We start from the raw sequence: 262,755 nt of genomic DNA, 5'->3' as shown, positions 1-262,755 counted from the left end.
CGAAGGCCCCGCATTAAAAACTCCTTGTGTATCCTGATGTTAACCTAAACCTGCTTTTTTTGGCCTACATGTTGCTAACTGTTTCATATGCACTGATGAAACAGACTGTATGATGTCATAAATATGGATTGAAGACAGACGCACTAAACCAGCAATCCTTCCCACAAACACCAGGGGGCGATGTCTGTGGACGCGTGTGAGGAGGACACAGTCCCGATGACTGTATGAGCTCGGCCTCTTGTTTCAGCTCATGCTGAATAAAACATGGAGTTTGGCCACGCCAAGGCTCAGATAGGACGCACTCATTGGTTCCTGACCTGTGATTGACAAGTCATTAACCAATAGGTGAGCGCTTTCTGTTTGAGTGCCTCTGACGGCCCAAACCAACCACAGCTCACATTTATTATTGGGGGTCTAATAATGAAGTGGCGTGCTTCACTGGAAGGACAGAGACGCTGCTGAAGCAAAGCAGACACAGGACAGATGTTTGTGATAGGAAAGGCTTAGTGGGATGTCCACAGTCCACTGCTAACATTTGCTCGTGCAAAGAAGCTGCAGGTACACAAACTGTAAAATCCACCAAATCAGAGCGTGTTTGTTTTCAGCTGTTTAATGAGCCGCTCTCGTCGCTCTCAAAGCTCATTCCCTCGTCACTGATTTAATTCAGACCGTAATGCCTCAGAGCAAAGGTTTATGGGAAAAATGTGCACCCTGAGTAATTCATGTTTGTGTCTTTACTTTCATAAATCTCTTTGTCACTGGACATCAGCATAACTGATGCTCACTGACTGTCACTTTAATGAGCTCTCGCGGGAACACTCTGGCTCCCAGGTTGACTTTTCTGCACCTCATCATATCTAATATTGTCACAAATGAGAGTTATTATGACAAGGTTGTGTTTAAAGACATGCGACAGCACAGTTTCAGCTCCCAGCTCGTCACACGTCCACACGCCAGACGAGCGTCATTCATCAGTGTGGAGAGCGATTTGGACTCAAACCACAACCGCTGGTGAAACCTCACCAAGTGTCTTTCAGAGCAGTAAAGCAGCCACATGCTAGTTTGTAGCAGGACCCTTAGACTGAGCCTTTCAGTGCACAAACCTAACCAAGTAAATCTAAGAACATCAACCTCACCACTTCTGCATCCCTGCATAACACTTACCGAGTGCTCCTCAGTCCTTCAGTCCAACCACATCGCCTTCATTCATGGACTGTCAGGAAGCATCGCACAATGATGCTCAATGACATCCAATCAAAATCCCAGAATTTCACTGTGCACCAAAACTGGAGGTCAGCCTTCTAGTACGATAACCTCCCGGCCAGAGCAGCAGACAGCTAACAGCTACAGCTGCCTGTGCCACCACGCACCTGCCAATCAAACAGGCCACACCCCTACAAATGCATTTAAACAGGTGAGTCCTGACTCACTGCTGGAGCTTCAGCTATGCGGCTGATTTTCTGTCAGCTGATGATGAATTTAATACGAGGCTCAGCAGAAATGCCTTGAAAAGCAGAAGTGAAGGTTAATAATCACACTCATCATGTTGAAAATCATTTTTCAAGTTCAAGGTTTTCTTCTCAGACGTGGAAGAAAATGAAGAAGAGTCTACTTAACATAAATACCGTCTTAAATTCATCTCCTCACCTGAAATGAAAAGCGCTTGAACTATTTAGAGGCCATTTTTTAAAATCACTTATTCACCGACTGCAGCGCATATACATCTGTAAATTTTAAAGAAAAAAACTTCCCGAGTGAAAGAAAACGAAGGGAACCCCGGCACCGCAGCAGGGATGGAGGGAGGCTGCTGAGGTTAGAGGTGCAGCTGCTGCAGAGTGGAAGCAAGTGAGCGCCAGGCAGCCAAAGGAGGGGGAGGAAGACAATCTGTGTGTTTGGGGACTTGAGATGATAGCGTGGGAGAAGGTGAAGGCTTGTTGTTCGCTGGGACCGAGGGAGAGGAGCGGGTGGGGTTGGGGGGGAGGTGAAGAGGAGGAGGAAGAAGAAAAGAATGAGCCGAGAGAGAGAAATGTATAAGGGAGGAGAGGTTGTATTGGTGGTGTACTGGGAGTAAGAAAGAGGAGGAATAACAAGCTTCAGCCTACTTATGTACAGTACAGAGAGTGTGTGTGTGTGTGTGTGTGTGTGTGTGTGTGTGTGTGTGTGTGTGTGTGTGATACTCGGGTCTTTGGAACAGGATGACAAATGTGCCAGACATGAAAGACCAGAGCACACACAAACCCACAGGGAGCCTCTTTACCTGCGCGCGCACGCACACACACACACACACACACACACACACACACACACACACACACACACACACACACACACACACACAGCAGTAGCTTCAGGGGATAAACACACACACACACACACAGTGTGTATTGCTGTGTTTGTAAGACTAGATTCGGCTCCTCATTGTTAAACCAGCACAGGGTTTTAAAATCACACCTCCCCTCGTTACTCCCCACAGTCATAGACAAAAATCTGCTAATCAATATTTCCTCAAACCGAAATCAGATTCATACCTGTGAGGTGACGCGTGCTGCTCACCGAGACAAATCCATGGAGATGTGTCACCTGATTCAGCAGGAAGTCCCCTCAGCTTAGGGGGGATTTTTTCATATTTACGATAAAAAGTTGTCAGTAAAATCGACACAAACACTGCACATTTACACTTTTACAATTAAATATAAAAATATGATATCCTGTAAGAATGTCTGTTGCACCTTATATTTCAGCTCAGTAAATATGCGATGGGTAATAATTTGGATACACAGTATTGTATTGCACATTTTTCATCACTAAATGTGTTACATCTTACTTTTGTGTTACTTAATTGCTAGCTGGACAAAGTCCTTCGTTACATTACTCGTTACATTACTTTCTCGGTAAAATGTCCTGAAACTTATTGTCTCTTAATCACCATTGAATGATATAAGCTGAGCCTACAGACCAGTGTTGCCAACTTAGCGACTTTATCACTATATTTAGCGAGTTTTCAGACCCCCTTAGCGACTTTTTTTCTAAAAAGCGACCAGCGACAAATCTGGCGACTTTTTCTGGTATTATTGGAGACTTATTTACTGTATGACGACTTTTTGACGTGAAAACACGTATGGCTCTTACTCTCAACAGGCAGCGGTGCTGCCTTGGGCACCTCACCGGTGCCAAAGCACTCCTAGGCGGAGGATAGTCCTCCCCCAGCTGCTATCAGGGCATGAGACGTTCACACCAAACGGCAAATGAATCGCGCATGACTGTAACGCAGTCAGTTCTTTTGCTGTTATGCTGTTTCGTGGATCACAAGGTTTAAAACTACTTATAAACAAACACTCTCACACACAAAGTAACTCCACCAGAGTGCCAATTTCGGGTCACTTTTGCCGGTCCAGGCCCGGATAAAGGAGCAGGATTGGAATTGTGACATTAAAAAAACAATAATTGCTAAAAGAAATTTAATTTGTAGTTCTAAATAAATTCTAACTGCATTTAGGACGTTTTTTACTCACTTTATGTGTCTTCCATGATAGGTTACAATTACATTAGCATGACCAATTATGCAAATTAGACGATGACGTCATTTGGCGACTTCTAGCGACTTTTAGGACAGCCAATCCGATTATTAAGTGATGACGTGAGGAATCCTACTTCCGGGCCTAAAGTAGTCTGCGTTTAATATGGCTTTTGTGTTGTTAACATGTTTAATGCTTTGAATTTTCTTCTATTTAATCTGAAAAAGCTCCTAAAAAAAGTCAGTGATTACCGTTGACCATTTATTTAAACTCAGTTTTTAAAACCTTACGATGTAACTACAGCCCAGCCCATGCAGCAGTATATGAATGACTAACCTCGTATTGTGGATGGATTATCTCAGTTGTTCTCCTGGCTGAAGTTTGGTCCTTTTACAGCATCCTGCCATGCGATTACATTTGTTCCTGACCACCGAGAACACTCACATTAACTTTTATCGAGTGGAAAAAAAGTTAGCTTGTTTATATTTTGCTAACATAGCTGTGTCGCTAGCGGTCACGTAGCACATCATTAAATACCAGCTAGCCAAACTTCAGTAACCCTACAAACGTCACTGCTGTTTAGTTTTCTGTCTTCATTTATGTTGGAAGTGATAGCAGAGCTGTACGTTTGAATTTGTTTCGAAAACCCCGCAGTCAGGACATGCTATATTGTATTTAGATAGAAGCTAGCGAGCTAACTTCTAAGTCTGTTAAATGTCATAAATTCCGTTTTCATGGATGCCTGGATGTTAAACTCAATTGTTACACCTGGTAGAGAAGAACGCTGATCATTTTATTAAAGATGAAGGACTTTAGACAGTGTTTTAACTCTCAGTAATGCCATAGTGACCGTTTGATATATGGACCTGCAGCGGAGTTTAGGCCCAGACACGGCTAGTGACGTCAGACTGAACAATCAGATAGCGATTTTCCTTACTGAGGAGTTGGCAACACTGCTACAGACCCACACACCGCACACATCCCCACCCTAACGAGGATACAGGTGATCCTTCTCTTAGCATTTAGGTGTGAACACAAAGAAAAGATGAAACCAGCACAAAGATGCCTCAAAGGCAGAATCATGGTGATTCTGCTGTAGCAGTCTGTTACCTGTTGACGTGCATGCTCTGGCTGCGGGGCTGGAGTCTGCGTATGCTCAGCTTTGACGTCACTCTGGGCTCTTAGCTAGTTAGCTACTTAGCGTTAGCATGCTGTGCATACAATGAGCCCACATTATCTTAGCAGCTGGGCTGCAGAGAACCAACGCTAGCAAGGACATAAGGTGTACAGCCTCACTCCAAAAATGAGTCCCCGAGAAACACGAAGCAATAAGTCTGAATAATAATAAATAATGTTAATAATAAAATGTTCACTGAAATATATGAAATCAAAGGTTTATTTATAGAAAAAATTAATCATCAAGTATAACCAGACTGGATTAAATGTAATGTTTTATTACATTTACAGACCAACGCAGAAACATTTCATGGAGAATTCATTTTTTTCAGTGCATAAAATATCACATAATTATCGAAGAAACAACCAAGTAACAATATCAGCCAGGGTTTTTAGCAGATGAAGTGATATTGATAAATGCTACAAACTATAGAATCAAAACATCAGTAACATGACAATTATATGTCTTTTTACATTACACCATTGTTCCCATGTTTGACCAAACTGTAAGATAAAGCGATGCTCACAGTGGGTATATTTTAATGAAAAAAAACCAGATGATAATATTCAGTCTTTCCTCTACACTCATCTAGGCAGGACACTCAGGTACAGTATATTTACAGCTAAACTATATTTGGTTATTCATTTTAGCTTTTCTCTGTTTTATTTTTTATTTGTTCAACACAGTCATCCTGTACTGGACAATCCCTGACTCTTATTTTGAAAGTTTACCCACTGAGAATCCCTTCAGTGTTTTCACACAGGCACGTGGACCAGGGCCACTCTGACTCTTACTGCTCCACGAGCCTCCCTTTTGAGACAGCTTTGCATAGAGCTGTGGTGTCTGGGGAAAAGCTCCTGACTGAGTCCTGCGAGACAAACTGGTCCAAGGAGAGGGGGCCGGACTGAGAGCAATCGGACAAGTCAGAGCTGGGAAACCTCAACAAAAAGCTGGAAGTTTCTGTCGCTCCTGTAGCCGGACCTGGGTGTGGATCTCCTGGGAGCAGAGCCTGAGACAGATCCAGAACTCGCTGGAGAGAATACATCTAATCTGATCCAGGATGGCCTCAAGACTCCCCCGGAAGAGCTGGACGAGGTGTCTGAGGAGGAGGAGGTCTGGAATACCTTCCGAGTGTACTGAAACCACAACCTCAGATAGGAAAAAAAGGATGGACGCGTGGATTGCAGATCCGGTATGTTAGAACGGCAGCGATGCTGTTCCTCGTGTTCCTCTTATTCGTGCAGTGCAAACAGGCCTTTGCTCTGAGATCTGAAACCCAAAATACCAACAGATCCCACAAACACACACCCACACCTACGAAAACACACACTCACACGAGCAGTTTGCAAACAAAGTGACTACACGCAGCCATGACGACGGGTACGTACACAAACATGCTCAGAGGCACGTGCTGATGGAAATTCAAAAGCATCGGCGTGAGAACAAAAGCGTGGCAAGAGGGCATACATAAACATTACATGTGCATGCATTATGCAGACACATGCACACATCCCAGCACAAACACACAGCCCATTTACCTCACTCGCAGAGGTAAGAGCACGCATCATTTCACCCCCTCACTCCCTCTCTCCAGTCCCCAAATCTGTGGCATATGACCTTCTGTGGGACAGATAAAGAATGTGCTTATCAGTCATGCAAATGAGGCTGAATTCATTTTCCACAACAGATGGCCCCATAGATAATGATGATGGAGGAGAGAAAATTAAATGTCTCTCGCTCGGTGACCATGGCAACCGTGCCTCTGCGGCGTAATATCAATAATAAGTGTGCCGCATAATAAGGTTGTCAGTCCTGTGAATCAAAACCTCCCATGATGGGATAGGCTACAGGGGGTACGGGGGGGGGGGGGGGGGGGTGAAGTGTCTTAGAAAGTTTGGCTGACTCCATAGGGCGCAGCGGGGGGCCGGGCTGAACCGCCGCCATGCTCACGTTAAAAGGAACCCCGACTATATCAGCTTGTTGGCTTTTGCTCGTATGTTAAAAATGCAAGATGCACACATCCTTAATCTCGCTGTGTGCAGTGCACTCTGGGTACATAAACTGGTTTCATACCAGTGCTACTGTTTCGAGCAGGCCTGAAACATGGCGTGCTTCCCGTGGACACGAGGAGGAGTAAGGAGCGAGACCTCCCGCAGCCTCTCCATAAGAGCCGCGGCTCTTTTGTGAGCCCTCTCCCTGATGATGGAGATGGAGCAGCATTTGTAAAGCTTTAAACACTTTAGCTCACATCCATGACCAGTTGAGAACCAGTTTGTTTAGTGTTGGGAGATGATGATGGGTTGAATTCAGACGCAGCCTTTTACAGCCGCTGCTCAACCCTGGCTCACTGCGGTCCTTCCCATAGTTTCTGTTTCCTTTGATGGTTGGTTGTCATAGTTTCATTCTGGCTGGACTCAGATTAAAGGTTCATTTATAAAGTGAACAGGCGGCTGTTTAACCATCAAGCAGCTAAGATGTTGCAGAGAGCGTGCAAACGTTAGCGCTGCTGGCATCATGATGTTTGAGACACGTCCTGCTTGTGTCTTTGCCACACTGTCGGTGTTTCCTGTTGTTCCCGGACGTTTATGCTTTATTTGTGTGTTGACGTATTTTTGGATCATTCTCCTTACAGACACGATTGTTCCTGCAACTCCAGGCCTCGAGTGCCGGTGTCCTGGAGGTTTTAGATGTGTCCATGATCCATCACAGCTGATCTAAAGGGCTAAATGACTCCTCAGCATTTCTTGTAGTTCTCCAGAGGCCTGGTAATGAACTAATCATTTGATTCAGGTGTGTTAACCCAGGGTGCGATCTAAAACCTGCAGGACACCGGTACTCGAGGCCTGCAGTTGCCTACCCCTGTCGTAGTCTAAGGAGCTTGGAAAGAAAAGCGTCTGGACTTCTTTAAACTGCTTGGTGTCGTAAGCTTTGAACAAGGGTGGTGGCTTATGACACCAACTTTAGAGGAGTTTGCTGTCGTGTTTTTGCTCTGGAGCTGCTGTAACTCAGATCCTCTGCTGTGTTATATTTGAGCTTTATTGAACTTAAACATGACGAGTCTGAGCCACTTATAATTACTAATGATAATTCACAGGCCTGGCTGTAACTTGTGACTTTATTTTGGTGGTTTAAACCACATTGCCGTCACCGTGTGTCTGATTCTTTCATTTCTGAGCTCTCTAACATTCCAGCAGCACGTGTGGAGCATCTCTGTGGTTCACACATGTAATAAGCCGTTATTATTCACTCATTTTTGGTGACGTGAGCGTCGCTTTCTTACTGAAAGCTCATGAGTTCTCGAGTCTGTGCAGCCAGCAGGTCCTCAGATTAGCGTAGCTTAGCATAATGACTTGAAACAAAGGGAAACTGCTAGCCAGGCTGTGCTTCAAATCCAAACAAAGCACCTGTTTCAGCAGGCGTTACCTTTGCTTTTAGAGCTCCTCGAGTGCTCGTAAACTTTCGCCTGACTGCACAGACGTGCCATCTTCCTGCATCACAAAGTCTATGAACACTGCCTGTGATTGGCAGAGGTGGCCGTTGGTGTGTTGTCTGTTGCGATTCGAGCGTAAACCAGCAGCTCTGCTTGTGACATACACTCAACAAAAATATAAACGCAACACCTTTGTTACTGCTCCCATTCCCCATGGGATGGACGTAGAGACCTAAAATTCATTCCAGATACACAATATAACCATCCCTCCCAAACAGTGGTCACAAATCAGTCCAAATGTGTGGTAGTGGGCACATCTGCTATATTGAGATAATCCATCCCACCTCACAGGTGTGCCACATCAGGATGCTGATCTGACATCATGAGTAGTGCACAGGTGTACCTCAGACTGCCCACAACAAAAGGCCACCCTGGAATGTGCAGTTTTTTGCGCTATTGGGGGTCTGGGGACCCAGAACCGGTCAGTATCTGGTGTGACCACCATTTGCCTCATGCAGTGCAACACATCGTCGCATGGAGTCTATCAGATTGTCAATTGTGGCCTGTGGAATGTTGGTCCACTCCACTTCAATGGCTGTGCGAGGTTGTTGGATATTCGTGGGAACTGGTACACGCTGTCGTATACGCCGGTCAAGCACATCCCGAACATGCTCAATGGGTGACATGTCCGGTGAGTATGCTGGCCATGCAAGAACTGGGACATTCTCAGCTGCCATCTGCCCTGAACAATGTGAACCATGATTCATCCGTGAAGCGCACACCTCTCCAACGTGCCAGACACCATTGAATGTGAGCATTTGCCCACACAAGTCTGTTACGGCGACGAGCTGGAGTCAGGTCAAGACCCCGATGAGGACGACGGGCATGCAGTTGAGCGTCCCTGAGACGGTTTCTGACAGTTTGTGCAGAAATTGTTTGGTTGTGCAAGCCAATTGTTCCAGCAGCTGTCTGGGTGGCTGGTCTCAGACGATCTTGGAGGTGAACCTGCTGGATGTGGAGGTCCTGGGCTGGTGTGGTTACACGAGGTCTGCGGTTGTGAGGCCGGTTGGATGTGCTGCCATATTCTCTGAAACGCCTGTGGAGACGGCTTATGGTTGAGAAATGAACATTCAATGCACGGGCGACAGATCTGGTTGACATTCCTGCTGTCAGCATGCCAATTGCACGCTCCGTCATTGCTTGTGGCATCTGTGGCATTTTGCTGTGAGACAAAACTGCACATTCCAGGGTGGCCTTTTGTTGTGGGCAGTCTGAGGTACACCTGTGCACTACTCATGATGTCAGATCAGCATCCTGATGTGGCACACCTGTGAGGTGGGATGGATTATCTCAATATAGCAGATGTGCCCACTACCACACATTTGGACTGATTTGTGACCACTGTTTGGGAGGGATGGTTATATTGTGTATCTGGAATGAATTTTCGGTCTCTACGTCCATCCCATGGGGAATGGGAGCAGTAACAAAGGTGTTGCGTTTATATTTTTGTTGAGTGTATATCAGCTGAAATTAGAACGACAGAGATTGGGCCTTGGACTTTTATAGTAAATGTCTGAAATATGAATTGATCCCAGCTCTCATTACTAAACTTAATAGCTACACACTCGTGTGAAAATTGAAAAATCTGAGCGATAAGGCTCTCAGATCAGCGTTTATCCTTTAGAGCAGATCAGATCCTCTTCTAGTATTCTGCATTTCTGTGCTCCGTGCTTCACTTTGCAGCTTTGTGCTCCACTTTTTAATTGAAACGCAGGTTTGACAGAGCCAGCGCTTATTTAACTTTAAACGTATGGAATTCAGACTAATGCTGCTGTTTCTGTGCCGTTGAGCAGGAGCAGAGATCTCGTGAAGAACGGCATTAAATCTGTGAAAAGCATCTCATTTTGCAGCACGTACGTTTGCAGAGAGACGTGGCGCTCGGCTCTCGTTTGCATCGCAGCTCGCCTAATTACAGATCTGATTTATTTGCTCCATTATTAAAACTCGAGCCTGAGCGTTCCCGATGAAAACAGAGATTATGGCTGAGTGTGGGACTGGATCTGGGATGGAAATGTCATTCCTGAGAAGTGGGAAAGACGGGAATTGTTCAAAACTGGTGCAGGGATCTTCAGAAACGATGTGATTCTGAATTTCCATGAAGTGACCTTGGGGGCTGCTTCCTACATCATCTTTCTTTATTGACCAGTTGCTCAATCACATATGGTTGAGTGCTCCTGCTCCCCCTCGCTTCAGCAAACACCTGCTCGAAGCACAAATACCACACGCCTGCTCCACTGCACACGAGTGTGCCTCACACACAGCCAATGACCCACCGCTGCAGGACTGCTCCTCCTGGATGTCTCCATTCGACGTCTAACGTCTAAGACGGCGCATCAGGGAGCAAAACCCCCACAAACGCTCAAATTCACAAGAGAAAACGTCAGATTTTAAAGAAATAAACTCTGTGTTTTGTTGTTTAACAGTCTGGTTAGAAGATGATGTTCTTATAAGTTGAGCACTTCCGACCTAACTGTGAAAAGTAACATTACTCGTATTAAACTGCTGCCTTTTTGTGGTAAATGAGTTTTACTTCACAAACATCACTTCATCTGTTGCTTCACTGTTTTTCTCTCATACATTTTTTCATGTAAAGCTCTCAGTTTTTTCCTTCTGAATTTAACATTTTTATATTTATTCAAACTTTTAAATGTTAATCTGTGAAATTTAGAAATGCTTTTTCTCCCTAGAATCTCACCCCGCCTTACCCACTCCCTCGTCTCCTTTTTAACGCTCGTTGGTGAACAGCACGCTGCTGTGGGGTCAGTTTCCTGTGCTGATGTCACTCTGCAGTCTGAACTCTGAGGAATTTTTCAGTCGAAGAAAAAAAGCCTGCAGCTCTTAGAAGGGTGAAGGAGGTGGAAATGTGACTCTGTGAAGCCTGAAGGATGTTTAGATCTGCTGACCAGTGTTGGTCAAGTTACTTGAAAAAAGTAATCAGTAACTAATTACTGATTACTTCCCCCAAAAAGTAATCCCGTTACTTTACTGATTACTTATTTAATTAATTACTTATTTACTTAATTAAGTAATTAATTACTTAGCTACTTAGTTACTTTTTAAAAACATGATTTACAACCTGAAGAGGTGATAAAGCGATAGATCTTTCAGCCCAATTCTACTTTTTCTACATAATCCATCATACAAAATGTAATCAAATGGAAAATTCTCTTTTTTTTTTTAACTTGTTTTATCAGTTTTAATCTTTTAACTTTATGCATCAAGCAAAAATTTAATTATATGCAACATTCTCTGAGTTGAATAAATTAATTTAACATTTAAACCTATTTTCTGCACATTCCAGCACATAAAATAAAATATTTTTTGTGTTTACACTCAGTCTTTCAAATAGATGCAAGTAAAACACAGCAGAAAATAAATAAAGTCAAAGACTAGCGGTCCTGTTGCTCTATTTTCATCTGTAAAGCAGGACTGCTGTAGGCGGAGGTTTGCCCTGATGCAGGTGTGCCGCGGTCAGTTGAAGAATCCGCGAGTTTTTCTGTGAGTTTCCCATTACGTCGTAGCGCACTCGGTGCCTGCTTGGAAGTTTAGGGGTTTTTTCGCTGTAAAAAGAAGTTTTCTTCCCACGCACGATGGACGCTAACGTTTTTGTCACTTTTTATGGAATCAAACTCAAAGTAAGGTCAGTACTTCCACGCTTTAAACGCTGCACGCTCATACTCTCTCCCACAATCGATATATGATCCACTGTTGATCTGCACACAGCTGCTGTCACTAACGGCGCACTCGCTTACGTCACTGTCGTGAGACATTCTCGCAAAAAAAATCACAGTTTTAGTAACGCAGTAACGTAGCGTTCCTACGGGAAAGTAACGGTAATCTAATTACCGTTTTTGCAATAGTAATCCCTTACTTTACTCGTTACTTGAAAAAAGTAATCAGATTACAGATTGCAGTAACGCGTTACAAGTAACGCGTTACTGCCCATCTCTGCTGCTGACCATCATGGAAGCCAGGTACAAGCTCATCACCATCACCATCACCATCATCATCCTCATCCTGTAACGCTCATGTTTATCAAGCAGTGCATGAGCTCCTCTTTGTAATAAAACCACCAAACAACAAGTGTGATTCAGACCAGCATCATCTGTCTGATTAATCTGAACCCAGCCTCTGCTGTGCTGCCGGAGAAATTATTATTTAACCTTTATTTAACGAGGAAAACGACTCTTGAGATTAAAAATCTAATTTACAAGACTGTCCTGGCCGAGATATGCAGCGGTTCAATCAGCACTGGTCACAACGACACGAACATACACTGAGTAAGTGACAGAGCCACGACGACAAGAGCCGGAAAACATCTGGATTTTGATTCAAAGCTCGGGAGACTCAGAGTAGGTGAGCGCAGCCTGCAGGTCAAAGTGACGCTAGATTCATTCGGTGACAGAAACTAAAGGTTTGATGTGTTTTTCAGAGGATTCCCAGCTGATGATGGAAGGACACATCAGAGTAAAGGACCGAAAACAAAGACTGGAAAACAGAGGCAGAAGCAGAACAATTCAGTGGAGGGTAAGAGCGATAAGATTACTGATGAATGTCAGCGGTCCAGGGTGGACGGTAACAGGACAAACATCAAACATGTTCATAAAAGGTCTGTTTGTAGTTTGGTCTCAACTTTTTACCTCCTGCTGCTCAGTGTGAGGGTTTAAGAGCCCAAACATTTGAGCCTTTAGCTTTCCTGATGCAGGCGAGAGGGTCGGAGATTCTGATTGTGCACCTGCGAGCATCATCAGTTTACTTTTGTCGTTTGCAATCACACAGGTTACACAGGGGGCCGAGAGCCGGGACAGGAGCTGCACCAGCTCAGCCTCTGCTGTAGCACCACACCTGTCCTGGAGCACAGGTAATGTGCACGTCCCCCTTCTCTGGTTAAAGTACAGCTGTTGGTCTGAGACCCAGAACAACCAGCAGATATGCAGCTGTTTCATCCATGCGTTCATTGTTCGTGAATGCAGATGCATTTAAAACGATCATCAAGGATGGATCTCCATCCCAACAGCCTGCAGTCTGACTGCAAACAGGAGCCAGACAGTCCTTCCTGCAGATTCTTTACATTCATATACAGATTTGTGTTTACACAGATTACCGAGTGAAACTGAGCTGTGTGCAGGAAGCCTTTAAACAAATGCACATTACACCATTTAGTGGCCTCACTGCTGCCCTAAACTACACCCACCGTGATCTAAAGCTTAAGCCTTGTGCTCGTGCTGAGGCCCAGCAGTGCTTTCAGACTCTTTACGACCTTATAAAGGTGATAATACAGATTTTATTGTAGAGTTTTCAAAGATGTCTAAAGGTTCTGGTCTGGTCCAGTTCCCAGTCTGAGAGTTTGGTTTTGCACGTCCTCGTTTTTTCATCTTCCAGCTGTTGTAAGAGTTTGGCTGAAGAATCCGAGAGTCCGGCTGGTGGTCCTACAACTTTTGCTGGCAGATAAACAAAGAGCGTTGGGGACATTTTGATCTGTGACTGTCGTATGAAACACTCAGTCTTCGGCTCTCTGTCGGGACTTTGGTCTCCTCTGGCTTTTGTTTGAGTTCGCAGATGTTCAGGAGAGCTCAGCAATAAGAGAAAAATGAAAGGAGAGCTGGATTTGCTGCAATAGGACGAAGCCGGTTTTGTAATATGGCCTCAGTTGTATTCTGCCTGTGGCGAGGAGCGCTTGCAGTAATCAAACACAAACTTTCCAGCTAATGATTCACTTCAGCTGCTGCCATTACACACCCACCTCCATCTTTAATACATACTCGGAGCTGGAGGCTTCTTTTTGTCTTCCTCCAAATATAAACCCAAGGATGGAGGGGAAAGACGGCATGACTCATCAGATGATTGTCTTTGCTCGGGGCTGCAGGTCTTCAGCTGGTTACACATCTCAGTGGTAGGACTTCAGACAGAAGCAGGAGTCAGAAAGCTAAGGCAGGAAACTGAAAGTGATACCAGCACGCCTGCAATGATCCGGAAATTTGAGTCCTTTCAACCTGAGTTAGTGTTGCTTTCTGTTCCTCTTCACGTCGGTGTAAACTATGGCTGCGTCCTGCTTCAGCTCTGGCAGTGTAGTAGGGTGGGAACGTCACTGCAAACACGACATTTGAAACTCTGAAACTATAAAATGCATTTAAATGTGGGAACTCATCTATGAACATTTATTTATATGTAATAAAACCTCACTACAGCTTTAAGTAATTGAGCAATCTACCAATGTAATTATTATAATTTTGAAAATGTTATACAGTAAAATCATAGTAGTTACTTTGTGTCGTATCCTAACTGATGGATAATACAGTAAAGTTTGTAACAAAGAAAGAGCCAATTTTTAATAGACCACATTATTAGCATTTAATTTCTTCATTCATCTTCTGTTGCTTAGTCAGTGCTCACCCATCCATCCATTCATTAGCCTACTCCAGCTACCACATGCTGGAGAGGTCGCCATCCTGTTGCACTCACATTCACACCTATCGGCAATTTAGGATCACGTCACTGAGTCTTTATGTCTTTAAGACATTCCTGCAGTTTAACTTATTGGTGTGTGTTATCTGGCTTCATGGACAGATAGAGCTGGGTGTCATCTGCATAGCAGTGAAAATGTATGCTATGTCTTCTAATGATGCTGCCTAAGGGAAGCATGTAATGTAAACAGAATTGGTCCTAGCACTGAACCCTGTGGAACTCCATAATTAACCTCAGTGTGTGAAGAGGACTCTCCATTTACATGCACAAACTGGAGTCTATTAGATAGATATGATACAAACCACTGCAGTGCAGTACCTGTAATACCTACAGCATGTTCTAATCGCTCTAATAGGATATTATGGTCGACAGTATCGAACGCTGCACTGAGGTCTAGCAGGACAAGCACAGAGATGAGTCCACTGTCAGAGGCCATAAGAAGATCATTTGTAACCTTCACTAAAGCTGTTTCTGTGCTGTGATGAGCTCTGAAACCTGACTGAAACTCTTCAATAAGCCATTCCTCTGCAGATGATCTGTTAGCTGTTTGTTTTAAAAATGTTTGAAATGAGTCTATAATGAGGTCAAACAGCTGGATCAAGTATGAGGCCAGGAACACAGACCAAGCAGTAGATTATCAGCCACTGTGATTGGTTGAAACACTGTCACTGACTTCAACAGACCAATCAACTTGCTGATCAAGATGCGTCTCACAAACCCACACGTATACGTTTATAGCGTGCCTAATGAAACGGCCGGCTCTGTGGCGGATCAGAGAACCTTTCTGGACTATTAAAGCAAAACAAGTTAAAGATGATGAAATGTTCCTCTGAGGTGATCAGAGCTGCAGAGTCAGATACCTGATTCAGGTTAAATGTAGTCATATTAAATCAATAGCTGCGATGCTGATATGCAGATATCGATTTGCGCCACTTTGAGCAGCCATTGATTCCCCTGAGCGTTTAATTTCTCTTCTGTGGTGGCATTTGGCCACATTTAGATTATTTCTCCTCTTTTCATTGTCTCGGATTGATCAGAAAACGTTTTATTGCGCCAGATGTAAAAGGCATTGATCGGTCGCATGTATGCATGTATGTTTGAGCTCCATTATCTAACCCGCTTTCTATCTTGGTCGCGCCTGCCCTCCATCCCTCTCTCCTCTGGCTTCATCGTGCACTCTCGCCCCCTCTTTTCCTCTGTGTCTACCAGCCAGACGCTCTCAATATAGCTCTGCTCATAAACACAGAGACAAAGAGAGAGAGAGAAAGGCTCCTGTGGCAGTCATAAAAATGAGTGAGGGGCAGGGGAGAGGGGGAGACTGGGGTGAATGAGTGGGAGGAGAGGAGGAGGGAGGAGAGGACATACTCATGTAGAGCAGCAGGAACAGAGTGTGTGTGATGGAGAGAGCGAGGGGCAGAAGGAGATGAATCAAGCAAAGCAGAAAGATAAGTCAATGAGCGAGACAGCGGGGGTGAGGAGAGGGGGGAGGGAGGGAGGCAAGAAATGATGCAAGATAGCAGCAGAGAGAAAACGAGAGAGGAGAAAACAGGAAGGGGGAGACAGACGAGGAGATACCAGAGCTGATCGGTCAGTTTAGGCAGTCATGTAAGCAATAAATCCACAGCCTGGGGACCACACACACACACACACACACACACACACACACACACACACACACACATACACACACACACACACGCTAACATCACCTGACAGCACAATTACAAACACAGAACGCACTGCGATGCAGCGGACAGGTCATAAACCGAGCTGTGATTAATCCAAGATTCATGCGCCTCCAAGACCGCCTCATCAATATTTCCCACATCAACAATGAGACGAGGCGGCTGCGATAACGAAGCCGAGGAGGTTCATTCAGGCTTCGAGTCGGAGCAGATTTCATTAAAAAAAGCTGAAACTGTTTTTACAGAGAGACCAACACAGAGATGAAAGCTGGAGGACTTTTTCGTGCAATCGGCTGAAAGCACCAGCGGCTGCAGTACCTCTAACGTCCACTGTGCGTCGTGAGAGCAGGCACGTCGAGACATGTCGTCTCTCCAGCGTGTCCCGGGTCTGTCCCAGGGCCTCCGCCTCCTCTAAGGACGTACAGGAACACCTCACCCAACAGGTACCTGGGAGGCATCCTTTCCACCTGCCCAAACCAACTCAGCTACCTCCTTTCGATGTGGAGCAGCAGCAGCTCTGCATGCTTCACCGGAGCCTATCCCACCCTGACAGGGCCGACGCAGTATGGTCACAAACCCAAAACAACATGGCAGCAGCCACAAAGCCAAAGTCTGTGACTCAAAACTTCAGGAACAAATGCAGCTACTTCCACCTTTGACATGCAGCTTTTGTTCCCTCATTGTTGCCTCATTAACTCGCTTAATTATCTCATTACTACTAATATAACAACTTATTGATCTTGAAGCGTGCATTTTTCTCACCTACGTCACCCGACGGGGGCCACTGAGATGGTTTCTCCCAAACACTGTAAGAAACATCAGGCTCTTCAGCTGTAAAAGGCAGCAGTGACGATGAATGACACCTTCATCGTGCAGTACAGGAAAGGTTACGGCCAGTCGCATTGACCAATGAATAAAAGCCAGAGTCTGAAAAAGTTGGAATACTTTTTTATTAATGCGCATTTGTTGCAGGTACCTGTAGAGTCAGATCATCGCTTTTCTCCAGGTGTTACCATAAAGTTTAACATCCATGAAAAACAGAGTTTATGAGGCTGCGTTAGATGTAGCAGGAAGTTATCAGCTTCCATTGAAAGACTCACACCACGTTCTGACTGCAGGACCAAGAATGATGAGTGAGCTGAAGCCTCAGAGCAGAAACTTGCTTTTTTAACATGTATAACCAAAAACACAAAGAGGCATGTGACAGTCTGAAATCAAGTGTCCTGAATGTCTTTATTTAGCCTTCCCTTGCATTAACCTTGAGCACACGGGCATGTAAAGCAGGAAGGTGTGAATGGCTGCGAGCCTGAGAGCGAGAGAGGGAACACAACGTTGTAATTACCGGCTACACGCTGGCTGGCAATCATAGCCTCTCTGCTCCTCGCCTGTGCTTCCTCCCTCCATCCTCCTCTCATGCAGACCTCCGACATCTCTTCCTGCCTCTCTCTCTAACTGTCGCGCTCACAGGAGGGGTCCGAGCGGGCCGGTGCAGGTGGGGTGCAGCTCCAGCACGGCGGCCTGCTGGGCAGCTATCAAGGTAGATATTCACTTTAGCCATCAGACGTCTACTTACTGCTCTGGTGCATAAAATTGCAGACACTGAGGACGGCAGAGACTGAATAATTAGTATGCACATCTGTGCAGAGCTGCCCTCTGCAGGCCTGTGCATCATGTGAAGGTCCGTTCTGCACGTTTTATGTCTGCGATGGAGAAAAGGTGCAATATAAGAGACAAGGGGTTTTTGTATCGACCCGCAAAAAGTTTGCAGTCTATGTGAACTGACTCGCTGCTGGAGCCCCTGCTGGACGGTAGAGGAACTGCAGATTTTGGTGATAGCTTCATGTTTTAGGCCCGATTGGTCCCAAATCTCCTGTACGGGTTCAGCTGCAGAGAGACAACCTCCATCACAACAAAGGTAAGCACGCCCCTCACATTATAGAGCCACTGCATCTCCTCACTGTAAAGGTCAAGGGTTAATTTCTCCTTTGGTTTGCATGATTGGTCAACATTTTATACACAGTCTGTCATGTTGTCTATCATATTACATCCTCTACCAGAGTCCTCCTGTCAGGTAGCTCCTACAGGGGCTGCGTGGCATGGTTCAGCGAGTGTGGAGACGTATGTGTGCAGCTGCTCTGTGATGCTCACTCCGTCCTGCAGACAAAGCAGCGTGTTAGTGTGAGCAAGTCAAAGAAAGCAGTGCAGGGATGAGTCGGTGCAATCAGAATCGCACATTGGAGCTCACTACATGCTGAATGCTTCAGGTGGTGTGTTTAGTTGTAGTTGTAGCTACGCCTCACACACAGACACACCAAACCTTCAGCTCTGCAGCTCTTTACACACTCTCAAAATATTAATTACAGCCACTGCTGCGTTTAATGTCCGCACAGCAGCTCGAGTGAAGAATGAAAATACTCACAGCTGATCTGAGTTAACGTCCACGGAAACAAAATACACCGTCTATAAGGTGTCCATCATTTATATACAGTGTATGGTCATTTGGATGTTGCCTCCGTCGTCTGTTTTCTGCCCTTTGTCCAGGTCGGACTCTCGGGGGCGGGGGGACCACCTCCTGCATGCACATGAACACCAATCAGCTCAAAGAACAGATAAAGATTTAAATACAGAAACACAAACATGCTACTTCACACGCAACGGTGCGACTGCGTGGACATGGCGAGGGACAGAGGCGGGTTGCGTCCATCCTTGCCCAGAGTGGAGGGAGCAGCGACCTGTGGCTCTTCAGCTCAGGGTCACAGCTTTCAGATATGGGCTTCAAAGACGGCCACGCGGCGCAGGAGCTCTGACTCGACCTGAACTCTTCTTACTTTCATGAACCTGTGTGCTGAAGCTCGGGCTGCGCTCAGGTGTGAGCATGTTTGAGGTGCATTGTGAGGCCGTGCTGCAGCAAACAGAAGTGAAGGCAGACCCGCAGCTCGGCCTCATACAGGAGCTACTCAGCTATTCATTAGCAGAGCAGCCTCCTGTTCCCCCTCACCGAGAGCGTAAGCTGAGACAGAAGGCTGGCGGGAGGAGGGTCGGACGCCGCTGCGCTTTCTGCTGCAGAGTTTGAAGGAAACGAAGGGCAAGTTTCCTCTTTGCAGCTGCGACGGAGGTTAGAGACGTCAGGTCTCTGTGTGGCGTTGGACACGATGAGCAGCGGGGATTTCTCCGAGGACAGATCAGGGGATCTGCAGCCCAGCGTGGGCGCGCACAGCAAACTGAGACTGCTAATGAGTTTATTGAACGTGGCCGTGTGTGAGCTCGCGGTGCTGAGAGCTCTGTGGAAAGTTGGGGATTAAACTGTATTTTTTATGAAGCTGGGGGTCAGTGTGACCTGTGAGGGATGAGACGGGGTCCAGGTGAAGCACCTGGGCCCCGCTGATCCATTTATCGATTGAGGTTTTAATCCATTGAGTTATTGGATCGGTCCCAACTGCAAGGTCAAAGATGCTCAAGAGCACGAGTACGTACCAAACTTAAACCCAAGCATCGATATTTCACCTGGACACAATGCGCGCAGCACGTCACGTACACATCACGTGCGCATTTGTGATATCACGAAAAAACCCCAAAATGCAGAGCAGGATTTCATCCACAGGCAGCGAAGAAGCAAGGAAGGGTTTCTGTCTCTGTTTGTTTACAAGCTGACTCTTTGTTCAGCCACCCAACGGCCATCTTTTATTTACAGCTGTAACGTGTGTCACCTCTCTGCGTGTGTGTGTCTGTGTGTATGTGTGTCTGGGCCACAGACACGAGAGCCGATTGGCCAACTGTCCCCAGACATCTGACGAGGCATTCTGTCTGAGCGCGCTCACACACAGCGGGTCACCTCATTTCCATCGACACGTACACACAGAAATGAGAACACGCCAGCACATGTGGTCAAACACACACACACAGACACGCACACACACACGCGTGCGGTAGAACATAAATCAGTGTCAGAGCTGCAGTTTTTCAGCTGCTCTGTAAATGGAAGCTTGTTGTTATTTACATCTCTGGGCTTGTTTACCTCTGCCATCGATCTCGGCTCTGCTGACTCGCAGCACATTCGGCACTTCACTCAGCGCCGCGTCCTCCAGCACGCTAACGTACAAGTAAAGCTGTTTTTTCAAGGAGCCGAACGTTTTGGGAAACAGAGAGGATCCAGATGTTCATTTTACAGCTGCTAACGTCCTCCTGAAGCCCACAAACACACGTGCTACAGGACTGTTCCACTTTACCTTTGCATGTTGGAGTGTCAGGTGAAGGTAGGCCGAGGAGCAGATGTGGGCGGGGCATTGGCGGTCACCTCAGTGGAAACACCTCAGAGCATCTCAGGACCTCCTCTGTGCTCGTTGCAGATCATGTTGCCCTCTGGCTTCATCAGTCGGTGACCTCCAGCTGCGGGGCATTAGCACCTGCAGCTCTGAGGCCATGGTTGGAAAAGGGTGGAGCACCAACTTAGAGCTGCAGTTATCTGGATAAAGGATGGATGTACTGGTTGGTCTGTTGAAGAGACAGAAGCTGTCGTCTTACTGGTAAAGTTGCACTTCTGCTCTGGGTGAGGAAGGAGCAGGAAGGAGCTTCCTCTGAAGGTGGAGGACACACGGGGAGGAGATCAGAGATCCGGTCATTCAGCTTCAGCTGCCCTCAACAGCATCATTTAGCTCCTCCTCCATGTCTGACTGGAGATTTGGAGTTTTTGTGCAAACCTGAAGAATTTACCTGAACGAACACAGACGCAGCTGGATGAACTGATGTGTTTGCACCAGCACCGTAACCATCGATGCTTCACTTCTTCTGGTTATTTGTTCCGTGAATTGCTTTGAATTATGGCGTGGAGTGAAATTCTTACCCGTCACAAAGTGTCTGCTCTGCTCAGAGAGGTGAGAAGGAGGCACAGGAGCACATTTCTGCAATATTTAAAGAAGCGATCGAGCTCTCACTGTGTCCAGAAACAAGAGAAGCTCTCTTCCTTTGCAGATTGGAGAAACTTGTAAACTCTATCACAGCTTCGTTACAGCTGGAAGTGCAGACGTTGTTGTTTTCTGTTCACTGTAAATCCAAATCGAAGACTTTACGGAATTTTCTCGTTTAACGACGGAATAATTAGGAATAATTTTGTGTCTGTGACGGTTTGGGGCGGGGCTTCAAACTGCAATATGTGCATGCTGGGAGATGTGGTGGGCTTGTATTAAAAAGTCAAGTGTGCGTGTGTGGGATGGCACCTCCGGCTCTGTGGTGTTGATTTTTAGGGGAAACTTTAGATTTTAGTTGCTGAGTTGTGTGTGTGGGTGGTGGACTTATTCAGCTTTTGTTTAGTTTTATGACTTTTTAGGTTTGAGGAGTGAAGCCGTGAGTAGGCAGTGGAGTCAGGGAAGGTTTCTGGTCTTCGAGCTGATTTTTGCTCGTGCGTACAGATCACACCGTCACTTCTGTCAGCTCTCTTGGCGTTCCTCAATTTGATCGTTTCAGCCCAACCAGGTACGAGCACGCACTCTCTCAGCCAATCGTCATCATGCTACTACAGGACGCCACAGGAAGTCCTGCTCCAGGTCAAATCCATCTCGCTCCACAGATGGAGATCAGTTCCAGGGAAAAATGTCTTTGCACAGTGCGACTGCAGGGTCATGTGAGGTCACTGCCAAACAATGATGAATGCTCAGCGTGGAAGCAGGAGCTCAAAGGACTCAGGGAGTTAACATTAACAATAATTATCTCACTGTTCATTCTTCTTACAGCATCTTCAGACTGAAATGGAAAAGGAAAAAAACGAGAAAGTGAGAACACAACAACACACACTGCACTGTGTGGCAGGAAAACCCAATTCACCAACAACATGCAAAAGCAACAGGGACAGCTGGGGAGGACTCAGGGACAGAGAGATGACAACCATGTGGACGTGGACACCAGGGAGAGGGGAAATAAGACACAGGTGAACCCAATACAACAGCAACAGAGAGGAAAAGGAAAGAACAGAGACACAGGTGAAAGCAACATGAGGAAATCACGGGATGGTAACACACAGGTGAACCAATCAGAACGATAACAATGGTGGTAAAGGAAGAGAGGAAAACAAGACACGTGGAAATAAAGGGTTAATAATCCCAAGTTAACACCATAAGAAGGAATAGAGGAGGAAAACGAGATGATGAAAATAAGAGTAAATAAATCAATATTAGGGTTCAGGTAGAGTCAGTCAACACCACCAGGTACAAGATACAGAAACACAAAGAGTACATAACAAGTTAAGATCACAGAAACATTGCACACTGAAGTGTGTTAAACGACATTTAAACACAATGAGACAAAGGCAGGAAATGGAAGGGAGGAAGTTAAAAAATGAAGTATTGACGTATAATGCTGTCGGTAACGGAACGATCCACAGGTAGACTCTTTGGCGTGTGTTGATGCGCTCAGCAACACTGAGGCCACGAGAAGTCAAAAATGAGGCATTGGGAGGATGCTCGTCAGGAAACTCTGGTCTGTGCACAGACAGCTTCGTGCTTTTCGCTTCACTGTGTTCAGTTTTCCCATGAAAAGCTGCCGAAGTTACTACGTGACAGGAGATCCTGAACAGCGCTGCGCTGTGACAAGCCGCGAGCGAGACTCGTTATTGTGAATCAAAGAAGAGATGCTAAACGGATGGGTGGCGCTCCGGCTCCGGTATCCGCCACCCTGTGAAAGAGAACGCGCTGGATTACAGCACACGGTCCGATGTTTACAAGAGATAAAAGGCCTGATGGGACATCTGCAGCTGCTCGTGTTACCGAGGACTGCTGTGTTCAGACTGACTGCAGAGCGGCAGCGTGAGACGCTCTGACTCAGCCGCTTCACGGGACCTTTAGGATATTATCACGCTCTGAGTGCGTGATGAATTCTCAGCTCCGATCAGCTGGTCTCCTCAGATCTGTTAAAACCGCCCGTCTCATGTTGAATACCATCCAGACAGGTCTGACAAACCGAAGCAGGCCAGTGGGAGCGCCTCCAACTCTGATCCTGAGTTTCAGCAGGTCGTGCCTGTGTGTGGGGACAAGTTCTCCTTTTTATCTTCATCATGATGATGGCATTAACATTGTGATGCACCGAGTAACAGCAACAGCCAGAGGAATCTGCCACTCCCAGCTCATTACGTCTGCACCTCACCTTTGCCCCACATGTAAATGTACTGAATGTTGTGAAAGGACAGAAAGTTTTCTTAAATATAAACAAGTAGTTAACTTACATTTTAAATAAACCTAAAATGTAAGTTAAAATGACGCTCAATAGCTTCAGCTTCCTTAAAAATACATCATACTAACAGTGAGAAATAAAAGCAAAGTAAATTTAGCCTGGATAGATAAATATATGTACATATACACACATCGGTATCAGAAGAAGGCTTCATGACTGGAGAGTGTAGAGCAGCACCATCCTGAGACCTCATTGGACAGAAAGTTCCCAGCAGGATGATTCACGTCTTTGTCAACCACTCCAGCCTCCAAGTCCATTTTCTCCCCTCACTTTCTGTCCACTGAAATCAATCAGACAATAAATCCTGTCCCACGTCCAACTGTCCCCCCGCTGTGCAGACACCTCCATACCTGGTCAGCACCTGCTGGCCGATCAGTTTATTGGTGGCGTCTCAGGTTCTGTTTTGAATAGATCTGCAGATTAGCTCCTGTAATGTTTCCAGTGTTTGCTGCGATATTATGCATGCAGCGAGTTTCACTGTGCGCAGCGAACTGCTCCCCCACAGGTCAGGTGGCATTCTGCATTTGTTTGAATTATTTATGTTCTGCTTTATCGTTCTAAACGGCAAAATGTACAATTTCTGGGGGAGGACCGCTGGACTCCAGATGTAAATGGTCCGCCCCCAGAAAGCATGAATTACGATGCACATCAGCAGCGTTTCAGCACCTTATTTGTCTGCGTAGGTGTGCACGTCTGATTGACAGCGGGTGCGTGGAGATTCATCTTTCAGCCCAACACAGAAATAGGTTGGACTGTATGTTGGTGTGGAAACAGACGTATGTATCCATGCACACACACACACACACACACACACACACACACACACACACACACACACACACACACACACACACACACACACACACACACCAGTATCTTGGCAACAGCAGTGGTCAGGTCATTGGCAGGGGTGCTAGACGGCTGCAGGGACTGACACACACACACACACACACACACACACACACACACACACACACACACACACACACACACACACACACACACACACTTGGCTGATTGTATAGCAGGGTCAGTTTTATAATGTGTGCACATGTATGTACATAGGAAGAGGGAGGGTGAGCGAGGTTGCATGAGGATAAAGTCATAAAGATTCCAGACACATACATGCAGAAGAAACAAGAAGCAGTGGAGTCAAAATAGAGTCAAATACAGTAAAACAGAGTCAAAATAGAGTAAAATGAACTCAAATAGACATTATTTAAGTCTCTAAATTCAATTAGAGTAAAAAACAAACAGTAGAGTCAAAATGGAATAAAAATACAGTAAAATTGGGTCAAAATAGAGTAAAATTCAGTAAAACAGATTCAAAATAGAATAACATTCATCAAAACAGAGTCAAATAGAGTAAGATAGAGTCGAAATAGAGTCAAATATAGTAAAACAGTAAAATAGAGTCAGATACAGTAAAATAGAATACAGTAAAGTTGGATTAAAAAAAAGAGTAAAATTCATCAAAATAGAGTCAAATACAGTAAAATAGAGTCAAATATAGTAAAACAGTAAAATAGAGTCAGATACAGTAAAATAGAATACAGTAAAGTTGGGTTAAAAAAAGAGTAAAATTCATCAAAATAGAGTCAAATTCAGTAAAACAGATTCAAATAGAATACAATCAAATCGAGTCAAATAGAGGAATATCTAGTCAACTAGAGTAAAATAGAGTCAAAATATAGTTAAAATGCAGTAAAATAGAGCAAAATAAAGTCAAATAGAATTTATTTAACTCTGTAAATTCAAATAGGGTAAAATAGAGTAAAATAGAGTCAAACAGAGTCCAAACAGACTCAAATAAAGTCAAATAGAATTTATTTAAGTCTCTAAAGTCAAATAGAGTAAAATGCAGTAAAATAGAGCCCAAATAGAATACAGTAAAATAGAGTCAAATAAAGTAAAATAGAGTAAAATACACTAGAGTCAAAATAAAGTTAAAATACAGTCAAATAGAGTCAAAGTGTGACATGGACACAGTGCACAGGAGTGTCCATCTTTGCCGTGATATCACGTTGCTGTGATTGTTGGAGATTAATTGAAAGTAGTTGCAAAGACCACCTGGTCAATCGGAGGTTGGACACGCAACACCGTCAACCTCTGGAAGACGCTTTCAATCACAGGAAGATTACGCCGGTCACCTGGTGGGAGGAACACGTCTCCAAACGGTCTGACTCAGACTGCAGCTGTTTGGAGACAGGTTTCCTCCCACCAGGTGATCGGTGCAGTCACCAGGTGATGGAAAGTGACCACCCAGAGGTCAAAGATGTTACATTTGAATCTCTGGGTAACCATCTGATTGCAGCTGTTTGCAATCAGTCTGAGACAGCAAAGCGAATCAACACAATCACAGATGTTTGCCGTTTGACTCGAGCTCTGTTCCCATCATCTTTAAGTTCTAACTTTGGGCTCTTAACTGCACTTTTCAGCCTAGCAGCTGGTTCTTCCAGCAAACAGGAAGCGATGTAGAAAATTTGAATGAATTCATTCAAATTCATTAACAGAAAAAATATTGGCAGTTTGTTCAAACTTGAACTTCAGCTCGTTGAACTTATTTCACAGTCTTGGTATAATCTGCTCAGCAGAAACCAGCTGACTCCGACCTCGCTCCCTCGCTCAGATGATGCTGTGAGTTCGGGATTAGGAGCCGATCCGGCGCGCACGCTTACTGTAAACATCTCAGAAGTGATCTGTCACAGCGTTTATTTCATGTCCAGCTCTCAACCACCACATCCTCTCAGGCGCTCAGTGGTTTACCGGCCCTCCAGAGTGGGCTGCAAACAGAGACTCCAGCACTTCGTCTAGAGGCTTTGAGATTAGCACAATACGGCAGTGACGCCGAGAAATGGCAAACGTGTCGAGGATTAGAGGAGATTTCAGTTTCACTGCCGCTCCTCAGGAGAGACGCACAGCAACAGAAGTCAAATATGAAGTTTTGAATGGTGGAAATTTGGACAAATAACTGACATTTTCACGTGTGTGTGTGTGTGTGTGTGTGTGTGTGTGTGTGTGTGTGTGTGTGTTGTGCAGGGGAGAATTGTTGGTTGTGTGTGTTTGGTTGCGGCAGAAACACAGGTGCAAACATGCAAACCCCGTAATTTACAGTTTTCTTTCTGTCTCACTGTTTGCAGAGCACACACACTCACAGACTCACACACTCTCACAGACTCACAAACACACACACAGACTCACACACAAACAGCTCGACAAACACTCATTCCTAATTATGCGCACACACACTCATTTCTTGAAGGACAGCCAAACCACACAGAGAGGCTGCACAGTGGCAACTAGATCAGGGCTATACTCTGTGTGTGTGTGTGTGTGTGTGTGTGTGTGTGTGTGTGTGTGTGTGTGTGTGTGTGTGTGTGTGTGTGTGTGTGTGTGTGTGTGTGTGTGTGTTTTAAAGGGTGCCAGCTACCAAACCAGGGCAAAGCTATTTATATTTGGCTGATGCTGATGGCGTCTTCTCTAGCACCCCCCTCCTCTCCTCACACACACCCCGTTATCCACGCACACACTTCACACATTAACAGTGCGAGTTCCCCCCTTTAACCACGTGTCAGGGCTTCTCAGCCACAGCAGCAGCAGCGGCAGGTTTGGGCGGCGTCCAGAACGGAAAGATGTGAGTGTCTGTCGGGGGACGAGGCGGATTCTAACTGCTCGCTAATTAAGCGAGCGGCACTGTTTGCAGGGCTGATCGCAGGTGATGTGTTACACTGAATATAGTTTGTAGCACCTCCGGGTGTCAGTGACAGAGCGCGAGCATCCCTGATGGGTGTAAAGGTCCACGTGTGGCTAGGAGAAAGGTTCAGAGGAAGCCTCCAGAAGCTTCCCAGCCCCTTCTGATGACGTCTCTCAGTCCACAGCAGAAGCTCACTTTAGAGGAAAACAGCATTCTTCCAAACTTTACTTGCCGTCTCTGGTATTTTAATAATGACTGCGACATGTTCCTCCACAGAATATATTTGGTCTCCAACGTTCTCTATTCAAACCAGAAGCTGGCAGGGTCTTTCATTTTGAAAATCTATCCAGACATTTTCCATTCCTTGTCATTCCCAAACGAGCTGAGAGACATAATCCCTGCAGCGTGTCCCAGGACTCGCTGTGCCTGAAACACGTCACCGAGAAGGCACCAGCTCTACTCCGAGCGAGGAGATATCCATACGTAGTCGCACAAAAGCCCCGCCCTCTTGTGGTTTACACTGTATGAGGGGCAGCCAATCAGAAGAAGGTTGGCTTAAAAGCAGGAGGAGGGGCTTGTTTCAGTGAGAGTTTGAAGTGAGGGGCTGCACCGAGGCTCAGTATGAGACAAAGGATTATTATGAACTGTGAATCATGCAAAGCTGTTCTAGAAGAGTCAAAGAATAAAAATGTAAACCACAGAAATAATGAAGTCACCATAAAACACCAGTTTTCCTTTCATTTGTCGCCCGTCTGTAGTTCGTGTCGTGTGATCGTGATGCTGAATCTACATTATGGGATGTCAGTTGTTAACATTTGCACTAATTGGTGATGACAGTTCGTCAGGGAGGCCGATCGACCGGCCGTGTCTGCTGGAGCGCGGCGTGGCGGTGATGGATGCGTGCGCGATGGGGGATGGCCATGTTGAATTTGTTTAAAAATCCATGGATTGACGCCGTCGCCCGTTTGAACAGCTGTTACTTTAGGGACGGAGAGCAGTGGAAGGCTCGATGTTTGCAGGCAGCAGGTCGAGCTGCCCTCACCTTCAGCTTCGCTGCCCCACTTGGATGGTGCTGGTGGGTAGAGGGTGGGGAGAGTAGATAAATGGCCTCTCCTCCCTCTGCTAGCTCTACCTCTTTCCAGAAGGTCAGCGAGTCGGAGGGAGGGGGGAGCACTCTCCTCTCCCACTTTGTCCTAAATAAGGTGTCCTGCTTAGTGCACTGCAGAGAGAGCACTACAGCGGAGACCTGAGCACCACCTCGCACAATAACACAACACACCGCTCGACAACCGAGTGCGCTTAAAGGATGATCAGTGTTATTTTCCAGCCTGGCTCTTTGTTTTTGTAGCTGGTGCAGATATGACATCAATGTTTCATCACTTACCTCACTGCACAGAGAGCATCACAACGAGCTCTGTCAGGACTCGTCCAGCTAATTAAAGCGTCTGATGCCTTTTCTATCTACGAATCTCTACTGATAGGCAGGAGACTGTACATAAAAGATGGAAATTGAGCCAGCACCCGGGAGAATCGAGTGTTGTGTCGATTATTCCATCGATTAATCAAGTAATCAGATTACTAAAAAATATTTTTAATAATTTTTAAATTTAAAAAATGTTAAATTTAAAAAATATTTTTAAGATTTTTTATTAATGAGCAAAAAAATAATCCAAAGTATGTCAAATAAAAGAGGCCACGCCCCTATAAGTACAAACACAAAGCCTTAATACAATTGAACCAGGTGAGGCGTACAGCTTACTGACTCACTGCTGGCACCTCTGTTGGACATAAGAGGAACTGCAGGCTTGGATGTTAGGAAGTAAAAGTAAAGAACAATGAAACAAAAATACTGGGAAATATAGAATTTGAATCCTTTCTTGCTTTTGCTCTGAGGCGCGGGGGTAAAAATATCGACAAGTCGATGAATATCATCTACAGATATATTCGGTAAATGCAAAGGACATCCATAGAAATGTAAGTGGCCACTTGATTCGTCCATTTGGTTGACTTCTTTTGGAAAACCCGACTGTAGACAAGGAGCGAATATCACACCGTAAACAAAGCCCTACAGGAGTTTCCCCACCGGAAGTAGCACATGCTAAGGTGCCCATAGTCTATAATGAATATACACTTTTCCAAGGGTTAACATCCTGCAAATGTTTCAAAATAAAAGTCCTGTTTTAAGGAGTGAAGGGAACATCTCAAATGGCATTCTGTAGAGCTTTTAATTTGAAACATACACAGGAAATGTTGAGGTTATATTAACAACACACCTTAGCATTACTTTAAATGTTCTTATCAAACAGAAGGAATGAAAAATGTACCTTCAGTAGGAGATAAAGGTCAAAGGTCACTGATCATGGGGGTGTCATTATGGCGCACCTGGGACGGTAAGTTTCTAACGTCAGCAGGGTGATGCTGTGTTTTTCCTATCCGAAGAGGAACGAGCGCACACACACACACACACACACACACACACACACACACACACAGTCCTCAGCTTGAGTCGTGAGGCGGCGCGTGCAGCTGGCTCGCCTTCCTCCTGACAGAAGCAGAGGAAGGCTAATTTCAGCCTGTCTCCAGTCTGCAGTGCAGCCACTGAGCCACAACACCAGCACGCCGCAGACACCACCTCACAGCAGCACGCCACCCCTCTCTCTGTGCGAGCCGGTCAACTCCAGCTCCACAACCATCATTAAAGCGTTCTGGCTGATCACACGCTTTAATTGGACCGTACCAGCCGCACGGGCAAAATGGCGCCTTGTTAGCTCAGCTGCAGAGCGCAGCGATCGCACAAACAAACAGGCAAACAAATGAGGATATAAACAAACCCAGCGGAAGCTCACTTGGAACGCCGAGCATGTTAGGAAGCGCGCACGAGGCTGACCTGCAAATACACGAGCTGACGAGTAGACGTGTAGTAAAACAGCGTCGGAGGATCAGGGGCTTTCCTCAACGCTGCTTTTATTTTGACGGGTTTCTCCTGGCACTGTGGAGCAATGCTCCCCGAGCAGTTTGTTTAAGAGAAGCCCCCGATATACACGACATGCTCGGCATTCAGAGGAAAATTAGCATCCAATAAGTAGCAGGCATTCATTAGCAGCACTGATGGCCCTGAGGGATTTCTAATGTGGGCAATAAAGCTGCGCTTTACCCACCGAAGGGATGTTTTCTTATTCCTAATGTTTCAGACATACAGCTTCCTCTAAGTATTCCACAGTTGTCCTCCTCCTCCTCCTCCTCGCGGCATTTAATTTGGAGGTGGAAGTGTGTGCATTGTAATATTTTCCCATTTAGCGCTGAGGGACTGGGAGAATTCGGCGGGTCGTTTCGCTTTCACGCTTTGCTGAAGAAAAAGCGAGGACCATCTGACAATAGTTGCTACGAGTCACCTTGGCGCTGCTTTTATCCCGACGTGGTGGCAGATAATTCAAGGTTGTTAATGCCACACAGGCGCTGCTAAATCAGGAGCTGGAGGGGCAGCGCGGCTCCTCTAATCACTGACGGCAGCGTGTTGCTGTTGTTGCTTCGCTGATTAAAACCATTACAGTGCTCGCAGTTTCTCCCTCGCATTACCGCACACGCCCATCTGCCCATGGGGCAAAGGTCATCGCAGAGGTATTAATGTGAAATCCTGACGGCCAACTTCCACAATTCTGCCCTTCATGAGACGCTTTTACACACGAAAGCATAGAAACAAGATCGGATCGTTTAACCCTACTGTAATCACTACTGTATGCTACAGTCACAGCGGGGAAAGCTGTGGTTGGAGGCCGCAGCACGGACAAAATTACTGCAACTGGGGGCAATAACCTGGCAATCTTGTTGCCTTTGAAATGGTTGCTCCGGGGACAGGGAGCAGCTCTGCAACCGCTCACAGTCCACTGCTGTCTGTGAAACAGCTGTGACTGCATGCCATCAGAGGTCTGACTCAGGTCAAACTGGCTCCTTCCACTAGGTGACCTGTGGCTGGTTGTGATTGAGACTGAGGCTGTTGCACGTGCAACCTCTGGAGTGCCGGTCGGTCACCTCAGCAACTCACAGTCCGCCTCACGCAGCATTCATTCATCGCAACCAGCGGCCGAGTGAGAACATCTGAGACAGAAACATCTTAGCAATGATTGCTTGTTTGTTACAATCAGACAGAAAAAAAAGAAACATTTTAAAAGTTCATTTTTATTTATGTGCAGTCCCTCCTGAATGTAAAATTCGACCTGTGTATGCAAAAGATTTATAATAATAAAATTATAAAGCTGCAGTCATTGGCTAACGACCTGTCACTCGCAAGCTGTTAGCCAATGAGCACAGATCCTCCTCTCGGAGAGGCCCGTCCTCGCTGCAGACGTTCACATCGACCACGTCATTTCACAGGATTCTTTTTTTTCAGCTCGATTTTTCTGTTTGTTCACATGCGGATAAACAGATCTGACCAATCAGACGGTTGCATTTGGCAACAAGCGCAGTGATCCTGAACGACCTGCGTCCCTCAGACTCACGGCTGTCTGCTGCTCCCTGATATGATTCCTCTGCCTCAGATGTGGAGCTCCGACCGTCCCGCTGACATCCTGAAGTACGAGCGAACGCGTCGACTCTGGAATCAACCAGGAAACTTTCCTGTCTCCGTCTTTCTTCTCACAGCTCATCGTCTCTTCACGTCCACTCTGTTTTTTAACAGTGTGTTCTTACGTTAAACCACAAACTCACATCTAAACTTTGTATTGTGCTGTTCGCTGTGTGACGGCTCCGTTTGTTCAACTCCAAATGAGGAGACCAGCACGGTGCTTGCAGAGGTCAGGGCCGTGGTATCATGAGGTAAAGGAAAGAAAATGATTTGGATCCAGAAGCTTCGGTTTGTAAAAGTGTTTGTCTGAAAACATGACTGTACGAGGACTGACAATGAAATGGTTAAAAAGCACAATATTTGGGCCCACCTCGTGTACTTAGTGCAAGAACATTCACAGCATGAAGGTAACATTTTGATTTTTGGAGCGACATTTCTGAGAAAACGTCTCTTTTCACAGCGAAGGTTGCCGAGCCCTGCCGCGGGGCTTTGATACAGGTAATCGCTCCTCCTGTTTGCAGTCGTGGCAGAGCTGCCGCTGTAATCCACAGCCACTGCTCTCTGCAAACACACATTCACAGGTTTTCCCTTCCCATCCCTCGCCAGTTTTCCAGGAAAACACAAAGCGACGTCTGCTCTGCAGAAGCCTCGTTATCTTCACATAAACCCTGAAATGTGTTTCTGCACAGATTTTGTCAACATCTCATACGGAGGAACCCACGCTGTGAAATTTGGTCAAATTACACGTAGCGACGTCCTCTGAGATGAAGCTGACTGTTAGTCTGTGACATGTGAAAAGCTGCCAGCCAATCATGTGACGGCAGAGCGATTTAAAAAGTTTAAAAGATTCAAATTCATCAGATCACGTCGCGGCTGCTCACCCACAGCATGAGCGCTGCATTATGAAATGCCCTCACATACACGTGCCATCTGAAGCTACAGTGTGTGTGTGTGTGTGTGTGTGTGTGTGTGTGTGTGTGTGTGTGTGTGTGTGTGTGTGTGTGTGTGTGGCGTTCGACCCCTGGCTCTCAGCAGATGCCAGCGTCTGTTGTGGAGCCCTCTAATGGACGCCCAGCTGGAGTCAGGCACATACAAGGGCAGCCAAGGTCACAGCCACGGCCTCTCAGGACCCCTCATTTGGCAGAGCCATGCAGCCTGTGTGTGTGTGTGTGTGTGTGTCCGCTTGGGTATGACGGGTGTTCTTGTGTGTGTTTGATTCGATTTTCTCGTGTTTGAGACGACGTAACAAAAGGGGCCGTCTCAGGTCGAGAGCCGCTCGCTCATCCTCTCACCTCGGAGCACGTGTGAGTTTATCGTCGCTCAAAGAGGAAACATCCCGAACGTTCTGCAGATCATCTTTAATCCGTGTCCACACACTCGGTTTGCCGCGAGAAGTCAGTGCTGAGAGCTTGAGGGGAAGCTGATATATGCCGACCTGGTGGGTGTAGTGGGAGCCGTGGTTTTGATCAGCCGTGCGGGCTGCAGGAGTTGAAGGGCGGAGCATCAAACATAATGCCACAGACGGGCCCAGCTCCTCAGTGAGGGTTGAGCGTGGCGCTCAGAGCAGACCTGCTGATTTCTGTAGGTCAAACTTTCAGTTGCAGGATTTTGGGTTTCAACTAAAGACTAAAAGGAAACTCGTTCTTCACGTTTAGTTTAACGTCCGACTTCAGATTGGTGGATGCTGCCACTGCTCCTCCAGCCCAGAACATCACAGTGACCATGCAGCACGGTCCTCACAACAGCACAACCTGCTGCACGGACATCGCCTGCAGCCTGGTTCAGAAACGTGTCCTCGTTATTCTACAGAAAAGTTTACATTCACTGAATCTGCATTTCCAGGATTTACCGTCACATTTAGTCAGAGTACCGACAGCCGCGGGAGCCGTCTGTCATTATTAAAGGTCAGACAGTAATAACTGCACCAGCTGACTGGATGGCAGTGGCTGCTGCACCAAAAACCTCTCAGTGATTACTAGGGGTGCAACGATATTCGTATCGATATTGAACCGTTCGATACAGTGCTTTCGGTTCGGTACGCATATGTATCGAACAATACAACATTTGTAATTTATTTTATCAACTTTCCTTCTGACGATGCTGTCTGTGTCGACCGCTCAGTGAATCTGCGTTCGACTACTCCGCCTAGGCTGCACTGTCGAGCGCAGATCCACTGAGCGCTCAACACAGACAGCATCATCAGAAGGAAGAGCACAGGGCAAGCTAGCGAGACAGAAGTTAAGCTCTCCTTGCAACATGGCAAATTGAACCTCCCCCACCCTCATTCAGATCTGGCGTTTGGAATTATTTTGGTTTTCATGTGACGTATGACCCTGAAGGTAAGCGCGTCATGGACTAAAGTAAAACAGTATGTTGGATGTGCCACGCAATGCTTAATTACATGGGTGGGAACTAGTGTGTTAGCGCAGTTAGCTCGTTAACGTGTTGGCCGTCTAGCCCCATGCACTGGGCGATCAGGGGTAGCTCGTTAACGGAGATTTGCCGTGTTGTGGCGTTAAGGTCATTTCAACGAGATTAGCCTGAAAGCACTAGTGGGAACACAACGAATATGACTGCACATTTACATCATCCTAGTGCAAAGACAAGTGGAAGCAGACAAAAACAACAAGCATGCATGCTACAAACTTTACCCGAGTCATTTAGACAGCCGTTAGCACATGATTCTCCTTATGGGGACCTGATATGTTTAATATGCTGCTGAGAATATAGCCCAGAAGAAGCGGATAGTATAGCTTTTTATTTTGGAAAGAGACATTTCTCTGTAATAAACTCTCTTTTCCAAAGATGAGTGATTCCTCAATCAGATACAGGGCTCGCAATATCGCTAGCCCGACGTCCCGGGGCTAGCGATTTTTCCAGTCGGGCTACCAAAATCTATCTCTTCCCTGCCCGTCGGGCTATTGTAGGAAGGAAAAATATATGTCAATGCTTTTGCATTCTTTCAGAAATGTAGCTGGGTAATTATGTCATTGGCATCGGTGAGCCACTGTCAATATGTGACATATTGCAATCGCGTTTGAATTTGCGCTTGTTTTTTGCTTTCACTTTGCAATCGCGCGAACTGTGTATAGAGAGCGACAGTACTGATTGGTGAGTGATGATAATTTGCGCACCAATTCCTCTGACATCGTCTTATCAATCGTTAGCTTACTACGCAAACACGACGAGTGAAATCTCCCGCAGCAAGCTTAAACATGTAAGAGGATGCAGAGAATCGCTGAGCTTATGTGAGTGTGTGTGTAAAAGCAGCAGGATATATATTTTTGTTCTGCTGAGCCAAATAAGACGGGTCAGGGTGAAGAAGTGACAGCCAAAGAAAAGCTTACCACAAAACATAAAAGTTATGACAAATCAGACTATAAGGCAAAAAGAAAGTGCAGCTTTATGGTTTCATGGACAAAATAATTTCTGTGGCTGCGATATGATGAGCTATATAACCGGGGCTGCACATAAGTGGTCCGCATTCGCTGTCAAAATAAAAAACACGCAAAGGGTTAGGGTTAAATTTAAAAACTTTAACTTTTGAGTTAAAATATATATTTATAATTTTAATAAATGACAAATTAAAAAGACATGAACATTTTTTTTGTATCGAAAAAATATCGAACCGTGACACCAAAGTATCGAACCGAACCGAACCGTGAATTTTGTGTATCGTTGCACCCCTAGTGATTACGTTGGTTACTAGTTGCTTTTAGTTTTCCCTGTTGTCTGCAAACACTGCTAGCTACTATCCTAGCTGGGGTAAAACTCGAGAAAGAGCGACAAAAATCAGAAATGTAGAAGGTTCGCCTTCAAAGTAAAAGTTGTGAAACAAGTAAAGCCTGAAATAATCAAACGCAATGATTCCCAAAGTGTACGCTGGGGTCCCCTTGTGGGCGATGAAGGTACTGCAGGGGTGCTGCAGTAATAACAGAAAATGTAGTTTGTGTACATGTACAGCTACAGACTTATTTAAATAAAAAGTTAATGTAAAACTGGTAACAGGAGATGTTCAGTTTGTGATATTCAACAGTCTGTGCTGTTCATGGTTTTTGCGTAAATTTGACAAAGAAATGCGTCACTCTCTTTGATTAGAGTGAAAATTTGGGAGGGATTTTCTGTTTTGAGTTTGAGTTTCTTTCATGAAAGAAATCAAGAAACGTTTTTACAAATACAGAAATTTGACAAGTACTTTCTGCAAACTCAAAGTGCTGCACAGATGTTTCTGTCATTATTGTTCTCATTTCCTCAACAGAAGATGATTTGTCTTTGAACGGACTATTAGCATAAATAAAATCAGTCTGCTGGATATCACCGGATTAGAAGAGACTCCATTTTTGAGCTAGCGTTAGCTTATCACTAAAAACCAAATGTCATACAGACTCGACCACAAACTACAAATATGTACAGGGCTCTCAAAATTTCAAAATCCCTGGTAGCCCTTCGGGCAGGGACTCTTCAGTTTTTGGTAGCCCAAAATAAATGTAAGTAGCCCGAATAAAAAAAGAGCAATTTTTTGATTGATGTTTTGTTTCCTTTACAATATTATACATTAAAGTATAATATTGTAAAGGAAACAAAACATTAATCAAAAAATTGTTGAAAAACAAATTACAACATTGTATAAAAATTACAATCATCAACTCAAATACTTGGTTCTAATTGAACAGAAATTTCTATGAACTTGTAAGAACTGTGTAGGACTTGAATCAGTCTGTGTCAGATCCTGAATTTGAAATTTCCACCGAAGTCACGGGTAAGAGACAAGTGGAACCAAGATCGAGGCCATTTGCTTTTTGAAGTTTGCAAAGACTGCTAAATTGTGCCAGTGGTAGTTCACTCTTTGCAACATAGTACGCTGTTCTAAACAGATTTTTCAGGTTTATTTTTAGTATGTTATTTGCAATTGGTGTTTGTTCTGGGAAAGATATTGCAGACTGAGCAATAATGCATTTCTTGCATTTCTCATGGGTTCTAATGGGGGCCTTTCTTAAAATGACTGGTCCCAGTAACAAAGGCGCTTGTCGACTCAGAAATCGAGAGAAAACCAACAACACACCCGGCAGAACATTATGTTATTTACACGGGTGCACATAAGTGGTCCGCATGTGCGCATTCGCTGTCAAAATAAAAGACGCGCACCAGATAAGAAGTTGCAACGCGTGTTTGCGTCCATATAAAAAGCACTGTTTTTGTGCGCTAGAGTGGGATTTTCACGGCACATTCTGCACCACATCTCTGTGCGTTCATCATTTGTTTGAAGCCAGCTCACCTCCTGCAACCACTTTTCCGAGAATACGCGCTTCTTTTGTGGTTCGGACTCCTTCTGACATTTGTTTGGAGGTGGAGGAAGACCAAAGTAATTGCTTAAAGGAGCTTGCTTCTTCGACATCTTTAAGAGTTCTAAACAAATGTCTGTCCTCCTCCAGAAAATCTTATGTATGCAAACACGCGTTTCAACTTCATATCTTGTGCGCGTTTTTTTTTTAATTTTGACAGCGAATGCGCACCTGCGGACCACTTATGTGCAGCCCCGGTTATATAGCTCGTCATATTGCAGCCACAGAAATTCTTTTGTCCATGAAACCATAAAGCTGCACTTTCTTTTTGCCTTATAGTCTGATTTGTCATAACTTCTCCGTTTTGTGGTAAGCTTTTCTTTGGCTGTCACTTCTTCACCCTGACCTGTCTTATTTGGCTCAGCAGAACTAAAATATGTATCTTGCTGCTTTTACACACACACATAACGGTCAGCGATTCTCTGCACGATCAACCTCTCATATGTTTAAGCTTGCTGCGGGAGATTTCACTTGCCATGTTTGCATAGTAAGCTAACGATTGATAAGACGATGTCAGAGGAATTGGTGCGCAAATTATCATCACTCACAGATCAGTGCTGTCGCTCTCTATACACAGTTCGTGCGATTGCAAAGTGAAAGCAAAAAACAAGCGCAAATTCAAACGTGATTTCAATATGTCACATATTGACAGTGGCTCACCGATGCCAATGACATAATTACCCAGCTACATTTCCGAAAGAATGCAAAAGCATTGACATATATTTTTCCTTCCTACAATAGCCCGACGGGCAGGGCAGAGATAGATTTTGGTAGCCCGACTGGAAAAATCGCTAGCCCCGGGACGTCGGGCTAGCGATTTTGCAAGCCCTGATGTACCAGAAAGGAAATTTAGTAACATCCACGCTCCGGGGCGCCAGATGAAATTATAAGCTGTAGCTAACAATTCGTCCACATTAGCAGGTGAAGTAACATTAGCTAACATTAGCCAGGAGCCAAAACTCTGGTGAGCATCAGCAGAACATCCTTTGAGTCAGGGTCAGATCTCCAACTCCAAACTGTCTGTTCAGTCTGTTGCCCGTTTGCAGAACATCCTGCCAGCGTAACAACCAGCACAGCTCGCCAGCTATCAGCTGACCGGGTGGTCGGGGCTCCCGATGCTCCTGCAGCTGTTCTCAAACTTTCTCTGACCTCTGAGTGAAGGTTAAAGGCAGAGTGAATCTTTACTCCCTGATAAATAAACGTGTTATAGCTGTTTTAAGAACTGGAATTAAAGTTTAAATTTGGGAGGAAGATGCAGAAACATGTGAACCAGCATGTTGACGGATCTCCAGAAATGAACAAATGATGTGTTTTAATATTTATTCAGCTGTATTCTAAACACCAGCTGTTTGTTAAAAGAAGACTCGTAGAATAAAAAGAAAATAACTTGAACATCTGACCTGTTTGTCTTTTGTTCAGTGAGCTCTGTACGTTATAAAGTTTATTGATTCAGTAAAGCCGCACACCGCTCCGTATCACAGCCTTTCATTAATGATCAGAACATTGAGCAGATCAGTCCTGTGTTTACAGCAAGCTTTCAAACTTATTTCTCCTTAATGATCCTTTTCTAGCCGAACATCTTGTTAAAGGGCCTATAAATATTTTTTTAGATGTTTTAATGAACGCAGGTGATTAACCATCTTATTTACCATCGTCAGTGTGAATCCACACTGACATTAATCACAGTAAAAATAAAAGGAAATGATGTCACCAGCTAACCCGATCCAAGACAGTGACTTACGTAGGGCTGGACCGCTAATCTGGCATAGCGGACATTTTCCCGGTGGGCTGACACACAAGCACTGACAGCAGCTCATTAATTACTGACACCGGATTGTCCAATCAGATCTCTCAATGTCACCGGCCCCTCCCCTACCTTTGCTATGCTCTCACGCAGCTCGTAGGTTTAGTGTGGAATAGTGATGGTAAATTTGATTCTTTTTACTGAATCGAGTTTTAATGAGTCACTCACCAAAGTGAATCGGGTTTTTTGAGTCATTTGATCCACTGAGTCAGTTGACCAGAGAGTGCAAAAAGTTTACATTTTCACTCAAACTTAATTTGTTTCTCTTTTCATGTAAATCCCACTGCTAAGATGAATGATTCTAAAAAAAACCCAACTATTTTATAGAGCAAAAAAGAGCAAAAACATTTCTAAAATTAAGCAATTTCCTATCAGAATTGCTTAATAAACATTTATTTTGTTTATTTTTATTTTATTAGTATTTTCCTTAAATGTGTTAAATATATATTTTCTCATCTAAATGTCCACTGACCTGTGAGCCGGGGGCGGTAATGCGCCTTAACATTGATTGCCAACCAAGAAGAAGAAGCTGTGAGCCAGGAGGGAGGGGGTTAGTGAGTCCTGAGTGATTTGCTTACGCTTACGATTCAACACAGGAAGGGAGGGGGTTGTCAATACCCGATCCGTACCCTGCATGCGCAAATCTTACGTCACTTCCTCTCTTTGCCAACATTGCGACATTCAATATATTTGAATGATACGGTTAGCGCCCAGTTAGCTCCCAGCATTTCTCAACAGCTCTGCCTCCTTTTCGACTACCGGGACATTTAAACAATGGATAATCCGTATCCGCAACAAATTTTTGCTTTTCTCCTCAAGAGAGAGCGTTCCCCGATTGAACAACAGCGCCGTAAAATAAGAAGAATGGTGCCTAATGACAGAGTTAATAATACAGACTTTATAATATGTCACACGAAGATTCAGCAGCCAGATTAAGTGTTTACTGGCAATTGACAGTGACAGCGGACATTATCATCACTATTCCAACAATCCTCTCCACACAGACAAGCATAAACACACTCGACTATCACTAAATCACATTTAACACACGTTTGTAATGACGCTAATTCAGTTTACAGTAGGGTTCATTCGCTCAGTCAGCAGGTGGCGGTATCCTCGTACACTGGGGAGTACACTGCCATTAAAATTCAGGCCAGATGAATGGCAGCGTTGAGCATGAGCCGCTGCTAACAGCTAAAGTTTAGCCTTTAATTATTCTAATCATTAATTATTTAATTATTGCTGCTACGAACCCAACAAACAACCGTAAAAACCTGATTAAAACCTGTTTCAATATCTATAATCAAACAAAATCCAATAAATACGTCACTGGGCTGGCTGGACCACAAAGGCCAGTCTCAGTGCAGCATTGGACAGTCTGCTGCAGAGACCCGCCGTCCCTCCCAGCTGCAGGTGTTGTCCTTTAGAAAACGTTATCGTGAGCACGGGATCATTTGCATGCAGAGTTTACGAGCTGTTTACAGACCAATGGACGGGAATGAGAGGTCGCGTCAGCCACAGCTGCCTCTGTGATGCAGCGCAACAGCATCAGCGCACTGACATGTAAACAGGCTGCTGCACTATATGAGTGTGTTAGCTGAAGTCCATCCATGCAGAAACGTGACCAAATACGCATGAATACGTGTGTGTGTGTGTGTGTGTGTGTACGGTGATCTGTGGCAGAGATAAGTGAGGTTTAGCTCACAGACCAGGACACACGTCTCTAACACGACCTCCTCATGAACGCAGCACCGTGACCACAGAAGCCCCGCCCACCTGTCTAATGTTCAAATTCGGTTTATGAAGAGCAGCCAATCAGAGGAAGGTTGCTGTGAAGGGTGTGATTAAATCACCAATGTCACATATCAAAATCCCATTTCCTCCAGTTCCTTTCACAATAAGAGTTCTTGACATATAAAGTTATAAAGTTACTGTTGTATATGAAAAGTTTAACAGACACAGCTGCAACATATCAAAGACGTGCTTTTGCATTTCTGTCTTCGTGCAAGTTTGCAGCAGTGCATCTGCACCTTTTCCACTCCGGCCCCCGATGTGTTGCTGCTAAAGGTGAGCCGACGGTCTGTGGTTAAAACTCTGAGTGGTTTAAATCACTTCCCCCTCAGATCCTGTGTACATCTTTCATGAAGCTGGTGGGCAGTTTGCTCCTAACTGCAGCAAAAACGTTCAAATGTTTTGCAGTCCTGATTCACCCTCGGCCTCCCTTCACGTCGCTACACGACGTTTTCAGGAGTTTAAAGAGGCGTGCAGGAAATCAAAGCTTTTATCAGGAACAGATTTGGTGCTGAAACACTGGATTTGATTATGAGGTCCATGGTTGACCAGTGTGTTTCATGAAAGTGTCTGCACGAGAGTTAAACCATGTTTTATGCTGAATTATTGCTGTACAGCAGGATGAAAGAGAGATCCTCAAATAACAGTGCAGAATATAAATGTAGTGAAAAGAAGCCATGATGCAGATCACAGCAGCACTTTGCAGTCAGAGCGCCGTCCTGCAGCAGCTACGTCACTGTTTTTGGTGTGATTTATCAATTTGTGTTTCATATCTGGGACTCTGACTGTAAGCAACCTTTCACTGATTTATCACAAACAGATTGCAGCTAACTCCTGACTCGCCTCCATTCAGTTGCAGACAGCAGACTGCGAGTGCTCCCCGTCTCCAGTCCAGTCCACGGTTTTCCGAGTGTGACTGAGGAGATCCTCAAGGTTGCACAAAGACATCTGGCTACAAAAGGCCCCTCCCCTTTTTCTGTGACCTCAGCCAACTCTCTCCTGATGAGTTTATGATCTCGGCCGCAGCTTTCAGGTCGTGCTGAATAAGATAAGAAGCTGTTTGTAAATTTTGGTCAGTTCTGGAGTGAGAAAGGAGGCGTGGCCGTTATGTGACCATGAACATGCTCATGCTGAGGGTTCATCACTGATTACCAGGTGATGCTACGATGTGTGTCCATGTTTGGTGCTGCTTCCAGTGACAGCAGCAGCCTGTCGGTGACCGTGGATGCTGAATCTTCTCAGAAACTCGATGGTTAAATGATCTGGAGAAAGCTCTGCTCAGCTCGAGCTCCTCGCCGCAGCTTCGTGACCTGCGCTCGTTTAGCAGACGTACCGTGCGAGCAAACAAGCACGCAGCGATGTCGATGTCTTGTTAACGGCAATGGTGACATCATTCCTCACCTCCAGCAACTTCCAGGTCTAATTCTGTACATGTGATCCCAGTAGACCCGAGCTACCGCCGGGCTGCGTTTCTGTCACCGTCAGCACTCTCTTTCATGCAGCCCGTGGGCTTTGACACGCTCCCGTGTTCGTTTTTTTGGCTTTCCGCTGGAGCACAAACGCACCCGGAGCACATTTCATCGCCAGTGAGCGCTGATCAAACAACAGTTGGCACGCAGGTGAAAGGAACGCGAGTATGTGTGTGTGTGTGTGTGAGAAAAGTCAACATCGTCTTTCATGTCTGTTTGACGCCGCTCTGCGCCCGCTGTCCCTCTGATCTGCCGACTCTTCCTGTATATCTAGCACGGCTGCCGGCCGTGTGAGTCAATGCCAGGCTCGCCGCCCCCCGCCCTTTAACAAACACCCCGCTGGGACTGCAACCACACACGTCAGCGATTCCTCAACTTCACTTCTGCGTCCCAGACCACAGGAAACAGTCTTAATTCTAATTATTCAAGATCAAATTTACAGAAATGAGGTTGTCCGTCAGCAGGCTGGCGCTCCTCACTTCCTGTCACATTTCTGCAGTTCCTGTGCCCCCAGCGTCTGCGCAGAAATCCATGCTCTAAACACGCGTTTCTTTTTTTTATGTCAAGCATAGTGGAAGCCCCACCCACCCGTTTACAAGGAGCAGCCAATCAGAAAAGAATTGGTTTAATAGTGTTAAGTTTTGTATTGTTCATTGTCATTTATGCTTAGAAATATTTAACCATATATGCTTAGAGGTGTATAATCATTTGAAGATTGAAAGAATGTCTCATCCTAGGAGGTCTGTAACAACTCTGTGTAGCATGAAGAGGGGAGTGCGTTCACTCCTCTACAGAGTGTTCTGGCATAGATCCGTATCTTCTCTTGTTGATATATGGCATAGCAAACACACGTATATCTGTCTAAGTATAAGAGCCTTTTGTTCAGATGGACCCGCTAGACACAGGGTCACATCTTGACCTCACACAAATCACACACACACACACACACACACACACACACACACACACACACACACACACACACACACACACACACACACACACACACACACACAGTATTCTTTGTTCACATGTATACCTATGTAAGATGTTATATGTTAATGACCCTATATTCATGTAACCACAATAAAAGGAGTGCTATGGGGAACCTGGCTGAGAGTCTGACGGAGGTCAAGTGGTGGAACGACACTTGGCTCCAGGCAGGACTCCCTCATGCATGAGTAACATGAAGAACTTTGCCTACTTCGGGTCTTGCTTGCTGTGTAATTATATTGCCTTCAACGTTCCAACGAATAGGTTCAAGCTACAAACCTATCAAATAGGGCGGAGCTAAGAGGGCTTGTTTCAGACAGGATGAACTGCCAAGGACAAAAGGATTATTATGAACTGTGAATCATGCAAAGCTGATCTAGTACAGGAATAAAAACAAGTCTCCTTCTAGCTTCACAGATCAACGATTGGACGCTTTGTTAGTACAGTGACCTCACAGCAGCCATGTCATTGGTCAGCTAGCTGCTGTGGCCACCTGTGACATCATCCACCTGTCAGTCAAAGAGGCCACGCTCCCAGTAATGCAAACTTTAAACTTTTATATAACAACAGTTTTCATGAAGGGGGAAATTCTCCAGAGAAACCAGAACATGTTTCTGCGCCCATGTTTGTCCTGAAAAAGTTATTGATGAATAACTTGACATTCATGTTCCCCAAGTTGCAAACTCACCTGTGCACACTACTATGAGTCAGACCACATAGATGCTCCGTACTGAAGCTGCTTCACTGCTTTTCCAGAGACACAGTCGAGAGCGACGCTTTAACCCTTTAACACTAAGAGTTTCATATCTGACACGAGGTTTGTGAGACCTCTGCGTCATCGGTGGGATTTTATTAATCTGAAGAATTTGAATAAATTTCCAAAATTATTCAAATGCCAGAAGTTTAGATGTGAATGAAGCCAAAAACTAAAGAGCAGCAATGTTTGGAGTGCTGGTGACGTCCTCGCTGATACTGTGCTGATGAAACACGATCACAGGAGGATGGGGAACTGAGGTTAAACTGCTCTTATTAAAGGTTTTTGGGGAGACAAATGTCTGAACACAGAGAATCTGAGTTGATGCGTCCGCAGCACCAGTTCAGTCACTGCTGCCGTGAGAAATCCTGATCCTCAGCTTCACGCCCGCTCGTAGATGAGCTGTGCGGTCAGCTTTCCCAGCTCGCCGTCGTCCCGTGTTTACCTCCTCCATCCCTCTCTGTGACTCACAGTTTCAGTGTCCTCGTGTCCTTCAGACAGCATCGCTGTAACCTGCTCCCCTCCCCTGGGCCCGGCCTGCTCAGGCAAAGACAGTAACAGAGCACCATGAAATGAGAGCGTTTCCACTGTGGAGCACAGCGAGACACTCGGCTCAGCAACAGCAGCACCGCCAACAAACACCAACCCACTGAACTTGGTGCTGAATCTGTTATTAAAGAAAGGTTTGATCACGTTTGTATTGAGTGGGTTCTGTTCAGGTTTCGCATGGCGGGAGGTCACAAACACACAAAAAGCCTGCACTCATTATATTAGGGCAGCTTTTCAGCCTGGAAGCTGCAAAAAGCTCAAAAAGATTCACATGAAATGTGTCTCGTACTCATTAGAAGAAGAGCAAAGGCTCATGGGAGTGCGGCGGCTCGGGTTCGGTCGGGGAAGCTGTTTAACACGCCGGGATAACTTTCACTTATCTGGATCTTCTTAACCTCCTCAGCAAGCAGTCGAGCTACAGTGCTGAGCTGTGTTTCACAGATTAACCAGGTCACCTCACCTGTTTCTGGGGATCATCGCCATGGTAACTGATGAGCAGGTTGGGTTTGAGTAAGATCGGTACTCTCAGTCTGTGCCGTACCTCACAGATGTATTAAGAAATCCCCGATCAGGCGCGTTATCTGTGCGTACAACGCCATCAGCTGTGCGCCGTGCGAGGGTTACTGTTACCCCTCCCCACTGTCCTCACCTAAACCTGGGTGTAACACAGCAGACTGGCGCCCCTCAGCATCCTGCTGTAGCGCCGGTATCTCTTTGCAGCCCGTTCTTCCACAGCCGGCACGCCAACATGCGGACACCAGCGCGCAGCTTCTCCGTGAGATAAGATCTTAGAAATGAGCTGGATGCTGTTATGAACGTCGTTCTGGAGCTTTTCTGTTGATCTCGACGAGGCGACCTGCTCAGACAGCGATTTCTGACAGCGGCTCTCATCAGGCTGATTGATGCTGCTGAGGATGTGCTGGCACACCGATGCACTCTGCAGCATGTTCCTGCAGAACATGTGTGCGCATCCTTAAGCAGCTTGTCCTTCCTCATAAATCATTTGCAAAGATGATTTTGGAGAAGAGCTGCAGAGGTGATGGGACTTCTTTTCTCCGTCACCTGCAGTGTTACTACCACCTGTAGCTCACCTGCAGAGCGCCCTCCCCCCACGCTACAGCAGCATACATGCATGAGATAAACCAAAGCGGGACCCGCCCAGACACCAGCTCCACCGTCAGAGCCTTTAAAGTCGTTTTTAGTCACCACTTTTATCCAGTTTGTTCCCTGAGCACTAAGAAGTCGGAGGAAACTACTGAGGCACAAAAGGCCAAATGTGCCAATATATGTACGCACACCTCTCCACATGCTGAGGAGAAGCAAAGGAGACCGCCAACAAATAAATGAAAAGAATATTTTGCTTCTCCACATTGTTTTGTGTCACATGACTGACTTACCTTTGAGATCACTTTGCATCAGCAGTCATTCAAAGGAAATTCCTCTGCAGTACTTTGGTCTGATGCAGAACACATTCTCAGCTCTGTGGAAGTCACCATGTCACCAAACATACAGCTGAGGTAAAGGTCGGCTGTAAACTCAAAGGCTGCTCACACAGGGTCAACATGTCTGCCTATATTTGGTCCTCAGTGTTAGCTACAATTAGCTCAGGTGAAGCTTAGCACACAGCTAGCAGCTACAGCCACCTGTGTCATTCACCTGTCAGTCAAAGAGGCCACGCCCCTAATAATGCAGATTGTAAGTCCAACTAGCGATCAGCTGCTTGTGCCTTTCTAATTTCTTTTTTACAGAAATATCGCTGACATCTGCCGAGCTTCTACTTTGTGACCTGCATGTAAAAAACCTCAGTAAAGCGGCGCTAACCTGCTTCTATTTGCTCCCCGAGGCTGCAGGAAGAACTCACTTATCCGAGCAGATTGACTGTATACTCGCCTTGAGCTGCAATTAAAAAAGAGCATTTGGCCCCCTGATATTTTAAGAAGGATTGGGTTATGAGGAAGACTGACATTTTTTAAGCCAGCTAAGGGTTTTTTGTTTTTTTTTTAAGGTGTTTTCTCAGCATACAAAGAGAGCAAACAGCATCAGGCACGATTTTCTGGTTTAAACGTGGACTTTTTAATAAAAAAATGACAATTTCTGGTTGTGATTTTGAGGTTAAACGGTAAGCAGGCAGGAAAGGACCAGATTTAAAATGAAAAAGTGACAGCTGGTGGTAAAAAAAAAAAGAGCTAACACAGTGAGGTGATGTGATCATATTTCTTGGTTGAGATATCAGGATGTAATGCTCTCGGTAAGCAGGCTCGCAGTGCTTTTTTTAAGGATACAGGACAGAAGACAGCCATAAATAATGAGAAAAAGCAGGATGGAAATATGCCGCGGACACCAGACGGTGATGAAGAACATAGAGGAGGAGGGGAAGACAGGCATGGAAAAAGAAAAGGATGAGCGAGATGAAAGGAGGAAGAGGGAGCGAGGGAGAGGAAGCCGCTAATTCGGTGGCCAGGCAGGCAGGCGTGGAGGAAGGGATTTGGAATGAGCTCTGGTCCAGATCCCTGCCTGTTAGACTGACACAGCAACAACCCTGCCACGGGCCTAATCCTCCAAATCAGCCCTCCACCACGGGAGCAGAGACGAGCAAGGATTGGAGGGGAGGACTGCGAAGGGGAGAGGAAGTAAGGAACGAGGGGAGGATGAAACATGGGAAGAAGTGGAGGGAAAAGATAAAGGATGGAGGGACGAGAGCGGGGAGAAGTGAAAGGAGGAACGGGAAAACAACAGAGGGCCAATTTGGCTGAGAAGGATGGAGCGGGGAGAAACAGGCGAGAGGAGGAGAGGCGGGCGAGAGACACCAGGGGAGAATGGAGGAGAAGGGAAGAGAGAGAGGCTGTTTGAGCTGGCGTTTCAGCTCCATCCAACAGCAGGTCTGCCCGGCACTAATGAGTGTGGCTGCTGCATGTGTGTGTTGTGAGGGTGGGGAGGAGGAGTTGGTGGAGAAGCCTGGCACTGCCAACCACCTCCACCACTTCAATCCTTGTTTCTGCCCCCCCCCCCTCGCTCATTAGTATGATTGAATGCCCCCCTCCCTCTCTCGTCTGCTATCTGCCAGGGTCAGTGTGCATGCACAGCTTCTCCAAACCCACCACCCATCTCTTGCTATCTCTCTCCCCACAAAGCAGGCACTGCCTCTGGGCGCTTCTTGCAGCTCGGCTGGCCTCGCTCCCAACATCCGAGGAGTTAGAGGTTGTGGCCTTGAGTCACTCCCGCCTCTTTCACCTCCTCCGGGGGAGAAAAGCAGCTTCTCACTTGAGATGGTTTCCTCATCAGCCTCCTCCAGTTCCCTGAAACCACGTCCATCATTGATTGGTTAAAGGTGTCAAAGGGCAACGAGGCCGCCTCGGTGAGCACGGAGATGGGGGCCAGGTCAAACTGACTTTAGATCCCGGGCCACAGATTTGATCTCACTGCTTAAAACACTTTTTTCTTCTGAACACACTCACATCCATAACACAATGACACATCTGAGATGAGCAGCTATGGGTTTATTTTTGGTGCTTTCAGAGGTGTCTGGCTTCCATGAACTCTAAAAAACAAGATCTGGATCTCGTTTCTTCTCTCGGGTTAGAAGTCAGCACCTTCCTCTCCCTTGCCGCAGGGTTTCTTCTCCCCTCTCTGGAGGCTCCGTCTCTGGTTGGTGAGGTCGTTGCAGCAGAAACAAAAGTCCTAAAGGTTCTGCAGATGAACCTGTTGAAGGATTGTGAGCAGTTGCAGCTGACTCCCTCCGGCTCTATGACGGGGTCTCACCTGTGCAGCTTTCCTGAGGATGAATGATGTGGATGCTGTAGCGGTTTGTTTCGGTAAAAAGGAAGCTGAGCCTGAAGGTCAAAGCTCCCATCCTCACTCGTGACCTTGAGCTGTGCGCAGAGGCTGAAACAGGCTGGGCTTTCCCTTAGAGACGGGGAGGAGCTGTTACTTCTCCACATGGCTGAGGTAGTTCAGCATGTGACCAGGATGAATCCTGGACGAGGTGTTTCAGGCTCGTGGAACAGGGAAAGTCCGAGCACTGCCCCTGCAGCCCACCCACAAAAGGATGGACGGATTAAATGTTCCTGTTCTGACGCTTTAAGTTTGAAGTTGGAGATTTCTGATGTGTCACATTTCACTTTTTCTGTCACAAACATGGGGGTAGATTTGGTTTGAGCATGGAGGAGGGTCTGAAAGATGCTACCAGGACACTTTGGGAGTCAGACACTTCTTTCCTGTTTTTATGAGCTGATTTATGGTATCAATGAAATGAAGCACACTGACAACAAGGACAGGTGAGTCGCCGGCTCTCTTAGCTGTCTGTGTGTTAATAAAGATTTTGTGATGTGATATTTTCCTTATTTAAACTTCAGTCCTACTGCAGTAAACGGTCTGAGAGTAAAGCTATCCTTCTCTGCAGTTCTCACTATGAGCAGAGCCATCCAGCAGGCCGGATCGGACCCTTCGGTGGCCAGCTTTTAGTCCACACGCCACATGTTTGACAGCCGTACTGTGGAGACAGGATGATGGAAATGAGGCTCAGGTGTGGGGAGCATTTCTGTTGATGGAAAGAGAAAAGCAGGAGTGCAGTGTTGTGGGATGGTGCTCAGTATGGCGTTACACAGTCACACGGAGAGGCGCGCTACCCCCCCCACCGAGGGCCCTCTTTAAAAATTCATTCAGTCAATAATGACCCTTCGCCCTCCCAGCCTCTCTGAGGAGCTCGCATGGCTGCCTCCTCCCACACCGCCACCCTCTTCCTCAGCCTCACACACACACACACACTCCTCTGTGTCTCACATTAACCGAGCCGCAGCAGCGCCATTAGCTCTGCTATCACGTACGGCTAACTGCTAGCTGCGCGCTGCAGTCACATCTCTCATGATTAACTGCTTCTTCTGCGTCTGACAGATGTTGGAGTAGATTTTCCCTCAAACGACACGAGCAAAGAGACACCTTCTGATTCGCCACTGGCTCAACAAATTAGCAATGCTATGTGGCGGCGAAGCTAGGCGAGATAAGCGTCACGCCACGGTGAGGATGGGACTTTGATCCAGTCGGCCATGTTGCCGGCTCTCCTCTGAGATAATTCCCATTTATCTGATTACTCTCTGCTGCATCTTGGAGCAGGAGAAGACAGTAAATTATATGTTTCGGGGACGTTGGAGTGGCACCGGGACCTGGATGAGAAGCAACAAATTGGATGTAGTGAAAGTCTGGGCGGAGAGCCAAGCTGTTCCTCGCAGCGGTGTCACCGAGACTGAGCGCGAGCCATGTTTGAACTTCATTTGGCGGTTATGCAGAGTAGGACTTCTTCTCTTGTTTCCTCATTCACAGCCGATGAATAAAACGGACGTTTAATTGCCCGAGCGAAGCTAATACACTCTGCAGAAACAGGAAGTCCACTTCTATTTAAACTTCAAGGCCACAACCTTAAAAACAGCAGTCAATAAGAATAAAAACAGCCTACCATCACCTCAGCGAACATCCCAGAGCTGCCCACTGCGTCCTGCAGGGGGCGCTGTGGAGACGATTGTGATTTTACATCTGTCATTAAATGGATTCCTGTCAGCAACATTAAAGTAACTAATAAATTAAGAATAAATTGTGTTATGAGTAGAGATGGACCGATCCGATATTACGTATCGGTATCGGTCCGATACTGACCTAAATTACTGGATCGGATATCGGAGAAAAATAAAAAATGTAATCCGATCCATTAAATATCACGAAAGCACCTCACAAAACTTGCAACACGCCGTAACTCAACTCAGAACGTATGCATCACGTGATAGAGCAGCTGTGGCATGCGGGTCCTGTCGTGGTCTGGATAGCATGTGGAGCTTCGCTAGCAACCTGGCATTTCATCTCCGACAAAGTTATCCCCGAGAGAAGTAAAGCAAGTGTGTAAGTCCATCTCTGAATGTTTGTAAAGCATTCCCACGTTAAGCTTAACAAGCGACTGCCTCTCGCTCTCCGGCTGCTACTTCAATCGTGAAACTGCTTAAATCAGCTGATCGGCTTTTCTGTCGCGAGTCCGTCTCTCTTGTTTGTTTTTGGTCCACTTTGCGCCAGAAAGAGCAAACCAGCGGCTGAACAACAGCAGCACGTTTAAGCTTGATAAGCTGTTGTTAGAATGTATTTAATATTACTTTCTACTCGAGGATCTTTTTCTACAGCTGACGGCTGGTAACTGTGCAGGGGCGGATCTAGCAAAGTTTAGCCAGGGGGGCCGATAGGGCATTAACAGGGAAAAGGGGGCACAAAGACATACTTTTCTTTCTTATTCTCATTTAAAATGTCTAGCTTTTAATAAATAATTATCTGACACCCAAAGTTTTAATTTGATGTAAAATGAATAGAAGTCAATTACTGTACATAGTGACTATTAAGTCTAATATATATACCCTAGTAAGCTATAGTACTTTTTCCTTTGGGAAGGTACCATCTGTGCAGTCTGCAATTTTGTTGAAGAAAGATGTTGAATCTATTTAATATTTCTTGAAAAATAATTGATTTCTGTGCATTTTTTTTCACACTGCATCAAATTAAGGTTGATTACGTCGATTAAGCATCATGAGGTGGAGCGTGAGGGGTGGTTCCCTATTTTTTATTTATTTATTTTTGTTGTTGCTGGGAGTTGGAACCCTATTAGTTAGGTTGCTTAATATTTACGCTAAGTACTCTTTAAAATACCAGAATAGGGAGGATGGTGTAGGTCTAAGTTTATTAGATTGATCAGTATTGCTGAACTATGAAATATTTTTTTTGTATACAGGTATAACAGAATAGCTTTAGTGTAGTTGTTGTTTTAAACTTGAGTATGAACTTATACAAAATGCAGCAAGATATTTAAAAAACAGTTTTGTTGATTAAAAAACACTATATCGGATTCATATCGGTATCGGCAGATATCCAAATTTATGATATCGGTATCGGTATCGGACATAAAAAAGTGGTATCGTGCCATCTCTAGTTATGAGCAGTGTTGGGTAAGTTACTTTAAATTAGTAACTTAGTTACATTACTAGTTACTTCCATCAAAAGTAACTCAGTTACTTCAAGTTACTCGTTACTTTCAAAGTAACTAGTTACTAGGGAAAGTAGCTTTGGTTTTACTCAGAATTATCTTGTTAATGTGTTGCTTCTGTAACTGGATACCCAGCCAGATTGCCAGTCTTCTAGCTTGCTTACTTGCCACAGTGCACTGTGCCACCTGCCAACAGAAAGGAAAAGATAATGTTCATATTTCCACGAGAGAAATCCCACGCCTGTACCGTCGCTGACCACCGCCAAGATTCTAGCCTACGTCACAGTGTCATGTGCGCTTTTTACATCCAACACAAAAACTGCAGTCGTGGTGCTTTTGATTGTACTCAGAACTCGGAAATTCTGCCTTCTGAATAGGAAGATGTAGGCAACACCAGACTGCAGATGAGCTGCATACAGGGCTGGACTGGGACAAAAAATTGTCCCGGGCATTTTGACTAGAGACTGGCCCACCATTATAGGAAAAATCATAAAGCCTTTGAATGAACATAAACACTGTTGTGACAGTGATGTACACTGTTCTGATGGTATATATGCATCAATCTATAAATCGTTTGTTGTAAGACTCAGATAATTATTTATTAAGAGCGAGACATTTTAAATGAGAATAAGAAAGTATTTCTTTGTGCCCCCCTCTCCCTGTTAATGCCCTACATGCCCCCTGGCAACACTTTGCTAGACCCGCCCCTGCACAGTTACCAGCTGTCAGCTACATAAAAAAGGATCCTGGTGTTATTTGTCTCTCAGAAACAGTTCATAACTTCCCTTCAACTCATTCATGTCACCTAAAAGGTAAACCTGTTTCTCCATCACCTGTTCAGCTCTGATGATTCAGTAAGGACATCTCCTGGTTTCATCTTCATGTTTCCCTCTCATCACATAACCAAACCGATATCATGACCAGCAGGTTTACAGCTGTGGCTCCAGCAAACATCAGCTGATACTAGAAATTAATATTAAATAAATTCTAACAACAGCTGATCAAGCTTAAACATGCTGCTGTTGTTTAGCGCGACATCCGCTGGTTTCCTCTTTCTGGCGCAAAGTGAGCGATAAACAAACAAGAGAGAAAAGCCGATCAGCTGATCATTGATCAGTTTCATGATTGAAGTAGAAACAGGAGAGGGAGGGGAGAGAATGAGAGAAGAAGAGGCAGCTGTGCAGCAAAGACACAGAATAACTCCAGCTTTGTATCTTTTTCATTGTAGCTGAAGTCCGGGACAAACTGTGTTTCTTTTCACCTCAACAGGAAACGTGTAATATTTTCTCTGAATACCAGACGATTCCGTTTTTTACAGGATGGTTGGCAACTCTACTAACGAACCTTATGAATAAAATAAAGTTCACTATCAGTAACATCATAGCACCCACCCAGCTGTATAGAAACTCCGTCATTTATTATTATTATTAACCTTTATTTAACCAGGAAGATCCCATTGAGATTAAAAACCTCTTTTTCAAGGGAGACCTGGCCAAGATAGGCAGCAGCAGATGTCTCACAGTTACAGAAATTACTGAAACACAGGCAGCAACAACACACATGCAACAATAAGTGAAAGAATACAAATAAAATAAAATTCAATAAAATTCTAATAAAATAAATAAATAAATAAAAAGGTCAGTTAAAATGACAATCTAATTGAAACAGTTGCATGTTATGGACTTGGCCTCAAGGATCCGTAGTTTAGATTTAAAAGCACTTAATGAAATGAATTCAGTCATTTTCCTTCTGCAGTTTGTTCCAAGCCGAGGGTGCTAAATGGACAAAAGCTCTTTTACCAAGTTCAGTTTGGGCAAATGGAACAGAAAGCAACAAGTAGCCATGCGGACGAAGAGAATACCGACCAGCATGTTTCATTACAAGCAGGGAACATAAATAAGAAGGCAGCAACCCAAGTATCGCCTTATATATAAAACTGTATAGATGAGAGTTCCTCCGACTTACCAAAGCAGGCCGTCCTACCTGAGAGTATAACTCACAGTGGTGAGTCTGAAATTTACAGTTAGTGATGAACCTCAGAGAAGCATGATACACAGAATCAACCATTTGAAGACATTGAGCAGAAGCATTCATATATAGAATATCACCATAATCCAGCACAGGCAAGAATGTTGCAGCAACAAGCTGCTTCTTTGTATCAACACACAACTTATTTTGAAAATAAAATCTCAGTTTTAACTTCAGGTTTTTCACAAGATTCTCTACATGTGGTTTGAAGGTAAGCGAGTCATCAATTAAGATTCCCAGATATTTATAGGTGTGAACCAACTCTGCCTCTACCTTCAAGAGTGGTTACTGATGGGATTGTTTGGGCTCGTCTGTTAGGATGCCTGGTTCGTTGACCCAGGGTTTTTGAGTTTATTATTTATTATTTCTAGTCTTTGGTTTCTTTGAATTCTGTCTTATGGTTTATGTCTCTGTCTTCTCTAGTTGCTCTGTCTCCCCTGTCAGCTGTATCCCCTTGTCTAGTTCCCGTCTCTGTGTATCCTTAGTTGCTATATCCCCGTGTCCAGTCAGTGTCTGTGTTTGCCCTGGTCCCACGTCTCTGTTCCCTCTGTTGTAGTGCGTGCATGTGAGTCTGTGTCTTTTGTTCAGTCTGTGTTATGGGTTTCCTGTTTTACTTTGAAAGTCCATGTCTGATGTTAATGTGTCTGGTTTTGCTTCCCCTTGTCTCGTTAGGCCTGATTTGCCCCAGCTGTGTTTCCCTCCTGTTACCCATTCCCTGATTGCTCCCTCTGTGTATTTGAGCCCTGTGTTTCTTTGTGGCTGTGTTGCGATCCACCGTTTACCTAGCTGTGTGTTCTGTCAGTCCTCCGGTGTAAGTTTATTTTGATTTTTTCCAGTTATGTTATATTTGAGTTTAACATTAAAGCTGTTTTGAGTTCACATCTGCAGACACACACCGGAGTCTGCACCTTGGGTCCTATTCCTGTCTGCACACAGCCTACACATAACATCGTCTCCTTGATTTAGAAAACAACATGAGTTTTGTTTTGTCTGCATTGAGAACAAGTTTAAGCTGAAGTAATGAGTGCTGGACAGCAAAAAAGGCTTTCTGCAAGGAGTCAATGGCTTGGACAAGAGTTGAACCACAGCTGTAAATAACTGTATCATCAGCATAGAAGTACAAGTTTGCATCTGGCACATGTAGACTAAGATTGTTTACGTACAGTGGGGCAAAAAAGTATTTAGTCAGCCACCGATTGTGCAAGTTCCCCCACCTAAAATGATGACAGAGGTCAGTAATTTGCACCAGAGGTACACTTCAACTGTGAGAGACAGAATGTGAAAAAAAAAATCCATGAATCCACATGGTAGGATTTGTAAAGAATTTATTCGTAAATCAGGGTGGAAAATAAGTATTTGGTCAATAACAAAAATACAACTCAATACTTTGTAACATAACCTTTGTTGGCAATAACAGAGGTCAAACGTTTACTATAGGTCTTTACCAGGTTTGCACACACAGTAGCTGGTATTTTGGCCCATTCCTCCATGCAGATCTTCTCGAGAGCAGTGATGTTTTGGGGCTGTCGCCGAGCAACACGGACTTTCAACTCACGCCACAGATTTTCTATGGGGTTGAGGTCTGGAGACTGGCTAGGCCACTCCAGGACTTTCAAATGCTTCTTACGGAGCCACTCCTTTGTTGCCCGGGCGGTGTGTTTTGGATCATTGTCATGTTGGAAGACCCAGCCTCGTTTCATCTTCAAAGTTCTCACTGATGGAAGGAGGTTTTGGCTCAAAATCTCACGATACATGGCCCCATTCATTCTGTCCTTAACACGGATCAGTCGTCCTGTCCCCTTGGCAGAAAAACAGCCCCATAGCATGATGTTTCCACCCCCATGCTTCACAGTAGGTATGGTGTTCTTGGGATGCAACTCAGTATTCTTCTTCCTCCAAACACAACGAGTTGAGTTTATACCAAAAAGTTCTACTTTGGTTTCATCTGACCACATGACATTCTCCCAATCCTCTGCTGTATCATCCATGTGCTCTCTGGCAAACTTCAGACGGGCCTGGACATGCACTGGCTTCAGCAGCGGAACACGTCTGGCACTGCGGGATTTGATTCCCTGCCGTTGTAGTGTGTTACTGATGGTGACCTTTGTTACTTTGGTCCCAGCTCTCTGCAGGTCATTCACCAGGTCCCCCCGTGTGGTTCTGGGATCTTTGCTCACCGTTCTCATGATCATTTTGACCCCACGGGATGAGATCTTGCGTGGAGCCCCAGATCGAGGGAGATTATCAGTGGTCTTGTATGTCTTCCATTTTCTGATGATTGCTCCCACAGTTGATTTTTTCACACCAAGCTGCTTGCCTATTGTAGATTCACTCTTCCCAGTCTGGTGCAGGTCTACAATACTTTTCCTGGTGTCCTTCGAAAGCTCTTTGGTCTTGGCCATGGCGGAGTTTGGAGTCTGACTGTTTGAGGCTGTGGACAGGTGTCTTTTATACAGATGATGAGTTCAAACAGGTGCCATTCATACAGGTAACGAGTGGGGGACAGAAAAGCTTCTTACAGAAGACGTTACAGGTCTGTGAGAGCCAGAGATTTTCCTTGTTTGAGGTGACCAAATACTTATTTTCCACCCTAATTTACGAATAAATTATTTACAAATCCTACCATGTGGATTCATGGATTTTTTTTTTCACATTCTGTCTCTCACAGTTGAAGTGTACCTCTGGTGCAAATTACTGACCTCTGTCATCATTTTAAGTGGGGGAACTTGCACAATCGGTGGCTGACTAAATACTTTTTTGCCCCACTGTAAATGATAAATAGAAGGGGACCTAATACCGAACCCTGTGGCACTCCGTTGTGCACTGTAACAAAGTCAGAACATAGACCGTCAGATTTAATGCACTGAGTCCTGTTACTGAGGTAGTTTGAGAACCATGCCACTGCTCTCTCAGAGAGTCCTGACTGGAAGAGTCTACGTTTTAAAATGCAATGATCAACAGCGTCAAATGCTTTTGACAAATCAATAAAAAGGGATGCACAGTGTTGTTTTTTTATCAAGTGCAATAGTAATATCATTTACCACTAATTGCAGCTGTGATAGTACTGTGATTCTTCCTAAAGCCTTATTGATATTCAGATAAAATGGCATTGGTGTGTAAAAACTCCTTTAACTGCTCACACACAAGAGCTTCAAGAACTTTAGCCAGCACAGATTAGATATTGGTCTGTAATTAGTTAACACTGCTGGGTCGCCCCCTTTTAATAGTGGAATAACAAAAGCTGATTTCCATACTGAGGGAATTTTATTCGTATCCAGTGTGAGGTTGAAAAGTGTTGTGAGAGGCTCTGCCACAAAATCAGCTGCCAGTTTCAAGAAGTAAGGATGTAGTAAGTCTGGCCCTGGAGATATTCTAGGATCTAACAGTTTAAGAGCTTTACAGACCTCCTGCACAGAGAAAGGAACAAAGTTAAATGGCTGACCAGTGTACACCGGAAGGTTTGTGCCAGATTTTACAGAGACTGGGTTCAGAGAGTCAAACAAAGAGCCAGAAGATATAAAGTGCTTGTTAAAGCAATTCATAATCTCCTTCCTATCATAAACAGGAACAGAATCCTTAAAAACATAGGTGGGTAGAGCGTGGGAGCCTTTACTCACTAGCTAGAACGCAGTACAAGTTATTGTAAATGACTGTAAAAAGTCAGCACAGCTAAAATAAACTCCACCTAAACTTGGTTTATATCTGACCCAGATAGACTGCAGGTCATAACTTCTTACCTGAAGTTCAGTCCACCTGACACTCGGACCGGCGGCCGCCTCGGGTCTCTGCTCCTGCCTCCCCTTTCTCTCATCCACCTGCTGGCCTCCACCACTTGCGGAAGCTCCGCCATAGCCACCACCAAACAACTGAGTTATTTTTACACATCTGCCAGCATCTGGCTAATCCACCACCTCTCAGTGTTTATACCGTTACGGGAAAAAAGAAGAAAAAGAAAACACTGGCCCATCAAAACGAAAAATCACCATCGGCCCACTGAGTCCAGCTATGGCTGCATGTGTGTTTAGTAGTAATTGTTTTTTGTAGAGAGCTAGCAAAACAACCGTTTTCGAGGGCGTCGTCATATTGGAATCCCAACTTCTCTGACGAGGCTAACCAGAACGCCGTTTACTCGAGTGTGACATCATTCCCAGGTCCGTGTTCTGATTTCCGAGGTCAGTAACGAATAACGAGCCTAAATCTAAATCCCAGTAACGAGTTCCTAGTTTTGGTATAATAACTACTTACCATGCTCGTTACCACAATAATAATGTAGTTACTGTAACGCGTTACTTAATAACGTGTTAGTCCCAACACTGGTCATGAGTACTTTAAATTCTCTACTCTAAATTCTTTCAGCGCTTTTTAAAACATTTATTTATCATGAGCCAGGTTTAAACTCTTGTGTAACCACTTTCCCTGTAAAACCATCTGTATGAGGACACGGAGCCTCCAAATCACACCAGAATTTATTTTCTACACTCAATTTATATCTAAACTCATCTTCTGCCTTGCTGTGATATGTGGGGGCTCGTCTGGGATCTTTGGGACAGTTTGTGGACACGTCATCAGAGGCTGGCTGATGGTAGCATTATGTCCAGGGGCCCGTTCTTCGTACGTCGCTTACTACATCCAAGATCAAATGACACATCCAAGACCAAATCATCGCGCTAACCGTGAGCTCGCTAATCCGGTTCTCCGAACACACCTGCTGTTGACGATTAGTACAGCTGGATGAAGTAATGTGAGATCACTGGGTGTCGTAAAAGGGGCTATGCATCCATAGTAGAAACATTGATCGGCAACCCTCTGATTGGTCGGCGAAAATGTCGAAGGAGCGCGCTCGGTATTTTTCGGCAGCAGAGCAAGAACCCTTGAGTGAGGGATTTCAGGAGTTTAATCAGAACGCAAGGGAACACTGCAAAGGCTGCAAAGCAAGGAGAGAGGGCTGGCAGAAAGTTGCTGACAAATCAAACTCGTAAGTAATTTAATAATAACAATAATAATGGAGTGGATTTACATAGCGCTTTTCAAGGCACCCAAAGCGCTTTACAATGCCACTATTCAGTCACTCTCACATTCACACACTGGTGGAGGCAGCTACGGTTGTAGCCACAGCTGCCCTGGGGCAGACTGACAGAAGCCAGGCTGCCATATCGCGCCATCGGCCCCTCTGGCCAACACCAGTAGGCGGTAGGGTAAATTTATTATATTATATTACATTATATCCCCTTTCACATTAGAGCCACAACAGGACCCACTAGAACATGGGAACAAGTAAAAGTGAAATATAAGAATATTCTACAGAATGGTAATATTTATCACTTATATTGCTTTTCGTCTCTTGGAAAGAGACCCTGGAATAATCTGTTTGTTTGTTTATAACAGCAACCAAGAAAAGGGCAGAGCAAAAAAAGACAGGTGGTGGTCCTGCACAAGTTGGTTAAGTAAATAATACCCTCACGGGAATATCGATATCTCTCAATGAGCACACTGTCGCGCTGAGCTAAAGGATCCTGTCTGTCCCGCAATATGCGCTGAATTCTGAAAACTCTCCTTATCAATCTTGCACCTTCCGCAATGGTATACGGACAGGACATGGCTGCGACAGACTTCCCAAATCCACCTTCGCTTTTATAGCCGTGGTCTCCCATCTTGATTACACGAAGTAATTTACAATTACTACTCTAAAATATGAATTACATCTGTAATAATCAAATACATGAAATAGAATGATTAATAGTACATTTCCCTTTTTTAGGAAATGACTTGTATGTATCTGTGTGAAATCAATAAAAGGATCAAGTGCTGCATTATCTTTAGTTACATTGATGTTATTTATTTATGGTGAAACAGTGGTGGAATATCGCTGTTGCTTTCGTATAAATGAAGCGGACATACCTGCGTGGCCGCGATCTAATCCTGTTTACATGAAGTAAGCCTGCTCCCAAGCAGGTTTACGCTTACGGCTCTGTTGCTATGACAGCAAGTCCCGGATGAGCTTCGGGGAACCGAACGATCCAAGATCACGCAAAATCGTCAACAATCAAATCCAGCTAACTTACTTAGCGAGGTACGAAGAACGGGCCCCTGGCCTTGGGTTTTCCAGCCAGTGTTTGAGTTGTGATCTCTTATTCTTAGTTTAGAATATTCTTTCTTTTGTATTCTTATTTTTGGTTTTTGTAAGTTTGAAGTTTGTTTTCTGTGTCTTCTTTGTTTCCCAGTCGTGTCTGTTTTTCTGTCTGTATGTCTCATTCTCAGTGTTAGTTTCCTGTTTTATTTTGATAGTCTCCTGTCTGCGTCACATTCAGTTTTGTTTTCCCTGTCATCAGTGACGTAGTTCACCTGTGTCTTGTTATTTTCCAGCTGTGTTCCATCTCCATAATTACCTCCTGTTTCCATCTGTTCTGTTTGGCGATGCTGCCAGCTCACGAGTTCAGCGTTTAAAGCTGACTCAAACCTGGTGCAGCAGTGTAGGCGAGGCTGGCTAGGCTCAATGCTGGTTTCTCCAACCTTATAAACAGTATGTTTACACAATGACCCAAAGAGTTTACTTCCATGACTGTTACTATGCAAAATGTGGTGACCATTGATCAGAGCTGAGGAGCGGCTGCAGGGAGCCAGACGTCTGTGATGGCTGGAGTTAGATTCCCACCCTGAGTCCTTTCTTCTGTTATACATAACAGAGCTCTCAGGGTCAAAATTACATGTTAAGATCATGTAGTTAGGGTTAAAACACAAATTGAGGGTCACAGGCAGTGTTGGGAAGGTTACTTTAAAAATGTAACCTACTACAGATTACAGATTACATGCCCCAAAATGTATTTTGTAACGTATTTGGTTACGTTACTTAATGAGAGTAACGTATTCTGAATACTTTGGATTACTTAATATATTATCATGGTTTTTACAACTACATGAATGTGATTTATTACTATTACTGAAGGTCCACGGCTCCGAACCGTAGTAAAGGGACCTCTGGCTAATACGTTGGGTTCGTGTCGGGCTCGTAGCTGAAAATTAGCTTTACTTTGTTGTCTGGGTCAACTTTGCTAGAGAGAGACAGAGAGAGGCGTTGAAAGGCTGCTGCAACGGAGCTTATTGTTTCAGAGGAAAACACGAACACGGTGTACAGTCGAGTCTTAGTAGCTTACTTATAGCTGGGCTCGTCAGGCACTCTTCTTGGCTGCAGTGGTTATTATTATATTTACATGCTTCCAGCTCCCGTTTCTGCTCAGTGACAGCTCGTACTTTTCCTTTTTCTCCCTCCTCGCTCACAGACACATAACGGGTATGGCAGTCCATTCTCCCTGCAACACGGACTACACTGCCCATGAGGCTACATTCTTTAGAGCTATACTTGTAGCATTCTGCCTGTTAGCTTAGCACAGGGGTGCTCAATACGTCGATCGCGATCGACCAGTCGATCGCAAAGGTAGTATTGGTAGATCGCATGGCATTAAAAAAATAGATGCCAGCCTATCATCCATCTCGTCACTTGATTGATACAGGGAAGCCAGTCAGATGACATCGGATTTTTTCTGACGCTTAGGTCGCTGCGCATGTGCAAACAGCGGCGCGAAGTGTAGTAAAACTGACAAGCTAGTCAGCGAGTTAACTCCAATTTTTAGCTCTCGGTTTTTTCTAAACCTAAGAAAGGGTTAAAAATGAGTGAGGGAGCTGGACCAAGTAAGAAGACAAAAACGTATCACTTTCATACGGAATGGGAGGAAGACTTTTTTTTCACGATGTCATTTTCGAAGTGCGTTTGCCTCATCTGCCAGGCTGCCATCGCAATGCCAAAGAAGGGAAATGTGGAGCGGCATTTTCGAACTGTTCACGGAAAATACGACACTACATTCCCGCCGAAAAGCGAGCTAAGAAAGAAAAAGGTGAAGGAACTAAAATCCCAGTTGTCCGGACAGCAGTCATTTTTCACACAACAAACTTCAAAAGCGAAAGCCGCCACCGAAGCATCGTTCCGGGTGAGTCACATCATCGTTAAAAACAAGAAGTCTTTTCAAGATGGAGAGATGGTAAAAGAGGCATTCGTTGAAGCAGCTGACTCATTGTTCCGAGACTTTAAAAATAAGGCAGAAATAACATCTTCGATCAAAGCTCTCCAGCTGTCAAGAAGTACAGTTACACAGCGCTGTGAAGCCATGGCGGAGGATTTAACCCAGCAACTTTGGAAGGACATCGGAGATTGCCAGTGTTTCTCACTGCAGTTGGACGAATCTACGGACGTGAGTGACACAGCCCAGGTGTGCATTTTCATTCGTATGGTGTTTACTGATATCACTGCAAAAGAAGAGCTATTAACAGTCCTGCCCATGAAAGAACAGACGCGAGGAGAGGACATATTTCAGTCGTTCAAAAACTTTATCGAGAAAACCCAGCTCCCAGTGTACAAATTGGTGTCTATTACCACAGATGGAGCACCCGCAATGGTTGGCCACTTGAATGGATTTATTGCCAAGTGCAGGCAGGACGATGCTTTCCCGGACTTCCTAAATTACCATTGCATAATCCACCAACAAGCGTTATGCGCTAAAATGCTCAACATGAAGGAGATCATGAATGTTGCAACGAAGATCGCCTGTTCTATTCGCGCCAGATCTCTTCAAAGACGGTTATTTCGTGCACATCTAGAGAAGGCTGACTGCGACCACTCTGAGTTGTTGCTACACACTGACGTGAGGTGGCTTAGTCGAGGGAAATTCCTGCAAAGATTTCGAGAGCTCTGTCCGGAAATTAAGGAGTTTTTCCGTGTAGCTGGACAAGCAGAATACATGCAACTTAATGACGGTCAGTGGCTGTTAGACTTGGCATTTTTAACCGATCTGACAAACATGTTGAATGACCTTAATCTACAGCTGCAAGGAAAAGACAAAACAGTGATCAACATGATCAGCTCAGTTAATGCTTTCAAACGAAAGATGCAACATCTCTCTTTAAAGCTGCAGCGCCATGATTTGATAAACTTTCAAAACCTGGCGTCAGAGCTGGAGATGCAGGGGATGGCCTGTTTGCAACTTGACAGTGCACGCTACACAGAGCAGATTGACAATTGTCTGTCAGAGTTTGACAAACGCTTTCAAGACTTTTCTTTGCTCGAGCCAGTCGCTACCTTCATGTGCTATCCTTTTCGGGAAGATGCTGATGTCGATTCACTCGCATCAAAAATTGCAAAACTATTTCACCTGAACTCTTCTGGAGTGGAAGATGAGATTTTGACACTACAAGCCGACATTGAGCTGAAGTCCAGAGATCATGGACAGTTCTGGAACTTACTCACAGAAGTAAAGTACCCCAACATGAGGAAATGTGCTGCCTCTTTGACTGCATTATTCGGCTCCACTTATTTATGTGAGTCATCATTTTCCCACATGAACATCATTAAGTCCAAGTACCGTTCCACCATGACTGATGAACATTTGGAAGTGTGTTTGAGGCTGGCCGTCACCAGCTACTGTCCGGACTATGCATCCCTGGCTGATTCAATTCAGTGCAAGTCATCAGAGTAAACTCAGGTAATGACAAAAAATTTACATTGTTAATTGTGTTGTGAAATATTGGATATTGCGGTTATGCATGTATATACATTGTAGATATAAAGAATCCTCAATATATTTATAAATGAGTATATGTTTTGGATTTTTGTAGTGGGTAGATCATGTTGACTTGGTCATTTTATAAGTAGCTCACATGCGGAAAAAGTGTGAGCACCCCTGGCTTAGCACAACAACAACAACAACAAAAAGGCGCTCTCTCACCCAGGAAACACACAGTCCCAGAGCGCGTCACCCTGTAACCATGGCAACCGTAATGCTGCCGCCTGGAACAACAGAACAAACGAAACCCAAACAGTCCTGACCCGCGACAATATGAAACAGGAAAGTACCGCCGTGTAATCCATTTATTTCAACAAAGTAACTGTATTCTAAATACCACCTTTTAAATCAGTAACTGTAACGGAATACAGTTACTCATATTTTGTATTTTAAATACGTAACGGTGGTACATGTATTTCGTTACTCCCCAACACTGGGCGCAGGTACATCATTAGGTGGGGTTAGTCCTTTTTGGGTGGAGGTGCTGCAGTCTTTGGGTGTTACCTGGGCTTACCTGTAGGAGGGGAGGCACTGCTTTCTGCCAGGCCCCATCAGGCTCCATTAGCTGTCCTTGTAGCTGAGATGATTAAATATTTTAAAATAAGACCAAAGTTCCTACAGACTCTGGTGGTACAGACAGACAGACCTCCTCTCAGCCTCTGAGACTGAAGACGTCACCTGGATGATGATGATGATGTTTCTCCCACTGACATCCAGATGATCAGCGTTTTGAGATTTCCTCACCTGGATGATTGAGCACGCATCACGACGAGTTGACTGAAACATATTCAATCATTGCCTTTTGGTCAGGCTCCCCAAACTAGAACATTAATTGGATAATCTCCCCGAGGCCACGCCTACACCTGTGCGCCGAAGGCAGAGACTGCAGATTCGTTGACCTCCTTTAAATGACACAAACCCACTGAACTCCAGTCTCAGAGCAGTTCTATATTTTAATGCACAGATATTTTTCTCTTTAAACCATATTCAGAAATAAAAGCACATTATTTAAAATCCTATGCACTGTGCCTTCTCTCATTCTTCCACTAAAAGCTTTGGGGAATGCCGACCTAAAGCAGCGGGATCACCTTTGACCCCACCTGTGTCCGCTCCCATTACATCCCATTACCACCATTCACGGCTCTGAGAGGAGGTCCCTGGTGGCAGCGTGTTCTCGCGGTGCACTCCGGGGGGGGAGGGTTCAGCTTCTCCTCTCCATCACTTCGTCCCTCCATTCATCCATCATCAGCGGGCTGCTAAATGGAGCAGAGCGCCTCGCTTCTGACCCCTTTCAATGAGCCACGGGGTCTTCCAGGGGTGCCGCGCTCCCTGTGGTCCCGGGGGGTGCAATTTGGATCAAGCCGCTCACGTCGGTAATGTCCTGTTGCTTTCAGGCTACATTAAGCCTCTGGACATAGCCTCCATCTACTCCACGCAGACCTCTGCACCTCCGTCTGTCTGCATACAGACGTCCTTTCACTCGGCAGCCTCAGGTTTGGTTCACGCGAGGAGAAAGAAAGCAGAAGGAAAAGGGAAATAAATCTGTCTTAACTTAATGCATTCGAGGAGAAAGTCGCACATTTTAATTGTGACACAAATTTTCCTTGGAGAGCTGTAAATCCCAATCTTTCCATTATTCCCGAATCTCCGTGCATCTCTGCCTACCCGTACATACTCGCTCATCTACCACCTCTCTATCCCATCAACAAGTCCTCACGCTCCCCTCTCAACACTTCTCCTGCCACTCATCCATCCACTTGTCTCCCCCCATCCATCAGTGCATTTACTCCCTCTGTGCCTTTAGCACTTCCGCGCTCCCCCGTCCATTATTTCATCCCTCCCTTCTTATTTTCCTCGGACCATTCAGTCTCTCCATCCATCTATGCCAGCCTCCGTCCATTCCTCATTTCAACCATCCATCCTTTACTGCTGTCACCTTCTTCTTCACTCAGAGGTCATTTCTGTCCAGCGGCAGTCTGCCTGTCAGAGCCCTTCAACCCCGGCGAGTGAAGAGAAGCTCATCAAAGATATCGAGATCTGAGCCGAGCAGCCTGAGCTCACGGGGATTACTGCACCCAGACCGAGCACATTATTAGGAAATACTGCCATGTTCAACATTCACCATAGGACATATATGACAGGAAGTGAAGACAAGTAGGATATTTAGACTGTGTACCTCAGTAGGAGTCGCTGGCATGTTGAAGAGACTGATCGAGGATGTGTCAGCTGCAGGTCTGAGGAGGGAAGCCTGTGAATCCCACAGACGTTTGCAGCTGGGAGCCACTGGATTCCTCCTGAGGTCAACGTCCTGTTTCAGGACGAAACACCTGATGATCCCACGGTCTGTCAGCTGTGGACTGGCTGGCGTGGGATCATCAGAAGACAGAAGAGCTCTGAGTGTCCTTCAAGAAGCCTGGAGAACTTTTCCTGAAGATACTTAACAAGATGATAGAAAAGCTGCTCACACCAAACAATTTTAAACTCACAAATGTATTAATTTATTATAAATGAATCGAGGGCCCACTGACATAGACTGTACGTAAAAGATGGACAGAGCCACCCAGCGAGTCTCGTTTTGAAGCCTCGAGCTCGAGTCATCTGTTGTGTCACCTGTGCTTGAACGGAAAGGAAGCTGCCACCAATCACATCAGTGTGTCCATCTTTTAGATACAGTCAGTGACGGCGGCACTTTCTTTACACTTTTTATATTTGATTCTTTGGTTTATTTGATGTTTTTTTTAAAGACTCGAGGGTTCGTCCTCGCTCATGTTTCAATTAAAACAAACGAATCCTCACATAAAATTCTGTCCATTACTTTCTGGAGCTTTTGATCCTTCCTCACAAAGAAGACATTGATCATTTTTGTGTTATTGGCCGACACTCAGCTCCAGATTATTGGATTTGTGACAATCATCCAAAAAGCATACGGAGGAAAATTAACATCCAGCCCGGGACCGCCGCGCAGTCACGGAGCCGGGTTTAGTTCAAATAATTCCCGCTGCGGAACAATCAGACCCACCTAAACATACTCATCTAACAAACACACAATCAGCCTGTTTTAGATGCAGCACCTGGATTCTCCCGCAAATCCCCTCGACGCACCGAGCAGCACAACGCAAAACAAAGAGTTGGCGTCGTCAGCCTGCGATTCAATCCTCCATTGTAATCCCCGAGTTTTTAATCAAGCCGTGTAATTACTGCCTATGATATAGCATTAGTTCTCGTAGCCTAAATTATGATTGCAGAGAAACTGTGATTATTTCTCTGGATCTAACTCTTCCTCCACTGGTGTCATTATGGCCATATTCGCTCTCAGCAATGGGATAACATCCACCCGCAGGTCAGCCCATTTTCTGCCTCGTTCCACGGGTGTCCACGCCGTTCTTAACAAATGTACCTCTGCAGCGCCTCACGGAGCGAGAATAGCTCCACATGAATGAAGCAATCAGTGCTTGGTGGGTACCAAAGAGTCATAGAGGCTGATTGCACGGTGGGAGCCGCAGAGCGCAGCTCCTCAGACTCTCTCCATGCTCGGAATAACAAGCTCCATCGCCCACAGTGTGAAACAACAGACTGCTAATTGGAATCAGCACGCCTCTCCCCGAGTCTATTCTAATATCTGCCGGCTCCCTTCTTCATCTTATAGGTGAGGCCTGGGGGCGTGCTGACGCGTGTGGCGCAGACATCCGCCGTGGCGCATTTGGCAACGCGTCAAGCCAGAACGCCAGAAAGGGGATCCTACCGTACGCACGCACGCAGCGAGTCTGACCTCGGTTTGTCTCACACGGACCGTCAACGAAACACGCCCGCATCAGTCCCTGAGGCTAAGACAAGAGTCTGTGGACGCTTACGTTCAGCCGACCCCGTCGCCACGATCCAGTCTCACGCTACACGACCCCGACTGGCTGCACAGCTGCTCATAAACTGTGGAAACCGATGAATACACACATTTATTTACATACAGCAACATTATCAGCGGAGACGCTACATTTAAAGACTTCCTGGAGAGTTTCTGCAAACACTCGATGACTGCTCTGCAAACTGGAAACGTTCCCTTTCAAAGTAAAGGTTGTGCCTTCCTGCCAAAAACAACACGTGTCTCTGCAGCGAGCGTGTCTGCGTCAGTGTTTGAGTCGACACTGAGGATTTCATCCACAGAGATGTAGAGTCACATTCATGGTAATGAACATTTGAGCTGTAGTTTGGAATGACAGCTGAAGGACGTCGTTTGGGTGGAGCTGGACCTTGGTGGATGCGCCGCAGAGCTCTCTCCTCCTGATCGCGGACGCTCGTCGTTCTCTCGTGTTTTCCAGCTGAATGCAGAGCAGCTGTTTCCGAGCCTACGCTCGATGTGCGTGTTCAACACAGCAGCTTTAAGATCAAACTGTTCCTGCAAACACAACCCACACAAACTCACAGCCGCACACGTGCAGGGCTTGTAGACGTGCTCATACACATGCAAAACATGTACGAGCTGGAAGCGGAGCGAAGCCACGACTCACTGACTGCAGGGCTGCGTTACATTACAGCTGGGAAACATGCAGGCGGCTGCATGCCCAAATCCATCATCCATCTTCTTAACAACTTACCCAAAATCAGGGTGGGAGGGGCTGCACCCTGGACAGGACCAACACAGAGAGACACTCACTGGCCCTCTCACTGCCACAACTACAGTAACATCATAACTAAGCAGAAGTTTAATAAAAGGAAAATTAAGAAGTGATATGTGAGTCTCCCACACACAGGCTGCTGAACGTGTCCCCCTCCCTCCTCGAGCCAAACCCACACCAGTGTCAGAGGTCAACTGGAACATCTGGAGAAATCCCACACAGGCGTGTTCAGGTTAAACCACGGGGAGGTGAACCAAGAAAAACTCAGAAAACACGGGAACAGAGTGAAACTGAGAAAACAAGGGTGACTCTGATTGGTTAAAGACGTCACTGGGAGGTAAACTGGTGAGCTGACAGAGAAACGCTGAACAACACGAAGCAAAGATCGAGGACAGACACAGTGAAGCTGAGCTTGAAGGCTCTGCCTCCCATTCTACTTTTAAATACTCCAGGAACAACAAGCAGGCCTGCAGTGTGAGAGCGAAGTGCTCTAATAGGGTGATATGGTACTACAAGGTCATTAAGATAAGATGGGGCCTGATTACTGTACACAAGTACTGCCATTGCAGCATTTTGGATTAACTGAAGGCTTTTCAGGGAATTTTAGGACTTCCTGATAATAATGAATTACAGTCGTCCAGCCTTTCTCAGCGTCACTCTGAGACAGGATATTTCTAACTTTAGAGATGCTGATCAGATGACAGCGAGAGCAGTCGTACATATGTGTCTGATGTCGTGTTGGGCTGCAAGGTAACGCCACTGTGGGTTTATCACATCGGTCGGTCAGCGGAGAGGGAAACGTGAGCTGGAGCTCATCTTGCTCCAGGATGATGAATTACCTGGTTTGACGATGGTGGGTGGAGCCACTGTTCTCCATATCTTTACAGCTTAACAAGAGTTATCATACGCAGGAGCAGCGAGAGAGCGAGAGACAATGGTGGGTGGAGCCACTGTTTGTCGTGATCCTGGGCCATGTTGGCCCAGCATTCTTAGTTTTCGTGTGTTTTGTTCTTTATTTATGCCTTCGTTTCTAGGTTGCTCTGTTAAGATGTCCCTTATTTGATTACCCCCTGTGTGCGCCTTTGTGTATCTGTAGATCCTCGTTTTTTACCTCGTGTTTTATTTCATGCTTTCCCCAGCCCGTCATGTCGTGCACTCGCTCCTCCTGTCCGAACCTCTGTACTTCATGTTTTACTTTGCCCGTCTCCCGTCAGTGTTGCGTTCACTCCTGCCGTGTCTTGTTATGATTATCTGTGTCACCTGTGTTCCCCGTGTGCTCCCACTTCCCTCGTTAACCCTCTGTGTATTTATGTCTGCGTCTCCCTCAGTTCAGTGTCGCGTTCTCCCTCATGACTGTGTGCCCCTCTGTGTGTTTCCTTGTGAGTCAGTTCCTTAGTACTTCCCAGTTTAGTTTCATGTTATTTTGTATCGCCTTTATCCTCTGTCAGGAATAAAGCTGTATTTTGAGTTCAGTCTTGTTTTCCCGTGAGTTTGCGTTTGGGTCCTCTCCTGCCTGCACACAGCCTGATCATGACACTGTTCTTCATATCTTTACAGCTTAACAAGGGTTATCATACGCAGGAGCAGCGAGAGAGCGACGGCAAGGGTGGAGGCGTGCGTGTTTCCTCATCACACACACACACACCAGTGCCACCACAGTCTGCCATGTGCTGATCACCTGATATGTGGGCGGAGCTGAACTGGTGGCAGGAAGTAACAGTTCTGCAGTATCATTATAAATATTAAATATTGGGGAAAAAACAGACATCAGAAAAAGGCAGAGGTGTGTGTGTGTGGGTGACGATGTGCAGCCTGTAGCTCGAGGTGTGGAATATCTGCCACAGCTTCCACAGACTGTCACTCCAAGACGAACAGTGTGGGTTCTGTGGGTCTGCTCATGGTGCACCTGTCGCTTTAAGAAGTGATCGACCCATAAAAATAAAACTGATTTTAAACTAATTTTAAATTCAAGATCAGCCTCTCGTGCTTCAGAGCTCAAACATCACAGTATAGAGTTTCACGTGGAGGATCGTCTGTGGCTCGTTACAGTTTTTAGTTTTTAGTCTCAGTCTATGAATCCTCCTGATCGTGCTGATCTTCGCCAACATCCTGTGGGATCTGAACGCCGGCCTCTGGGGCAGATTATACGCTGTGTCCACACAGTCTCCAGACAAAACTACATGTAGCAGAGCTGGATTTTACTTATTTACTTTTCTGGGTTTGCTGACCGTTCAAAGAGCTTTAGAGTTTACTAACACATTCATCCAGAGCTTTATTCTCTAAATTAGGGAACCCTGCCAAACTGCACCTTTCCAGGATCTCATCTCATTTCAGAAGTGATGGGAAAAGCTGTCAGAGACCCGTCTCGAACACTGGGTCGGCTTTAAGAGTGAAGCCGTTCAGCTGGTGTGGTACAGACGGGGATTTCTCCGTGTCTGCTGGTCAGTGTTTCTCATCCTCTGCTTCCTTTTCTAGCGGTGTTCCTCAGGGTCCAGCCTCTGGGGGATGTTAGTAGGAGGTATAACATCGGTGTTCACTTCTACGCTGATGACCTACAGGTTTATCTTCCACTAACGTCTCAGGATACGCTGTTAAAGGCTGGATGACTAATGAACGATAATCTGTGGTTCAACCACACCTGCTGCCAGCTTCGTCTCACACAAAAGACCCGTGTGTTTGCTTCAACAAAGATATTTGTCACCAGCTAAGACTGGTGACAAACACATCCACGTCCCGACTGCTTTAACTCTCGTGTCTCTTTGAACGCGTTGGCCTTACTGCTTCCTGTTGTAGAACGCACCTGTTATATCACTGATTCATTTACGTTCAGCTCCCAGGTCTCTCTCCTCAAACTCAAAGCAGAGTTTGCTGCTGCATGATTGTGGAGTCAGAGCACCTGCTCTTTGCTTTCAACTCTAAAACTGAGCTTTACTCTGAGGCCTGACCGGCGCTGTCATTACGTGTCTGCTCATTGTCTTAATCCTGCACTCGGTGTGTCCACGTTTGACCTTTTTTAAATGTAACTGCATGTCTTCGTGCGCCTTCAGCATGGGTTTGCTTTATTGCAACGATCTGACTCGTGTGTTTCTGTAAGAGAGGACCTTTACAGTTTCTGCAGCTGCACCTTGACCCTCGGCAGGTGAGATAACATCCACGTTTCACCTGTGATTGCCGAGTTACTACGATCGCATCGATTCCTCATTAAAACTAAAAATACAGACCGAGGTGGCTGCCATCCACCTGAAGAGTGCAAACTCTGAGCTGAAAACCTGCACAGCTAAAAATATGAAAACACGCACCCACCTGCAATCGTACGCCACAAACACGTTCACACAGCGTCCACCCTTTGTGTTACTGAGCGCGTGCAACCCTTCTTGTTTTTTCTTCCTTTTCCCACCCCTCCTCACCCCTTTTTAATTAAAGCATGCAGTAAGTGTGAAATTAACTCTCTCCTACACCAGGCCTGACAGCTCCAAGCGGGAGGAGGGAGAGTCAGACGCCTTTGTCTCGGCACATAATTAGTGAGATGGAGAGAAAGACATGGGAAGAGCAAGGAAGAGAGGAGCAGTCGGTCAACCGGCAGCAAGAGATAAAGGAAAAGGAGGAGAGGAGGTGATAAAGTGGAGGGAGGAAGATAAAGTAAGATGGAGAGGGGCATCAAGAGGAGAAGAGATCTGGGGATAGGAGAGGTTAAAGAAAGAAAGAAGGTATGTGGGGGGTTTGTGAAGGGGTCATTACCACCTGCATTAAAAAAAAAGCTCACGGCGAGGATAATGTGGCGCTGCCTCGATCTGCAGAGAAGAAGGAGAAGGCAGAGGTAGCGGAGTCGTGCCCGACTTGATAGATGGCACAATTTGGAAAAGGAGAGAGGCAGGGAGTCTTATGAGTTTAAGAATTGATGAAGACAAAATGGGCCCGGGTAGCAGGGGTAATAACTTGTGGGCTGCGTGCTGCTCCTTATGGGCCGCGTCCCCGGCTCGGCCCGCCTCTGATAGACGGTTTCCCCACCTTCCTCCATCCGGCAGCGCCTCCCCTCTGCAGCTGGGATGAGAAAAGGGAGGAGTGTGATGCCGGGTTGCAGGAGGACGAGGCTGAGTGTGGTGGAAAGGTTGTGCTGCAGATCGGGCTGCGTTACCCATCTGTCTTCATGATTGGAGCTTTAGCTCAGAAGCTCCTGTGAGTCCGACTTCTCTGGTTTTAACCGAGGGCTGAAGCACGAGCGACGAGAAAATAACAACACACGACCAAGAAGTGCAGACTGGTTCAGAATACTTGATCTCACTGGTCAGTGAACTTGTGACAGCGGCTTAAAAATTAGAGACGATTTTTAGTTGCTGAGCTTCAGCTGAGCTGGAGCTTTGTAATCTCCTCATAACCGAGTGTTTGGGAACTCAAAGAGCCTGCAGAGCTCTCCCGGGATCACCGCCTCTCAGTGGTTTCCTACAGAGATGGATTTATAGACCACCTGATCGCATATTACTGTCGACGCAGTTTTTCCTGCGTCCACGCACAGCTGAGAACCAGTTACCTGTTTTATTCTGAACATGTTTAAATTGTTTAGAGTGCATGATTGTTTTCTGCTGTTCAGGCACAAACCATCAGTTTTCTCAAAGCTCCGTCATTTGGTTTTGCCCACTGAGCACAGATCAGTCAGCGCTTTGAATGCACGGGTTCCTTTCTCCTGTTTCTACAACATGTTTCTATGGCCATTCAAGTCTTCACCAGGCGTCAAACCACCAACCTTCCAACTAGTAGAAGCCCTGCTCCAGCTCCTGACCACAGCCACGCGCCGCTGAGATATAAGTCTAGCACATCTGGAAGGCGCGTGCTCAGCATTCCTGAACCTGCGCGACGAATGACTGAGCAGTAAAACTGTTGTGGTGTGTGTGAAAGCGCACATGTGGCAGGATTGGTGCAAGTTACAAGTTACAAAGTAATGTGTTACTGTAATCACATTACACAGTAACTACATGTTGTTACCCTGAGGTTATCTGCACATTTACAAGAACTCAAACAAACACACACTGAACGTTTGTGTGCTGTGGAGGAAAATGGTGGAGAGGTCTCCACCTGACGAGGGGTGGAGATACAGACTTTATTTTAATTGCACAAAAGGATGAGAGTTCAACCTACATCTGGACAGAAACAGCTGCATGATGCTGCTAACACAACGTTGGCTCTTTGCTAACATCTGCACAGCATGCTAACAGTAAGCTAGCAGCTAATGTTAGAGCTGAGTGTACGCAGCCAGAGCCTGAACGCAACAGGTAACAATGGAGGATTTTCCAGGTGTGTGTGAGTGTGTGTGTGTGTGTGTGAGTGTGTGTGTGTGTGTGTGTGTGTGTGTGAGTGTGTGTGTGAGAGAGTGTGTGTGTCTGTGTGTGTGTGTGCGTGCGTGTGCGTGTGTGTGTGTATGTGAGAGTGTGTGTGTGAGAGTGTGTGTGCGTGTGTGTGCGTGTGTGTGTGTGTGTGTGTGTGTGTGTGTGTGTCTGTGTGCGTGCGTGTGTGTGTGTCTGTGTGCGTGCGTGTGTGTGTGTGTGTGTGTGTGTGTGTGTGTGTGTGTGTGTGTGTGTGTGTGTGTGTGTGTGTGAGTGTTGGGAATAATAAACTAATGTCAGTAGTTCAACATGCAGGATTTTATGAAGCTGCAGGTGTTTCACAGACTGACAGCAACAAACACAACTTCAGACGATATTCACAGGTGAGGCTGATTAATAACCTCTCACAGACAGGTGTGTGTCTGGGAGGTCTAACACGCGCACACACCCTGTAGTGCATTGTGTTTCCAGACCAGTGCTGGTGCTGAACAAGCCTCAGGATGCAAACAAGCACAGCCTGATACTCATTCAGTAATTATTGACTGGGAGACCTAATCCATTTAAAAGCACACAGGCTGTACACAGCTCTCTGTTCTGCTGTCCGCCGTGTGCGCGCCGCTTCTTTCTTTTTCTTCTCTTAATAAAGATGCTTTCACTCTGAGAGGCACAATCGTACCATCAGCACTCAGGGTTGGTCGAGGTCAGCCGAAGCTATTGTTGGATATTCAAACTCTCGCACTCGCCCCCACACACCGTTCTGATATTTGTATTTGAGATAAATGGGATCATTGAAGGTTTTATGCAGCCAGGCTGCAGGACTCTCGATTCAGGTGTTGTGACTGAATCACCGGTGTGTAAAGACGACCCAAAAGATAGAGGATAGGTCACGGAGTAACACGATTATTATAATCTAGACTGAAGAGAGGCACACCTTGCATTTGACACACAGTCACACACAGAGTGTTTTTCCAGCCGCTCTCCGGGTCGGCTGCGAGCTGAGAGCGTGAAGGATAAAAGTGGGAGGAATGGATGTCATGCGGTGGTGGGGAGAGAAACAGAGAGAGAGGCAGAGGATGTCAACAGTAATCCCGAGTGGATATCTCACCCCTGAGGGCATCCTGCCCTGCGGCGAGAGGGAGAGAGCGCGAGAGAGAGACCCTCGCGCTGCTCTGAGAGTCGAGTAACAACCAGCGAGCAGCTCAGCTGTTCGACACAATATTTTCTACCTGAAACTTGGAACAGAAACGACCTTAAGATTATCGAACCCTACAAAGACGAGACATCCCACATATAACAACCGTTTCCACCGACACGCACACACTGAATGACAGACAGGCCACCGTTAGAGTCACATTGCTAGGCAACCCCACAAATTCTCATCTCTTCTTATAACACAACAGAAACGGATACGTGTAAACTCGCTCTGAAAAAGACGTCCCCGTAACCCTCAATCAGCCGAGCGCTTTCAGCCGCTAAACGAGTGGGCTCGTTAGATTTCACACAACAATCCTTTTTAACGTTCCCTTTATCTGTGGCACATACAGTGGGGCAAAAAAGTATTTAGTCAGCCACCGATTGTGCAAGTTCCCCCACTTAAAATGATGACAGAGGTCAGTAATTTGCACCAGAGGTACACTTCAACTGTGAGAGACAGAATGTGAAAAAAAAATCCATGAATTCACATGGTAGGATTTGTAAAGAATTTATTCGTAAATTAGGGTGGAAAATAAGTATTTGGTCACCTCAAACAAGGAAAATCTCTGGCTCTCACAGACCTGTAACGTCTTCTGTAAGAAGCTTTTCTGTCTCCCACTCGTTACCTGTATGAATGGCACCTGTTTGAACTCATCATCTGTATAAAAGACACCTGTCCACAGCCTCAAACAGTCAGACTCCAAACTCCGCCATGGCCAAGACCAAAGAGCTTTTGAAGGACACCAGGAAAAGTATTGTAGACCTGCACCAGACTGGGAAGAGTGAATCTACAATAGGCAAGCAGCTTGGTGTGAAAAAATCAACTGTGGGAGCAATCATCAGAAAATGGAAGACATACAAGACCACTGATAATCTCCCTCGATCTGGGGCTCCACGCAAGATCTCATCCCGTGGGGTCAAAATGATCATGAGAACGGTGAGCAAAGATCCCAGAACCACACGGGGGGACCTGGTGAATGACCTGCAGAGAGCTGGGACCAAAGTAACAAAGGTCACCATCAGTAACACACTACAACGGCAGGGAATCAAATCCCGCAGTGCCAGACGTGTTCCGCTGCTGAAGCCAGTGCATGTCCAGGCCCGTCTGAAGTTTGCCAGAGAGCACATGGATGATACAGCAGAGGATTGGGAGAATGTCATGTGGTCAGATGAAACCAAAGTAGAACTTTTTGGTATAAACTCAACTCGTCGTGTTTGGAGGAAGAAGAATACTGAGTTGCATCCCAAGAACACCATACCTACTGTGAAGCATGGGGGTGGAAACATCATGCTATGGGGCTGTTTTTCTGCCAAGGGGACAGGACGACTGATCCGTGTTAAGGACAGAATGAATGGGGCCATGTATCGTGAGATTTTGAGCCAAAACCTCCTTCCATCAGTGAGAACTTTGAAGATGAAACGAGGCTGGGTCTTCCAACATGACAATGATCCAAAACACACCGCCCGGGCAACAAAGGAGTGGCTCCGTAAGAAGCATTTGAAAGTCCTGGAGTGGCCTAGCCAGTCTCCAGACCTCAACCCCATAGAAAATCTGTGGCGGGAGTTGAAAGTCCGTGTTGCTCGGCGACAGCTCCAAAACATCACTGCTCTCGAGAAGATCTGCATGGAGGAATGGGCCAAAATACCAGCTACTGTGTGTGCAAACCTGGTAAAGACCTATAGTAAACGTTTGACCTCTGTTATTGCCAACAAAGGTTATGTTACAAAGTATTGAGTTGTATTTTTGTTATTGACCAAATACTTATTTTCCACCCTGATTTACGAATAAATTCTGTACAAATCCTACCATGTGGATTCATGGATATTTTTTTTTCACATTCTGTCTCTCACAGTTGAAGTGTACCTCTGGTGCAAATTACTGACCTCTGTCATCATTTTAGGTGGGGGAACTTGCACAATCGGTGGCTGACTAAATACTTTTTTGCCCCACTGTATCCTAGGACATCTCACGACATCATTGATTTTCAGTCATTTTTATGCAAGAAGTTAACCTGTCTCATCTCCATCGGCTGAGCCACTTTCATCGTCACTTTGGGCTTCAAGATTACAGTCAAAAATATTTCACTCAGCTCCGCCCCTCACTGTGTTGTGGTCCTGCGTCTTTGGACTTCATCATGAAATATCTTCGATTTGATTATCAGTTTGCTTATTTGGGAGGTTTTCACCTTCATGTAGCCCCTCAGAGTTTCCTGCCTTTTGCTTATGTGCCAATGTTTAGTTTATTTCTGCATCTGTTCACTTCCTGTTTTATTTTGGTATCACATTTAGTTTTACTTCCTGCTCTGCCTCGTTGAGGTGATTGTCTTCACTTGTGCTGGTTTGCCTCAGCTGTTTCCACTTCCTCCTCGGCCTCCCATGTTGTGCTTTGATCTTTGTTTCTTTGATTGTCAGACTCAGTTTTGGAGTTTTTAGCTCAGTGTTGTTTTTAAACTCCGTCTTTGGGTCCTGATTCCTCACAGTCCACATCACGCTTTAACCATGAAAAGTTGTAGATGTTCATTGACAAATTCCCAGAAGGAAACATTTTAATGATTGAAAATATTTTATGTGAGCGTGAAAGCTGTAGCTTTCTAAAGATGTGTTCAAAATGCTGGATTTGGAGCCACTGTGCACTTCGAGACCTCTAACTCTGAAAATAATTGTCGTATGAGCTATAAGAAATAAATAATAAAGTAATTGTACCAAAGGAAAGACTATCAGCTGATTCAGACTTCCTGGACGGTCTGTTAGTACAGTGACCTCACAGCAGCCATATTGTTGGTCACATGATGTCATTAAAAATGCTTCAGCAGTACAAACACGGTCCAGAGGTCCAGCTAGCAGACAGCTAGCTGCTATGACCGCCTGTGACATCATCCAGCTGTCGGTCAAAGAGGCCACGCCCCCAACAATGCATTAATGTGAGCTATAACCCCCCCCCCAAGCACACACACACACACACACAGAACCCCATATGGTTGTTATAAAGGCGGAAACAATCGATACAGACTAAAGGAGGGTTTTTGTATCGGTTACGTTTTAACATGGGACTGACTCACTGCTGCCTCTGCTGGACATCAGAGGACCTGTGGCGTTTTTGCTCCCCAGAGTTTAAGTTTTCACTTCCTGTTTTTGCCACTTTTCTCCTCTTCATTTGCTGAATTTGTCTCCTTTGTTTTCCTTTGACCCATTTTTGTTCTCAGTGGTCATTTCCCAGCATTCCTCTTGTTCTTCGTCATGCATGCCTGTCTTTAATAGCTGATTTTACATATAAGACTTGTTTTGGGACTTTTGTGTCCTACAGTTAGGTCTTCTGACTTTCTCTGAAACTGTTACGGCCTCGCAGTCTTTCCCTCGATTTGGAAGATGGCTGAGACAGCTCAGTGCAGTTTGGTCGTACGTGGTCACGGCGGCGCTGAGCTCTGACTCTTAATAAAGAATGCCTCGCCGCTCTCAAACAGCCGCTGACTGGTTTAATGTTGCATCCACAGAAAACAAGCTGCCATTCATATTCAGCAGCTTCAACACTCGGCCGTAAATATGACAACTTGTTTGTATGGAAACGACTGTGAATGTATGTAATTACAGGGCAGACGGTTTTTAGGATGCATTTACTGTCTGGGGTTCATTTATTCAGGTTCTGTCAGTGTTTCCCAGTAATGGGAGCTCTGATCAACAACGCGTGTGATGGAACAAAAGCCCCGAAACGGCCCAACGTGAAGAAAACAGGAATATTGAGTTATGCACCACACAATGAATTTTGGTCAACTCTTCGATCGGCTCTCAGTCGACCACTTAAGCTGTCTGAAATGTGAAAGGAGGGCTGTCAGAGCGCTGAGAGCAAAATCAGCTGGTGACGCGGCGCCGCTCTCCGCCATTGATCCCAGCGTCCATCTGTCCGGCCCTCACGCCACCCTCTCCTTCATGTTTACGACGTCCCAGCTCTCGGGGTCGGCATTGTCCCGGCCCGTCCAAGCCGTCTATCAAAACGCCTGCCCAGCCCCGCCCCCTTTCCCCTCCATTAGCTGCACACAAACCCCTGGCGGCTCCACGGGACCAGACAGCCCGCCTCTGGCCCTGGCTCCGCGTATCGATTGGTTCTTATGGTAATGGCCGTCTGTCTCCCTATAGTCTAATTGGCTAAGTGATGGGATTGATCCTCAAGATTGTTCACTAAGTTCATTTGCTGCGGCCACCATCGAGACCAGCGAGTGGACTGCATGCATGTTCAGAGCTGCTGCGAGGCATTCAGGGTAATGGCTCTGTAATTGATCAGCTGCGAGCGCAGGTGGGAGGGGCCGGTACATTAGTGCAGGAGGATGTTCGGAGAATGTTGATTAAGGCTCGTTATGGCCGTCATTATGTGATAATCGACTGAGGCGCGCGTGTTGTATACGGGCCGGTGCGCCCTCTTTTTGGAGCAAACCTTTTATGTGACGTCTGGTCTGCAGAGCGGCTGTAACCGAAGACGCCGTCGCGAGTCACGTCACGGCTCCTCGTTTCAAACCTGGTTATAGTCCTGTTTAAACAGCTACTTCCTCTCCGCTGTAACTCCAGAACTTTCTCACCACCTATTTACACAAATATTTAAGCGTCACGGCAGCGTGCACGTGCTCTTTTATTTTATCCGCAGCCAAAACAGCGAGTGCAGGCCGCCGCCAGCCTCCTGTCCCAGTAGTAATAACACGTACTTAATTCCATATCTGAGTCTCACCTTGCTACTCCCACACTCTTATTGTTCCTCTCTCTGCGTACACAGAGCGGGCAGCGAGCAGAAACAGACGCGTGCACGCCGCTCATTGATTATGACACCTCTGAGCACGCGCACACACTCATGCACGCCACACGTGTGCGCTCACCGGCAGCGTGCACACCAGTCCGTGTTATCTCCCGCACATATGTTTACCTCAGGGCCGTCCCCGGTCCCTGTAATGAACTCAGTCAGTCTGAGCTGTGCTGGAGGGATTGTGGGATGTGTGTGTGTGTGTGTGGGGGGGGGGTCGCCTGTCACTCTCCTATAAAACAATTAAATCTGAAATCCTACCCCACCCCGCCTCGCTGCAGTGGCCCGCAGTGACTGCGACAGACACACACCGCAGATCTGTGTGTGTGTGAATATGCATGACGCCGCGTTCAGCTTTATCAGCCTCATTATGACTCATCGACATGATGCGAAGCTTCATTCACATTCAGGTGAATGCTGCACGTCTCCGGTATGATCCCGTCGTGTCAAGAGCACACATACGGCGCCACTTGGAGGAGAGTTCAGCGCCCCGGCCCACGTCAGCCCTCCGGTCTCCTGTGCATGTCAGTCTGCTATCAGTAATGCTTGAGCCTGAAGGGTGAAGATTTCCTCGCAGCAGGAGAAGAGGAGCAAAATAGCGAGCGTGGGATGAGGCGGCAAAGGGAAGGAGAGATAAGATAGGAGAGGGAGGGGAAAGGAGGTGACACGGTGATGCACAGCGATATGTCGTCACAGAGGGAAAAAAGGTTAATCCGTTTAATGTGCTGCATATGATCCCAAAAGCTGAACGGCTGCGATGCTATCGCGCACACAGAACACACCCTTTAAAAATAAACATGAGAACAATTACCCTCCAGAGGACGTGGGGGGACGGTGGGGCTCCCACTGTCTCCATTTGTAATGAGAACATTTTGACAACAAGCAGGTCGCCGCTGAGGTCAAGACATCCTGAGACTGGGACAATTATAACGCCGGGGCAACGTGGACACATCGACTAGTCTGAAATACAGAAATTAGAGTTTCATTTGAAAAGAAAACGAATGTGAAGAAAAACAGAAACGTTAGTTACATGAAAGAAACAGGACGATGTTATTTGCATCATGGGTGACATGAAAATGTAGGAACATTTTAGTTGTTAAGCACCAAGATAAATATCACTAGCTGCTTACAAAGATGAGTTTTTATTGGCTTTTAAAAGGGACCACGAGGCTGCAGCTCAGTCTCAGAGAGAGAGACGTGTGGAGTTCACTGATGGAGGAGCTGTGTCTCCTTTAGGTAGCAGCCTCGTGCGCTGCACAACCAGCTCTGATCGCATGACCTCAGGGTCCTCCGGGAACATAAGGGTGTAAGTTCTCGGACATAAGCTGCTGCGTGTCCATGCAGCTCAAAAACCCAAAACCAGAATCTTCAAGGGAAGACTCTGCGTTCTGCACATGTTGCAAACAAGCTTCGCTAAGACAAGTGAACACTGAATGACCACGATGATGAAATGAGTGCACGAATAACAATCTCCAGTGACGTGACTCCACATGGCAGTATTTCTCAAGTGATCCAAACAGAAGCGAAGCATTCAGAGAGAGGATTCAGGCGACCAAGACTTCCCGTCACCTTTGACACAAATCTGTCAGGGACACAAACAACAACCTGTTTTCTCTTCATCAGTTTGGAGAAAACTGTCAGCCGTCCAGCTTCAGTAGAGTCTAAGCAGCTTTGCAGCATCTCCAGCTCAGGAACATCTCGAGACATACAACAAGATGTCGTTGGTATAGAAGCGAACAGAAATGTTCTTAAAACTGCTCAAAATGTGCTGATGAGGGAGCAGGAATGACAGAAACATTAAAGGTGTCACGGTTTGCAAGCCGTGTGAATTATTTAGGACCAGGATGCGGCAGCTCTGGTGCAGGTGAGTATTTATTAACAAAGGAAATACAAACAACAAAGGCACTGGGAACATGAAACTGGAACCTAAACTGGGTAAAACTAACAAAACAAACCAGAAACAAAGGTGCAGGGAGGTCCGGGGAACTACACATGGAGCGATGCAGGGAGACCGAGGGAAACCAACACAGATGAACCAGCAACTACTATGACAGAAGACACAACTTAAATACACTCAGAGAATACAGGGAGATTACACACAGGTGGGGAACACAGCTGGGAGTGATTAACGTGACGAGACTAGGGAGGCAAACTGAAAACACTCACATAAGACGCAGACCTTCACAATAAAACAGGAACTTACACATGAAAGGACACAAACTAAGAAACGCGGACTAGATACAGGAACACACGGGCAGAACAGAGTAACACTAAACAGAGGAAGAACAGAACCAAAATCGCAAGAAGAGAAAACACAAAACGCTGGGTCAAAAGGACCCAGGATCATGACAAAAGGCACTGAAAGAGAACCTTGTGGCACACCACAGAGAATGATATGAAGCTCCACCCGATACACCCACCCAGTATCTATTAGCTAAGCATACTGGATAAACTCATGAATGAAATTCACTGGAAGTATACTCGGAGGTTATTAGATTAATTTAAGCTAGCTTAGATAAGGTTATAATCATTATTATGATATTAAAACTAAAGATAAACTGCGATACTTGATTAAAATTAGCGGTAAAATGATCTGAATGTACGACTGGTGGAAAGAGCTCGGACTGAATACAGCTGTTCATGTAAGTGATAAATCAAACTAGTGACTTAGACTGATGACACAGTCACCTCATAGGCACAGAGCAGCCGAGCTGGAATCAAAGCTAATCGTTAGCTTCTGAAAAGCGACACTGCAATACCCAAACAGACTGAACTCATGGCGACCTCTGACCTTTGTCAGCAAGTTCCTGCACCTGCTGCTGCAACCAAACTCAAAGTGTTGTAATAAAACCATATGTAATGAAAGCCATTATCGAGACTACTGTTATTTAAGGGTACAAGTTGTTGAAAGTGCAAAGTCGAAGCTGTAAGTGTCCACGACGTCCTGCAGTCGTTTGTGATTCATCGCCACAAATGAAGTGACTGTTTCTGCGTCCGTGTGGATCACCCTCCTGTTAGCATGTTAGCTACATGATAGCAAGAACAACATGCCGGCGACTACCCAGAATCCACTGCAATCCCTAAGTCCCATTAAACAGTTAGCTAAACATACGGGTGAATAAAACTTTAAATAGATTATAAATAGAGAAATGGTAAACTGCAAGCTCATAGTATGGCTAAAGGTTTAAATTATTAACACAAAGTTGGTTTTTTAACAGTTTTTGTTTGCTAAAAGTTGAAGGTTTGAGCTAATAGTGAGCCAACAGTTGTGGATAAATGGTTGAGACACTTTGCTGCCATAAACGTTACCCTGAATATCCGATCTTACCCCGAGAGGCGATGTTGGTGACGGAGCGCCGCCATCCTGATGGAAAAGGTTGGAAACAGGTGAGTTTGGCCAAAGGAACGAAGTGTGATGAACGAAATTCCCTGCGATTGTTTAGGCTGACATGTGACTAACGGTCCTGATTAAGAGCAAAGTTAGAGCACGCAGGATTCACCAAGTGTGTGTTAATGGTGTCCAGCAGTGCATCAGTGTGTGCGTGTTCGATGGCCGGCACGCCAATTACAGACGGCAACAGGAGTAGCAGCAATATCTATAGGTCATTACTGTGATACAGAGCGTGGCTGGTTCCTATGTATTTAATGGACACAGGGGTGTTTGGACCATTAGGCGGCTTCTCTGCAGCCATCTGGTCATCTGAAGAAACTCCTGTAACAACCCAACACTGCACATCATTACAGAGTGTGTGTGTGTGTGTGTGTCAGGAAACGGAGGTTAGCGCTCGGCCGATGATAGAATCAGCAAATGGACGCCACCTTTTGCAGCAGGAGGACAAGTCATTTTAGCAGCATAATGGAATTTCGCAGCACTGGAATATAGTGTGTAGAAGAAGATATCATCTGGTGCAATAGGAGGAGCTGTGTGCTGCGGGGAATTCTGATATTTCTATTTATTCACTCACAGTGGAAGATGAAACTTATTTCCAGGTGAGGTTAACACAGATGAGACTCGGCTGCGGGACTTAACCCTCGCTCTGAGAGGAAGCCGGCCTGCAGGTGGAGCGCGCGCTCGTTGGCTCAAAGGTAAATTTCAGGGGCGTTTACAGCTCGTCGAGCGCCACGTCTCGCTTTTTAATAAGCAAAGTGTGCAGCTGTAAATAACTGCCAGATTCACTCAATCATTAGCCACTAGCTGCTATGTTATCAAAGGGTTTGCAGGTGAGGTTTATGTGTGTTTATTGGCACTGTGAATTTTTAAGGAGGGCTTCGCTGAGGGCAGGAGATCAATAGCTTTTCTATATACAAGTTCTGCTCTAAATCATTTCGCACTGCGAGTCAGGTTACAGCTCTGTGACATGCTGATGATGGAAGTTATGAGCAGCAGTATTGCTGCCAGAATAAAAAGCCAAGTACCATTACCAGGAGGGGGATAAACTTCACTTTGATGCAATTAAAATGTGCGGAGCTGCATAACTGTGGACGCTAACATAGCAGAGTGGGACTAATCACACACAGCACAGCCAGAGGTGGCTGTTCAATCTCTGCTTGGTTTTTGTTCGTGAACGGACCTTCAGCAGGAGGCAGCGCTGCTGAAAATCTAAAACTCCAGTTCTTCTTTGGCCCTCTAAACAAGGCCTGCTGATTGGTCCGGTCTTCCTCAGGTCGTTTAGGTCTGCAGCATTCGTTCATGCACAGCTCTCTGAGCTCTGCAGCAGCTCCGTTCTTTCCTTTTTCAGCCGTTCTGTTGGATCTTTGTCCTGCTGATGACCCAGTTTGGTCCCAGCTTTATCTGTGGGACAGACGTCCTCACACTGACTCTGGGACAGTTCATCATCCCTCCTCCACGTGCTCACAGCTGTTGTCAGGTCTTTATGCACAAACATCTGCACTTTGGTCCGTTTGCTCCTGAACTCGTTGCTCTGTTCAGATGCAGCTTTGCAAAAATAAGCCATGTTCTTGTAGACAGACGAGGCTTTTTCCTTCCTAACTTTGACCTTTAACCTGTAGAGTCTGAGGTGTGACCTCGGGGTGAATTTCCTGGCCTGCCCACTCCTGTGGGATGTGCTAACACACCTGAATGCTGCAGACCTGCAAACTGTCCAAGCTCATTCAGCTGTGCTCACAGTGGTGACGATCACGGCGCTGCTGCAGGAGCAACTGTGAAAATAAATCACTGAAACAGCTGAAGTTAACTAACTCTTAAAGTGTGTCCTGCAGTCAGAACTGTTAGCGTCCAGATAAACAGCTGCCGCACGCCACTCTGCCTCGTCTTTATTTCTTCTTCTTTGGTATTGGGGTTGGTTGGAATCCTTTGCAGGCAGCACGAGCGATGACAGTCTGCTGAGGATGGGCACTTCGCACACTTGCTGCCAGAAACACGCTTCTTTACCAAAGTCTGCTAACCACTTCAGGTCGCCAAGAGCCGATCACTACAGCACCGAGACGTCCTTATCTCCTCAGCAGCACGCCGCTTTAGCCGGCCTTCAGAGGGGAGGAGACCGGCTGTGCATACAAAATATTCAGTCACAGATAAACAGAGGAGGGGAGATTTGTCTTTCTTCTCTTTCCTCCACGTCTCCTCTTACCCACGAGGCTGTGGGAGATGCGATGTTGGAACAGAAGGCGTGTGCAGCAAACCATGAGAAACACAACCAGTGTCACCCGTCGCCTAATTGCGGTGCTGCTAGCGTGAGGGCAGCGCCGCAGGAAATAAACTGCAAACAGTCGAATGAGATTTTATTCAAATGTGGCTCCTCTGGGGCGCCGCTGAGGTTCACCTGACCTCCGTTTTGGACCGCTTTCTGATTGTTGACATGTTTCACGCTGAAACTTCCTGTTTACTCCCCAAAGAGGAGTTTTTGTGTAAACTCCCTCAGCACCTTTGCACTTCCAATTTGCAGTATTAAGTCGATTTGAGCGATCATTCTATTAAGCTGTCAGGTCCCAGAGTCCCAGCACTAGTTTGGGAGGATGAGATATTTCCAGACCTGTAAACAGAGAAAAAAACTGCTTTTTACTTTGTGAGGAAGCAAAAAAATGGCTGCTTATGGTTTCATGTTATAGTAAAATCTGGGCTGATGCACTGACTACAGCTCTGAGAGAACTGGGGAAAAATATAGAATAATCAAACTGGCTGAGCCGGTCAGTGAGAGCACCTGAGAACCACATGAAAGGAAGCAATAAAAAGGAAAAAAGAGCTGAAAGATGAAGTAACCTCCACAGTGGCAAATGTGCGTTACAGTTTCTCCTCCAACAAATGATCGGCTGTTCCTGCCCTCTGTTTTCCATCCTTTAAAGTGACTCTATTTTGTATTCAGTGTGATCTTAAACTGAAGGCTGGGCCCATAAAATCACCTCCACCAGGAGCAGCTCAGCACGAAGCTCTCGGTTTGGAGGCGCACGTCAGCGCTCGCAAACGCCTCTGTGAAGGGGTCCTCTTCTTCTGAGCAGCAGCAGTCTGTGGACGCTCTGATCCACGGCTCACGGCCCTCGGTCTGGTCGGACAAAGAGCCACAGGCCACGCCCACGCAAGTGTCCCAGAGTAAGATACAGGGCAGCAAAGTCGGTGTTAGGAGTCAGGCTGGTGACAGTGCGAAAACAGGAGTTCGAGCCATCACACGTGAACCATTTCCTTTGATTTTTCCAGTTTCTTCCACAGATTGTTTGTCACTGTAACTGTTTCACAGGGACACAAGCGTCACCTGTGAGAACAGAGCAGCGTTAATAGGATTGTTACAGTTTTACATTAATAATCTGAATCAGTAAAAATAAAATCTGAAGCTTTAAAGCCGACGTGGTGAAGATGTGCGCCTGCACGCTGCAGTTTGCCACAAACAGACACGTGAGCTGAGCTCAGATGGTGACAAACTCAAACTTTCATTTCATGAAGGATTTTATTGTGAAAGTCCCGCCCACCCACGGCTGACCCTGATGTCGAACTTTCTGATTTTGACCCCGGGCGGATGTTTGAATACGAGGACATAAGAAGGCATATCGGCTGTAATCTACTGCTTTCACACCTTGTTGCAGGCGCGCTTACATGATTAAGATTTATAGATGCAGTAAATATTGCCTGCTGATGAAAATTAATTGCACATCTGTCCGTTTTTTATTATTATTATTTATTGAAACACCGACTGTAGGTTCCCGTCCCAAAGAGCCTGTGTTGTTGCTCCGTGAGTTGCTGTGAGACTCCAGGGTCTACAAGTTGTGCGGCGCTGAAACTTGTCCGACTCATCCATCATTGCCAGGGAGACTTCCCACCTCTGGTGGCACAGCTGTTTGGGCAGTGACACCGGCGTGCCCGCCGTGGCCCGTACATCTGCTGCCGGGTGGGCGCCGACAGAGTCATCGTGGTTTTTTGGAACACAACAGGCAGCGCGGCGCCGCCTGCAGCAGACGAACCGAGACACAAAAGACGGGGTCAGGGGGCTGGAAGTGATATTTTGGGTGGAATGAGTTTGAGATGGAAGCTGATCAAGAGGAAAATGGACTGAAAAGAAACGTAAAGGCTTCATTTTGGGGTTCTTTCTCCTTTCTTGGAGCTTCTTGAGGAAAATATTCACTCTGCTGATCAAAGTAATGAGGTGAACATTCAGTTACAGGAAAGTGAGCACCCGAGTGAAGCTTCACAGGTCATCTGTGCATGTTAAAGCGTGGTTTTAAACTTCAGCTGAGTCATGCTGACGTTTTCTTTTCTGTAAATTTTTATTTAATATTCATTTATTTTCACGTAATAATTGATTTAATATTTATTAAAGGCTCTGTCACTACGAGGCCTCCAGCAGAGTCGCGCTAACCTTTCACTGAGCAGGAATCCACATTTGGAGGCACAAACACGAGTGTGGCTAACGTTAGCAGCAGCCGCCTGTCCCTGCAGGTGAACACACCTGTGCTGAACGTGATGATGCGAAGGGTTCATCAGCATGGTTTCAAATCCTGTAGGTAACATGCATGTGCCTCTGTGGTGGGAAGGGCTTATAACGGCCAGCGAACAATGATTGGTTGTTCCTTCTTCCTTCTTGTTCCTGCCTGCTGCAGCTCTCAGTCCTGTCGGTCCAGATGCTTGTGTTGTAGCTCTGCAGCAGCACTGCGCTGAAGCCCATCAAATATTCTGTCTTCCTCCAGGTCCTCTGAAACCTCGCTGACTCTCATCACGCTGTGTTAGCTTCACATCACGTTCCTCTTTTTACTCTGGGGTCACATTAGTGAGAGAAACCACCCACGCACCAACAGAACAGGTGGATTTTATAGCAATTTGAGGGCATCATTATGATTATAATCAGGTGGTATTCACCATAATACATCAAGTACTTTATAGTTTATGCAGTTATGAAAGTTTGTGTTCATGAACAAACTACACACAAACGAAGCGAAAGTTAACTCAGAGAGGACGAGACGGAAAAGTTTCCAGAAGCTAAATTCATGTCTGTGGTGGAGATTTGAAAGCATCCTAATTTATATTAGCTGTCATGAGGCTTTTATTTTGATAGTCACACCTGTCTATCAAAATAAAAGCCTCTGTCTATGCTGTGATCAACAGAAAAGTTAACTGAGGCTATTCTTTTAGAAAAATTATAGTCTTCCATCAGGAAACTGTGAGATCTACTTTGAAATGTGAGACATTTAAAACATCGATAAGTATCCCGCAGTTTTCAGCAGGGGCGCCTCTGTCTGACCGGATACAAGTAAGTAAACTTCTTCCTGGAGAGTTTATTCTTATTGAATAAAATATGATGCATGATGGGTAATATTTTCTCTGGGGGAGGGCTCTGAACACTCTGCTGGGTTACATGAGTTAAGTCAGTGTGGTTACTGCCATCTTTTATATACAGTTTATGGGCTAATTTTAGAGCAGTTTGGATATTTTTGGAGTCGTAAAAAACTTTTTAACTAAAACAAGAAATCAGCTCTGAGGCTGTCAGCGTTACCTCCGGTGCGGCGGTCGATCTTCTCACAGATGCACACAGGTGAAGCTCTCTTTTTGAGACTCTTGTAGCTCCTACTTTTTTATCCACAGACTGACGATTTCACACCAGGGATGGAAGGAGGGGGATGGTACGACTGGTATGTGGGTCCTTCATGGCAGATCATCAGAGTGTGGTCTGTTTGGCACCAGCAGGTTTGGAGCCACAAAGAACTGAAGGACGGCGACACTGCAGAGGCTCTTATCGTCAGGATGCCACAAAAAACTCGGCAGAAGGTAAAATCTCACATTTTCATGATTAAACCTGCAGTGCCACTAATGTCTCCTCTGCATCATATCGAGCATTCTCATTATCACTGTGTGGTTCCCAAAATGTATTTCTATAGTTCGCTTAATATCAGACGCAGCAAAACAAACTGCTCACCAATAAAAGATTAAAAACACAACATTCATTCCAACTAACATGTTAAAAATCAGCATTAAATATAATCGCTCATCAAACATCGATACAGCAAAGAGCACAGGTGAGACCTCAGCTATGTGACACCGTGGTCAGCTTCTTAAAGGGAACAAAAAACTCTCGCCAGTAACATAATCAAAAATCTGAGACCTGAAAATCTGCAAAAAAAAGCTGAAAACCATCCATCACATGTGCTGTGACGGTGTCACCTCCCTGACTGATACCTGCATTATTCAAACAGCTGAACCCAGAGCAGGTTCATTACTTTATTGTTATTAAGCTTTTTACTTTATACATACAGTTTACACACGGACCAACCAATGATGCTGAACCAGTGACATGAGGCCTGAGGAGCTACTGAAGAGATGCAGGGCTGAAACTATAAGCTGCCATCATGCAGATGCTGAATGCGACAGTGCTGTGCAGCTCAAACTGCATTACAAATACTCCACGCCTTTCATACGTCGGCACAGAGATCAGCCTGTAAACATGTTAATTTCTGCTTTAGAGCCTCCGGTGGACATTAGAGGAACTGCACGTATTGATGGCTCACCTGCATACCTACAGGAGCCCTTTGGGGACATTTCACTACAGCCTAGCGTGTATTTTATAGTTTTCTTCAATTCTTTCTGCGACTCTCTGACTCCATAATTTCCCAAATAACTTCATGTTTTCTTCAGTCAGACTTAAGTCAGCTGACGCGTAAACTCATCATCATCACTGAGCTCACAGATCAGCTGAGCAGGACGCTCACGTTCTCAGACTTCTATCCAATCAGACTTCAGAGGAGTCGCCCCCTGCTGGACTCTAGAAGGAGTGTAGGTTTCAGGGCCCGTGATGATAAAAACAAAGTCAAGAAGACATGTTTACGTTGCAGGCGTGTTTATGGTCGTATGCATATTTTGGTTGGAACGCAGCTGTCGGGAACACGATCGCTGAAACGAGACGCTGTTTTTTCCCTTTTGTCAGACATGAATGTCTAAACTGAAAGAGGAGGAGCCTCCAGTCAGCGTGATAAAGTGGTCAAAGAGGGGAAACAGACAGAGGGATGCTGTGAACACACTTGGAGGAGGAGGAGGAGGAAGGATGAAGTCATTTTAGAGTTCAAACCCACAAACAGCCTGAAGAGCTGAAGGGAGGCGAGCTGCTCCTCTCCTCAGCTGCTCCACCCCAGCGAGCTTCTCCTCGCACCTCCCCTGCTGAGAAGTCAGCTTTCATGTTCTTTTCAAAGTCTCAGGTAATATTACCCAGAGCAAGCCTGACAGAGCCCGGGGCAAAGGCAGCGCTCGCTCTTACCTGCAAGCACGCAGGCGCGCTCGCCACGCACGCACGCCATTACCCAGGCATCACCGCTGCGCCCTGCCTACCCACCCACACACTGCCTGCACGCACACACACGTACAATAACACACAATCACACACACTTTGATTGTCTCCACGCTGTGGCTGTCATTAAGACTCATTAAGGGGGATGGTTTTATTGAAGGCGGCCATGTTGAGGCATCCGCTGAATTATTCATTTCCACCATGCGCACACGCACACACACAGACGCACACACACAGACGCACACACGGTGGAGAGGCAGGAAGCTGGAGCAGACTGAAGAGAGAGAGAGATGCAGCCTATATAGGTCACTTCCTCCTCCACCCGCATCGCTCAGAGAAGTGGAACTGGAAGGCAGGAGGGAGGGAGATGGAGAGAGAGGCTTATTATAGCAGGCGCACACACAGAAACAGGGAGGCCGTGGAGATAAAGGAGGCGCACCTCAGAGAGTCGACTGTCACAGGCATGAATGAAGCTTCAGCGCAGCACTAATTCACAGAGGGAGACGGGAAACGGTGTTTAGAAAGGTTTCAGCGTTGAATAACCGTCTCTCCCGGTTACGATAAAAAATCACGTCATCATCTGCTGCGGGTCTTTGTTGGACGTCCTAACCAAAGGAAGTTTGTGTGCACGTGAGACGCTCCTGCTCAAGAAAACAGGAAAGATAAACATCTGTGCATGCGAAACACAGACTGTATATAAAAGATGGACGTGGTCACTGTGACATCACCTGGAAGCATTTTCACCATCGCCATCTTCAAACGCAATGAAGCCAGGGTGACTCTGACTGTGGAGAGGAGAGGATTACAGCCACTGCCCCCCCGCCCCCCACACCCACCTCACAGGAGCCTCACAGGAAGTTTTTCCTTCCTGCTCTTGCCGAGTGCTCGCTCATAGAGGTTAATCTCATTGGTGGGGTTTCTCTGTGTTATTGTAGGTCCTTACCTTACAGTATAAAGCACCTTGACGCAACTGTTGTTGTGAATTAGCGCTGTATAAGTGAATTTAACTGAATTAAGTTTATTGGGGCATGGTGGTTAGCACTGTCGCCTCACAGCGGGAAGGTCCTGGGTTTGAATCCTGGGCTTTTCTGTGTTTGATAAACAGGCAGCGAGTTTGCACGTTCCTCCTGCGTCTGCATGGGTTCACTGCGCGTACTCCAGCCCCAAGTTAGGATCGGCTGATTCGGCTGACCTTAAGCTGTACATAGGTGTGAGTGTGAGCAGGAATGAGTGGCGACCTGTCCGGGGGGTTACCCTCCCCTCTCGTGTCATGGCTGCGGGGTCGTACATGTTTGTTGTGCAGACGGAGATGAATCCAGAAGTGAGGCTGGTGTTTTGGACTTGGTGGCATAGGCTACCACAGAGGGTCCACCTGGGCAAAACGTTATGAGTCTGGGACCGAGGAGCAGAAAACATTTTTGAGAAGAAAGATGAAAACGTTCCAGACATAGAAAGGTGGAGATCTGCTGCTGATGCGACTGTTTTCACTTTTCCACCTCTGACACTGAATCTGACTTTAATGTTCGGGTCCAAATCAGAGCAGATTTCTGTCACAAGAGGAAGACGTGGAAAACTGGAGACTTTCTGCCTTTATTCCAACAGTAAGGTCGATGCTTCTTCTCTGTTTTCTGTGGATTTCCAGTTTTGCTGTTTTGCCTGGAGAAATGTTCTCCATGTTTGCTGGGTAGTGGAGGCTTAAAGGCAAAGGACAGACTCCACGGACCTGAAGGAAGTGATGATCATTTCTCCACCCCCTCCTGCACTAAACCCACAGTGTGAATGGAGCTGGGCACACGTTTACATTTAGTTTGATCAAATATTCATCACATACAATCAGGGTTAATATGACTCAGCACCACGTGGCTGCAGAAGAAGGAGCTGAGTGTTGGGGTAAATGCACACTGGAGGCTAAAATAATTACACTGTGGTGTTGATTATGGTTCCACAGTGTGGCTCTTATTTCTGTTTTTCCACTCCTGTTTCCAACGATGTGCTCGCACGTTTCTTTCTTAGCTTTAACGATGCAGAGCGTAATCCCACAGCGAGGCTGTGGAAACCAGAAAACAGACCACGAGAAATCTTGGAGTGAGAGTGCGTCCCGGATTCAATCATCCTTGTCTGAGGTGCCTTTTGGAGTAGATAGATAGTAGAGGAGCCGTTTCCTTGGGCCCTTTGTGTGATGCCACAGGTGGAGGAATAATCCTGGTGGTCCTCACACGCCATCGAGCGTCTGCGTTTCAGTCGTGTTTCTGCTGCTTCGTCTTCAGGCTGGTTTCTGTCTTTAGCCCACTTGTGTGGCGGCGGCGCTTTGAACTCTCGGGCCGTAAATCTGTGACGTTACCTGCACGGAGGCGCCGGCAGCTGAGAGATGACAGAGATCTGTTTGAAGAAGCAAACCCATGCTGAATGACAGGTGAAAAAATAACCCTGAGCCATGCTCTTGAGAGTCTCTGAGCAACGCACGCTGCACCAAACGAGGATGAGGAGGAGCTCCCGCCTCCTCCCGAGGAAGATCTGTGGTTTGGTGGCACGCAGCAGGTTCCTCACATCGAAACTTTCAGTCCCGGAGCAGAAAAATCATCGTGAAGAAAAGAGAAAAAGTGTGTTTTTTAAATATCAGAGCAGCCTGTGCTCTCACTGAGAGCACTCTGCAGCATGTAGTAATGAATGGCTCCATAATAAGGCTCAGCAATCAAGAGAAACCACTAAAGTTTGAAAATCCATCATTAATTCACCAGAGCTGAGCGTTCATGGAGCTCTGAGCCGGGCAAATGAGTTTTAATGGATTTCACGGGGCGCCGTGTGACTGACGAACACCTACGCCTTACCTGTTGGTCGCCGGCGAGTCTGCTGCCGAGGTGTACGTCGAGCCGAAACACAACGCCTAAAGAACATAAAGCGGCAGTCCTGATGTCAAAGTTTCTGGATTTTTATAGAAAATAAACTAAAAGTGAGGAAAAGTTTACGACGCTCCATTACGAAGCACCTGATCATGGGAAGAGTCAGAAAAGGGATCATCCAGGAAATTTGTTCGCCAATAAGCATTCCCGACAGGAGTGACCAATCCCGTAAACTCAGCAGGAACGTGTTTCCAGAGGCATGCCGTGTTCCCAACACCTCCTCTAACAGCAGAAGTCTTTTTGCACCCTCCTCGGTGACGGCGGTGCGTCTGTGGTGAGAAAGGTTAACAAGTAATGTGTGAAAGACCCCGGGGCCGCTGCGCTCTGAGGGCCGCTGTAGTGCCGGAAAGTGAATTCCAGTGTTTCCGTGTCAGTTTTAGGTCTAATATCTTTGAAATGACCCATGTTACCTCTGTGTTTTTGTGTCTGCAGCGCAGTTTAAATATCGTTATGGGGCTGTGATTGCTGTTGCTGCCCTGGTGATCCGAGCTCTCTGGAATCAGACTTTTTACGCGGATAAATAAAGGATCTATATTAAAGCTGTGCCCCGTGATACGGTTGTTCCTAGGGGCTCAGAACGACTCAATGGCGTTAAGGAGAGATATCTGACTTCATCACGTTACAGCAGTTTAAATGGAGGCGAAGAGTTTTTGGCACAGCATCAGAAACTTTGAGTTCCATAAATCCAGCATCGCCTGTCAATAAGTCAAACGGTTTAAAATCATCAACACTAACATTAATCTTACTTTTTATTCGACTCTAAATGTGCTCACCCGGCACATTCTTTACATGCATTGTTGCTTTTAAGAAAACAGGGCGTCCGTACAACCTGATCATCTGTGATCGAAGGATCAGTGACCAGAAAGAACTGGAATGAAAACCAAATCTAAAAGTAAACAAGTGTAAATGCACAAACCGGATGTAATGACAACATCCCGTCATCCACTTCCTGATTGGCTGTTCAAAGGAGGACAAATAACAAACACGCCTCTGAGTCAGGCCTCCAAAGCCACGAAAAAAAAGAGTGCCTCCATTCCTGACAGGCAAACACGGCGTGGAGACGAGCGTGAGCGTGTTCACGGGCTCACAGGGCCGATATCACAGCAAAGGTTCACTGCTTCTCTCCGTCACCTGGGCTCCTCTGTCCTCACCTGATGTCCTGTCAGAGACCCAAATGTCAAGTGTGTGTGTGTGTGTGTGTGTGTGTGTGTGTGTGTGTGTGGTCAACTGGGCAAAGAAGACAGATCTGGGTCAGGCGGCTCCCACGAGTGTGTCCGAGCGCTCTGCGGCAGATGACATGTCTGATATGAGCGAGTGAGCAAGGAGGAGAGAGAGAGCAGCATGACAGAGGAACAGCCGGGGGGGTCAGAGGAGGACACACACACGCACGCACGCACACACACACACACACACACACACACACACACACACACACACACACACACACACACACAGCCCTGCTGCCTGGTAGCTCATCCACATGCATCAGTGCGTCAGCGCTATGACAGTCACGCAGCGGTGTGTGCGTGCAGCACACACCGCTGCGGTTTCCCCTCCACTTGCCACGAGGCACGTTACCGCTGAGAGCAGGTAACGTGCAGAATACAGTATGTTAGCTCACATGAGAAAAAGGTATCGCCAGATTTATTCACCTGAATAAACCAAAACAGGAGCCGAGGCTGAAGCGAAGGCTGGACAGGAAATGTCCGCAGTTCATTCATCAGAGCAGCGAGAAGAGTTTCAGTTTCAGGCCACGTGTGTTTAACATGAACAGGCTGCAGCTGCAGCGAGCTGAGGCTGGTGATGCTGCAACACCGTTTTCATACGGCGTTTTTGGAGGGCGCCATCCAGAAGACTCTGGGGTCATTTGTACAATATGTACATACTTGTTTGTGGGTCTGCAGTCATTCGAGCTCACGTTTTCCTGCCTGTTTGACCTCCTGCTGCGTGTCACGGGTCCAGACAGAGGTTGACCGGTGCAACACTTCAACAGTGCAGTGCAAACATCAGTGAACCCTCCTTGTGTTAGCCTTAAAAATGAAAGAAAACAGAGACTGAAGCTGGCTTTATTAGCCTCATATGTGACGGAGCAAATATGACATGTTGCTCATCAGCCTCCGGTTTCCCCTCCACTTGCCACGAGGCAGTGAAGGAGCGTGAGGGGAAAGGAGACGAGGCGGAAACTGGATCAGGAGAAAATAAAAGAGCACAAGACGTGATGCTGAGCTGCTGCTAGCTGTGGAAATGCAAACAGGAAAAAAGGAAGGAAGGTGTCTCCCATCTGGGAACACCTGGCTGTCCCCTGTGGACAGGTGGAGGTGAGGGTGTTGCTGCCCACCCCCGAGACCCTGGAGCTACAAAAACACAACAGATAGTTACAGGGCAGACATTCGGTCTCCTTTAGGACCAAACGCATCTGCAAACTCGACCTTTGCTTTAAAGTAGATCAAGTCTGCTCTAATTTGTCATTGGTGGACCAGAGCAGCTTTGTACGACTCACAGCTCACAATAATCCTTCTTTATCTGATTCTGGGCCTCAGTTCATGCTTCGTCTGAAACAAGCTCCTCCCTCCTTTAAGCCAACGTTCTGATTGCCCGGCCTTCATAATGGGTGGGGCTTCTGGGACAACCTTAATAGAGATATCCCCTCTCTGGGACGTCATACAGATCCATGAGTAGAAAAACTGTGATTCAGTGAGTGTTTGAAACCATCTGCAGCATGAACATCGAGCTCAGTGGAACAGGAAGCAGGAAATATGACAACATGTTTGTATATAATCCTGCTGTTTCTATCAAGATAGAAACGATTACACTTTCAAAGAGTCACCTGTGACATTTTTTCTTTTGTGTTCGCCCAAGTTTTGTACATTTGTTGGATTTTCTGATTTTCGACTTCCTGAGAGGCCTAACATTTCAAATCAAATCCGTATTTTTGTACCTGTCAGAGCTTTAACGATCAATAGACTGAGCTCTAAGTGAGGTGAAAGTTTTACCTTTTGGACAGGTAAATAAGTTACAGTCCAGAAGCAGCAGCACTTTATAGAAATAGTTTCTGAGTCAGAAGAATGTTACCGGGGGGGAATCAAAAGGAAGTCGGTCCATCAATCAGCCCATCCCCTCACTCGACAGAACAGCAGAATTATTTTGTAAGAGCAAAGGAAATGGAACAAAAAACACAGTTTTTAAAATCAGATCAGCCTGTATGGACTTGATGTTGAGCGATCCCTCACTGAGAGCGCTTTTCAACACATAATAATGAATGACACACCAGGTCGTGGAAATAATACTCAGCAATCAGCTCAAACCACCAAAGTTTTGAAAATCCATCATTAATTCACCATGGGCTGAGCGTTCATGGAGCTCTGAGCTGTGCAGCTCGGGCTAAATTGGTTTTAATGGATTTCATGGGGTGCCGTTCGAGGGCCGTTTGATTGACAAAGAGGTTTGAGAGTCGCCGTAGCCCCTGCTCTCGCTCTGTCCCCGAGCTATGCACCATTGATCAAACACATACAAACTGTCACTCTGTATTGCCGGGATGCCAGTGACGAACTCAGCAGTCACTTCAATCATTAGTCAATCAGCCTCACATCCAAAAGCTGAGGTCACAAAGGGAAGCACAAGGAGGATGTTGCGTGTATTTCTAGCTGGTTCAAGGCGAAAACAAAAATAATTAATTCATGTTATATGAAGAATTTTGGTTTGTTAAGATTTTTTTCTGGCATGTGATAAGAAAAAAGGGACAAAAGCATGTGGACACAGTATTTTTTAGCAATGAAGCAAACTAAGGTTCACCAAGTATGTTGGTATCAGACAGTTTTTCCATGTTAGTGGGGTTCCCTCGGGGCAAGCACGGCAGGCAGAGCATGCCCAGTGAAATCTAAAAATAGACATGAATTAAAAACTAACTGAATCTAATTTCTCTAACTGAAAATTCATTAAAGTTTCACTGAACATGGATGAAAATTCACTTTTACACACTCAATTATGATTGAAATAATACAGAAAGTGATGATCGACAGGAATCCAACAAATTAAACCTGATAGTCGCGTTTAATTGAATCAATGTTGAATTTTGAGATTTATCGTTTTTGCACCATGATTAACAGTGAAACACCACTGACATCATCACTAAGAAAATAGTATACTTTCTTATCTCCAGCCAGGATAAATGTTTTAGTGATGTTGAGTAAATATATTTAACCTATTAAACATTAGAATCTATCTAATGCAGGCGTGCCCAATCCCAGTCCACGAGGACCGGTGTCCCTGCAGGTTTTAGATGTGTCCCTGATCCATCACAGCCGATTTAAATTGATAAATGACCTCCTCAACCCTCATGGACTGGGATTGGGGACCCCTGATCTAATGTTTAAATAATAACAGACGGCTTGACATCTGTGAGGAAGTTGGGGTTCTGTCAGGGCAAGCAAGGCAGGCAGTGCTTGCCCAGTGAACTACAAAAGATTGAATCCTCCTGTCTCTGCTATTTGCCCTGACCGTCTCAGTTAATGGTACAGAATGGTACGGCTGCACCAGTCATAAAACTTGCCAGTACTTAAAATATTTGTGAAACCCTTCGGTGACAGTTGAAACATACTTTTATAAAGCATATGAACGTGTAAAGATTGTATGGTATTCATGTATTTTGTGTCAAAACAGTGTACATTCATTTAGCAGCCTCGATCACACAGTTTCTACAAACACAGTAAAGAAACACACTTTTTATTTGTAGTAAATAATTGAATCAATGACAGATGCTACAAACCAAAGCAGTTACAATCATTATGATGATTGTACCTCTTTGTCTCCAGCCAGGATAAATGTCTGGATGTGGATTAAAATATATTTAACCTTACTATTGAACATTAGGCTCAGTAGGTTCATTTATTTAATCAACATTATTAATAAGTTTAAAGCAAGGTTAGAAAAACTGACCTGTGCACGATGAGACGAATCACGGCAGATATAATGGACTCATAATGCCCCACAGGTAAGAAGGCGTCTTATGGCTGGTTTGACTTGATATCTGACAAAAAGTAATCCTTCTTTATGTTCAGTGACATTAACAATGGTATCTGTTAATGAGTGATTTTTGTGTGAGTGTGTGAAGTCGTGTTAAATGTGTTTGAAGTAACAGAGAACCTGCGTATGGACGTGAACTACAGCTGCAGAAACCTGCAGAGCTGCACGGCTCGTGGCGTGGACGTGTTTCGATCGGCAGACCGCAGATCACAAACAAATCACTTTAAAGATTAAAACCAGAAAAAAGAAGAAACAAACCAAACTTGGTGATTTCAACAGTTTACAGACCTCTGCCTGCACAGATGCACGTGCACAAGTCGAGGGAGAAAAAACAATCGTTTTATTGTAACATATGAACAAGCAGCTTCTCCTCTCCAACCTACCATCAAATAATCCAATCCAACATTCAACCTATGACCCGTGATGTCCTTCAACAGCAACCGCCTCTCAATCTCCATGGAGACACCACGAGGGCACAGGGGGGCGAGTGTCGGCACTGGACATGAGAAATGAGCGCAATTACGCCGTTTGAGAGGTAATTACATGTGCGTCGTGGTAGCGAGGCCCATAAATAACCCTGGATCTACTCTGTGTGCTTGTTCAATAATTGAAGAACAGCAAGGTGGGAGAAGGGAGGTGGGCGCACGCCGCAGCGCTATAGCTCATCATCCATTGTGGTCCCTTTCACCCCGGAAGAAAGGAGGGTCGGTCAGCCAGACAAAGCCAGACAATGACGAGCACCGAGGCTACGAGCCGGGCCGAGGGCGCTCCTGACAGCAGGCTGGAGGACAGAAGAGTCACAGAGACTGGAGAAACAGCTTCAGGCACTAATACGTGTCCCAACAAAAGGTCCATACAGTTTTAAAGTGCTGGGAAACCCACAGTGGGCCACAGTGGACTGTAAGGGCTTCCTTCTAAACCTAAATACAGACTCCTCCTGTAATTTTGATGGCTTAATAGTCTCAGTTCTAAAGCACTTTATCTCCTCCGGAAGCGATAGGATGGTAAATAAGTAGCTTACGGCACACACAGGAGCTTTTCCCCGACTACAGGGTGGTTGTCAGTGTTAAGTAGCTATCCTCGCACGCTCTGAGCTAACATCAAAAGTGATGGGACCGCGTTTCAGTGGCACTAAGAGCCTGAGAGTCCCAACAAAGAGCTCCCAGCAGCTGGGTGCAAGGAGGTTAGCGTCTAACAGATTTCTTCCCCTGTACAGAAAATCCCCGCACATTTCAAACCCTTTGTTTACTTTCAGTCGTCCAAAGGCTCATCTCTGGGTTTCGGGGGCGGGGGGCACCATCTTGAAAAATGATCATCCCCCTTCGCGTTGCTTTGCAGCGTGCGGCTCAGGATTCACAGCGAAGCGCTTTTAAAAGCACAAACGTAAAAGCGGGATCTGCACGAGTATCAGTGAGCTCGCCGTGAAGCCCCGGAGGACCACGCGTGGCCTCTCCTTCTTCTTCTGTGCACATAAATAATGGTGAACGTACGTTTGTCTGCTCCCGCGGGCGCCTTCCTCAGACCTCTGAAGTCTCTCCTGCTCTCCGTCGCTCTGTCTTCCTGCAGAGAGCGCCGTGTTTGTGCATAATTTTCATTTCGAGGGGTCACATAAATTCTCTTCCATGCAAATGAGTCGAACTCTCAGAGGTAATAATCACCTGAAAGCCCCGCTCGCGCTCACGCTCATAACACACACACAAACACCCCAGGTGGCTCCATATCGCATTGCTGACATGAATAAATAATTAAATGAAATCCCATTTTTTAAAATTTCATTTCCACAGCAGCCCAATCTAATTCCGCCTCCACCCTCGGAGGACGACGCCCGGGTGACCCTCAGGTACAATTACCTCCATTCAAGGCAAACACTTGTGTTTCAGGAGCATTTCCTGTGTAACACATGACACACGCAGCAGACGGCACGCGTGGTATTTGCAGGAGGAACAAAGACGTGCAGTCATCACGTCTCTGTGGCAGTTTCCTCCTCGGTTTGATTGCAGAAGCTTCAAAAACATACTTCTGTCATAGGTGCGGAGAAAACGGCGTCCCGTTTCCCGGCGTCGTGAATATTTCAGCGGTTATCCCCGTCTCCTGAGTGACTGCACTAGCACGCATGAGGCTCCCGGCAGCCACAGCAATGCTGTCACGTCGCATCAGGGTCAAAAGGGTCGCGACCCGAGGAGGCCCAGGTGGCCGCCGCGTACAGCGCCTCGGTCACGTGACCTGCAGCACTCCATTCGTGTCGAGGAGCAGCTTCAGGATGGGAGACATCAGCTTCACACCAATAAGTGAACACAGCTGCCTTAATTCTCATTGGCTCAGATTCAACAAGCCGCTGGTCCATGATGTCATGACATCATCATGACATCATCACACATGCCATATCCATCATGAGAATCTCAGGATCCACAGCCCAAAGGCGCTTAGATAGACAGACTGAACAGACTAATACACAGAGGTCACTCGGGGAGGCGGTGGAGTTGCAGTTTGGCTGTTTGAGCTTCGGTCGTCTTTGTCGTGAGGCGTGTGGATGTGGACACAGCGCAGTTAAATAACCAAGAACTAAGACGTCACTCTGCTGCAGGAGGCCGACGTGGCAGAAACGCTCACAGGCAGGAAACAAAGAGCACGACGAGGAGCTGAGGCTGTGACGCACTGATATAACAGGAAACAAACACAGCTGACGCTAATCATGGTGGACGAGACACAGGAAGTAAAAGTAAATATCTAAATGTCACCATCAACTTCCCCCTCTGGGAAAAAAGCCCTCTGAGCGCCCTGAATCAGCGTCGTTCTCCGTTGGAAATCTCTGTGGACTCACCAGGATCTGCCTCCTTTCCTTCAGTGAACTCGTCCCCAGACCTGGAACGAGCTTCCATGTTCTCCTTGTGTCCTGTCTTTGCATCATCGGCTCTATAACTATTGGCTGAGCTGACCGTGACATCACCCTTCCAGTTTGAAAGACCTTCCCACTCTCGGGTAACAAGCGTGGTTTCTGGTCTTTGGTGGAGGTCTTGGCTTTGTCCCGGTGCCTTTTTGTTCTTATATGAACCAAAGGATCCAGGGACGGCCTGTGTCCACGTCACGGCATTCTCAGGATTCGGTGGTTTTCCTTTTGAAGGATGGCTCGGTGTCTCTTTGTTGGTGATGTCATACTATGATCACATCGTGAGAATCTGACAGCCCCTCAGTCAGAAGACCTTTGGTGAGCCTCGCTGATGCCCTCCAAACTGGTGCGGACGATGGTGGAGCAGGTGGAGCTGGATCTTGATGCTGGCAGAACAGCCACAGACTCTGGGTGGCGTTTGACTCGGAGGAGGCTCAGAGTTTGATTCTGGAAACAGAACCGCTCTGAAGAAGAGGATTAAGTGTGAGAAAGCACGTGAGCGGTTTGATGTTGGAGGGTAACGACAGATCCCTGCTTCACCCACCAGCTGACATCACGTGTTCTTGGCCGGGAAAACGCCGCAGGCTGTAAATAGCAGCCAAATATGATGCAGGTTATTCACGCTGTCAGCACGCATCCAGATCTCCACATCGACCATCGATGCATCACAGCTAATGTAATTTGTCGCAGGCATACTAAAAAGGTGCTGTCATCGATTGGCATGCAAACACTCAGCGGTTATTAGCAGGCGGATTGACTGATGGGTCAGAAAGCTGCATTCATAATTTCATACTGTGTCACACTCGCCCTCACACGTCTGCACGCGACAGGAAGGAGGTGACGCTCACCGTCCCTCTGCATCTCCACCCTGATCCCTCTTCTTAATAATTGACTGCGGGGCAACGAGGCCTCCGAGTGTGTGTGTGAGCAGCCTCTGTGATTAGACAGATGCATACGTTGAGTATTCAGCCACAGCTCTGCTGGCGCTGACTGGCATACCTAATGAAGTGCACGGCTCCTCCTTCATTGTGTGTGTGGAGCTGTGATGGTTGGAGTCGAGCTGCAATTAAAAGGCCCGTCAGAGCCGTCTGAACTGTCGCCGCCATCGATCGGCCTCGGCACACACTGTACGAATCCACAGAGAGGGGAGGACTACGGCGTGGGCGGCAGGGGAGCGAGGACCGAAGTTAGAGGAAGCGGAAATATTTCCTGTTCTGATGCTGGTGCGCTGATGGGCCAAAACCACAGACTGTATATAAAAGATGGAGGTAGCCACAGTGACATCACTGCTTAATGACATCGCATTGTTAAGACGTGTGGTGTGTTTTGTAACTTTTACACCTTTAATTAAAGAGTCGAGTTTAGACTAAAACTAGCTTACATGCTGAAATTATGACAAGAACTAAACAACACTTTTGTTAAAGATTTGTTGTCACGAAGAAAAGACGGCGCCGTCTCAGCCGTGTTTGGATCTGTAGCCCTGCGTACCTGTGACCCCGCCCACTGACGTCACAGCCAACGTTAAAGAAGCACACAAACACAAACTTCATCCAACGGCCAGTTTTTACTTCTAAGCAACACAGATATTTTTTACAGTGGTCAGCATCAACACAGCCTGTCACACACAGACACACACACACACACACACAGGCAGCACGACCCTGCTCAGAGCAGGATGCGGTATTTGAGGGCGCGCGGGACTCTGTTGATGACGAGCCGTCCGTCATAACTGAGTGAAGCAAAGAGCCACGGGTCGGCCGATGACCACTCCGCCGCGTACACGCTGTCCTCGTGCTCCTCGTAGGTGGACACCACGCTGTCTTTCAGCGGCTCCTTACCCCTGCGGCGCACACACACACACACACACACACACACACACACACACAGGCAGCACGACCCCGCTCAGAGCAGGATGCGGTATTTGAGGGCGCGCGGGACTCTGTTGATGACGAGCCGTCCGTCATAACTGAGTGAAGCAAAGAGCCACGGGTCGGCCGATGACCACTCCGCCGCGTACACGCTGTCCTCGTGCTCCTCGTAGGTGGACACCACGCTGTCTTTCAGCGGCTCCTTACCCCTGCGGCGCACACACACACACACACACACACACACACACACACACACACACACACACACACACACACACACACACACACACACACACACACAGGTGAGCTGTGAAATACCAGGCAGCCTCATTTGTCTTATTTTCACTGAAAGGTTGACTTAGATAATGTTTCCAACACAATGATGGGCAGTATCCATAGAAACAAGCATCATGAGGTCAGCAGCAGCATCAGCACCACGAGTGCCGACAGAGACGCTGCTCTGAACGCTGGAGGAGCAAATCTGTCGCCATCAGTCAGAGCAAGGCACCTTTGACCTGCGAGGTTCGAACCCGCGACCGTTCTGATGTGAACCTCAGCGTTCCCGGCTTCATCGACTCAAACCTTCAGGGAACCTTAAACCTATTCAGAATTGGAGGAATCGGCATCCCGGCGTCGTTCACTCAGGTCGCCGTGTGACGTGAGCGTTCCTCCCTCCATCGCCTGTGTGTTTAATTCTTTTATCGACTCGTGTTCATGGTACGAACGCCTGTTTGTACCTAAATATAATAACACAGCAATAAAATCAATAATGCAGGAAAAATACGCACAACGCGACTTTATGGTCGTGAGCGCGCAGACGTTTGGAGATTCTCCCGACTTAAAAAAAGATGAGCTGCTGAGTGTCTGTGAGGTCACTTCCTGTCTCGACCTGAGATGATGGTGGCTGAGCTGTAAAGCAGCGCTCTCTTCCTGCCGCCGCACAGACTAAATCAGACTTCAGCGTTAGCGCCGTCCCCACTTCCTCCCAAGCTCGCCGCTGTTAGCGCTCCTGAGGGGAAATCCTGACATCATATTTCACGTTAACCGTTTCACGCCGGCTCGAGCGGCTCCCTCCGGGCTGTGCCCCGAAATAAAATCACTCCTCAGCTCATCACTCGTGCGGATCCATCAGGAGGAGAAACGGGGACGAGCGCGTCTGATAAATACTCAGCCCGGCGCCAGTTAGTCTAACGGACCGGAGGGTTTAGGTCTCGTGTCATTGGATGGACACCGCCGTGACATTTGACTGTTTCAGGGGAGCAGCAGGTACGCTGATGATGTCACCAGGCACGCCTCTGCAGCCTGCACGTGCACGCTCGTCAGGGTCTTTGTGGCCTGTGTTCATGTTTTCAGTCAGGCTGTGAGCTAAACGCTGCGCAGCAGACGGAGCGCCACGGCGATGAACGTAGCAGTCACAGCAGTCTGTCAGATCGTTGTGGTTGCAGGGAGGTCGCCGTCCTCTTTTTGGTCTAGTGTGACTGAAGCTCCCCAAGCCCCGCCCACAATCAAGCCTCTGTCATTATTATTATCTTTATGGTCGAGTCTAATTCCTGCACACGCCGTGAGGTTTGCCTTCACGGTTCGACAGTAAGACTGAACAGATCCTTTTCACCAGAAACAAAATGTACAGTCTGAAAAAAATACCCACAAACCCACGGGAGGAACTGTGGAGTGGACACGCAGCGCACAGACGAGAGGGTCAGCGGCTGCAGTGGGAGGGTTCAAACTGGAGCTGAGTGCTGGTGATTAGGAAGGAGAGCTGATAATTGTGGATGAGAGTCGGTCATTGACGATGAGAGGTGGCGGCCGAGGCTGAGAGGGGGACTGGGAGCGTAATGGATGGAGGACGGCGGCAGGTTTGGAACCATTACAGACGATCTCCCTGCTGTGTGGGAATCAGCTCTAAACGCCACGGAGAAAAACTCCTGAAGTGTTTGACAGCAACGCATTTTTAATGTTTCCACTTTTATCACCGCGAGCGCCGCAGAGCCGGAGAGTTCAGCCCATCAGCTTTCATCTGAGAGGATGATTATCAAATAACGCGCTCAGAATATGCCGCGCTCGCGTCATCAGGCTCCTGATGGGCTCCTGACAGCGTGCCTTTACACAGAGCTGATGTGAAGGATAACATCGCAGCATCGGCACAGAGGTCAGAGTTCACGAGGGCTGTGAATCCAGAATAATAAAGTTGCACCTGATCATGTTTAAAGGAGGTGTGGAGAAGGAAATAACATGATAGCAGCGCCGATCAAACACCTTTAAACCCCGCCCACGCACGTACAGATCACCTGCAGCTGATGGCTGTTTGCACAGGTGTCCACCCTCCCTCCTCTCACACCAACAGAGGTCACGTGAGGAAATAATAGCGTGTTAATAAGAAGGCCGTCCAAAACCAAACGGACCCTGGGGCGGCGGGAAGCGTGCCGTGCCCCCGACGGCTGCGTTAGGTTAGTCACAGTCACTCAGACGCCGCTGCAGGTACGGCGAGCTTTAAGCCTACGGCGGCTAACCTCTGACCCCTAACCCAAGGTTTTGCAGTGTTCCATCAAAGTCATGTGACCTGTCTGAAGTCAAAGGCAGTGTTCTCTCTTACTTGTCCTCCTGGTGAAGCTCCTCCCCCTCGCTGAGCTCCTCGTCATCCACCAGATGTCCAAATGGCTCCGAGGAGATGGACACCATGTTGGAGAGGATGAGGCGGCTGTCGCTGCTGGCCGTCAACACCAGCTGGTCGTGGCTGTGGTTGTAGCGGACGCTCCAAACCCTGAGGCCACACACACACACACACACACACACACACCGAGGCGCTGGTTAGATTAAGAGTGGTGCTTTTTACGACCTCGCTGCACTTCCAAACAGGGTCTCCCAGAACCGCCAGCAGGCCCCTCCCCTACAGCACAGGTAAGATCCAGGCGATCACCTGGATCAGTCACAGCCGCCTGCACGCACGTTTCCACTGTGACCGAGGCTCTGAGGGAGGCTGCTCTCATGTTATAATCGCTCACAGCTACACGCCCTGCAGCCGACTCACTCATGATGGAGCTTTAACAAGCCACACCCCCAGACCCACATCCATCTTTCAGACAGCTCACCGCAGACCAAATATGAAAACATGGCATCAGAGGCTCCGCCTCCGCTCCCAGTGAGTCTGGTGTGAAGTGTATTTCGGTCGCACTCACTACAGCTGCAGCCTGTAAACACTTACAGTTATTGTATATTCATAACATAACTTCATACAGCGCACACTGTAACATACCTATGATCAGTGTTGGTCAAGTTACTTGAAAAAAGTAATCAGTAACTAATTACCAATTACTTCCCCCAAAAAGTAATCCCGTTACTTTACTGATTACTTATAATCAGTAATTAATTACTTAGTTACTTCTTAAAAACACGATTTACAACCTGAATAGGTGATAAAGCGATAGATCTTTCAGCCCAATTCTACTTTTTCTGCATAATCCATCATACACAATGTAATCAAATGGAAAAGTCTCTTTTTAAAACTTGTGTTATTAGTTTTAATCTTTTAACTTTATGCATCAAGCAAAAAATTTAATTATATGCAACATTCTCTGACTGGAAGAAATTTGTTTAATACTTAAACCTATTTTCTGCACATTCCAGCACATAAAATAATTATTTTTTTGTGTGTGTTTACACTCACTCTTTCAAATAGATGCAAGTAAAACACAGCAGAAATAAAATAAAGTCAAAGACTCAGCGGTCCTTTTGCTCTATTTTCATCTGTAAAGCAGGAGTGGGTAGGCGGAGGTTTACCCTGGTGCAGGTGTGCCGCGGCGGTCAGTGGAAGAATCCGCGAGTTTCTCTGTGAATTTCCCATTACGTGGTAGCTACTCGGAGCTTGCTTGGAAGTTTAGGGGTTTTTTCGCTGTAAAAAGTTTTCTTCCCACGCACAACGGACACTAATGTTTTTGTCACTTTTCAACTCAAAGTAAGGTCAGTACTTCCACGCTTTAAACGCTGCACGCTCATACTCTCTCCCGCACTCGATATATGATCCACTGTTGATCTGCACACAGCTGCTGTCACTAACGGCGCACTCGCTTACGTCACTGTCATGAGACACTCTCGCAATAAAATCACGGTTTTAGTAACGCAATAACACAGCGTTCCTACGGGAAAGTAACGGTAATCTAATTACCATTTTTGCAATAGTAATCCCTTACTTTACTCGTTACCTGAAAAAAGTAATCAGATTAATGCCCATCTCTGCCTATGATAGATCCATATTCTGTAATATATCTGTATTATTGCTAAAGCACTTAAAGTAATCTGACGCATTTATTTGACTTTAAGCCCAAAGAGTCGATAAACTGAGACGCACTGATGAAGTGACTCCTCCTTATCTTATATTATCATCTCTCACAGCTGTGTGGTTTCACTCGCCCACACACCTGAGTCTGACCTCGGCACCATGTTGGGCTTTGAACCAGCAGGAGGTCCCCTTCAGTCTGAAATGAGCTAAGTTTTCCAGCAGCACCAGGGAGCCAGGCGGGCTTTAGAGGAGCGGCGCAGAGCTTCCCAGCAGTAACTGAGCTCGCCTTAGTGGGAAGGACATCATGGTGACAAAACCTGAGGACCAATCACTGGTGAACGTCTTACATTAGCCCCTCCCATCCCTGTGTTTTTGGTGTTTTTTTGTAGAGAGGGGCTCTGTGCCTGTATTTGTAAGAGCGCTGCGTGTGAGAGCCAAACGCTCGGACCAATCGTGCGTGAGGAGACCACACGAGAAGCTCCTGCATCCATCTCGTTCACGCACTCGCGCCCACACCCATCATGCGGTAAACACGGCGACTCCACAGTGTGTCTCTGCGAGCGTTCACGTGCCAGCAATGGGGATTCTGTTCCTCGCGGCCGACGTCTGAGCTTCTCATGAGCTGATGATATCATAAATGATGCTTTCTTTCTCTCCTCCCCACCTTTCCCCTCGCTCTCTCTGATTGGTCACTCCGACTCCCGCCTTGCTCTCTCTCTGCGAGCCCGGGGGTGCAGCTCAGAGTCCCAGTTCCCTCACAGGGAGGGATTGAGGGATAACCGAGGCTGTTGACAGAAAATCAGCCACGGCCACGCCGTTCCCCGCGCTCCCCTAATCCGCTTCCCTGCTAAAAAATAGTCCCTAATACCCCCAGCAGCCCTGAGGCCATATCCTGACTGCGCTCCGAAAAACGAGCACACACACACACACACACACACACACACACACACAGACACACACATGCACTACACAAAAGATGCGTGAACATGCAGAAACCACACACAGAGATAAAAAGAAAACATGTCCAGAAAGACAGATTAGATGCTCACGCACGCACGCACGCACGCACGCACGCACGCACGCGCGCGCGCACACACACACACACACACACACACACACACACACACACACACACACACACACACACACACCTACCTATATCTCGTATCACAAGAGATCCCATCTGCAGCCATGGATATGTTTGCCAACTCTACTTTGGTTTGGAGATAACGGCTGCTCTTGAGTGTGTGTCTCTGTGTGTGTGTGTGTGTGTGTGTGTGTGTGTGTGTGTGTGTGTGTGTATCAGGTAAGGGTTGGTGTGCTGCAGCAGTAGCCCAGTTTGGCTCTCAGACACACTGATCATCTATTCAGCTCACACACACACACACACACACACACACACACACACACACACACACACACACACACACACAGAGCGGACGACCCCGAGCAGGCTGGGTGGCGCTGCGCTCCGGTCCTCAGTGACAAAGCGAGTGGCTGCGTGTTTAATTAGTAATGAGGGCGTGACGAACTTTTTCTGCAGCGGGAGCGGTCAGGCCGTTTCATTAGCTGGGAGATAAAGGTGTTAATAAAAGCAGGAGCCAATGAGCAGCACGGCCATGTTTCTCCTCACTGCGGCTCAAGTGTCCTGCGACTAGGGATGGGTATCGTTTAAGTTTTATCCGATACCGGTGCCAAACCGGTACTTTTGAAACGGTGCCGGTGCTCAAACCGGTGCTTAAAGAATGGAGAACACAAAATTGGTCCAAAAACCTCTCATGTTCAGCTGGTTTTTTGTAAAAAGATAACAATGTTAGCCTTTTCTGCAGCTATGGGGCATATATGGTATCACTCTTGGCTGGAAGCAGTGCTTAAACAATGGAAAAAACACAAACTTTGTCCAAAAACCTCTCATGTTTAACTGTTTTCCACTTTTTTTTGGTCATTTTAGCCTTTTTGGCCAGGGTGAAGGGAGCATCTGCTATCAAACAAGTAGACAGCCGCATGTAACTACGACGGTGTTTGCTAGTTCACCTTACATGCATTAATGTAATAACGTGGTTAGCCTACTCAACGTAAATTACACACGAACAACATTAAGCTACTCACGTAGAAAAGAACGGCTGCTGCTGCATCATCATCCGTCATCATTTCTGCTACACTGGCAGGGCTAGGGGCCAGGACTCTCCTCTTCGGGTTTTTGGGGGATGTTGCTAACTCCGGGTCGATAACAGGCACCACACCCGCAGTAGATGTACTCGGTGTGAGGTCTCGCAGCACGCTATCAAATACGGCGCATTTCTGGGCTTTAAAAAACCCACTATGCGTCGCCAGGTGTTTCATCGGATTTGAGGTGTTACCTCCTTTGACAGTATCACAGTATCATCTTAAAGCACTTGTTGCAGGCTGCTGAGTTTGCATCTTTTGCTGTGAAGTACAGCCAGCCTTTGACCGCTTCGCTTTGGGCATTTTTAATCTGTAGCTCTGCTCTAAAAGAACGTACGTACCTGGCCCCGCCTACTATCCTCAGAAACGTAAAATGATTGGCTAGAAGTGTATCACAGCTCAGGAAAAAAAAGCACCGAAATAAAGCACCGAAATGTGCGCTGCTTTTCGATCTGGTTACTACCGTTTATGTCAGAACCGGTGCCATCATGGCACCGGACACCGGTACCCATCCCTACCTGCGACCCTACAGTTGGTTCTGCAGATGAAGTCAGGAGAGGTTTGCACACGTGCACACAGGAAGCTTTAATGAAAGAATCACTGCTTCCTGTCAGAGCGTCTCAAATATTAAAGCTCATGTTTGCTTCCCGTCGCTGTCTGCATCTGTTTTATTTTGCCAGTGACTTTCTTTGCCTTCCACTTCCTGTCCTTGTCTGTGTTCCCACCTTTGTCATGTGCTGCCCCGCCCTCATCGTTCACCTCTGACTCTGGTTTTTCTGCTGAGCTTCATTAAAGCTCGTCTAAAGATAATGAAGCAAAGGCCAAACGTGACATTAACGCGGTGACACCACATCCTGAGCACAGGTCAGCACATCTCGCCGCTCGTTCTGGAGGCGGGTGGAAAACATCCCCCTCAGAATCAGCTGTTATATTTAATGAGGCCGTGCAGATGATCCTGCAGGTTACGAACACATGCTTCACCTGCTCTATCGTCTTCTGAGCAGACACCTCTGCCACAGGCTGAGGAGAGCCCTGAAAGTTTACCCAGAATGCACTTTGGGATCAAACATGAGGCACCAGCGCTGCTTCCTGCAGATATTAAACTGCTGCAGGTTATTCTCGGCCTTGGTGTAAATGTGATTGTTTTTTTAAAAAAGCTGAAATTAATTTTTAGCCCTGAAATGTTCACCTGGAGGTCTGCTGCAGGTGTGACGTCACGACTCCAAATGCTTAAATACTTACAGCTCCACATTTGTACTCCTGAAACTGTGAAAATAAAGACTGTTACAGCTCTGTGGCAGACTGGAGCTGGGGATGGAACCTCCTGAGCTGCAGCCACGTCGGGCTACATGAAGGTTAAAGGTCGCATGGCTACATTAAATAAACTGAAGTAACTGTATTTAAAGAAAACTACAATAACTTGGGGACTACTTTCAGATTTGAGCCCAAATTAAAGAAAAATCTGCAACACTTCACTTCATGGGCTCCAGCTGGAACTCCACCCACATATGGGCACGGTTCAGGTGTTGGACACCCGCCCTGACCTCTCTGCATCCACCCACCAGTGCGAGTGCTCCTCCAGCGTCTTCACGGGCTCCTGCACGCTGCGGACGTCCCAGAACTTGACCTTGCAGTCGTCCCCGCAGCTGGCCAGGTAGTACTGGCGGTTTGGGTTAAAGTCCAGGTCGCGCACCAGCTGACCGTGGGCGTTCTCTATACAGTAGATCTGACTGGATAGAGAGGGAGAGAGAGCGGTTAGAGGCATGAAGGCAAATGCACAAGAGCAGAAACGAGCAGGATGAGAGTGAGAGGAAGCAACGAATGAGAGGAAGCAACGAATGCGAGGAAGAGGAGGAGGCGTAACAACAAGAGCAGATATGAGGGAGAGGAAGCTTCACCGAGGCTTCCCGGGTAAATCAAAGCCTCTCTGTGTCGCCGTCAGCGAAGGCCAGCCTCAATAAAGCGGCCAACACCGGTGGTGGTAAATTACAAAGGCGAGCCTCACAACGGCACAGCCTCGACTTCCTGCTAACAGACACGACAGCGCCTCCACCTCCTTTTATCTCCCTCAAACACACCTTTAAAAGAAAAACCGTCCCGCTCTCACACCCTTCCTCCTCTGACCTCAGAGCAGCGACTCCTCTGTGGTTACCGCTGTAAGAGGCGAATTCAGGCCGTCACCCGTGAAGCGCTGCCAACGTTCAGCTCGGTCAGCCGGAGCGCAGCGTGAGCACAATGACAGCAAACGCCGCGCTCTTAAAGATTCTCATTAGTGGAGCATCACCAGGGAAGAACCAGTGCTCCCAGAGCTCACGGGTGGAGGCTGAGGTTTTTACACCACCCTGAGAATGAATGCATTTAAAATGTTATTAAAAAGACAGCGCGCCCAACAAAAGCCTGGAGCTGCAACATTTAAAGCTGCTGTTCTTCACTGAAAAATACAACATCGATTAAATGGAACAGGTCGGGGTGGGTTCCAAAGCAGCTTGCAGAGAATAAAGCAGCTTAAACACTCTGAATTGTACATGATTTGTTACTCGCCTGCACCGGCAGGTATGAGCTGAGCCACAAGCTGATGTGGGTGGGGTCCGAGGTCAGCTGATCCATCAGGACCGCCTCTGCAGTGGCAGGTGGACTCAAAGAAGCTCATCTGAAGTGGGGAGGGGGTAGAAATCTGGTAAATGTACAGGCATCATTGTGCTTTTCTGCTCCATGTGACCCCACTGAAGCAGCCGGACATCGAACGCCCAACCTTCACGTCCAGGAAGATGACTCGTTAGATCAAAAGTTTCCTGATGGGCCCGACTCACAGAGAGACCACTGTTACACGGTTATCACTCAGTAACATGCTGCATTTGTCAAAACTCTAAGTTTAGTCCAGGAATGATCTCAGCGTTTGGTCTTTAGTGCCGGCTCCGTTCTTTCTGAGAGGCTGCAGAATTCAAAACGACGACTTAATTGAGACAAATGAAGACGACATTTATGGAACGTTTTACCTGCTGCTTGCTTTGGTTTGCTCCGGAGTCGGAGGTAATAGTTGGAGCAGACAATCACACTCTGCGTGCAGGCTACCGGCCAGCAGCCATCGCACGGCTTCTTTTGTTTCCGCCTCCAACCCAGACCTGGTCAGAGGGATCAGCCTGTGGTCTGGCTTCAGCTCTGGTCACTTCCTGTTTTATGTCTTTGTTTCTCTCAGCTTCTGTTCAGTGATTTTCCCTTTGTTTTCATTACTTTTTGCCTGTTGTGTCCACATTTCCACAAACGTGACACCCGAGCGTGCAAATTATGCACGAGTAGATGGAAACCTGCGTGAGTGAAGTGGTGGCGCCTCGGCCACAAATGCAGCGCAGTGTTGCAGAAACTGCAGGTTTTCTGCAGGCCGGCTTGGCCCGGCACGGCTCGGCTTTGTTCGTCTGCGTGGAAAGCCTCTGTGTTGTGGCGCAGCTGGATGCCAACAGCAGCTAGCCAGCTAGCTCGTCGCCCCACTGATTGCGATAGGCAATTAACATGCTAATTAAAAATCTCATTAAAATAAGGAAGGAATAAGAGAACGACCCGAGGCAGACCGCTGGGCTCCAATTAGGTCGAGACGGCTCGGGGACTGTGTGCAACTCAGGAAATGTCAAACAACGAGGAAGAAGTTGAAGCCCACAGAGAGCGAGGGGACGCACGGCCGGCGTGACCCCTCGCTCTGCTCACACCTGCAGATCTGAGTTGATGCCGGACATAGAGCCGTCACCCTGAAGGTCTGACGTGCGCCGCGTCGGTCACGGCATGCTTCAAGTTTTTTATTATTTAGCATCATCACACATGACAGACTCACTGCTCCACCCACTGAACCCACTCAAGCAGGAGAAGACGGAGGATGGACCAAACATGGCGCCTCTCATGTCTTCTCCTTGGACACTTGGCCTGGAGCCACGTGACCACGCCCACCCTTAGATGTATCTGGATGAAATGGTCGTTTCTGTTTTTTTCTACATGTCTGAATTATTTCTCCGATGGAGGCCACGAGCGTTGCTGATGTTCTGATGAGCTGACAGATGTTTTCCATCTCGCTGAAGATAAACAGGCTTCAGAGGGCCTGATGCTTTTATAAATGAGCGGCTCTCATTTCCTGTGTGATGTGATGCCGTCAGTGTTTCTGACCATGAGGACACTCCTACTCCAGCTCGGTACGATTGGTGTCAATAACATGCGTCACCATGGTTACGTCTTTACGTGTCACTCCAACATAAAGACAGCACCATCAGTGAGGATAAGTCGTACCTGCCTTCGACGACAGCGTTCCTCCTGACCTGCCTGTGACATCACTTTCCTGGATGCTGATGCATGTGCGGGTCACGGGGATGTTGGGTCGCCGGTAGGAATAAATACGCCCGAGCTCGTCAAGCAGCAGCTTCCTGATCCGAGCTGACTCGGAACTTCTGGTGAACTCCCAAAATAGCAATTTCATGAGTAATTTCGAGTCGCAGCACATGATTTATTTACAGCGCCGCCTCCCTGTCCTGCGTACGACTCTGAGGTATAAGGCGTGACCCGGGGCTGTAGGGTGGCTGGTGTTCAACCCGGCCCGCTGTGGAATGGGACGCGCCCGCCGCGTGAAAAGGAAATGGAGCAGGAAATTGGGTTAGTTTCGCTCTTTCCCTCTCTGGTGTCTCTGAGCGATCCCCCCGCCAAGCACGCAGGCACACACCGGCACACGCAACCCTGCCCCCCCCCGGCCCGGCCTAATGGAGGAGGGACCTGGGACTGTGTGTGTGTGTGTCTGTGTGTTTATGTTTGCATGAGCAGGATTAGAGCTACAGTCGACCCATCAAACACGCTCAATCTTAAGTCATCCAGCGAGTGTGTGTGATGGGGGGCTGACGAGGGGACGGGGACCTATTACACACACTGTTACACACACACGCAGATAAAAACATAAAACCGGGAAAACACACTCCCACAAATACCATTTATGTGTGTAAATACAGGCAGAGTGTGAGCAGGAAGCTACAAAGGTAGAGACGCACACACACACAGGCTTAGTCTGGGTGATAAATCTCTCTGCTGAGGGGATCGACAATCTCACACACACACACATACACACACATCCCTGTTTCCATGGCAACCACAGCAAGATGGGAGGGGGAAGAAAAGAAAAATCGAAAGAGGAGAGCAATCATTTCATCGCTGATCAAAATTAAAGCCTGGCTTTGAGATGGAGCTGGCAGAGAAAGAAAGATGGGAGCAGGAGAGGGAGGCAGGGAGGGGGGAGGAGGGGGAGGAGCCTGCAAACGAACAAAAAGTAAAGGATCGTGGCATCAAGCAGGCTAAACGATGGAGGAGAGCACAGAGGTTCGTGTGAAGCAAAGAGTCCAAACTTCCAACATAAACGAAGTTTAAACACCTGAAACCTGCGTTTGTTATACTGCCCAGCAGGGGGCGACGCCCCCGATCATAAACACAAAGGAGAAAATGAGCTCGCTGCTCACCTGATCTCTGAGCTCGCTGAACTCTTTCATGATGATTTTATGTTCTCAGGTCTTACTGAATAAAACATCTGACCGATCACGTGACTGCGGTGAGGTTACTGTCCCAACTGATAACCAATCAGTGCAGGAAACAAAGGCCAAAGAGTGCAAATATTCACCCAGTTTCCCCCTTTCTCCCTGTAACCTCCGTCCAGCGTGTGCTGCAGCAGGTGGAGCAGCTAAATAAGCACGGCGGTGGGGGTGTTAAACGTAAAGGTGTTCTCTGTAATTATTTCAAAGCCTGCATAAGGTCCCGACCCCTCCATTATGAGAGCTACAGCGGGATGTCTGGTTCGTGTCTTCCGAGGAAAAGCCCGGAGCGCGGGAAAAGGTCACGGATGATCGATCTGACAGCGGCAGGGTTCAAAAGGTCACCCTCAAATCAACAGTGGCATATGGAAGAGCACTATTTCAAAAACAGCTGACATCTTTTGCATAATGGCCCGTATTTGAATGTGAAATATGATACTTTGAACAGCCAACACTTTTTGCATAATAGAGCCAGATTTGAATATGTGAATAAAATATGCTAACCTCGGCTAACCTATCATCTCGGCACGCCGAGGCGCTGATGGGTAGGTGGAATGGAAACGCTGGTTTTGGTCAGGCAGCGTTCGGGCTGATCCGGGCGAGGAGGTTTGACGATGTCCGCTCGTCGTCTTTGAACCAGCAGAGAGCCGGCGTTTAAAGAAGCAAATGGCACCGCCATCAATCATTTCGGCTTCTTTCGCTTCGCTCTACATATCTGCTCGTTCTGCACATGCTCACATACACACCACAGGGGAGATGTACAGGATCCATGCTTCACTGCAACACGGCACTGCTGTTCAGTATGCACCCTGCAGAGCATGGTATGGCTGCAGGCCTGACAGCTATTACACAGCTCAGTGTGCGTCTGTGTGTGTCTCACTGTGGACTGTGGGTCCAAAAGGGAACTCTGAGTCGATGCAGAGTAAGAACATCTCCAGTGACAGGCCTCTCTCCCTCATAGAGAGGCACAGCTACATGCCCAGTGGCGAGTACTACATGGCTGTTAGCTAGCCTAATATTATTCAAAGGCTTAAAGCCACCCGGTGGGCCCACAGTCAGATCCTCACAAACTAACAACTTGTTTTCATCTTTCCTCTTTAAAGACGTTTTTAACTTACAAACAGCAGTTACTGGTTGTCCAAAGTGGGAAGTTATTTTAAAAAAAAGTTATTTCTTTGTCTCTGGGAACAGTCCATTTACTCTCTGCAGTCAGCAAGACTTCACATCCGAGTTATTCCACATGGAAGTATGGTTTGTGCCTCTGTGGGGAGACGAGTTACCCGCACAAACAGGAAGCAGCTATGAGAAAGGAGGAAATGGGGCACTTTGAACCAATCCATGATTCCTATAGTGCGCCAAAGCATCCTCGTCACCCAGGCCTGCAGACCGGGGACAGACCAGACCAAAGAAAGTCTTCTTCTGCCTTGGAAACTTGGAAACTGAGAATGTTTGCCTTCAAAATAAAAGTTGACCTTACCAGTGCCACAAACATGCTTCAAAAGGCACTTATTTTGAAGGGCACCAAAGAAATCTCAAGCTTTTTGGTGTAGCATGTTCTTCGCCACTGAATTCAACCAATGACAGAAACGTGGGGGAACCGTTCACCAACCGGTTGGGTTGAATCCATGTTTTTCCCTGGTGACTGCAGGTCGCCCAGCAGTCTGCATGGCTGCGTGCCTGAGACGTAAATCTGTTTCATCACCTAAACCAGGGGTGGGGGAACTCCAGGTCTCAAGGGCCAGTGTCCTTGGTTAAAAGACCTCCTCAACAGTTCTCCAGAGGCCTGGTGATGAACTAAACATTTGATTCAGGTGTGTTGACCCAGGGTGAGATCTAAAACCTGCAGGGCTTGGCCCTCAAGGCCCGGAGTTCCCCACCTCTTACCTAAACTAACAGAGAAGTCTCGATGCATGAACACAGCCAAATAGTTTTACAGGTTAACCCGACCAAGAAATCCTGCTGCCTCTACCAACTGAGTAGCTGTGCTGCTTAAACCTAAACACACGTGGAGGATCACGCGACCTTTACACGAGTGGAACTGTACCGAAAACAAGTAAATACCAAACATCCTGACGAAACTGGTCCCAGTTCTTGAACTGGTTGAGAACATGACTCCAGCCCAGACATCTGGCAGTAGCTCCGATGGAGCTGTTGACTGACCAAGAAACACAGCGATTGGAAGAAGAAACCAAAGTAATGCAGACTGGATCCCGAATCACATACGTCGCTACATGCTTTTAGAAATACTGACAGTGTGGAGAGAGCCGCCTTTCTCAGAACAAACTGCGTGATTGGCTTGTCCAAAGAACACAATGAGTAGGCGGTCCTTCAAGGCGGCCCAGGACACAGTGAACCGCCTCTGAATGAAGCCTCAGGCATCAGTGCAGCGTCACCCGAGCGCCTTCGGGGCGCCTTCGGAGCACTGCGTAGAGCGATCGGCGTCCTCTCACAGGTGCTGTGAGCAGGTCTCTGTGGGGTCATACGCTTTACATTTTTATGACCGGCTGCATGTTTCGGGTTGTCGTGTCACGCTGGATAAACCTGGAGTGAGCGACTGCAGATAAGTGCATGAGACTTTTGCATAGCTCTGCTGCCTGTTCTCAGTTTTTATGTCCTTCAGCACCAGCAACCATGGTTACACTCCAGCGCTGTGAGCCCTTTAATTAGAGACAATCACACTCTGAATTCTATTGTTGTAAACCGATGACTGACTTTATTGACGAGCTCCACATGGCTTTAGGAATCAAAAATGTGCGAGTAAAGCTGAATTACTGACATTTTAGTTATTCTGACATTGAGCTGGATCCTTTCTGGACTGTTTGTGTACACATCACCAGCTCCAATCTGCAGGATAATTAATCTGCTGTATATAATTATGTGATATTTGTTACAGCCCACATGCTCCACTCTGTGAGCTGATGCACATTTTGCACACATTGTTCATCTCTGCAACAATGCTGCCCAGCTCTCACTAACGACCTGTGGCACAACTGAAATAAGACCTTTTAAAAATACATTAATGAAACAGACCTGCCTAAAAATAAAAAATAAAAAAATCACAACAGCAGCTCAGTACAGCAGGGATTACTCTGTGAATAATGTAAAAGCAAAGGTGCAGTGAGAACAGCCGGCTGAGGAGGAGTGAGAGTGTGTCAGGATTTTCCATTAAACACAGTTTTCTGTCCCCGTATCAGAGCCGAGTATTCCATAATTTACATAATGCTGCATATTACATCAGTACAAAGTGGAACAGGCATCATATATGTTTTATAAGCAGCACTATCTTTGCTTTTTTTTTTTTTTTTTAAAGAAAAAAGCTATGCATCTGGGAGGCAAGAGGGTGCTGTAGAGACCAAGCTCCTCTCCAGGGTGTTAGATAACCAGCTCGAGGCGTCTGCTGCTGGTGGAGCTGCACTCCCAGTCCTTATTTTAGAGAAGAGGAGAAAAAGAATGCTATAGTCACACCAGAGAACCACTGTTGACTGAATGCACAACCAAAATTATTGCCATCGTGCGCAATTAACTTGCAACCAGTTTAGAACTGGTCTGCATCTGGTCTGTAACTGGTCTGCATCCAGTCTGTAACCAGCCTGCATCCAGTCTGTAACCCGTCTGCATCCAGTCTGTAATCGGTCTGTAACCAGCCTGCATCCAGTCTGTAACCGGTATGCATCCGGTATGCATCCAGTCTGTAACCAGCCTGCATCCAGTCTGTAACCGGTCTGTAACCAGCCTGCATCCAGTCCGTAACCGGTATGCATCCAGTTTGTAACCGGTCTGTAACCAGCCTGCATCCAGTCTGTAACCGGTATGCATCCAGTCTGTAACCGGTATGCATCCAGTCTGTAACCGGTATGCATCCAGTCTGTAACCAGCCTGCATCCAGTCTGTAACCCGTCTGCATCCAGTCTGTAATCGGTCTGTAACCAGCCTGCATCCAGTCTGTAACCGGTATGCATCCAGTCTGTAACCAGCCTGCATCCAGTCTGTAACCGGTCTGTAACCAGCCTGCATCCAGTCCGTAACCGGTATGCATCCAGTTTGTAACCGGTCTGTAACCAGCCTGCATCCAGTCCGTAACCGGTATGCATCCAGTCTGTAACCGGTATGCATCCAGTCAGTAACCGGTATGCATCCAGTCTGTAACCGGTATGCATCCAGTCTGTAACCGGTCTGTAACAGGTCTGCATCCGGTATGCATCCAGTCTGTAACCAGCCTGCATCCAGTCCGTAACCGGCCTGCATCCAGTCCGTAACCGGTATGCATCCAGTCTGTAACCAGCCAGGAGAGTGTTGCACCATCATCTCAGCCTAAGAAAATACGAGCAGTCAGTCAGTGAATGGAAACAAATTCAAAGCAGTGAGAGGAAACCACCGATGGGTCGGTCTATTTTTACTCTGTGTGTCAGAGAGAAGTGGGGGGAGACACCTCAGAGGTCACCTGCAGAGGTAGTGGAGCATGATGATAGGCTGACACACACAGACACACACACGCGCACACAGACACAAAGACTGCTCTTTCACACTTGCAGCCACTTCACACATGCACAGACAGTGAAACACAAACACGACATGCTGTGACCTCGGTGTGTGTGTGTGTGTGTGTGTGTCTCTCTGTGTGTGTCTGTGTCTACTGAAGCATCTGAATGTTTTTTATTCTTTTACATTTTTAGATTTGTGTATCAATTTTGTGCCGTTAAAGCAGAGCTCAGAGAAAACAAACCATCACTGTTTGTGATCCAACAGGAAGAGTCACTGTTTTGACATGTCAGCATATCAGAGTGGCAGACATCGCTTCAATTTATATATACATTGTTGAAAAATTCGACCACGTGTGTCGGGGTCTCAGTTGGTCGTACAGACGTCAAACAGTAAGTAAATGATGTTTGTTTGTTTTGTTTTTTAAACACAAGCACGTTTTTCTTTTTACTGATGAATGGTTAAGGTTTGGGTTTCTGCTCGTCTCTCAATGTAAGGTGATCTAACAAACACAGCTGTGACACACGCATGCTGATCTGACATGTAACACGGGCAAAAGGCTCGATCAGGAACTGCTGCACTTTCCAGTATTCGGCCCAAACCATCGTCCAGCAAACTCCTCAGCTACAGGAGCGGCATTTGTCATTAACAAATGAGTATTTGTCCGTTTGCAAAGTTACTAAACCACAAAACCTCAGACAGCAGGCGGTCTGACGTCTTCAGAAAAGACTGAAAAATGAAATCTGTGGTTTTTTCCATGTTCATTCAGAAGTTTGGAATTTTAAGGAAACAATAAAAATAAATGACAGTTTTGGACTGTAGTCGGGTTTTCAGATGATGTACATGTTATTTATTCTCTGTGCTTGTTTGCTGCATTAGTCCTTTTTTTGTTGGCACATCAAACATGTGCAGATGAGACTCTTTTTTTGTTTCCTTTGCAGAGTTAAAATGATTTTGTCTGTGCTGAGCTGATGGAGGACTGCTCTGAGATCAGCTACTAAAATACTTAATGATTATTTTTCTGTCAGTTTAATCTAATAAATGGATCATTTACACAGGTCTGGAGGGACAAACACAGGTCATGAGCTTCCTGGATCTCTGAATATGAGGCCACTCAGGTGTCGTCCTCCGGTCAGGTGGAGGTATAAATTCAAAGAGGAGAAGATTAGGTTTGACTTTAACTGTAACTGAAATGTGGTTTGTTAGTTTGATGTTTGGTTGTCTCTTGCCTCCACCCCGACCTCCTCTGTGCATCTCTTTACCTGCTGTTGGTTCAGACACTTTGGACCAAACGAATCAAACGAGGAGACAAATACGTCCTAATCCAAGAAAAAAAACAAATGTGCTGCAAGAGCTCCTCATTTCCAAGTTTCAGCTTATTTTTAAAAAAACATGAACCGCATACTTAAAATGAAAAAATGAATCAAAGTGCAGATTTTCAGTCCTGACAGCACTTGGATATATTCCTGCACAAACATCTTACTTTATTTAAACCAACGAAAAAGTCGATCGTCCTTATCGGACCATTTTATTGTTTTTCTTTAAAACGTCTGTCATGGTGCGCCCTCTGCTGGCTGCACGTGTCCCTGCAGACTATAATGGTGTGTTTTCACAGCGATATCAGGGATGAGGCTGCTCTCTGCTAACAAGCCCCGCTCCGCCGCCCCCTCCTTCCCTTTGTGCCGATGGCTAAATCAGTACTGTTGCATCCTTCAAAACAGCACAGCGGGAGGAGAGCGGCCAAAACGGGGTGTGCAGGAACTCTTTAATTTGTTATGGGGCTGACGGGGAGCGATATCAATGATTCAACTATCTTATCTGGCCCTGTGATACGCATCGTGTAAATACATTCTCACTCTCTCCTCCTCTCTCCTTCACCCGGCACCCCTCTCAGTCTCTTCAGCACTTTGCTGTTATCATGGCGATCGATGTCGAGGTGATTATTATTCCTGCAGCACAGCCCACACGTAAACACACGCTGACCTCACTCATCAAGTGCTGCAGAAACACACACACACACACACACACACACACACACACACACACACACACACACACACACACACACACACACACACAGTGAGAGGTCGGGAGGTGGGCTGCTGATAACCTGCAGTTACAAGGTTAATGTGTGGTAGTACACATGCTCCGTGTCACACAGGAACATTAGTGCTCAGCCGCCTCGCACTTCATCATCTGGCGAGCAGAAGAACGCGCTTGACTCGATTCACGGGCGTCCGCAGAGAGCCGACAGACACACCTGGATGCAAATACGAGCACAGACCGCTCAGGTTTGTGTGTTCGTCTTTGTTAGAGACACAAAGCTGACAGCTACGACAACAAGCTGCAGCCACAGCTCATAATAATCCCTCCATCCTTTGTCTGAAACAAGCTGTGTTAGCTCCGCCCCTTTCAGATAGCCTTCTTCTGATTGGCTGGCTGAACTACATGTGGGTGTGTCGTCTCCACTCAAGATGGACTACTAAAAGCTGCAAGCCACTTTACAACTCGCTCCTGAGCATACTGATTTAATCAGTGTCATCTCTGATGAATGCATAAACAGCTCCAGGCCAGGTGCTCACAGGCAGGTAACGGTTACTGTAGAGCCAACAGAGCTCCTCACTGTGGGTCAGGACTCCAGTTTTTCCTTTAATTCGAGCCAGCAGAACAACTAATCTCACTAATCGTGAATGAATTTGATTCGTGGAGCAGTTCTGGCTTTGGGTGGACAATGTAACATCTGATTCCCCTTAAGCCTCGTTTCATTGCCAGTCCTTTATTGACTTATGCATTATAAGAGTCCATGTGCTAATTAACTGCAGCCGAGTGCCGTGTTACCACTCCGCTGCCTGTAGTGTCGCAGGTTTCTAACTGCTTTATCACATCAGCAAAGCCTCTGATGTAACTGTGCAAAAAATATTATTTCATAATGTTGGAATCTGATAAAGACCCGCAGGCCACGATCGATGAGTGTTTAAACAGCAGTTGAAGGTTCGAAATATTACGGTTCTTTTTAAATAAAGGCACATTTATTTTTATGTACAATTACCTAAAAGTGATCAAAAATATTACAAAATACTCTTAATTGTTCATCATAAATCACTTTGATTTTTTATGAAACTCTATGGAGGCTTTTGTCCTGGTGGCACCTTCTTACCTGATGCAAGTTCATATGTAGTTTAATATTATATTTCAGTATATTTGTAATTAAACGCACTCATTGTCTTTGTCTTGGAAATACTTTCTTTGAAGATAAAACACAATTTCAATTTGAAAGAAAAGACAATGTGTAATAAAAAAAAAGTGAGGTCAGAGGTCAAATGTGACATACCGTAATTGTCGGGCTATAAGCCGCTACTTTTTGCACAAGCTTTGAACCCTGCGGCTTTTAGTCAGGTGCGGCTTTTCTATGGATTGTCCATGATTTTTGTCATATCGTAAGACGATTTGTTTTGTTTGTTCCGCTGTTGTACGGCACTACGTTGCCTGGCGGAAGGGCATGTGATCAGACACACAGTATCGGGGTTCAAGAGTGGTATGTTGGTCACATGTCCATTCGCCAGGCAACATAGTGCCGTACAAGTAGCGCGAAAAACAAACTTCAAATTAACGCTACGCGTTCAGCGGGAGTCGTCGATGACGAGCGGCGATAAACTTGCGAAAAGCAAGTTATGCTCAACTCCACCGGTGGATTCTGACAGCGTGGAAAAGTGTGAAAACATCCACGATCACCAACGGATTTCGAAGGGCTGACCTGCTGCATGATGGAGAGGAGGACACCGCCACGGCCCTTCAGAGGGTGTTTGACTCTGACACTGACAACGAGGATTTGTTTGGTTTTGAAAGTGACAACGAAGGAAAGAAGCTGAGAGTGGATGATGAAGCCATCCTGAGCCTGTTCGTATCCGACACTGGAGAAGAGGACTTTGGTGGTTTTAGTGCGCAGGAAGAAGAGAAAGATGGTGGTGAATGACTGACTTTTCTTCTTGTTAAAGCCGTGTCACTGCACCTGAGCCTAAAAGGTAGTCTGAATCTATTTTTCTGGTGTGCTGTAGGTTATTGTTATGTACTACATTTGTTACTCATTTATGAAGCACAGTACATGTTTCGTACTTGTAATTACCAGTACTTGTACATATACCTAAAAAGTTATGCAAATATGTACCCATAACTTGTTTTTCAAAATATTAATAAAAGTGATGTCTCCAAACAGCCATCTCTTTCCTGACAATTCCCTTTGTGCATATTCTCTTACATATGATAAGTCAACATTGAAACACCTGCGGCTTTTAGTCAGGTGCGGCTAATGTATGTACAAAACAGGATTTTCCCCTGATTTTAGCTTGTGCGGCTAATATTCAGGTGCGCTTTGTAGTCCGGGAAATACGGTATATTTAATCTGTATGTTACTTTCTATATGCTATGCTAACGCTAAGCTAGCCAAGAGCTGAGTGTGTGCAGACTGCAGCCCTGCAGCCAGAGCCTGAACATCCACAGGTGACAGGCGTGTTTCTACAGCAGAATCACCATGACGACCGCTTTGAAGTGTCTGTGCTGGTTTCATCTTTGAGTAACAGCCCCAACACCAATCACAACAGAGCAGAAATATCTCCAACATGCACAAACATTTCACCTAAGCATGAATGAAGAGATGGCGGTGACTCTGACGCCAATGAGAACCCACTGAGAATCAGTGACATCGATATTGGACTCCCATCAGCACCGCTACAGAGTTCGATCAGAATTCATTCAAAACTTTTTCAGCAGTCGAGTTTTCAGACAGAATGAAAAACGGGATAAATGGTTTGCGACTATGATACGATATCCAGGCGGATACTCCGGACACTCGGCTAACCTGATGTATCGCTTCTTACGTCAGTATGACAGTTTTCAGCTTTGCTAGCATAATTAGCTCCCTACTCAAAATGATGACAAGTACATTAAAGCATATGATGGTTTGAGCAGAGCAAAAAGCCTGCACTGCAAACATCTCAAAGTCGGTTTAAAATGAAAGAAGAATCAAAATGCATACACAGAAAATAACTATTGTTTTACCGCCCGGCGAGCGAGCTGGCTCGGTGGAGGTTTGTGTTCTCGGAGGGCCTTTTATCACGATATCCAATAACGACTAACGACTCAGTCATTAATCGCATTTATGACGCTGCTCGTTTCCAACGGTTACACAAAGTTTTCATCAGAACCAGAAAAAAATCTGCTCACAGCATGAGGAGATGATGTGAACCTGCTCTGAAGCTGTAATATGAAGACACGCATGTGTTTCCTGATGCACGGAGAGGCAGTCGTGACAAAACTCCCTCAGCATGATGAGTAATATTAAACACACAGCTCTGTGTAGTGCATTCAAATGTCTGCATGTAATGACATGCAAACACCCAGTAAAACCAGTAAGCCCAGAGTTTAACGTACACGACTCATTTCGGTCAGATTTACACAGACGGCAGCTCCTTTTAATCAGGTGCAAAGAAAAAAGCAGAGCATTAACGCTGACTGGCAAATAAGAATAAAAAAAAAAAACACCAACCGTCAGTGACACCTCAGCTCAGCGGCTGCTGTGGGACTTATTCCATCAGATTCAGCGATCAATGCCGTGAAAAAGGAGGTGAAGTCTACACGTCACCTAAATAAAACACCTAAAGGATCTCTCGGGCAGCGGCGCTCACCTCATGGTGCGGAGGTCCCAGCCTCGTATGGCCGTGTCGTTGGCTGTGGCGAGCTGGCTGCAGTTGTGGTGGGGGCTCCACTTGCCGGAGGTGAACTTCAGCTGACCTTTACCCTCGAGGGTGGCGGTGCTGGAGACCTGCGAAGGAACGGGGGCGCCTTTGTTAGCGGGGACGAGAATTCATCTGTACGTGTGTGACAGGTCGAGCGGAGCAGTTCATTAAATCAGCATAATGAGGCTTTATTAGGAGTCATTTTCTCTGCAGGCCGCTCTCAAAACTACAATCGCTCGCTAACAACTGTAGTAATATTTGGGGTATTAGTGGCACGCCAGCATCACGCCGGCGTGTACACTCCTGCAAACACACCTCAACTCGTGCTGTTGGAGTTACACTGATTCACTATTCGTTTAAAGACTCTAATAATAATCATTTCATAGTATCTGCATATAAAGAAAGGCTGTGCAGTTTGATGGGGGCATGTCTGCGCACGGCTTTTTAGCCTCGTTTAGCTTCACATGGTCCCGTCATCAGTTATTAAGTCCGCTGTCCTGAGACGTGTGTCGGGAACAAGTTACAGATTTAATTTACTGGAAAAAAGAGGAAGCTGAGAGGGAGACAGACCACATGCACAGGAGGAGATCAGGGCAGAGTGGACACACGTGGGGACACAGCTGGACAGAATCTAACCAACATGATCACACACAAGAGGGACTGTCAAAATAAAACAGGAAGTGACTAACACAGAGACCAGACTAAGACATATGACCTTGACAAAACAACAGTGGAGACAGACACGGGGACATGAAGGAGAACCAACATCAAACAAGAACCGAGAACTAGAAAATAAAAGTGATAAAACTCCAGAAGTCCACAGGCGTCAATCTGGGCTTTGATATGTTGCTTTGTGATTCGAGCTTACGTTATTGCCCCCCAGCACAACAAACACACTGAAACAAAGTTCCTCACACCGCAGATCCAGATTTCTACTTTTTATGAAGAACACATTATGAGAAATATTAAAACGTTATAGATAATTACCAAAGCTTCTTTCCAAAAACAGTTGGATGTCGACCTCGTCTGTCAAATAACAAACACGTGTCTTTTCCAAAACTCTCTCCAGCTCCAGGAATTAGCATTTAAAAGCTGTTTGAAAGTATTGAAGTATTGAAAAGCCTGATTCTTTCTCCCATCATTGTTTCGCCTCCTCTGCATCGTCCTTGGTCAAAGTGATGCTATGATACAGTTTATGACGAATCTTTTGGTCCTAACAGAATCATGCACATCAGTGACGTTCTGTCGCGTCCACATCCTTAAACCTCTTTCAGAAATATAAAAGTCCTGCTTTCCAAACACAAACGTCTGAGTTCCTTCCACCATCCTGCATATGGAGTAAGGTTGGACAAATTTATCGACCATTGATGACAGACTGAGCCGTTCGCCGAATGGTTTTGCAAGAGGGACTTATGTATTTCCCGTCAGTAAGTTAGCTTCAACCAACATTATTAGAAAAAATAATCTGTTTTAAAGCACGCTCTTGCAGCTGCGAACACATGCACCCTCCTCAGAGTGCGCTGGCTGAAAAGCTTTTCCACAGCTTGTTGAGCTGCATGCAGCTGCAGGATTGCTCCACCCATCAAAAAGTCACCTGTGTGAATACAGTGGGGCAAAAAAGTATTTAGTCAGCCACCGATTGTGCAAGTTCCCCCACTTAAAATGATGACAGAGGTCAGTAATTTGCACCAGAGGTACACTTCAACTGTGAGAGACAGAATGTGAAAAAAAAAATAATCCATGAATCCACATGGTAGGATTTGTAAAGAATTTATTCGTAAATTAGGGTGGAAAATGAGTATTTGGTCACCTCAAACAAGGAAAATCTCTGGCTCTCACAGACCTGTAACGTCTTCTGTAAGAAGCTTTTCTGTCCCCCACTCGTTACCTGTATGAATGGCACCTGTTTGAACTCATCATCTGTATAAAAGACACCTGTCCACAGCCTCAAACAGTCAGACTCCAAACTCCGCCATGGCCAAGACCAAAGAGCTTTCGAAGGACACCAGGAAAAGTATTGTAGACCTGCACCAGACTGGGAAGAGTGAATCTACAATAGGCAAGCAGCTTGGTGCGAAAAAATCAACTGTGGGAGCAATCATCAGAAAATGGAAGACATACAAGACCACTGATAATCTCCCTCGATCTGGGGCTCCACGCAAGATCTCATCCCGTGGGGTCAAAATGATCATGAGAACGGTGAGCAAAGATCCCAGAACCACACGGGGGGACCTGGTGAATGACCTGCAGAGAGCTGGGACCAAAGTAACAAAGGTCACCATCAGTGGCGGGAGTTGAAAGTCCGTGTTGCTCGGCGACAGCCCCAAAACATCACTGCTCTCGAGAAGATCTGCATGGAGGAATGGGCCAAAATACCAGCTACTGTGTGTGCAAACCTGGTAAAGACCTATAGTAAACGTTTGACCTCTGTTATTGCCAACAAAGGTTATGTTACAAAGTATTGAGTTGTATTTTTGTTATTGACCAAATACTTATTTTCCACCCTGATTTACGAATAAATTCTTTACAAATCCTACCATGTGAATTCATGGATTTTTTTTTCACATTCTGTCTCTCACAGTTGAAGTGTACCTCTGGTGCAAATTACTGACCTCTGTCATCATTTTAAGTGGGGGAACTTGCACAATCGGTGGCTAACTAAATACTTTTTTGCCCCACTGTATATCGCCCAACCTTAATATGGAACAGGTACCAAGTCCACAGCTGTCTTATAGCGCTGGTGCAGAGCCAGGGTGATTTGAGCAGATCTGTCCAGATGTTTAAAGAAGATTAATCCATTGTCTGGATGTCTCAAGTACTTTTATTAACACAGTCGAGCAGGGATTAGAGGGTCGAGCCCGAGAGTCTCGCAGAGTTTCTGTATTTGCAAAACTTCAAGTTTGATTTGAGGATATTTTCATCATAGAAGAAAACAGCCAGAAGACGCGTTCCTCATCTTCGCACAGTGGTTTGTTCTGCTTACAACAACACTGAACACGCTTGGTTTGAATCTGAACGTCCAGAAACCGTCACCGGCATGACGAGAGCACGCCAAAGCTCGGGCAAAGCTGCGGCGATGAGCAGAGTAACGCTGATTAGCTCGAATGCTGCTCTCGATAGCGCAGCTCACCCATCAGTGTAAAATTTAAGACTGATAGCTGAAAGCCAAATCAAAGGGCTTTAAAGACTGCAATTGATTGCACCGTCTTTGGTTTTTAACACAAACACATTAAAGTGACAAAATGTCAGCGGAGAGGAGCTCAGCTGAAAGGCGGCAGGTTAAACTGCAGCCGGCGACGTATATTTATCAAACCTGCTGCACATACTTCACACGGCAACAATGAAGGTGAAATGAATCAAAGTCAAAATACTTCAAGGACTCTGAATTATAAAGCGTATCACTTCATCGGCTACTTTAAAAATGGAATCCAATTAATTCAGCGGGCCGCTTTGGAAATGATTATCTTTCCTTTAAACTGCGATGCATCCAACAATTCAAACAGCAGCTCTGCACCGCTTCATTTTTCTCTGCTCTATCTGCAGGTTTTATCCTCACCCCCTCCACCACCCCTGCCTGTTGGAGCAAGGATCATCGATCGGCCCGTCACCGCACAGCGCCGCGGTACACTCTCATTATTTCAGCTAGAGAGGACAAACAGAGGGAGGCAGAGCGAGGAAGGCCGGCTGAGCGGGGAGGTTTGAAGGAAGGAGACCAAAGTAGGCAGAAGGGGAGAAGAAAGGGAGGAAATCTAAAGACAGGAGCTGAGGAGGAGGGGAGGAAGAGAACAAAGAGGAGAGGAGCACGGCTTCCTCCGCGGCCTTGAAAAATATTTCCACGACTATTTCATGAATGTCCACTCGTAAACCTCGGCTTCTCAGTCTATGAAAAATATCATTTACACATTATTTGTAACCAGAGTTTCCACGCCGCAGCCGTGTCCATGCCGCAGCCGTGTCCATGCCGCAGCCGTGTCCACGCCAAATCCTCAGCCTCAAAAAGGAAAAGCTGGACACCGCCATCGTGACATCACTCGCCTTATGTCAGAGGCACCGGAAACAGACTGCAGATAAAACAGACACGCCTACAGTGACGTCATGCTGTAGGTGCTCAACGTTAGCATTTTGACCGACAACACTGATCATCGCCTCACCTGTCAGTGGGCGGGACCCGTCACAGAGCAGGTGAACATTTTGTCCTCAGAGTTTATGTCTGAAGCAACGTGAGGTGTCGTGAGGATTTGGCTGTGTGGGCGTTCCCGGTCGGCAGGGCTCAGCATCCATCAAAGACGGTCCAAAGGTCCAAGGAAAGAACGGCGGCGAGTCACGGCCGCGGGGAGCCGAGGCTGGCGCATGTGCAGACGAGCTGAAAAGGTTCATGCTGGTTCTGATGGACAGGTGTCAGGACACACTTACCTGGAGAACACCTGTCACCAGGATGCATTATGGGAAGAAGGCGAGCGGACGGGGGCAGTGTGATGCTTTGGTTGATGTTCTCCTGGGAAACTCCTTCCGTCCATGTGGATGTTTGACATGTAGCAAATACCTAAGCGTTCCTGCAGACCATGTACGCCCGCACACGGACACGGTGCTCCCTGATGACACTCTGCCATAAAGCAGAAATGTTTCAGGAATAGTTTCAGGCGTTGACTTGGTCTCCAGTGGAGCATCTGTGGGATGTGCTGATAAAGTGATGGGTGTATATCCAGCTGTATCACACAGACACCTGCTAATCAATAAGATCCACATAAAATCACTCAAACTGGAGCACAGCCTCTGGGAGGGTCTGTTAGTACAGTGACCTCACAGCAGCCATATTACTGGTCAGATGATGTCACCACAAACGCTCCGAAAGGCTCCAGCAGCACAAACACAGCGTTCCACGTAGCTTTTTTAGCGCTTGGCTTTCACAACAACGTAGCGTCGGAGGACGTGTTGCCAGCGCTCTTTAAACAAGCATGAAATAAAGTCTCCTTCTTCCTGCGAAGCGATTCCTCTCCCAAATGTGCAGACAGACTCTGAGCTCTTCAAAGAGCAGACGCGCTCCCCAACTCAAGACTCTGGAAACCCGTCCAGCAGCACAGCCGGGGCGCCGTGCATCCCAGGTTCCCAGCTTTATTAGCACACTAACCAAATTAGGGGCCCTAACAAGGCAGCACAGACAACACTGGGGGACGCATTCATTTAGGACGCAAGCGGCACTAATGCAGAGCTATCTGTCAAAGCGGCGCGCAGCCGTGCCTCCTCTGCACGCCGAGAGAGCATTAGTGTGCGTTTGTGGAGCAGATGTGCAGGACAAGGTGTGTGTGAGTCAGCCAAGATGTTTTCACTCAGTCCCACCAGCTGGGCTAATTGATGAGCGCCACACACACACACACACACACACACACACACACACACACACACACACACACACACACACACACACACACACACACACACACAGTAATCTAGCACAGGCCCTGGAGACAGACATGGACGCTGCAGCTGGACATGCTGGAGATGAACACGCCACCATGTGACAGACAGGCACCGAAGGAATCCCTCTCTCCTCATCGGGCTTCTTTCCCGATCGCTGGTTCCATATTTGATTATTGTGTCTCTACTTCAGTTCCAGGTGACTTTAGGTGGATTAGTTTCCTTTAGTGTTCCCTTTAGTGTTCCCTTCCTCCTCCGTTTAGTTGTGTCGGGTTGTAAATGTATGTGTAGTTAACTTCCTGTTTTATTTTGATAGTCTTTGGTCTCTTGTGCTTTGAGATTACTTCCTTGTTCCTGCTCTGTATCCTCCCGTCTGCCTCTCATCATCATCATCTTATGAACACCTCAGTTGTCTCCTTGCCCTCTGCCGTGTCCTCCCTCTAGGTCGTGGTGTTCCGTGTTTTCCGACTGTTGAAACTTCCTGTCTGTGAAACACAAAGATGCAAACTCTACGCTGAACGTGTGGAATATGTGCCGCCCTTCATTTTTGATGTACAGGGAGCATCTTCCACTTATAGAGCATTAAACATTGACTTGAGCTGGTCTTGACCTCCAGACCTGGGAAACTGAGGTAGCCTGCAGATACGAACTTCCCCCCGGGACAGCATCCTGCAGGAGTCTGCAGGTCCTCCTGCGACGTGTCCTCCTGCGACGTGTCCTCCTGCGACGTGTCCTCCTGCGACGTGTCTGTGGAGGCCATCGGTAATCGGTGAGGATGATTTGAAGCATTTCTAACCTGATGGTAAATGGACTGGTTCTTATATAGCGCTTTTCTACTCTATCTGAGCACCAAACTTTATACAACTAATTCATTCACCGAATCAGGCCCTGGAGATGGACGCTGCAGCTGCAGCCAATCACACCCATTCATCCCACAAGCACTTCTTGTGTGCTTTAAGTGCTGAGTATCTAACATTCATACACATTCACACTCCGATGGATGCATCGGAGAGCAACATGGGGTTAGTATCTTGCCCAAGGATGTTTGGCATGCAGACTGGAGCAGAACCACCGACCTTCTGGTTAGTGGCTGATCTTCTCTGCCACCTGAGCTACACCCCACACACACACACACACACACACACACACACACACACACACACGCCCATGATAATGACGTGAACTGACTGTCCCGTCAAATCAAACACACTCACCTGCCACTTTATAAGGTACACCTGCTCAGCTTCTCATCAACTCAAACATCTAATCAGCCAATCACAGGGCAGAAACTCATGCTGAAGATGACCTGTTGCTCCTCTGCCCGGAGACCTGTCCCTACGTCTGATTGGTCAGGTGTTGCTGGTGAATGCAGCTCGACTGATAAACCCTGGAACGACTTCTCCAACAGTGCAGCTCGTGAATGACCACACACACACACACACACACACACACACACACACACACACACACACACACACACACACACACACACACACACACACACGCCTTTATGTGAATCACTAAACGAGTGCATGAATCACTAATGACTCATCTAGAATCATCGCTCCGGATGGAACAACACACTCATGAAAGCCGGGGCCGACCCACGCCGCCGCTCTATTACTTCTTCCGCGCGCGCCCGACGCACGCCATTATTTCCAGGCTTTAAACACATAATGGGCCTTTTGAGGGCAAAGCTGGCAGGTTGGAAGACTGAGAGCTTACAGTGAAGAGCCTCTTCACCCTGCATTAGGAAGGTCCACGCACGATTCAGCCACACACTTGACGCTTTATTTTTACTGCAGTGAAAGTCTCGAGTGTGAGGCGTCTGCAGCGTAACAGGGGATCCTGGTCTGAAGTGGGTTCTCCCAGTTTGCACTGGTAGAACCAGAAGAGTCCAGGACTTCTCTCCTTCACAGAGCTCTTAACTCTGCCCCTCGTGCTTCACTACATCCGTGAATCTTCTCTGAGGTCTTCCTTCATCATGTTTTCTCCAATATAGCCAGTCTGACTGTGAGCATCGGCAGCTCGTCCACCTCTGCAGGCTCTCCTCACTGTAAACGCTTCTCTGATGAGTTCACGGACTTCAGGTCAAAGTTCTAAGTGTCAGAATGACGGATTATCTGAGGCATGGAATAAATATCTGAGTAAACCGTATATGAGACCGCAGACCGGCCTGTGCAGGCCTCTAACCTCTAACTTGCATGAGCTAACGGTCACTGCAGTGCATCACAGTGCAGAGACAGACGCCATCACAGGGCAGGAAGAAGACGCCAAAAATGGATCCAGGAGAAGATGTGAGACGATCCACCCAGAGCACGAGGCCGGTCACTAATCTGCTGCTGCCTGGTTTGGATTACTGGCTGTGGAGAAGTCCTGATTTTCAGTTTCACGTCCACGCTGAGTGGATTCTCTTATGAAGGTTTCAGAGCTGCAGGACGTTACAGGAAAACAGGCGCTTGAACCGCGACCGCGGTGGGTAAATGAATAAACGAGGGGATAAAGTTTATGCAACAATTCTGATTTCATCGTCTGTTAACACAAAACAACGACTAACTAAAGCGTCATTAACGAAAGTCGGTCTTACTGAAGCAGCAGAGCGGCGTCCGCGCGCGCTTCGAGAGACGCTGGGCTTCACGCGTGGTGTGTAATGTTCCTCACACATACATCAGGTTGTGTACTGCAGCGCCTGTAAGTGAAACTTAATGTATAACTGCAGCAGCTCTACTTCAGTGAACTGTGAAAGGAGATGGAGCGATTTCCCTCGTACGTATTAAACAAGACTATTACTGTCACAGCAGGAGCAGCTTGACCAGAATAATATTAAAGCAGCCACAGTGCACGTGTGTGTGTGTGTGTGTGTGTGTGTGTGTGTGTGTGTGTGTGTGTGTGTGTGTGTGTGTGTGTGTGTGTGTGTGTGTGGCAGGATGAATAGTGGACGCTGTGCTGTTGTCGCACACAGGGAGGATGTGTGCGTCTGATAACACCAGGACGATATGGCAGTTATCAAATAATGAGTTAGCTATTGTGCGATACGGCGTGCGTGCCTCTGGTTTACAGTTTCCTCACCGTGGCCTGTGTGGAGCTCTCCTGCAGGTCCCAGAGCAGCGCATGGTTATCAGCCAATGAAATCATGCGCTTGCCGTCCCCCATGGGCTCCCACAGCACGCTGTACATACACAAAAGACACACAAACACAGAAGCACAGGGCCACAGTCAAATCGAGCGCAAACATGCTGCAGACACACAGGGGGCGGGGTCTGTGACATCCGCAGCGATGGTCACACAGCTGTGTTCTGCATGTTTAAAGAAGATGAATGTGTTTCAAAATCATTTGTAGTAAAAAAATTTATAAGAAATCAGTTAAAATAATAAGGATTGACCTCGAAACCTGCAGTCCCTCTAGTGTCCAGCAGGGGCAGCAGGGGGTCGGTCCCCACAGACTCATGTTAAAACTTTAGAGCAGAAACAAACATGTTTACAGCCTGATGCACAAACTCTTTGGACTCTTAGATCATTTCCTCTTTCACAACAGCTGTTTAAGGCTTAAATCTTGCATTATTAGCGGCGTGGCCTCTTTGACTGACAGCTGCATGGCGACACAGGCAGCTGTCGGTTGCCATTGGATGTTGGTTGGACTTTTGTTTTATGCTGCCCTCCTTTTTACTTACAGTTAGTCATTTGTGTTTGAGTTCTTTCTTCTTTTCCCCCGACCGCCTGACTCACCTTTATTCTTCCCACCTATGTCTCGATTGCTAACTGACCCTCTGTGCACACCAGTCTGTTTACTTCCTGTGTCCATCACGTGTTTCTCTTCTTCTTATCTTTGTCACCATCTGACCATTCGGATCAATAATGCGGCTGCTGTGAGTTTACCTGTACCATCCATGAAGTGTCAGCTCATATTAGCACGTATCTCTGGCAGTGAAACCTCAAACATGCTATTGTTGGTGTGGATGACATCACAGTGGTTGCTTGTACTTCCAGCAAACAAAACCAACTTCAGGTTCTTTGAATCTGCGTTTAATGGTGTCAGGAGTTTTGAGGAGCAGAGCAGAACCATCAGCGGTGATTTTCTGTGTAGCAGAGCTGCGATACGCCTCACTCCTCCGTGCCATGGAGCCCTGTTGTTGTCTAAACTATTGAAAACCCATCAGTGAGTCATTCTGTTGCACTGGGCTACACGCTCCTTTGTTAACATAAGCTCGCTGTAGTTTATTTTGAGCCAAATCCACACCGCTGTTCTGCTGCCACCAATACTCACCGGAGCGCCAAACTGGTATTGACCTACCCATTTACAGAAAAACCAAACACACCAAACAGAAACAAAAGAAAAATAATACCTTTAAAAAATGCCAAATCCTTTAATCCGCCTGTCGGGTACAAACAACCAGAGCCGGATGCTGGAGGCAGATTTTTAAATAAAGCTGGAGCGAGGCTGTAGTCACGCTTTAACACAATTTAGGGTGAACTCATAAACCAGCTGTTCCCAGCAGGTGGCACTATGACGACTGTGGTATTCCTGCCTCTCCGGACTCTCAGGTGCTCATGAAACATGAACGCCTCCAGCACAGCTTCAGCCAGGTAAAACCTTTGGTGCACTCTGCTTCCAGCATGATTAGCCTAAATAGATCGTGACAAGGTATCACGTGCTCTCCTACAGCAGCTTTGCATGATCCACAGGTCATAATAATCCTTCTGTATCTCACACTGATCCTCAGCACAGCCCCTCTGAAACAAGCAGCCTTAGCTCCTTCTTTAAAGACAACTCTCTTCTGATTGGCTGTCCCGGTATGCCAGCCGTACCCTCACGGTGACATCACGCAGTGTGTGTTTGATTGCTGAGCATACGCTCATCTCATTATTAGAAACCCTGGCCATGTTTAAACTCGTACAGGTGAAACTCCTCCCACAATTTAAGTTTGGACGCTCTCATCGTGCCACGCCCCTCTGGCCCCTCTGAAGCACGGCTGCTACTCTGACATCACTCACACGGCACACAAAGTTTGTGTTTGCGCGTCCATAAGGCCTCCTGAGTGCTCACGGTGCTTTGAACCGCTATGAGAAGGCACGCGCTGAACTTCAGATCCATCTCCTCTGAACGTCCCTCCGGTGTCTCAGGGCGTTACCGTGGATCCCCACGCCGACAAGTGCAGGGACCATCGGGACAAGTTAAAGATGGCAGCAGTGCCGAGACCAGTCCAGAGGTGCACGAGTAGGTGATCTGATCAAATCAGCATCAGGACTTTCTGATCACACTCATAAAAAGGAGAAAAAAGCCCATTAGTGCACTTTAAACGCTGCTCTGTGAGTGCTCTTAGTCACATTAGCAGCTTTCTGCACAACAGCCACGAGAGTGACAAAAGCACATAAGCTCAGCCCGGTGAGCACAGAGGACCCAGTTCTGTCAGTCTACTCTGCAGCAGTAAAGTACAGTAGAGCGTTTACTGCACGCTTTGATTCCTCCTGCGCACGCCCGTCTGCAGAGTATCGACCTTTTGCTGCAGCTTCTTTAGGCGAGCCTCTCCTCTGCGCTCTACTTAAACTCTGTATTCTGGAGAGACCTTGCACACCACACTAACTGTTGTTCATCATTCCCTGGATACTTGTTTGCTTTTGTTCCCTCCTCTTAGTTTGGATGGTTTAGCAGCTAAATCGAGACAGAAAGCGACCGCGTGGTCAAAGAAAGACGACAGCCCGAGCGAGAAAGCTCTGCTTTTAACCCGAGTCCTGCCAGCTCTAAAAGCAATGTGTCAGTGCAGTCAGAGACCTGGCAATAAGCTAAATACAACCTTGGCCGGGAAAAGCTGCTATATGCTCGTTAGGGTTTTGATTTAGTGTGACTTTTCAGCTGCGTCTAATCTGGGTTAGAGGATGTAAAATGTCAGCAGCGCGATGCAGACGTGGTCTGGCTGAAGATCTGGATGTCTGTCACGGCTAGAGAACCGCTGCGATTAGAGCTTTACTAAATGATGCCATTTATTTAAGGAGTTCATCAATTAGACAACTTCATTTCCTTGGACTCATCTGTCAGCGGCAGCAACAATGCCAGCGTTTGAAAAGGAGAGAGAGGAGGTGAGAGTGTTCAGGGGAGATAAAAGAAATGACAGGGGAAAGGAGGGGAAGTTAAAGTTTGCTTTTGGGCTTAATCCAGGCTTCAAATACGCACAGTGCTATTAGAAAAGGTGGAGCAGCGACAGAAGGAGGGAGGGGAGTTTATAAGGGCTGTGAAATCACAGCTGCTGAGGGCGGCTTTTACTGCCCTCCTGAGGAGCAGCGAGTCATGGACGCACTCACAGCACGCAGCCTTCGTTTTGTCATTTAGGAGCACTTCACACTGACTCACAGTCAGACCCTGCAGCCTGAAAGGGAAGATGGTTTTCTAAATCTCCCTTAATGCATTTCTCACACTCGGTGAAGAACCTGTGCAGCAGGCCACCTTCAAAGGCCGGACAACTAAATGTAGCCATAAACAAACTGCATCGCTAAACGGTAGGCTGAGCAGATCACAACAAACTACAAGTGAAAACAAAGATGGGCCATAATCTGGAAACACTGCATCTTACAGGACAGCAGAGCACGAATATATCTGCATCCATCCACGGTGCAACAGCTCATCACATGATGCTCATCCTGGATTATTCTTAATCTTCACTGATAACACTTCACTGTCCGTCCACTGTTTAGAAACAGAGAATATGCACTGAGGTAGTAAATACCAGCAGCACGTATCACACCAAGTAATCTTTCCACATGAATAATCCTCCCAACCAAGTTCTTTAGTATGTTTAATCTCAATCTAAAAAAAACCAAAACGTAAAACTGAATTCACTATCCGGTCGTTAAGTCTGACGTCACTAGTAGAGATGGACCGATCCGATATTACGTATCGGTATCGGTCCGATACTGACCTAAATTACTGGATCGGATATCGGAGAAAAATAAAAAATGTAATCCGATCCATTAAATATCACGAAAGCACCTCACAAAACTTGCAACACGCCGTAACTCACCTCAGAACGTTAGCATGTCGGAGCAGTATGCATCGCGTGATAGAGCGGCTGTGGCATGCGGGACCTGTCGGTGGTCTGGATAGCATTTGGAGCTTCGCTAGCAACCCGGCATTTCATCTCTGACAAAGTTATCCCGAGAGAAGTAAAGCAAGTGTGTAAGTCCATCTCTGAATGTTTGTAAAGCATTCCTGCATTAAGCTTAACAAACGATATATGGAGCGACTGCCTCTTCTTGCTGCTACTTCAATCATGAAACTGCTTAATGATCAGCTGATCGGCTTTTCTGTCGCGAGTCCGTGTCTCTTGTTTGCTTTTGGCCCACTTTGCACCAGAAAGAGGAAACCACGTTTAAGCTTGATCAGCTGTTGTTAGAATGTATTTAATATTACTTTCTACTCGAGGATCTTTTTCTACGTAGCTGACGGCTGGTAACTGTGCAGGGGCGGATCTAGCAAAGTTTAGCCAGGGGGGCCGATAGGGCATTAACAAGGAAAAGGGGGCACAAAGACATACTTTTCTTTCTTATTCTCATTTAAAATGTCTAGCTTTTAATAAATAATTATCTGACACCCAAAGTTTTAATTTGATGTAAAATGAATAGAAGTCCATTACTGTATATAGTAACTATTAAGTCTAATATATATACCCTAGTAAGCTATAGTACTTTTTCCTTTGGGAAGGTACCATCTGTGCAGTCTGCAATTTTGTTGAAGAAAGATGTTGAATCTATTTAATATTTCTTGAAAAATAATTGATTTCTGTGCATTTTTTTCCACACTGCATCAAATTAAGGTTGATTACGTCGATTAACCCTTTACAGCCGATCGGAGCGGGCACGCTCTGTTTTGCGTAACTATTTTTAAATCCCGGTAGCTCTGCAACCACGTAAGCTAGCGCAAAAATTTTTTTTGCATATGAAACCGGAGGAGTTGTACTTACATCTTATGCCATCAGCTTGTCCTAGGTCACGGTTTCCTTCCACATAAAGCTTTGCAAAAACTGCATAAAAAGCGCTTGCAGCAACAAAAACATAATATTCCAGAAACACGCTTTACCGATCCAATCAGCTGGTCATAACACTTCCTACGTTGGAATAGACGTCAGCGCGAACTTTTGCATTTCCGCCATTACCTGCCCGAAACCGGAAGTGACGTCATTTTCGCGGAAATGTAGTCTTTTTTACTATCAGGGCCTCAGGGCCTATACTCGTCTTTTTAAAAGTTATCTTTGACTTTATGACTTTCTGTGTCGTTTCTGGGATGCTTAGGACTCATATTGCACTGCTGGAAATAGTTTATTTTGATGCATATGCTGCTTTTTTGCAAATTTGCAGTATAATATTTATTTTCGTTTTTCCTGCAGTGTATAAAAATTGGTGTATTTCAAAAATAAAACTATGAAGACACTCAAAATAAATTTCCTGTGGTGGGAAACTATTTTGTGCAACTTTTTTGTATTTACATTTTTGCGGGATTAGCCTCTTAAATTTCTCTAACTACAAATATATGTTAAAAAAGCAAAAACGATTTTCAATTTTTTTGTAGTTTATTGCACTTTTTTGCAATTTATGTAATTACTATGCACTTAATGAATACATATTATTAAAATCTGGGCTATAATGGTTGTATTGATGTATAGCAACTTGAAATGCTCCCAAAAATGGCTCCACAGCATGTAAAAATATGATATAAGCTCTGGCGGACTTGGTTCTATGGTAGGTCTTAAAGGGTTAAGCATCATGAGGTGGAGCGTGAGGGGTGGTTCCCTATTTTTTATTTATTTATTTTTGTTGTTGCTGGGAGTTGGAACCCTATTAGTTAGGTTGCTTAATATTTATGCTAAGTACTCTTTAAAATACCAGAATAGGGAGGATGGTGTAGGTTTGAGTTTATTAGATTGATCAGTATTGCTGAACTATGAATTTATTTATTTTTTTGCATACAGGTATAACAGAATAGCTTTAGTGTAGTTGTTGTTTTAAACTTGAGTATGAACTTATACAAAATGCAGCAAGATATTTAAAAAAACAGTTTTGTTGATTAAAACACACTATATCGGATTCATATCGGTATCGGCAGATATCCAAATTTATGATATCGGAATCGGTATCGGACATAAAAAAGTGGTATCGTGCCATCTCTAGTCACTAGCCATGTCTGGGCCTAAACTCTGCTGCAGGTCCATATATCAAACGAGTTGAAAAACTGTCTAAAGTCTTTCATCTTTAATAAAATGATCAGCGTTCTGCTCTACCAGGTGTAACAATTGAGTTTAACATCCAGGCATCCATGAAAACGGAATTTATGACATTTAACGGAGTTAGAAGTTAGCAGGGAGTTAGCTCGCTAGCTTCTATCTAAATACAATATAGCATGTCCTGATTGCGGGGTTTGGGAAACAAATTCAAACGTACAGCTCTGTTATCACTTCCAACATAAATGAAGACAGAAAACTAAACAGCAGTGACGTTTGTAGGGTTACTGAAGTTTGGCTAGCTGGTATATAATGATGTGCTACGTGACCGCTAGCGGCACAGCTATGTTAGCATAATATAAACAAGATAACTTTTTTCCACTCGATAAAAGTTAACGTGAGTGTTCTCGGTGGTCAGGAACAAATGTAATCGCATGGCAGGATGCTGTAAAAGGACCAAACTTCAGCCAGGAGAACAACTGAGATAATCCATCCACAATACGAGGTTAGTCATTCATATACTGTTGCATGGGCTGGGCTGTAGTTACATCCTAAGGTTTTAAAAACTGAGCTTAAATAAATGATTAGTGGTAATAAAAGCCGAGGGAGGTCAACAGTGATCACTGACTGTTTTAGGAGCTTTTTGAGATCAAATAGAAGAAAATACAAAACATTAAACATGTTAACAACACAAAAGCCATATTAAACGCAGACTACTTTAGGCCCAGAAGTAGGATTCGTCACGTCATCACTTAACGACCGGATAAGATTAACTCAAGGGTAGACTTAAGCAAAGCCCTACTCAAGCTAGCATAATCCAAAAACTCGTGAACCCAACTGTAACTGTTGGAAGCCAAACTAACAATCAAAGGTAACATCTGATCAATCGATTGATGCTTTGTGTCCCCAAAAGAAAGGCAAGTCCCCACAAAAGCCCTGTGAACACTCTGTCCCCTTAATGTAGCAAAACAAGTACACACACACACTGAGGGCTCCACATAGACCTTGTCGATAGCGACTGCAGCATGTTCGATACCACCACTCCTTCCTTCCTAAACACACACTTCAGCACACCACAGGACCAATTAAAACACACTCCGCTTTGGGATTCACAGCCCATCGTTCCCTGTAGGATCAATTAATTCATGCAATACTGAGAGGCAGACAGTTCGCCTCCCTCCATCTCTCTCTCTTATGAAACACTCCAAGTTATGTGCGTTTGACCTTGAGCTCTGCAACAAGCTGGCACGCTGTGTACTGGAATGTATGCTGGGAGAGCTTTTACAGCCCCATATATCCACGTCGAGCCATGCACTCTCTCTCTGCTCGCCCACTCTGCTGTGCTTTGCATCCATATGAGTTTAATCCCCCGTTACAGAGAAGCCAACACAAATACTCCCTGGTCCTTCTTGGGCATGAACACAGGGACAAACAGAGCATCTGGAGCTGCAGGACGGACGGACAAATGCAGTGTTGCTACGTACAAACTCGCCACATCTGCATCTCCACCACTTCACTTCCTGACATCACCAGTGGGACGATCTAAGCTACAACCTCCACCCAAACTGAAAAGAGTCAAGAATCTGGATATTTACATGCTATTACCATGACGCAGGCTCAAACCTGTTTCCTTTGTTTAGTGTAAAGCAGTCAGAACGCCGTCAGCACAGCTCAGACTTACAGACACACGTTACCCTGGAACTTAAAAGAAGACGTTTTCAGTCCTGCTTTTCCTTCACAGTAGAATCCCGAATGAAAAAAATAAAATAAATAGAAACCTCCACAATGAAAAACCTAAACTGTTCTGTTATTTAACGTTTATTTGGCTGTATGTCAGCAACAGGTGATTTTTTTCTATTCAGGCTGTAAAACTGGTGAAAACAGCCTCAAATTTACGTCCTTTTCGCCTTTCAATCGGCTGGATTGGACCCTTTGACGGTCCCTGGGCCTTATGTTTAGACCCTCTGGGTCAGGACACCGCTTGATTTTAACATCTTCCACCTGTGGACTGTTTCCTGTGTGTCTTTGTGTCCTGGATGCTAGAAAGCTTCAGTTTTCAGCCCCAGAGGTTTCAGTCTGCTTTGCAGTGCCGACCGTGCAGGAGTCCCATAAACCACCCTGTGGAAAACAGCCAAACCCCACCTCCACCTGTAATGATACAGGTGGAGGTGGGGTCACAATAAACTGGAATTACCATTTAAGGTAACTGCGAGCTCAGCCGCAGACAGATTATTTCTTTGTGCAGCAGCTGCTGTCACAGACGGGAAAAAAGCAGCAGAGCTACAAGCTTCAGCCCAGCGCCTGCACACACACACACACACACACACACACACACACACACACACACACACACACACACACACACACGGCTGATAGTCCACATGACAGCCCACGTCGGGGATCCAATTGATTGAGACGAGGCGACGCTCACAGTGAAAATAAGGCTCACAAAGACACTTTGCATGACGGGGCTGGGACGCAGACAGAGAGCAGAGCCCATCGGGCCTTACAAACGACCACACAACAATAACACACATGGCTGCATCCGTGTGTGTGCGCACAAACACACACAATCACCCCATAAACACCTCCTACCCCCTCCTGTCACACCCCACTTTAGAAAATCAACCTCGCTGCCTTTTGCGCTTTACCGCTCCCTCCTAGGGCCGTGATTGGCTCAAATGGCTCCACGGGAATCGATGCACTCATCTGGCAAGGCTCCCAATCGAAACCAAGTGCAGGAAGAGGGGGGAAAAAAACACAACATGATTTTTCCCGAGGTTTGTTTAGTCCCGTTATTTTTATTTTTTTGAGTGTGCTTTGCCGATATTTCCATTCAGAGCACGCTTCACGACGGGCAGAGGCTCGAATGTTTGCCCACCCAAACAATGAGGGGATTTGGGGAAGAAAAAAGTGTTATTGTTGCTGAGAGTGGAGGGACTTGCCGGCAACCGGAAAACGCACACATGAAGGATGCGGACACGCTACAGTGGACACACAAGCAGGTGAACAAACACACAAAACAGACAAAAGCCTCATAAGAACTCAGATCTCTTTACTCTTTGTCTTCTTACACACACAAACATGCATGGGTGGTGCAAGCTGCCAGCATTATCACTGTGTGTGTGTGTGTGTGTGTGTGTGTGTGTGTGTGTGTGTGTGTGTGTGTGTGTGTGTGTGTGTGTGTGTGTGTGTGTGTACTTGCGTTGCTATCTAACCGTGGACTGCTGTGTCATTACAAATCCACAGACACAGGACCGACAGTGAGGACATTCTTCCTGTCCTGTGTTGGTCCTGCTTTAAATGAGATTAAATGATTTTTAACAAATTCATTTTAGTAAATCAGGCACAGCTGTGATTGATGACTAAATATACAGTTAGAGAAAAGATTAATAATTACTGTGGGGCTGTACAGGGCGTGGCTAACAGTGACTTCCTGTATTTAAACTGCTGTAAATGACTTATCAAACATATCTCATGGATGATCCACAGAGAACAATCCTGCCACAAGCTGCAATCAGTTTTTATCTAAATCACTGTCAGAAGCTCTTTATTTGTCCAGAGGGCAGAAATTACAGCAATGTGTAATTTTCTATAGCGATATTTTAAATGGTCATAAAGATATATATTATTTACTGATGTATATCATTTATATATAGCCAATCCGTAACTGCTGTTGACTACAGTCTATGTACCAACACAAGCAGAGGCTCACCGTGGCAGAGTGGGGAGTGCGTGAGCGATGGAGGAGCAGTGGGCCATCAGATGGTTTCAGCTAATGTGATCTGACCTTTGTCGTCTGTGACAAAATGATCCACATCATTTATAAAACTAATAAAGAGCCAAAATTAATCCCACATGCTCGTTTTGTCAAAATGTCCTTAAAATGACAAAAAAGTTAAAAACAACTTGTTGAAGAAATGACGTCTTTGCAATCCCTGCTGCTGTTAGCAGGACGGGGTCAAAACGAGCACTCCTGCAGGTTCTGCTGTTACACATCGCTGATGCAATGAACAACACCACGCACATACAAGATGTCACATTGCATGGCACACTGTGGCTAACAACAGCAGTGCTAGCAGCAGCAGCAACCTTCCTTCTGTCCTTGCAGGCTAGCAGCTACATGGAGCCTGCAAGGAAGGAGAGCTTTCCACCAAGCTTTGTGACAGCTTCACATCACATGAGGACTACAGGCAGGTGGCGCTGTAACACAATCTGTGGAAGACTGATGGGTAAACATGGGCCGGGGTTGCTTTTGTTTTGGGGGTTTTTGTATTTGCAGTTATTTTGTATTTTTTTGATCTAAAATAAATTTTCCTTTTTACATTTTGTTTCTTAAAAATACTGGAAATACTGGTCCCCTCTTGACCAGTGCAGAATGACAGTCCACACTAGATAAGGTGTGTGTGTGTGTGTGTGTGTGTGTGTGTGTGTGTGTGTGTGTGTGTGTGTGTGTGTGTGTGTGTAGCAGAGAGATGGAGGAGGTGGGCAACAGACCAAAGCCATCCATCTAGAGAAGCCAATAGTGCACAGCATAGGCTACAGGCTTCACAGCATTGAATCCAGACTCCACAACACACACACACACAGTTTGGTGCCCTTGTGAGGGTTACAGCTCTCGGTGTGTTAAGATGGTGGAGCTCAGAGACATCAATCTCTACCCAGCAGCCTTGCTTGACCTGCCCTCTGACACACACACACACACACACACACACACACACACACACACACACACACACACACACACAGACCTGCACAAATTCAATCTCCTCAGTCTCGTCTCCTTTCTTGAGCTACCCTCCATCTTTCTGTTTTCTTCACCTCCTCCATCTTTATCTCTCCCTCGCAGACACCTGCAGTATGCATCACACTAACTGATTGGTGCCTCTAAAAATGATCGCAATCATGAGGCGGACAATGAAGAGTGGAGTAAAGGCCGGGGGGTGGGGGGGCATTGATTTTGGCTCTCGTGGGGCTCTGAGTTATGGCGAGGAGCTCTGACAGTAAGACAAAAGGATCGGGCCGTGACTACAACCAGAGTGAAATGAAATGGACCGGGACTCATAGGGCGCCGCTCAGGCGGCCATTCGAAATTCTTTCTGCTACACACACACACACACACACACACACACACACACACACACAGCATTTTAATCTGTAATTAAGGACTTTCTAACAGGCGGGAGGACACACACGTTAGAGGAACTGCAGCTTTTGGAGCTTCTCTGCTCAGCTGCAGAGGTTGCACCTTGGTGCTAACATACCAGTGTTAGCTTTATTGAGCCTCAACTTCATGTCAAGTATCTGCAGAAAGGCAAAAGCTACAAAATCCAAGGCTGACTCTTTGTTACAGTGTAATTATGACGACTTCCTGCCTCGCTCTCAAATATGTGATATCTAATAAAGCTTTGGGAGCATCAAATGAAGACACATAAATGATCACATTATTTATGACAGTGCAAACACCCGGAGAGACTTGAACCTGCAGCTCTACACTCACATTCCTGCTGGGTTAGGGGCCTAGTTGATCTTAGGCCTGACAGCGGCCTGCAGCCGCTCTGTTTCAAAGTCAGCCTCCTCCTTCATTAGAAAGCCTGCGTTGTGCTCCGTGCAGAGTTTTGCTCACAAGTGTGTCGTTTGATAGTAAAGTTTGCTGAAGATATTTTGAATTGAGAGAAAAGCTTTAAAGGAGTTTTGAAATCTGTTTTTTGTCGTTTATTTGACTCTCTGTGAGCTGCAGGTCGTCCTGGAGTCTATTATTAACACCCCGTCTTCTAATAAGCAGTCGAACACATTACTGCGGATCAAAGGAGCTCTTGCATCATTTGTGCCACGACTCTGAGCGGTTCCCCGGCAACACCTACCAGGCAGCGTTGCCGTGGGTGCTGTCGTCTAGGTGACAGAGCAGCTCCAGGGTTTGGGGGTTGTGGGCGGATTCGTCAGGTGACTCGTGGTTTCCTGTCTCCCAGTCAGAGGGCATCCGCCACACGGCCGCGCAGGACACCACCCTGCTGTTGCTAGCTGCACACACACACACACACACACACACACACACACAGTGTTAGGGAGGAGGGTGCTCTTGTTTTACTGATACTGTGGGGACAGTGGTCCGAGTCCCCGATATCTAAATCAGGATATTTTGAGACATTTTGCCAAACTTTCAACTTTGATTAAACTCTGGAAATAAAAAGTGTTGCATGAAAAACATAGTGCATAGAGTACATTCCAGGTGGATAAAGTAGTCCACCTCTAAGCGCTGCTAATGTTTGTTTTTTGAATTTCTATTTTTCCTCATTGTCACCCAGTTTCAAGCTGAATCACTGCTTAATAAATGAAACCGTTAACGATCCCCGGTGGCTTCTTAAGCAGGTTAAACCAGTGACTGGAGCATAAGGATAAGCTTTGTTAGTGTGTGCATGAGATGTACAGGCACTAATGTGACCACACTCTCTTCCTAATCCACATAATAAACGAGTTATTTTGGCACATCCACGCCAGGGCTGGAGCTGCTAATTGGAACCAGAGGAGTAAATGTAGAGTAGAGTACAGTCATACGGTAATTGGACTAAAAGTTTGCGGGTGGAGAGCACGGGGAGAGAAAGACTCATTTCTTTTTGGTGTACGTATTGGCAGCGCGTGGGCAGGCGTGGGGCCTATTTGTCAAATTAAAAGCATGGCGACACGAGTCCACAGATTTCCTGAGTGGTTTTAGACGAGCCTGCGCTCGGACTAAGTGGCCGAGCAAACGCCGGGGCTCTGTGCAAGCCCTGCATTAATGCGCTGCAGTGTGCTGCCTGTTGTGTTTCTATATATTTGGGTTGCGCCGGTGTCGGTGTGGGCAGCGGCGCGTGGTGGGCCGTCCACCGTGGCTGTCATCCTGTGAACTCGAGCGTGCAGAACTCAGCTGACAGACAGACGGAGATGGAGGGGGGAGCGTGGAGACTACACCCAGTCCCAGAGCCATCCGCCCCGAGTCCCACCTGACACGGCTGTCTCCTCTCCGCCTTCTATCCTCCAGAGGAGCTCAAACTCCACCAGTCTAGCTTTAGTAAAAGCCTTTATTTATCCAGGCGAACGTCTCGGGGAGACTCAAACGTTCGTTTTGAAGTGCGACCGAGACCAGAGGGCATCGGGCACCAACGAGCGAGCGACGCAACGTCTGGGTTCACGCAACAAACAAAAACCACCCTAATAGTGATGGGTCGTTCGCGAACGAAATGGCTCTTAGAGCCGGCTCTTTGACGTGAACGACGCGAGCCGGCTCCTTATCGCGAGCCGTCACGTGGGTTTTTTTTTTTTTTTTCTTTCTCTCAGCCTCTCTCTCGCACTTTTTTTCCGCTTCACTCTGCACGCGAGCCTTGTGCTTTACGCTGGGCAGAGGGGGGAGGGGCGGTAGTTACACTCAGTAGCACAGGAACAGAGCCAGAGAGAGAGAAAGAGAGGCAGGGACAACAACATTAGAAAGGTATAGTAATCATCCACAACTATTTTCAGTTGCAGATGATAAAGGATTGAGAAAGTTTATTCATGCAGGTCCATATGACAGAGAATATGCATGTTCTTTTAGTTTTCATATTATAATTTATATTTAATTGTGTTGTGGTTTGCAGTGTTTTGTGTTCTTTTCACTTTAAATTTGTGAAAGGAAAAAGCTGAAAATTTAAATAGTTAAAACTTGAAATGTGAATAGTTGATTTTTGTATTATATGATTTATTTATTACATTTTATGTGGAGTGAATAAATAAAAGTATATTTACGGTGGCCCCTAGAGACAAAGCACATACAAACTTCAAATCACGTACGAACTCTGAAGCATGTACAAACTCCAAAACACGTAAAAACACGTACAAACTCCAAAACACGTAAAAACTCCAAAACACGTAAAAACACGTACAAACTCCGGAGCACGTAAAAACTCAGAAGCATATAAAAACTCAGAAGCACATAAAAACTCAAAACACGTACAAAAGACAACAGAAGTGCTCCAGGATGCTGGGCGCAGTGTTGAGCCTTTGTTATCTTGTGGCTACACAAACCAGCAAGTACCAACGACCGGATTTGGTGTGTGGTAATAACAGGTAAATGAACTTTTTTTTAAATTATTTGAATATATATATATGAGTGCCTGTGTATAAATACACAAACAATACACACATGCTTTCAATTGTGTAATTTAAGTGATCTAGTAGCTCTGCTTTGGAAGTTCAGTTCATGCTAGAAATGTGTTTTGGAGTTTGTACGTGTTTTGTCTCTAGGGGCCACCGCATATATTTATATATAAACATATATAAATAAAACGACTTGTTTTTATGTTAGTAATTCCTTTTGTGCATAATTTTATATTATTGTTAATAATAAATTAATTAAAGCAACAAAACAACCTGAAGAGCCGGTTCGGAGCCGAAAGAGCCGGCTCTTTTTAGTGAGCCGAACCGAAAGAGCCGGATCTCTAAAAAGAGCCGGAAATCCCATCACTACACCCTAAAAGATCGACGTAGTGTCCGGAAGTTAACGGCCACCAGGGGGCGACGGCTGTGTTACAAAAACATCTGCTGGATTCATGCACTCTTAGCTGTGGGTCACGTGATATTTATTATAGTGCTTAATATAAAGCTCACAACTCGTGTGTTAAAAATGTTTTTGATACTCACAGCGATGATGTGGTGTCTCAAATCTGACCAATTAGAGCACTGCATTTGGCAACAAGTGCGCTCACAGCTCAAAAACGCTCACTGGGACTGAAACATGCAACCTGTTTGACCTCAGACACATGGCTACGGGTCAGTCGGCTCTCTGGAGGGATTCCCGACTGCCCCGCGGACATCCTGAAGCATGCACGACTCTGGGATTGAACCAGCGACTCCTCCCTGCTGTGCCCGGTCCTGAGAAGACGAACCAGAATCTGCATTTCTTCTTTTTTGTCATTCAGGAACATCAGGATCAGCTCGTCACTGATTCTCGTCCACTCCGGTTTATTCACGGCGCATTCTCGCTTTCGGTGTGCGTACACCTCACGACGAATTTGAATCTGAAAAATTCTGAATTTCGTGTAGTTTTTTCGCTCACTGTGTAAAAAAGCCTTTTAGAGCGACGGCAGCTCACTGGGACGGTTCGCTGGTGGGAAACGCCCGTGCAACCTTTTATTGAAGGGGATCTTGGTCCTTCCAGTTTTCAGTTTAAAGCTGGGTCCGTGGGTTTTACCCGCTGTGTCGTGCTGCCTGAGGCGTCTGCTACATCTTTCCTTCTGTTTGTTGTCGGGTTTGTGGAGACATCGGTCTTCATCTTCTACTTCAGGTTTTTGTCTTTCTGAGCACAGATTTTTCTGATTCACGCCAAAGATGCTTCGTTTATCAGCTGTTTTCCTCATATAAGCTTCTACTAAATGCAAGTGAACGAGTCATTCAGTATATAGTTGATGGATAAAATACTCAAACATTATTCATCTTTATTATTGATTATTGATGAAGATTAGATGGTGCGTCCTGTGGTGACAGATTGTGATTGGGTGATCTGGGGTTTCTGCGTCGCCGTTCCTGGAGAATGCGAACAAACTGCGACCTGCTGAGCAGCTGCTACTTCGAGAAACGGGAATCTGCAGCAGTCGGTCTCCCAGACTCCTACAGATGTGCGTCATAGTGGAAACTTGCACTCATTTAAATAAAACAGCATTTCCTGTCACGAGAGCCGAGGCCCGCTCGGCTCCTTTCATTTTACCGGTTACCGGCGGGCCCGTGCGAGCAGACTCTCTGTAAATAAAGATCAACAAAACGTTTGTGTGACCTTCATCCTGCCACAGCGAGACTCACGTGGCTCCTCGTGTTCACAGATTAGTATCGATTCTATCAGAGTCTGATATATAACGCAGCTGCTGACGTTAGGCCTGTGAGGACAGCGCGGCTGCACAGGGTCATTAGACATAAGAAGTGGAAATAAAAAGAGGAGGATGTAATATATGCACACAGAAAAAAAAGAGGAACATAAAGAGGCAGCGAATGGAGCCACAGACAGAAGGAAACAGTGGGACTCACTTTTGTTATAGCAGGTGGTAAGCACAGCCTTATCTGCAGGACTGGCGCCGATGTGCCATATCTCCCCAGCTTGGTGCAGAAGGACGTTCTTATTAATGATGTTATTCTCATCATCAAAGTCAATGATGTGGATCTGAAAGAAAAGCAGAGATGTGCTGAGGATGAGGCTGAAAAACACCCGGTGCAACTCCCTCCACTCACACCGACTGCAGTTCAAAGCGCCTCTGATTCCTCCGAATGAAGAAGAAGAAAGTTCCTCTTTTATTTTAATGTGACAGTAAAAGTAATTTCAAGGCAGACGTCGCTTTGGTTCAGTTTTTTCTTTTTTTACCCCGTAAACTTCACACGGCTGAAGATCTTCATCTCGATTTGGCCTTCAAAGCAGCGATTAAGACACTGTGAGAGGAGCTGTTGGATTCACGCTGGAGACGTCGGGGAAGGAAAGCCAACCGATGAGGGCTCAGCGGCGTTGGCTCTCTTTACACAGCGCTACATGAGATGACACGTGTCATCCCTCTCATCCTTCTCCGTGGACACTGTGGACGTTTCAGGAGGCCTGTGACGCCATCTTCAGCACCTGAACTGTAAACTCTCCCATCTTCCTCAGGAAACTTCACAAAGTTTCTCCGAGCTCTGCTTACAAAAGCTTCATCTCACAGACTCTCTTTACTTAAACAGGCGGCGAGCGAACTTTATCAGACATGAAATGAAGACTTTAAAATCGTCTTAACAAATAAGAAAATATTGTTTCATTTTCCATTTATCAGCAGAAAGAATTTAAGGAAAATGATTCTGACCCAGAGCGAATCAGCGACAGCAGATTTTTATCTCTGAGGGTGGATGTTAAACTGATTTGGCTCCAACTTTAACAGACTTTATGTTTCCAGCCGCGAAGGCGTAACGTGGACGTCTCCTGTTATGGAGCTACAATGGACCAAAAATGCTGGAAAAACTATCAAAAAGCACCAAATTTGGACCCACGTGTGTAATTCTGTAACAACTGATAGTTTGAAGGTAAAATGTGCCGCGGCTAAAGTTACTATGAAACCAGCTGATTCTGGGGGTAACGTGCTGCTGACCCTGCACTTTTCACCGTGAAATGAGAAGTGAATTCTTGCGTTTAACGTCCTTCAAATGTCCGCCTCCTTTCACCAGCTTTTGTGCCAGCGTGCAGCCGGCTCGGCGTCCCAGCGAGGCTCTCCGGCACGAGTCGCAGTGCCTTCGCTGTGAGCTGGAGTAATCGTGGAGCGCACTTGAAAACACCGCTGAGTGTTTTACAGCGCACGAGTTCAACAAACAAGCCAAAGTTTTATCCAGGAGAAGTTAATGGAAACAACTCCTCGCTGCGCTCCTTTCATTAGATGGAAATCTATTCTGAGAGGGTCCTCGATTGAATGCGGTTCAGGGCCCGCGCCGCAGTAAAAAAGCGAGGGTCTCAAGGTTTGATCAGACAATTAATGGAGGTTTCTCCCATAAGAAAGACACTTACGGCACCTCGGGGGATCGTTAATGGGGTTGCGCTGGACAATAACTCCTTCCCGGCACTTCCACTCCCCTCGCCTGCACTACTTTTACAGGCTGAACAAGAGGATGAAAGCAGGAGGTGTGAGGAGGTGGAGGAGGAGTGGCAGCATCCTTCAGCCTCCTCAAAGTCAGCTCGGCGGCTATTAACCTTGAGTTGGACTGCGACGAGCAAAAAATTATTAGGCAAAGTTATAATTTTATGGCGGTGGGGGAGCAGTACAAATAAATTCAGGCCGGCGGGACAGGGTAATTGGAGGGCCCGATAATAGGGTCTACCCCCCCCCCCCCTAATGAACCTAGGTGAGAGAGGAGACAGAAGTCCCGGCCCTCCTCCCCCAGGTGATTTATCCCCCGTTCTTCCTAGCCTGGAGAGTGACTCACAGCCTTCAGCCGCTCGGGCAGCCGGCCCAGCGCTTTTAATTATGTGCCAATGGAAGAGGAGGAGGAGCTGGTAAAATACAGGGGGGTGAGGGATGCACGAGCCTGGCTCGTGGACCCCGCGTCACGGGCTCCTGCAGCAAAGCTCTTTAGCCGCACTGATGACAGTAAGCAGGAGGAGCAGCGATCGGGCGAGAGGTGCCAAGCTCGGGCGCTTTATCTCGTTAGCGGCCTTAAATGCCACGATCTGTCACCGCAGCGACTGGTCTCTGAGGGATCTGAGAGGGGCTCGGCGTGTGGAGATACTTCCACTCCGCATTACGCTTAATGGGAGGTGGAGAGGGCAGCGGGCTTACGGGTGTAGCACGAGCTGTCGGGGCTGAAATGGCAATCGGAAAAATGGTTTTCATGGGAGTTCAAAGCAAACCGAGCGAACCGGTGCTGACGACCACCGCGCTCCTGATTCAATGGTCCCCCCGAAACCCAGGAAACAAAGACTTTAGAACAAGGCCCGCAGCCCTGCAGCGCGACACACCAGTAAAACCAGCAGGATCACAAACTGCAGCCATCACCGACTCAAGGTTACACCAGTCAGTCTTTCCACCAGAATCAGCTGATCATTCATGAAGCCATGCAAGATTTTAGTGATGATTTAGTCTGACTGTGAAAACTGATCTGGTCGCAGTTTTGTTTCATGTCACGCGGAGATCTGCTGCATGTGTGAAGTTATGATCCCCCCCCCCCCCCCCCCCCCCCAGTGTGTGTAGCCGGAGGTCCTGGAACATGTTCACGGTATGGAGGTAAAGCTGGCATCAGCTGACCGTCCTGTGATGTCATCGGGACTGACACGTCTCACCGTCGGCCTTTAAAGCAAACAGCCCGCTGAACAAACGAGCGGCACGACTGAAATCTGCAGCAGGTTTAGGAGGACGGCGCTCGGGCATGCAATAAGAAATCCCGCAGATCGACCGGGACGCGTTGTCACCGTTCCCGACGAGCTGCGCGTTAGCCTCGCTAAACAAGACTTGGACTGCAGCGCGTCTGCGCTCGGTGCCAGACTGTTTTCACACTGACGTCTGCCAGGAAACAGGCTCGCTTATTCAAGGCACAAATCTCTCCCTCGCTTTCACACAGCTAATTATTTCTCCCCCGTTTAGAGCCAACTGTTTCTGTCATCTGTCTCCGTAATGACCTCTGCAAGATGTGCATGCATGCTCTCATTCTTCCTGCACCACACACGCACCACACACACACACACGTTTTCACAGAGAAAACACACAAACAGTTCAGACGTCCATGTGGAGAGGAGCTGATATTAATTCTAAATATAACCATTGAACACATAATTAATCATCAATATCTTTAAAGCTGAATATAGAGTCTATAACATGGTTACAAACTCATAAACCATGTGAATAAAAGCCTTCAGCTGCCTGTAACACAGCGTCTCTGAGGATGCTAACACAGAAAGTCCTGATTACTTTACATATCTGGCCTCTGACCCCTGGTTTGGAGGTCTGTAGAGACACTGAACTTTGATTTCCTGCGTCCTTTCCTTTGAACCTGCTGAGTGCTTTCAAACACATCAAACCAGGGATCCACCTCCAGTCCTGCAGCTTTCAGATGCATCCTTGATGGCAGGACAGCAGCTCTTGAGGACTGGAGTTGGACACCCCTGCATTAAACCTCATTAAACTTCATTTGAATGAATGTTTAAATTCTCATATGTATGTACAGGCACAGTTCAGAAGCATTGTTTCCAGGTGTCCTGTGAGACCCTAACAGAGGACAAAGGCACCCTGACAACACTGGGACACACACACCCCTCTGCACGGTAAGGTGGGGCTTCACGGAGGAGAAAGAAGCCGAGCAGGAACCAAAGGAACAAGACTGTGAACACAAGCAGGCAAAAGGAGCTTCCTCTGAAGGGCGGCTGCCTCTCCCTTAGAGATCAGGTGAGGAGTTCCGGAGCTCAGAGCAGAGCCGCTGCTCCTCCACACTGAGACCAGGACGTCTCCTGGGCGGGCCGTTTCATAAACGTCCTACTGTGAGGAGCCCTGAGGCGGACCCAGACACCTCGGTGCTCCCCCAGATGAGTGGGAGGAGGTGGCTGGGGTCTGGACTTGAGATGACTCAGGGTCTAAAAGGTGTATTTCTTTGTTTTTACTAAAATAAACACACTCCTTATTTACATGGTTATGTGTGTAATCAGCTTTAAAGGCCCATTGTAAGCAGGAAACCCGTTAAAGTCGCAAAGTGGGAGGAAATTTAAATCTTAGCTGTGATTTAGTGATGAATAAAATTAATTTCTCCAAGTTTCTTTTTCCATCAGTTTGTGTCTTTGTCTGGTAGGAGTCTGGCTGCTGCTCAGTTAAGAAACTTCTATACTCAAAACATTAAAACTCAAAGAACCACTACAGCGAGGCCGTTTATCTTTATAAATGCTTATAAGTCAGAAACCAAAAAGGTGTAATCTCACAAGTATCCAAAAGTCTTCATTACTTCAACAAGCGTTCAATGAAGTCCATAAAGGAAAAAAGATGGGGGGAAAGAGGGGTGCAGTGACCACAGAGGAAGAATGGCAACACATTTGTTTATTTCATTGGAAAACCAGGAATCACAGGTGTGGAAGGAAAGGTGTGCTGGAAAATTCCTGCCGTGTTTTATTACCCCAGCTCCAAAGGCGCACTATGATGATGGAGGCTCTGTGGCTCGGAGGCAGCACACCGCTACCATATATTTGGGGACTGTACGAATATTAAAAATTACTGGAGTGTTTTTGTTGTGATGTTTCCACGCCTCCCCCGGGTCCCTGTTTTTTAGTATTTACATGATTTCGCCTAATCCCGAGCTCCCCGTCACCTGTGGACAGGTGCTTCTCACCTGGTTGTCAAACTTGAGTGACTGCGTGCCCACGAGGAAGCGAACAGCGTCGGTCTCAGCTGTCTGCGCCGTCAGAGCTCGAGCCTGCGGAGTAACGAAGTACAGAGTAAGGATTACATACAAGATTCCAGCGCAGAGGCAGCTGACAGACAGCTCGACGGGAATGAATGGAGCCGCAGTGAAGCAGCAGCACCTGAAACTCGAGCCCGTAAATGACGGGAGCGTCGTCCTCCATTTGCGCTGCGTCCTCTGCGCGGTTTGATTCTTTTAATGAAAGGCTTCGCTCAGAAAGCGCCTCTGCGCTCCTTTCTGCTCCAAACACAACACAGCGCCTCACTTCCGCGATTTAAAACTGAAACGTACGGATAGCATGCGCAGCGACGGCCGTGTGACGACACTTACGCTTTAAAAACAACGTAGAAGAAGATCCGGAATAGCAACCATGAAACGTGTCCTCTCTGACGCACCGTACTAGTAGCTGTACTGTGTGACGCATGCGTGTTACAGGCGCGTCTGTCAGGTTGCAGTACGGTAAGTAAACAGTCCGTCCTGCTTCTCTTCCTGGTCTTTTATGCGTTTGCGGCTGTTTGTGCGGTGATGTTAGCGGCAGCGGAGCAGCTGAAGACGCTCTGCGCTGTTTTAAAACACTGTTAGCGGCATTTGACGGTTAGCGGCTCGGCTGGCTAACCTGAGCTAGTTGGCTAAAGTAGCACTAGCATGACAGACAGACCCAATAACCGGTTTTACCGACTTGGTAATCCGAGTACCGGCTCCTGTGTAATCGTGAATAAAAGGCCGAGCAGCTCTGGTGCTGCAGCTCAGTGCTGACAGAGACGGAGATACCATACTGTGTTTACAGTTACAGGAAGCGACGAGACTACAGGAAGTGGGATTCATGCTGATTTAAGGTATCTGACATTCAAAATAAACCACACCAGAGGCTTCCTGGAGGCTGTTTAAAGAGCTGACGGGCAGAAACCAAGCTGTGCTGGCCCAGAGGTCACTGCAACCACACGTTTAACCACGGTTTAATCGAGGTAGCCTCAAACACCCTCAGAGGTTACAGATCCTACAGTCAAAATATCAGGACGCAGTAACTACTTTTAAATAAACACCTGCGGTGATCGGTCTGTGTCATCACTGTGGGCGAGCTTTGGCCCGCTCTTCTTTCAGTCGTTGAGGTTTGCAGCATTCGTTCATGCACAGCTCTTTGAGCAGCACTTTGGTCTCGTTTGTTCCAGAGGTCTTGTGTTTTGTTCAGATGCAGCTTTTTCTGGTTCCCTGAGCATCGCAGGGTCTGACCTCGGGGTGAATTTGCTGGGCCGTCCACTCCTGAGACGATTGTGTCATTGCGTGAACGCATCTTAGTGCTCCAGACCTCCAAACTTCTCGTTTCACAGAGGTGCTCACCCTGATGATGATCAGTTAATAAATGCATTTGATTAGCAATGTTTCCCTGCGTCTCATCCTCCTAATTCCTGTGGAAGCGGTGAGGGTGGAATTTTTTTCCCGCCGTTGGCACGCCTGCTTTGTAGTCCCAGCTCTCACTTTATTCTTTAAACATCTTTGAAAGTTTAAAGTTGTCCCAAAAATTTGGAGTCTTAATGACTGAATCTCTTTTGTTGTCTTTTACACCGTTTTGACAGTCAAACTTTCTGAAAGTTTAGTTTTACAGTTCACGTTACACCAACAGTGAGACGATGTCACCAACCCTAAAAACATCTTTCTACTTGTTTCCAGCTTGTAGTTTTCCTCTACAGGCATAAATTACACATCATAACTGGACATTTTTGTCCTCTTTCACCTGATGTTTCTGTCCCGTGACGCAGAGACCTGTAATAAAATTTGAAAACAATAAAGAATGACAGGAAATGAGTGTTCCTGCTTCACAGGAACGCCACACAACAATGAGAGGAATTGTTGGTTCATGTGTTTGTGTGTTTCTGTGTGCAGAGCAGTGAGATGGACAGCGGGGAAGCTCACGCCCAGCGGCCGGTCTCCTTGGACATCGCCGTAGAGGATGTAAATCAGGAAGTCTCGGCTCCGGCCCCTCCTGAGGCGACCACAGGTCAGACTCCGCCCACAGACGGTGGTCTGCCCCAGGAGGACAGCATCGATCTAGGTCGGGACTTTGCCACACCACAGGAGGACAGCAGCGCCACGCCCTCAGAGAGCCTCATGGACAAGCTCAACGACCAGATGATGGAGAGCGTCATGATTTCTGATTCGCCCAATAACAGCGAGGAGGATGACGTGGTGCCTATCGATTCCCTCCTGGATGGAGGCGAGGAGGAGGAGGAGGAGAACGCGGTGGAGGGAAACCAAGAGGAGCAGAGCGAGATCAGACAGAATACGACTGAGATTAAAGTTTCGGTGGAGGAGCAGGAGGACGGAGGCTCGCAGGAAAAACCAGAGGAAGTGGCGACCAGCGCCGTTTCCCCGGGTGACGTGAAGAGTCTGTCTGACAGTCGCAGCGAGGAAGCGGCGCCGGAGATCACCAGAGCGACCAAACCAAAGGACGAGCCTGTCCCCGTGTGCACCATATTCAGCCAGGGCACCCAGCCCAAGTCTTTAGTGCCCAACGGCTTCCAGCCCACCCTCATCAAGTCGCCCAGCTTCAGCATGGGCGGCGGCGAAGACACCGTGACGCCCAGTAAGATGGCGGGGGCGCTTGTGTGCCAGCCCAGCCCGAGCCTCAGCAAGTTCTTCACAGATAACGGACAGACCAACCCGGCGTCCGACTTCTTCGACTCCTTTACCGCCCCCTCCTCCTTCATCTCCGTGTCCAACCCCAATGCTGAGATCCCTCCAGGCTCCGCCGAAGCACCCGAGCACAAGCTCTCATCCACCTCCTCCTCTATCTCTACCCCCGGAGGGATCCTGGACTCTGGCGCTCCCACACCGAGCTCAGCGTTCGCCCCTGCTGAACCATCCCCCAAGCTCCAGCCACCCACACCTCAAACAGCCTCGGCTCCAGGCTCCGCCCCCACCTCAGCTCCAGCTGTCCCACCACAGCCCTTCAACCAGCTGTTTTCAGGCAGCGACGACGCGTTTGCGACGGCGCTGAGCCTGAACGAGGCAGACAGGCGCCACGATGCCTGGCTGCCGTGCGAGGAGACCAGGAAGGTGCTAATCTCCGTAGCAACGCAGCAGTACGGCCCCGCCTACTTGGAGAGCAGCAGACTGACCATGCCAGGACTCAAGTTTGACAACCTGCAGGTAGGAACTCTGATCCCTCAGCAGTAAACCCGCCCATGCTCGTGTTCAGGTGACTGCGAGGACGTTTCTGTCCTGTTGCTTTTGGATGATGTTGAATTTCTGTGTTTTTAAAAACAGGGCGACGCCGTCAAGGACCTAATGCTTCGTTTTCTGGGAGAGGCGGCGGCCGCGAAGCGTCAGGTCCTCACAGCCAACTTCGTGGATCAGTCCTTCAACGGCCTCAAACAGCTGATTGTGAGTCCTTTTAGTTTGTGAGCGGAGCATCGCTCGGCGTGAAACGGGACGTTTACGTGTGGGTGGAGCTGACGTTCTCCTCCACCTGCGCGGTGTCGTCTTCAACTCTGCACTAACCTGAGAAATTGTCACAGTTAATCTGCTGATTTCGTTGCTCTGATTTGTGCTGATTCTTTTCATTGTACACAAAGTTAATAGTTTCCTGTTTGAAACGGTGAAAAAGGTCGGCACCATCAGGTTGGAGGAGTGGGTGGAGCAGCAAATCATTTTGCTTGAAGTCATACACGTGGCAGACTTTCACGTTTTTATTTTTAGCATTTTTTAAACACGTTATTAACTAAAACCAAGGAGTGCGGCTGAGTTTAGGAAAAGATCCTGATGAAGTCTTTGTTGTCTTGGTTTCCACGGTGACGTGCTAAGTGATTACTCGTGTCCATGAAGAGTTTTACACTTTGGCTCCACCCAAAGAGAGTCACCCACACGGTGATCACAGACTCAGGTGGGCCACTCGTGTTTACCTGCCTGATCACATGTGTGTATCTGCACACACGGGTCCATGAACACCGCACAGCGCAGAGGCACATCATAGAAATCTCAGAGAGCAGGAAGGTGACGTCTCCTGGGTCAGGTGACACTGGAGAGGATGATTTGAGGAGCTGGAGATGGTTTTACTTTTGTTGTTGTGCATAATTTGAACAGTGTTTTAAGTTAAATTCATGGAGTTGTTTGAAAGCGTATCTGCAGCTCTGATTGTAACCAGAAGAGCTCAGGCAGCTTTTGCAGATGGTCTAGAAACAGGTCACTCTGCATTTGTAATTCTTGCACCAGGCTCCTCGGCGGCAGCTGGAAGGCTCTGAGAGCTCGTGCTGTCCTGCAGGAGCTTTCTGGAGGTAAACGAGTAAAGCGGCGCTCGGCGTCCCGCGGCGGCTGCAGCCTGTCTGACCTCCTGACAGTCGGTGTTTCTGCTGAAGCCGCTGGCTGCTTTCGGTCTCAGCTGACTGAAAACAGTGAATCATTCGCCTCCTTTCTCTTCATATCCTGTTTCTTCTCCTGCCAAGCATAAAAATGCGTGTGTGTGTCTTTGTGACCACGCAGTCTCACCTCATTCCCTCCGCTGCTGCCATCCATCTCTCGTCTACCTCTGCAGCCCTCGTGCATTCCCTCCATCATCATTTCTGACCCACAAACGACCCTGAGAGACGCTTGTTATTTAAAACATATGCACAGCAGCAGCAGTGATGGAGAGAGGTGGAGTGGAGAGATGGAGAGGTGGAGATCCACTCTGCTCACAAGTTCTCTCTTCCTGCTGTGCCCATGTATTATGCATAGGACTGCTGTGCATATTTCAAGGGCCTTCTGGACTTGGTGTACACACACACACACACACACACACACACACACACACACTCAATATGGTGCTTTCAGCCTGCAGTCAGCTGCACTATATGGCGTAGGTGAGTGTGTGAGGATCATACGCCGTCTGCTGATTGGTGTGGGTGGCTCCCCGGAGCAGGAGAGATGGCGAGGCAGGAAGGTGACGCGGGCTCGCCGATGAATGACGAGCAGAGAGAGCGAGCATCAAAGCAGGCTTCGCCTGGACTCACAACTTTTACCCACAGAGCCCATTAAAGATGGATGCAGCCGCCCTGATGTCACAGGTGGCCTTCGTTTTCCTGGAGGTTGCTGCTCGCGCTCACCTCCTGCTGTGTTTGGACGTTAGATTATTGGAGGCGAGCTGATAACAATGTCTGTAAAACAACAACCTTGTTTATTGAACAGTTATATCATTATGTGAAAGACTGAAAGGTCCAAAGCTGCTCCTGCACGTGGAGCGCTCTGGGATCCCTGTGACTCCTCCTCCTGGCTGTTCTGATCGGACCCCATTGGCTGAGACCTGGAGCTCACCAGACCTGGGTCCAGGTCGGGGCCCTGCGGTCCCTGTTCTGGGTTGGAAGTTGTCATCCTCATACGAGGTTTTCACACACATGTAAATAACGTATATAATCCACAGAAAGAGCCTAAAAGTGTGGATGAGGCAAGCTGTACAAAGCTTGTATATGAAGCAGTCCATTTACCGTCTACATAAGACTAGAAACGTTGGTGAAAGAATGGCTTGCTCAGTGAATTCCAGCGTGGTATCGTAATAGGATGTCACCTGTGCTCAGAGGTCACCGACTTTCTGGAGAGTCAATCGCTGCAGACCTCAAAGCTCATGTGACCTTCAGATGAGCTCAAGAACAGTGCGCAGAGAGCTTCATGAAACAAGTTTCCATCTAAGACTACTGCATTTGGAAATAAGTGTAGCTCAGCGTGCACCGTTATTGAATATACAGCAACAGTATTTCTGTATGACCTGTTAATGTGTGGTTTCGTGCCGTTTGCTTGGAGTAAAGGCCTTTAGAGCGACAACCTCCACCTTTCATTGGGGCGGTTCGCAGTTCAGTCGGCACCTGGAAGCTCAGAGCTGAAAGAGGGCAGAGCGCCCAGTCTGACCCGGGCTGCTCGACAGTGATGCGGACGCTGTACTGCTCTGTTGTGCAGAAGGCAAAGCTGCTGGTCGATCCGTGACCACAAGCCGTGGGCAGAGACCAAAAAACAAGCTCCAGGATAGACGCAGCAGAAATGAGCTGAACGATGTCTGAGCTCCGAGTTGACCGAGTCTGAGGAGGTGTGTCCTGTGCATGGCTGCAGAGATCTCTGTGTTTTTGCAGGAGATGCCGGTGAAGTTTTGTTGTTCTCAGAAGAGCTTGAGCAACACTGGATGTGTCAGAAGTCATGCAGTGGTGTCCTCAGTGGAGCTGCGTGACACAGAAGAGCTTCAGATCTTCTCTTTGCTGAATGTGCAGATGCTGTGACACGTCTCACTCTTATATCCTTCTCCTCCACATCAGCACGTCTCGGTGCCACAGACCTGGAAATCCCACATAACGTGATACTTGAGCGCCTCTTTTTTTCTCGGAGTTCAAAGGTCAGTGCGAGCTACAAGGCGGCTTTCTTTCCTTCTGCTGCCGCCTCAGATTCGGCGTCTTGCTTTTGTTCTGTGAGGCAGATGATTTCCAACACAGACTTGAACCCGCGGCCTCCGGCTGAAGGACGACATCTCTGCTCGCTGCATCCTGCTTAATAAGGAGCTTGTGTGGCGTTGCTGACATAATAATGGAGCACTGAGTCACTCCGGCTGATGAATGGATCCGACACCATCTGCCTCCTCCATCTACGACCATCTACTCGCATTCAGATGATTTACTTACCAATAAATTATGAAATTTTCAAACTTCCAAGATCAAACAAACTCGTAGATCAAAGCTGTTGTAGGCGATGTAGCTCGCTGAGCTGGGAGGGGAGGTTAAGATTCAGAAAACGAGAGGATGTGAACGCACGCAGGCGCACACGCGCACACACACGCACAGTTAGGGAAGTGCAAATGTCAGAAAGCTTTAGGCCATTAAAAGTGCAGCCTGCTGAAGAGTGATGCCTTTAAAGACAGCTGATCAGTCGCTGAGCTTTATCCTGTCGTGCGGCGTCCTGTGTGATGCAGAGGCCGCTATGAGCTGGCAGAATGAGTCATGCTGCAGATCCAGAGTGTGACTTCACCCACTGCCACTGTTCATGCACACACACACATGTGCAGCGAGGACACAAACACACACTGAACACACTCACCGGAGGGCCGAGAGTCTGCACTTCCTCTCTCTCTGACTCTTGGCGTCGGCCTCTCTGCCCTCAGCTGATGAATGAGGACATCGGAGCTGCTGTCACACACCACTGTGCTGTTATTCAGTAGTCTGATTACAGTTACTACTCTTCAGTTAGCTGCACAGCGGGGAATCGAAAAGTAAAAATAATTAGACATTCTTTTTTCCCTGAACACATCTGATTTCTGTTCGTGTGGAGGAGAAACGACAGCAGGTCGCTTTGGAGAGGAGACTTTATTTAAATTTTTATAAAACATAAAAAGAGCATCGCAGTAAAGATCACGCAAAAATACTTCAGCTTCTGGTGCGAGGGGAAAAAAATTCAGGATGTGCACCACTAGCTGACTAATCGTCGCTGTTGTCGCTCGTCGGTACCAGAATAAGGAGTCATTTAATCTTATCTTAAAATCTTAAAATTTTAATGGATGACCAACGACGGTGAAGTGTTACGCAGCCTCCTGCCACCAGATGGAGCAGCGTCGTTGCGACGGCGCTTCATGTGTTTGGGAACATTATTACAATCAGATCGCAGATACGCGAGAGCAGCGGAAATGAGGTGGACGAGCTCTGCCGTGCGATACGGCGAGGAGTTAAGTTATGGAGGCGGCCAGGGAAGATCCGCTGCTCCTCCACATGGAAAGGAGACTGTCGCTACCCGATCTGTACTGGAAACCCGATCGGTACCCCGCATGCGTGAAAGGTGTCTACTTCCGGTCGAAGCGTTTTACGATACTTACGGGTCAGAGTATCTGTTAAGATGTTAAGAATAATAAGTATCTCCTAAAATGTTTCCAATAATGAAACATTTCAATATAATGTAGACAAAAACGAAAAAAAAAGATCTTTACGGATCAGGACTCCCCGATCCTTACTGCGCATGTGCAAAGTCGGACCGTACATATCGGCTGTATCCCAATTCAGGGTCTGCAGCCTTAAAGTACGCAGCCTCAACGGTCCTCAAGGGCCGCGTACTCAAAGACCGCTAAGGCCGGAAGTGCGAGGCTTGTGAAATGGGACGGTCTAGCCTCCGTTGCGCTGCCCAGGTTGCCTAGCAACCATGATACTAACAGCTGGAAACTTTTCAGCTTTGTTTGACAGAAATGAAGGAGAAAATCTTTTGTTCATTTGTTTGTTTCTACATGATCTTTGATCATTCTCTGTAAGATTCAGCTCAGCTATTGAACGGCGTATATTTTAAAGTAAAGGCTTTAAAACCATGTTCGTACAAACGTCACTAATGTCACATAACTTTGCCGACATGTAGCCAACCGTAATGTTTTAATGTTCTTCGTTATTAAACATTTGCACATAAATAAGTGACATAATATTCAGTACTTAAAGTTTACTCTTCGGGCGCCCCTCATCCGCCGTTTTTTTTCGGCAAAATTATCCACACCCACCGCCGCGCTATGCATTCTGGGATATGTTGGGCCACGAAGTCTACACCGCCACGTCGTTAAAATTCAGGGAAATGAAGGACGCATTTCAGGGCTGTCACTACCCGATCCGTACCGGAAACCCGATCCGTACCCCGCATGCGCAAATCTTACGTCACTTCCTCTCTTTGCCAACATTGCGACATTCAATATATTTGAATGATACGGTTAGCGCCCAGTTAGCTCCTAGCATTTCTCAGCAGCTCTGCCTCCTTTTCGACTGCCCGGGACATTTAAACAATGGATAATCCGTATACAAAGAAATTCATGCTTTTCTCCTCAACAGAGAGCGTCCCCCGATTGAACAACAGCGCCGTAAAATAAGAAGAATGGCGCCAAATTACAGACTTATTAATATTGACTTAGCAATGTGTCACGTGAAGATTCATCAGCCAGATTAAGTGTTTACTGACAATTGACAGTGACAGCGGACATTATCATCACTATTCCAACAATCCTCTCCACACAGACAAGCATAAACACACTCGACTATCACTAAATCAAATTTAACACACGTTTGTAATGACGCTAATTCAGTTTACAATAGGGTTCATTCGCTCAGTCAGCAGGTGGCGGTATCCTCGTACACTGGGGAGTAAACTGCCATTAAACGAACAGAAGAAGAAGAAAACCCCTGCACATGCGCGGTACGGATCGGGTAGACCCGATTTGTACGGTCCGACTTTGCACATGCGCAGTAAGGATCGGGAGTCCCGATCTGTCACTATCTTTTTATTTTTTTGTTTTTGTCTACATTATATTGAAATACTTCATTATTGGAAACATTTTAAGAGATACTTATTATTCTTAACATCTTAACAGATACTCTGACCTGTAACTATCGTAAAACGCTTCGACCGGAAGTAGACACCTTTCGCGCATGCGGGGTACCGATCGGGTTTCCGGTACGGATCGGGTAGTGACAAGGGCCGCATTTCGAGCAGCCTTTGAATTGGGACAGCCTTCGTCGCGTCGCTGTGACGTAATCGGCCTTAAAATGGTAAATGGACTGATTCTTATATAGCGCTTTTCTACTCTCCCGGAGTACTCAAAGCGCTCTATATAACATGCCTCATTCACCCATTCACACCCACTCGTACAAGCACTTCTATACACAAGTGCAAACTAACCTGCATTCACACGCATTCACACTCCGATGAACAGAGGGCAATTTGGGGTTAGTATCTTGCCCAAGGATACTTGACATGCAGACTGGGGAAGCCAAGGATCGAACCACCGACCTTCCGATCAGTAGCTGATCTGCTCTACCACCTGAGCCACAGCCACCTCTTTAAGGCTGCAGACCCCGAATTGGGATACAGCCATCGGGCCTACCCGATCCGTACCGCGCATGTGCAGGGGTTTTCTTCTTCTTCTGTTCGTTTAATGGCAGTTTACTCCCCAGTGTACGAGAATACCGCCACCTGCTGACTGAGCGAATGAACCCTATTGTAAACTGAATTAGCGTCATTACAAACGTGTGTTAAATTTGATTTAGTGATAATCGAGTGTGTTTATGCTTGTCTGTGAGGAGAGGATTGTTGGAATAGTGATGATGATGTCCACTATCACTGTCAATTGTCAGTAAACACTTAATCTGGTTGATGAATCTTCACGTGACACATTACAAAGTCTGTATTCTTAACAAACTTTATAAAGACGCAGCTTTTACTTTGAAGCTGAACGTTCTTTGTTTCCAGTTTGCATTTATATTTATACAGCAGCACAACTGTAACAACTGTTACAAGAACTGTTACTGTTACAACAGTAACAGTTCTTCTAACATAAAGGCCCTACAGTAATACGGAGACACCCCAACCATCACATGACCCCTGAACTTGGCGACAGTGAGAAGAAAAAACTCCCTTTAACAGGAAGACGCCGCTGGCAGAATCGGCTATCTGATTGGTTGGGGGTGAGGCAAGGAAGCTGGGACAGAGTGGACGACTGTTCTGTGAGTAATTGGCGAGTTTTTCAGACAGGTTTGCGTCTTCCATGCAGACTACAGGTTACCATGGCAATCTGAGGTTTACCATGGCTGAGGGTTCGGTGCAGCACCCTCCCCGTGACCAACGCCAGGTGACGTCCAGGCTGACCTAGACAACGTCACACGAGTGCTTTTCATGTTGCGTCCGATCAGCGGCGGTTGTAATAACCTGGTGTCGTCCTCCATGTTGGCAGCCCTGTGAGCTAGGCTGCACTTTCACAACAGGTGTGAGCGTACGGCTGCAGCTACATAAACACAGCAAGGTGAAAACAACTGGCAGGAAGGCTTAAACGTGCCCTTCAGCACCGCAGAAGCTGACGGTGCATTACTGCGAGCTCGGCGGCGCGGAGGTGTAATGACGGAGGAAATGACAGCTACGTAGAAAGGTTACGATAATGACAAGTAAAGGTTAGAGCAATGATATCAAAGCCGGCTGCAGCTGCCGGGTCGCTGCAGTGATTATAGGGGTGTGTCTGTCTGACCCGCCAAGGTAGGTTTAACACACACACACAGACACACACGGGCACACGCACGCTGGCCGTGGGCCCAGGCAGCTGCACAGTGAGGGAGGGGAGCGAGGTTAGAGTCTCCGGTGGGAAGCACGGAGGGAAGGAAGTAGGAGACAGAGATGAAGGAGATGGGGGAGGGGCGGGGGCGGCGATGCTAATGAGGGAGACGGATGAGGAGCAGCCCGGGGTGGTGCTGAGCTGGAGTCTAACTCTCTGCTGACCACAGCGGGGACGAGAGAGGAGACGGAGGTCACCGTGAAGAAGAGGAGAGCCAGCCGAGCTGAGCTCATAGATTATCCAGCCTCAGCCCTTCATCACCTCTGCAGAGGAGACAGAGCCGTGCGCTAGGCCGACTCTCACCTGTAAACCGCACTGTTTGCTCAGCTTAGTCGGTAACGTGTTGCCAAAGTTACATCAAAGTGCAGCCAGGTTTGCAGTCAATCAGAAGCATCGAAATTTGGCCGGTCACCTGTTCAGGGTCGTGTTCTCGTGCTGTTTTCAGAGCAACTCTTCTTTTTAGGTCTTTGATTTAGAGATTCAGCTGCTTCAGATACTCAGCATCCATCTTTGTGTTTAAACACTAATACAGTATTTTACTAACACTACTGGTGGGTGTACGTCCGTCTGTCGGGTAGGGCTGTCACGATTACGTCGACTATCAAAATTGTCGACGACAAATTTAATAGTCGACGCGTCATTTGAAGCTTTGTAAGATCCTGAAAGACGCAGGAATAAGTAGTAGGATTTAAGAGTGTAATAACGGACTGCAACAGAAGGTGGCAGCACTGCATGTACAAGGATGCCAGCTGCCGTTAAACCCCAAAGAAGAAGAAGCTGTATCCGGTATCATTGCTGTGTCCAAATTCAGGCCGCATCCTTCGGAGGCCGCATTTGAAGGCCGATTACGTTACAGGGACGTGAGGAAGGCTGTCCAAATTCGAAGACTTCTCTAAATGCAGCCGACAAATGCATCCTACTTTCCCCAGATTTAGCACGGCTCAGCCAATTCCAGTTTCCAACAATGGCAGCAGTTTTAATATTACTCTTATTATTCTTTCTGGGTCACAAAATAAACGTTTAACATATTTTCAGGCGAGAATGTAGCTGTGTAAACCTCAAATATCTGCTCAGTTTATCAAGACACCACATATTTTCAAAAGCGCTTTTCGGAGACGTCTGTTACCCACTAGCTTGATAGCTAGCCGGGGGAAAGGCTCACTAGAGCCGGCGAGAGCAGCGGACTCCCGGCTTCAAACCCACCGCCGTCTTTCACTACTCAGGTTAAACATATATGAGTCACTTACAGTGTTGGGACTAACGCGTTATTAAGTAACGCGTTACAGTAACTACGTTATTATTGTGGTAACGAGCACGGTAACTAGTTATTATGCCAAAATCAGGAACGCGTTACTCGTTACTGGGATTTAGGCTCGTTATTCGTTAGTTCGTGTGTTGGCTATCGCGGAGCTTCCACAGATTCAATAACATTAGCAAGTGGTGGAGGCCAGCAGGTGGATGAGAGAAAGGGGACGCAGGAGGAGGAGAGACCCGAGGCGGCCGCCGGTCCAAGTGTGAACTGAACTTCAGGTAAGAAGTTATAACCTGCAGTCTCTCTGGGTCAGATATGAACCAAGTTTAGGTGGAGTTTATTTTCGTTGTGCTGACTTTTTTGTACTGCGTGCTAGCTAGCATGACGGGGTTTCTATACAGCTGGGTGGGTGCTGTGATGTTAATGATGTTGAACTTTATTTTGTTCATACGGTTAATTATTAGAGTTGCCAACCGTTCCCTAAAAAACAGAATCGTCTGGTATTCAGAGAAAATATTACGCGTTTCGTGTTGAGGTGAAAAGGAACAGTTTGTCCCGGACTTCAGCTACAATGAAAAAGACACAAAGCTGGAGTTATTCTGTCTTTACGCTGCACAGCTGCCTCTTCTCCTCTCATCCTCTCACCCTCCCTCTCCTGTTGCTACTTCAATCATGAAACTGATCAATGATCAGCTGATCGGCTTTTCTCTCTTGTTTGTTTATCACTTTGCGCCAGAAAGAGGAAACCAGCGGATGTCGCGGTAAACAACAGCAGCACGTTTGATCAGCTGTTGTTAGAATTTATTTAATATTAATTTCTAGTATCAGCTGATGTTTGCTGGAGCCACAGCTGTAAACCTGCTGGTCATGATGTCGGTTTGGATATGTGGTGAGAGGGAAACATGAAGATGAAACCAGGAGATGTCCTTACTGAATCATCAGAGCTGAACAGGTGATGGAGAAACAGGTTTACCTTTTAGGTGACATGAATGAGTTGAAGTTATGAACTGTTTCTGAGAGACAAATAACACCAGGATCCTTTTCTAAGTAGCTGACAGCTGGTAACTGTGCAGGGGCGGGTCTAGCAAAGTGTTGCCAGGGGTCCATGTAGGGCATTAACAGGGAAAGGGGGGCACAAGGAAATACTTTCTTATTCTCATTTAAAATGTCTCGCTTTTAATAAATAATTATCTGAGTCTTACAACAAACGATTGATAGATTGATGCATATATACCATCAGAACAGTGTACATCACTGTCACAACAGTGTTTATGTTCATTCAAAGGCTTTATGATTTTTTCCTATAATGGTGGGCCGGTCTCTAGTCAAAATGCCCGGGACGATTTTTTTTGTCCCAGTCCAGCCCTGTATGCAGCTCATCTGCAGTCTGGTGTTACCTACATCTTCCTATTCAGAAGGCAGAATTTCCGAGTTCTGAGTACAATCAAAGCACCACGACTGCAGTTTTTGTGTTGGATGTAAAAAGCGAACATGACACATCAACGACGGTCCAGGCGTGGGATTTCTCTCGTGGAAAATATGCACATTATCTTTTCCTTTGGTAGGTGGCACAGTGCACTTGTGGCAAATAAGCAAGCTAGAAGACTGGCAATCTGGCTGGGTATCCAGTTAGCAACACATTAACAAGAGAAGTCTGAGTAAAACCAAAGTTACTTTCCCTAGTAACTAGTTACTTTGAAAGTAACGAGTAACTTGAAGTAACTGAGTTACTTTTGGTGGAAGTAACTAGTAATGTAACTAAGTTACTAATTTAAAGTAACTTACCCAACACTGGTCACTTAGATAACTTAAAAATGTTATTGTTTGGCTTTTTTAGTATTTTATTTGTTCCTGAGTAAATCGGTTTGGCTGAGATTAAAGTTATAGTTTTTACACAGCTGAATAAACGTCAAGCAGACAACTGATTATCAGAAGTGTGAGATGCTCGAGAATTTACTCCGGTGTCCCGTTATATTTTAGATAGCAAGGAGTTTATTAAACTTCACCGAAACAATCTGCAAATTTCATTAAAATTTAATAAACTATCATCTTGTCTTTATTTTTAGTTAGCACAGACCTTAAACACTTAAAGCTGTAAGCTAATGATGGTTATATAAGAGCAGATGCTGCTGGTGCAATAAGCTGTACGTTTTATGTCCAATGGATGATGATTTGATTAGTCGACTATCAAAATAATCGTTTGTGGCGGCGCTACTGTCGGTCTGTGCAGCCTCTCAGGTGTCCTCATGCTCCCTGCAGCGACGCTGAGCCAGGCCAAGTGCAAAACTAGTGAAAAACAGAAAAGATGAGGAGGGAAAGTTTCCAGTGTCCTTCACCTGTGAAACATTTCTGTTTTGTGGTCGTCTCACTGTGTCCGCCTGTGGTTCATGTCATTAACACCAAAGCCCCCCTCTGCTACTGCACTGACCACATCAACACGGCAGAGGTTTAACGATGCTGGGAGTCTTTCCTGCTCAGTCAGTGCAGCTCCTGGAAGCAAAAACGATGTCAGTACCTCCCTTAGCTTTAGTAGAAGTCCTCTCGTCTCCCTTTGCTGGTTCTCCTCCAGTGTGTCAGAACAGCAGGAGACGGGTCGGTGACTCCATCCCATAATGTCTGAAATCCCAGTTCAGGTGTTTTCCTCCTGTTCTTCTCTCTGTCACGCCTCAGGATGTTCCAACACAGGTATGTCTCACCCTGTGAGGTGAAATAGATCATTAAGCTCGATAATGCAAAATACACAGAATAGAAATGTTTTATAAATGTAGTAAAGCAGTGACGTTCAGCATGGCAGGGCGGTGGGAGGGATTTAAACATGACTGGCCCGTTACATCGCGTGTCTGAGAGTTTCAATATCTGCTGCTCGCTGTGTTTAAAGCTTTGCTCCGACTTCCTCTGCCACCTCCATCAATGATTTGGGATTGGCACTACAGGGCCACCGTAGGGAGGACTGTGATGGCGCTGTGCAGTCAGTAAAGAGAAGCCGGAGGTTTCTTCCTGTTAAAAGGGAGTTTTTCCTTCCCACTGTCCCCAAAGTGCTTGTTCAGAGGGGCTCGTTTGATTGTTGGCATTTCTGTATTAATGTAACCTTACGTTTAAAGTCGGGTCTGTGTGTTGTTTAGTTTTCTGTGCCCGGCTGTGAGACTCAGTCCATGAGCAGCTTTGCTAAAGTGTGACGTGCTCACAGCTTACACCTGCACTGCTGGCATGCACGTCGCTGCGAGCTACAGAAAGACATCAGTGTTTCCAGTATTCAGGTTGATTTTCATCTATGAAGACTGTGTGTGGAAGATTAATGATGCTTTGCCAGCCATGAGGCCTGTCAGGTCGTCAGCGGCGCTCTGGGGTGGCCGTGTGCTGTCCGTCGCTGCTTGTGCCTCAGACCTGATGCAGAGCTCTCTGATGCTCCTGCAGCATCGCCGGGGTAACAACTAAACCTTCAAACGCCGTCCGGCAGCGCGTTTGTCCATCAGTGGCTGATTTGACCCACAGGAGCGTCTCCGGGAGTGTCGGGCTGCATCCCGCCGCGTCTCTGTGAAGAGACAAAATGGCTGCTGCGTGAAGTTGAGTAACCAAACTCGACGTCCTTCAGCTCGAGGGCGGAAAGCGTCCCCTGGTTCGAGTGTCTGCAGACCAGCTACACAGGCATCAAAGCACCTTTTTCTCTTTTAGCATATCACGAATGTTTTTTTATTTCCCACCCCCTCTGTGTAATCCGACATGCAGGGGCTTAATTGAAGCAGTGCTGCAGCTGCGTTAAGCAAAGCCGGTGCGAGGAAGCCTTTTTATGTCTGCCTCGCCTGGAGGCTTCTGGGTCTTGCGAGAGAACGAGTGGGCGTTCGTTTGTTCATCAGGCTTTGTTATGCCGGATTTTTTAAAACTCACTAAAGGATGGGCGCAGTGAACTTCCGATCTTCAACGCAATTAAGGAGCCTCACCCCTTTTAAACTCGCGACGAGACTAATTATGAGTGTGTGTGAGGGGAGTGTGAGTAAGTGGGAGTTTGGGTGAGGCGTTGTAATACTGCTGAAGTCAGAATCATTCATAATTAGAGTTAATAAAAGTGTTTTCATGTTATATTTGAAGCCACGATGTGCAGAGATGGCCTCATCAGTGCTGATGCAAACTGACATCAGAGCTCAGCCTCTTAAACGTTCTCTCCTTCATCCTCTTTCTTTGCTCTGATTTCTGCTGTAAGCACGTTTAAACGTGCCAAGCTGCAGTTCCTCTGACGTCCACTGGAGGCTCCAGAGGTGAGGCAGTCCCCACAGACGCTCGTGTCAAACCCACCGTGCAGGCGGGACGTCACACGTCACTCAGGTCAAAGAAGCTGGACCACCGTTCAGTGTGTGACTGGTCTTTCCTCCATCGGCGGGGTCAGACCGACGTTTGCCGTGACTCCACTCCGCGACCTGCTCGCTCTCATCACGGCTTCGCTCTGGCATTCGGGCCAGTGACAGTGTCTGAGCATGAAGTTATAGTTATGTAAATCCTGAGGTTTGGCTCCTTGTAATGCATGTTTCTGCATTTTTGCTCCTCCCTCTCCTTCTGGCCCAGAAAGACCTGCACAGAGCAGAAAGACAAATATCACCAGAGTTTAGCTTAAAAGAGCCACAAAAACATTTATTTATCTGTTAAACCAAACATCCAAAACAGCGCTGTCAGCCGGGATTTAACACAAACAGGAGCTCACACCTCTATTAGCACGATGAACCCCACACCAGCCATGCTATTGGTCAGATAAGTAAGACCACGCCCCTAATTATCCAAACTTAATATGATATAAACAGGTGTTACAAAGGAGTGAATTCTCTATAGAGACCAACCAGTTTGTGTATCAGGCTGTAAAGATCTAACATGGGAGTCTACGGGGCTGACTCACTGCTGGCGCCCCAGCTGGACGATAGAGGAACTGCAGGTCCAGGGTTTGGTTTTTCACGCGCCATAAAGTGAAGAAAACATTGAAAAACAAACCCCTCCAATATGTGGGGCCACACTAAAGGTCATTTACTTCCTGCGGTCTCTTCCCCTCCTCACGCAGACACCGTCTTCCTCTCGCATCCCGTGGCGGTGAGCGGCGTGCTGTAGCGTGCTGCAGGAAGTGTGTGCGTGTGTGTGACTGACTGCAGCTGCTTTTGGCCATCCAGGCTGCCTCCTCGTTTTCAGCTTCATTTCCCGCCCTAATGAAGATTCAGAGGCAGCGCAGCAACTGGCACAGGAAGGAGAAGAGGAAGCGGTGACGGGAGGAGGAGGAGGGCAGGCAGGAGTGAGAGTCAGATGAAGGGGAAGGAGGCGAGGAGGAGAAGGGAAGTGGTGATGAAGGCTGTGATAAAGAGAGCAGCCCTCTCGCTGCCTCTCTCTCCTAATTAGCTCGCCGGCTGTGATGAATGGCGCAGCACTTAGGATCCAATCGGCGAGCCGACCTTGTCATGCGTGTTGATGGGGTGGGGTGACTCTGCGCCCCACCCCCTCCCAGCACATACTCTTACCTATTGTACCTCCTCCTGTGGAAGCAGATGCTGATATCTGGGCATGTGTGCACTCGTGTTCTCGGCCTTAATGACCCCCCCCACACACACACACACACACACACACACACACACACACACACACACACACACCTGAGCTCATATGGTCACTTTCACTCTGCAGTGTTAAAGTCACAGCAGGATCAGCTCAGGGTGACTCATGCAGTGTTTCAGTGTCTCTGCTGCAGGATGGAAAACATCCACAAGCGTCTTCTGGAGATGAGCTGATTTAACCTTTGACCTTTAAGGTCTTTGTCATGTCACATGAATTCAGAGGTGCAGTCATGAGTCGTCCTGCTGCTCAGCAACGCAGGTGGAGTCATGTTTAGGTATTTGACCTCCTGTCATCTTCACCAGGCTGACACTGAAACAATCTAAATGGCACTTTTAGAGGGAACAAGCACGTTTGGTGAACTGTGCCTTTAAAACAAAGTCTCCAACAGTCTCTGAGTACAAAAGGTCATCGAATCCTCTCGAGCCGCCCGGTCCTTCCAGAACCTTCTTGAAGTTCTTTGTTCTGAGCTGCATTATATTCTGTCTGATGTCGGTTCTCCTCCCTCAGCTTCCTCTCCCTGTTTTGTGCAACAGTTATTCTGACTTATTTCTGACGCCTCGTGTCTCGTCACCCCTGCAGAGCAGTAAGAACTGGCGCGCCGCGGTGGATCTGACGGCCCGGATGCTGACGGCTCACGGTCAGGGATACGGCAAGGCCGGCCAGCCGACCTCCCACACCACCGACTCGCTGCAGGTAAGACGCCTCACTGGTTCCCGATGGCATGAATCCCGTGTTCGCTGACATCAGTCGAGTCTGCGTCAGTCTGAGATACTTTTGTTGTTTGCTTTGTCCTCATCTCATACGTTTTACTGCCATATTTTCCCCGTGTGTTTGTGGAGCTCCATCCAGAAGATGGATGGCTGCACGAGCTCATTAAGAGGCCACCCTCGTGCTCGGCTCTGTGAATTAATTAGCCGTGTCGCTGCCTCATGCCACATATCACAGTTAGTTTTATGTTCTTAAACATCCGGCTCACTTTAGTGCAGGAGTTGGAGTCCTCGTGTTCCAGGGGTTTCTCACATGTTGTGTTGCATGGATGTGCACATGTTAGAAACATGGCAGCAACTGTTTTTCTGTTCATAGATCTGTGTGATGTCGCAAAGAGGGAATAGTCCCGCCCACCCTTATGTTTAAACCTCCTATCCGGTTGTTCAGTGATGACGTGACGAATCCTACTTCCGGGCCTAAAGTAGTCTGCGTTTAATATGGCTTTTGTGTTGTTAACATGTTTAATGTTATGTATTTTCTTCTATTTGATCTCAAAAAGCTCCTAAAACAGTCAGTGATCCCTGTTGACCTCCCTCGTCTTTTATTACCGCTAATCATTTATTTAAGCTCAGTTTTTAAAACCTTAGGATGTAACTACAGCCCAGCCCATGCAGCAGTATATGAATGACTAACCTCGTATTGTGGATGGATTATCTCAGTTGTTCTCCTGGCTGAAGTTTGGTCCTTTTACAGCATCCTGCCATGCGATTACATTTGTTCCTGACCACCGAGAACACTCACATTAACTTTTATCGAGTGGAAAAAAGGTTAGCTTGTTTATATTATGCTAACATAGCTGTGTCGCTAGCGGTCACGTAGCACATCATTATATACCAGCTAGCCCAACTTCAGTAACCCTACAAACGTCACTGCTGTTTAGTTTTCTGTCTTCATTTATGCTGGAAGTGATAACAGAGCTGTACGTTTGAATTTGTTTCCAAAACCCCGCAGTCATGCTATATTATATTTAGATAGAAGCTAGCGAGCTAACTCCCTGCTAACTTCTAACTCCGTTAAATGTCATAAATTCCGTTTTCATGGATGCCTGGATGTTAAACTCAATTGTTACACCTGGTAGAGCAGAACGCTGATCATTTTATTAAAGATGAAAGACTTTAGACAGTTTTTCAACTCTCAGTAATGCCATAGTGATCGTTTGATATATGGACCTGCAGCGGAGTTTAGACCCAGACACGGCTAGTGACGTCAGACTGAACAACCGGATAGCCAGTCGTCTTCAAAGGGGCGGGGCTACAATGACTTCTTTGACCTGTTGGCCTGCGCTAAGGCTTATTTTGAACTGTGAATCATGCAAAGCTCCTCAAGTTGAGTGGACAGCAGTCCTGTTTAAATGTGCTGCAGGTTCTAATAAAACACACGTGACCATCAACGCTGACAAAAGGTTCAGACGCTTTTCACGCGTTTGAGGGTTTTTTCATTTCCAAAATATGTAATACAGGTCACGCTGAAATGGTCCGACACAGAATTAGAGCCACAGGGAGAGAGCACACTGTGGGAGAACTGTCTTTTTAAAACAACGTTTTTAAGACTCCCTGAATAAAAATGGCCACAAAGGTCACAGTCTTCATCCCGAGGCCGCCAGTCCTTCCCGAAGTCTTCTTGAAGTTCTGAACAGTTGACCTCGTGCCACCGTCCTAACTCCAGCACGCCGCCTCAGCCGGGTCGAGAGGGAGCAGCGTGTCTGCAGGGGTTACACATGCCGCTCGCGACCTTCTGGATCTTTCCGTGGCGAGGCGGTCCATCTTCCAGCTCGAGCGGCTCAGGGTGCAGCATGAGCCCTGGCTTCTGTCCAGCAGCTGAGAGAATCCAGTGCCCTCCAGATGTGGAACAGCAGCCTCCACTCAGACTGCAGCCTGAGGTGGAAGCACTGATGTGTTGATGAAGTAAAATGCTGCATGTATTCATACATTCAAAAGGTTCTTGGTGAGCCTTTCACAATAAAAGCCCTCAACATACACATTGTGACAGCTGTGCAGAGGAAACTGTGGATAATCATAGAGGACATTATGTCTTAGTCGTGCCTGTAGTTTAACTCAGGAGTGTGGGTTTCATCTGCACAGCAGGACAGCTGAATGTCACAGTGTGGGTCTCTGTGTAATGTAGTTTACCAACTCACACAGTGTGTGTGTGTGTGTGTGTTGCAGCTCTGGTTTGTGCGGCTTGCTCTGCTCACCAAGCTGGGCCTTTTCCAAAATGCCGAGCTGGAGTTTGAACCCTTCGGCAACCTGGATCAGCCGGACCTCTACTACGAGTACTACCCCACTGTGTACCCAGGCAGGAAAGGTATGGACACACACACACAGCGTTGTATCCCGATGTTCCTCGTGGTGTTTTCTGGGTCATACAAGAAGAATAAATCTGACTAGACTTAAATATTTATTTAAAAAAGTCTGTAATCACACCGTCATGGAGTAAACACAGCTCCAACTTTCACACGTATGAAACTGGGTCGAGAAATGACGTCCGCAGCCCATCGCACAGACGTCGTTACCGCCTTTACGTGACAGCAGCCAACCAGGTGAGTCTGCGGTGACGCTCGCATTATTTCCGCTGCTGCTATTGATCATAGATCAGAGGCTCGAGCAGAGCCCGCTGCGTGTTGCGTGTTCTGTCCATGAGCTGCTCGCTGAGGCCTCTGAAGGCTGAACGGCAGTGTTCATGACGGCGCTGAGAGGCTGCTCTGCGAGCGTTGAATGCGTTATTAGGCTGCTGGCTGCTCTACGACAGGATTTAGCATTTTACCCACATTTTTTTTTTTTTTTTTTTTTTTTGTAGGAATGCACCAGCGTATCCACCACTGTCCTATTAAATATTCAGAGGAAAGTTGGTGCCAGGAGCTTGATATCAGCCTGTATCATCGAGAAGCTCCAACAACTCCACTTGTCTCCAGCAGCTCTTTGGTTTTGTTTTTCCTCTTTTTACACTGCATGAATTGCTCTCTAATGTATTCCCATTACTTTGGATCTGCTTCGCCCCTCGGGCTACCGCAGTGTGAAGGCAGCACACATCACACAGACACACACACACCCTTACATAAAAAACACTTGAAGCTACACTGCACAGCTCTCTGAAGAGCACCGATTGACTTTCCATTGCTCAATATTAAACGCTTTGTGCCCTGCTAAGGTGCTCTCAGACAAACTGGCATGAGTTGTGTTGCCTGGCATCACAAGTCGAACAATTCTCCGCTTGCATCGACTATCTATTCAGAGACGCCCGGTCTGCGCAGCAGCGAGCGAGCGCTCGGGGAAGGAGCAGAGGTCCTCCGTTGGGTACGGGCGTGAAAAGCTGAGTCCAGTTTGGGCTGAGAGACATCGGAACCTGCACACAGTTACTGCAGCTGGTTCAGAAGGAGAGGTCCCACCTGACCCGCTCACAGTCAGCTGTTTGTGCTTTTTGTTATATTCATACTATGAATATTTTCAGACTAGCAGACCTCCAAGTGTGCAGGGCCCGGTTCAAATTTGGTGCTTTTTCAATTGTGTTATTTTTCCCCTCCCAGCGTTGGAGCTTTGAGAGACACAGTGAGACATTTAGCAGTCTAAAGGCGAACTCTGTGTTCTGATAATTCACTGAAGAAAAACGTCAAACTTCTGGCTTAAATTTTCATGGCTCGTATCGCCGTGCGGGACACAGAACACGTAGCAGTATTGTGCTTTTCAAAATAAAAGCATTAGGATTCCAGAGACATTGTTTCTTCTGAAGGCTTTTATTGTGATAGGATGTTTCTATCCTGTTTGTCTTCAGTTCTCGGGTCGTTGTCCTCAGCACCTTCAGCTGTCTTGCCTCGATGTTAGTTCCTACCTGCTCCTGCTCACCAGTACATGTCAACTCCACAGTGTTGGCACCTTGGCTGCTGCCATGTTGTGTTTTTGTTTCCAGAAGTGACCATATTTGGAAAGAGGCCGTATTATTGGTCAGATTAAAAAGGCTCTGACAGCACAAACACAGCCCAGAGGTTCAGCAAGCAGCTACAGACACCTTTGTTGCCATTCACCTACAAGTCAAAGAGGCCACGCCCCCTAATGATGTCTACTATCCTGACCAATCAGGCTGTTTATTTTAACATGGGCATCTCTGGGGACTGACTCACTGCTGCCTCTGCTGGATGTTAGAGGAACTGCAGGCTCTGGTTTAATCCTCATGCTCATATTTCCTTCATTATGAAGGATGCTGCTATTACTAATGAAAGTAAAAGCCATAAATTAAATCTGCTGAAAATGACTGACACCCCGGGAGACGAAGAATAATGAATCGCAGAGTCGTCGAGGTCCCGTCACCGTGACGATAAAACCCTATAACGCAGGGCGGGGGCAGAGCAGAGAGAGTGTCGAGTTGGAGCAGATAGATGAGGAGAGATGGAAGGTGAGATAGAGACGGGCAGCGATGGACCAGGCTTTCACATCTGATGGCTGATATCAAAGAGGCGCTGATCAAAGCCCGGGGACTCACCTGAATATAGGCTCTTCCTCAGGGGCGCGTGTGTGTGTCTGTGTGTGTGTGTCTGTGTGTGTGATGTCGAGGCAGAGAGATGAGTGATGGAGCTGAGCAGCGCACAGAGAGAGCGAGATGAGAGGGTTTAATAAGCAGCCATACGTAGCTCGGTGCCATCTGTAGGTTCCTGCCTCCAGGGCTGTGTGCAGTCTGTGTGTGGGTGGATGGCTTTATATTCTCATCCTTCTCCCGCTCTCCTTCCTGCTCTGTCCTCATCCCACCTTGTTTCTTATTCCCTCCCTCCATCCTGTCCAGGCTCCATGGTGCCGTTTTCCATGCGGCTGCTGCACGCCGAGCTCCCACAGTACCTGGCTAAGCCCCAGGAGGCCCTGGACCGCCTGCACCACCTCAAAACCGTCTGCCTCACCGTTAGTGCTAACGCGCACACACACACACACACACACACACACACACACACACACACACACACACTGTAGTATTCACACAATAAAAGCACACACCCACGCAGAAGCACATTAGCTGTACAAATCCTGAAGCCCACCTGTGTAAACACACAGGTATGGCAGGATTTTGGAGTTCTTGAATATGCAGATTGTAACACACAGAAGTGCTGGCACTCAACCAGATCTCACACACTCACACAGACACACACTCACACAGACACAGACACACACAGGCACACACAGACCATCCTGAAGTTTTAGCCCCTCCCCCCTGCTTCCTGTTCCTCACAGATTCTGGAGAACCTGGAGACGGGCTCAGCCGAGGACGGCAGCATGATCACCTTAATGCAGGAGAACAGACAAGGTAAGCTCACTGTGAGCTGGCCGCAGTCCCAGAATGCATCACACTGTGGGAGGAGAGTGAGGTCACGGGCCCCCACCGGTAACACACACACACACACACACACACACACACACACACCTGGTGCAGGACTGCAGCATAGCTCAGCCTCTCAAACACACCGATGCGGCGCTCTGTAGGTGTTTCTGCCTGCGCTGAATACCAAACGGCTTCTTTCCCGGCCGCGTGGATCCATACCGATCACTCCCGACCAATCCGCTCACACCTGCTCTGCCACGCCAGGGAGACGGGTGGAAACCCACGCCTGACTTAATGTGCACTCTGGTGTGTGTGTGTGGCTGTTTCAGGAAGTTTTCCAGTCTGAGCATGAGCAGTGGCGTTCGCCACGGCGTGTTTTTAAAAGCAGTCGCGTCCTCTGTCTCTCCTCTCCCCGCCCACGCCAACAGTCAATAACGCCGGGCCTCGCCTTCGCACATGAGACCCCTGCTGAGTGATTAGCTCTTCTCCCCAACACACACACACACACACACACACACACACACACACACACACACACACACACACACACACCATGAATAGTAATAGGCACATGAGCTCTTCCACTCTGTGCCGCAGTGTGTTTGTCTTAAAATAAACCCCGCTGTATTGGGGGGGGGGGGGGTATAGGGATGCCAACCCCCCCCCCCCCCCCCCCCAAAAAAAACCCCTCTTCTTCTTCTTCTCTCCCTGTTTGCAGCGTCTCTAAAGCTGTGGAGGTCTCGCCTCAGCCGGGTCATGTACTCAATGGCCAACTGCCTGCTGCTGATGAAGGTAGGTGCGTGTGCGCGTGTGCGTGTGCGTTTGTGTCAGAGATCTCTGATGCCAGCCTGCTGGAGGATTCACAGTGAAATCCCCTCAGACTGACCACTAATTGGATTCTTGGTCAGTGAGTGAGCGAGCGTGGGTGAGAGAGGTGGGGTAGAGACACAGTGCCATCTAGTGGTCGCAGCTCAGATTACACCACCCTGTTCAGATTACATTAGCTTAAATTTAAACACGCAGAGTTCCGACTCTGAATGAATAAAGATTTTATTTTATTCACGTTTAAGCTCCAACCAGGTCATGTGACATTCAGAGCCTGACATCAGCGTCATGAAGGCTTTGTTAACGAGGGCGCGGCGTTCATCAAGTTTAAGCCTTTAACGCTTATATCTGTTTATCTGACACTATTTTTGTGTATGTTCACGTCTTTCTGTATACAGTCGTCTTCTGCTGTGGGACACGCCGCGGCGAGTCATCTTCGTCACAGCTGTTCTCAGCACGCTGTCTCCGCCATGTTTGACAGTGTGATCTTGCAGACTGCTGTGTATCGATTTCAAACTTAATCCGTCTCCAGTTTTAAACTTTTGGTGATTTAGAAACGTGCTCATGAGCAGCACGCCGCCTCCGCAGGTCGTTTCCAGCACACGCCCTCCCCCCTCCCCTCTCTGACCCCTCTGTTGCCCGCTCAGCGCTCCAGTCGCCACGTGAGCGATGTGGAGGTGGACGGAGGGTCACTCCGCCTGCTATTACTCCATATGTTTGATTAATGCTCTCTCTCTCCACACCTAAGCTCTGCTCTTTCTTTACCCTGCTCGCCCTCCACCTGTCTCCGCCACCCACCACTCCCCTCCGTCACTCTGTGTCCTCTCTGTTCTGTCTGTCCTCAGGACTACGTTCTGGCTGTGGACACCTATCACTCCATCATCCAGTACCAACCCCAGCAGAGAGCGCAGCTGCTCAGCGGCATCGGACGCATCTTCCTACAGGTCTGCACGTCTGTACTCCACCCTGCTACACCACCCTCTGTTACTCCAACCATTTAAAGGGGACATGTCACACATAAAGGCTCATTTACATCAGTGAGCTCAACAGCTGCAACTGTGAAGCTGGAGTTAAGAAGTTTTATAAAAACACACAGACACACACACACACACACACAGACACACACACACACTCACAGAGACTCACACACTCACTCACAGACACACTCACACTCACAGACACACACACACTCACTCACAGACACACTCACAGACACACACACACTCACAGACACACACACACTCACACACACACACACACACACACACACTCACACTCACAGACACACTCACAGACACACACTCACACACACACACACACACACACACACTCACACTCACAGACACACTCACAGAGACTCACACACTCACTCACAGACACAGACACACACACACTCACAGACACACACACACACACACACACTCACTCACAGACACACTCACACACTCACTCACAGACACACTCACAGAGACTCACACACTCACTCACAGACACACACTCACTCACAGACACACACACACTCACAGACACACACTCACAGAGACTCACACACACACTCACTCACAGACACAGACACACACACACTCACACTCACAGACACAGAGACTCACACACTCACTCACAGACACAGACACACACACACTCACAGACACACTCACAGACACACACACTCACTCACAGACACACTCACAGAGACTCACACACTCACTCACAGACACACTCACACTCACAGACACACACACACTCACTCACAGACACACTCACAGACACACACTCACTCACAGACACACTCACAGACACACACACACTCACAGACACACACTCACACACACACACACTCACACACACACTCACAGACACACTCACAGAGACTCACACACACACTCACTCACAGACACAGACACACTCACAGACACACACTCACACACACACTCACACACACACACACTCACACACACACTCACAGACACACTCACAGAGACTCACACACACACACACTCACAGACACACTCACAGAGACTCACACACACACTCACTCACACACTCACTCACACACTCACTCACAGAGACTCACTCACACACTCACTCACACACTCACTCACAGAGACTCACTCACACACTCACTCACAGACACACACACACTCACTCACACACTCACTCACAGAGACTCACACACACACTCACTCACAGACACACACACAGACACACACTCACACACACACTCACAGACACACTCACAGAGACTCACACACTCACTCACAGACACAGACACACACACACTCACAGACACACACTCACACACACTCACTCACAGACACACTCACAGAGACTCACACACACACTCACTCACAGACACACACACACTCACTCACACACTCACTCACAGACACACACACACTCACAGACACACACACACTCACAGACACACACACACTCACAGACACACTCACAGACACACACACTCACAGACACACTCACAGACACACACACACACTCTCACTCACTCACAGACACACACACACACACTCTCACTCACTCACAGACACACACACAGGTCGGGGCTAACATGCTGTTCCTCTCGCACAGATCGGAGACGTTAAAACTGCAGAGCGATACTTCCAGGACGTGGAGAAGTGCAGCCCGGTGAAAGGCAGCCAGCAGGCTCTCGCCACATGCGTGTTAATGAACAGGTACCTGCATGCGTGTGTGTGTCTGTGTTTCATTTAGCGCCTCGTGCAGCGTGTGAACTTCATGCCTCAGCGGCGTGCGATTTCGAGGAGGTCGAACGTCTGTGCCGACCCGACTCCCTCACACGCCGATGCTCGCCTCGCAGACCTGCAGAGCTGCTGTAAACTAGAGCGGTCTCGTACTTCCTGTGATCGTCTGCGTCCGTTTATTTATTTGGCAAATGACAAACTGAAGTCACATCACTTCCCCCGGGTTCGAGCATGCACACAGTCAGTATCTATAATTTGGCATCTTAATCAATATTAATCATATCGTGGTTCCTATTTTTCAGCTTTTTCACTTCTATCTTAGCATTGAAATATCATTTTGATCAATGGATGATTAATGAAAGGCCTTTTGTAATGTCTGTAGCGCCCCCTGGGGGTTGTTGCTGTTTAATCAGGCTGTGATGAGGCTGGTTGCTCTGAGAATAAATGTGATTGGTCCTGAACAGAGCCCCTCCCCTTTTTTATTTTCTTAATGATTTTCACTTTGGTGTCAAAACTTGTTGCAAGTTTCATTTTTTGAGGTGTTGAAAGAGTTTTGAAAAGCAGTGATTTTGTGGCAGCGGTTGGTTTAGTTGCTGCTGAGCTCGTCTGTGTTCAGGGATTCACCTGAACGCAGGTAAACCCGTTTAAACCTGTTTGAACGCTCGACGCAGGTTGGAAGGGTTTGAAATGTGTTTCCTGCTTTCAGGGCTTTCGTCCACCTCAGTCAGAACAACTACGCCGAAGCACACGCCTCCTTCATCGAAGTGCTAAAGATCGACCCAAAGAACCCCGTGGTAGGTACCGCCGCCATCCTCCAAACGGTCCCCAGAGCAGTGCACAGAGTGGGTCAGGCCGCCTCTGTGGGCTCAAACTGTGCTCGTGAATATTTTGTACTTGTAAATCAAAGTTGAGAACTGAGTTTTGTAACCTTGTAACCCAAAATATCCGAATATTTTATGTTTGTGCATCTGTAGATGAGAGTGTGTGTTTAAAAAATATTTACACGAGTTACAAATTGTTTTATGAAAGTCTGCTGACAGGAACAAAGCAAAACACTGCGTGTGAAACTCCCTGCTTCTGTGTGAGTTTCAGCTTACACTACGAATTCTTCCTTTCAGCTGATTGGTCAATGTCATGTCAATTACAGATGTAACAATCCAATCAGAGAACAGATGGGTTTGGCTGTTGGTGGGGTACTTTATTGACCAATCAGCTGAAAGGAAGAATTCGTAGTGTAAGCTGAAACTCACACAGAAGCAGGGAGTTTCACACGCAGTGTTTTGCTTTTTTCCTGTCAGCAGACTTTAATAAAACAATTTGTAACTCGTGTAAATATTTTTTTTAAACACACACTCTCATCTACAGATGCACAAACATAAAATATTCGGATATTTTGGGTTACGAGGTTACAAAATATTTATGAGCACAATTTGAGCCCATATTCCTCCACAGTGACGTCATCACATACACTGACTGCAGTCATTACAGTGGTGAGGTTACTTTTGCACACAGGCAGGCCGCTGTGGATCACTTTGTTTCTACGTCATCGTTTCAAACTGCACTTTGTCTTTACTCGGGTCACCTGAGACTTTAATATGTGTAATATTGAAGTTTGATGATCAGTGTGGCAGATACGTCACGTGTCACAAACATCGTCAGTGACGATGATGATGAAGATCAGTAATAAAATCACAGTAAAATGTCATTTTTTTGAGCTGCACTCATGTCCTTGTATCATAACCATCACTCTGTATTATTAGCTTATGATAAAGTGTCACCAGCAGAGGGCGCCAAACAACCACAGCCAAGCTGGTGACTGAGCAGGTTCCTGTAGGAACTAGTTTCTTCATACTGGCTGCATCCTGCAGCCGTATCACTCCTCAGGAGGAAGTGTGTGTCTACTCTGGCTCATGTGACAGGAAGGAAACATTAAATGTGTCGGCCATTAGAAACAAAATAGTTTTGTGCTGCTCAGAGCAGCCAGTCAGAAGACTTAAAGTGGGAGGAGCTAAAGTGTCTTGTCTCAGACTGTTACACCGGTGCGTGCACAGTTAAACCCTCCTCTTCCTCCGTGTGTTCGCAGGCCAACAACAACGCGGCGGTGTGCCTGCTCTACCTGGGCCGCCTGAAGGAGTCGCTGGGCCAGCTGGAGGGCCTGGTGCAGCAGGACCCGGCGCAGTACCTGCACGAGAGCGTCCTCTTCAACCTGACCACCATGTACGAGCTGGAGTCATCCCGCAGCACGCAGAAGAAGCAGGCGCTGCTGGAGGCCGTCGCCTGCCGGGAGGGCGACAGCTTCAACACGCAGTGCCTCAAGCTGGTCTGAGAGGAGGAGCAGCTTAGTTTGACCTCCCAGACACAAAACAGCGAGTTTTATTGTCACGAAACAGATGAAGGGCACCCAATCATCATCATCCTCACAATAACCCACAGGAGCAAAGCCTGCAGCAGCGTCCTCCAGCGCAGCACAACCGCAACCCGAAAATCGTGTCCTCATGGCCTCCCTCTGACTGCTGAATCACACCAGAGCCAGTCTGCGTCTCCAGGTTCAACACACAGCTGTTCAAAAACAACAGATCTGAGCTGCAGGAAGGAAGCTCGCTGGTTTCCATTTGTAGTCCATTTAACTGGACTACAAACTGGCCAACCATGTTTGAGTCGAGGGTTAAAGAGGGAACAAATTTACTGAAGCACAGACAGCAGAGACCCGCTCTTTTATTAGTCGGGGCAGGAAGAATTTTCAAAATAAAAGCCCCAGTGCAGAGCAAAGTCCAGGATAAAAGCCCACATCGGTGTTTCCCTGGTCAGACAGCAGGACGGCTTCATGTTTCACACATTTTAACTTAAACTGGGTCCAGTTTAATTCAGCTTTATCCCAGCTCGCCTTTTAATTTGTAGTAAAGTCTCAGCCCACTTTGTGTTTTGGGAGGAACAGACAGGATGCTGGAGGCGGGATGTCAGAGACTCCGGCGGGCATTATCCTGATTATCTGCAGACCGGACAGCTTCAGTGACTCGGCCCGCTCGTGTTCAACATATCAGCAGCAGGGTTTCCTTTGAGTTCACCAGGAATTATTATATTTAAGTGATTTGTGTTTACTTTCTGTGCTGATCATATTTATGTAAATGAAATAAAATGTGGTTTTAAGTGAAAGCGCAGCTCACTGTGTGTGTTTGATGTGGGAAAAAATGACAAACAGCAGCTTCATATTTATCCTTTAATCCAGAGACAGGAAGGCACTAACGAGCTGGATCCTGAATAATCACGAGAACCTTTAAAGAAGAGTTAAAGTCCTGATGAAGGAAGCTGTGCTACAACATTCAAACCACCCAGGACCTCTGTGTGGAGGGGCGGAGCCTCCAGGCTCACCGGGCAGGAGTTTTGCACGTCTTATCCAGGCGTCGGGCAGCAGTAAGAGTCACCTGACCTCTGCAGTCTAAGAGTCACCTGACCTCTGCATTCTCTCTCACGGCCAGCAGGGCGACGCTGCCCTCACGCCATGACCTGCTGATGGTCTCGTCCTGAGTCGTGAAGCACTCATGGTGATGTCATGTTCTGGTCTTAATGTTATGGCTGATTGTTCCTCACAGTAAAAACTAAAATTTCTGTCTAAGAAGTAGAAACTGAAATTAAAATCTTCATGCTACATCGTCGTCCACATCATCGTTCTCTGCTCTGATTGGACAGCCTTTTTCTGCAGTGGGAATGGCGTCCGCGGCACTCTCAGGATCCCTGCATTGACGCCACGTATCGCTGACGGATCTCGAAGTTGTCAGCGGGGCGGTTGTAAGCCTTCCACACCGGCTCGCCCACAAACAGCCGCATGGCCTTCGTGTAGTTCTGCAGAAACAAACAGATCAGACAGTCAGGATTCAAACCAGCAACCAAATACGCACTGTACAGGCGCAAGGCGTGTTTTCGTACCATCTCGTCCAGCGTGAAGCGGTGGTAGATACCCGCCGGCAGCGTGATCAGGTCCCCTTTTCTCATGGCGATCCGGATCCACCGGTCCTCCTTGTCCCTGACATCAAAGTAGGCCTGGCCGTCCAGGATGTAGCGGATCTCGTCGTCCAGGTGGAGGTGCTCCTCGAAGAACATCTTCAGCTGCAGGAGAAACAGGAAACCTCTCACTCACTTCAAATAGAGCTCACATTCCAGTTTCAGCACCGCCGACGCTCGAGTGACCCGGGAATCTTTAACACCAGGATTAAATCTGGAGCGTCTCTGCGATACACGAGTCTGACTTGGTGCAACGATTGAGGCGGGAGGAGCCCTCAGCCTGCCTCCATCAGTGCACAGCTGGACTCAGAGGTGCTTCAGACTCCTCTGCATGCGATCATGCGCTGCCACAGTGAAGTCTGAGATGAAGAAGCTCAGAGGACTTTTCCCTCCCTGCAGTGAAAAACCTAAAAAAGGAAGTGTGGTGCTTTTCAAATTAAAAGCTCCGCAGACACAAACACGTGCTGGTACTTGCAGCTTTCAGAGCGCGTGGGTTACCTTCTCCTCGTAGTTGGGCAGAGTGTCCTTGTGGATCGTGATGATGTCCATGTAGGAGTAACCCCGGTCCTTACGGATCTGCTGCAGCTCCGGGTCGCTTTCATAGATGTCGGCGTTCAGCTGCAGGAAACAGGAAGCAGTCAAACCCTTACCTGATGTGTTTAGTGTAGCAGAAAAAGTAAAAAGCACATCAGTGGTTCCCGTATCAGTTACCATGACGATACACCCCAGCAGTGAGTGGACGCCCTTCTTGGTCAGAGTTACATGGATAAGGTGCGTCACAGTGCAGGTATCTGGACTTCACGTGCTCAGCACGTGACCTGTAACACCTGCTCTGTGTGCAGAAAACATGGGTGCTTGAGAGCAGCTTCAGCTCAGTGACCAGCACTGATACCTGCTGTGTCTCAGCTGAACCCTCAGCACATAGTTTTACCTGCTTCAAACCCGAGAACTCTGAGCTGTTCGGGTCCAGCTGGGGATCAAGGGTCTGCACAAACTCCCACCCAGGAACCGCTGACCTTTAACCCGAAAACCTGCACACGTGAGCGGCCTTCTGCGGACTCACCTGCCAGTAAAACACTCCGAGCTCCTTCAGCTGCTCCAGGCTCACCGGCTGGTGCGGCTCCAGCCTGTGCGGCCTCCTCTGGTCCTCCTCGGACCCGTCCATGTACCAGGCCTCCAGACCCATGACGAAACACTTCACAGCTGGACCCGCGCGCTGTCAGACTTTCTTACTGCTGCACGGCTGTTTCGCGTGACTCCGGCAGCACTTCCGGTGTGCTGCTTTCAAGTACCTGGAATGTAGCAGGAAAAATGACGACTGAGAGGTCTGCAGATCTGTGACTGATCATCAACATTCCAGCAGACACCAGCTCCCGTAAAAACATGACAGATTGGAGGGAAAACAAGTTACAGACAAAGAACAGTGAAAAACATTTAATGTTTCAAAACATTATAAATATATGACACCCAGTCTCACAAAGAATGACCCCTGAATGACCAGAGATGATGAGAGAAAACAGAGGAAAGGCAGACAGGAACACTGCCTCTGACATTTCCATTCAGCTGTATTTGTTCTATTATATTGGACTTTAATATATTTTTAACGTATTTTAAAGAAATTTTTACATTTAAAAATCTAATTTGAGTGACAATTTCTTTCATCGCTCAAATTAGAATGAAACGTTTTGTTTAATAGATAATTTAACAATAATAAATTAAAATATTATCTCACACAGGCATAATTTCATAGCGTCAAATAATTTATAGACCCTTTTTTTTTTTTTATCTGACTTAACAACAGAATTTAAAAGCTCATTTATTTTACATAAATCTGGGTCAAGTGTTTCTAGTGCGCAGGCGCAGTTGGTTTACCATAGCAACAGGAGGAGCCATCAGTTGCTGACATGGTGAATGTTTGTAGGTTCTTTTTGGGGGGCTCTTTGTGTTTTTTTAAGTTATTGTTATTTGTATTCCTTTGTTTATTAGCAAAGGAGAGAAAGATGGAGTCTCTTCTTCGACCCGCTGGAAACAGCGCTACGGCGGCTAACAGGCTAACTTTAACGAGTTCTTAGCTTGTTTGATTCGGCAACATTCGAGCGTTCGCGGGTTTAAACTTTTCCATGGTAACGGCGACCTGCACCAATCAAAGACGTCGCTTCAGTGTGTGATTGTGGGTAGAGCAGTTCTTATCCAGGAAATCGTGGGGGGGAAAGCGTTTTTGTCCAAAATAAATGAAATAACGGTTGATGAGGAGAGTTGTGGTTTCCATAGGAACAGATGGCACTGTTTCACAGGGTCGTAGTCAGGCTGCTTTCCATGGTTACAGCACTGTGGCTCAAAATCCCCTCCCTGTGGAGAATATGAGCGCCATGTGTACAGGATCAACAGCACAAACCACAAATATAAAACATACAATGAATTCATGTTGTTGTTGATTTAAAGATGGCTTTTATTCAGAGTTATTAACATGAACCAAAGCAGAGTGTAAACCCTGCCTGTCTGACTGTTTCCAGGCCAAAGCCACGACTGTGAGAGACGCGCTGGCCAAATGAGTGAGACACACACACACACACAGTCTTTATTAAAGTCTGAGTAAGTTAACTTCAGATGCCTGCACTATGATTTGGGGAGGATTTTAATCAGGTAACCATGGTAACTGATACTATAGAACCAACCTGCTCTGGAGCAGATAATGTTCAAGATTAGAGATCCTCATGCGTGACATCCCTACGTACGGACCAATCAGGTCTTTGAAAAATAGCGTCACAGTTTGTGAAGATCCCTCAGAGCTCAGACAGTCTTTGTGTTTATGACGGAGCGTCGGGAAAACATTCGTGTAATGGAATAACGATCATAATCAAACAGAAGTTATATCCCACACAGACTCATTTATCTCCACCGGACAGACGATTGCACAGTTTATCTCAAAGTCTGTGCTCGTCTCTTTTGTTTCACACGCCATCACCACTTTCACTGCCACGGGACGGCGGTCAGACAATAACAGCGCACTTACAACAGTATGTACATGTATGTAATAATGTCTGTGTGTGTGTGTGTGCAGGAGAAGCAGTCAGGAGAGAAACTGAGCGAGGCAAAAGTCGTTAAACTATACGGTCAGATTCCTCCGATAGAGAAGATGGACTCGTCGCTGTCCACGCTGATGAACTGCGAGTGAGTCCTGCAGACGGACGGCGTCTCATCGACTCTCACAGACATCATTTGGGAGCCTAAGAGGGACTCAGACTCAGGAGTTTATAACACAACAGTCCATTAGAGCTGAAATAAAGCTTGCATGCACACGTCTGATTAAACATGTCAGGTGCACTTTTCTCACAGCCGATTGGTCAATTAAAGTGTTCGTGGCGTTTTCAGGCCCGTGTTGCCCGGCTCAGATTCTCAGCCCAGGTTCAGATGCTTCTGCAGGCACGACTCCGAGCAGCTCGACTCAAACGCTGAAACCTGAAGGAGACGCGTAACTACAACTCCCAGGGTGCATTTCACTCGATGAGTCTTTTTAATGGGTTTCAGTTTGAAGACGGTCCCTGAACACTCATCACGAAACACAGAAGCTCGCCGTCAGTGGCTCCACTCACCAATATACATTTAATCTCTGTTTCAAATGAATCAGTTCATTCGCCTCCGATCAGGCCTAAGTTGACAGGTTGCGTTGACGGATGAAGCGGCAGTGTGTGGAGTGTAAATGTTGACTGCGCTTTATAGATCTGCCCACTCATATTAGACAGAACAGCCTTTAATGTCATTGTACATACACAACAGAGTCAGAGCTTCAGTTATTTACAGAACAGTGTGAGGGCCACATGGGAGCAGGAGCGTCAGTGTCTTTGACCTGTTGCTTCTTCCTCCACAGGCAACTGTCTCTGTCCACGAACTGCAAAGAGAAAATAACCAACCTCAACGGCCTGAGTGAGTGACACACACACACAGTCAGTGTGTAATGTGATGTTGTGTCCTTCCAGAGAACCTGAAGATCTTGTCTTTAGGGAGGAACAACATCAGACTGCTCACCGAGCTGGTAAGCCACGAATACGGAGGCTGAGAAGGTGGCCGGTGTGTGTCTGTAAAGCTGTGTGGGTCTCATAACCAGTTGGAGAAGCTGAATGGAATCCAGTGACTGAAGAGCCTGAGAGTCCTGTACATGTCCAACAACCTGGTGAAAGACTGGAGTAAGTTCAAAAAGAACCGAGGCTTCAGGAATACTCACTCAAACCAATTTGTTTTTAAGTTTCTCCTTGTTGCTGATTGGTGGGATCTGGATGTGATGCGTGCAGGTGGTTCGTCGCACCGCTGTTCGTCTTATAACGGACTTTCTCTTTTGTAACAGCAGCTCGGGACTGTGCTGCAGACGCTGGAGAATGCCTCGGCTTCTAACAGCTGTTTGCAGCTGGTCCAATGTTACAGCTTTAAGTGACTCAGAGTTCGTGTTCATACGTTGTGACGGTTCCTTTATGATTTTCAGTGATTCTGATCATTTAAATAAATACTTTTGATTTTTTTAAGAATAATCACTGCTGGAAGGTTTCTCACAGTTGGCTTTAAGATCAGATGATTCAAATATATTGGACGTCTGTGACACGAGGAGCAGAAACGCTGCAGGAAACTACAACAGAGTGCATTCTGGGTAAACTTTCAGGTTTCAGCTGTGCGACTCCTTCAGGTTAGAGGAAGACTGACCAATCAGAAACGAGCTTTACTGTTTCTACTGGACTCTATCGGAGAGTTCTATCAGAGGGGGGCATGTTTGATGTTTCTGTCACAGGGCACTGTTATCAATAAAGTTTAGATAGAAACGAACACGAAAAAATAATAATGAACTTACGCCCCACCCACCGCCTCAGGATCTATCTTCTGATTGGTTACGACGAACATCAATCTGCGGCTTATTCCCTTCCTTGGTAACGGCCTCGGACCCGGAAGTAAACACGTTAGCCGCGAAATGCCAACAGACTGACAGCAGAGAGAACATCTGTCCAGCTGCTGCGATGAAGAGGAGCGCAGACGTGCACGTGAAGCAGGTGAAGCACGTGATCGCGGCTCTGTGCAGGCTGCTGGCGGCCGCGGGGCTGGACTCCGTGCCCCCCCCCGACTCCTTCCGACGGGCCAAGTTTGGAGACGCGGTCCAGGTGAGTCAGGAACACGTCACCGGCCGCTTTATTAGGTACACCTGGTCAACCGCTCGTTTACATAAGTATCCAATTAGCCAATCACAGGACAGCACGTGATGGAGACGAGCTGCTGAAGCTCCAAGAGAAGAAGAAGAAAAGAGATTTAAGAGCTGGGTTTCTGAAATGTCAGAGGGGGGTGGACAGACGAGGAGAAGAGCATCTTTCCCCTCCAGTCAGTAAGAGCTGGTGCTGTGAACGTGGAGCGTGAACCAGCACCAGCACCAGCTCGCTTCATTCACTCATCCACAGCTTGGCTGCAGTGACATCTGCAGGTGACATAGAGGCAGCAAAGGGCTCGATAATCACGCTGAGTTCGGGTTTGTGCGGATGATGCTGGAAGGTGTGCTCAGGGAAGCAGGTGCTGGGATGGTGGGGTGTGACGGGGTCACCACTGTTTTCAATACAATAGAACGGATTTTATTGTAACTATACACACATACAATGAGATTAAAAACAAATAAATAAGGGTTTGTATTTATTGTTACTGTTGTTGCTATTGCACAGCACTGATGGTAATTTGCATAGTCTGTGTACAGAGGGGAGTCGGGGGCTGGCGGGGTCAAACTGTATGGTCAGTGTGAGTTCAGGCTGGTTCAAAATTCAGCCTTCAAGAGATCTGGAGCTGCTAAATGTGTTCCTGAGGACTGACTGCAGTCTTTAGTTTTCCACTGGTGCTTGAACTCAGCGTACACGTCATGTGACGATCCAGGTGATCTTCACCTCAGTGAAAAGAAAGCCACAAATATTAAATGTGTGTAAAGCTTGGACATTTGAACACATCCACACATGTAGTAGTTTCAGGTGTGTGTGTGTGTGTGTGTCACACTTCCTCCTCTTCCTGATTGGACTAACTCAGCGTCTCGCTGGATTTTCAGGAAGATCCGTTTTGGCAGCTGCTCGCCGACATCCTTCAGACCACCAGCGTCGTTTCCTGTGACAGCTCTGAGCCGACAGCAGGTCAGCACTTCTTCATCTCGCCCTAACTTTGCTCGTGCACACTGTATTAGTATTTATTTATTTATTGTCATTGTCAAGAACAATGAAATTGCGTTTGGGGCTTCCATACAACCCAAAAAAAAGAAGAAAATAATAAATACCCCTTAAAACCCAAGTGTACATATTTAACCCAGTGTGACTCCAATGCAATAAGACAATCCTTAGCAATAATGTTCGTAGAAATTCAGACAAAGACCTGAGAAACATGACAAAATACAACAATGCAACCCATTCAATATTATTGTACTGTGAGATATGATATCAGATATGATAGTTATCTATTTAAGAAAGAGGGGGGGGGGCAGGAGGGGGAAGAGAATAAAGATATGATGCACCAATGCAGACCAGTTCATTGCTATTAAGAAGTTGGATATGGTTATTGTCCGTGAGAGGGGGGCAGAGAGTTCAGGAGCCTCACAGCCTGTGGATACAGGCTGTTGGCCAGTCTGGATGTTCTGGCCTGTATAGACCTGTACCTTCTCCCTGAGGGCAGCAGATGGAAAAGGTGGCGTGCAGGGTGATGTTGGTCCCGCAGGATACTGTGCACCCTCCTCAGACAGCGAGTGGGGAAGATATTACTGATCTCTGGCAGACTTGTTCCAATAATTCTGCCAGCTTCTTTCACCACCCGCTGGAGTGCTTGCTGATCGGCCTTGGTGCAGCTGGGGAACCACACTAGAAATCCATACGTCAGAACGCTGCTGATGGCACAGTTGTAGAAGTTCAACATCAGAGATCTGGGAATGTGTGCGCTCCGCAGTCTCCTCAGGTAGTAGAGGCGCTGTTGGGCCTTCCGTACAACTGAGGTGATATGGTTGCCCCAGGACAGGTCCTCGGTCACAGTTACCCCCAAGAATTTAAAACTGCTCACCCTCTCCACCGCCTCACTGCCAATGAAGAGAGGCAGATGGTTGTTATGGCCCCTCTTCCGGAAATCTACAATGATCTCCTTGGTCTTTTTGGTGTTTGTGACGTTTGTGACGTTTGATTGGTGCTTTTCCTCAGAGCGCAGGAAGCTCGTGGCCGCCGGCTTGTGGCAGAGCGGCTTTCACGCTGACTGGATGTATGAGGGAGAAGGAGGAGGCGCAGCCTCCAGCCGGGAACTCCTCCTGGCGCTCGGCTGGCTGCTCGCCACCGGAGCGCTGGAGAGCGTGGTGATGAAGAGAGTGCAAAAGCTGGACAGGATGCTGCTCACGTGCACACCTGTGAGTACCACGGCAGCGTGCAGGTGAGCCTCCCCCATGTGTGCTTACCTGTGTTCTCCCTCTCTGTCAGGTGCTGCCACACCTTCCTGCTGACCTCCATGTAGACTCCGCCTCCCTGAGGAGACTCCAGTGGCTCATTGGCTGCCTGAGACATCAGAGACGGATGCTGCTGTCGATGCTACGAGAGCAAACCCGAGCTCTGCACGCTGTGAGGAAACCTCACCCTTTCATTCACGTGACATTAGAATAATCAGAAACAGCAGTTCCACTTTCAAACAAACTGAGTCAGACACATTTAGCTCAATGACGTGAAACACAATGTTCTATATTATATTATGAACACAACAAGCTCGAAACAGCTTCCCAATTTAGAAATACATCCCAGCACTGACGCTCCCAGTCAGAGCCGTGCTAACCTCCAGCTCACAGGGCTGCTGCGAGCCTGGACCATAAATCCACATTACTGTTTCCACTCATGCCAGGATTTCCACTTTTGTCACGGATATTCTCCACTTCATGTTCACTAAACCAAATTAAACCAACTGTGTGTTCAGGTTCTTTCTGCGAGCGTCACCCCGACGCCGTCCTCTGAGCAGAGCTCGGCTGCACTCGAGGAGGTACGTCTGAGTGTTTCACAAACTCTGTATATGAAAGATGGAGGCAGCTTCCAGCAGTGAGGTCTGTGAGGAAGTGAGCAGATCTCTGAGCTCAGACTAGCTTATGGTCTGTGCGTATTTGGAGATGACGTTGCCTTTAGCGTTACAAGGGAGCAGGAGGAGGGAGGGTTTAGGGCGGGGCTACCAGCTGCTGATTGAACAGTACTGATAAGTTTATAACAGGAGGAGCTGACAGGCGTGTCCTTCTGCTGCAGGACTGCGTTTCTCTGCAGCAGCTGTGCAGCCTCCTGGAGGCGTACCTGAAGTGGAAGCAGGTGGAGGATGTCTTCTGGACTTGGATGGTGCGTTTGTGGTTCTCACACCATGAAAATATGATGAATTTAAAAAAGTAATCAGCTTCACAGCAGAGTGGCTGAAACAGCAATGTTAGAGGAAGTGATGCTGTGTGTGTGTGTGACTGTAGGACAGCGTTGTGGACCTGAAAGATCCCATCACCGGGAGGCCCAAACATCTAACCAATGAGAACCCCAGAGTGTGTTATCATGGAAACAGCAGGCTGGAGAAGCTGGAGGCGGTGCTGCTGGGACTGCCTGCAGCTCAGGTGAGCAGCACGCAGAGGTCAGCCAACACAGGTCCTTACTTTTGTCCTAAATGGGACAGATTTCTCCTCATTAGAAAGCGTTCAGTCAGATGTAGGCACTGAAAACGTCTCGGTTAGGTGGAAATTTGCCCCTTTGTCACAGTGGATCTGTCCCACCCCACATTGACTGCGTCAGTTTCAGAGTGATGCTGATGCATGGAAAACCTGCAGACCGAACCGTGATGTTCCATAGATGTTTAAACTCAAATCGATGCTGTGCGGGCTTCGAGCATTTCCCATGATTCTTTGTTGTTCTGTGCTTTACTCAGATTGCAGGCAGTCGCCTTGACGACATCCAACATAACGGAGCCTAACTCCATTTCAATTTTTAGTTTGAGTTTTATTTATGAAGCACCAAAGCACAGCTGAAGGGTACGGACTCAGTATGCAGCGGCCCAACAATCACACGACCCTCTGTGAGCAGCAGTGGGGAGGAAGAATTCCTTTTTAACAGGAAGTAGCATGAACTAGTTTTTCTCTATCAGTCTTGCAAGAAAGCAGTCTTACATATGTGTTTAATATTGCGTTGAATGACATGTCCTGGTCAACAATGACTCCAAGGTTCCTCACAGCGTTACTGGAGGCCAAGGTAATGCCATCCAGAGGAAGAATCTGCTTAGATACTATATTTCTAAGATTTTCAGGGCCGAGTACAATAACCTCAGTTTTATCTGAATTAAGAAGCAGAAAGTTAGCGGCCATCCAGGTCTTTATGTCTTTAAGACATTCCTGCAGTTTAACTAATTGGTGTGTGTTATCTGGCTTCATGGACAGATAGAGCTGGGTGTCATCTGCAGTGAAAATATGTGCAGTGTTTTCTAATCAGGCTACTTACATGGACGTTTATGGTGTTTATACTGATATTTGTGCTCCTGCAGGGAGGACAGAGGAGACAAGGAGGAGATGGTAAGGACAGAGAAGGAGGAGAGAGGTTTGGCGTCTCCTTGTCCCTCCCTCCTGTTCTCTCCTCCTTCCCATCCATGCCCTCCCTCTCACAAGTCTGCCGAGTGAGGCCTCAGCTGGAGGAGCCGAGGAGGCGCCCGGCCAGAGGCCCCGGTGGGCAGGCGGAGCCTCCAAACGAGCTCCCGGCGTCCGAGGCCGTGGCGCTGCTTCTTCATGCAGAGGCCGTGCTGATGAAGAGGAGGGACGAGCAGAGGCTGACCAACAGGACGAAGCTGCAGGAGCCGATCGGCAGGCTGGAAGAGCTGGTGCTGATTCCACCGTGAGCGTCCAGTTTAAACTGGTGGAGCAGAAGCTGTGAGGACGTTATCGTCTCTGCAGAGACTGAAACAGCTGCTGCATACGAGTCACTCAGAGCATTTAATAACTGATAAACACACACCGTCATAACTGGATATGTTGGTCCGATACATGAAATGTTGTGAAGTCAAACTACAGGCGTCAAAAACATCATTTGCATATTTATTCATTCATCAAATTAAACACAAAGTTGTTTTTAGCAGAGCCAAAAGAGTCACTTTAAATTTAAACATTTTAGAAATTAAACAGATTCCAGCTTCTGATGTTTTCTGTCGTCGGGTAAATTTCTGGGACTTGTCGTCGGGTAAATTTCTGGCGACCGTGGAGACACGTCACGAATTCACCACCAGCAGTTTCTGCATGTACGAATTGAGCCACTTCTGCCTCTCCATGGAGGTGAGCAGCTTGCTCTTCTCCCTGAAAGCCGCGTCGTCGGCCACCACCAGGTTCCTCTTCGCCATCCCGGCTCCCGGAGACGACCATTCTGCAGGCCACGCCCCCTCCACACTACAGACAGAAAACAACACAGTGCACCACTGTTTAAATGGGAGAGTCAATTTTTCCCCGTTTAAGTTTGACTGTTTGTTAATTTAATAATAATAACAACAATAATAATAATAAACCAGTCTTTATTTTTCTATCCAATCAGACTGCTTTGTACAGATAGAAGAGTCTCCCCCTGCTGGACGCTAGAAAGAATGCAGGTTTAATGTTTTTCATCATTGTCCTTCTTTCATATACAGTCTATGATGTTTCATTATGAATTTATCAGTTTTGCCCAGCTGTACCTTGTCTCCGCCCCCTCTGGAGCAAATAGCCACGCCTCCCTCATCAGTCCTGCTTTGCTGTTGGCTGCTGCTCTAAGGCCGGGCGCTGACATCATTTGGATGCTCCAATCACGGAGAGAGATGGAAGGGTAGAGGACGTCCCAGTCGACTCGTTTGTGTTCCTCCGAATCTTCCAAACTTCTGCGATTGGACGAGATCACAGTGACATCACAACGTCATGTAAACATCATTCACACGGCACCCTCAGGCCTCCGTAGGAGGTGAAATCCTCTTTCCAATGTCCGGCAGAGTGTCTGGCTCATTCATTGGTTCGGAGCGTACCCACCTGAGAGGAAGGCGAGGCTGAGGGAAGCCAGACGTCAGCAAGATCATACCCAGAATGCAAAGCAGCGGGACGCACGTGCGGGGAAAAACAGGAAGCTGAGACATCCTAAAAACAAACAGAAGAAGAATTTTCAGTTTCATGAAGCTCGTTGTGATTTCACGTTGCAGCGCCTCCTCCGGAGAATGATGGTCACTGATGTAATTCCTAAACATTTTTATTCTGCATTGAGGACCAAAGTCTGGCTTCAGGTGTGCGCGTCACGTGTTTCAATCTGAGGCTGACAGAGCGGCTGTAAACCACGGCGCCCTGACCCCGAGGTCACCGCTCGCCTCTGGCTCGTTATTTCTCAGGCGACCGTGAAACAGCGAGTTTGAGCCCTAACGAGGAGCTTTTGGTGCCTGGAAGTTAATCGGGCTGAGCTGACCTTTAACCCCGGAGACACCTGTTTGGCATGGCTGTCGTCTCTCTGCAGCGGGCTGACATGGACACGTTCTTAACATTGATTTTTTTTTTCATTATTGTAATATTGCAGGATTCGCTGGCATTGTTTTCATAACGACGACAGCTTCGTGACTTTTTCATAGACCGCAGGTGTCATTTTTTTATCACCGTGGCAACGCTTCCGCAGCTTTCATGAAATATTATTTCCTCAGTCTCTTCAGCACATATAATAATAATAATAATAATAATAATAATAATAATAATAATAATAATAATAATAGTGATTAAATCACATACAGTTAAAAGCGTTTGATTGTTCGGGCGTGATGACAGGCGTCACAGTGACAAAACAAACATTAACGATGATTCAGACGAATGTTCTTAGATGTAAACAGCGGTGATGAAGGAGGCGGCGCCGTCACGTTATACTCAAACTGGGCTCATGTAATCCATTACTCTTTTCACAGGAAGTCGAGTGATGTCACCACTGTGGTGTTTTTTAAATGTAGCTTATTTGACTTATTCGCCTGTGCAGGCGGACACGGACGCTTTTTATACTCCAATCAAGTTAGTTCAGCAATCATGAAGACGTATTCTGATTGGAGCCGATGTGTGCCGTCACGCCTCCGCCAGTTTCACCCTGATCTGATGCCGGACTGAATTTGGCGCACTGTGAGGGACTAACCTGATCTCAAATTCAAATTTTATTTGTCACGTACACAGTCATACACAGTACGATATGCAGTGAAATGCTTGGACAACTGCTCGTGACCTAAAGAAAACAAAAAAGGAAAAGGCTATGAATAAGATAGGAAATAAATATGAAAAATTAAAAAGGGTAAATTTTACTAGGAAGGAATAAAATATAAATTAAGGTTAAAAATGAAATAACTGTACAACACAAATTAGAATGAAGGGTAAATTTAACTGGGAAAGAATAAGATAAAATATATAAATTAAAGTTGAAAATTAAATAACTGTACAACAAAATACACAATATAGAACTATATAAGAATGTATGAAGAAATATAAATAAATATATACACAATAACAGCAGCTGTACAAGTATTAACTGGAAATGAAGAATGTAGTGACCAGTGTTGTGCAATCCACATTATGTCTTATTTCAGTGCCAGTTTGGCACTTCTTACCTGCTGCTCAGGTGTCGCTGTGTCTCCTCGGAGCTGCTCGCGTCACTCGGGGAGAGAAACCAACCAGAAACTGAGCAGAGCTCCAGGCGACTCTGTCCCAGCCGCTCAGATTTCTGCTTCCTGTCAACACAATAAAGTTTGAATAGAAAGAATAGATCCTCACTCGTGCTTCTTGGTTGACGCTTCGCCCTGTGCAGATGAATGGTGGTCTTTCATACTTATATACAGCTTACTGTGGAGGGTCTGAGCCCCCCCCCACACACACGCGCACACACACACACACACTGAAGCATGTACACCCCTCACCAGATCAATCCAGCTGTGGTTCAGTGCCGAGGACGCCGTTAGCTTGTTAGTGTCCCGTTTCAAAGACTGTTAGTCACGGTGCTGCTGCAGAGGGCCAGCGTCCTCATTACAGAGCGTGCGTGTGTGTGTGCATACGTGCAGGACTGTTCATTCGTGCCAAACAGAGAAGCTTTATAGGACGTGAGAAATGTTCTCTCTGGAATAACAAGAAAATAAATCATCATGAAAAACAGAAAACGCGTTCATAAATAGAGACACACACACCTGTCTGAGCTTCCTCCACACTGACAGGTTAACGAGGCGTCCTTATCCACGGTGAAGGCCACTAACACAAACTGTGGGCGATGTGAGCACAGACGTTTCCTGCGTGGCGCTGAAGCACCTCAGATCGTCAAACGTGTCCCAGGGATGATTCCTGCAGGACGTCCCAGAGTTACTGAGGACCACAGCGTCCACGTGCTGCTAGAGGACGGTGGCATCAAAGGTGTTTCAGGTCATTTTACCACAGAGGACCTGCTCCGCCCACCTTCAGTCCCACCTGTCTCCTTTCCCGATCAGCTCGCTGTTGCTGAAACTTCCCGCCCTCCAGTGTGCGGCTGGTGTTTCAACAAACCTTCATATTAATAGAATCTATATTTTATATCAGCGGCCCCCAACCCCCGGGTCACCGTCTGTGAGAGTTGAGGCTCGGGTGTGAAATGTATGTTTTTCAGGGTTTTATTGGTTTTTTAACGTTAACTCTGTTTCTCTGGGTCTGTTCCCGTGTGTTATGAATAATACTGGTTTTATTTGGTTGTATTCATCCGTGAACCTTTAAAGGCCGGTCTGTGAAAATATTGTCGGACATAAACCGGTCTGTGGCGCAAAAAAGGTTTGTGAGCGCCGATTTATATTATTGATCAAACTTAGGCAGAAAATTAAATGAGTCATGATGAGGGTTCCTGATGTGCTCACACTGAGCTTACCTGAGTTATGTGTTTGTGTCTGTGTGTGTTTGGTGGGTCATGAAGCACAAAGATAAAGGTGAAAACAGATTCTGACAGGAAGCTCGTCTCCTTTTAAGGAGCTCGTTATGGGCGCTGCTGGAAATAATGACCACAGACAGGAAGCAGATGTCTAACACCCTCACAGGATAACGAGCAGCAGACGCCGAGCGTGAGCCTCCTCGCCGTGCCTGTGCTCATCAGAAATCCCCGTCGCCGGATTCTGCTGGAAATGATATTTAGGCACTGATCAGACTGGAGAGATGTAGGTGAATCAGGGCGTAGGTGAGTCCTGTTGACTCCATCGTGGACCAAACGCTGAGTGCCTCCTCTCAAAGCTGTCACATGTCACAGACTCTCTCCACCGTCCTGCACGTTTGAACTCTAATTCACTCACTGATAGCAGTGGTTACCATAATTCTGCACGCACACATTTTTATTTGAAGTCATTTATTCTTTAATTCTCTTATTTAGAAAATGGGGAAACTTGAGCTGTGAGAGCTGCAGCTCCTTTCTGTGGATCCTGTGCTGATTCATGTGACGCTGAATCTTCCCAGATATCAGCGGCTGCGAGGTTGTTGTACCGTCAGCATTTCTGCTGCTTCATCAGTGTTGGAGTTGTTTGGATGGAGCCTTCGGTCACTGACAGGTCGCCCCCTGGTGTCAGCAGTGCGCCTACAGGACTGGAAAGTGCAACAAAAACTTCAAAATAAGAGTTGTGTTACCAAAGCGGTAAAACTCTGAGGATCTTGTGACCCAGCGAGAAACATTACAGGACACAGCATTGGTAACAGGCGCTTTATTAACAGCAGGGACAGCGTGAGATGACTTTTGGAGTGTGGTTGGGTTTTGTTTGAGGACGAGACGTCAGAGTCTACCCGACCACAGAGGGATCGAGCGGGCCTCAGACAGTCACCCCTAACTCAGCCAATCACAATATCTCATTTTTACTAAATACTATTCCAGGTCTTAGAGAAAATGATTCGCATCGTTTCCAAAAACTTGACTTTCCCTTTCGGTTAAATTCGTCGCAGAGAGTAGCATCGTGTATCCAAAGGCCATAAACAGTACAAACATGATCATATATGTGGATGCTAGCATTACATGTGAGTCCTGCCGCAGTGGGCGGGGTTCCAGACCCCTGCCCGCTGTGAGCTCAGTTTGTCTTTGTTTTCTTGTGTTTTGTCGAGCTGCTCGTGTTTCGCCATGGCTGAACTTCCTGTTGTCCTGCGTGCTCTCGTCCACGTCAGGCTTCGAATGACACCTGAGGTGGAAACGCTTCATTTTTGCTTCCCTCCTCTCAGCATCTCCGCTGCTGCTGATGGGGGAGGAGCTACAAGCTGATCAGGCTCTCCTCCTTCACCCTGGGCTCCTCGGTGTCAGCGGGCGCCATGTCTGCAGGGATGAAGCATTCTGCAGGTGGAGCCGGCGGCGGGTCAAGGGGACAGGTGCGGCGGGGCGGGGCGTCGGTGGGTTGATCGGCGGGGTGATAGACGAAGCAGTAGGCTCCTGGCTGGCAGCCACTCTTCACGCTGAGGGCGAGCTCTGTTTGGGCCACGGGGTGATGGATGCCATCGATGTACACGCTGAGGGTGTAGGAGTCTGCAGAGGAGAAACACGAGTCACTTCCTGCTCAGACAGGAACCAACATGTCCAAACTGGTCGCAGCATGGCAGTAAAAACCAAACCAGAGAGGAACACATGGTGTCCTCCATCGCCTCACAAAGCAAGAAACAGCCAGCAGATTATTGCAAGAAAGCCAACGCAAAGTCGGCGAGGGAGCTGGAATACACGGGTCAGCAGACAGAACACAAGAGAGGTGGAGTGCAGGCAGGGCGGAGCGGGTGGAGGGGGTGGAGATGAGCGTGACACAAGGACAGCAGCAGGAGGGAAAGAAGGTTTAAAGGTGGAGATGGTGGAGCTGAAGGTGTTCACTGAGAGTGAGCAACAGGGGCCGCTCAGTCAGAGGGTCTGAGCATGTGCAGATGAGGGAGGGTGGAGGATGAAGATGGAACAGAGGAAGACCTCAGAGTAGGTTCATGGATGCAGAAGAAGGACATGCAGAGGAGGATGCTGGGATAGGAGGAGATGGATCAGGACCGGACGTCTGGAGCCTGGTTTGATTTTCTTACTCTTCTCTTGATTGATAATATTTTATTTCAAAAAGATGAACCTCCAGGTGATGCTGGAGTACATCGAGCAGGTCGGACGATGCCTCTGATTTTTATCTTAGAACTATCGTTAACCAAAACGACACAATAAGAAGAGACGATCTCAAAAACAAGGCTGCAGCCACCTGCCAGGAAAAAACTGATTGTTCAGAGGTTGCTTTGAATATTTTCACTTTTCCAACTGGAAGTAGTCGCAGTGACCTGGGGTCACCCGGAGGTTACGCATGTAGCTCCCTCTGAGTAACCCCCTGTCAATCACACGGTGACTGCACAGGTTGCCTCGTGGGTGCAAGCCTGTCTCCACTTAACTGCAGCCACCGTGACGCAGATAGGTGACCCCAGGTGGGCAGGGATAGCTCAGTAGGTAGAGTGGTGGCCCCATGATTGGAAGGTCGGGGGTTCGACTCCACTGAACGGCTACCCTGAGGTACCCCTGAGCAAGGTACCGTCCCTACACACTGCTCCCCGGGCGCTGCACTGGTGGCTGCCTACTGCTTCACTGGGTGAATGGGTTAAATGCAGAGGAACTATTTCCCTATGGGGACTAACACGCACACTTTTACTTTTTTTAGGTGAGAGCTGGCAGTGCACCAACAGGAAAACCCAGAGAGCCAATCTGCTGTGTGTGAAGAGCTTCATCTGAGCAGATGTGTGCTGATGTTCACTGATTCTGACTGCCAGAGGAAGAAAGCTGCTTTGCGTTGTCCCCGCCGTGACGGCCGACGTGGGGTTACCTTGTTCGAAGCGTGCGGCGCACTGCTCAGAGAGCTGCTGGATGGTGGTCATGGGGAGGACGCCCAGAGTTTTGGGGTTGGCTCCGATCTCGGGGCAGCATATCGTCAGGAAGTCCTGCAGAGAAGCAGAGAGGTCTGAGCGCTCACTCGCCTGCATACGGTTTTTTGTAATGTACAGAGATTTGTTTCTGGATTCAGTTTTGGTTTTATCATTGCGTGTGTCCCTGAGTCTTCTGTTACTTTGAGTTTCCTGTTTTACTTTGACTTTTAGTTTGACTTCCTGCCATGTGGTTATCTTCACCTGTGCTTTGTCTCAAATACGTCCGTTAACTAAATGAGTTTCAGGTTATTTTAAACTCTGAGTGTATTTTAGCTTCAGCATCGGATTTTCTGGTTTAAGTTTAGATTTTTTAACAGTTTGAAAACATTTTAATTTCATTTTTTAATAATAAAATTAATATTTTTTTAATTATTGTAACGTGGAGGATGTCTGCCAGAAACACAGTTTAGAAGTTCAGAGCAGATATTACAGTCCACACAAACCACAAACAGATTCACTAAAACCTCCAAACTGACCAATACTAGAGCTACAGAACTCACGGAGTACCTCAGGGTTCCCTGCTGGGTCCCTTTCCTTTGTCTAACAGCCGTGTTTTTACCAGGCAGCGGTCGACTGTCTGAGAGATTCTGCCACAGTTGGAGATTCTTACAGTCTCGCATGCAGCTGCAACGTCTTTGCTTTGAGCGGAGAACATCTGTCTTCTTACGTAGTTTCTAAATCCTAAATTTAGTTACTTTACAAATGATTTCACCGAGATGCCGTTTGAGGTGACGTTGAATCTTATAACCTTGTTTAAGACCTTCCAGTAATAATTCTCACACTTAGACTTTTACTGTGCACACATGTGGCTCCTCCTCCTTGAATCGCTACCTTATCGTGGTGGAGGGGTTTGTGTGTCACAGGGATCCCAGGGGCTATGTTTTCTGGGGGCTTTTGCCCCCTGGTAGGGTCTCCCATGGCAAATTGGCCCTGGGTGAGGGACCAGACAAAGAGCGATTCATAAGACCCTTATGAAAAGGACACCGAGGGAACAGTTTACCCTGCCCGGGATAGGGTTACCGGGGCCTCGCCCTGGAGCCATGCCCGGGGAGGGTGCCCGAGGGCGAGCGTCTGGTGGCCGGGCCTTAGTCCATGGGGCCCGGCCGGGCACAGCCCGAAGAGGAGACATGGGCCCATCCTCCCGCAGGCCCACCACCCGCAGGAGGCACCATAGGGGTCGGGTGCATTGTGTGCTGGGTGGCGGCCAGGAGCGGAGGCCCTGGCGGACTGACCCCCGGCTGCCAAGACTGGCAATAGGGACATGGAATGTCACCTCTCTGGTGGGGAAGGAGCCTGAGTTAGTGCGTGAGGTTGAGAGGTACCGGCTAGATATAGTCGGGCTCACCTCTACACATGGCTTGGGCTCTGGAACCAGTCTCCTGGAGAGGGGCTGGACTCTGTCTCAGTCTGGAATTGCCCTTGGTGAGAGGCGGCGGGCTGGGGTGGGTATCCTAATATCCCCTCGGCTTGCTGCCGGTACGTTGGGGTTTTTCCCGGTGGACGAGAGGGTTTGTTCCCTGCGCCTTAGGGTCGGGGAACAGGTCCTGACTGTCATCTGCGCTTATGCGCCGAGTGGCAGTTCAGAGTACCCAGCCTTCTTAGAGTCCCTGGGGGGGGGGGGGGGGTGCTGGAGGGTGCTCCACCTGGAGACTCTGTTGTCCTGCTGGGAGACTTCAATGCTCACGTGGGTAACGACAGCGAGACCTGGAGGGGCGTGATTGGGAGGAACGGCCTCCCTGATCTGAACCCGAGCGGTGCTCTGTTATTGGACTTCTGTGCTAATCACAGTTTGGCCATAACGAACACCCTGTTCGAACATAAGAGTGTCCATAAGTGCACGTGGCACCAGGACGCTCTAGGCCGTAGGTCGATGATCGATTTTGTAATCGTATCAGCAGACCTGCGACAATATGTTCTGGACACTCGGGTAAAGAGAGGGGCTGAGCTGTCAACTGATCACCACCTGGTGGTGAGTTGGATCAGGTGGCGGGGGAAGACGCTGGACAGACCTGGTGCACCTAAACGCGTAGTGAGGGTGTGCTGGGAACGTCTAGCAGAGGCCCCAGTCCGCGAGATCTTCAACGCACACCTCCGGCAGAGCTTCAACAGCATTCCGAGGGAGACTGGGGACATTGAGTCCGAATGGACCATGTTCAGCGTCTCCATTGCCGAAGCTGCTGCATTGAGCTGCGGCCGCAAGGTGGTTGGTGCCTGCCGTGGTGGTAATCCCCGAACCAAATGGTGGATACCAGAGGTGAAGGGAGCCACTAGGCTGAAGAAGGAGTCCTATCGGGCTTGGTTAGCCTGTGGGACTCCGGAGGCAGCCGACAGGTATCGACAGGCCAAGCGGGCAGTGGCTGAAGCAAAAACTCGGGTGTGGGAGGAGTTCGGAGAGGCCATGGAAAAAGACTTTCGGACTGCCTCGAAGAGATTCTGGCAAACCGTCAGACGTCTCAGGAGGGGAAAGCGGTGCTCTACCTGCACTGTGTATAGTGCTGGCGGAGCGCTGCTGACGTCGACTGAGAAAATTGTCAGGCGGTGGAAGGAATACTTCGAGGACCTCCTTAATCCCACTGACACGTCTTCCGAGGAGGAAGCAGAGTCTGGGGATGAGGGGAATGACCCGCCAATTTCCGGGGGCGAGGTCACTGAGGCAGTTAAACAACTCCTTGGTGGCAGAGCCCCTGGTGTTGATGAGGTCCGCCCCGAGTTCCTGAAGGCTCTGGACGTTGTAGGGCTGTCCTGGTTGACACGCCTCTGCAATGTTGCGTGGAGATCAGGGGCAGTACCTGTGGACTGGCAGACCGGGGTGGTGGTCCCCATCTTTAAGAAAGGGGACCGGAGGGTGTGTTCCAACTACAGGGGGATCACACTCCTCAGCCTCCCTGGGAAAGTCTATGCCAGGGTGCTGGAACGGAGAGTTCGTCTGTTAGTCGAACCTCGGATACAGGAGGAACAATGCGGTTTCCGTCCTGGTCGCGGAACACTGGACCAGCTCTTTATCCTCTCCAGGATACTTGAGGGTGCATGGGAGTTTGCCCAACCAGTCTACATGTTTTTTGTGGACTTGGAGAAGGCATTCGACCGTGTCCCTCGGGGTGTCCTGTGGGAGGTGTTGCGGGAATATGGGGTGTCTGGCCCATTGCTACGGGCCATTCGATCCCTATACAACCGTTGCAAGAGCTTGGTTCGCATTGCCGGCAATAAGTCGGACTCGTTCCCGGTGGGTGATGGGCTCCGCCAGGGCTGCCCTTTGTCACCGGTTCTGTTCATAATTTTTATGGACAGGATTTCTAGGCGCAGCCAAGTGGCGGAGGGCTTTCGCTTTGGTGGCCTCAGAATCTCATCTCTGATTTTTGTGGATGATGTGGTTCTGTTGGCTTCATCGGGTGAGGGCCTCCAGCTCGCACTGGAACGGTTCGCAGCCGAGTGTGAAGCAGCGGGAATGAGGATCAGCACCTCCAAATCTGAGGCCATGGTTCTCAGCCGGAAAAGGGTGGAGTGCCCACTCCGGGTCGGGGATGAGTTCCTGCCCCAAGTGGAGGAGTTCAAGTATCTCGGGGTCTTGTTCGCGAGTGATGGGAGAAGGGAGCCGGAGATCGACAGACGGATTGGGGCTGCAGCTGCAGTAATGCGGACGCTGCACCGGTCCGTCGTGGTGAAGAGGGAGCTGAGTGTAAAAGCAAAGCTCTCAATTTACCGGTCGGTCTACGTCCCTACCCTCACCTATGGCCACGAGCTGTGGGTAGTGACCGAAAGAACGAGATCGCGGATACAAGCGGCAGAAATGAGCTTCCTCCGAAGGGTGGCTGGCCTCTCCCTTAGAGATAGGGTGAGAAGTTCGGCCATCCGGGAGGGGCTCAGAGTAGAGCAGCTGCTGCTCCACATCGAAAGGAGCCAGCTGAGGTGGTTCGGGCATCTGACAAGGATGCCCCCTGGGCGCCTCCTGGGTGAGGTGTTCCAGGCATGTCCCACCGGGAGGAGGCCCCGGGGCAGACCCAGGACACGCTGGAGAGATTATATCTCTCGGCTGGCCTGGGAACGCCTTGGTATTCCCCCGGATAAGCTGGAGGAGGTGGATGGGGAGAGGGAGGTCTGGGCCTCTTTGCTTAGGCTGCTGCCCCCGCGACCCGGCCCCGGACAAAGCGGATGAGGATGGATGGATGGATGGACACATGTGGCTCCTCCCACCGTCCACAGACATGCAGTCAGCAGGTCTGAATGTGATTGGCTTGCCTTGGTGGGTACCAGAGGAAGGGGGTGCCTACTGGGGTCAGCGGGGGAGCTGGCCCTAGGGAGGGGCATCCTCCCCTGCCTCCTTTTCCTCCCCATCCCCGGCTACCTCCCTCTTCCCGCTCCACCACACTCACCCACACAGGTAGGGCCTTGGGGTGCGGGTGTCTCACCAGGGTGCAGGGGAGACATTCCCCCCCCTCTGTCCCCTTCTGGCCACCTGTGCCTCAATTTTATCTCACAACTTAGACATCCACATTACTTACACTCTCATAACACACACATATATACAGTGGGGCAAAAAAGTATTTAGTCAGCCACCGATTGTGCAAGTTCCCCCACTTAAAATGATGACAGAGGTCAGTAAATTGCACCAGAGGTACACTTCAACTGTGAGAGACAGAATGTGAAAAAAAAATCCATGAATTCACATGGTAGGATTTGTAAAGAATTTATTCGTAAATTAGGGTGGAAAATAAGTATTTGGTCACCTCAAACAAGGAAAATCTCTGGCTCTCACAGACCTGTAACGTCTTCTGTAAGAAGCTTTTCTGTCCCCCACTCGTTACCTGTATGAATGGCACCTGTTTGAACTCATCATCTGTATAAAAGACACCTGTCCACAGCCTCAAACAGTCAGACTCCAAACTCCGCCATGGCCAAGACCAAAGAGCTTTCGAAGGACACCAGGAAAAGTATTGTAGACCTGCACCAGACTGGGAAGAGTGAATCTACAATAGGCAAGCAGCTTGGTGTGAAAAAATCAACTGTGGGAGCAATCATCAGAAAATGGAAGACATACAAGACCACTGATAATCTCCCTCGATCTGGGGCTCCACGCAAGATCTCATCCCGTGGGGTCAAAATGATCATGAGAACGGTGAGCAAAGATCCCAGAACCACACGGGGGGACCTGGTGAATGACCTGCAGAGAGCTGGGACCAAAGTAACAAAGGTCACCATCAGTAACACACTACAACGGCAGGGAATCAAATCCCGCAGTGCCAGACATGTTCCGCTGCTGAAGCCAGTGCATGTCCAGGCCCGTCTGAAGTTTGCCAGAGAGCACATGGATGATACAGCAGAGGATTGGGAGAATGTCATGTGGTCAGATGAAACCAAAGTAGAACTTTTTGGTATAAACTCAACTCGTCGTGTTTGGAGGAAGAAGAATACTGAGTTGCATCCCAAGAACACCATACCTACTGTGAAGCATGGGGGTGGAAACATCATGCTATGGGGCTGTTTTTCTGCCAAGGGGACAGGACGACTGATCCGTGTTAAGGACAGAATGAATGGGGCCATGTATCGTGAGATTTTGAGCCAAAACTCCTTCCATCAGTGAGAACTTTGAAGATGAAACGAGGCTGGGTCTTCCAACATGGCAATGATCCAAAACACACCGCCCAGGCAACAAAGGAGTGGCTCCGTAAGAAGCATTTGAAAGTCCTGGAGTGGCCTAGCCAGTCTCCAGACCTCAACCCCATAGAAAATCTGTGGCGGGAGTTGAAAGTCCGTGTTGCTCGGCGACAGCCCCAAAACATCACTGCTCTCGAGAAGATCTGCATGGAGGAATGGGCCAAAATACCAGCTACTGTGTGTGCAAACCTGGTAAAGACCTATAGTAAACGTTTGACCTCTGTTATTGCCAACAAAGGTTATGTTACAAAGTATTGAGTTGTATTTTTGTTATTGACCAAATAGTTATTTTCCACCCTGATTTACGAATAAATTCTTTACAAATCCTACCATGTGAATTCATGGATTTTTTTTTCACATTCTGTCTCTCACAGTTGAAGTGTACCTCTGGTGCAAATTAATGACCTCTGTCATCATTTTAGGTGGGGGAACTTGCACAATCGGTGGCTGACTAAATACTTTTTTGCCCCACTGTATAGGGCCTTGAGGGTAGGCACGTTAACGGCGTCCAGTGGACGGTCTGTGTACTCAAACCTACCTCTGGTGCCGGTGCCCACCTCTCAATTTTAAATCCATGTAGACATTGAGGGTTCTCGGGAGGGGCCGTGCTAACACCCGCTGCTCTCTAGCAGCAGCACCATGCTCTCCCTTGTTTTAAATGCACTTTAGAGCAACACGCAGCAACACTACACCTGAGCGGGAGGAGGAAGGTATGGGGTCTTCACACACCCCCGTTCTCTACTGGCCATCGGGGCGGGGTGGCTGGGAGGAGATGTTGACTGTCCGATTGGCCTCCCTGCTGCTGCGGAGCCTGGGACGGTCTGCTTGCCTCCACCTCGGGGGGAAGGGTAACATCTCTTGGGTCTGGGTGCTGTTTCCCCCTCTGGGGGCGAGGGTACCTGGACCCGGGGTATAGAGTATGTTTGGGGAGTGTGATTGTGTGTACGTGTCCATTTATGTCAATCCTTACGTTGGGTGAGTGCTGAGTGTTTGTATATGTGTGCATGAGGGTGGGAATGCATGTTTGTGTCTGTGTGTGCCTGTTTGTCTGTGTCTATATGTCAGGTCGGGTCTTAGACTCCACCTCTCTGGGAACTCCCAGGCCCTCCAAGGCCTATCTCCCCTCACCACACTCCCTGCCGGTGACTGATGCCCTCAGGGGTCGGTGCATTGGTGGTTCTTGGTGTCCGGGGCTGGGCGCTCAGGTATGTACCAGCTCACTCCCGGTGGCTACTTGGCGGGGCCTGGCGCCTGTTGCTCGGTCAGGCCTCCTCCGGGGTGCGGGGGGCCCTCAGGCCTCCGGCCTCTGGGCCTGCGGCTCGGTTCACTCTGGCACAGCTGGCTGCCGGCAGAGCCGGCGGGCACGCCGGTGCAGCCCCCTCTAGCTTCTGCTCGGTGGCTACTGGGTGACGCCTCGTCTGGGGATCCTCAGCCCTTCCCATGAAGGTGGCACGGATGCCCCTCCGGTGGTCCTCCTTGGGCTCTCGCAGTCTGGGGCCTCTGGATGTCTGGGGCCTGGATCTCCTCCATGCCTGCTTCATGCCCTGGGGCACGGGGCTATGGCTCTCTACATCCTCTTGCAGACCATTACATGTGGAAACCATTTGAATACAAGCGCTGATCCACACAGGTGTGCACACGGGTGTTCACTGCTCGTAGACTTAAATTACACCTTTCTTGGCTGCTACTTCAAAGCACATTGTGCGCTGTCTGTCCTGCGTGCTGCACAACAACATTGAATATTTAGTATTTACTGCTGTTTACACTTAGCTAGATTAATGCGATGGTGTTGTGTTTAGTACACTCAACAAAAATATAAACGCAACACCTTTGTTACTGCTCCCATTCCCCATGGGATGGACGTAGAGACCTAAAATTCATTCCAGATACACAATATAACCATCCCTCCCAAACAGTGGTCACAAATCAGTCCAAATGTGTGGTAGTGGGCACATCTGCTATATTGAGATAATCCATCCCACCTCACAGGTGTGCCACATCAGGATGCTGATCTGACATCATGAGTAATGCACAGGTGTACCTCAGACTGCCCACAACAAAAGGCCACCCTGGAATGTGCAGTTTTGTCTCACAGCAAAATGCCACAGATGCCACAAGCAATGAGGGAGCGTGCAATTGGCATGCTGACAGCAGGAATGTCAACCAGATCTGTCGCCCGTGCATTGAATGTTCATTTCTCAACCATAAGCCGTCTCCACAGGCGTTTCAGAGAATATGGCAGCACATCCAACCGGCCTCACAACCGCAGACCTCGTGTAACCACACCAGCCCAGGACCTCCACATCCAGCAGGTTCACCTCCAAGATCGTCTGAGACCAGCCACCCAGACAGCTGCTGGAACAATTGGTTTGCACAACCAAACAATTTCTGCACAAACTGTCAGAAACAGTCTCAGGGACGCTCAACTGCATGCCCGTCGTCCTCATCGGGGTCTTGACCTGACTCCAGCTCGTCGCCGTAACAGACTTGTGTGGGCAAATGCTCACATTCGATGGCGTCTGGCACGTTGGAGAGGTGTGCGCTTCACGGATGAATCATGGTTCACATTGTTCAGGGCAGATGGCAGCTGAGAATGTCCCAGTTCTTGCATGGCCAGCATACTCACCGGACATGTCACCCATTGAGCATGTTCGGGATGTGCTTGACCGGCGTATACGACAGCGTGTACCAGTTCCCACGAATATCCAACAACCTCGCACAGCCATTGAAGAGGAGTGGACCAACATTCCAAAGGCCACAATTGACAATCTGATAGACTCCATGCGACGATGTGTTGCACTGCATGAGGCAAATGGTAGTCACACCAGATACTGACTGGTTCTGGGTCCCCAGACCCCCAATAGCGCAAAAAACTGCACATTCCAGGGTGGCCTTTTGTTGTGGGCAGTCTGAGGTACACCTGTGCACTACTCATGATGTCAGATCAGCATCCTGATGTGGCACACCTGTGAGGTGGGATGGATTATCTCAATATAGCAGATGTGCCCACTACCACACATTTGGACTGATTTGTGACCACTGTTTGGGAGGGATGGTTATATTGTGTATCTGGAATGAATTTTAGGTCTCTACGTCCATCCCATGGGGAATGGGAGCAGTAACAAATATATTTTTGTTGAGTGTATGTTGCTTTGGTTTTTTTGCTTGTTTTCTATTCTTTCTCTCTCAACGGGTGATCCAGGAGATTTTATTTTATTTTATTATTATTTTTTTCCCTTTCTCACTGTCCCTCTCCCCTTCTGTTTTTCATTTCCTTCCTCTTTCTTTCTCCTTTTCCTATCTGTCACTCATGTCTGTCCCGTCTGTAACAACTGAAAATAAAATAAAATAAATAATAAAAACAAAGGTCGATCAAATGGACCAATATGGCAATGCCACGATGATCCATTTGGCAAAATAAATCCATTGGGTATCCTTGTTGGTCCTCAGACAACAATTCTGACGGCTAAAGAACCAAATGGGACAGGCCAAAAAAAAAAAAGAATGTGATTGGCTGTCTGTCTCAGTGTGTTGGCTCAGTGATAGGCTGTCACGTGCTGTGTTTTATTTGAGTATTCTGATTACACAAACACAGTCGTATTTGCTTGATTAGAGTTCTTATAGATTTTTCACTTTTGTTTTCATTCTATTTACTTTTACTTTGTTTAAGACTTTAGTTTTTTTCGTTTTAGATGATTTCAATGAATATTGTATTTGTGAGGCAAGATTTAAGATATCAGTGCAAATATTACAATATGAACTTTTAGAAAGCAGAGTCAAGTTCATAAACGTCTCATCAGGCAGGAAACTTTACTTATTCAACAACAACAAAACGAAGGATAAGCCTCTATCATTTTATTTTATTTCAGTTTTTTAAAACTGAAATTTTCAGTTTGTGTAATTGTATTTTTTTTTAAAACAAATATTACTCTGTGTGTGTGTGTATACCCGTATTGATCCCTGAGACGTGCGCTCCTGGTTGAATGTGCGCCGTCTCTCCCAGCGGTGGATCGAGTCCTGGACCTCTCTGCTGAGCTGGCGCGTCGCTGACCTCTGCTGGTCAAATGTCTTAATGTGCTCCAGCGCCCCGTAGGTGGTGGTCAGGTAATAGGAACCTGCACACACACACTCAGTGATTTCAGTGACATGATCAGCACACAGATGAGTGTGTGTGAGTATTTTCGGCGTGGGTTGGCACCTTCTCCCAGCGTTAGCGACGGGTCCATCAGCTCCATCATGTACTCTACATCCAGCTGCAGGGCGCACAGGTTGGACCGGGCCAGGACGTACATCATCACAGGCAGGAAATCATCAGCGCCATGGGACCGCCCTGCAGGGACAAAGGGAAATCTAAACCTGCACTTTATTCTTACAGTCAGCAGGGGGCTACTCTGCTCTCCACAGCTGGTTCGCACTGATGCGCCTCAGTCGCATGTTTGTTACTCCACGCCTCGCTCACCAGGCTCAGTTTTGAAACAGAGCGATTGAGGCTCGATAACCGCAGGGTACATAACTATACGCTGACCTCCAGATATTTATTAATCTGCACTTTTTCCTGTACATGTAGTTTAATAATGTGGGGGCGGGGCTTAAAGCACAGCTGGCGATGCTGACCTGGACAGCTGATAGACATGGAGTCGTAGATGATCTTGCAGGCCTTCAACAGCTGCTCGATCTTCTTCTGAGGAGAATACTCCTGATGGAGGTTGTTTAGTTTGATGCTGATCTTCTCCATAGACGAGGCCTCAGGGACAGCCGTGGTAATTCCTAACGCCGTGGTGGTGCTGCCGAGGACTACAGACTGACACACAAGAACACAAACACCATCAGCATCGCAGAGGACGCTCCTGCTGCTGCGCAGGGACTGCAGCAGGCCTGCAGGTGCATGCATGAAGGATAAAAACAGGTGAAAAACTTTAAAAATTCAAAGAAAAGAGTGACGGTCGAGGTTTTATTTCATGGAGGCAGCTCGCTGCACCACCTGGTTCTGGGCCAGCTGTTTGAGGCCACCGTTGCCCGTGTGCAGCTTCTCCAGCCTCTGATAGATGGACTCCTTCAAGGGCTTCAGGACACTCTTACACAGAGCAGCTTCCACAATGCTCTCTGCAGGCACAAGATCAGAGTTAAAGTAGAACGGCTGACGTCACCGTTTATTTCTTCGTAACCACAGAAACGATGACGTTGTGCGATGTTCGAGGAAATGACTGAGCTCAAACTTCCCCGTGTGACCTCCACATAATGCAGTCTAAAAATAAAAAGCTGTGAGTTACCGAGTTTGTCCTGCATGTACTGGTGCTGCGGCTCCAGCATGGCCTGCAGCTCCGTGCTCTGCAGCAGGTAGCTCTTCAGCTGAGTCATCATCTGTCGGATCTCCTGCAGCATCTCAGTGGAGGACGAGTGGCTCGACATCGTCTCCAGGGTGAAGGCGCGGTGCTCTTTCACCTAAACACACAGACTGGTCACATGACGTGGCATCCAGGCGGCGCGTGGCTGAGCTGAGGGTTTGGGTGGAAGGCTTCCGCCTCTGCGCACTCACCAAGTTGCCAAAGTAGCTGAAAGGGTCCCTGGCGAGCTCCACAATGCGCTGCGTGAGGCGGCGCTCGTGACTGATGAGCCCGGTGAGGACGGTTGACAAACGGTAGCGGGCTTTGTCCAACATCACAGTGGTGGAGGTTCGTCTGACGGCTGCTTTGGGGCTGCGACTCTCTGCCAGGCGGCTGGAAAGAAAGCAAAGCCTTTAGTTTGAGCTCACCGTATCTGTGCGACACCTGACGCTTGCATGAACAAACTTTCTGCACTTTACTGCGATTTCCTTTTGACCAGCATGATGGTGCAGCAGACTACGAGCTCCAGTCCTTACTGAGACATCCTGCACAGAGGAGTGGTGTTTATAGGTTTCCACACTGACCTCAGAAGCTTTGATGATGTCAGCTTTACAGAGAGGTGTGCAGCCTGAGAACCTGAGACCATGAGTCTGTCGGGGGGATCGGAAGTGTTTCAGAACGTGTTAAAAATGTCGCGTAAAGTCTGCTGTGGTCTGAAAGGAGCTGCACAAAATCTGAAACCACAGGATGACCAGCTGAGGAAGCCTCATCTCTCCACTCTATCACAACATTCTTGTAAATCTGTAGCTGCTGCAGCTGCATTTAAGGTGGATGTTTGTTGCTAATCTCGTTCTTCAGCCTGTTCAGAAGTATCTGCAGGTTTTTGTGCTTCGCTGATCAGATGTGGTGTGCAGCAGGGGTCTGCGCTGGGACCCTCTGCTTCCTGATGTTAGCTGTAAACATGCAGTCACCCGCCGTGCAGTCAGCAGAGGCTGCGCTGTGTGCAAAACCCAGATAGTAAATGACTGCAGTTTCATTTTGGCCTATTGAAGCTTGACTGCATGATGATAATAGTTGACCTTGGTGTTATCAGCCGAGTCCATGGACCCGGCTGGCCTAGCCTCTGGGTGTCTGGCTGTGCTGATATCAGCCACAGCCTGGTTACTGTCCGGTTTAAGACCCACTCTACATGGCAGTGGAATAAATCACAGCAGCATGTGGTTCTCATCCTGTTTGGACTTTGAACTTTAAGCTTAAACCAAACCAGCGCAATAAAAGCAAAGTTTTATTTTGACAGAGAACAGATTTATGATCCAAAACTTCCAGAACCATAAACTTGCAACATCTGGCACAGCCACCTGTCTGACCTCCTGATCTCCATGACCTGTGCATGTGCACAGGTGGATGTAGGCGGGGTCTGAGAAAGAGGCAGTAAATGATGGCCCAGAGGAACAGTTAGTGGTTAAACTCAAAATGCACGACAGAGTGAAACTGATTTGTTTTTAACGTTTGCTGTCTGCGGGGAAAATGCTTTTGTTTTTGTTGCAGTTCCATCAGTGACCAGTAGGAGGCATGCAGCCAGGCCCAGGTGATGGGCTCAGGCGTACCTGTGGTTTTGCTCCAGTTCCTGGTTCAGCTCTATGTCTTCTTCTGTGCTGCTGGTGGAGCTGGAGTCGGGCTGGGTTGCCAGAATAGCGCCCCCCTGTGGCGAGTACAGCGACACATCCGGCCGCCGTGCTGGGGATGGAAGGGGCACTTTGATTGGAGCGCTCTGATTGGCTCCTACGTGCTGGGACGCAGGTGAGTCGGGTGAGGTGGGTTTCCTCCTCGGTGGAGGTACTGGGCGGGACGGTTTCTTTCCCGGCGGGGGGCACGGTGGGCTGGCTCTCACTTTGTCCTCCTTCTCCTCCTCCTTGCCTTGTCCTTCTCCCTCCTTCTCCTCCTCCTCCGCCGCCGCTTGGTGCTGGTCCTTGCTGTCCTGCTCAAACAGCAGACCTGATTTACTTCTCCTTTTCTCCCCCTGCTCTCCTCCCTCCTCTCTGTCGGCTTTCTTTGCAGCATTTTGTCCCTTCTCTCTCTCTGTCCCTTCTCCAGCCTCTCGCTCAGAGCTTTTTCTGCAGGGAGAGGTGCGACAGAGAGGAGCAGGAGGCAGAGGGGGAGCAGCTCGGCCCTGCGGGGGGACGGGAGGCCTCGACGGGTGAGGTGATGTCAACGCTGACTTCCTCCCTTCTCTCTCCACTACTCCTCCCCTTCCTTCCTCTTTTCTCTCAGCTTCAGGAGTTGCAGAAGACAGCGGCTCAGGCGAGGGGGGAGGAGGGGAGAAGAGGAGGCCCATCCCGGCCCCTGAGCCCAGACTGGGGGGGCGGGGTGGGGGGCGCTTATATTTAAGCTCAAAACTTGTTATGGTTTGACCTTTGTCCTGCGTGCTAGGCTTCTGTGAGGCTTCTCCGTTGTGCAGGGAGGAGGTGATGCTCTGATTGGTGCTGATGTTGTGTTTGGATGTGGAGGAGGAGGGGCTCAGGTCTTTGCTCGTGTCTCTGGGCCGCTCCTCCACAGGAACAGAGTTCACGTACAGATACATGTGGGTCTGATCCAACATCAGGTCCTGATTCTCAGCTCGCCGGTTCAGGTCAGACGTCCAGAAATCTGCAACGCGAAGAAGAGTTACTCCCATTTACATGATTTCATCACCATCATTATCATCACTTCCTCTTCCTGTTACAACACAGTGGTGTTTTTGTGTAGCATATCTAAAAGCTTCATTAAAAGCGTAGGAAAACTTATTTCTTGTGTAACACAATGCAAAACAATTTTTTTATACAGCACCAAATCACATCAAGTTGCCTCAAGGTGCTGTATTATTGTAAGGTAGACCCTACAATAGTACATACAGAGAAAAACCCAACAATCATATGACCCCCTATGAGCAAGCACTTTGAAGGAAAAACTCCCTTTTAACAGGAAGAAACCTCCAGCAGAACCAGGCTCAGGGAGGGGCGGGGCCATCTGCTGTGATTGGTTGCGGTGAGAGGATTGTTTGCCGAGCGTTATCCAAAGCACACTCTCTTTTGATTCACCTGCTAATTTTATTAACAGTATTCACTCACTGTGTCTTTGGGGTCTTGCTAGCTTAGCTTAGCTCATAGCCGACTCGTTAGCACCAATGCTACTTCACCTGTCCCTCCTGCACTTTCTTGCTCATTGTGTCAGATGTTTAGTTACTCCTCGGCCTCCTTTAGCAGTAATGATACTTGTAATAAATGCAGCATATTTGCAGCTCTGGAGGCCAGGATTACTGAATTGGAGACCCGGCTTTGCACCCATCATTCACCCGTAGCTAGCCAGGCCCTTGTAGCTGGTGCAGCCGAAGATAGCGTAGGCCCTGCTAGCTGTTCCCCGGCAGACCCCAAGCAGCTGGGGAAAGGGGGCGGCTGGGTGACGGTGAGGAGGAAGCATAGTCTTAAACCATTTTTCCCCATTCTGCGACACACCCGCCGGGGGTCAAACTCTGGTAATTGGTGATTCTGTTCTCAGACATGTGAAGCTAGAGACACCAGCAACCATAGTCAATTGTCTTCCAGGGGCCAGAGCAGGCGACATTGAGGGAAATTTAAAACTGCTGGCTAAGGTTAAATATAAATTCAGTAAAATCATAATTCACGTTGGCAGTAATGACACCTGGTTACGTCAATCGGAGGTCACTAACATCAATATTGAATCCGTGTGCAACTTTGCCAAAACAATGTAGTTTTCTCTGGTCCCCTCCCCAATCAGACCAGGAGTGACATGTTTAGCCGCATGTTCTCCTTAAATTGCTGGCTGTCTGAGTGGTGTCCCAGAAACGATGTGGGCTTCATAGATAATTGGCAAACCTTCTGGAGGAAACCTGGTCTTGTTAGGAGAGACGGCATCCATCCCACTTTGGATGGAGCAGCTCTCATTTCTAGAAATATGGACAAATTTATTAAACCCCCCAAAATATGATTATCCTGAGTTGGGACTAGGAAGCAGAGTTGCAGTCTTACACGCCTCTCTGCAGCTTCTCTCCTCCTGCTACCCCCCCCCCCCCCCCCCAAAACCCATCTCCATAGAGACTGTGTCAGCTCCCAAACAGACAAAAAACAAACTAAAAACCAGCAACAAACAACTTAAACATAAACACAAAGAAAGAACAATACAGTATCCACATCTGAACCAAAGAGTAAAACAGTGAAATGTGGATGATTAAATATTAGGTCTCTCTCCTCCAAGTCTCTGTTAGTACATGACTTAATAATTGATCAACAAATTGATTTACTCTGCCTTACCGAAACCTGGTTGCAGCAGGATGATTATGTTAGTTTAAATGAATCAACACCCCCGAGTCATTCTAACTACCAGAAATCTCGAAGCCCAGGCCGAGGGGGCGGTGTGGCAGCAATTTTTCACACCAGCCTATTAATCAACCAAAGACCCAGACACTTTTTAATTCATTTGAAAGCTTGATGCTTCGCCTCGTCCACCCCAGCTGTAAACTCAGAAACCAGTCTTACTTGTTATCATCTATCGTCCACCTGGGCCTTACACAGAGTTTCTGTCTGATTTCTCAGACTTTTTATCTGATTTAGTTCTGAGCTCAGATAAAATAATTATTGTGGGTCCATGTAGATGCTAAAAATGACAGCCTCAACATGGCATTTAATCTGTTATTAGACTCAATTGCCTTCTCTCAAACTGTAAAAGAACCCACCCACCACTTTAATCACACTCTAGACCTTGTTTTAAGATATGGCATAGAAACTGAACATTTAACGGTGTTTCCTGAAAACCCTCTCCTGTCTGATCATTTCCTGATAACATTTACATTTACAATATTTGATTACACAGCAGTGAAGAGTAGACTTTATCACAGTAGATGTCTTTCTGAAAGTGCTGTAACTAAGTTTAAGAATATAATCCACCCACTGTTATCATCTTCAATGCCCTGTACCAACACAGAGCAGAGCAGCTATCTGAACGCTACTCCAACAGAGGTCGATCATCTTGTTAATAATTTCACCTCCTCACTACGTACGACTCTGGATACTGTAGCTCCTGTGAAAACTAAGGTCTCTAATCAGAAGTACCTGACTCCGTGGTATAATTCTCAAACACGTACCCTAAAGCAGATGACTCGTAATCTGGAGAGGAAATGGCGTGTCACAAATTTAGAGGATCATCATTTAGCCTGGAGAAATAGTTTGCTGCTTTATAAGAAAGCCCTCCGCAAAGCCAGAACATTTAAATACTATTCATCACTGATTGAAGAAAATAAGAACAACCCCAGGTTTCTCTTCAGCACTGTAGCCAGGCTGACAAAAAGTCAGAGCTCTTTTGAGCCAACAATCCCTTTAACGTTAACTATTAATGACTTCATGAACTTCTTCACAAATAAAATTTTTATCATTAGAGAAAAAAATGACCAATAATCATCCCACAGATGTAATATTATCTGCAGCTACTCTTAGTACCATTGATGTTAAGTTAGACTCTCTATCTATCTCTAATAATAATACTACTACTAATAATAATAATCATCTCTAATAATCAGCTATGTACCACAGGCCTTCAAGCTGGCTGTAGTTAAACCTTTACTTAAAAAGCATCTCTAGACCCAGCAGTCTTAGCTAATTATAGGCCAATCTCCAACCTTCCTTTCATATCAAACATCCTTGAAAGAGTAGTTGTCAAACAGCTAACAGATCATCTGCAGAGGAATGGCTTATTTGAAGAGGTCAAAGGAGCTTGCAAAGAAAAGCGTCTGGACTTCTATAAGTTGCTTGAAGACGTTTCACCTCTCATCCGAGAAGCTTCTTCAGTTCTAAGGTCAAATGGTGGAGAGTCCCAGATATAAACCTAGTGGGAGTGACCCCCCACAGAGGGACAAAAGGACCCCCTGATGATCCTCTAATCGCCTGAGCCAAGGTGTGAAACTGGGCGTGGGTCCCAATCAGCCAGAGTTTCGGGTGAGCTCATTGTGAAACCTGGCCCCACCTTATCATGCGAATTCCTGAGGTCAGATGGCCCAGGATGTGAGTGGGCGTTAAGGCGTCTGGGAAGGGATCTCAAAACTGGATTATAGATGGCAGAGAGTTGGTGTCGTAAACCCCCGCCTCTGTTCAAAGATGGTCGCTCACAGTGGACATAGATGGCTTCTTTCACTCCTCTTTCAAACCATCTGTCCTCTCTGTCCAAAATGTGAACATTGGCATCCTCGAAAGAGTGACCTTTATCCTTAAGATGCAGATGGACTGCTGAGTCTTGTCCTGTGGAGGTGGCTCTTCTGTGTTGTGCCATGCGCTTGTGAAGTGGCTGTTTGGTCTCTCCAATGTAGAGGTCTGGGCATTCCTCGCTGCACTGTACAGCATACACCACATTGTTAAGTTTGTGTTTTGGCGTTTTGTCTTTCGGGTGAACCAGTTTCTGTCTGAGCGTGTTGCTGGGTCTGAAATACACTGGGATGTCATGCTTGGAGAAAACTCTCCTGAGTTTCTCTAATACACCGGCTACATAGGGGATGACAATGTTGTTGCGTCTGTCCTTCTTATCCTCCCTCGCTGGTGTCTGGTCTTCTTTTCTGTGCCTCTTTGCTGACTTTAAAGTCAGCAAAGAGGCACAGAAAAGACATTGGAGAGACCAAACAGCCACTTCACAAGCGCATGGCACAACACAGAAGAGCCACCTCCACAGGACAAGACTCAGCAGTCCATCTGCATCTTAAGGATAAAGGTCACTCTTTCGAGGATGCCAATGTTCACATTTTGGACAGAGAGGACAGATGGTTTGAAAGAGGAGTGAAAGAAGCCATCTATGTCCACTGTGAGCGACCATCTTTGAACAGAGGCGGGGGTTTACGACACCAACTCTCTGCCATCTATAATCCAGTTTTGAGATCCCTTCCCAGACGCCTTAACGCCCACTCACATCCTGGGCCATCTGACCTCAGGAATTCGCATGATAAGGTGGGGCCAGGTTTCGCAATGAGCTCACCCGAAACTCTGGCTGATTGGGACCCACGCCCAGTTTCACACCTTGGCTCAGGCGATTAGAGGATCATCAGGGGGTCCTTTTGTCCCTCTGTGGGGGGTTACTCCCACTAGGTTTATATCTGGGACTCTCCACCATTTGACCTTAGAACTGAAGAAGCTTCTCAGATGAGAGGTGAAACGTCTTCAAGCAACTTATAGAAGTCCAGACGCTTTTCTTTGCAAGCTCCTTTGACTACAATGACCTGGATGACTGAGAACCTTCACAGACTTATTTGAAGAGTTTCAGTCAGGTTTCAGAGCTCATCACAGCACAGAAACAGCTTTAGTGAAGGTTACAAATGATCTTCTTATGGCCTCTGACAGTGGACTCATCTCTGTGCTTGTCCTGCTAGACCTCAGTGCAGCGTTCGATACTGTCGACCATAATATCCTATTAGAGCGATTAGAACATGCTGTAGGTATTACAGGTACTGCACTGCAGTGGTTTGTATCATATCTATCTAATAGACTCCAATTTGTTCATGTAAATGGAGAGTCCTCTTCACACACTGAGGTTAATTATGGAGTTCCACAGGGTTCAGTGCTAGGACCAATTCTGTTTACATTATACATGCTTCCCTTAGGCAGCATCATCAGAAGACATAGCATACATTTACACTGTATGGTGAATGCTGATGTTTGCCTCAGTGATAATTTGACAACTTTAATAACCTGATGAGTTAATTATTTTACCTGCACCCATAGCAGCAATGCTCTCCAGCTCCTCTCTCTTAGTTGCCGTGGTAATGGCCGTGGGTGACCTCAGCGGGACGGCCAGGATGTCCCTGATTTTTGGATCGAGTTGGGAGAAGGTTGAATGAAGCAGGTATTGAAAGAGTGTGCACATGTATGTGAATGTGAGTGTGTGGATACTGCGAGCACCGCAGGCTTGTTTTTACAGTGTGTGTGTTGTGCGATGTCCTGCGTGCTGCTGCAGGTGTGTTTGTGTTACCTGCTGTGGAAGTAGAAGGAGATGAGTTTGAAGATGTCATCAAAGACCAGAGAGGAGCCCTCCAAGTGGACGACTGGGGGAGACAGAGAAGAATGAATGGCTTCCTGCTTTGTGTGAATGTGTGTACTTTCTGAAGCAGCACCTACACGTCTTGTGTTGTTGGATCTTCATGTCGCGTACGAGCGGCGCCCCCTGCTCGTCAGGCAGCCGTACCGATAGCGTCGCGACGTCGTTGTCCTCTGTGCTGCGCACCAGGAAAGCCTGCAGACACCAGCGAGTGTGGTTTTGAGTCTGAGGTCATGTGATGTACAATAAGAAGCTGCCTCCTCTTTTAGAAGCGCACAGCTGTATGACTCACAGCGCGAGCGTCAGCACAAGTCTGAGGACGCTCTCACATGTCAGCGTCTCACAAATTTAACAGGTCCCATAAAAACAAACATGCAGCTGTGATTCACCTGGATGTGAAGTCATTCCATCTCAAACCAACCACACAATCTTCTGCTCCACTGCTCAGATTTGCTATTTGATATATGCTAATTATTAAATATGTTTATAATAGATATTAGATGTTATCTCTACTGTGAAACGGTAGCTTTCAAGTGAATGAAAGATGGAAAATGGTAAATGGCCTGTATTTGTATAGCGCTTTACACTACATTCAGTCATCCACACATTCACACACTGACGCAGGTGTGGAAAATGAAGAAAGGTCCATATAACCAAATGATTTGTGAGTTATGATCAGAGCCTGGCTCCTGTAACCCGTCATATTTGCTCAATCCAGCACAAAAGCTAAATGCAAATCAGAGCTGGTCGAGCAGGAAATGAGATGGGTTGGCTGTATGTTCATGTCAGAGGGGATCTCCGAGGTTCCTCCAGCAACACCAGAAACTTCATTTCCTTCATTTGGTGAAGTTTTGAACCCGTCTGCAGATTTTCTGCATCAGTCTGTGATGTAAATGTCTTTATTTATTAAAGGGAAGAGGAAAATCAGGGAGCAGTCACCACTTCAGTGTCATTATTCCCAGCTCTAACACAACAATGACTTCCTGCTGAGTCGCCACGCGTGAAGACGTAAATTGCTCTTCGTAGGTTTGTTTGGTTTCCAGATGTGAGTCAGAGGTAAAGACTTTGTGATGGTGTCTGATATCAGGCCCTCGTTTCTGCGTTTTAACAGCTTTAAACCTGTTAAACATGTTTCACATTTCTGCTGTTGATTCAAACTTTCTGTGCATGCACACGTCTACAGGTAAACGAAAAAAGGAGATGATGACGTATTTCCATCAGAGTAAAGGATATTTACCCTGTAAATAGGGCCCATTATAGAGGGGATACCTGTGTGTGTGTGTGTGTGTGTGTGTGTGTGTGTGTGTGTGTGTGTGTGTGTGTGTGTGTGTGTGTGTGTGTGTGTCTCACCCCGGCTGGCTCCTCCTCCAGTATCCTGGCGGTTTGCTCTCGGCTGAGTCCTTCGGGCCGCCACACGGAGGTGCTCCCGACCAGCCGGTCCACCGAGCTCAGCACCGGAGGAGCCGGTGAGGCTGGTGGGAACACAGGGGTGGGAGGGGGGGAGGAAGAAGAGGAGGGGGGTGGGAGTGTAGGAGATAAAGGAGCAGGAAGAGGGGGAGGAGAGAAAGTGGGCGTCAGATCAGAGGAGACAGAGGACAGCAGGGGAGGAGCAGGAGTGGGGACAGGGGAAGGTGAGAGAGGGGGAGGCAAAGATAAGGGAGGAGGTGCGTGGACCGGAGGGAGAGGGGGAGGGAGGGACGGAGGGGTGGCTGGAGGCAGAGGAGGTCGAGAGGGGAGATGGGAGTTCCTGACTGCAGAAGGTGGAGGTTTGGGCCGACATGGCCGGGGCGGCGGGTGGGAGGGCAGCGAGGGCGGAGGCAGGGGGGGGGGCGGGTCAAGTGGTCCTGTCACAGGGCTGCAAAGAGAAAAGGTCAAAGGTCAATAAACAGATTGACAGCTGGCCGGTGATGTTTCCTGTGATCAGCTGCTCGGACTTTAACCACACTGAGAGGATGGCCCACCCGCTGGGCCCAGGCCCTGCCTTTTAAAACACACCTGCTGCTGCTGCAGATTTCATAATGGCTGGCATCATCGCCGGCTTCAAAGGGGCGGAGTTAAACATCTGACTTAACACCAGTGCAGCCGACTCAGAAAGCATCCAGACGGCGGAGCGGGCCTCAAACACGAGCTGAACTATCACCGAGCGCCACGTGCTGCTGCTGGGACGACTCCTACCGCCCCTCTGTGATCCCTGACGGAGCTCCCAGGTCACGTGACCAGCTCCTGAGTCTGGTTTCATTTGTATTATAATTGTTTTATTTTTTCAGTGTCGTGTGCAGCACTTTGTGTCTGCCGTGGTTGATTTAAGGTGGTGATAAAGACACCTGAGGGACCCTGCAGGTATGTTGTTGAGGCCAGTTTACCCCAGGTAGGGTCTCCCTGCATGAGCGAGGGCTGGAACATGGATGGATGCTAACGCAAGCTGTGCTGGTGACCAGGTGGATGTTAGGAGGTGAAGTCTGATGTCAAGGTCGTGGTATCACTGACTCATCCTGTGCCTGTCAAGGCCCGGGGTGTGTTGTTGTCTGAGTCATGTGACCTAAGGTGTGAAGTCTTTGTGCGTCGCGTGGTGAGTTTCAGGTCCGCCTCCGAGGTGCCAACCACAGAAGGATGCTAGAGCTCATCAGGTGAGAGGTGAAGCATCCTCAGAAAGCTGAAAATGAGATCCCGTTGCTTCAGCTGAGGCGTTTAAGCCTTAGAGAGACGATAAAGACTAATTGAATCTAAGTCTTCTTCACTCGCCGCGGCTGCAGCGCTCAGAGCTCCTCGCTCGCAGCAGCCTGGAAACCACACAGATGTTAGCGGTGCATCAGAAACCGGAGCACAGGACAACAGCAGCTGATGAGAGCGGTCTCTGGGGTTTGTCAGGGCAAGTGATTTATTTACATTACATCATCTGACATTACAGCATGGCCTCTAGGGGTCACGGGGTCACCAGTTTGGCTTTTTAAGGCTATGAAACGGTAAAAGCTGGTCCAGCAGGAGCACAGGCGTGTTTGAGACGTCTCCTCCCCCAGCCTGACACACGGGCAGCAGGGCGCCGTGTGTCTGTGTGTCAGTGAGCTGCTCCTCATCATCACCTGGTGAACACAGTGAGTTAATAGCGCAATGCTGTTAGAGGAAGTCTGTGGTCAGTTCGTCTAGTCCTGTGGTTACCAAACAGAGAACAAAATAGCAGGTTGGTGTTGAAGGTAGTCCGCCACTGATGGCTGCACATCGTTACCATCAGTTCTTCTGATCGTGTTGTGAGGTGAATGCACGGCCCGCCTGCAGTGTTTGCATCTACCCGGCTTTACCTGCCAGGTGAGTCCGACAGGTGCCGGACAGGTGGACGTTGGGTTTCCAGGTGTGTGTGTTGCTACCTGACAGGTGACTCACTCAGCGGTCCAGATGACACCAAAAAACATGAAAAGAAACACTTTCACAACACTTGTGTTGTTCCTCTTGCAGTTCGCCACATATAAGAAGAAGATCTGTTTCCTGTCGTTGACCCCCTGAGGGGTCAGGGTCACCTGGACCCTTCCCCCCTCCCCCCATCAGTCGGGGCCTCCTGTGTTGTTCTATTAAAATCCCAGCATGCACCTGCACGCTGCAGGCTGCAGCCTTTATTTACCTTTGCTGCAGTCTGAGTTACCTCTGCCTTATCAGTGGTCTGGTGGTTTGGCTTTAAATAGACGAGTACTTGCTAGCAGTATGTTACAGCACGGTCATGCTAACTTACGTTTGTCTCTGTAGCTAAGTTTGAAGTGCTGTTTGTGGCCCGTAGATAACAAAGGCTCTCAGCTGAGAGTGGCGCCATCAGCGAGCGTTAATATGTTTGCTTTATGGCTTCCTCTGCTCACTTCTCCCTCTGCAACGCAAAGAGTGCCGGTGATTGTAAATTACAGCAGATTGCTGACAGCAGAGTGACGTAAGGTGTTGTTCTTGAGCTCCTCGTGTTTGTGTTTAAAGCAGCTGTTACACACGGGGGTGGTCTTTAATTAGACCTGTTTGGTGCCCAAGTGTCACTTGAGGACGAGCTCATGGAGGTGCAGCGTGGATGAAAGTGTCTTTAGGGTTGTGGACCCTGAACCGGTCTGTGATCGTGCACAGCATGCAGGTGATGTAGCGGCCGACCTACGTTCCTTTGGGAATCTCGGGGAAAGCCGGGACACAGTGGAGAGATTGCGTCACTTAACTGTCTCCAGGAAAAGCTGGAGGAGGTCCTGAGAGGGACGGCGTCTAAAAGGAGCTGCCGGGGCTTCGGTGCCATCCGTCTCTCAGCCAATGGCGTGTCCAGCGGGGTGGCCTGGGGGGGCACAGGCCACCCCCCAAACCAGACTGGCCACCCCAGGTGCCACCCCAAAGGCAAAACAATAAAATTCAATCAAATATCAAATGTCCGATTATGTTTTCACGGTGACGCTCAGATATCCGAGTGTAAGTGAATGCAGCATCGCTTCTGCGCTATGCGCATCACGTTAGCAAAGGTAGGAGAGCCAAGCGCGAAAGACGGCACTGCAGGAAACAATTTTTCGGTGAAAGAAAATGAGGACAGAATAAATGTCCCGGTAAGTAATATTAAGTTTGTTGAGTTTAGTAAACTTCGGTGAAATTAGAATACCAAGGAAAAAAATAACACTTAAAGAATTATTGCAGCTGTGGAATATTTCAGACAGTATGCTACTGAGGGCAGCTAACATAAGAGTTATGAGTTATAAGATATAATCTAAGTCGTAACATTGCTGTATGGAGCTGCAGATTTGGTTGCAGGTTAACATAGCTGGACTGGCCATCGGGCATACCGGGCATATGCCCGGTGACTTATTTTTTATTTTTTTTGTAATGGCATGAACAATGAGAGGTGGTGGATTGGCCAGATGCAGGTCGATGTGTAGAAATAACTCCGTTGTTTGGTGGTGGCTATGACGGGGCTTCCACAGAGGCAACAGGTGGATGAGGGAAGGGGAGGCAGGAGGAGAGACCCGAAGCAGCCACCAGTCCGAGTGTCAGGTGAACTGAACTTCAGGTAAGAAGTTATGACCTGCAGTCTATCTGGGTCAGATATAAACCAAGTTTAGGTGGAGTTTATTTTCATGTTGCTGACTTTTTACTGTCAGTTGCAATAACTCATACTGCGTTCTAGCCAGTTTGACGGAGTTTTTATACAGCTGGGTGGGTGCTATGATGTTACTGATAGTGAACTTTATTTTATTCATAAGGTTAGTAGAGTTGCCAACGGCTCCTTAAAAAAATGGAATGGTCCCTCAATCAGAGAAAATATTACGCGTTTCGTATTGAGCTGAGAAGAGACGCAGTTTGTCCCGGACTTTAGCTAGAATGGAAAAAAGACACAAAGCTGGATTTATTCTGTCCTTACGCTGCACAGCTGCCTCTTCTTCTCTCATTCTCTCCCCTCCCTCTCCTGTTGCTACTTCAATCATGAAACTGATCAATGATCAGCTGATCGGCTTTTCTCTCTTGTTTGTTTATCGCCCACTTTGCGCCAGAAAGAGGAAACCAGCGGATATTGCGCTAAACAACAGCAGCACATTTAAGCTTGATCAGCTGTTGTTAGAATTTATTTAATATTAATTTCTAGTATCAGCTGATGTTTGCTGGAGCCACAGCTGTAAAGCTGCTGGTCATGATGTCTGTTTAGATATGTGGTGAGAGGGAAACATGAAGATGAAACCAGGAGATGTCCTTACTGAACCATCAGAGCTGAACAGGTGATGGAGAAACAGGTTTACCTTTTAGGTGACATGAATGAGTTGAAGGGAAGTTATCAACTGTTTCTGAGAGATAAATAACACCAGGATCCTTTTTTATGTAGCTGACAGCTGGTAACTGTGCAGGGGCGGGTCTAGCAAAGTTTTGCCAGGGGGCCAGGTAGGGCATTAACAGGGAAAGGTGGGCACAAAGAAATACTTTTCTTTCTTATTCTCATTTAAAATACCTAGTTTTTATTAAATAATTATCTAAATCTTACAACCAAAGTTTTTATCTGACGTAAAATGTATAGAAATCATACATATACCAACAAGACTGTACATCACTGTCACAACAGCATTTGTTTTCATTCAAAGTCTTTATGGCTTTACTACCTGGTGGGCCGGTCTGTAGTAAAAATGCCCAATTTTTTTGTCCCAGTCCAGCCCTGCAGGTTAATACTGGCAGTGTCACCATGCCAGCTGACTGTATTTTATCATCAGCCAGTGTTGTTCTTTATCAATATTACCAAAGTTTACCATAAGGCAGCATAGAAAGTATTTACTTGCTTTCAGGTTTTATTCAAATATTAGTCTTTTCAGTTGTTTCTCCACTTTTTTCCTGTTTCAAAATCAAACACCAGTTTGTGAGAAGATTATCTTCTTTTTTTAACAGGCAGATAAAGTTTTGCATTGGCTAATTTGTCAATTGTTTGTTACAAATGTTCGTATTTTAATTTTCAAAAATGTTTTTGCCCAAAACATATGTGCACTATATGTCAGTAAAAATACTATGCAAATATTGCTGTCCTTGAATGCTGAGTAAACACTGACAAAGCACTGATTGTATCTCTTGTACTTTATCAACGCAGTATCTAAAAACTTTGCACCGTAGTGGTTAAAATCTCATTCTAATAAGAGTTAAAAGTGCATTTGGTTATTAGGTTTATAGGATTATTGAATTATGGTTAAGGGTTGGTAGAATTTTTTTTTTAAACATTATCTGCCAATTAAATCTGCCACCCTTCTCCAAATCTGTGCCCCTACCTGGCCCCCCCAACAAAAATTTTCTAGACACGCCACTGCTCTCAGCTGTTCTTACAAAAAGAGCCAGTTGATTCCACTGAGACGTGTCTTCAGTGGATTTCAGGCTGATGAAATCATGTGACTAACCGATCCCAGTCCAACGGCCATAAGTGCCCGCCTGCTCACAGGAAGACAGGCGGCACAATAAATCGTTCAGTCAGCTGAATTTTCAAGCTGTGGCCAGAAGCAGACATCCTGTGTTTGATTCATGTTTGCTGAGCTGCATGGAAACACCACGCACGCACATTTACTCCACCTTTGATTCCAGCGGAGGAGACGTTAGAAACGGCCTACACCCATCACGTCGCTGAGGTGCGTCTTTACCTGACACAGGTTTAAAGTCCACGCTCGGTCTGCTCTGACTCTATTAAACATGAAGCAGTGCCTTCACTCGTGCTCTGCTGTGGTTCACGTTGCAATGCAGTCTGGGTGGTGATGTCATACAAGTGGAATGGTTACGGTCCCGATCTGTGCTCAACCTGTTCAAAGGAGGAACATTTGGGGGGCGTAGCAACACGAAAGCGATCACGGGGGTGAGGGTGTCCGTGTGGCGCTCCACGCCAACATCCGGTCGTCAGATGTTGGACGATTAAACACCACCAAGCAGGACTCCATCGGCACCTGTATCGGAGTGTCTGTGCTGTCTGAGCTGGACACGCTGAACTCAGCCTGACTGCACGGGAAGGTTGTCACTTCCTGCGCAACGCTTCACAGCCAGCAGGGCGGCCTCTGATACTTCCTGTCTTTCATGGTTGTTAGGCTGGTTCACATGTGCTGCCTCAGGATCATCAGGCTGAAAAGTGTTCGACCACTAAAGTCTGTCAATGAGTAAACGGGTGGGGCGGTAGTTCGATCCCTGGCTCCTCCAGTCTGCGTGCTGAAGTATCCTTGAGCAGGGCACTGACCCCTGAGCTGCATGAGAGTGTTGGTGTAGTTTGTATGGAGAGTAAAAAGTGCCCTGAGTGCTAATAAGGACCGGCCCGTACATAAATAACAAAAGCTTGTGAAGACGATGACAGGCATCTGTGACCTGCTCCTGCAGCCGCAGACGGATCAAATGCCAAGAAAGAAGAAACTATAACTCACTTATAAACTCACAGCTAAACGCTGTGTTGGTTATTTATGCTTGTTTAAAGATATGGACGTGCAGGTGATGGTGTAGGTCTGACAGCAGCCTGTCACTGCAGGTCAGGCCTTATAGATTGTTTCACTGACCAAAAACACGAAGACAAGAAAAGCAGCAAAAGAGGTCTGTGCCCCAGAGGGAGCCCCCTGCTGCCCCCACGACCAACGTAAGGAGAGGATGGACGGGTGGACTTAGACTTTTACAGTTACTGCATCAGTTTTTACTCCACTGCAGTTTTTGCTGAAATGAAGCAGTCACATGTGAGCTCTGCAGGTTTCAGTAACAGTCCTGTGATGTGTAAGCATCCACTTTTACATCTCATACATGAGTTATCTGGGCCTTTTATCCCCGAGGAGTTTTAAATGAAGAAGTGATACTGCAGCGTAGTAAAGCAGCACAATACTTCACCTGCCGCTGACTCTGCGGTGACTGAGCCTTCAGCACAACAACACTCGCGCTCCCTGCCGCCCTGCGGCCTCGATAACGTAGTGATTTGGACACAGGCGAGCTGAGTGAGAAACGAATGCCACAGAGCAGGACACTCATTTACAATGACTTCTTTTCACAGCCAGAGAAGTCGCCCCCTGCTGGACATTACACAGAATGCGGGTTTAAACATAGCCTGTATATAAAAGATGGACATAGCCAGCCGTTGTTTTTGGACTCCTCAGTTTGAAAAATCATCTTTAGAAACGAGGGGGGAGTGCTGGCTGCCATGATTGTAGACTGTATGAGACCATCACACAGACTGATTACTATTTAGTGCTCTACAACATCCAATCAAAACCCTAGAACTTCACTGTGCACCACACCTGGAGCTCCGCCTTTGGGGACGGTCTGTTAGTACAGTAACCTCACAGCAGCCATATTATTGGTCAGATGATGTCATTAAAAATGCTCCAACAGCACAAACACGTTGCGAGGTCTAGTTAGCAGACCGCTAGCAGCTGCAGCCACCTGTGTCACCATCCACCTGTCAGTCAAAGAGGCCACACCCCCAATAATGCAAACTTTAAGCCTTCATACAAGTCAAATAGGAAGGAAGAGATCAAAACAGTTTTTCTTTCTTTCTGCTGTAAAGTTGGACGTTTTATCTCGGGAGCCTCTGCTGGAGCCTCTAGTGGGCGTTAGAAGAACTGCAGCTTTTGGTGCTTTCGACTTCCATCGTTTACACAAAGTCTTTGATTCTTTGACAAATTAAGCAAGCCAATTTAGAATCGGGAATAGGAGCAATAATCGTTCAATAATCAAGCAATAATCGTTCCTCTCAGTAAACCTCAGAAATGCTCCATGAGGGAAGGTTTTTGTCCTTACGCTCACTACTGAAGACTTTTTCATTTAAGTTAAATCCTGAAGCATTAAGCTGACATTCAGATGTGATAACAGTCAATGCGCCTTTTTGGAGCACTTCACATCAACTCAGGCCTCTCTAACTCTCCCCTGGAAGTATGGAAACAGACTCCAATCCTGCACAGAATCAGGATTTTCCCCGCTCTGGGAGGACACTGACCTAAATATGAGCGAGTGAGTCATCACATCTGTTTTTCCTGTCTGACTTTCGACCCCCGACTCCCTCCTCCACTCTGAAACCGCAGCACCATCCCCCTTACCCCTCACTCAAAAATGCCTCTCGCTGCTTTTTCCACCCGTACATATCATCGCAGACCCCCATTAGACTCACCCTGCGTCCTGGGGAACGACGCTGGCCTCCATCATAACGGCGGCAACTGACTGTTTGACTGCTCCGTCTCTCTCAGCTCCATCGAAAACCCCGCCTCCTCTTTGCCCCCTTCTTTCCTCCTCCTGTTGATCTGAGCAGGCCTGAATAAGGAGAAACTACAAGGCAAAGGGGAAAATGTGTTCCTGTGTCGGCCCTCCCCTGTGTTTAAGCCTCGACTTCCTGAGCCGTTCGTGAGGCAGGAAGAGGCCGAGCACTTTGGTCAGACTTCCCCTGTTCTGCCTCTTCTTAGCTTGTGACACACTCTCTTTGCTTCAGCGCTCTGCAGCTGATCCTGCTCTTTCTCAACTCGGCTGCTCAATCAGACCTTTGAATTTCTGCATTTTTACATCTTTTGGAAACACAACCCTGCCTCCTCCACGTCCCTTCTCCCCTCCCCTCTCTACTTTTAAACTTTTCCAGATGCTCTCCGCTCAAACTCTGGAATGCTGGACTTCATGTTTCCTGCAGGCGTCACTGTTTTGTTTTTTTTTGGGTTGTTGACCCCGTTCTCCTCCTCCTCCTCCTCTTCCTCCTCCTACTCCCTGCTCACATTTACAATAGAAACTCTGCTTTTGCTTCTCTACACCTACTCCTGTCTGAGCTTATCTCTTCTCTCATGTATAATCTCTCCCTCTGAAGACATTCCTGCCCAAAGAAACTATTAAGATTGGACTGATAGCTCAAATTAAAGTGTGTGTGGCAGGAAGACTTCATGTTTGCAGTTTTGGGAGACAGAGCTGCAGAGTGAGCGTTGATGTTAATCAGAAACTCTGCAGCGTGTGCAGAAGCTACAGACGCTATAGGTCTAACCCCCCACTGCTGCTCTGATGGCTGCACTTACTGTAAAACTTTAAGGGTGCATGGTGGACATGCATATGTGGTCACACGCACACGCACACACACACACACACACACACACACACACACACACACACACACGTACATGGTGCATTCATGTGTGGTGAGTGTGCAGCTGCTTCCTGTGTGATCATTTTTCACTCCGACAGCCTCCACTACTCACATGAAAAACCAGGTGAGAAGCTGACTTCACACTACATCGTCAGCATCAGTGAGCATCCACCAGAGGGCGCTGCGGCCCACAACATTCACTTGGGATGAAACCAGGAAACCTCATTACAGAAACACCAAGAGTCACGCTCGGTCATTTTCAGCTGGCTGTTTTTATCCTCGGCTGCTCGAGCAGCAGGGAGCGGGGCTCATTAAGGCCCACTGTGACCACGGTAACGCTCGCCTTCACCACCGTTTAATCACGCTGCCGACGCCAAAACAGACCTGACCTCAGACTGAAGGCTGACCTGAACGATTTTACCGCCTCTCACTGATTTTTCTGGTGAGCTGCATGAAATGCGAACATTTAAAAAGTACAGATCAGCTCCGGAGACCAGCTATAAGCTCAGGGCCTCAAACCTTCTCTCTGTAACGCCCAGCAGGGGGCGCCTCCTCTGAAGTCTGATTGTATTGAGGTTTGTGAGAAAATGAGCGTCCTGATCAGCTGAGCTCAGACGGCTTTACGGTTGCTGGTTTCAGAACTGAACGTCCATCTTGCATTTACAGTCTGTGGAAAAATCACAGACTAAGTGAAAACTGATTAATGCTGCAGAGAAGATCCCTGATTGGAGCATCGAACGAGGCATGTGAGGGTCTTTCTGTGCATAAATTACTGCACATGCATTTCTCAGATCACCTCCTGTTCATCGAAGCTTGGACGTGCCATATATCATAATGGATGTAATGTGATATATTTTGTAAGACATTCATGCTGGCTCTTTGCTGTGCCTGGCTGTTCTCACAGTGAAAGCATGATTGTAGTATATGTGTCAGTTACAGGCCACCATATGCTGCCCCAGAGGCCTGCTGGGATGAGTCTGAATAGATTTCGAACCTCGTCTTTTATCTGTGTTCTGTTTCAGCTGAAATGGCAGCCAAGCGTTTGATTTAGGTGATTCATTTGTTTACTGGGAGCCGGCTGCAGGATTTGACGGCGTTTCAACATTTTCTACAGATGACGTGGAAGGAGTGAAAGAGTGAGAAGATCAGCTGTTTGTACAGCATGAGGTTTTTGTTCCAGACGGAGAAAGACGTGACTGACAGAGCGAATAAAGCACCGCTGGAATATGTAACATGACAAAGACTGTATCTAAAAGGTGCGTGCTGCTGTCTTTGGTTTCTGGAGCCTGATTTTTAAGATTCAGAGGTCGTGTTTTGGATGCTGCCGTGTTGTTTTTGTGTTTCAGGAAATGGCCATATTTGGATGTGAGGGTGGAGTTATCAGCTAATGCTCCCTGCTACTGCTGCCCTCACAGTTCCTCAGTTATGACTTTTGGGAGACTGACAACTTCACGTAAAGGTGTAGATCTGAATATAGAGAAGCACTAAGCTCCTCACACTTTGTGCCGGGGCTTCATGCTCTCACAGATGTTCCTCTTATGAAGCCCAGCTGTGCGGTGTGCACACAGATTTACAGGCTGCTCTCACACAGACGAATGTTTCTGTCCATCTTGTCTCAGCAGACACGCAGAGTCAACACCGCTCGAGCTCACATTGCAAGCCAGCATAATAATAAAGACGAGTGTGAGTCAGTCTGTGTGTCAATCACACGAGCGTCACAGAGACGACTGGCCCAGTTTTAATGAAATACGTTTTTAGAAAAGATTTTCCCTCCAGAGAATAAATGAAATCATTCTAATGTATGTTAACTACTGCCTCAGTGTTCGACTGTGCAGTGAGGGCTCTTGCTGGCTTTCAGAACCATCCACTGGCTAAATACTAAGTGAGCCTAAATAGCCTTGCTGCAGTAATGGATTCGGGAAAGTACTCCATCCATCCATCCATGCAGGGATGCTCAGGCCTCCATCTCCCCACCCACTTCCTCCAGCTCTTCTAAAGGGGCAGTGAGGAGTTTTCAGCCAATATGGACACGAGGCATCAAGGAGACACCTGAACCTCCTCAGCTGGCTCCTTTGAGGAGTAGCGGTCTACTCTGAGCCCCTCCTCACCCTCTCTCTCAAAAGTTGAGACCAGAGGAAGCTTTTTGATCTTCTGATTGGCTCCCCCCTCACACAGCCAGAGTTGTGTGCTTTGGGTCACATGATCCTAACAGGTGAAGAGTGTATATTACTCAACCGGATGGTGAGTGATTGTTGGGTAGTATCAGTGGCACCAAAAACCTCCTTTGTGATGGTTTGGTAGCCCACAGTCAGTGTGGCAGACACTGACTTATCTGAAAACATTTGCTAATAACAGCCGAGCAGTCATGAAACTGTTTTCCATGAAAAATGACAAAAACCAGCTTCAGAGTAAAAGTTCTTACCCGACTGAAACAGCAAACTTCAAAAGAAACTTTTAAAAAAAGTTTTTAACTTTTAAATATTTTGTTATGCAGCGGTCACTATAATGTGGTTCACCTTTCACTGTTTCACAGATTTTTTTTTTGCAATTTGGTAGTGGTGCAGCGGATCGCGGTTGATCCGTAATCCGAACCGATCCCACTCCACGGTTCGGTACGCACGTGATCCGAGGATTCGAAAAAGAAGAAAAAAAAGTATGTTTATGGTGGCGTGGTGGGTCTGTCAAGCGATAGTTCTGGCCAGCGCTAGCGGTCCAAGTGCAGGAGCAGAGGAGTTTGCAGTATTTAAGCAGCCCTTTGCTGCCCAGTCCAACTGGCTAAAGCTATTACAGAAGCTGTTGGGGTGTTTAGCTGCAGACGGGAGGCCGTATTCTGTTGTGCAAAACAAGGGGTTTAAACTGTGATGAACGTGCTTGAGCCACGCTATGATATGTCGTTTGCGTCCACTTTAGTGGCAAGATCGTTCCAAGCATGTATGAGCGGGAAAAGTTTAAAGTTATGGCTGAACTGTCCCAGGCATCTTCTGTTGCTCTAACTACTACAAATGGGTGGAGCTGTCACGGTCAACAGAAAGCTACGTGACCGTGACAGCTCATTGTATCACAGCGGAGTGCGATATAATGACCGGTGTGTATTATTGTAGGGTCTACCTTACAATATAAAGCACCTTGAGGCGACTGCTGTTGTGATTTGGTTCTTTATAAATAAAATTGAATTGAATTGATGATGTTTGGATGCTGATCCAAAAACTGATCCGAACCGTGACGTTTTTGATCCGTTGCACCACTGCAATTTAGCATGGTTTTTTTTGTTGTTGTTTTTTTTTACAGCACATTGTGTTCTGCGTCCTGATTGGCTGTAGACCATGGTCAATCAATCTCGTGCCGTGTTTCTGGACATGCTAAAGGAAGGTAGAAGTTACCGTCCATGCAAACTACAGAGACCTCTGGTTTTAGCCAATGATTTCACAGCAAACTCCAGCAACCACTCACCAACCAGTCGCCAACCAGTCAGGGAATAATAATGTTTCCCTGGTAACCGATGGTTCAAACCTCTATAGGCCTCCGTGATGACCATATTAACGACACGCCCCTTCTATGACATCATACAGATGGAAGCAATGTTCCCTCTAAGCTGAGCGCGTGAGCAATCGCGCACTGCTGACACGGTCTCCCCACACATACAATCATCCAGCCTGAATTGGAATTAAAGTAAATACATGTATTTATTTTATTTTGCTGATTTTCTGTGCGGGGAGACTGTGTCAGCGGTGCTCACGTGCTCAGCTTCGAGGGAACAGTGGATGGAAGAGTCAAAACTCCCGCTTGCACTCGCAGCAATTTCATTATTTGAAATTATCCACATCTAATATGAACATCCAGCAGAGCAGCTTCCTGGGAGGAAAAGCTTTTACTAAAGTGGACTGTGGAGCCTTGGCAGTGGTTTTAAAGTGTGACTGCGGCGCGTTTCTGATCTCTTGAGCTCACTTGTCAATCAAAGCGCGTGGGTAGCATGCTGACATTTTCTTCTTTAGTGGAGGAAATTTGTGTTGCTGTGGGTGGCTCTTTTCCATTTATTAATGTGTGTTATTTAATTTTTATTTTGCCCAAACATGGTGAACATTTCCTGTTCTATTCATTCAGCATAAAATGGAACCAAACAGAGCGCGTGCAGAGCGCGTACCTGTCGTAGCACACAGGTGCAGGCGTGCATTATGTCTCCTGGTGGTAAAAAATAAACCCATCCACAGCAGTTTATGGTCAAACGCTGCCACTGATGACGATGCTTTTAAATTGCAGTGTACAGTAATGTGCGTACCCAATGTTGCTGTTTCTTTGTGTGTCGCTCTTACTCTCCCTGCCGCCTCCACACCGATGCGTGTTGTTGCATTAACGCGGAGGTGAAGAGTGGGAGGTAGAGGGCAAACTGAGAGGGCTACAAGAGGGATGGAGCGAGCCAGGGAAGAAAGAGAGTGTGGGAGTCCGAAGCATAGATACAGAACAGATAGATCTATTTGACTGTCCTTCTTTCTCCTTCGTTGCCTCATTTCTAAAACGTATAATGACGATGATTTCCCACGGGTAACCCACTCAGGTCAAACTAAATCTAGAAGGTAATGAGAGAAGGGGAGAGATAAAGAGTGATGATGAACGAGGGATGAGATGGAAAGGAAAGAGAGGCAGATGGAGAGGAGAAGTTGGTCTCTTTGCAGCTCCAAAGCTCGTAAAGCCCCGAAGCTGTGTGGAGTGCAAACGGGAGGGAGGGAGGCTGAGTCGAGGAGAAGAAAAGCTCGAAGGGAGAGAGAGTGAAAGGGAGAGGAGGAGGAGGAGGGTTTGCGTTGGTGTGTTGGCTGGCAGAGAGAGCGCTTGTCAAAAAAACCTTCCACTGACAGAAGGCATGATTCACAGCAGAGAGAGAGAGAAACAGCAGAGATAAAGAGAGAGAGAGCGGCGACAGGGCAGAGATGCCAGTTAAGAAAAACAAACGAGGATGCTGATTTGAAGCGGGATGACAGCACGCCAGCAGGATGGGACTGAGATCGACGGAGTGGATTGACTGACTGTGACCACGCTGATAAGGTTTTGGCTTTTCTATTGATTGGTTTGAAAAATAGAGCAGGTGGCGGTGGCAGCGATGAAAGAGAGCAGGAGAGGGAGAGGATGCTTGAGAACGAAGGCTGAAAGACCTAGAGAGACCTGGAATTATTCTCAACTATCAATAGGCTTCTTTGACGGCTGATGGAAATTAGACAGCTCCGAGTGCTCACCGCCGCGCTGGAGACGGGTATGAGTGCGAGGACTGTGAAAAGCTTTCTGAAGATGTTCAGAACACGAGTCAATCAGTTCTCTTCATGTGGAGATGACAAGTTCTCCACATTCAGTTTGTGAATCTGTAAATTGTGATTTGAACTTTTTTCGTCTGCTGTGGTTCTGAGGTTAGCACATCTCTCAGTTTGTGTGCTGGATGTCAACATTTCAACAGCCTTTTGCAGAAAATAAATTAGCTTCTTGTACATTTACTGGTACAGTTTGTCCTCGGGACTGTACCCTCTCAGGTAACCGAGTCTTAATTTAACAAGGTGCAAAATCGGGTGCAGGAGGAGCTGTTCGTTTATTTTATGTAATTTTATTTTCATTCATCATCCACTTGGATGAGGGCCCGGTGGCGCCAGTGTCCGGCAGCCTCGCCTCTGTCAGTGCGCCCCAGGGTGGCTGTGGCTACAATGTAGCTTGCCATCACCAGTGTGTGAATGTGTGTTTGAATGGGTGGGTGACTGGATGCGTAAAGCGCTTTGGGGTCCTTAGGGACTAGTAAAGCACTATACAAATACAGGCTTAAAGCAGGCACCTTATACTGCTTACTAAGACACATTTGCCCTTTTGGCCCCTTGCAGGGCAGACATAGTTACCCTGAGTTTTAATAATTAGACCTGAACTCAATACATCCTGTTTGTGAAAGTCTATGACGTGCTAAAGAATGCTATGTGATGGACCACTTTAGTGCATTAAACCTTACACCAAAAATGGAAAATCAGCTCTGAAATTAAAATGGATAATTTGCAGGAATATTGAGGCCATTTTAAACTTATTTTCATCGAGCATTAAAGCAGCTGGTGCTGCATTAACATCAGAATCAGAATCAGAATCAGAATACTTTATTGATCCCTGGGGGAAATTATTTTTTGTTACAGTGCTCCATTTTAAACCAACATTAAGACAAGACAGACAATACGCTAACTAAGAATAGTACAATATATACATATATATACATACATACATACATAAGTCACTTATAAATAAATATTTGGAAAAGAAACGTGTAGTTGTAGCAGCAAACAGTGTGTTAAGTGGATGCGTTGTACAGGGAGATGGCCACAGGCAGGAATGATTTCCTGTGTCGTTCAGTGGTGCTTTTCGGTAATCTCAGTCTCTCACTGAACGAGCTCCTGTGACTGACCAACATGTCATGGAGTGGGTGGGAGGTGTTATCCAACATTGTCTTTATCTTGGACAGCATCCGCCTCTCCGACACCACCTTGAGGGAGTCCAGCTCCATCCCCACAACATTGCTGGCCTTACGGATCAGTTTATTAAGTCTGTTGGCATCTGCGACCCTCAGCCTGCTCCCCCAGCATGCAACAGCATAGAGGATCGCACTGGCCACAACAGACTCATAGAAAATCCTCAGCATTTTCTGGCAGATGTTGAAGGACCTCAGTCGCCTCAAAAAATAGAGACGACTCTGGCCCTTCCTGTAAAGTGCTGTGGTGTTTTTAGCCCAGTCCAGTTTATTGTCAATGTGTACTCCAAGGTATTTATAGTCCTCCACAATGTCAACACTGACCCCCTGGATTGAAACAGGGGTCAAGTGTTTCCTGGTCTTCCTGAAGTCCACGATCAGTTCCTTGGTCTTTGCCACGTTGAGCTGCAGATGATTCTGCTCACACCACGTGACAAAGGAGTCGACCACAGCCCGGTACTCTGTCTCATCATCCCTGCTGATGCATCCAACCACCGCAGAGTCATCAGAAAACTTCTGAAGATGGCAGGTCTCTGTGCAGTGGCTGAAGTCTGTGGTGTAGAGGGTGAAGAGGAAGGGGGAGAGGACAGTCCCCTGTGGTGCCCCTGTGTTGCTGATCACCTTGTCAGACACACACTGTGGGAGACGTACATATTGTGGTCTTCCTGTCAGGTAATCAACAATCCAGGACACCAGAGAAGCATCCACCTGCATCGCTGCTAACTTATCACCCAGGAGGGTCGGCCTGATGGTGTTGAAAGCACTGGAAAAGTCAAAAAACATGACCCTCACAGTGCTCGCCGGCTGGTCCAGATGGGTGTAGACACGATTGAGCAGGTAGATGATGGCGTCCTCTGTTCCGAGACGAGGCTGATAAGCGAACTGAAGGGGATCCAGATGTGGTCTTACTATGGGTCGCAGCTGGTCCAGGATGAGCCTTTCCAGGGTCTTCATGATGTGGGAGGTCAGTGCCACGGGCCTGTAATCCTGGGGGCCACTGGGACGAGGCGTCTTTGGTACAGGGACGAGGCATGATGTCTTCCACATCACCGGGACCCTCTGCAGACTCAGACTCAGCATAAACAGTTTATGAAAGACTCCACACAGCTGGGGGGCACAGGTCTTGAGGACAAGGGGACTCACTCCGTCTGGTCCAGCAGACTTGCCTGAGTGAAGTCTCCTCATTTGCATCTCAACCTGGTATTGAGTGAAGGTGATGGGTGGGGGAGGGGTGTCAGGAATCTCACAGGAGGCAACATGTGAAGAGAGAGGCTGGCACAGTGGTGTGGCTCTGGATTCCAGGCTGACTGCAGGTGAGGTTGTGGGGGTGGGAGCAGACACTGTGGTGTCAAATCTATTGAAAAACAGATTCAACTCGTCGGCTCTATTCTCACCTCCCTCAGCTCCCCTGCTGTTGGTTGGCCTGAATCCAGTGATGGTCTTCATGCCCCTCCACACCTCTCTCATGCTGTTCTGCTGGAGTTTCCACTCCAGCTTCCTCCTGTAATTGTCCTTAGCCTCTCTGATCTTGTCCTTTAGTAACACCTGGACCTTCCTCACCTCCTCTTTGTTGCCCCCTCTGAAAGCCCTCTTCTTGTTGTTGAGGAGGGCTTTGATGTCCTTAGTCACCCACGGCTTGTTATTTGGGTAACAATGAACAGTCTGAGCTGGAACAATGGAGTCGGTGCAGAAAGTTATGTAGCCTGTGATACACTCAGTAAGCCCATTGATGTCCTCGGCGTGAGGCTCACAGAGTGTTTCCCAGTCAGTGTCCTGAAAGGACGTCTCACCTTTTAGGCTGTAAGAACTATACCTGTGTAAAATGTCCAAAGAGTTTAGCTAAACAGCCTTTTTGTAATAGCACCAGCAAGTGGCCAGGATGATGTTAGCACCTCTGTAATTGTGGATGTTGGTGCCGGTGAGTGTGCTAATGAGCCGGGTTTAAATATGCAACTCTCAGCTGTGACGCACGAGGTCAGGACTCGAGTTCCAAGCTTGCTTTTAGGCTCGACTTTCTTTATGTTACATTTGCTTCAGGCACGAAAAGCAGTGTCCAGAATGTTTAGGTAAAAAGCACTTGCTTAGGCCGAGGCACCAAAAATATTTGACTCCGTCTAGACTGAAAGTACTCGGTTACATGTAGACTAAAAACATACTCAGCTATGTTTAGGCTCAAGACATAGCTATGGTTAGCTAAACATAACTTTCATACTAGAGCAATAGTACTCATGTGAAGACAACAAAAGTACTTCATTAGGTTCAAGCTCCAAAAGTACTTGGTCGTATTTAGGCTAAAAAAAAATACTGGCTTAGCTTTAGGCCAGAAAGTACTTGGTTAGTTTTAGGCTAATAATACTCCTGGTTTAAGTACCACGAGTATGCGGTTACCTTTAGGCTCAATTATGCTAAGTTAGCTTCAGGGCAGGAAATACTTGGTTATGTTTAAGATCAAAAAGTACTCAGTTATGTTTAGGCTGAAAAGTACCAGGTTAGCTTTAGAGTAGGAGCTTTTTGTTTAAGCCCAACAATTGAATGATTTTCTAACCTAATGAGTTGATGAGTTATCTCAGCTTTGGTTAGGATTAAACTACAAAAAGTACTTTGATATCCTCAGGAAAAAACCTAATCTACTAGAGTAAAAGTACACAAATAGGTACAGGAGCCAAAAGTACCTGGTTGTATTTAGACAGGGTACAGGGTTAGTGTTAGACCCTTGGTCAGGCTTAAGCTCCAGCAGTGACCTATATTTTCAAACTTAATTGAATCACCTCAGCTTAGTTTGAATTATCTCAGTTTTGAGGGGAGTCATTGAAATGACTGCTCACAACAGTAAAATATGGCGCTGACTGACACATGACAGGAAGTTACATAGATTTTCATCCATCTTCTTCCACCTGAGCATTTTCCATCTGTCACAGGCTGGAGGTGGAATACACCTTGGACTGGTTGCCAGTCTGTTGCCGGACTTTAGCAGGTTACCTATCCAACCAAATCCTGGAACGTCCACTGGCTGCCCCCTGTCAGCCACTAAGTGATGCAGGACGAATGAATTTCTTTATATGTGGACGGGGTTTCATTTCTGCAGCACTCTGTAGGCTGGAGGACATGGTTCACTATGTTCTGGACAGCACACTGCTCCCCTGAGTTTGTCAAATGCTCTGCAGGCACTGTCAGAGGAAGGTTTTAGAGAAACGCTCTCAGTTTACGATTAAACTTGAAATCGAATTCAGACTTTAACTTCCTGAGAGTGGTCACGCTCCAGCATCAACACAAGCTAAATGCATCTTTCTGTAGAGGTTCCCTGCAAAGTAAAGGCCATATCCAGGCTAGTCTCAAGCCCAGTTAGGGTCATTTTTCTCTCAGGACTGTGTGCAGCACCACCAATGAAGGAATTTCTATTGTCAACTAACCTGAATGAGAGTCCCTGTAATTGTGTGTTCATTGCTATTATTACCTAATATCCTGCTCACTGACTTTGATACATACGGAGAGACTTTTTCAGGCTCTTTTCCATGCAAATTATTTTTATTTGCTTTCTCTCTCCACAGCCAGACGAAGCTAATCATCGAGTACGGCCAGAATGAGACGAGAGGCTTTGACTGGATTCAGTCGTCCATCCACCGTCGCTCTGTCTGACGGACTGCCGGTCTGCTGGATGAAGATTTAATTGGCTGCGAACAAACACAGAACAATAAACAGCCAGAATAAATACAAATGCAGGCACATCGGGGGGAGAGTGGGAGAGAAGATGAGCTAAAAACAGCAACTGTGTGGACATAAAAACTGGACCCGTTTCATCTTTTCTTGCTGTTTTCCGAAAGCTGTTTGGAATATTTCTCAGAGTCGGATTCCTCATGTTGTTTGCACCGTTGTTATGTCATGGATTATTTGACGGGACAGCCACTTTTTTGCAGGAGTGTCATACTTTGATCATCAGAGATGCTCCTGACTTCTCATTAAAACAGAGAGAACACACGTCAGGAACATGTTTTTGAATGTGACGTTTTATTCTGGCATGGCCGTCTCAAACCCAGTTGCCATGTGTCCTTCACTGCCTGAATTTTTCTTTTAGATTTAGTCAAATTAACGACTTCACAATTCGCTCTTCAAGCTTCACCCGTGACTCCCACCAACCCCTCCCACCCTCAGCCATCCAACCAATCATGGGCAAGCCTCTCAGCCGTCCCGGGTGTTTCAGGAAAAGCTCTTGCTGCCTGGAGAAACATGGAATTGGGGATGGTGGAGTGGGAGGGCGAGATGGGGGGATGGAGGGGGGATACGGGGATGGCTACGTACCCCAGCGATCCATTTATGACACTATGTGCATCAATCAGCAGATTGACAGCCATCACCACCACCACCCTGGAGGGTCCATACGGCGAGACGGTTGCGGCGAGGGCAGTTTTAGCTACTCTACGAGTGGCTCGCTCCGAGTCAGCAGAGCACCCCCCGACATGTTTGACTCGCAGCCACGGTCTTTAACGCCAAACCCCTCCTTTGTTCGGCGCTTGGATGAGCGAGCCATCTATGATTCGCTGAAGCTCGGCGGTCAGGACGGAGATGACGGTGGCTGTCATTCGCCGGGGCGGTTCACCCGATCGGTTTCTCCCTCTGTGTCTTCATTCTCAGCTCCGGGTGTGTCCTCCTCCTCCTCAAAGAAACACCACCATCACCACCACCATCACCATGGAGACAGCACAAAGAGCCGAGACGGTCGACATTCCTGGAAAGTCCTGACGCCTCCGAAGCACCTGGAGTGTCTGGAGCTGACTACATCTGAAATGATGGACAGAGGAGGTGGATATCTAAACCCGGGGCACTACCCTCCAGCTGGGGGGCAGTCCTCCTCCCTCACCTCCCCCCTTATTTCTCCCTTCTCTGGCTCCCCTCTCTCCTCGGGCTACCACACTCCGGTGTTCTTCTCCCCCGCCAAACCTCGACCCAGCCAGACTCAGAGTTTACGCTGTTCACCTCCCCACGTGATCCAGCCCAGGCATTACTCCCAAACCCAGAGCCTCAGGCTGTCACCCCCCCAAGAGCTGAGGAGATCCCCTTACCGCTCCCCGCTGGTCCAACTGTCTGCTCACGACCTGGAGCAGGACCTCAGGGATCGAGGAGGAGGAGGGGGAGGAGGAGGATGGGGACGCAGCGAGCGAGAAAGGGAGTGGGAGAGGGAGAGAGAGAGGGAGATGGAGCGAGGGTGGGCTCAGCGAGAATGGGAGAGAGAGAGGGAGAGGGGAAGGCTGGAGAGGGAGCGAGCACGGGAACGGGAGAGGAGGGAAACATCTTTCGCGACCTTCGGGTATGGCCGACCAGTTCCTCTGCGTTCGGACAGAGACTCTGTGTTTCTGGAGTCCGAACAGGGTCTCGACACAACGCCATTACTGCTCCCCCAGCCCTCTCCTTCACCCTCGCCCAGCGCTGCCCCCAGAATGGGCACTGGGGCGGTGGGTAGGAACAGAGCTGGGTCAAAGGTCGGCCCTGAAGGTGTGGGAGGGGTCATGGTTTCCAAATACGACAATGGAAGCGTGGGTTTGGTGTTGGTTGATAGTAAATCTGGGTGTGGGCCAAGGTTAGTGAGCGAGGTTGGGGGTAGAAATGTGATGGAGGCTGAAATGAGGGCAGGAATACAAGAACACCATCGTGCTGAGAGCTGGAGCAAGTATGACAATGGATCCAGGCCCAGCGTTAAAAACGAAACGAGGATGGGCTCCCAGGTAAAAACAAGACCAGGGGGGCGGGATTTGGAAGGAAAAGTGCAGTCTGGGGTGGGGAGGGAAAATATGGCTCCATCTGCAAACAAGGAGGTACACAGGGCAGGGTCATCAAAGAGTGGAGAAAGATCAGGAAGGGCTGTAGCGAAACCAGAACCAATCGCTGAAGCTACACCGTCAAATGTGACTGAGAGCAGGGATGAGCCTGGAGCTAGAGCAGATCCTGCAGCTGGATCTGGTCCAGGGATGAAGCCACAGGGAGGAGCAGAGGTAGAGACTAAGGCAACTTCAAAGAAGGTGGAGAGACAGAGTGAGGCAGAAGCTGAAGTAGCTAAAGTAAATAAGGAAGTTGTTGCCGCAGCGGAGTCCAGGATGGAGGAAAAACCTGAGACCGATGTTACAATTGCTCCTACATCTAAGCCTGAGGCAGCAGTAGAAGGTGGAGCTGGCAGTGAGACAGGAAATAAGACTAACAGTGAGCGCGGGGTTGACACTGAAGCCAACAGCACCAAGACCGCAGACAAGGGTCCTACCTGTGCTGCGGCCGAAGATAAAACCAAGCTTCCTGCTGCAGATCAACCTGAGAAAAAGACTTTCAACATTGATAAAACCGAATCCAGCCATGTGGAGAAAAGTTCACGATCCAAGAAGTCCAAATCCTCCAAGTCCAGCTCCAGGACTCGACCAGGCACCGCCACGGGCCTGCGGCCAGGTGTGGTCAGCCCGCGGCAGAGCAGGGCGCTCGGAGACCTCGAATCAACAGGCCCAGCTGAAGGCATCGAGTCCACGTGGCCTCGCCGAATCATCGTGAGAAAGAGGACCGTTCGTCAAGGTGGAGCACTCCACAATCTCCCCATCCTCCCCCCCCTCCCCTCCGTCCTCTCTGCGCTGGAGAAGAGACGCCCACTCGGCCACCTCCGTGCAGGCCACTTCTCAGAGAACCCTTTATCAAATATAACAAACTCCACCAGTATTGTGGGACGATGCTCGCTCAAAGAGCCCTCGCATCAGGAGCCGGGGTTGGGGTCCAGTTTGGTGGGCAGGGCTTCGCTGAAGGAGCAGAACTTGGAGCACTGGAGGATCTGCAGAGAGCAGGAGGAGCCAAAGAGATCCAAGAGCAAAGAAATACAAGGGGACAAGACTGAGGAGGAGAGGAAAGGGAATGAAGAGCGGAAAGAAGAGAAAGACAGAAAGGAGGAGAAAGTGGAGATGGACAAAGAGAAGGGTGGGGTGGGGCTGGTGGAGGAAACAAAACAAGAAAGAGCAGAGATGGCAGTCGAATTGAAAGTCCAAGACAAAGCAAACAAGTACAAGGAAGCGAAAAAAGGCAGAGATATCGAGATAACTCCTGAAAAAGTGGAGGAGAAAAGTATGAAGATAAGGGATGAAACTGCTGGGCGAGGCTTGGAGGAGGAGGAGGAGGAGGTGGTGGTGACATTACAGAAAGAAGAAGGAGAGGCGGAGGGAGGAGAAGGAGGCACACTTGGCGAGGAAGGAGGGGTGGAGAGCTGGGACGCTGTCCTTGATATGGTCAACACTTTGTGGGATGACGGTTGGGATAAAGGAGGAGCAGGAGGAGGAGCAATAGGCGATGCAGACTCCCTCTCGGGCTCCCTGCAGCGCTGGCCTCTCCTCCGACCCCCCATCGGGTTCGGAGGGTCCCACCCTCCCTCCTCAGCAGCCTCGGAGCTCAGCCTGACGGAGCTGGAAAGGAGAGCCCGGGAGCTGGACTCTGACCTGGAGCACCTCGACCTGTCTCAGCCCCTCAATCAGGAATCGTACCCAGCGCTCCTGGAGCCTCAGAGGGAGCGAGCGGACATGTACCAAACTCACCCCGGGCCTCAGAGAGAGAAGGCTGGCCTGCACACAGGTAAACACCGCACACACCTGCAGGAACTCGCACTCGACACACGGACGTTCACGCCGCTTTAGAAATCACACCTGACAAACGTGCTGGCAGCCTGAAGCGTTAGATGATGAGTTAGACGATACAAACACAGGAGTCAGTGAAGCTTACTGACGAACACGAGGCAGGCAGGATGAAGGTGAACACCACCTCGTTAGCTGAGAGCTGATTGGGAACAAGACAGGTGGAGACAAAGGAACACGAGGTCCGAGGAGAAATGTGACTGTGACCCACATGAGTGAATTTATAGTCCAAACACGGTGGATAAAAGTAATGAAACATCTGTCGTCGCAGTCACACACTGACTTCTTGTTCCAAATTAAAATGAATTTGGCTCCAATAAAACACAAACCAAATCGAGTCTGTCAGTCGGGGTAACATTTTCAGATTTTCTAGGCTGTATTTCTTTATTTCTGTTTTACAACAACAGGTGTTTAATCCCTTTAAACGAAGCCCGGAGAAAGATGCTTTTGTGCTCGCTGTTTGCGCTCCGCCGGTGCAATCACACTGCAGACGCTGAGCAGGTTTTGGATTTCAGTCGCTGTTCTGTATTGTTTGTGACTCAGAGTTTAGCTGTGATGCTGGCTGTGAATTATTGGACCAAAACAGGAGGTGGTGGTGAGCTGGTGCCAGAAGCCTGCTCCTCCAATCGATGTATTTATTCACAGAATTTAGAAGAAACAGCAGCAAAGCATTTAAAAGACATGAAAAGAGTGAAAAGAAGAAACACAAACAAAAGTCAATAATAGAGAAGATCAATCATCTATGAAAACTTTATAAAAGCTTCACAAAAGCCTGTTTATGAAGGAGGTTTTAACAGTTTGCAGTGAGGAGCTGAAAAACTGTTGGGAATGCTGCTGTGGGAGGCAAACCTGAGCCGAGCTGTTTCCCACTGCTGGAGCCCCTGCTGGACCGTAGAGGAACTGCAGGTTCAGGTGTGCAGCCACTTGCAGCAAAGTCGTGTGGATGAATGTTCCTGCATGTAAATGTAAAATATAAAAAGCAGTGATAATTGTTCAGCACAGCAGGGAGTGGTGTTACCTTCCCCCTCGTGGGGGCGGTTGAGTCAGAGCCAGGTGGAGATTTGGAAATGCTTCATGAACTGTAGCAGCAGTGACAGATTCACTGGTCCATAAAGGAAAAGTCAGGGCTTTAAAACAGGAGCGTTTCTGCTTGATTGTCATGTGAGCAGTGGCTTTCTTTGCTTAGATCCTTCCAGGAACCAAAGAAAGCCTCGGATACAAAACAGTGGGGAAGAAAAGGCAGGATGCACTGGTTATAACTGTTTCTCTGTTTAAAAAGGTAAATATGTGATGTTCTTTTCAGGGGTGGGCAGCAGGTCCCAGGTCAGCTTGGAGCTCAGTACTACAGCCTCACTGGCTACAGACGCTGACAGACCTCCCGGCTCCTGGTCAACCAAATCTGCCGGGACGTCCACCACTGGCACAAGGTAAGGAATCTAAAAGTGCAGGGCTCTAGACTAACTTTTTGCCATGTGCCAGTACACCTAACTTTTTAAAGTTAGGTGTACTGGCACAAAAGTTAGGCGCACACAAATTTTATAATAATTTATATAATATAATGTGTTTTTCTGGATACACTGTGCTTTTTCAGCATTCAAAGATTGATGACACCGTGTCAGAGCACTGGCTATGAATTTCAGAAGGATCAGGCCTTAACTTAACAGAAAAGTTAGCAATAGTTCTTTTCCTATTACAGCTACATCCACTTCTGTCGTGCCTAGGCTGCTCACTAGGGCTGGGTATCATCACTGATTTCTATAATCCATTCGATTCTGGTTTTCAAAGTCCCGATTCGATTCAACTTAGCCAGAAGAGTCAGAAATATTATAATTCTGATCATTTATCAGTACTGACTTCATCAGAATTGTGAACATCACAGCAGATGCCTTTGTGTGAAAGTAACTGAGAATAAAACACAGAAAAACATGAAGGAGATTTTCCCTGGTCTGGCTTTTTATAGCAGATAACCTTAAAAATATTCTACAATGTTCTGCATATAAAGTTTAAATTTCTTCAGTATTGAACAACAAAAAAATAGGCTTTCTTGTCCGAGGTCATTTAAGTGAAAAAAAGAAAAAGAAAAGAAAAAGACAGCAGTCACAGCGCTGTAAACAACGGTAGACTGGTGGGTAATAAGCGAATGAATAATACAGAAAACAGAGATTGGAGACGGGAAACTGTTCTTGAAGTACAGAGAGAGATAGAGAGAGAGCTAGCTGTGCATGAAGTGTGATTTTAATAGTCGTGGAAGCAAAACAGCAAAATTCATGACGACATTGATCAAATGTGAAGCGCAGTTTGCTGCTTCTTTTGCTGCTGGCTCGGTGAATTTTGGTTGGAGAGACAAAACCTGCAGCTCAGAATCAGCGCAAAAAGACGTAATCACAGCGCGGACCCGACACATCAGAATCGCTAAGCTCCGACAGCGTGTCCGTTTACGGGCCGTCGGGTGAGAAAGCCGAGAAAGACAAAGCTGATTCTGATGCGTCGGGTCTGTGTTTACATCTTTGTGTGGAGTCCGTGTACCTGCTCTCATTTGCTGTTTGGTTGTTGTTGAAATGGTTTTGTGAGCTTTAATCTGAGAATCTGGCGTTTCTGGCAAAACACAGTTATATTTAAAAGTTGATTCATGATTTAATGAATTGATATCGCTTTATTCAAGCTACTCACCTCCCACTTCCACCTGCACTTTCAACTGGACCACGGCCAATCAGAGAGGTCCCGCCCCTTACTATCTCTGATTGGTTTAGTCCACGATAGGGGCAAAATGTGTGTCTGTTGTTGACCACAGTGAAGGTTGCAGATTTTTTATTTATTTATTTTTTTGCTACCGGAACAGTTGGTCGCACAGGTGCAACCAAAATTTTTTTTTTAGTCGGACCACTGAAAAGTTTGGTCGCATTTGCGACCAAATTGGTCGCACTCTAGAGCCCTGAAGTGTCACTGCAAGATGCCAGAATCCAGGATCAGCCATGTCTCCACCCCTCAAAGGCCTGTCCTGTGTCTCGTAAACTGAGGACAGATACAGGTGTGTTTGAATGTAATGGGATTACTGACAGGAACAGGAACCAGTGCAGAAACAGCACTGGCAGCTAAATGGGCAGAGCTGTTTCTCTAAACTGGAGACCAAAACGATGTGTCAAGGTGATCAGAAAAACTGATTTCCATGGATGAAAATACGTCATATTCTGATTTCATACTCAGAAACAGGGTGGGTTTAATTACACACCAGGCTGATTTTGAGCCAGAATCACACTACAGTCAAAATGAGCAGGGGGCGACCGTGGTTCAGGGGGTTGGGAAGGTTGTCGGTTCGATCCCCAGCCCTGTCTGTCCTGGTCGTTGTGTCCTTGGGCAAGACACTTCACCTACCGCCTACTGGTGATGGCCAGAGGGGCCGATAGCGCGATATGGCAGCCTCGCTTCTGCCCCAGGGCAGCTGTAGCTACAACTGTAGCTGCCTCCACCAGTGTGTGAATGTGAGAGTGAATGAATAGTGGTATTGTAAAGCGCTTTGAGGGTCTCGAAAAGCGCTATATAAATGCAATCCATTATTAAAATAATGATGACCGAAGTTACTGCAGCTGTGCAGTGAATCCAGTGATGTCACTGCCTTTGAAATGATCACATGTGAGAAACTGAAATTGAGGAACTGCAGCACAAACAGTGATGTACAGTATATACACTGAGCAATAAAAACATCAGACTGTCTGTTTAATGGACTCGAGCTGCTGTTTTATTCGCTGTTATTAGCTTTTGTGTGAACGTCCCAGAACAGAGCGAGCTGTACCTTGATGAGCTGAATCATTTAAGCTTAAATGTCATCCAACTAAATGATCTCTAATCATATTCTTCAAACTGAGCTTTGAGGGCTGGAGCTGCTGTAACTGTGTTTGTAATCAGCATTGTTATGAAATCATTCATATGAAGCTGTTGCAGGCGTCACACGTTTTATTAGAAACTGATTAAAAACTGCACAGTTAACTTTCCTGTCTCTACCTGATCATTCCTCATGGCTTACAAATAAAGACACAAACCAAACCGTGTCACAGCCGCAGCAAAATTTAGAAAGTGAATGTATTTGTAGTGATGTGTCCATCACCCGGGATATCTGTGCCGATGGCTTGGGGCTGTGCGGCTAAAACAAATCAATGGCCTTGATCTGAAAAGTGGGTTATCACTTTAAAGGCTTCGGGGGGGCTGAGCACACATGGGGATGCTTCACCGCCTTCTGTCCTTTTCTTCATTTCCAGCTCTGCTAAAGAGGACAGCTCTCCAGACTCCAACCTGACGCTGGAGTCCGACTCAAGCGGCGTTTTCCTCTCCTTATCCAATCAAAGCCAGGAGGAGGCTGGCTCTGACAGTGACCAGCCAATCAGTGGTTCCGACCTGGGCAGCAGCAGCACGTCACTGGAGAAAGATGGGGACGATGGAGGGTTAAAGGAGTGGGGGAGGGAGGAGAGCGCGGAGCTACAGTGGTGCTACCCGTCACTCCTCAACACGTGCTCGCAAGAAGACATCGAAGGCGAGAGGGAGGAGGCGGGGCGCGGAAACATGGAGGAGGATGAAGAGCGGGGAGAAGGCGAGGACAGAAGGAAGGATGGGAAGATGGGAATGGTTTCAGTCATCAAGAAGCCGTTAGAGCAGAGCGTTATTAAGAGCTCCATGGCTCTGAGAATTGAGGACATGCCCCCCAGGAAAAAAGTCACCCTCATGGGAATAGACTCCCCTCTTCCTCTGTCTCCTTCAAAGCAGCCAATCAAACACTTTCTAGATCCCAACCAGAAGCCAATCAGAACATCAGGGCTGGACTGTGGTGACATAGATCCCTTCGTCCAGTCGGACAGCTTTGTTTACCTTGCTGTGTCTGCAAGACCTGCCTCCAAAGGTGAAGTCACCACGGTGACAGAAGCCCACAACGTGAAAAAGGACAGTATACACCACCACACACACGGCACGAAAACGCACGTGGATCCGCCTAACCCCAACTGGGACGCCAAGCCAACACAGCTCGCCCCACAGAAGCCAGAGGAGGGAGATTTCCTGTGCACCGACAGCTTCGTCTACCTGGCAGCTCCAGCCTGCCTCCTGCTGGGCCCTCCAGGAACTACAGCCTACAGCGGCAAGTGAGTATGCACTCGTCTACACTTCACCTCTCAGCTGAAAGAGATGTATTCATTTATAAAAACCATCCATCCGATCATCCGATCATCCATCCATCCATCCATCCATCCAGTCATCCGATCATCCATCTGATCATCCATCCATCCATACAATCATCCGATCATCCATTCAGTTTTGGTTTCTTGTGCAATCTTTTCACTGTCAGCTAATGTCTCAGTGACACTAGAGTAAAAATAGGTTGCCGGCCTCCTTACCACCAGGAGAAACTGGTGGTTGCTCAGTGATTGCATTGAATATTTGGTGACCAACTGGCGACATTCTAGTTGCCCGAAGGTAATATCTTCCCCTGTGAGAGGCAACCTGTCTCCCATCACAGTCTGACTCAGACTGACTGCAATCACTCTGAGACAGATTGGTAAAGGTTTGAAATAATCAGTTTGATTTATAATCACACACAGATTACCAACATTCCAATCAATCACTCGCATCAGTCTGAATGAGCCTGCGCTGATGAGCACCAGGTTAAAAGCAGAGCTTTAGTGCTTTTAAAAAGCACAAATGATGAAGATACCAGAGGGGTACATCTGGCTTTCTCTTCTGTTTTTTAGGGAGTCCGATTCGGAGAGCTCAGGTTCGGGAGCTGCTGATGTGTCTGTGCTGGGTTGCGGTTCAGTGGCAGGGGACAGCGATTGGGACTCGGACCTGTCCGACTCCGATCCGAGCCGCTCGTCAAGGACCTCCGCCACTGGGAGCAAATCTGGCCGTCCGAAGCGGCTGCCCGCTGAACCTGACTGGGATTTATTCGGAGAAACCACTGAACCCGAAGTGCTGAGCGAGCTCTTCACGGAGCAAGACAGGAACAACAACGGCATAGCAGAGAGAGTTTCCGGGGTTACCACCAGCATGGCAGCAACACCGTCCGTCCCCATGGCAACTCAACCCGCCACTCCACCGTTGAAGAGGATGTCGACCGTGGAGCAGTCATTGACGAAGAAGGTGACGTGGCAGTTTAAACCTGCTCAGAGGTCGGTGTGCACGGGAAGCAAGAAGGACAAAGAGAGGGAGGCGATGTCGTCATTGGCGGGAAGGTTTACTGAACTCGGAGGTGGCGAGATGTACAGACCCACCCCTTCATCTTCATCGTCTTCATCGTCGTCACCATCGTCATCGTCATCCGGCTGATTTCTGAAAGAAAAGCTTGTTTGGAGAAGCTTTTGATGGGCTGAAGAAAGGTAGAGGCGAACTTTAGCTCCTGTAGACCTGCAGCTTTTGCCTGTCCGTTCCGAATTCTGTGTCTCGCTGCTGCCGTTGCCTTGGATGACCTTGTAAAGGCTGCGTTGCATTTTCTTCAGTTAGTCAACAAGTTATTGTTATTATCATATATCACTTTAAGTTGGGACGGTCTTCACAGAAACAGCACCGTTCCTGTACAGTTTTACTGACTGTCGGTTGTTTTTTTCACTCACACGTTACATCCACGTCTGTTAAAATAACAGATCCGAATAATTCTGTTGGAGTTTTATTCTGCTGAACGTACTCTGAGGGAGGATCCACCTTCAGACTGATTTCACATCTTATACTATTAGAGCCATGCTGGAATTAAATCACAGTGATCCGTAAAGTGATCTGAGTAGGAGAAAGTGGTTTCTGCTGCTCTCTGATTTTTACGGATGTAAGAGTGTAAACGTCTCGCCTGCTCCCCCACGTCTTTGAAGACGGACTTTTACAAACTGGCTGAGTTTGATCTCTACAGTCTATGGTGTGTTTTATAATCACAGCCAAGTTTACAGTGTATTTAACAGTGTGATAGTATATTTTGAACATGGAGATAATTATTGAGCAAAGTATTAATATATATATATGTGAGTGTGTGTGACGAGTGTGAACAACTAATTGAAGGATTTAACAATAGAGTTTAATTTAAATGGTTTATTTATCACTTAGACTGAAATTGTGAATGTTATAAATGAGCAATATGCTTACAGATACATGCTATATTCTATGTTTAACGCGCCTTCATTCAAAGGGAGTCAAATACGGCTGTTCTGTCAAACCTGCTGGTGTCTCACTGATACCTGTCAGGTGTCTTTTGGTGAGGGTCAAATTTGAAACAGCTGCCAAATTCACATGTAGAAGCAGGAGAGTTGGCAGTGATCAATAAAATTCTGCCGGCTGGTTTTATCCACCAAATACCGCGGTCATGTTTGGGTTAAAATATGTTTGCAACACGACACACTGAAAAGATGTTTCAGGATACTCGGCACGTGTGCAGTCAGTGCTTAATGTGCAGTTCCTCTAACGTCCAGCAGGGGCTCCAGCAGTGATAGACTCCCACGTTAAAACTTTACAGCAGAAATAAACACGTTTGCATTCACCCTACACCGGGGGGGGGGGGGGTTAGGACCTCACTTGTTTAGATTATTGGGGGCGTGGCCTCTTTGACTGACAGGTGGATGGTGACACAGATTGCTCTAGCTGCTAGCTGTCTGCTAGCTTCACCTGAACTGGACATCTGGACTGTTTTTGAGCTGTTGAAGCATTTTATACGACATCATCCGATCAATAACATGGCTGCTGTGAGGTCACTCTACTAACAGACTGTCCATGAAGGCAGAGCGAGAGTTTGCTGGGATTTTATTATGTTATTTAGCGCTGATCATTAGGTATCTGTGTCTGTGCGATGCTCCCAGCCGCAGGTTGCTAACCTCGGTGGCTTCAACTGGCACAGGCTGGAGGGTGGTGCAATTAATGTAGCGCTATTAACAGCTAATGTGTGGCACAGATGGAACATGGAGTGCAGAGATCTCAGCACACAGAGGCTGCAGAGACAGGCAGGGAGCATGTAGTGCTGGGAAATCACTGAATCACGACAAAGATTTATTTATTTACACTTTCTTCTACTGTTTGAGGCTCTTTTAATAAACAGCTACTTCAGCGTGTTTGATTTGGGGGAATCTTACTGTTCCTGACACAACCTCAAAGGGATATGTCTCTCCTCCCACGACTGAACCAGAAAGCTTTGATTCGTTAGGTGAATGTGGAAACACGATGGAGCCACTGCTTTTTCAGCTACATGTGAAAAATGACAATAACATACAGTCGCTAACTCAGGTTGTAGTATAGAAAAGAGTCTCGTTTTTAGGCCCAGCTGGGGCTCCGCTAAAATGCTCAATCGGAGGCTCCACATGGGGGCTTGTTAAACCAACTGTTAGTGCAGTGGTTGGGTCCATCTTTTATATACAGTCTGTGGTTTCTCTAACACCAGCGGTTTGACAGACGCCGTTATTTGACGCCCTGCCAGCGAGAGCGGGCTGGAGTGTTTCAATGTATAATAATGGCTGAGTTTGATTTTTATTTATGCAGCCAGATTTTGATTGTAAATGCAGTCTTAGACTCATGCAGAGGTTTTATGTGTAACATTTTTAATCATCAGGTAGTTCGGTTTTAAGTGCCATAAACAGCAAGACCACGGCTGAGATGATTGGTCGTCTTTGTCTCACACTGGGTTTATTTCTGCTCAGAGTACAGACTTCTTCTTTTGTAATCCTCCCCCTGCCATCTTTGGCTTTTCTGAGGAGGATAAACGTGCTGGAGACGTTTTTCTCCTCGCTCCCCGCCGCCGTTTGTCACCGCTTCAGCTCTGTTTGTGCTGAAAAGCAAAGCAATCCAGGAGATTTCCCTCTGAATCCAAAGCGAAGTGCAGCCAGCGGGGAGGCAGGTGGAGCTGCCAGTCATCCCAGCAGTGGTTCTGCTGTTCAATCATTACATGATGAATGTGGTTATCATTCACTGAGCTAAAAAATGGGACAGGCAGCACCTTCCAAAGACATCGCAGACATGTCAGGTCACTGATGAGAGCGGCTGAAAGTCTGTTTTATGCACGATGTTGCTGATAAAGGTCTGACAGGCTAATCGTCCTCACATTTAGTCTTGTTGTTCTTAATGTAAAAGTGAAAATGAGGAACGAGGGCCAGATTTACTAACGGTTCATCACTTTTAGGCCTTTTTCTGGTTTTCATGAAGCTGCTGTTGACGAGATACTGTAATAAGGTCTTGGCCCCTCACACAGGGACCAATCAGTGACCTCCGGCAACCTGAGATTGCTAGGGACAAATGAGCATCTCCAACCAGTTTGCCAGAAACCCTTGAGTGAAATCAGCTGTAAAGAGGGCGCTGCCCCACAGATGTCTGTGATTGCTGACACGTCTGCAAACACTCACCAACCGCTGCTCAAACTCGCCTTCAGAATAAAAGTTGCATGTTTTGGTTGCCACAGTAGAGCAGAGCTTTTACGTTGGAGTCAGATTTTCTCTGGTTGGTATTTTTCGGGTTGCATCGCCGCTCTACAAACAGAGAAATGGAAAACGTTTGACTCCACATGAGATGTTTTTCTTCTTTTGTGCGGACACTCAACGACTGCGGAAATCTGCTGCTCATCCAAATAATCTCATGGAGGTTTCAGGTGCAGCACTGTAAACCTCCAGCAGCTTCCAGCAGCTGGAGGTTTCAGGTGCAGCACTGTAAACCTCCAGCAGCTTCCAGCAGCCAGTCAGCGACCAGGTCTCTGGGCCTGTGTGACGGAGGCCTGCTGGTGTTATTGAACTTGAATTCAGAGTGTTAAATTTAAGAGTATCAGAGAGCTCAGAGTGTGAAATGTCGTTTTAAGGAGCTCTGACCTGTGTTAGAGAAATGCCTGCAGCTTCTGGCTGCAGGGAGCAGTAACAGTAACCTCACTAACACTCGGATCGGTCAGGAAATGTTTGAGCATCCTTCAGGTCAGCTGTTCGTCAGCTGTTCGCGAGTTCAGGTTTAGATGGTAGAACTGATGTGAATCTGCAGATGCACTGCGTCACGTTTGTCATCGCTTATTTTTGACCTGCTTGGTGCTCTGTTGCTCAGTTGCCTGGTTGCGTTGCCTGTTACTGAACTAAACTGGCTGTGTCTTTGTGTAAATTTGGTGCACTGCTGGTGGATCACCTGCCGAATGCACCTGATTAGTAAATCTGGCCTCAGAGTTGCTCGTGATGTTTGAAATTCTGGATTTTTAGCCTTGCTGGGATAAGATGATGTTTTTTTTTGCCATGAGCAGCTTGAAGCAAGCCGCACACAGAAAGGCTTCAGTGACGACGTTGATGATGATCTGTGTAAACCGACAGGATTTGGTCGGGCCTTAAACGCACCTGTCAGACTTCCCGGTACATCCACAGAGGATTGGAGTGTTTCATTAACATGCCTCTATTTTTAAAGCTGCAGCTTCTTGTTTGGACTGTCTGAATGTCTTTGAGGTGAATGTTAATCGGGACACAGTTAATGACTGATGAAGGCTTTTACCCCTCATGTTAGACTATTCCTGGATGGGGCTTTTTTTGCACAGCGTCACCTCTAATCCCCGTGAAAGTCATCATTTAACAGGAAAAGCAAAATGAAGCTGTGAGGAGACTCCCTGGGCCCCACTGACCTCCTCTAGCAGGAGAAATGAACACAAATACATGACTGCATCACTGCCATGATTAAGAAAAAACAAAGACTAAAGTTTGGTTTCAGCAGAAAATGAGACAAAATGGGCTGCAGGAAAACTACTCCACACTTTTATTACTTCCAGGCTGGACGACTGTAATTCATGATTATCAGGAAGTCCTAAAAACTCCTTGAAAAGCCTTCAGTTAATCCAAAATGCTGCAGCAAGAGTCCTGACAGGGACTAGAAAGAGAGAGCAGATTTCTCCTGTTTTGGCTTCCCTTCATTGGCTTCCTGTTAAGTCCAGAATTGAATTCAAAATCCTGCTCCTCACATACAAGGTCTTAAATAATCAGGCCCCATCTTATCTTAATGACCTTGTAGTACCATATCACCCTATTAGAGCACTTCGCTCTCGCTCTGCAGGCCTACTTGTTCCTAGAGTATTTAAAAGTAGAATGGGAGGGAGAGCCTTCAGTTTTCAGGCCCCTCTTCTGTGGAACCAGCTTCCAGTTTGGATTCAGGAGACAGACACTATCTCTACTTTTAAGATTAGGCTTCAAACTTTCCTTTTGCTAAAGCATATAGTTAGGGCTGGACCAGGTGACCCTGGATCCTCCCTTAGTTATTCTGCTGATGGTTTGTGATGCTCTCACCGTGACTTTATGCTGCTGCATTAGCTCTGTCACAAACTTTTAGTCTGTCTCAGCAGATTCCCTCTCCGATCCTCATTCTGTTGGAAGTTTCTTCCTGTTAAAAGGGAGTTCTTCTTCCCCAGACTCATCGAGTCCTGCTTGTATAGTAGGGCCTTTCCTTACCATCTAAATCAGCCTGAGATAAACGTTGTGACGTGGTGTTACATGAACAAAAAGCAGCCCTGCTCAGACTGAAGTTGTCTAAAGCTCCGAGCGACAGCGGCAGAGGACGTTGTCATGGGAATGATTGCATCTCCAAACTGAGTCTGAATGTTTTTGTCTCTGACAAGCTGCAGCCTTGTTCTCCACCTTCATCCTGTCCTCGGTCTCCTCCACCATCCCCTGATACCATCTTTCACACAGTTTGATTTCAGCTTTTACTGCACAGCAGCACCATGTCATCACGTTCCTGCACAACATTAACGTAATCTGCTCCAGCCGCCGTGACCACTTGCTCTGTAAACATTACATTTAGTCAAAGAGAGCAGAAACTTCCACTGACAGCGGTCACAGACTGTGTCGCTCGTTCTCTGTTTCACACGTCTGTGTCTTGTCCTCCTCCACGTTGCCTCGTTTCATTCTGCAGCCCCGCTCGCACTCGCCCTGCAGCTGTCGCTCAGACCTGCAAATTCTAATTACGTGATTATCTTTTCTGTTCAGACAAACGGTGCTCGCTCGGAGCTTTTTAGCTGAGACTCGCTCTTTCCTCCCAAAAAACACACGCGTGTGCACCAGCGTGCAGCTGCCAGACGATCAGAATCAGCAGTTCTCAGCTTCAGTCACCGTGAAAGTGATGGAGGTATTTGGAGAGGATTTGTCATAAATCAGTAAAGGAGTGCATGTTTTACTTGAAATCTTTAAATAATCAAAGCGTTCACATTTTGCTGCTTTAGCCTTTGCGGACACTGGGACGTCTGTAAAGTCGTGCCTGTTTCATCGATCCGAGGTCTCGTCACACAAAGTACAATCAGCGGGACTCCTTTCAGAGTCGCCTCCTTGTGCACCTCTGGACCACTTCCTGTTTCGATCATCACTGTACGTCTGGTCACTTTGCCTCTGAGCTGCACACCGCATTCTTTCCACTGACTCAAACTCTTCGCTGTAGAACCGGACATCCTGGGAAAGGTCCAGAGGTGCACACAGAGCTGAGCTTGAAGGAGAGACTGGCTGAATTTAAATAATTGCACCTTCTTTGCTCACTTTGTTTCTAACCCAGCTTCAAATCATGCAAAAGATCTGGGACACATCCCACCCACTTTTCACACCTGAGCAATATATAAACGTGGAGGGGTGGGCCGTGTGCGCTGCTGTGATCCTGGCCCTGTGATTCTATAAAAACGATGAGAAAACGGCTGCAGATCCAGTTTCCCCTGCAGCTCCACAGTCGGGCTTCGGGCAGCTTCTTGGTGATTTGCCGGCAGCTCCAGCTGAGCGGTTCTTTTGAAGCCGACTCTTTCTTCTTGCAGCGATGTGATGGGGCATGGTGAAACTATCTGTGTAGTGACCCACTCTGCATGTTTGTCCTGACCCTGTGTTCAGGCCGAAGACCGAGGCTGTTTATGTGACACTGTTCATTGATTAATTTTTTTTATTTCTGTATTAAACTATTGGCTCTTTGAAGTGTTTCAGCTGAAAACCTGCATCTCACTGGAACATTTTCTAACCTGCTGCTTCACAGTCTGATCGACGAACAAAAGCTCAATAACCGAACGGACGAGTCAGACGAACTTTATCGACCTTTGAATTTCTGTTGCATCAAACTGTGGCAAAACATCTAGTTTCACTGTGATGGATAAAAACCACATCCTCTGCTGACTTTTGTAAAATCAGGCCTGCGTGTAATACTTTGCTGTTCATATCGACGCTGCTCACTGGTAAAGCTTAGCGATTAAGACCTGAGACGGATTCTTAGCTGGAAAATGATTTATGTGAAATCTTTTCGTGTGCCATATTCCCAAGCCTTGTTGAAGTGCATTATTGTACAATAAAGACTAAAGTTGATGGTGGCTGTGACTCTGGCCTGGTTATTTGCAGAAGCAGTAGGTCAGAGATCGGACTGCGTGACAACACCGAAGGAAACGTGAACATTTTAGTGAAGTTTCACAGTTAGGAAGGGCTCATTTAGCTACTATGAAATGACAGATTTATGGCCATGAGCCCAATGTGTGTCCACCTCCTCGGGCAGATGAAATCTTCCTTTACATGATGCTGTCTCCGACCATCAGGACTGAACACAATTCAAAAATAGAACCTTTTCAAATCGTTAGGTGCTGTGGACCAGCCGTGACCTTTAACCTTTTGATTTAAGGCTGGGATGCAGAGGCAGCTGAGTCAGTGCAGAGCTATCCCGAGGTGATCTGCGGGCTTTTATTCAGACAAATGCTTCAGGAAGTCTTTAGACAACGTTTCTCTTTTCAGCAGGACGAAAGTCAGAAACATCCGGTCAAAGAAACCGAAGAGCTCCTCAGGGCTGAGAGGTCGATATCCTTCACCAGACTCGGTGTGAAGATCAGACAGCATCACAACAGAGAGCTGCAGATAACAGCATCTCTGATTCAGGCAGGTCTGCTCAATATTTTTACTTCACTTCTGCCCAATGTCATCGTAGCTAACTGAAATAAGCTCAAGTCTAAAACTAGACCTGAAAAAACATTTCAATTAACTAAAGTAAAATAAAACCGAGCTTTTAAAAACACATTACTGAACAGGGATAACCCCTGAAGGTGTGCTTCAGGGCTCCAGCTTCTTCAGTTCTAAAACTGAACTGAAGAAGCTTCTTGGATAAGAGCTGAAACACCTCCAAGAAACTCAACAGTCGCTTTCCATCCGAGCTCCTTAGACCACCATGGCCTGGCTCACTAGGAACCTACACAGACACTATATAAGGACCATTTACCATCTGGGGAATTTGGAGAACAAGTCAACACTTCACACTTGTGATTGGGCTCCTCAAATCCTTCCTGGACCACCTTTGCTTTGTGGCAGGGCACATTATCCTGCTGAAAGAGGCTGCAGCCATCAGAGAGTACCCCAAACAGGTTGATTGTGTTCATCTGGATGTTTTCAGTGGGAGAAACGTTTCATCCAACTGACTTCTTCAGTCTCAGCTGACTGCAGGTTTGCCCAACCTTATAAACCCCCATTGTTCATTCAGTGGGCTAGTTTCAGTCGTTGTGCAAATGTATTGTTTATAAGGTTAGTGACGAAACACTTCTCCCACTGAAAACATCCGGATGAACACAATCAACCTTTGGGATTTACTTACCTGAAGGATTGAGCCTGCATCAAGACCATCAGGGAGTACCGTTTCCATGACAGGGTGTGCCTGGACCGCTAAATAACGTCCACATGGATGGACATTATACAGATCATTGCCCAAAGCCACTGATGTTCAAATAAAGCCGAGACTTCAATGTCCAGCCTATTCGAATACTTCCTGCCAGTGAAAGAGTTCAGATAATGCAATGAAACAATAAGAAAGTTTGAACTGAAGACAAAGAGCTCAGCTGGAGTGTTTGTTGACATCTCGTTTCCAGGGTTAAGGAGGACATTCAAGCTTAACAAGATAATCTGGAAGTCCTGAGAGTCAAAAAAAAAATGATGTTTTTCTAATTTTAGCCTGATTGAAACTGTTTCCTGTCCTGTGTTTGTGGATGAACTCGTCTGAGGTAAAGCACCATCACTAACTTAAGCCTGTTCCTTACCTTGACCTTTTATCTCCACCTACTCCTGTCCGTCCTATCACAGGAGCTCTTTGGTAATGTGACGAGATGTTCCTAAGAGAACCTGGCTGTGACCCAGTATGTAATCCATGACCGGCTGGTAAGTTGGTGTTTGTCTCTAAGCTAAAAAGTTGTAGAACCAACTCGTAGTTGCTTTGGTCACTGACAGGTTGCTGTGGTCACCCAGAGGTTTCAGGGAAGATGCTGAGCTGTCTGCAGGCACTCGTCTTTTGCTCTTCAAAGTAAAAGTTGTCCTACCGCTGAAAACAACATACTTTATAAGGCACAACTTTTACTTTGAAGGGGAACAGACTCTGTTTCTAGTTTGGTGAGTGTCTGCAGACAAGTCGGCCTCTTCCATGCTGGTGACTTTAGTCACTAAAGCAACAACCTGCTGCAACCATCCACCAACTGGGAGTCAGCAGGAGGTTACTGACTGTTTCTAGGCCTGTGTGGATGTGGCTTTAGCAACTACTCACACTCAGGTAACACACATCTTTTACTTGGTAACAGCGGGTCACCGACCACTCTGCACGCCCGGACCCTAAGTCGTCGCTGGTTATGACCCCAAAGGGAGAAAGTCAGAAAGGTCAAATGTAACCAAGAAATTATTTTTTGTCCTCTGACTGAATGGATGCCAATGACAACCTGACACACAGCAAAAACTCCAGTGTTAAATTAACACTGGAGAGTGTCTATATGGGTCCACACCTCTGAGTGTTAAATACAACACTGTTGAGTTTTAAATTAACACTTTTGACAGTGTTATATGTTTAAAAGTAACCTAGTCAGTTTTGAAGATTAACAATGGCTAACACTGAGCAGTGCTGATTTTCTAACACTGGAAAATAACTCAAAATGTTAGAAATATTCCAGTGTTAGAAAACTTATCTCGGTCTCCCTGGTGAGCAGTGTGGTGTTTGCTGTCTTTGTTGACCTGTTTGTTTGTTCATTCCTTTTCTGGATGTCGGCCTACCCGCTGAATTTTCTCTTTTAATTGAATCATGCACATTTTGTGGAAAACTCGCCATTTTTACCCCCCTGCCATCTGTCTCCCTGGGCTTTCTCTAACAACTCGTTATGAAACTGGAATTCATTTAGTGCTGTATCTAAACGAGCGACGAAGCCAACCCCTGGTTGCAATTTAGGAAATGAAATTTTAATTAGAGGTGCAGCGATTTCATTGATATCAAATCAGCGGCATCAGGCTGCGTGATTAATCATTCCTGGGAAAACTGTGAGAGACTTGGAGACACACAGCCAGCCTGCAGAGCCATCTGTGTGTTAAATAGTACATGGTGCAGGAGGAGCTGTGTCAGTAATGTAGGTCTGTCCATCTATTTAAGGCTGATTAATTAGAGCACTTTGAATAAGGCCACGGAGAATGAGAGAGAGAAAGGGGAGAGAGACCACCGTGATGAATGGATAATCCATGTGCCATTTGCACAGCCGCCGCAGGGACTGTGGTGATTTACTGGGCCAGATGACACAGTCTGTTTG

At 47.2% G+C, this 262,755-nt stretch overlaps 8 protein-coding genes across 11 annotated transcripts; 4 read left to right on the top strand and 4 right to left on the bottom strand.

The window, feature by feature from the left end:
• Window positions 1–61,703: 61,703 nt before the first annotated feature.
• On the top strand, window positions 61,704–65,196 carry LOC146646310 (general transcription factor II-I repeat domain-containing protein 2-like). The gene is made up of 3 exons (XM_085392217.1): window positions 61,704–63,051; window positions 64,550–64,648; window positions 65,108–65,196. The coding sequence occupies exons 1-3, from the start codon at window positions 61,704–61,706 to the stop codon at window positions 65,194–65,196; spliced, it is 1,536 nt and encodes a 511-aa protein (XP_085248343.1).
• Window positions 65,197–102,119: 36,923 nt separating this feature from the next.
• Window positions 102,120–154,460, bottom strand: eipr1 (EARP complex and GARP complex interacting protein 1). 2 transcript variants are annotated; one of them, XM_085390606.1, is made up of 10 exons: window positions 154,280–154,460; window positions 154,087–154,170; window positions 149,302–149,434; window positions 145,137–145,293; window positions 133,136–133,235; window positions 130,685–130,813; window positions 124,601–124,737; window positions 110,457–110,624; window positions 105,046–105,213; window positions 102,120–102,661 (listed from the first exon to the last, which is right to left on the bottom strand). In XM_085390606.1, exons 1-10 carry the CDS (start codon window positions 154,319–154,321, stop codon window positions 102,487–102,489), a joined length of 1,293 nt encoding a protein of 430 aa, XP_085246732.1. In that variant the 5' UTR covers window positions 154,322–154,460; the 3' UTR covers window positions 102,120–102,486. The 2 variants fall into 2 exon arrangements, with proteins under 2 accessions (XP_085246732.1, XP_085246733.1); XM_085390607.1 differs by lacking the exon at window positions 130,685–130,813.
• Window positions 154,461–154,491: 31 nt separating this feature from the next.
• Window positions 154,492–184,516, top strand: trappc12 (trafficking protein particle complex subunit 12). 2 transcript variants are annotated; one of them, XM_085390604.1, is made up of 12 exons: window positions 154,492–154,617; window positions 156,040–157,305; window positions 157,423–157,539; window positions 172,638–172,751; window positions 174,992–175,130; window positions 177,597–177,709; window positions 178,037–178,109; window positions 178,843–178,916; window positions 179,795–179,893; window positions 181,536–181,639; window positions 182,373–182,460; window positions 183,750–184,516. In XM_085390604.1, exons 2-12 carry the CDS (start codon window positions 156,049–156,051, stop codon window positions 183,990–183,992), a joined length of 2,421 nt encoding a protein of 806 aa, XP_085246730.1. In that variant the 5' UTR covers window positions 154,492–154,617; window positions 156,040–156,048; the 3' UTR covers window positions 183,993–184,516. The 2 variants fall into 2 exon arrangements, with proteins under 2 accessions (XP_085246730.1, XP_085246731.1); XM_085390605.1 differs by lacking the exon at window positions 154,492–154,617 and adding an exon at window positions 154,648–154,994.
• Window positions 184,517–184,869: 353 nt separating this feature from the next.
• On the bottom strand, window positions 184,870–186,948 carry adi1 (acireductone dioxygenase 1). Its single transcript, XM_085390612.1, has 4 exons — window positions 186,729–186,948; window positions 186,164–186,283; window positions 185,591–185,770; window positions 184,870–185,506 (listed from the first exon to the last, which is right to left on the bottom strand). The coding sequence occupies exons 1-4, from the start codon at window positions 186,849–186,851 to the stop codon at window positions 185,390–185,392; spliced, it is 540 nt and encodes a 179-aa protein (XP_085246738.1). The 5' UTR covers window positions 186,852–186,948; the 3' UTR covers window positions 184,870–185,389.
• Window positions 186,949–190,381: 3,433 nt separating this feature from the next.
• Window positions 190,382–195,714, top strand: tedc1 (tubulin epsilon and delta complex 1). The gene is made up of 8 exons (XM_085390609.1): window positions 190,382–190,806; window positions 191,724–191,805; window positions 192,850–193,049; window positions 193,120–193,257; window positions 193,604–193,666; window positions 193,921–194,007; window positions 194,130–194,267; window positions 195,185–195,714. Exons 1-8 carry the CDS (start codon window positions 190,666–190,668, stop codon window positions 195,530–195,532), a joined length of 1,197 nt encoding a protein of 398 aa, XP_085246735.1. The 5' UTR covers window positions 190,382–190,665; the 3' UTR covers window positions 195,533–195,714.
• Window positions 195,715–195,879: 165 nt separating this feature from the next.
• pth2 (parathyroid hormone 2) lies at window positions 195,880–200,204 on the bottom strand. Of its 2 annotated transcripts, XM_085390611.1 has the most exons (4): window positions 198,272–200,204; window positions 196,680–196,784; window positions 196,355–196,534; window positions 195,880–196,073 (listed from the first exon to the last, which is right to left on the bottom strand). In XM_085390611.1, the coding sequence occupies exons 2-4, from the start codon at window positions 196,781–196,783 to the stop codon at window positions 195,899–195,901; spliced, it is 459 nt and encodes a 152-aa protein (XP_085246737.1). In that variant the 5' UTR covers window position 196,784; window positions 198,272–200,204; the 3' UTR covers window positions 195,880–195,898. The 2 variants fall into 2 exon arrangements, with proteins under 2 accessions (XP_085246737.1, XP_085246736.1); XM_085390610.1 differs by lacking the exon at window positions 198,272–200,204 and having other exon boundaries at window positions 196,680–197,369.
• Window positions 200,205–200,344: 140 nt separating this feature from the next.
• rin3 (Ras and Rab interactor 3) lies at window positions 200,345–231,643 on the bottom strand. Its single transcript, XM_085390603.1, has 14 exons — window positions 231,189–231,643; window positions 222,956–223,460; window positions 221,686–221,800; window positions 221,540–221,612; window positions 221,281–221,372; window positions 215,149–216,187; window positions 213,754–213,934; window positions 213,488–213,659; window positions 213,199–213,320; window positions 212,832–213,018; window positions 212,416–212,547; window positions 212,166–212,332; window positions 202,466–202,580; window positions 200,345–201,162 (listed from the first exon to the last, which is right to left on the bottom strand). The coding sequence occupies exons 1-14, from the start codon at window positions 231,221–231,223 to the stop codon at window positions 200,894–200,896; spliced, it is 3,204 nt and encodes a 1,067-aa protein (XP_085246729.1). The 5' UTR covers window positions 231,224–231,643; the 3' UTR covers window positions 200,345–200,893.
• Window positions 231,644–242,180: 10,537 nt separating this feature from the next.
• Window positions 242,181–254,649, top strand: LOC146646303 (uncharacterized). The gene is made up of 4 exons (XM_085392213.1): window positions 242,181–246,198; window positions 247,561–247,684; window positions 250,511–251,383; window positions 251,990–254,649. The coding sequence occupies exons 1-4, from the start codon at window positions 242,778–242,780 to the stop codon at window positions 252,561–252,563; spliced, it is 4,992 nt and encodes a 1,663-aa protein (XP_085248339.1). The 5' UTR covers window positions 242,181–242,777; the 3' UTR covers window positions 252,564–254,649.
• Window positions 254,650–262,755: the final 8,106 nt, after the last annotated feature.

This window comes from Rhamphochromis longiceps, linkage group LG19, assembly GCF_057381845.1.
Source record: "Rhamphochromis longiceps isolate RC_006_pf linkage group LG19, R_longiceps_female_GT1.1, whole genome shotgun sequence".
NCBI lineage: Eukaryota > Metazoa > Chordata > Actinopteri > Cichliformes > Cichlidae > Rhamphochromis > Rhamphochromis longiceps.
This window is presented reverse-complemented; position numbering and strand designations above follow the sequence as displayed.

Coding starts and splice junctions, on each gene's coding strand:
- LOC146646310 (XM_085392217.1), top strand. CDS start 61,704: ATGGCGGAGGATTTAACCCAGCAACTTTGGAAGGACATCGGAGATTGC. Junction 63,052..64,549: donor CCTGGCTGATTCAATTCAGT/GCAAGTCATCAG, acceptor TGTTGCTTTCAG/GCTACATTAAGCCTCTGGAC. Junction 64,649..65,107: donor CTTTCACTCGGCAGCCTCAG/GTTTGGTTCACG, acceptor TTCTTCACTCAG/AGGTCATTTCTGTCCAGCGG.
- eipr1 (XM_085390606.1), bottom strand. CDS start 154,321: ATGGAGGACGACGCTCCCGTCATTTACGGGCTCGAGTTTCAG. Junction 149,435..154,086: donor CACTCAAGTTTGACAACCAG/GTGAGAAGCACC, acceptor CTTTTCTTTCAG/ATCCACATCATTGACTTTGA. Junction 102,662..105,045: donor GAGCTTCACCAGGAGGACAA/GTAAGAGAGAAC, acceptor TGTGCGCCGCAG/GGGTAAGGAGCCGCTGAAAG.
- trappc12 (XM_085390604.1), top strand. CDS start 156,049: ATGGACAGCGGGGAAGCTCACGCCCAGCGGCCGGTCTCCTTGGACATC. Junction 157,306..157,422: donor TCAAGTTTGACAACCTGCAG/GTAGGAACTCTG, acceptor TTTTAAAAACAG/GGCGACGCCGTCAAGGACCT. Junction 175,131..177,596: donor TGTGTACCCAGGCAGGAAAG/GTATGGACACAC, acceptor CATCCTGTCCAG/GCTCCATGGTGCCGTTTTCC.
- adi1 (XM_085390612.1), bottom strand. CDS start 186,851: ATGGGTCTGGAGGCCTGGTACATGGACGGGTCCGAGGAGGACCAGAGG. Junction 186,284..186,728: donor TCGGAGTGTTTTACTGGCAG/GTGAGTCCGCAG, acceptor TGTTTCCTGCAG/CTGAACGCCGACATCTATGA. Junction 185,507..185,590: donor GCTTCACGCTGGACGAGATG/GTACGAAAACAC, acceptor TTGTTTCTGCAG/AACTACACGAAGGCCATGCG.
- tedc1 (XM_085390609.1), top strand. CDS start 190,666: ATGAAGAGGAGCGCAGACGTGCACGTGAAGCAGGTGAAGCACGTGATC. Junction 193,667..193,920: donor GCTCGGCTGCACTCGAGGAG/GTACGTCTGAGT, acceptor CTTCTGCTGCAG/GACTGCGTTTCTCTGCAGCA. Junction 194,008..194,129: donor ATGTCTTCTGGACTTGGATG/GTGCGTTTGTGG, acceptor GTGTGACTGTAG/GACAGCGTTGTGGACCTGAA.
- pth2 (XM_085390610.1), bottom strand. CDS start 196,891: ATGTTTAGGAATTACATCAGTGACCATCATTCTCCGGAGGAGGCGCTG. Junction 196,535..196,679: donor CAGCCTCGCCTTCCTCTCAG/GTGGGTACGCTC, acceptor GTCCAATCGCAG/AAGTTTGGAAGATTCGGAGG. Junction 196,074..196,354: donor CCAGAGGGGGCGGAGACAAG/GTACAGCTGGGC, acceptor TTCTGTCTGTAG/TGTGGAGGGGGCGTGGCCTG.
- rin3 (XM_085390603.1), bottom strand. CDS start 231,223: ATGATGGAGGCCAGCGTCGTTCCCCAGGACGCAGG. Junction 221,801..222,955: donor TGGAGGAGGAGCCAGCCGGG/GTGAGACACACA, acceptor TGGTGTCTGCAG/GCTTTCCTGGTGCGCAGCAC. Junction 216,188..221,280: donor CATTGCTGCTATGGGTGCAG/GTAAAATAATTA, acceptor TTCGCGTTGCAG/ATTTCTGGACGTCTGACCTG.
- LOC146646303 (XM_085392213.1), top strand. CDS start 242,778: ATGGGCAAGCCTCTCAGCCGTCCCGGGTGTTTCAGGAAAAGCTCTTGC. Junction 246,199..247,560: donor GAAGGCTGGCCTGCACACAG/GTAAACACCGCA, acceptor TGTTCTTTTCAG/GGGTGGGCAGCAGGTCCCAG. Junction 247,685..250,510: donor ACGTCCACCACTGGCACAAG/GTAAGGAATCTA, acceptor CTTCATTTCCAG/CTCTGCTAAAGAGGACAGCT.